Source organism: Pinus tabuliformis, chromosome 2_2 (assembly GCF_031772625.1).
Source record: "Pinus tabuliformis cultivar Carrire ecotype Pingquan chromosome 2_2, CPIR1, whole genome shotgun sequence".
Taxonomy (NCBI): Eukaryota; Viridiplantae; Streptophyta; class Pinopsida; order Pinales; family Pinaceae; genus Pinus; species Pinus tabuliformis.
The window spans coordinates 983,504,913-983,793,270 of NC_142300.1; the positions used below are offsets into that span (position 1 = coordinate 983,504,913).

Below are 288,358 nucleotides of genomic sequence, written 5' to 3' on the forward strand. Positions count from 1 at the left end.
CATATATATGGTGACGTTCGTTGACCATCACCAAAAGCTACATTGCCAAAAGTATAGGTGTTGTGGTGACATTCAAGTTCCATCACGAATAATGACTATAATGACAGACAATCATTGTCACCATTTCATATCAACAACAATTTATGGTTATATACCTTTCATGGTCGTCAGTATTGATGTGCATATATGGTGGCGTTTTTTGGCCATCACCATTTCATATTTTGGTGAGGGTCAAAACATTTCATCATAAGCTCATTGGTGATGGGAAAAAGAGCCTCCGTCACCAAAAAATGATTGTCGCCATTCCATATGGATATTAGGGCACGATGGAATCAAACCACCAACCTCTTGCTTGTAAAGTAGGTGCTCTTCCATTGAGCTAGCACCCTTTAAAGAATTAGACTTTTAAAAATTAGACCTTGAAACTTCATAAATTGTAAATTCTACAACTTTCAATAAATTAAAGTCTCGACAATCTTTTACTAAAAAAGTAAAGCAACATTGAAGCTGCAGGTCCCTACCTAATGGTTATGGAATTTATGAAAAGTGGGTGGAGGGAAAAATAGTTATGTATAAGAGAATCAATATGTTCAGTTGAATACTCAATTAGAAGTGAAACTCTGAAGACATTTATAACCTATAAATGACCTATAACTAGAAAATGCACCAAATATTGCAAAGGAAATGTCATAAGTGGATAGCATATGGAAGAAGAGCATTGATGAAGATAGATGCAATATGTTATAGGTTGAGTAAGAGAAAAATATCAATGTTGTTGTTGTTGGGTGTTTAGATATCTGAATGATATCTAAACTTCTGTGCAAATGTAACAAGGATCTCTGGAAACCATGAACGACATAGGATAAAAAAATTATATATATAATTTGGAATTTCACAAGTCCGCACTCAAAACATGATAGAAACCAACAAATAAAAAAATTTGACTTGGATAGAAAGAAATAGCTTCACCTTCATTCTTGAGTTGCTTCTGTTTATTTGAATTTGGCTTGTGACGTTATTTATCTAACAAGGAATGAAAATCATCACTAGTATTAAATTCATCCAATGCGGACTTTGGAGATCCCACAGACATCTGCATTTTTGTTGCCATACCTAAAAACCATGGAAATCCCTGTCGATAGTAGAATAAGATGTGTGCTTGCTGCTTAAGAACACATTCCTTATTAACCATTGTTACCTGACAGAAACCAAAGAGACAACACAATCTCAACGTACACAAAATCCCCTATTGAAATATAATCATAACTTAGCTAAGAAGTCTAAAAGATGTTCTTAATTAATAAACTTTGTATTTGGAAATCCTGTTTATTTAGATTTAAAAAAGACTATGTTGTACAACACTTCTGTCTATTTATCGAGGCAATTATATCATAGCATATGTCACACAGTAGCAATCTATAGTACCTAAAGTAAAAAGACAAATTTTCTCAAGAAAATAGATTTAGAAAAGAGCTTTGAAAACTATATGTTTGTCATCAAAGCTTTAATTAGTTTAACAACAAACTAGTTGGAGTTTGAAAATCAAAATCATTCATAGGAAACGAATGGGACAATGGCCAAAGTCGCTATTCATACAAATAAAGCTAGAGTCAGTATTGCCATTGCAGATAACTGAAATTTGGGCAGTGGTCTAATAGTTAGAGCTTATTTGCAGGGGAGACTCGTCAATACCATCATTTTTTTTCCATGGTCTGTTGTGTCTCTAGATCCAGATCAGATAGCTTGCTATTCTCAAGTTCTACCTTTCAAGTACTGATTTCTGGCTCACCCTTTAAAACACAATTCTACCACTCCATTTGATTTTGTTTTGTCAAGAGAATTGGCAGGACCTTCCCATCCTCTATTTTACATCAATCAATAACCATTCATCAATGATATAAATAATAACAGATACACAACAAAGGCCAAAGATGTGCTTGTTGTATACCTATGTTCTAAGACTCATCTGACCTTACTGGTGCAAAGAGCTCACCTTGAAAAAATAACATCCACATGGAATTTACAAAACTTTTTTAAATCAAGCTCCAAGTAAACCAATCAAAATATGAACATCCTTTTAATCAATAAAATCTTGGACTTAAAATAAAAGTGGCTTAGAATTGAATGTTATATCAACCATGTCAAGTAACTAACATCGGGTGAGAAATACAAGCCATGCATATTAAATTAGTGAAATAATTGATCTGATAAAGGTAAAAATCAAACAAATGACTTACAACTAAGAAACATAAATAAATGACTTACAACTAAGACATAAGGTTGCCCTTTCAACCCTGCTGTTAAATAACTCTTCTTTATGTCACAGATCATTAAACTTTTTCTAATACCAGGTGGAAGTGATATTGTAACATTAACTTTTGATAGAGTTTGTGTCCATGATTGATGGTTATTTTTGTTAAAAATGGAAAATATGGCCAAATTCCACTTTGAACAACTCCTTTGGGGAAGATAATTGTGGCATTGAATTCCTCTTTTCAAGAGGCCTACTACAAATAATAGATCCATTGTAAGAAGAAAAAGGCTGCATTATTTGCAGATATTCAAGGGCTGAAGTAGCATGCTTCAGAAGCCCTAATCCAAAACCACAAAGATAATATCAACAATGACCTTAATGTGGTCATAAACTAGCTCCTTAAGCCAGCGAAAGGGAGCATCATGTGAAATAAGGAAGGTCGCAATAGAAAGGAGGGTTTTTGGATCAGTCAACTTAGAAAGGAGTGGACTGTTGTTGCCCTAACCAGATCGATCTTCTACAACAAAATGATTTGTCCTCTATGAACATACTGTCGAGATTACAAGATTGAATGGATCTAAGAGCAGTGATGTCTAATCTTTATATTTGCAAGTTATTTTATATCATTGTATTATCTCTATTTCTCTGTTGAACATTTGATGATAATAATGAGAAGATCTAATCAAGGGTTTCCCCATCTTGGGGTTTTTCCATGGCTTGAGCCATATTATTGTGTCTTTCTATCTTAGCTTGTCTTCTTCATCTATCATTTATGTTATTTCATCAGTTATTTTTATATAATGTCTAATGTAATTGGTAAATGGATTAATGGGCATATGGTTGAATGAAGTATCTAACCTAAGAAAATAACATGTTAGTTGAAAATTAACATGGTATCAAAGCTCAGGTGAGGACAATCCCAAGCTTAAAGAGATTGCAATCACTAAATAATTTCATTGATACCTCTAGCTCTATGTGGTAAATCAAGTCAGAGTTCAAATTTGGGTTATTTCTTAAGGCCTTCTTCAAGCCCTAATAAAAAACATTGGAACCAATCCTAAAGACATTCAACTATCACGGGAAAAAGTTGGAAGACATCAAGGTATGTTCTTGTACTTTATAACAGTCCTACTCAGCAAGCTTGAGACTGTATCATCATCGTAAGCTTATGGAAGATATTTTCTATGATCCCTGGAGGTAAGGTCAATCCTCTACAAATCTCTGTTTGAAGTACTATTCTCATCTCTAGAGTGCTAATCAAGTGTAGGAGATATCTATCTAAGATACCTAGAATAATTTAGATAATAGGCATAGGCTTGCATTCATTCTATCATTACTTTGGAAGTTGAGATTATTTCCTAAGAAGTTACAGTCCTGGGCATCGATCAAGAGTACCAAATCCTAGACCAAAACATATTTCAGAAGGGTCCAAGAATCTAAAATTCCTACATCAAATTCTAATCATGATCACCATGATCATTGATTAGTATCAATTATTCAACACTATTCTCTCTATCAGTGCCTCGGGTTTAGGAAGGATATTTCACTTTGAAGATAGAAATTTTCTGTGATAGGGTCAAGTCATTATGATTCCTTGCTTGAAGGATCGAATCATATGACTTGCTGCAGGAATAAGTCTAAGGGATTGGGTAAGAGAAAAGTTAAAGGATCATATTGAACTCAAGAGATAGATTATGGTTACGTTGGAGGTATCCCTAAAAGAAGGTTATCGATAATCTGAGCAGAGGAAGGTTCGCTTAGTCAAAACTAGGCAGTCAATGGTCACTTTACACAATCTCTTGGCCTCTTTAAAGATCATTGTTGCAGTGAAACTATATAGTATATTCTAGTTGGTGAAAGCTGCAGTAACTATGTAGACTTGGTTATTATTATTTGGAAGGCTCATATCTGAACCCTGTGGCATATTGAACTTGCTTGCTGATAACCTTGTCATTAACATAAATTTGGCCTCTTTGAGAGAGAATTGATTCATTATACAATCCTGCAACTCGCAAGTTGATTGGCTATTACCTTTAGATCTATGTGAGCGTGAAAGTTTAAATAAGTCATATTTGTCAAGATTCTGATAGAGGTAGACTATAGCAGCAAGACCAAGATGACTCTAGGGCAACGTATTGAATAAACAAAGGTATGTTTACAATTATGAATAATTGTATGAAAATTCTAGTTATAAATATGTGTTGTTGCATTAGTATAAAGCATATCATTGAACATGAATGCAACTAGAAGTAACATATACCTGAAGTAGAGGATAGTGCATGGGATCATTATGATGGGATTGATGGAAGACTGATATGCACATTTTTCAACCAATTGGAGTTGGGCTTATTCTTAGATTGAAACAACACTTGGCTGGGATGAGAGGCCAAGTAAAGACACGTGATGCACCAAAGGAAGTCGTAGGTCCTGTTAGGGCAGAATACCTTGCCAAGTTTGAGAAGTTTGAGGAGAATAAGGTTAGGGAGAAGGCTATCCAAGAAGAAATTGCATGTAAGAAGGAAAATTTACAAGCCATGAAAGAGAGTGGGTATGATGATTTTGAGATTCAAGACTCCTCTTTTATCCCTTCCACCAATTACCCCTTTCACCATGTTCCTCCTGCTCTTGGGTCTTATCGTCAAGGCCAATAATCTGAAGGAACAAAGATGTTGAACATCCAAAGTTATTTCTCATCCTCTGCCACCACTGCCTCTGTTAATTCCACTTCCTCCTAGCTAAGTTGCCAACCCACTTTGGATGAACATTGGAAAAAAAAATGCAAAGAATCTTCTTTTCAATACATTGGTAGATGGTGGTATGATGTAGATATCCCATTTAATGTTGCTTGCTCACCTTATTTCCAAGCTATGTGGGATTCTATGATAGCTACATGAAAGGCTTCAAAGGCCCTACTATGCATGACTTGAGGGGAGCTCTTTTGCAAAAAAAGATTTCTTCTATTGATGAATATTTGGCTGAGTATAAATAGTCATGGCTTAAAATAAGTTGTTTAATCATGTCAGATGGATGGACCGATGGAAAGACTCACACTATAATTAATTTCCTTCTTTGTTGCCCTCAAGGAACCATTTTTGTGAGATCAGTTGATGCATCTGATAAGGTGAAGGATGCAATTGTTCTATGTGAGCATTTGGATGAGATTATTTAGGGAGTGGGTGAGTAGAATGTTGTGCAGGTCATCAAAGATAATGCCTCAACCTACATTCTTGCTGGAAAGATGATTGAGTCCAAATATAAGACCATATTTTGGGCTCTATGTCACACATTGCATAGGCCTCATGCTTGAGGACATAGGCAAAGTGGAGTGGGTAAAAAACACTATAGAGCATGCCAAGTGCATTATAAAATACATTTACAACCACTCATTGTTATTGAGCCGAATGAGGAAAAACATTGGGGGAAAAGAGCTTGTTAGGCCTACAATTACGAGATTTGCAACTCACTTCATCACATTGCAATGACTCAATTCTTAACAAAAAATCCTGTAGAAAATGTTTTTATCTAATGATTGGACTTCATCTCGGTGCGCTTGTAGACAAGAAGGAAAATACACCAAAAAGAAAAAGTTTCACAATTATTTTTGGAAAAGGTCTGCAGAGCTTGTGAAAATTATTGAGCCCCTTTTTAAGATGCTACAGATGGTGGATGGGAAAAATTGGCCATGGGCTACATGTATGAGGCTATGGATCAGGCAAAGGAGTAGATACATGCAGCTTACAAGGATAAGTTATCTAAATATGGGCATATATGGGAGATCATTGATAACATATGGAACAATCAACTCCATCATCCTATACATGCAGCTGGGCATTTTTTTGAAAAGCTCGACTAGGAGACCTGCAGGTTGGGGAGGTTAGAGATAGATTGTATGTTTGCTTGGAGTGGATGGTCCCTAGCCATGCAAACTAGTTGGAAATATATAAGTAGCTTACTCTTTTCAGTATGGAAGCATGTACCTTTGGCATAAACTTATCAAAGATGGCAAGAGATGTGGATCAACCAGTTAAGAAATTCCAATTTTTATTTATTTATTTTAAAGTTCAATTGTTTACAAATTTACAATTCAAATTGTCTGTAAATACTTGTAAAAAAGTAATGAAATGAACTAAGTTACTAATTAATGTGTTTTTCTTTGTAGCACATTGGTGGGAGTCATTTGGCGGCCAATGTCCTCAATTGCAAAAGTTTGCAGTTAGAGTCCTTATCCAAACTTGCAGTGCTTTAGGTTGTGAGTTTGGTTTGTTTTTTTAGCGCATACACACGAAGAAGAGAAATTGTTCGGAACATAAACGGTTAAATGATCTTGTCTTCATGCAATACAACCTTCGACTAAGGTGAAATCAAATGATGAACAAAAGACCTGATCCAGATCCCATTGTGTTGGACGATATTGATCCAACATCATAATGGGTGGAGGATACAAAAGATCCTAGGTTTAAGGTTGATTTTGATATTGACATGGCGTTAGGGGGGGATGAAACAGATTTGGTAGCACCATTGGAATTAGAACTAGTAGCCGCATCAAGCAAAGGCAAACAACCAATGTAATTCACTAGTTGTCCACTTATATTGTTATTGGTAGCAGTGCTACTAGTGAGGTTGCAGATGAGGCTGAGGCATCCTCAGACTCTGATCTAGATGATGTTTATGTAGCTCCTGTTGATGATCCCATGTCTAGTAGTGGTGATGAATTTGATCATGATGAGGAATGATCATGTTGATCATTGATATGTACCAGTAGACTTGTAGTCTTGTATTAGGCCAATGGCCCCATAGCTTGTAGCATTGTTTTTGGACTTTATAGTCCATTTAGAGCTTCATTGCTTATTTGTTCTGTTGATGATATGTATTGCACTCTGTGCCATTTTAATATATTCAACTTTACATGGTATATAGATGAGAAAACTTTGCATATTTTGTCTTTATTGGTTTGTAATGATGGTTTTAAATCTTAAAGATATTTTTTTTCATTAAAAAATATATTTTTCATGTATTTTTAAAAAATTCGATTCATTGTGATTTGACTAGTCTCGGTTTAACCAGTTCTGGTTTGAAACCCGATTTATTAGGTGGACCGGTCTGGTCACTAGTTCCAGTTTTTAAAAATATGGTTAAGACATGCTTCCTTATACGTAATCTAGATTCCAACATATAATATGATTTTTCTTTTTTCAAAAATAGATGAGTAGGACATGCATTTACAGACCCGATATTTTAGAACTAAGTAAAATAAGTAGGAAATGCATTTATGGACCTGTTCTTTTAAAAATCAAACATATGTAACTGCTTTAGGAAACAAGAATTAATGTGAATAGAAGAGAAGAAGAAGCAATTGCACCCATTTCAATGATGAGACTACAATGCCATGGAGACTCAATTGTTGATGTTGTAAGCAATTACAGTGAAAAAAAGTGATATTGACATCAAAGAGGCTTTAGAGTCCATGGGGGCTTTAGAAGTATTTAAAATCATGTTTTTCAATGATGATAGAGGTGTTTGGAGGTACATTCATAATTTCATAGAGTAGCAATGACTATTTATTGTGTGAGAAGGTTGTGCAACAAGCATGAGATTATCATGGGTGAGATTGGTAGTTGGTGGTTTATTTGGATGGGGAGTTTCTAATGATAAGATGCATAGTCTCAGGGCGCAAGTTTCATATATTTTGGTTTTAGTAGCACTACTTATGCTTATTTTTTTAGCATTGGTTTTAGTAGCACTACAAACGGTATATGATTTAAAATGCACATATAGAAACAAAGCATAAAAGGTTTGAGCTAGAACTCAAAGAATATTTCAATTACATTGCAAAACAAATATAGAAGGCCATGTCTAATAGCATGTGAATTTCATGTAAGAGCATGGCCATCGCAACTCCATTATGAAAGCCATACAATGTTAACAGACATGGAGAAGCAACCAAATTATTTCTCTCTTCTACCTATCTATCATATTCTACAACACTCTGCAATCTGATCAAGAGATATCATCAGAAGAGAGGTGGATAACCATGAAGCTAAAAGAATTGTAAGAATAAATCATTGAGAAAGAAACAACACCAGTAGCACTATTATTGCCATTTTTTGGATGAAATGTATGAAACTCCAATAGGAGATATAAATTTTTGACAGCGCAAAGTATTTTGTGCACAATATTCGACAGTTGATCCTTCAGACGTAACTGGAGAAGAATGGAAATCAAAATAAATTGTCTAGCATGACAAACTTCCAAGCTTGTTTCAAGTTCTATTGAAGAGGGTGCAGTTGACGTTATGGGTTCATGCTCGTACATTTCCTTAAGAATTCCCTGATTAAAATTTATTGGAGGAAGCTACTTACTTAGAAGAACTCTGGATTAATCATCCTTGAATTCCCCCCCAGATGAAGATTTCTTCCCTTCCAGTCCTCCAGAAGGCACCTTACAAGCCATGAAATAGAGTGGGTATGATGATTTTGAGATTCAAGACTCCTCTTTTATCCCTTCCATCAATTACCCCTTTCACCATGTTCCTCCTGCTCGTGGGTCTTATCGTCAAGGCAAACAATCTGAAGGAACAAAGATGTTGAACATCCAGAGTTATTTCTCATCCTCTGCCACCACTGCCTTTGTTAATTCTACTTCCTCCTAGCTAAGTCGCCAACCCACTTTGGATGAACATTGGAAAAAAAATGCAAAGAATCTTCTTTTCAATACATTGGTAGATGGTGGTATGATGTAGATATCCCATTCAATGTTGCTTGCTCACCTTATTTCCAAGCTATGTGGGATTCTATGATAGCTACATGAAAGGCTTCAAAGGCCCTACTATGCATGACTTGAGGGGAGCTCTTTTGCAAAAAAAGATTTCTTCTATTGATGAATATTTGGCTGAGTATAAATAGTCATGGCTTAAAACAAGTTGTTCAATCATGTCAAATGGATGGACTGATGGAAAGACTCACACTATAATTAATTTCCTTTTTTGTTGCCCTCAAGGAACCATTTTTGTGAGATCAATTGATGCATTTGATAAGGTGAAGGATGCAATTGTTCTATGTGAGCATTTGGATGAGATTATTTAGGGAGTGGGGGAGCAGAATGTTGTGCAGGTCATCAAAGATAATTCCTCAAACTACATTCTTGCCGGAAATATGATTGAGTCCAAATATAAGACCATATTTTGGGCTCTATGTCGCACATTGCATAGGCCTCATGCTTGAGGACATAGTCAAAGTGGAGTGGGTAAAAAACACTATAGAGCATGTCAAGTGCATTATAAAATACATTTACAACCACTCATTGGTATTGAGCCTAATGAGGAAAAACATTGGGGGAAAAGAGCTTGTTAGGCCTACAATTACGAGATTTGCAACTCACTTCATCACATTGCAATGACTCAATTCTTAACAAAAAATCCTGTAGAAAATGTTTTTGTCTAATGATTGGACTTCATCTCGGTGGGCTTGTAGACAGAAGAAAAATACACCAAAAAGAAAAATTTTCACAATTATTTTTGGAAAAGGTCTGCAGATCTTGTGAAAATTATCGAGCCCCTTTTTAAGATGCTACAGATGGTGGATGGGAAAAATTGGCCATGGGCTACATGTATGAGGCTATGGATCAGGCAAAGGAGTAGATACATGCAACTTACAAGGATAAGTTATCTAAATATGGGCGTATATGGGAGATCATTGATAACATATGGAACAATAAACTCCATCATCCTATACATGCAGCTGGGTATTTTTTTGAACCCAAAGTATCATTATAAAGCTCGACTAGGAGACCTGCAGGTTGGGGAGGTTAGAGATAGATTGTATGTTTGCTTGGAGTGCATGGTCCCTAGCCATGCAAACTAGTTGGAAATATATAAGTAGCTTACTCTTTTCAATATGGAAGCACGTACCTTTGGCATAAACTTATCAAAGATGGCAAGAGATGTGGATCAACCAGTTAAGAAATTTCAATTTTTATTTATTTATTTTAAAGTTCAATTGTTTACAAATTTACAATTCAAATTGTCTGTAAATACTTGTAAAAAAGTAATGAAATGAACTAAGTTACTAATTAATGTGTTTTTCTTTGCAGCACATTGGTGGGAGTCATTTGGCGGCCAATGTCCTCAATTGCAAAAGTTTGCAGTTAGAGTCCTTATCCAAACTTGCAGTGCTTTAGGTTGTGAGTTTGGTTTGTTATTTTTAGCGCATACACACGAAGAAGAGAAATTGTTCGGAACATAAACGGTTAAATGATCTTGTCTTCATGCAATACAACCTTCGACTAAGCCGCAACCAAATGATGAACAAAAGACCTGATCCAGATCCCATTGTGTTGGACGATATTGATCCAACATCATAATGGGTGGAGGATACAAAAGATCCTAGGTTTAAGGTTGATTTTGATATTGACATGGTGTTGGGGGGAATGAAACAAATTTGGTAGCACCATCGGAACTAGAACTAGTAGCCGCATCAAGCAAAGGCAAACAACCAATGTAATTCACTAGTTTTCCACTTCTATTGTTATTGGTAGCAATGCTACTACTGAGGTTGCAGATGAGGTTGAGGCATCCTCAGACTCTGATCCAGATGATTTTTATGTAGCTCCTGTTGATGATCCCATGTCTAGTAGTGGTGATGAATTTGATCATGCTGAGGAATGATCATGTTGATCATTGATATGTACCAGTAGACTTGTAGTCTTGTATTAGGCCAATGGCCCCATAGATTTTAGCATTGTTTTTGGACTTTATAGTCCATTTAGAGCTTCATTGCTTATTTGTTCTGTTGATGATATGTATTTCACTCTGTGCCATTTTAATATATTCACCTTTACATGGTATATAGATGAGAAAACTTTGCATATTTTGTCTTTATTGGTTTGGAATGATGGTTTTAAATCTTAAAGAAATTTTTTTTCATTAAAAAAATATTTTTCATGTATTTTTAAAAAATTCTATTCATTGTGATTTGACTAGTCCCGGTTTAACCAGTTTTGGTTTGAAACCTGATTTATTAGGTGGACCGGTCTGGTCACTAGTTCCAGTTTTTAAAACTATGGTTAAGACATGCTTCCTTATACGTAATCTAGATTCCAACATATAATATGATTTTTCTTTTTTCAAAAATAGATGAGTAGGACATGCATTTACAGACCTGATATTTTAGAATTAAGTAAAATAAGTAGGAAATGCATTTATGGACCTGTTCTTTTAAAAATCAAACATATGTAACTGCTTTAGGAAACAAGAATTAATGTGAATAGAAGAGAAGAAGAAGCAATTGCACCCATTTCAATGGTGAGACTACAATGCCATGGAGACTCAATTGTTGATGTTGTAAGCAATTACAGTGAAAAAAAGGTGATATTGACATCAAAGAGGCTTTAGAGTCCATGGGGGCTTTTGAAGTATTTAAAATCATGTTTTTCAATGATGATAGAGGTGTTTGGAGGTACATTCATAATTTCATAGGAGTAGCAATGACTATTTATTGTGTGAGAAGGTTGTGCAACAAGCATGAGATTATCATGGGTGAGCTTGGTAGTTGGTGGTTTATTTGGATGGGGAGTTTCTAATGATAAGATGCATAGTCTCAGGGCGCAAGTTTCATATATTTTGATTTTAGTAGCACTACTTATGCTTATTTTTTTAGCATTGATTTTAGTAGCACTACCAATGGTATATGATTTAAAATGCACATATAGAAACAAAGCATATAAGGTTTGAACTAGAACTCAAAGAATATATCAATTACATTGCAAAAGAAATATAGAAGGCCATGTCTAATAGCATGTGAATTTCATGTAAGAGAATGGCCATCGCAACTCCATTATGAAAGCCATACAATGTTAACAGACATGGAGAAGCAACCAAATTATTTCTCTCTTCTACCTATCTATCATATTCTACAACACTCTACATTCTGATCAAGAGATATCATCAGAAGAGAGGTGGATAACCATGATGCTAAAAGAATTGTAAGAATAAGTTATTGAGAAAGAAACAACACCAGTAGCACTATTATTGCCATTTTTTGGATGACATGTATGAAACTCCAATAGGAGATATAAATTTTTGACAGCGCAAAGTATTTTGTGCATAATATTTGACAGTTGATCCTTCAGACGTAACTGGGGAAGAATGGAAATCAAAATAAATTGTGTAGCATGAGCAACTTCCAAGCTTGTTTCAAGTTCTATTGAAGAGGGTGCAGTTGATGTTATGGGTTCATGCTCGTACATTTCCTTAAGAATTTCTTGATTAAAATTTATTGGAGGAAGCTACTTACTTAGAAGAACTCTGGATTAATCATCCTTGAATTCCCCCCCAGATGAAGATTTCTTCCCTTCCAGTCCTCCAGAAGGCACCTTACGATTAAACTTATTAGATGACTTACGTTCAAGCTTAACAGTTCCAAGAGGGCCTTGAGCTTGGCTTGGAATTCTACAGAAAATAATAAAATTATTTAATGTCCATTTTCACTTTGAAATTGAAGCATTTTGCAGGCAACAAGAGTCTCAACTTGGCTTGCATCTTTGAGACAAAATTGCTAGAGAGGAGGAACTTTAAATCATTATGCCATAAAAAAAATTGTAATAGTTTTCTTAGCTCTATCCTTTTGATAATATTCCAATATTTTCTAGTTTAAATGCTATCAGTTAATTATGGATGCCATCCTCCAATGTTCCAAAATAATGAGAAAAATAATTAGAACAATAAGCACAGAGGCAAGTTACCTTTTCTCAGGAATCTCTAACATCCTCCGTGGTGGATTTTTGATTAGTGATACATGTTCCACTAGGGTCACAACAACCACATTTGGTACCTTGAATTGCCATAAAATATATGCTTCTAATGAATCACTTGTCAGATAGCCATCCTTGCTTCTTGCATCTTTCAACCTCTAACTCATCAGTAGTTGTAGCTTCATAAGGAGTTCTTCGCCCATCAAATTCACGTTTTTTTTTCTAATAGGTCTTCTGCTTTTAATTATCCGCTGCATCTCATGAATCTGTTTCCATATACTTTTTCATAATACACATTGTTGTATTTCATGTCCATAAACAAAATGAAGTCCTTTAAATTCAATAAGCTGATAGAAAACATTAAAAATTTGAAATTTGAAGCTTGTGCTAAAAAGAAGATAACAATTCTAGACATATGTTAAACATTGACAACACAAGCTTTTGTGCCATAGCTTAGAAGCATTAATCATATCACTTACATAATTTATAAAGTAATAAAACTGCAAAACATTGCCAGAGCTATGAGATTGTAGAGGATTAGAAACCCTAGCTCACTAAGTTTTCTTCCTCCATGAAAGGTGCTCAACCCATAGCTTCACGGGTTCAAAAAAATGCTAAAGTTTGGATTTGAATGAAATACAAAACAACCTTACTCAAATACCAATAGTAAAGAAAAATTCTTGTGCGAAAGATACAGGGAAAAAATATGAGGAAAATAAAAGTAATATATTAAAGGGTTCATTTAAGTCATTTTTTCTTCATTTCAAGATCTCCAGTAACATTGATATTTAAGGTCTCATTTATAGGTCATTTTATTTGGCTAGGGATCTCTAATGGATTTACAGTATTGAACTTTAACATGGGTTTCCATTATGAAACAATTTTCATTTCCCTAAGAGATGTTGAATGGAAGTATTGGTACAAATATTCTTCAAGATAACATCCCACTCTACCTCCACTACAGAATGACATTATTTTGAACTTAATGAACCAGATATTAACCAGAGATTCAATCATAATTCATCAGAGAAAAATAAGAAATAATAAATGACTGTAAACATAGATATGGAACAAGGCACCTTCAGTACGTTTCAAGAAAGTTAAAATCTATGGAGGATTTCAAACACTATCCCTAATCATTTTTCATTGTTATCATTTTTTAGATCCTTAAAAGTCCTCAAAATAGAGTCATGATTTTAATACTTTTGATTTCTTTGATTTCCTAAAAATATGGAATAGAATTTTATACTTTTGATTTCTTTGATTTCCTGAAAATAAGGAAACAGGGATAAAAATTGGAAGTATTACCACCAATAGAATATTAATGGACAAACAAGTCTAATATACTCAGATATCATCAAGAAACTTGGCAACAACCATCACACTAGTTATTAGAAGTCTATGTACATTCTGAGAAGTAATCCAAAACCTTGAATTGAGTTGAAACAAGTGGTCGATATACACATATGCAACTACAAAAAAGGGACTAAAATTCATATACTTAAAAATGATCTCGAAATATTTCTCAATGCTGATGTCTGTAATTCAAATGCCATGGAAAACCCACAACCTTGGTGGTGATAAGAATTGACTTGAAGATGTTGATTGTCTCTCATTCCTAACCACAACGGGATGAGAGAATTGAAAGGATACAAGGACTACTTGGTTCTGCAAAACTAATATCAGAAGCTGAAAATGAGTATATGTCATACCAAATCCTTCTTGGCGAGATGTGCCTCATGACAAAAACCATTTGTGTGCAAAGATACAAGAATTTATGTTTCAAAGGGATTCTGCTGAGAACAATAAAACGGGTAAAGGCCGATGGCATCAAACTCTACCTACCTACCTACATTGTTTCTGGAAAAATTCACATCGATATCTAACAAAAGTGCACCACCGACCTTAGTCACTATCTTTTCCTTTCAAAGAGACCAAACATGGTTAAAGTGGTTTTCTGTTTCTGTGAATGGACCTAGAAATACAAAAAAAAAAAACTAACTTGAATTGTCTTCCATGGATAGATGAAATCATAGATTTTTGTTTTACCAAATTTGGGCCAAGATTGCCTGGAAAAGGGTTTTTTCTTTTTCAACTTCTCATCAGAATGAAACCCAAATGGGATTAAACAAACCATCATAACTACAATAAAATTACACTAAAACTACAACTTGTGATGGATTGAGAGAGAGTTAAATAAAGTACCCACGGGTTTCCCAATGGTGGACTGGAAGTGGGTCTCTAAAAGCTTATACACCTTATTACCAGCTTTGGTGGCTTCAAAAAGTATTCATACAGCTTTCGGACCACTACTCCAAATCCTTCTAGGTCCTTGAAATAATCATGGCCAAATCTGAGTCTTTAGTATATCAACTACTGACCATGGAGGAGTTATCGTCCATCTGAGGTTTTGGAGACTTTGCATTCTCATGATGGACCCTCTCATGCTCATATTCAATATATGTGGTAGTGGTGACAGTGGTGGTATCTTCACACTCCTGCACCGACACCTCTGCCTCGGCCTCCCATTCCTGCACGCGCCCATGCTCCTAGTGTGAAACTTGAACCTCATTGGTTATCATTCTGCCCTCATTTCCCTCCTTTGCCGATCAAAAGGATTTTTCACATTGATAATTCTCAAGGCCTTTAACAATGGACATGGAAAAGGGTCGTAGACTAGGAATATGTAACCATTAATATTCTTTTTATAATAAGAATTAGTATATATTAGAAATATATAATAAGAATTATTACGAGCGAAGGGCATAATAAGAATTAGTATGATGAGGGAAAGGAAAAAAGTTTTTATTTCTAAAATGAAGCTTTTTATGTTTAAGGGTTATGAATTTGGCATTGAAAAATTACATAGATGCTCCTTAAATAATCTTAGGGGTATATAAGATATCAATTTATTAGGAATTTTTTCACACCATGTATAGGAGTCAAGGAATGTACCATGAGTAGGGGAGGTAAATAATGGCATTAGGCCTTATAAGAAGCTTTTTATTATCAACGGATACGAGTTAGACTTAAAAACCACATAGATCTTCTTTAATGAATATTTGGTCTTAAGTCGGGATATGGGCACCATATGAGGTATTTCTCACTACATATGGGAGTTAGTGTCTATGTTATGGTTAGGAGAGGAAAACAAGGGCCTTATTCCCTAAAATAATCTTTCTCATGCTCAATTGCCATGAACAAGACCTCTAGGTGGGAATATAGGCATTCAGTGTGTTTTGCATAATAAGAATGGGTCTCATGGCCTTTACTATGGCGAAGGAAGGAAATTAAAAAAGGGACTTAAGTCCTAAATAATCAGTGGTTTTTAAAATGGCTTCAAATCGCCACATTAATTATATTCTCTAAGGGAAATTCATTCTTTGGCCTCTAGGAGGGATGTGTCTACCATTCAAAGGTTTTACACACCACGATTGGGTCTTGGAGCCTCATCATTGGACCTTAATGAAATTAAGAGGATTTCAAATCACATATGATGCTTACAAGTGTAGGATTTGTCAAAATAGGAACATAAGGGGCTTATGCCTTATTTGAACCTTTGATTATTAAGCTTTGTGAAATAGTTCTCAAAGAACCACACATGACCTCTATAGGGGATCTTAGGCCTCTATGGGGGATCTTTAGTGATATTAATATGTTTCACATTGTAAGAATAGTCTTAGGCTTGTACCATGGAAAAGGGATGAAAGCAATGGCCTCAAGCCCAAAATGAAACTTATTTGGCTTACACTGCATGAAAAAGACCATAAAATACAATATAAATCTTCATTGAGGGATTTTAGGCCTCCATCTAGGATAAGGGTTCCATTAAGAGGTTTTCCACATCATATATGGGAGTTAGGGCCTATATCTTGGCCAAGGAATGAAAAAGTGCCTTAGGCCTAAAACAAAATTTTCTCATGTCTAATGTCCATGAACTAGATATTAAAATGGGAATATGGGCACAATTAGTATGTTTTGCATAATAAGAATGGGTTTTATGGCCTCTACAATGGATAGGGAAGGAAAAAAGATCCTTAGTCCCTAAACAAAACTTCTCTAGTTCAATGGACATGAATAAGGCCTCAAACTATGACCACACATATCCTATCTAAGATATATCTAGCTTCAGGTGTGTTAAGGGTGTTATTTGAAGGTTTTGTGTGCCATAGTTGGGTCTTGGGGCATCTAAGTTTGGCCCCAATATCATTAGGAGGTTTTTTGTACCATGTATTTCACTTGGGGCCTTAACCATGGTCAATGTAACACTTCAGTGTCAAAATTGCAATTTTCCATTTTCAGAGTGATACAATTAAAAATGACTAGCATAAATAACTAATTCATATACTTGTTTTACTTGTTAGTTGGTCATATTTTTTCTTAGACTGTAGTAGTAATTTATATTAGTCATTTTTAATTTTGCCACTTATTATCAAGTCATATATTTTAGTCCTAGAATAAATTAGTCATTTAAGTTAGTCGTTTTAGTTGGGTCACTTATTGTCTAGTCGTATATTTTATCCTTAGACTAAATTTGTCATTTAAGTTAGTCGTTTTTTGTTGGGTCACTTAAAATTGCTCAAATTTAGTAGTAATTCACTTGAAATAATTGTGGTGACTAGCTTTTTTAGTCATGTAGTCACTAATCTCTCATTTTGTACTAGTGGAAGGTATGCTAGGCAGTGGTAAGTTGGAAGTAAAATTTGAAATAACACAATTTTGGATAGTTGAGAACTTCATATGTGTGTGTAAGAACTGAAATCCATGAACACAATCACAACTCGTCATATAATGCTCTAATTTCTCCAAAACTTGAGATAGAGAAAACAAATAGAAACCCTAGCTCCACCAAAGATATTCCAAAAAGATATTCAAAAAGATTGATTTTTGGAGTATCTTTGGTGGAGCTAGGGTTTCTCTTGGTTTTCCCTATATAGGGTTTTTGAAAGCATGAAGAATTATATGATAGGTTGTGATTTTGTTCATGGGTTTCATTTTTTCGTTATACATATGAAGTTTTCAGGTGAATGCTCCAAGAAGCCCTAACACCTTAAGACAAAAACACATAAAGTACAAAGAACATTGAACGAGAGAGAGAGAGAGAGAGAAAGTAGCACTGCTCTTATATCTCTAACCCAAGTATGAAAAGTAATATGCACAAGTGCATGAACGACTATAATAACAACTCACTCGTTCCTCTATTTATATGAGAGGTAAAGGGGCTTTACAATAACAAGTGGACCTAGTCCACTATAAGAAAACTTGTAAGACACAAGTAGCTCCACCCATGTGAAGCACTCTACTCTAGGTGACATGTGTGAGTCTCAAAGGTGACAATGATTAACAAGCAAGGCCTCCATGGCATGAGCACTACCCCCCAAAGTCCAACAATTCTACAAAGGTCCAAAGCTCCAATGCATCTCCAAGGTCCTGTGTCTCCTTAAGGAAAATGCATATCCAAGGTCACTTGTCACCTTAAGGACTCCCACACCTACATATCCACTCCCTCAACCTAAGAGTCCACATGTCAAGTGTAAGCCTCCATGAAAGCAACCAAGCAACCCCAAGTTATCTAGGGCTCAATGACCTCCTCCGAAATACCCAACTCTATTGAAAGCACATAAACTCCCTTCATGCATCAACAACATGAAGTCACTAAGCTCCATACTTATCCAACACTTCGAGGAAGAATGTCTTTCAAACATCCAAACAAGGTCTAACAACAAATAGTAAACCATCTCCAATGTCCAAATCCATTATGGAAGAGCATGGTCCAACCATACACCATGCACCCCACATCTCACGAAACACCCCCAAGGCCCAAACATGGTGCCCACAAACACATGGAATGGAAACAAGTGCCTAAAGCACTTAAGAAAGACATATGGAGTGCAACCAATGTGAGTATCAACTAAACTAGCAATTGCACTACATGTTGCAATGGGAACGCCGTAAGGCAAGAATGTAGGAAAAAGTAGCATAGAGGACCACATGATAAAGGAGAAGCTTTGTTTAAAAAGAGAAGAATGGAATCTCATGAGAGTTTAGTACTTGAAGTGTGAATTTTCCACTACCCCGTTCAATTATCCCAATCTTTTCTCCTTTAGGAAATTCACATGTGATACCTATAAATACAAATGGCAGATGTGGTCCATATCAAACCTAATTGCATGTCCATGATAAAGTCAAATTGTTAGTAGCATAAGCTTTCTCTTTATTATTAATATTTTAATTGGTGTAGTTGGGTACATTCTATTGAGCATACACCTATTCTTGAAGATGAGGTTTTTGATATACATGCCTTTAGACTTACTAACTAAAATTCCCACAGTTTATATGCCTATGATGAACATATAAAAATAATCAACCCAAACAAATTTAAAAATTCAGTTTAAAAAACTAGTCCTATAATTAACATTAAATTAAAAACGTATTTTATTTAATTTTACAAGTAAAAAAATAATCAACCCAAACAAATTTAAAAATTCAGTTTAAAAAGCTAGTCCTAAATTTTAGGAATACTGTTAAAAATTTAAACATAAAAGCACTAATTTTAATCAATAAAAGCGTGTTAAACACTCAACGTTTTCGATCAAGAAGATGCAGCTAGCAATTCTTAAGCACTCAATAGTTTTAATCAGTAAAGGACACTGCAATTCTTTAAACTGTGAGTAGTTTTTATTGAGCATACACCTATTCTTGAAAATGAGGTTTTTGATATACATGCCTTTAGACTTACTAACTAAACTTCTCATAGTTAATATGCCTATGATGAACATATAAAAATAATCAACCCAAACAAATTTAAAAATTCAGTGTAAAAAGATAGTCCTAAATTTTAAATTTCAAGAATAATGTTAAAAATTTAAACATAAAATTAATGGTTTAATCATTGTAATAAATAAATAAAATATTAAATTAAAAATAATTTAAAATTTTTTTATAACTGATTTATTTATTTATTTAATTTTTTTTTATTTATTTAAATAAAATTTTAAGTTTTTAAAATAAGAAAATATTTCAAGATAATAAAGTTAAACTATTTCATAATAAATAAATAAAAATAGTTTATGCAGCCAACAGTTCTTAAGCACTCAATAATTTTAATCAATAAAAAACACTGCAATTCTTTAAACAGTGAATAGTTTCTATCAAGAATCTGTGCATCGCTTCTTCCATAAATAAAATGCAAATGCGCTGCATAATTCCTATCAAGAAAATCCACTGAAATTATTTTAGCACTTAATAATTTCTATAACGAAAATGAACTGCAATACTTCTAAGCTCTCAAAATATTTATCAACAAAATGACTGCAATCATATCAACATTTAATACTTTGGATAAAAAGGCACCGCAAATCTTTAACAACTTTTATCAAGAAAATGTAGTTCAAAACTTTATCAAGATTTGCAAGAAAAATGAGGTAATGACAAACCTTGGCTGCATGAGGGAAGAGGATGGGAAAGTATAGGAAGAGTATATAAAACAGAAAAGCAATGGCTATAACCATTAAATTTTTTCAATAAGATTAACTTAAAAATTATTTCTACCATTTTTATTTTCCATATTCACCTTGAACTTTGAGCTTCTCTATATTAAATGAAAGTTATTTCTACGATCTTTACTTTCCATATTCACGTTGAGCTTTGAGCATATTAAAGGCATGCACAACCATTCGGTGTTGGTAAGACCACTGTTCACCATTAACAACAAACACACTTCTCACGTGCTTGGAAGATAGAAGCTCCCGGATCAATTCTGCTTCAGTCAAAACAATTCTCACTTCGTAACCAAATCAGATCACAAACTTCTCACCTGCAAAAAGAAATTGAATTTCAAGTCTATAATTGCAACAAACAATCCATGAGCAGCGTATGCCATAAAAATTACTTGTGACAGTGCCACTCAACCATATAAGGGAAAACTCTCTTTCTGAAATCGTGATGTACAAAGGCCATGTCTGTGCGCAGCTCCTTCTGATCATGCTCACAATATCAATATATTTCCGATCATAAAGGGTGGGGCAAGGCCTTTGAATCCCTGGTTTTCAACGCTCCATGGAGAGCCCTCGCAATATCCAATAGATTTCCGATCATAAAGCGTGGGGCAAGGCCTTTGATTTCCGATCATAAACCGTGGAGCAAGGCCTTTGAATCCCTGCTTTTTTAGCGTTCCATGGAGAGCCCATGGCATCGACAAGTATTTGAGGAAGAAACATTTGCAGAAAAGGGGATATTCCTGCAAGAAATAGTGTGAAATAGTGTGTACAACAGACCATTAACAGATTGTAACCGATTCAACGGATTCATACCAGTTTTTCCAATCCAATGGCAGTCACTCTTTCCATCGTCTAACATCGGAATCAAAGGTTGGCAAAGTTACAACTGGCATGGGAGGGGAGTTTGTTTAAGAGGGAACGCCTTACGACGTAATTATTATTGGATTTTTTTTCTAAATTTCATTGATGAAAGTTCTCTGTAATTCCCATCTACATTTTTTGTTTGTTTTATCTTAATGACGAACATTCTTTTTTCTCAAGCATTTATTGAGTATGTAATCTTTAATTGTAAACCAAAAATTAATAAGGAAAGTTGCAATGATGTGATCTATCCAATATTAGCGAAGTCCAAGAAGAATGGAGAATCACTAGAAGACACAATTCATTGTCACCATATTATTCAAATTTTGGGTTTTTGCAATGGACTAATTTTTTGTACTTGTATAGAAAAAAAGCAAAACATTTCAATGGCATTTTCGTCACTTCAGAAGCAACCTCCACATACTAATGGAATATGACAATCCATGACACTTAAAAGACTCTCCATCTCAGAATCTACATCTCAAATATGGAGAAGGAGACCTCAACCAGGTCAACATATTTTCAAGAGACCTCCCATATTAATGTGTTTGAGCGAGCAAGCTGGAGAATCTTCACTTGTTAGTGTCCAGCAAGAAGATAAAAAATAAAAAACTGAACTTACTCAGTTTCCAATTCTTCAACAACCTAAGCAGGTAAAATTACTAATCAATTACATATCTTAAGCTGCATTTCACACTTTATGTGCCTCTTTAGACACCGTCTTTCTTAGTGTACTTTCAAGTCCACATACATATGTTTTAAGTCCACATTGTGACTATGTCAGTCACTCTTAGCATCATCCTAGTAGAATATAAGTGAAGTTTAGTTTGCACATTTTACTTAGCTGAGCTGCTTGAGACTAGTTCCCATTATGATTTTGCACTTTAACAACAAGTTATATTAGGCTCTTACCTTGTTTTACCATCATAGGCTACCTAAGAGGTACTTTCAAGTACATGTAAGAAACTACTGTAATTCGATTTGCTATTGCAAAGTAACCTTTACTACATGAAATTTGTCATCAAGCATATAGCTTATCAGAGAATTTATTTGATCATTTCAACTTGTGTATCATATTCTGTCTATTGTTTCAAACATGTGACAACTATCAAATCTGAAAAATCCTTGTAGTAGAACTGTCTAATATTTAGTTGCCGACATATTTGTCTTTATGAAAACAAAGTTATGGATCAATGCAACATGTAGATCCATGTGCATGCAATACTTTGTGCTATCATGAAACATATATGAAGACATGTGCTTGACCTCCAAAATTGTTCATTATACCTTGTAGCTTTTACATGGAAAATGAAATCAATATTCTCTATACCGATACAAGATGTAGGAAGAAAAAATATTAATGAAGCTAGTAAAGAAACCTTCTTATAGAATTATCTACAATAGGCATGTTTCACATTCTCGATAATCTCTCATTGACTATTATCTTATATTCACTTATAGCTAATTATAGACTAGTACGATGGCTTAACTTTTATGTATTCTAAGGCAGCTAGTGTTGCATGTTTATTATATTTTGAATCATGGGATTCATCCTACAACTAAATTAACATAAATTTTATCGAAAATCGAAATCAACAAAATGCTTTATAGAAGTAGTAGCTGTATTGTAGATGTATGTTACAATCCCAACTAAGGTAAACAAAAGAAAATTAATTGTGGATGCATAAGTAGCTAATATGGTGTTTAAATAATTAATGAAGTTTTGATAATGGAAAAGAGACCATATTAGTCTTAGAAGGCACCCCACACATGGATAATTGACCTCCAAGTCATTCCAATGTGATTGAAGGTTGTTAGTATTATGACAAGGAAAGTTGCAAGGACTCATTCCTTTGCTTTTGAGTAAAGGATTTTCTAGAATGGTAATAAAATTACAAATTTGAAAAGAGGTTTTTTTGCTGCTTTAACAACCTCTATTTCAGACCTAAGGCTGGTTGCACATTAAATCATACTTGGGTTGTGGCTAGTTTGGAAAATACTGCAAACCTGTTCATTGAAGACATGTTGGTATGGTGCTGCCATGCTACTGCTTTTTACACCAGCCAATAGAAAAGAGATATGCCCAGAACTGGTGATGAATGGTCAACATTCTGAGTTCCTGACTCCTACGTCTTGACCGGACATGTTTCTTCTTTTTGAAGCTTAAGGAGCCAAGAGTAAACAATCCCATTGATGCCAAGTTATAAAGCAATGATCCAAGTTCATTGACAAGCAAATTCATGCATATCCATGTGAGATGGTAACAACCACCATTTTTCCCTTTTAAAGGATCCTTATTTATGTTTCATATCATTGTAGCAGTGACAAGGACGTTGCCTTGTTTGCAACAAGAAAAATTTCTGACTGATGATACATTGACATAGATTTTTTACCTCAGAGATGTCCTCTTGCAGGCATGACATATTATAGAAATAGTCTTCAAGTAGGAAAGGATCAAAAGGATCCTTGATGAGAAGGTTCTTCAATATATGGAAGAATCTTGGAAAGAGTATATTCCACTGGAAGTTTAAGGATGCAGTTTGGAATATTATGGAAGCAAGCATCAAATAAGTTTACTAGTTTAGTTGCAACGTGAAGGCATAATTGAAGTATTTTATCATCTTGACAAAGGAGCCTCATCAAAGACATTTTCTTCAAAGAAAGAAGAAGTTAGTGAAATAAGTTGACTAGATGACAAAATGAAGGAAAGAGGTATGCACATCTTTAGATAAGAGCTCTTCTTTAGAAAGTGGAATTCATGTATTCAGAGATATTGTAGGAATAGTTGGATGCAGAAATATATTTGGAATCATGTGCATGGTATGTCTTGGTTAAATATTAGATGAAATAAGGACTCTTCCATATGGGTACTCGATGTATAGAAGCATGAAAATTGTGCATAAAACCTGGTGATATTGATCAACATCCGATATGGTCTCTTGAAAAATGAAAATGAGCCATGATAACTTCAGAGGGAGATGTAAAGACCTTGATGGATATGATGTTGAAGCTTGTTGATTGATTTGTTTCAGGAATATATTGATTTATGTTTGCAAGCTGAAGAACGTGGAAAAGGGAACTCTAAGTATTATGTGAAAATAAACCAAGTAAAGGGATATTGATCTTGGAGGAAGAAAGTAGTAGTATTTGATATCATGACTAAAGGTTTTTATGATTTGGTAATTCTAATATTGATGAGTTTTTTATAGATGTGATTTGGTTGCATGTTGTAGGAGTACATGCTAGAAATATAACAATTGAGATAATATATCTGCAATTGTTTGGATTAACTCTTAATAAAGGCAAACTCAAGTCTTGGAAAATAAAAAACCTTGGATGCTTGAGCTAATTCATAACAATATTTTGGAGAAAAAAATGATTGAAATTATGCTATGATTGGATGGGTTTGTGGAGCAGTGTAAATTGGAGAAAAATTCTCTGACTCCTACCCATACAAATTCAAGCTATGTAGCATAGTCCGCGACATATCTTCAATCTGATGTAACTGTCCAGCATAATAGAACTGTCATTTCCAAGGACCAAAACAAGAAAACTTGTTGATTTCTTAATTGACATAGCTTGCACAACTTAAATTATTAGTTGTCTATGTTAATGAAATTATGTTTTTCTTTATTTACAAGTGAATTACTAACACATGCTATATAGTTCTAAGGCAGTGAAGTACTAACACATGCTAGATAGTTCTAAGGCATGATAGGTATGCCGGGATGTGTCAGGTGCCAAGGTGTGGTGTGAATGCATGCTAGGGAGTGTGAGGGCCAAGTGCTAGGGAAACACAAGGGAGCACTCATTTCTAATGCATGGAAATGAAGTGTTAGTGAGTTTTAGGTGTGCTAAGGAGGGAGTGAAAAGATATGCTATCCAATGCCAAGGCATCACAAGGGAGAACTAAGTCAAAATGCTTAGAAATGAATGAATAAGAGTGTATGCCAAGGAGTGCTAGTGAATTCCAGGTGTCCCAAGGACGAAGTGTGTTAGGAGAAGTTCAGAATAGGACTTGTAGGAGGCAAGCCTATGGTTGTGATAAGGCATGTACAATGTAGTTTCAGACAAAGGGAAAATTTGGGTTGGGCATAACATTGTTTTGTAAATTAATTGGTTGGGTTCCCAAGTCACAAAAAAAGTAAATATATATATGAGGGCATGATATCTAGGGAGTGCCAAGGTGTTCCACGAAATGCCAGGAAGTACTAACACATGCTAGACAATTCCAAGAGATTTTAGGCATGCTAAGACATGCTAAGTGCTAAGGCATGCCAAGAAGTTCCAGGTGCCAGGGTGTGGCGCCAACACATGCTAGGGAGTGTTAGGCCCAAGCTCTAGGGAAAAACAAGAGTGAAAGGAAGTGTCAGTGAGTTCCAGGTGTGTTGAGGGAGTGACAAGATATTATTTGCAATGCTAAGGCATGCTAGATGCTAGGGAAATGATATGCCAAGATGTGGCAAGTGCTAGGGTTTGCCAATGCATGTCAAGGAGTGTTAGGGAGTGACACAAGGGAGTGTTAGTTTGAAATGCATGGAAATGAATGAATAAGAGTGTGTGATAGGGAGTGTCAGTGAGTTCTAGGTGTGTTAAGGAGTGAGTGGCAAGGTATGCTAGGTAGTGCCAAGGAATGCTAGAGTGCCAGGGCGACATGCAAATATGTGCCAGGAAGTGTTAGGGAGTGCCATGGAAATACAAGGGAGAACAAGCCCAAAGTGAATGGAAATGAGTGTATAAGAGTGTGTGATAGGGAGTGTCAGTGAGTTTTATGTGTGTTAAGGAGGGAGTAACAAGGTTATATGCTAGGCAGTGACAAGGCATGCTAGATTTCCAGGGCATGTCAGGGAGTGCTAAATCATGCCAAGGAATGTAGGGGGTGCTAACACGTGCCACATAGTGCCAAGGGATTGTTAGATGTGCAAGGTGCTATGACATGTCAAGATGTAAACTATGTTGCTCAGTTATTTTATGGCCACAGTTGGACGTGAGCCTTGACATTGTATCTTGTTAAGTTGGATAAGTTGAAATTATACATGAGTAGCCTAAGATGAGTTATAGTCAGTTCTTAGGTGAACAAGGCATAGTCTAGTTGTAGTAACTATAACCTGGTCAGGTTGTTATAGTTGAGGCAAGACTTGGTTGGGTTCCCTAGTCCCAAAAAAAGTAAGGGTAGTTGTGAGGGCATTATAGCTAAGGAGTGTGAGGGTGTGCCAAGGAATGAAAAGGCATGCTAACACATGTTGAACATTTCCAATGCATGTTGAGGAATGTTAGGGAGTGTTAGGGCATCACAAGGGAGAAATAGGTCAAAATACATTGAAATGAACAAATAAGTGTGTGTGTCAAGGAGTGTCAATGAATTCCAAGTGTCTCAAGGACAAAGTGTGTTAGGAGAAGGTTAGAATAGGAATTGTAGGAGGCAAGCCTATGGTTACAATTATAAGGGTTGGTCAAAGCAATTTCAGGAAAAGGGAGACTTTGGGTTGGGCACAACACTGTTTTGCCAATGACTTGGTTGGATTCCCAAGTCACAAAAATAGTAAAGCTATCTATGAGGGCATGACAATTAGGGACTACCAAGGTGTGCTGGGCAATGCCAAGAAGTACTAATACATGATAGACAATTCCAAGGCATGTTAGGCATGCTAAGACAAGCCAAATACTAAGGCACGCCAAGATGTGCTATGTGCCAGGGTGTGGTGTGAATGCATGTTAGGGAGTGCTAGCACCAAGTGACAAGGAAACACAAGGGAACACTAGTTTCAAATGCATGGAAATGAAGTTTCATCGAGTTCCAGGTGTGATAAGGAGGCAGTGACAAGGTATATTATGCAGTGCCAAGGCATGCTAGAGTGCTTGGGAACCATACCAAGATGTGCCAAGTGCCAAGGTGTGCTAATGCGTGCCAAGGAGTGTTAGGGAGTGATAGGGAAACATAAGGGAGCACTAGGTCAAAATGTATGGAAATGAATGAATAAGAGTGTGTGACAAGGAGTGTCAGTGAGTTCCAAGTGTGCTAAGAAGAGAGTGACATGGTATGCTAGGTTGCGCTAAGTCATGCCAGATTACTAGGGAGACATGCAGCCAAGATGTGCCAGGTGCCAGGGTGTGTCAACATGTGCTAGGAAGTGTTAGGGAGTGCCAGGGAAACACAAGGGAGCACTAGGTAAAATAAATGCATGCAAATGAACAAATAAGAGTTTGTGACATGAAGTGTTAGTGAGATATATGTGTACTAAGGGAGTAACAAGGTATGGTAGGCAGTGTTAAGGCATGCTAGAGGCTAGGGAAAAATGCCAAGATATGTTAGGTGCTAGGGTGTGAAAATGCATGCTAGGGAGTGTTATGGGGTGCCAATGGATGCTAGGGAGTGTTATGGGGTGCCAATGCATGTCAGGGAGTTTTATGGAGTGCCAAGGAAACAAAGGGATTACTAGTTTCAAATACATGGAAATGAATGAATAAGAGTGTGTGACAAGGAGTGTTGGTGAGTTCTAGGTGTGGTAAGGAGGGAGTGACAAGATATGTTAGGTAGTGTCAAGGAATGCTAGAGTGTTAGGGCAACATGCCAAGATGTGCCAGGTGCCAGGGTGTGCCAATGCATGCCAGAGAATGTTAGGGAGTGCCATAGAAACACAAGGGAGAACTAATTCAAAATGCATGGAAATGAAGAGATAAGAGTGTGTGATAGGGAGTGTCAACGAGTTCCAAGTGTTCCAAGGAGGGAGTGACAAGGTTATATGCTAGGAAGTGCCAAGGCATGCTAGAGTTCCAGGGCATGTCAGGGAGTGCTAGGGTGTGCTAGGGAGTGCAAAGCATGCCAAGAAATGTAGGGGATGCTAACACGCGCCACATAGGGTTAATGGATTGTTAGACGTGCCAGGTGCTATGGAGTGTCAAGATGTGAACTATGTTGCTCAATTGTTTTATGGCCATGGTTGGATGTGAGCCTTGACTTGGTAACTTGTTAAGTGGGATGAGTTGAGATTGGTAATGAGTAACCTAAGATGTGTTATAGGCAATTCTTAGGTGAACAAGGCATAGTCTAATTGTAACTATAACTTGATTAAGTTGTTATAGTCGAGGGAGGACTTGGTTGGGTTCCCAAGTCTAAAAAAAGTAAGGTTAGTTGTGAGGGAATTATAGCTAAGGAGTGCCAAGGCATGCCAAGGAATGAAAGGCGTGTTAACACATGGTAGACAAAGTCAATGCATGCTGAGGAGGGTTAGGGAGTGTTAGGGGAACACAAGGGAGAAATAGGTCAAAATGCTTGGAAATGAACGGATAAGAGTGTGTGCCAAGGAGTGTTAGTGAATTCCAGGTGTCACAAGGATGAAATGTTTTGGGAGAAGTTTAGAATAGGACTTGCAGGAGACAAGCCTATTGTTGTGATAAGGCAGCAATTTCAAAGAAAGGGAGACTTTGGGTTGGGAAAAATATTTTTCTAATGAATTGGTTGGGTTCCCAAGTCACAAAAAAAGTAAGGCCATCTATGAGGGGATGAAAACTAGGGAGTGCCAAGGTGTTCTAAGGAATGTAAGGTTCCCAAGTCGTGGAAAAATTTAATTCTAGCTATGAGGGCATGATTGCCAAGGTATGTTAGGGAATGTTAGGGCATGCTAAAATGTGCCAGATAGTACGAAGGCATGTAAAACAAGCTAATATGTGCCAAGTGTTAAGGCATGCCAATATGTGCAAGGGCATGGTAATGCATTCCAAGGATGGTTAAGGAAACAAAAGGGAGGAACACATTAAACTACAAGGAAATGAACACATAATAGGGTTAATAAGTCACCAATTTACCTTTTCGATGAGAGGCATGCTAGGCACACGACCACTAGGTGATAATAGGTGCCAAGTGCCAAATGTTAGTGCACTCTAAGTGCCAAATATTCCTCCGTTGCTTCTCATCTACTTTCCAATAATTGATCTCGAATAACTTTAATATTAAACCATGCCAAAGCATACCAACTCATCTCAACGCATGCCAAACATGTTAAGACTTTCCAAGTGCCAACACGTGCCAAGTGCCAATGTGTGTTAGGGAGTGTGATGCATTATATGAAGTGGCAGAGCATGTCGAAGAGTTCTAAGGTGTGCTAGAGAGTGCCAATGCATGCTGAGGAGTGTTAGGGAGTACTAGGATAACACAAGGGAGCACTGGGTCAAAATGCATGGGAGTGAATGAATATGAGTGTGTGTCAGGGAGTGTTAATGAGTTTTAGCTGTCATGCCAAGGAGGGAGTGACAAGGTATGTTAAGCATGGGTAAGGCATCCCAGGGAATATTATGGCATGTCAAGAAGTGCTAGAGTGTGCTAGGTAGTTTCGGGGTGTACTAACATGTGCCAAATAGTGCCAAGGCATGCCAAGAAATGCTAGGTGCTAAGACATGATAGGATGTGTAGGGTGCTAGAGTATGCAAATATGCATCAAAAAGTTTCAAGGAAATGAACACATAAGAGGGTTAATGAGTTGGGACTTTATATTTTTCAAAATGGGAATGTTAGGAACACTAATACATTCCAAGTGCCAATGTGTACCAAGTGTTAATGTATGTCAATGCAATATTATGCCAAGGTGTTCCAGGGCATGCTAGGGACTACAGGGCATGCCAACACATTCTAGGATAATGCTATGCTATGCTAGGGCATGCAAACACATGCTAGGGGAGTGCTATGCTATGCTAGGGCATGCCAACATGTGCTCGGGCATCCTACTCATGGCAAGATGTTCTAGGTATAAAGATGTTCCGGGTAAAAAGATGTTCCAAAACATGCAAGGTGCCAAGGAATGTTAGTGTGTTCCAAAACATGTTAGGTAGTGCCATGAGTGTTGAGGAGTGTGCAGACAACCCTGTGACTCTATTATGACTTTGCGCTCCTTGCCCACAAATCGCAGAGTCTTTACAATGGACTTGGTCAAAATTTGGGCTTTAAGCCCCAAAGCATGCCTTGGGGGGGATTCCACGCCCATCATTAGGTCTCTCTTATTAACATAATTGACAGAGCTTGATTATGTATTAAGTAATATAGTTCCTACACACACTAGTGGAACTTGATCTAAAAGGAATTTGCTAGATAATAGACCTAATAGAGATGAATCATGTGTTGACTAATATGAAAACTATATTCTTATGATTTGAGGGAAATGACACACACTAATTATTTCTTAACAAATTGTATGAATCTAACCACTATGGCCTTGGACACATAATTAAAAGGACTCCAGAACATTAGTCTTAAATCGTTATATTTTGACAAAAATATAGTAATAGGTACATAGCATCATCAAAAACTCATTGGAATGATCAATGATGATGAACATTTTTTGACCGTCACCAAAACTAACCAAAAAGAGCATTGGTGAGGGTCAATAAAACATTGTCACTAGAAGTGTCACCAAAGAGAGAATTAGTGATGGGCCTTTAACAACCCTCACCAAAAGTGTCACCAAAGAGAGAATAAGTGACGAGCCTTTAACGACCCTTACCAAAAGTGTCAATGAAAATGGCTATGGTGACAAACCTTAAAGGACCATCACTATATACACTTACAACAACGCTTTTTTAAGGACCGTCACCATATGTGACATAGGTGACAGACCTTAAAGGTTCGTCACAGGCATGACCCTCATTGATGACCTTTTTATTATAGTGAAGATAGATTTTTCCTCTTTGAAATCAAATGATAGACTGACATCCCACACGTTCTGTGAATGATTGGAAGTGGAAACATCCCGAGATGGATTTTCACAAGAGGAATCAGAAATAGTAGAATCACAAAATATGTCAGGATAAAGCAGACTAGGTGCCGACAGAAGGAGGTCATCCTTCAACATAGATTCTTGTTCAGATTTAGACACATACTCATAAAAAATGATAGCGCAGGTTGACTGTTCAACACCAATTCCGTCCACAACTTGATCCTCGTGAACATCACATGTGGACTCCAGAACGGATGAACACAACACACCAAAATCCGGAGGATCAAAGGAACCAGTGGACGGAGGCTGAGTGGATGAGACCACGTGACAACCATCAGGATTGTAGTCCAAATATGCATAGAAATCCAGAGCAGGTGGGGTAGGAGGAGATGGTGATAGTTCAACAGGTGGGGTAGGAGGAGATGGTGATAGTTCAATAGGTGGGGTAGGAGGAGATGGTGATAGTTCAACAGGTGGGTTCACAACTTCTTGCACCTCATCTTGCAGAGCTAGAGTTGTTTGATGAGAAGGGGATGAAGGATCACTTGGGACAACAACCTTGTCCATCTCATATTTAGAAGCTCTAACACCGGGTTATGTTGGGAGAGGTTCAAAAAATTCTAACTCATGTGGATTCTCAGAAATGTGAATAAGATATTGAAATCTTCCTTCCAAACATTTCTAGTCAAATTCATCTTCTGGAAATTCAAAGAAGTGATGAAGAAAACGATCATAAAAGTGCTCAAGTGATTCATGAGGTGCTTTTTGCAATTTTAAAATTTTTGTGATGAAGTGATTTACAACTATAAAGAATGAAATCACAACATAATTATCTGAACATGTCCTCGAAAGAGTGTATAGAGGCTACGAGCAATGTGTGACACCATTTCTTGACGAGCCCTTCGAACGTGAAAGTGAACCACCCACATGCGATTTCATTTGAGGGGACATCATTCCTATCACGGAACCCCAAAAAGGAAATTATGTGAATTAATAGAGGTGTTCTGTTCTGGCCATCAAATTTGTATCTGGACAAGACATCTATAACATCCACCGATACATCGAAATCAACAGCGTGAGAAAAACATGTCAGGGTTGTGATTATAATATAAGTCATGAATGATGTGCAAAAATTCAAAATAGACTTCAAGGGCTCAACTTGTCATTTGGCCCTCCTAGTGCTAGAAATGTTGATGGTGCTGGACTGATTTGAAATGATCATAAACTAAATACTGATGTAGAATTGATTAACCATTATTTATTTGAATGATAACTGAAAGCACGGAAATCGAGGTAAACTGCTTGAGTAGAACACTTTACGACAGTTGATTAAACATAAAATAGATGAATAAAAAAAGTGAAAACAGGAAAAGCATAGCGATACCAGACAACAAATCGATGACGAAGTTCATCCCTGATGGACTATGTCTCTGGGTCCACTTTTAAGATGGACGACTGTTTTTATTATGAATGAGAAGAAGGTGTTGATTACACAGAGAAACGACTAGAATGAATGTGCACACGGACACTTCTAATCACTATCATCAGATAGCCCTATGAGCCAACTTTCCAACACTTCTTATGGTTTCCAAAACTGACCTCGGATGCTCCCGAAACACTGAAAACAAAATTGCCTATGTCCTCCAGAACCTACATACAAAAACCCAAAACCACTCTCCTTTCCTTCATGAACAAAAACTGCCTCTTATAGCCCTGCAAATACACTGAAACCTCCCTGACTACATTTGAGGTGAATGAGCTGACTTTAAGGGTTGATGTGCCCTTGGTCTTGTAGTTCCATGACACCTAGGGCTAGCACCATGGTGGTCGAATTAGTTGTTGTAACCAAAAACACTTAACAAAACCCAAAAATACATTGGGATAACCCTGAAACTATTTGCGGTCAGCATTAACCAGGCAGGGTTGGACAGCTCATGTGAGCAGTGGACAAAGCCCGCGGTCAGCACGCCGATGGTTTCGCTATTTTGTTTACAGATGGTTGGAGGTGAGTTGCACTGTTCACATGTCATACGGTTCCCACTGGCGATTAATGTAACTCCGACTGTAAACAATGCAGAGTCAATCCTTGATGGTTTATCCCTTCCGCTCATGTGGACACGACTAGGTTCCGATGCGGCTAACTCCGCGGTTTATACATACACACACACACACACAGACACACACACACACACATATATATATATAATGTTTTTTTGTATTAAATTAGTCCGAGGGTTATCAAACATAGGTTTTAATGCATTTGTAATGTATTTTTAATACATAGGTTAGGCTTAACGGGTTAGATTAGGATTTGATACATGTTTTAGAGCTTAGGTTATGGTGTTTAGCATAGGTTTAGACTTTAGGATTAATGCGTTAGGGTTTTAGGTCTTAGATTTAGGATTAGGTTTTAGGTCTAGGACTTAAAAAAAAACTCTTTTACAATCATTTGTCACAGTGTGACATAAATGATATGCCTATTGTCAACAAATGACGAAATTTATCTTTTGCCACAACGACAACCCTGATGACATATCAAACCTCTGTGATGGACGACACAACCATGTCGACACCAATCCTGCAAAGACGAACGACAAAACAGATTTCGTCGACCAATCCGAGTGGAACTATCGATGAACACAAGTCGACAACCAGGTGCTAAACCATCTCCGCTGAATGCCATGAAAAGCTATTACTTGAACAACCTGATCATAACCAACACTATCGAAACTGAATGACACCCATGAACTGCATGCTGATGATGACACTTGAACACCTGTATAATTGAATCGACAGATCCTCCTGGATCATTCCTCTCCACTTGAAAGCTTTTGGATGACAAAAGTTTGACTAAACAAATAGTCGATGAGGGTAGAACTCCCTCTCTTTCCACCTTGAATTGACGATGTACCAATACATTCGATCAATCACTTGAAAGTGATGACCTTGATGATGCTGACCATGTCACTTTTCGATTCGGTGACCTGTTTCTTTCATCCACAGTATGAACAACTCACGACGATGGGAAAACAACCTGTTATCAACATGGAAATTGAATGATTTCCACGAAGTATCATGAGTTAGTGAGTCAAAAACATATTTGAAAATAGTATTTGTAGAACTTTGTTCAATACATCTGATGGGTATTAACAATCTACTTTTCGGAATAATTGAAATATTCAAAGACTCCTTTAATTTTGACTTCATATCAATTACTTGACTTGATTTACTTTCCTGTTGAATGATTACTAAGTGAACTTGCTGCACAGAACTCATCGAGCTGTAATGTAAAGACTGGTGCAACTTAGTTTGACTTTGAAAGTATCTAAGTAATTGTTGATTTACTTGAATCACTATTTCTTCGTCTATTAATTAATATCTCCATTGACTAACACTTCCACTTAATGCATTAGTTTTCAAATCATGATAAGGAAACTTTAGATCCGCTTTCGAAAATGCTTTGTCATGAAAAAATATAGACTTCCTCTCCATTTGAAAAGAGGCTTCATTACTTTTTAAAGCATGAAATGATGATGCAATACCAATGAAATGTAACACTGACTTTCTCCAATACTCACCTGCACCCCTGAAACTGAAAATAAACATACCATCTGAAACAAGTCTCTGATTAGACTCACATGTACCATTCCATGCAGTACACTGCTGCTAATGATAGTTTCTAGAATTCAATTGAATGAATGAATTGTGATTCATTTTGTCTTTAATAAGATGTTCATATGACATTAAATGTATCTCATGTTGCTTATCCTGTTTATGAATAAGATTTCTTGGAAAATAATTAACCACCTTGACCAATTGATCTATAAACTGAATCTCGCATTCCGAACAATCATCCTTATGTTGTTCCTTAATAAACATGAGTACATATTTACTTGAACTTATTAACTGCTTAACTTGATTTGTAACAATTAAATCCAAGTTTGGTTTGACTTTATGTGCCCTAAAAATAAATTGAACCCCTTCTTTCTTTAGGTGATATTTATGTTCTCTTCTGTAAAACACTACATCTCTATCATAAAGATAAGGACTTCCTAAGACAACTCCACATATGTCTACTGGGACCACATCTAACTCCACTTCATCAATGTACTTAGATGTAATTGCAAATTTTAACCGACACTGCTTTGTGACATGTATCTGAGTTGATTTATTAATCCAACCTAATGGGTATGGTCTTGGATGATTCTGTGTCTCCAATCCCAATTGATTAACTATATGTTTAGATATTAAATTTGCTTGCGATCCACTGTCAAACATTGTGTCAATCTTTGTATGCTTAGAAGTTATCCTTATGTGGAAGAGTTCAACTCTTTTATCCTCATGTGAAGGATTTATGTTTGAAGAAGATACAATAGTTTTCAAACTTGAACCAGTGTCAGAAGTTTTACCTGTCGTAACCATGGCGGTTATCCTCCTTTCATCACCTGAATCTAAACCTAGATCCTGCTGGACTGCTGTAATGGCCTTCTTTTCATCCTTCACCTTAAGGAACTTTTTGGGCTTAAGTTCTGGATGAAGTTTCCAGCACTTCGATTCATCATGACTGATTCTTCGGCAATGAGAACAAGTAGGTATTTCCTTCTGAACGATTGTTGATTTCTTTCTCTTTGAAATGTTCTTCCCCTTACTGTCACTGGAATATTTGGTTTCCATCTCTTTGGATGACACACCTCATCAAAATCATCAGGATTAAACATCAATAATGCATGCTGCAAAAATGAATGTAAACTACCGATATATTTTAACAAAGTTTCATGTGTATCCAATGAAAGACCAAGCACCAATGCTTTCTTTCTTAACTCCTGAGTAAACTCCTGAACACTTTGCCCTTTACCTTGCCCCAGATGCTGCCAATCAATAACAACTTGCTGCATGTATCCTAAAGGATAGAACTATTTCCTAAGAGCTTTCAAAAACTTAGACCATGAAGAGATGAGTTTTCCTTTATGCTTTACATCTATCTGAGTTTTAATTTCCCACCAGATTAAAGCTGTTCCCCCCATTCTAAGTGTAGCTAACTAAATTTTCGTTTTATCGCTAGAAATGTTTTGAATGCGACAATACACTTCTAACTTCTTTATCTAGTTATCTAACTTTTCACGATTCATTTTGCCATCATAAACAGGGAACTCAAAGTTAACAACAAGTTTCAAAAGAGATGTTTTCTTAGGTTTCTTTTCCATTTTAGATTCTTCACTGGAAGAAGAAGAAGAAGAAGAAGAAGAAGAAGAAGAAGAAGAAGAAGAAGAAGAAGATGATGATGGAGATGATGGAGGTGAAGGTGGTTTATCAACCTTTCCTTTACCTTTGTCCTTCTTCGATGTCTTTGAAGAAGAAGCTGCATCTCTCGCCTTCTTGTCTTCATACGATTCTCCCAACATATGTTGCATAGTTAAGAATGCCTGCTAAAACTATTCTTCACTCATCTTAGTTTCAATGTTTTCACCTGCATCAGGTCTTGACATGGTCGATTTCTGAACGACTCATCACTTTCCAATCTCTGGATTGATCTGCTCAAGGATTCCTTCTCCTCGTTGCGACTTTCACCTGGTTAACATTCAATGGCACATTCTACAAACACAACCTGCTATGATACCAAATTATATGATCTAAATTGATCATAAACTAAATACTGATGTAGAATTGATTAACCATTAATGATTTGAATGATAACTAAAAAAACAGAAATCGAGGTAAACTGCTTGAGTAGAACACTTTACAACACCTGATTAAACATAAAATCGATGCATAATAGAAGTGAAAATAGGAAAAACACAGTGATACCAGACAACAAATTGATGACAGAGTTTGTCCCTAATGAACTACGTCTTCGGGTCCGCTTTCAAGATGGGCGATCGTTTTTATTAGGAATGAGAAGAAGATGTTGATTATACAGAGAAAAGACCATACTGAATGTGCACACAGACACTTTTGATCACTTTCATCAGATATCCCTCTGAACCAGCTTTCCAATGCTTCTTATGGTTTCCAAAACCGACCCCGGATGCTCTCGAAACACTGAAAACAAAATTTCTTATGTCCTCTAGAACCTGCATACAAAAACCCAAAACCACTCTCCTTTCCTTCATGAACAAAAACTGCCTCTTATAGCCCTGTAAGTACATTTAAACCTCCCTGACTGCATTTGAGGTGAATGAGCTGACTTTAAGTGTTGATATGTCGTTGGTCTTGTAGTTCCATGACACTTAGGGCTAGCACCATGGTGGTCGAATTAGTTGTTGTAACAAAAAAAACTTAACAAAACCCAACAATACATTGGGATAACCCTGAAACCGTTTGCGGTCAGCATTAACCGGGCGGGGTTGGACAGCTCATGTGAGTGGTGGACAAAGCCCGTGGTCAGCGTGTCGGTGGTTCCGCTATTTTGTTTGCCTACGGTTGGAGGTGAGTTCAATGCTCACATGTCATATGGTTCTCGCTAGCGGTTAATCGTAACTCCGACCGTAAACAGTGCGGAGTCCCCTCGACGATTTATTCCTTCTACTCATGTGAACATGGCTAGGTTCTGATGCGGCTAACTCCATGGTTAGGGACTGTTTTATATATATTTGTAATGTTTTTTTGTATTACATTAGTCCGAGGGTTATTAAACATAGTTTTTAATGTGTTTGTAATGTATTTTTAATACATAGGTTAGGTTTAAAGGGTTGGATTAGGATTTGATACATGGTTTAGAGCTTAGGTAATGGTGTTTAGCATAGGTTTATACGTTAGGATTAATGTGTTAGGGTTTTAGGTCTTAGATGTAGGATTAGATTTTAGGTCTAAGACTTAAAAAACCCCTTTTACAATCATTTGTCACAATATGACATAAAACCATATGCCCATCATTGACAAATGACGATATTGATCTTTTGCCACAACAAAAACCCTGATGACATATCAAAACTCCGCGATGGACAACACAACCATGTTGACACCAATCCTGCAAAGATGAACGACAAAACACATGTCGTTGATCAATCGTGGCGGAATTGTCGATGAACACAAGTCAACAACTAGGCGCTAAACCATCTTCGTTGAACGCCATGAAAACCTATTACCTGAACAACCTGATCATAACCAACACTGTCAAAACTGAACAACACCCATGAACTGCATGCTGATGACGACACTGAACACCGATGACGACACTTGAACACCTGTATAATTGAATCAATGGATCCTCCTGGATCATGGACCCGCCAACATTCAAGGGATATCCTCAGTAAAAAGTCCCAACTATACCTCAGACAGTTTGGAGGAGGAGTCCCAATAATGGGTGGTAATGTAGTTCCTTGATTGCGGTAGCGTGCATAGATAAGCATGATGACTTTGGGCTGAAGCAACTGTGTGACCTTGCAACAAGTCAAGTGAGATGCATGGGGGTTGTAACACATAGAGGGGAAAATCAAGTGTACCCCTTAGAAGCCTGTAACAGTGTGCAACCTGAAAGTAACACATGAGTGGAATGAAATCACAAGATGAAATGCGAAATAGTCCACAAACCAAAAAGACTGGTTAATCCAACAACATGCATCCACCAAGATTCATACAATTTCATGCAAAGTAGTTCATAAGCAAAAGCGTAAGTTAAACAACATTATTAGGTCCCTATAATACTAGTGTATTCCCTTATTGTTATTGTCATTGTACCCCTTATTATTATTGTTGTGCCCATGTTTTCCCCATATTGTTATTATTGTGCCCCAGAGAAGCCCACTATTGTTATTGTTGTTCCCTTACATTATTATTGTTATGTCGGCTCTGATTATATTGTGACCCCTTACAATCCTATATATAGAAGGGAGCTCTTGCCATTTGTATCATCCAAGAATTGTTCATTTTATGTAATGTAAAGGATGTTCCCCCTTGAAGAGGCTACTTTTGAAGTTGTTTATCTATCTCTTTCTTCGATTTTGTGAGCTAGTTGCATAACAATTGGTATTAGAGCGTTGGATTCTAGGGTTTCGCTGCTTCAAACAGGTCATCGTGGAATTTTCGCTATAACTATTTTTATATGAAGCTTCAAATGCTGTAATTAAAATTAATTAGCTAAAATCATGGTGAACCTCGTGGCTGAATTTCAGATCTTGTTTCACTATATTTTTGGAGATATGAACTGAGGAAGTTAGGGTTTTTGCAGGCTCCCGAATTTTATCTCAAACACATCACCTTGGGAAAATCGTCATAACTTTCTCTCTGAGCATTGGATTTGAATTTCGTAAAAATTGACAAAAAGAGGATGGACTGTAGTTTGTTGGGTATCATATTTAGAGTCGAAGGTCGAAACAGTGACATGTTGCACGTCGAACAAGTTCGCTATACTAAAATAGGTTATAATTGGGGAATCACAAGAGATTGGGCATAACTCTTTCTTGGAGAATAAAATCACGATCATACCTGTGGTGTTGGAAAGAGGACTCTGAGGGATATTAGAAGCTGAAATTTTAGAACTTGGAGATATGAAATTACAGAGTTACAAGCATTTCAAGATCGATCTCATACAAAGTGAAAAAAAGAAAGAAAAAAAATTGTGTAGTTTTTTTTTAAATGTTGCATAAGTTTTGTTTGAGAAAGTAGTTTGGAGTGATTCAGATGGAGTTGTGAAGCATAATTATCATTCATTGATGACTTGAAGAAAGAAAATGGAAACACCTAGTAAGCAACCTGAAATCTCTACTATGACACATGAAGAAGAGGAAGAAATGCAACATGATATATCAAAATTACGAGACCAAGTGCAACAAATTTCGCTCTCACAAAAAGTAACTAAACCTAAGATGGATGCTTTAAAGAATGGAATGGAAGCTAAAATGGATGGCATGGAAGCTAACATGGATGTTATAGAAGCAAAACTTAAAGGCAACATGGAAGGTTTGAAGATAGATTTGACAAAGCTGCTACAAGAATGTTAGGTTGTGTTATATTCTTTACACGTAGTTAACAAGGGGTTTGAGGTGTACCCATAACCCCACTTTATGGGGTCCAGGGCAGTGCCCCGGAAAATTTTGGTTTTGGACCCTATGTTAGGTTGGGCAAACCCACCTATGGTTTTATGCATGATTTTCGCACATGTTTTTTGGATGTGATGGTTTTCGGTCCATGGTATTGGACGTGATGGTTTTCTGTCCATGGTATTGGATGCTTCGGCATGTATAAATATGTATTATAGCATTGAAAGGAACATAATGAAAAATCAAGCTGGTAGTCCCAGTTTTGGGATCTAGGGGAAAATCTCTGTGTATATGTGTTATGCTCTCGCTTTGTTTATTTTCTGTGTTTTATAATTCGTATGCAGGTAATAACTGTACAGGGTTAAAACCTACATTTGGTATCAGAGCAGATTTGGCTTCAAGGGGATGCCTTTGTCGCTGAGGGGTTTCGCTCGGGCCTGTGGTAGACCCTGTTCAGTGGGAGATCTGCGAGATCGATTCTGGTGGTGAAAGAAGATGGCGAGCAGTGGAAAGATAGAAATCGAGAAATTTAATGGTCAAAGTTTTGAGTTGTGGAAACTCAAGATAGAGGATTTGTTGGTGGATAAAGATCAGTGGATCGTGGTAGATCCGGGTACTAAACCAACGGGAGTGTCCGATGAAGAATGGAAGAAGTTGGATCGGAAGGCAAAGGGCACAATACGATTGTGTGTCTCAGATTCAGTATCGCTGAATGTATCAGGGGAAGCTACAACAAAGGCTTTGTGGGACAAGTTAGGGACTTTGTACCAATCTAAGTCTCTGGTGAATAAACTGTTCCTGCAAAAAAAGCTGTATAACCTGAGGATGAAAGATGGAGACTCGATGACAGAGCATTTGAACACATTTAATACTGTGGTAAGTCAGTTAGCATTTGTTGATATTAAAATTTCAGATGAAGATAAGCACATCAGTTTGTTGTGTTCTCTACCAGATTCGTGGGATAGTCTGGTTATTGCAATAGGTAGCAATGCAACTGCCTTGCAGTTTGATGAAATAGTCTCAGCCTTGTTGACGGAGGAGATGAGATGGAAAAATATGGAGAGCCAAAATGGTGATGCCTTGTCTGTACGAGGATAGTCCCAGAACAGAAACAAAAATAAGTCATCGAGTGGGAGATCTAAATCTAGAGGGAGATCTAAATCTTCAGGAAAACCTGTAAAGGTGGTGTGCTGGAAATGCGGAAAGGAAGGCCACTTCAAAAGGGTCTGTAAATCTAAAGCTCCTGACAAAGGAAAGGGATCTGATGAGGCTCCTTCTGTAGAGGCAAAGACCACCTTAGATGAAGGTGGGGATGTGTACTTGGCTTCTTCAAGTACACATGTAGATCATGAGGCATGGTTGATTGACTCAGGTGCATCCTTTCACTTCACTCCCCACAGAGAGTAGTTCTGCGAGTATGAGAAATACGATGGTGGTGATGTCTTCTTAGGGGATGATAGGAAGTCTAGAATCGTTGGTTGTGGAAAAGTAAAGTTGAAATTGCAAGGTGGAAGAGTTAGAAAACTTCCAGGTGTTCTGCATATTCCTGCATTGGCCAGAATCTGATTTCTGTAAGCAAGTTGGATGATGTAGGTGTAAAAACAGTGTTCGAGAAGGATACCTGCAAGATGGTTCGGGGAGCAATGGTATTGATGCAGGGAGTTCGGATTGGAACTCTGTACAAGCTCTAAGGTAGCACTGTTATTGATGGGTGCAATAGTTCTGTGGTTCTTGAAAGTGGAGCAGAAGATCTAGAGGTCTCTGGAGAGAAGACCATGCTGTGGCATCAAAGGCTTGGACATATTGGAGAGAAGGGCCTTCGAATACTTCATGGTAAAATATGGTAGAAGGTATAAGTAATATCTCTCTAGATTTTGATTTCTATGAAAATTGTGTATATGGGAAGCAGAATCGGGTGAGTTTCCCCTCTGGTAGTAAAAGGGTGAAACGAATATTAGAACTTGTGCACAGTGATGTGTTTGGACCTGTGAAGGTTCCATCACTAGGTAAGTCTGTGTACTATGTATCATTTATAGATGACTTCTCAAGGAATACATGGATATATTTCCTTAAGAAGAAATCTGAAGCCTTTGACAGGTTTAAAGAATTTAAGGCTCTCGTGGAAAATCAGACAGAGAAGAAGATAAAGGTGCTGAGGACAGATAATGGTGGAGAGTTTTGTAGCAAGGAATTTGAAGAATTCTATAAGAAGTGTGGTATAGCACGACAGAAGACTACTCCATATACACCTCAACAAAATGGAGTTGCAGAAAGAATGAATAAGATGTTGATGGAAAGGGCAAGAAGTATGCTCAGTGGTGCCGGGTTAGGATAAGAATTCTGGGCAGAGGCGGTGGATACTGCATGTTACCTGGTCAACAGGTCACCTTCATCAGCGTTGGAGGATAAGACTCCACAAGAGGTATGGACTGGTAAGAAACCTCTCTTTCACATCTGAGGGTATTTGGATGTGATGCATATGTACATGTTCCAAAGGAGAAACGAACCAAGTTGGCAAGTAAATCTGAAAAGTGCATCTTTATTGGGTATAAGAATGGTTTAAAAGGTTATAAGCTTTGAAACCTAGTCACACGAAAGGTTGTGTACAATCAAGATGTGGTGTTCAGCGAGGTAAAAGATGTTATTAAACATGAAGTCCAACCAAAGGAACCTGAGAAGATAGAGTTTGAGCTAAAGGAGGAAGAATCAGACTCTACAATGGAGGAGGAATCAAAAGATGAAGAGCCACAAACTCCGACTGTGAGAAGATCAGTTCGAGAAAGAAGGCAGCCAGAAAGGTATAGTCCATCTGCTTTCTGTTCAAATTTTGCTTTGTCTATTACTGATGATGATCACAGAACTGTGAAGGAAGCAGTGGATTCATAGGATGGAAAACTCTGGAAAGAGGCCATGGTTGTTGAAATGGCATCTTTGCACAAAAATGAGGCTTGGGATCTGGTGGAGTTGTCAGCTGGAAGGAAACCCATAGGCAACAAATGGGTGTTCAGGAAGAAGACAAATGTAGAAGGAAAGGTGGAGAAATACAAAGCTCGGTTGGTAGCAAAAGGTTATTCCTAGGTGCTGGGAATTGATTTTGGTGATATTTTTTCTCCTGTTGCCAAGGTAACTTCTATTAGATTACTTTTATCTGTTGCTGCTGCTTTTGATTTTGAGGTAGAACAGATGGATGTGAAGACAACATTTCTTCACGGGGATCTGGAAGAGGAAATATACATGAAGCAACCTGTAGGCTTTGTGGTGAAGGGTAATAAAGAATTGGTATGCAAGTTAAAGAAGTATCCGTATGGATTAAAATAGTCACCAAGGATGTGGTATCATAAATTTGATACATTTATACGGGGACTTGGCTTCACCAGAAGCAAAGCATATCACTGTGTGTATTTTAAATTAATTGGTGACCGTGTTATTTATCTGGTCTTGTATGTGGATGATATGTTGCTAGTTGGAAATGACAAAGAAATTATCCAAAATTTGAAGACCCAATTGTCTTCCAAATTCGACATGAAAGATCTTGGTGTTGCAAACTATATTTTGGGCATGGAAATTAAAATAGATCGGGTAAAGAGGAAACTTTGGTTAAACCAGAGGAAGTATGTCGAGACAATATTGCAGAGGTTTAATATGCAGGATAGTAAACCGATGAAGGTTCCTATTCTTGTAGGTGTGAGGTTATCTACTAAAAAGTGTCCCAAGATACAAGAAGCGGAAGAGGACATGTCCCGTGTTCCATATGCAAGTGTAGTCGGTAGCCTGATGTATGCAATGGTCTGTACTAGACCAGACATTGCACATGTAGTGGGAGTATTGAGCAGGTTTATGTCAAAATCGGGAAAGGAGCATTGGACAACAATGAAGCGGGTTTTCAGGTATTTGTGTGGAACTAGTGATTATGGTTTGTGCTACCAAGGAAGACCAGGATTGGATAGAGTGTTGGATATTCGTGGCTTTGTTGATGCAGACTGGGCTGGAGATCTGGATCAGAGAAGATTTACAAGTGGGTATGTGTTTACCCTATTTGGAGGTGCAGTCAGTTGGATGAGTAAGAAACAATCTGTAGTGGCACTATCAACTACAGACGCAGAATACATGGAAACCACTCATGCAAGAAAGGAAGCAGTTTGGTTGCAGAGATTATGTTCAAGTATGGGGTTAGTACAGGAAGCTATAAGGATAACATGTGACAGCCAAAGTGCAATTTTCTTGGAAAAGAACCCTGCATATCATTCAAAGACAAAGCACATTGATGTTCAGTATCACTTTGTGATGGATATGATAGAAGGAAAAAAGGTGTTGCTGGTAAAGGTGGACACTTTGAATAACACTGCAGATGCATTGACAAAATCTGTGAGCTTTGAGAAGTTCTCTTGGTGTAGAGAGACAATGGGCGTTTCAAGGCTAGAAAAATGACTAAGCTCTCTTGCGGCCCCCTGTGGAAAGAAAACAACAAGTGGGAGAATGTTGGGTTGTGTTATATTTTTTCCACGTAGTTAACAGGGGGTTGAGGTGTACCCGTAACCCCACTTTATGGGGTCTGGGGCAGTGCCCCGGAAAATTTTGGTTTTGGACCCTATGTTAGGTTGGGTGAGCCCACCTATGGTTTTGTGCATGATTTTCGCACATGTTTTTTAGATGTGATGGTTTTCGGTCCATGGTATTGCACGTGATGGTTTTCAGTCCATGGTATTGGATGCTTCGGCATGTATAAACATGTATTATAACATTGAAAGGAACATAATGAAAAATCAAGCTGGTAGTCTGTTGGGCGAAACTATGTTCGTTTAATTCCGTTGTAGTACTTACCCAACTATTTAATTTATCAATCCGAGGTCCGTAGACTTACGAGACACATGCACTATATATGCAGGACTGAAGTGGAACTAATCTAATCTAATCTAAATTACTGAAATCAAATTAAAGCATTGAAACACTAACTAGGAAATCAGGAAATTGCATAAAGGAAAATAAATACAACATGTGAAGAAGTGAATGGCAAACAACAGATACGAGCTCATAACAATAAAACTATGTCAAATTATATTACAATAACTAAATTACAAATCAAGAAAGAGTTAAAGTTAATCTCCATTCTCTATTATTCATTATTCATTCCAATGAAGAGAGAGCACTCTCTTATATACATGAAGAAGATAACCTTTCCATAATTACATATCAAATATTCTCTCAAGCACTCTCAACTAGTTTCCCATTATTACAAGATATCATCGCACAAATCTCTCAACCATGATCCCACAAATCTCTCATATCTTGGATAAGATATGTCTTCATGATTTTCTCCTTAGGATAAGATATGCTTCCATGATTTTCTCCTTAGGATAGGATATGCCTCCATGATTTTCTCGATACGCCTCCATGATTTTCTCGATATGCCTCCATGATTTTCTCCGTAGAAAAAGGCTTGCATAATTATCTCCTTGATATGGTGGAGGAGATATTAATTCTTCACATATTTCCTACATCACAAAACTCACATATTCTTGAGATATATATAAAAATATGTACATTTTCTAATAATTAATCATAAATTCACTTATAATACAAAAATGAATAAAATGGAAAATAAGAAGGTGAAACCCAAGTGTATGTAGGAAAGTGATATGATAACAGGTTAATGGGATGATGAAATGTAAGGAAAAAGGTGGATGAAAATATGACATTTCTGAGTCCCAACATAGTCCCGGTTTTGGGATCCAGGGGAAAATCTCTGTGTATATGTGTTTTATGTGTTATGCTCTCGCTTTGTTTATTTTCTGTGTTTTAGAATTTGTATGCAGGTAATTATTGTATAGGGTTAAACCCTACAAAGAAATGCTTACTAATGGCGAAAGGGTAGTAAATGAAACTCATGATGAGAACAAGACAAATTTTTGTCATGATTTCATAGACTATAACATTGGATTGAAGTCCCACCATGTTCCAAAGATCGATATGAGGAAGTTTGATGGCAAGGATCCCGTAACCCGGATACTACAGATGGAGCAATATTTCGATCTCCAAAATGTGTAAAGCACACAAAAGGTACGGATTAAAACTTTATATTGGAACCCAATCAATTTGTATGATATCAATGGCCTTGTTCTCGTAAAAAAATTGTCACTTGGGCAATTTTTATGGAATAAATGATAGCATATTATGAGGATAGAAAAATAAACATTTTTTTAGCCAATTGATAAATCTCAAACAAAAGGCTTCAATGGTGGAGTACATTAAGGACTTCCAAAAATTGAATATGAGGGTAAAAGATGTTCCAGAGGAGCATAGGATTGATGTGTTAGGATAACATCCAACATGAGGTTCGCCTTTGGGAACCTAATTTATTAGAGAAGGCATTCAAGTTGGCAAGAAAAATTAAAAGAAAAATTATGGCAACAAGGAAGCCTACCATTCACAACTATAAAGATGGAAGTGTTGTTGCCCCTAGCCTTCCACAACCTAAAGGTTGACACCACAACAATTGGAAGAAAAAAGAGCAAAATGAATTTGTTACAATTGTGATAGAAAATACACTAAAGGTCATAAGTGTGCCGAGAAGAAATTATTTTACATAATTGTGAATATGAGGAAGAAAAGGAACAAGAAACATCAAAAGAAGAGGATGCACACAAGGAACAAACCCTAGAGAAAAAAGAAATGAATCCGACGATATCTTGTAATGCACTAGCCGAAATTACCACTCCTAAAACTATCAATATAGGACATATCAAGAAGAAAAAGGCAATAGTGTTGATTGATTTATGCAGTACCCATAATTTTATTCATTGTAAGATAGCCAAGGAATTGAATTGCTTCCTATATCCAACACCCAAGTGTCAAGTGATGGTTACAATTGGAGGAACCATAAATTGCTCTTGAAACTGCCATAATATCAAGCTATCCATGGGAGAATATGCGTTGAATAGTCCAATGCTTTCCGTTCCAATGTGTGGTGCTAATGTTGTACTAGGAGTCCAATGGCTACAATCTTTGGATACAATAGCTTTTAATTTTCAAGAAATTATTATTATTATTATTATTATTATTTATTTTTTTTATTATTTATTTTTTAATTTTTAAATTTAATTTTAATTTTTTTATATTTAATTAATTAATTTTATTTTATTTTTTATTTTTTTATTTTTATTTTTATTTTTATTTTTTTTCGGAAGGAAAGGAAGTTGAATTAAGGGGTATCAGAGGGAAACCAGGAAAGATAATAACCTCTAATGGCATGACAAAGCTTCTAAATAAAGAACAACGAGGCATAATTACACAATTATGTTAACTGGAGGTTCCCACATTGGAATCATCTATTTCTCGAGATATCCAAAAAGTCTTGGACAATCATTCCAAGGTATTTGAGACTCCCAAAGGCATCCCACCTATTCATGATCATGATCATGCTATTCATTTGATTCCAGGAAGTGTTTCTCCAAACATCAGGCCTTATAGATATCCCTATGCCCAAAAGAGTGAAATTAAACGTATGGTTGCAAAAATGCTAGAGGCTGATATAATTCAACCTAGTCAAAGTTCCTTCTCTGCTCCTGTAGTATTGGTGCACAAGAAGGATGGATCATGGTGCACGTGTCCGGATTATAGGGAGCTCAACAAGCTCACTATTAAAGATAAATTTCCCATCCCTGTCATTGATGAATTATTGGATGAATTGCATGGAGCAATTTACTTCACCAAGTTGGACCTTCGTTCATGATATCATCAAATTAGAATCAAGACTACAGACATTCCGAAAACATCATTTAGAACTCATGAGGGTCATTATGAATTTTGGTCATGCCTTTTGGCCTTACCAATGCACCTTCTACATTTCAAGGTTTGATGAATTCCATTTTCAAACCCTTCCTTAGAGAATTTGTGTTAGTATTTTTTGATGATATACTAATCTACATCAAGTCTTGGAAGAATCATGTTCATCAGGTTGAGCGAGTGCTCAAACTATTGGAGGAGAAACAATTATATGCAAAAACCGCCAAATGTTTCTTTGGAGTACAAGAGGTGGAATATTTGGGTCATATTTTATTCATGAAGGTGTCAAGGTAGACCCTAGCAAAATTAAAGCCATTAAGGAATGGAAAATCCCCACATCCATAAAGCATATGTGATGATTTCTCAGGTTGACAAGATATTATAGCAATTTTGTTAAGAATTATGGGAGAATAGCAGCACCTCTAACAACATTACTAAAGAAAGATGCATTTTCTTGGACTCCAGAAGCAACGAAGGCCTTTGAACATCTTAAAGAGGAAATGTTCCAAGCACCATCTTAGCTACGCTAAACTTCACAAAAACCTTTATTGTGGAATGTGATGCCTCAAAAAATGGATTTGGTGTTGTTTTAATGCAAGAAGAAAGACCCATTGCTTTCGAAAGTCGTCCAATCAAAGGAAAATATTTACACAAAGCTATTTATGAGAAGGAAATGTTGGAAATACTACATGCACTTAAGAAATGGTGACCTTACCTGATGAGAATACACTTCAAGGTAAAAACATATCATGATAGTCTTAAATAATTTTGAGAACAAATATTATCTTCAGATGAGAAGCAAAAATGGGTCACAAAGATATTGGGTTATGACTTTGAAATCATCAACAAAAAAGGGAAGAAAAATGTTGTTGCATATTCACTCTCAAGAAAGGATGAGGATGTGGAAGCATTTCTTTGTGCCATTTCTATTATCCAACCAGATTGGATAAACAAAGCAAGGGATGAATGGAAGAATGATGAAGAAGTGTGGGCACTCATTCAAAATTTGCAGCAAGATCCCAATAGATCTCATACATTTAGTTGGAAAAATGATTCATTATGGTACAAAGATTGCTTATACCTCTGTAAGAATTCCCAACTCAAACAAAAGATTCTTTTGGAATTGCACACCTCACCCTTAGGAGGGCATCCAAGATTTTTAAAAACTTACAACAAGGTTAAGAAGGAATTTTTCTGGGAGGGCCTTAAATCGGATATTCAAAAGTTTGTGGCAGAATGTTTGGTTTGCCAACAAAATCAAGTTGAGACAATTAAGACCCTAGGTCTGTTACAACCTTTATCCATTCCAAGTCAACATTGGGAGGAGGTTTCAATGGATTTTATCACAGGTTTACCCAAGTCCAAAGGAAAGAGTGTTGTCATGGTGGTAGTTGATAGACTTACCAAGTATGCACACTTTTGTGCATTATCTCATCCATTTAAAGCCAGTACAATTGCTACTGCATTTATGGAAACAATTAAAAAGATACACGGAAACTCAAATATTATTGTAAGCGACAAAGATCCTATTTTCACTGGAATTTTTTGGACAAAATTATTTTCTTGTTTGGGTACTCAGTTAGCTCATAGCTCATCTTATCATCCTTAATTTGATAGGAAAACTGAGATAGTGAACAAATGTTTGGAAGGATATCTTCGTTTCTTTGTATATAATAAATAGACACAACGAGTCAAATGGTTTCCTTTGGCTGAATGGTGGTATAACATTTCCTTCCATACTGCAGCAAAAATGACCCCATTTATGGCACTTTATGAATATCATCCACCGTCCATCATGTTAGCGCTTGAAATTTCACCTCAGGCTGAGAAAGGCAAACTCCAAGGCAACATCAAACCACTTAGCCTCGTAGCTATCCCTACGGGGCAGGAGAGGGCTCTCTCCGGTATATCTCGGTAAAGATCTTCAATGGGCGAGATAACCAAAAAGGGAACACTGATTTTAGGCTAGTAAACTGATAAAAAGGTTTGAATTGGGAAGTTTTAGGATTTTGGTGGAAAATCGGGGAAAGGCAATTTTGGGTGTCGGGATTGGACACAGTTTTTGCAGGGGGTTCTTTGGGGCAAGGTAGGAGACTGTATTGATGCCTTTGAATTAAGTGAATGGATAGGAATGACCGGCGAGAGGCTAAAGAGAGCAAGAAACCTTCAAGAGTTCTCTTTAGATAGATGAAAACATAAATATTAAGCAAACTTAAAAGCAGAGCATGGCAATCATGAATTCTACTTTAACACTTCATTTTCCTAATTTGCAGAAGGAAAAGTAAGGAGATGATTCACATAACAAACTTACAAGTACAAAGAGAAACACACCATCAATACATGTAACCACAGGAATCCCAAAAAGGACTGCAAAACCCGGTCTTTCTTCCTTTGCCAAAATTGCAGAGATACAATGAGTAATACAATAGAAGCTTCTCCCTCAAGAGTCCAACCCTCCAACCTCTGAAAATGATTAAGAAAATACATAATATAGGCAAGCTAACACCTTTCCTTGCCTCTAGGGGTCGAGCTCACTATCCTAGGAGCTGTTTCAACCAATTCTAAACTAAGCACTAAAATCTAGGCAGTCAAAACAACTTGCCTCTATAAGCTAGGAAACCAATTCATTCATTAAATGTTTGCTATTTCATGAATGAATCTTCTAGAGTAGGTAAATAAGTGTCATGTCAACATGAAAATACATTAATTACATCAAAGAGGGTGAACAAGTCAAAACTGGTCAAAGCTAGGCGAATTCCTGAGCTGTAGATGAATTCCTGTGAAAACTGCCCAACGGGTCGCGCCCTCTTCCTAAACGGGTCGCGCTACTTTGGAGCTGATTTTGAGGTACTTCCATGTGTCCAAATGAGACAAAAGTGGGCTTGTTGGAAAGGTCTGGATGTCTACTTTCCAACCCAAGTGGAATTTCTAAATTTGGTGGTCATTTGCCCCTCCAAATTGCAATCTCCCAAGACTGCTTCCTGTGTGTCAAAAAGGTAGCAGAAAGTCATTTTTTGCTTGTTTTTTGACTTTCTGGAGGCCCAAAACTTGGTGAAATTTCTTGGCAATGGCTGAGCAAGTGTATCTTTGCATGACAAATCCAAAAATGCTGAGTTTTCCCAAAAAGGAGTTTCCCAACGAAAAGGCCGCCCGCGACGCGCGACCCGTTGGTGGAGAAAACCTGTTTTTGGCACAAAAAATTCACAAGTGACCAAAAATGCTCAATTTTTTTTGAAATTTGTGCTGAAGTTAAGTCATTTAGTATCATGCTCCTTCAAGGAAGCCTCAGCCAAGATGTGGAGGGGATTGGACCTTTTCCTTCGTTTTAGTGCTTTGGCCAGCAAGCTCTCCAAATGAGCATTGACCTGGAGAAGCATGGCCTCTCGAGTGATCAAATCCTCCCATGGGATACCCTGCTGTTTTGACTGTTTAAATGCTACTCCAAGGGGACAAAAACACAAGGGAGATGTTAGGGAGGGGGACTTTTGAAGGGATTTAGGGAAAATACATATGAAAGGGGAATTTAGGGAAGCAATTATGAAACATATACCATCACATAATCATATTTTGTAGGGGTTTCATAGGAGGTAGGGTTTAGGGACTTTGATATTTTTGGTAAGGAGATTAGGTGAAAATGACAAGGGAGATGGTTGGGATGTGGGGAAAAAATGGGAGTGAAAGGGATGACCTTGAGAGCAGCAAAAAGAAACCCTGGATTTACTTGCACTTTGACATTTTTAAACAAAATACACATGAACTTCTCCTTTCAAATTGATGGCATTAAAACACATTTTCATGCTCATGCAAGCTTTAGCAAGCAATACAACTTGATGATTAGAGGCCCACCAGCAACCTTGAAGATATTTGGGGTCAATTTGGAGTTTACAGGCAATTTTTGTGGATGAATTCCCAACAGGTAGCGCGCACCCAACAGGTCGCGCCATTGTATTTTCTCAACTGGTAAGACCCCCCTGACAGGTCGCGCGCACCCAACAGGTCGCGCGCTTTTGTAGGAGGCTTTTGGAGGCCTTCCCGGTGTCGGAATAAGGTGCAGGATAGCTCGTTGGAAAGGTATTTGAGTCTACTTTCCAACCCATTTGGAATTGTTTAATTTTGAGTTCATTTTCCTTGTCAAAAATCAAATCTCCCAAGACTGGTAAAAAATTGCCAAATGAGGCTGCCTTAAGGAAGAGTGCTGTTGCAGTCAACTTTTGAATTCTTTCCTCAACCCCAAATTGAGCTCATGATAGCTCATTGGAAATATATTTGTGTCTAGTTATCATTTTACCCATCAAGAAAATCATTTGGCCAACCAAGCTAGGAGAAAACTTGATTTTCCCAAGGTCACTTCAGAGGTGTCTTTGATTCTCCTGAGGAAACGGTATTCTTGACATTTCTCTCAAACCATGACACCTGTGAAAAAAGGGAAGGAGGTTTTTATTATTTGGCATGCTTTGGACAAAAACCTCTCTCAGTTTCCCAAAATTCATCTTTTATTTCTCTAAAACATCTTTCGAGTGAAACTTATCCCGATGTGTGAAACAAGGAATTTTGTTGAAATGAAGCGAAATGAAGGGGATAAGGGGCTTCTAAATTCTTGGGGAAATTTTTGGAAGTAGGGAGGGATGTTAGAAAGTAGGGGAAAGTTGAATCTCAGAGATTGAGCGAGGGGAAGGGGTCCAAAAGGGCAAAACACAGGCCAAACCTAGAAAATTGCCAAGTTGTAGCAAAAAACTAGGGTTTGTGCAAAAATGAGGATTTTGGGGGATCTCAGTGATGGGAAGCATTTGATAAGGTATATGAAGGATAGGGGAAGGTGTATGAACATCAGGATACAAGTTTTTCCAATGATTTGACCGTTCAAGAGAAATTAGCTTTCAAAACCCTAGGAGAGGGAAATGACCTTGCCTAGACGCAACTGAAGCATGAACAAGATGTAAAATGACCCAATGGAACCTAATATGATGATGACAACCCTCTAAATGATGATACACTCAGCTAAATGGTGACATGGACCAACATTTGGACAACTTTAGAAGGAGTGAAAGCAAACCCTAGACCTGATGCCTAGTGACCAAATTTTGCTTGAAGACTCACTGAAATGACAAAATTTGACCTTGACACTCTGAGACCACTTTGTAAGAGCATATTTGATCACTGGAGGAAGGCTGGAAAGACTGACACTAACACATCACATCATATTTAAGAGAAAATTTTAAGGTTCAAGTAGTGGAAGATCACATAAAGCATCAACAAAAATTTCTCCAACTCTTAAAGGATAACCTCACTTTGCCGTATAACAGAATGAAACAGGCAGATCAACATCGTAGTGAAAGAAGTTTTGATGTAGGTGACTGGTTATTTCTACAGCCACAACCATACAAACTAATGTCCCTCAAGCAAGCTAAGGAAGATAATAAATTATCACCAAAGTATTATGGTCCGTACAAGGTGTTGCAAAAGATTAGTACTCTGGCATACAAATTGGAACATCCAGCATCTTCCCGACTGCACCCAGTTTTCCATGTCTCATGCTTAAAGAAGGTTATATGTGACAAGCTCCTTGTTCAAACAAAATTTCTAGAGCTTGACGAGGAAGGAAAAACCATATTGAAACCTGAAGCAGTCACAGAAACAAGAACTCGATAGCTATGAAATCGATCAATTTCAGAGTATCTCATCAAGTGGAACAACTTACCTGCTAAAGGTTCCACATGGGAGGATGATAATTTTATACAGAAGCATCCAGAACTACTCAAGCATTGAGGACAACACTTTTTTGAAAGAGGGGCATGTTAAGTCCCTATAATACTAGTGTATTCCCTTATTGTTATTGTCATTGTACCCCTTATTATTATTATTGTGTCCTTGTTGTCCCCATATTGTTATTATTGTGCCCCATAGAAGCTCACTATTGTTATTGTTGTGCCCTTACATTATTATTGTTATGTAAACTCTTATTATATTGTGATCCCTTAGACTCCTGTATATAGAAGGGAGGTCTTATCATTTGTATCATCCAAGAATTGTTCACTTTCTGTAATGTAAAGGAGGTTGCCCCCTCAAAGAGGCTACTTTTTAAGTCATTTATCTATTTCTTTCTTCTAATTTGTGAGCTGGTTGCATAACAAACATACATTGTAATGAAACTAGAATAGTCCAACTACAATAACAACATATGCATCAAAGCGTGCTGGCTCTGTTATTATTATTATAAGTGACAGTTCCATCCTTTCATACACCATTGACAACCACTAGCCGCAATAGTGGAACATTACAGTCAAGAACACCTGCTCCTCCAAAGAGGTATACTTGCTCTATGTTGTGGAGAAGCCAAGGCTCATCACAATACTCCCAAGCTTTTCCTAAGCCTAAACCTATCCAAAATCTTAGCTCCCAAAAACCTTTTCTATGAGTTATGAGGTCCTATTTATAACAAAGGGTGGAGTGACCCTTGACACCCCCCTTTGTGGCTCTTTGATTACCCTCATGACTCTTCAACTTCTTTACAAATAACTCATTACATTACATAGTGATTGTTCACATTCCATTAGTGACACTTGGAATTTCACTTACAACATATTTACAAATAATATACATTTTCCACATGTACCCATGTGAGACAAAATAGGCTAGAGACAACCTAACAAGACAAAAGACTATCACTTTGAAGTTTGGGGAAAGACAAACTCGACAACCACCACTTGATTATTCTCGGTCACTTACTGATACGAAGCTTGGTACTGTGCGATGATGTCCCCAAACTGCTTGATGATGTCTTTCTAATAGCAGACTCTTGCCTCCATAGCTTCTAGGTATATGGTATTGAAACCTTTGTCCAACTCATCCTGAAGCATGTGCAACATGGTTTTGACCATAATAGGACCACCAATGTAATTTTGTATGTTTTGTGCACTCAACTCCAAGTCATCATTGGCGGTCTCTCACCTCAACTCCTCCATGTACCTGTCGATCTCTAGCCGGATTTGGTTCTTATGCTTAACTTCGATGAGGGAACTGATTGACAAGACCTATGCGTCCTTACCATGACATCTAAACTCTTATACAACCATGCATTTGAAGCCTGTATGCTGCTGACGAACAAGGCAAGATTATCATAGTTTTGGATTAACATCTGGACCTTTTCTTTGTCTAGCTCTACCTGCTGTTTCATCATATTTGGCAAATAAAGTAGGGTCCCTTTGTACCGCATTATCCACTCTTGTGCATGGGTGATGGAAACATGTATGTCCATGAGAGTTTGGAAAAACCTTTTGCTCCACTGCTATAAGCCATGCAGATGGACAACTGCCTTATGAATGGTGATGAATCCATCATAGAGCTTCCACATGGTAGTCTCAAATGTGGATACTTAAGCAAGTATCACTTTTCTCATCTCTTCCATTACAGAACTTGTGCTCTGCTCTCTAGATTTTTTTGCCTCTTACCTGGATGGTTGCAATTTCTTTGCAGTCTATTCATTCTTGGCTAACAAGAACTTGACATTTGAGCTCATGGCTCCTACATAAGCCAAAGTGGCATCAACCATGGCAACTAGATTCTTTATGACATCTGACACTATCACTCTTTCCTTCATGAATGTAGGTGACATGTTATCATCCGAAAAATGCATTATCCGTGCCTATATAATCTTCTTCTGCAACTCGTCAAATGATAGATTGTACACATCCATCATCGGATCATCATCAAGGAGAACAACCTCTCCTTGCTCACTCGAGACTGGTTCTGACATTGGAGGTGGTGGAGACTGAGAGGTGACCTCGAGTTCTCTCGACATGAGGTTATTGTCTTGGTCCTGTGGCTCCTTGCCCCAACTCATGTTTCAACTCCATGTCTATCACTTCAATTAGTTGTTCAATCTGCTAAGAAAGCTCTTGATCCTGCATCTTCTCACCCTTTTCTTCAGATGCTGGCTGTTTTGACTCCTCAACTTGTATGGGTGTTGTTTGTTCTGTCATCATGCCTTGCCTTTCCTCTTCTTCTTGTTTATTCTTCTCTTCCCTCTCTCTCCTTCTCAGCTCCATCTCTTCCTTCAACTTCTTCTCCATTTCATACAACCTCCATTCTGCTTCCTCCAAACTTTTCTCTTCTTTCTTCCTTCACTCTGGTCTCTTTAGCCACTGCTCCCTATTTTCCTCCACTACCAAAGATGATTTCTCAGTGATAGGATTTTATTTCATCTTATAGCTTTGCTCAGCCTTCGAGTTTTCAGCAATCTTCCTCTTTGCTTTGTCCTACACCAAATTGCTGCTTATTGCTGATATTATTGTTGCTTCATGCGCTGCTGCTGCCTGTAGAGCAGCTTTCCATGCTGTGGCCAATGAAATGTCCCATGGATCCATGGATAATATACCTTCACACAATATTTCTTGCAAATACAGTGGGGATCATACATATTATAGTGTTTAGTGCCAAATTGGAACTTCACTATCTCCTTAGCTTCAGCATCTGCATCCTTCAAGTTCTTAATCTTGTACAATCCAATCTACAAAGGAAGGGTGGACCATGGTGCCTTCTTCCTCCTATGCAGTCCTGCTGATAACCCTATGGAGATGTGGTATGAGACCTATTACATGACCAACTTGTCCGTGGCATACCTTGGTAGAACATGCAGAGGCTTCTCTCCACCAAACATCCTGATGAAGGTTCCATTGGGTGAGGTATACCAATATGCAATGTTAAGTATTAACTCCATCACTTCTTTAGAAATGCAAGGTGGATCCTTCTCAAAGATAAACTTATACAATGGGATGATGAAATGGTCAGTCAACCTCGCCATAACTCCTCGGTAGCTGCAGTTGGAAAGCAACTTGCAATAAATGTTGACGACAGTCTCTTTCGGTGTCCATGTCCAACTCATGCCAGGAAACTGATGTTGGGCACAAATTGCATCAAGTAAATATGCAGACATGTAGAATATCGCTTGCTCATCCTTGGGTAGATTCTAGGCATTAGTCACATGGAATTTCAACTGAAGAGCCAACAAATCTGACTAGTTGAATGGATTTCCATCACTCACTAGCTGGTCCAACATAACCACCCAATTTTTAGGAAAGGTCTCCGTGCTCTCTTGACCATATAATTGGCATGCAAAGATGATCAAGAACTGGTAAGCCTTCCTGAGAGACTTTGTCTTGTAAACATGATTGGGTGTCATTCTGAACTTTGATGACTCTTTCACCCAATGCTTTACAATATCTATGGTGTTCACAAAGCTATGGGTGGCATAGAAAAGTGAGTCCATGCAGTTCACTAGTTGAGGTAAATGATACATTTGCTGATAGTTCTTCGCCATGAAGGTGGCAAGCTCTATCCCACTGGCACTTCTCAATGTCATAGTCTCTAGATATGTTTGTGAGACAATCCAATGGATAATGTCCGCACATGGGAAGGTGGGGTACTTGCATGAAACCTTGTATAAGCTTGACTGATGGATACTAATGTAAACCTGCCAATCCTCTAAGTCTTGCTTGAAATTCTCTACAAAGATATCCTTGATTTCCTTCCATATTAAATTCACACCCTTCTTAATGAACAACTGAGTGTCTGCATAAAATCACAAATTCACTGACACCTACTCAATTGCTTCCCCAGTGATACTCTTGATAGTATCCTTTGATGTAGCTGTCTTGGAGGCCATGTTACCTACAACTGCTAGAGAGTTTCCCAACAATTTCTATACATGGAGATAAAGAGGACACTCATGGGATGCAAATGTTAGCTTGAAATCAAAATCACTTCAAGAATAGACCAAGCAACAAACTGGGCAAATGCTGGGAGGGATTGCGCAATCTTGGCTCACAGAGGTGATATGAAAATCACTTGTGAGTGACCTCAGTTAATTAATTAATGAATAAAGGTATTACAGACTCATGTGCTGGTGTGTGTCTATGTTATTTTAGGCAACGGATCGATCAAATTGCAAAATACACAGACACTGGAAAATGGAAAAACAGTAAGAGAAACACAGTAAGCAAATGCAAGAACACAACAATTAATAAGGAGTTCACCCTATTCTTTTGGGCTACATCTCCGGTCCAGCGTTCAGTGGTGGCCTTCTTTTATTGTGTCTTTAAAGCAGAGATTTATAATGAGGAGCTCAATTTGAGTCTCCTGAAACAGATGATGTTGGTAGGGTGGTTCTTGGATTCCCCAAGCCACTAGAGTGCACAGACTCTTTTCCTTACCGAATCTTGACTTCTCTGGTCTTTAATGGGAGGAGCGCAATGTGGTGCTCAATTCCTGACAGATCCTCTCAGGGATTGCTTGAACCTCTCAAGCTTTCTGTCTACTCGATGTTGCCTAAGGTCAACTCGGCTTTCTGTCTTCTGCTTCTTGCTTTACTGTCTTTTCTGTCTCTTGGTCTCACTGTATTTTTCTTTCTCCTTCTGTGTTATGTTCTTTGTCTGTTCATGGCTTAAAGCCAATTTGTCTTCGAATGTTCGCTTCCTCTTCTGCCCTTTCGGATCACCTATTGTTGTTTGTTTGGAGTTCCCTGCCTCTGTGTCATTGCCAACATCTCACAGGGAGGTGGCCATTTATCTTCTCATGAATTGCGCCAGCTCTTCCTCGACGGTTCGATTTTTCAGTTACACTATGGAATGACTCATCCGCCAACTCAGCGGTCAAATTGGATGTCAAACTTCTCTATGCTGCGGCTTAATCCCTTGTCAAATCTGGTTCCTCCATCAGGCACAATCTTCACCGTCAGATCTGGAGTCCCCATATCCTACGATATTCGCTCATTTCGCGCGATTGACTTGCTGGACCGTTAGCGCGCGATGAGAGGCGGTTTTCTCTCTCATACGTTGGACATGCGTCGTGTGCTGAATGGAATCGCTCACTTTCAGCCAAATCTGCTTACCGCCCAAGGATGCCCCCGATATCCTGCTGGTTTTGGAGTGTGGGTCTCACCTTTCGCCTTAGCGCTTTCCCCACGGTTTCCCAGCTCCCTATGTGACCAAGCGCTCGAGGCCTTTCCTTCTCGAGGGGTTTTTCCCAACGATGCGAGCCTCCGTTTCCCGATCTGGGCTTCCCAAGTGCTAGTTTTTCCTCCTGTGCGGTCTCCATGGGCCTCGGTCAGTGCGCTTTGACACGAGGTCCTCGTCGTTCCTTGCTGGCTGCAAAATGCCACTGTCCAGAGGTCTTCTTGATTGCTATTTATTCACAAATTTGAAATATGTCCTGATACAATCATGGCACTTTGATTATTTTTCGTGGATCCAATTCGGATCACGGCCTTCCCATTGAAAAAGCTTTCGGACCATCAAAAGTTGGTTTTCAAGCATCGACTAAGTGAGGGTACAATTGTCTCATTTGTCCAATCTCTATCCACTTTGCACTACTTGGCTTTGAACCCTTGAGCCCAACTCTAAGGTACTCAACATCTCCCCTGTGCATCGTCCTCACCTTCCTGTCCAGCGCTATGTCTTCCTACAATTCATTAAGATATTCAGGTAACAGGTCATCAATAGAAGGCAATTGACTTTGCTCTTCGGGATCTTCAATTAGTGAAGGCTCAAACAATCTCAAGCAATCTGCATTCATGACTGAATAGATGTGCATGTAAGCTGGTAGATCAAGGTGAAAATCATTCTCACCAATCTTCTCAAGTATCCTAAAAAGTCCATAACTGATAGGCTTTAGCGTTTTACCTTCACCTTGCATCCTGTCCTTGTTGATGTATAGCCAGACTTGGTCACCAACTTGGAAACTATGCTCCATCCGATGCTTGTCATGCCTCGCCTTGTATTTGGCTTGGCTCTTTTCCAGCTGTTCTTGTACTGCCTAGTGGATCTCTTGGATTTGTTCAATGAACCTAGTTGCCCTGTCCACATCACTGTGTCCCTCGACTGTGGTGTTTTTACCAAATACAAAATCCAAAGGATACCTTGGTGTGAAACCAAAACAGGTCTCGAAAGGAGATCTATGTGTGGAAGAATGTTTTGCTCTATTGTAAGCATGCTGCACATAACAAAAATGTTCATCCCAAAGCTTAGGATGTTTGCTGCAATATCCCCTGAGCAACTGGATCACTGTCCTGTTGACTACTTCGGTCTGACCATCAGTTTATGGATGAAAAGTTGTGTTTTTCTTTAGTTTGGTGTCCATCAGTTCCCACAGACTTGACCAAAAATTCCCCACAAATCGGGCATCTCGATCAGATACAATGGAAGTGGGTAATCCAAAATGAACCCATACATGTTCAAAGAACAGTTTTGCAGTTTGTTCAGCTATAATCTGTTTATTATAAGGTATCAAAATACACATTTTGCTGAACCTATCCACAACAACATATAGATAATCATGACCTTTCCTAGATTTAGGTAGTCCTCCAACAAAATCCATGGAAACAATTTCCCAAAGGTGAGAAGGAACTGGTAATGGACTGTACAAGCCTAGTTTTCTATTGCTGGGCTTGCTTTTAGCACACATAGTACACCCTCTTACATATCGAGAAACATCTCATTCATTTTTGGCCAATAACAAAATCTTTACAGCTGTGCAATTGTTTTACTTACCCCAAAGTGACCTGATATTAGAAAAGTGTGTGCTTCTCGAATTATCTTTACTCTTTCAGTTTGTGGAATGCATAACTTCCCACAATGGTATAAGAGTCGGTCCTTTACATGATCGTCCAATTCTTCTACTCTTTTGCCTTGACTTAAAGTTGCATATACATCTTTAAAGTCTATCTTGAGCATATTGTTCAATGTAACTCTCATGTAACTCTCATGTAACATTGAACCTAGTTGCCCTGTCCACATCACTGTGTCCCTCGACTGTGGTGTTTTTACCAAATACAAAATCCAAAGGATACCTTGGTGTGAAACCAAAACAGGTCTCGAAAGGAGATCTATGTGTGGAAGAATGTTTTGCTCTATTGTAAGCATGCTGCACATAACAAAAATGTTCATCCCAAAGCTTAGGATGTTTGCTGCAATATCCCCTGAGCAACTGGATCACTGTCCTGTTGACTACTTCGGTCTGACCATCAGTTTATGGATGAAAAGTTGTGTTTTTCTTTAGTTTGGTGTCCATCAGTTCCCACAGACTTGACCAAAAATTCCCCACAAATCGGGCATCTCGATCAGATACAATGGAAGTGGGTAATCCAAAATGAACCCATACATGTTCAAAGAACAGTTTTGCAGTTTGTTCAGCTATAATCTGTTTATTATAAGGTATCAAAATACACATTTTGCTGAACCTATCCACAACAACATATAGATAATCATGACCTTTCCTAGATTTAGGTAGTCCTCCAACAAAATCCATGGAAACAATTTCCCAAAGGTGAGAAGGAACTGGTAATGGAGTGTACAAGCCTAGTTTTCTATTGCTGGGCTTGCTTTTAGCACACATAGTACACCCTCTTACATATCGAGAAACATCTCATTCATTTTTGGCCAATAACAAAATCTTTACAGCTGTGCAATTGTTTTACTTACCCCAAAGTGACCTGATATTAGAAAAGTGTGTGCTTCTCGAATTATCTTTACTCTTTCAGTTTGTGGAATGCATAACTTCCCACAATGGTATAAGAGTCGGTCCTTTACATGATCGTCCAATTCTTCTACTCTTTTGCCTTGACTTAAAGTTGCATATACATCTTTAAAGTCTATCTTGAGCATATTGTTCAATGTAACTCTCATGTAACTCTCATGTAACATTGAACCTAGTTGCCCTGTCCACATCACTGTGTCCCTCGACTGTGGTGTTTTTACCAAATACAAAATCCAAAGGATACCTTGGTGTGAAACCAAAACAGGTCTCGAAAGGAGATCTATGTGTGGAAGAATGTTTTGCTCTATTGTAAGCATGCTGCACATAACAAAAATGTTCATCCCAAAGCTTAGGATGTTTGCTGCAATATCCCCTGAGCAACTGGATCACTGTCCTGTTGACTACTTCGGTCTGACCATCAGTTTATGGATGAAAAGTTGTGTTTTTCTTTAGTTTGGTGTCCATCAGTTCCCACAGACTTGACCAAAAATTCCCCACAAATCGGGCATCTCGATCAGATACAATGGAAGTGGGTAATCCAAAATGAACCCATACATGTTCAAAGAACAGTTTTGCAGTTTGTTCAGCTATAATCTGTTTATTATAAGGTATCAAAATACACATTTTGCTGAACCTATCCACAACAACATATAGATAATCATGACCTTTCCTAGATTTAGGTAGTCCTCCAACAAAATCCATGGAAACAATTTCCCAAAGGTGAGAAGGAACTGGTAATGGAGTGTACAAGCCTAGTTTTCTATTGCTGGGCTTGCTTTTAGCACACATAGTACACCCTCTTACATATCGAGAAACATCTCATTCATTTTTGGCCAATAACAAAATCTTTACAGCTGTGCAATTGTTTTACTTACCCCAAAGTGACCTGATATTAGAAAAGTGTGTGCTTCTCGAATTATCTTTACTCTTTCAGTTTGTGGAATGCATAACTTCCCACAATGGTATAAGAGTCGGTCCTTTACATGATCGTCCAATTCTTCTACTCTTTTGCCTTGACTTAAAGTTGCATATACATCTTTAAAGTCTATCTTGAGCATATTGTTCAATGTAACCTTATTCCAAAACGCTGTTGTTGAAGTCCGTTCTTGACGATCCGGATGAGCTCCTCCTTCAAGTCAATTCCTGCAACCACAAACAATCAAACAATTACCAAGCACTTGCATTTCATATAATAAAACATATATCCAACATGCAGACCAAGGAACACATGAAATAACTCATTAACATAAGCTATTGAGAAAAATAAACCAGTTTGTATTAATAACGAAACAAAGAAACTCTTACAACCTGGCCTTGGTGTTGTGCAAGTTCCTCCCAGGGTCCATCAAGGGTTAGGAAATCAGGAAATTGCATAAAGGAAAATAAATACAACATGTGAAGAAGTGAATGGCAAACAACAGATACGAGCTCATAACAATAAAACTATGTCAAATTATATTACAATAACTAAATTACAAATCAAGAAAGAGTTAAAGTTAATCTCCATTCTCTATTATTCATTATTCATTCCAATGAAGAGAGAGGACTCTCTTATATACATGAAGAAGATAACCTTTCCATAATTACATATCAAATATTCTCTCAAGCACTCTCAACTAGTTTCCCATTATTACAAGATATCATCGCACAAATCTCTCAACCATGATCCCACAAATCTCTCATATCTTGGATAAGATATGTCTTCATGATTTTCTCCTTAGGATAAGATATGCTTCCATGATTTTCTCCTTAGGATAGGATATGCCTCCATGATTTTCTCGATACTCCTCCATGATTTTCTCGATATGCCTCCATGATTTTCTCCGTAGAAAAAGGCTTGCATAATTATCTCCTTGATATGGTGGAGGAGATATTAATTATTCACATATTTCCTACATCACAAAACTCACATATTCTTGAGATATATATAAAAATATGTACATTTTCTAATAATTAATCATAAATTCACTTATAATACAAAAATGAATAAAATGGAAAATAAGAAGGTGAAACCCAAGTGTATGTAGGAAAGTGATATGATAACAGGTTAATGGGATGATGAAATGTAAGGAAAAAGGTGGATGAAAATATGACATTTCTGAGTCCCAACATAGTCCCGGTTTTGGGATCCAGGGGAAAATCTCTGTGTATATGTGTTTTATGTGTTATGCTCTCGCTTTGTTTATTTTCTGTGTTTTAGAATTTGTATGTAGGTAATTATTGTATAGGGTTAAACCCTACAAAGAAATGCTTACTAATGGCGAAAGGGTAGTAAATGAAACTCATGATGAGAACAAGACAAATTTTTGTCATGATTTCATAGACTATAACATTGGATTGAAGTCCCACCATGTTCCAAAGATCGATATGAGGAAGTTTGATGGCAAGGATCCCGTAACCCGGATACTACAGATGGAGCAATATTTCGATCTCCAAAATGTGTAAAGCACACAAAAGGTACGGATTAAAACTTTATATTGGAACCCAATCAATTTGTATGATATCAATGGCCTTGTTCTCGTAAAAAAATTGTCACTTGGGCAATTTTTATGGAATAAATGATAGCATATTATGAGGATAGAAAAATAAACATTTTTTTTAGCCAATTGATAAATCTCAAACAAAAGGCTTCAATGGTGGAGTACATTAAGGACTTCCAAAAATTGAATATGAGGGTAAAAGATGTTCCAGAGGAGCATAGGATTGATGTGTTAGGATAACATCCAACATGAGGTTCGCCTTTGGGAACCTAATTTATTAGAGAAGGCATTCAAGTTGGCAAGAAAAATTAAAAGAAAAATTATGGCAACAAGGAAGCCTACCATTCACAACTATAAAGATGGAAGTGTTGTTGCCCCTAGCCTTCCACAACCTAAAGGTTGACACCACAACAATTGGAAGAAAAAAGAGCAAAATGAATTTGTTACAATTGTGATAGAAAATACACTAAAGGTCATAAGTGTGCCGAGAAGAAATTATTTTACATAATTGTGAATATGAGGAAGAAAAGGAACAAGAAACATCAAAAGAAGAGGATGCACACAAGGAACAAACCCTAGAGAAAAAAGAAATGAATCCGACGATATCTTGTAATGCACTAGCCGAAATTACCACTCCTAAAACTATCAATATAGGACATATCAAGAAGAAAAAGGCAATAGTGTTGATTGATTTATGCAGTACCCATAATTTTATTCATTGTAAGATAGCCAAGGAATTGAATTGCTTCCTATATCCAACACCCAAGTGTCAAGTGATGGTTACAATTGGAGGAACCATAAATTGCTCTTGAAACTGCCATAATATCAAGCTATCCATGGGAGAATATGCGTTGAATAGTCCAATGCTTTCCGTTCCAATGTGTGGTGCTAATGTTGTACTAGGAGTCCAATGGCTACAATCTTTGGATACAATAGCTTTTAATTTTCAAGAAATTATTATTATTATTATTATTATTATTTATTTTTTTTATTATTTATTTTTTAATTTTTAAATTTAATTTTAATTTTTTTATATTTAATTAATTAATTTTATTTTATTTTTTATTTTTATTTTTTTATTTTTATTTTTATTTTTTTTCGGAAGGAAAGGAAGTTGAATTAAGGGGTATCAGAGGGAAACCAGGAAAGATAATAACCTCTAATGGCATGACAAAGCTTCTAAATAAAGAACAACGAGGCATAATTACACAATTATGTTAACTGGAGGTTCCCACATTGGAATCATCTATTTCTCGAGATATCCAAAAAGTCTTGGACAATCATTCCAAGGTATTTGAGACTCCCAAAGGCATCCCACCTATTCATGATCATGATCATGCTATTCATTTGATTCCAGGAAGTGTTTCTCCAAACATCAGGCCTTATAGATATCCCTATGCCCAAAAGAGTGAAATTAAACGTATGGTTGCAAAAATGCTAGAGGCTGATATAATTCAACCTAGTCAAAGTTCCTTCTCTGCTCCTGTAGTATTGGTGCACAAGAAGGATGGATCATGGTGCACGTGTCCGGATTATAGGGAGCTCAACAAGCTCACTATTAAAGATAAATTTCCCATCCCTGTCATTGATGAATTATTGGATGAATTGCATGGAGCAATTTACTTCACCAAGTTGGACCTTCGTTCATGATATCATCAAATTAGAATCAAGACTACAGACATTCCGAAAACATCATTTAGAACTCATGAGGGTCATTATGAATTTTGGTCATGCCTTTTGGCCTTACCAATGCACCTTCTACATTTCAAGGTTTGATGAATTCCATTTTCAAACCCTTCCTTAGAGAATTTGTGTTAGTATTTTTTGATGATATACTAATCTACATCAAGTCTTGGAAGAATCATGTTCATCAGGTTGAGCGAGTGCTCAAACTATTGGAGGAGAAACAATTATATGCAAAAACCGCCAAATGTTTCTTTGGAGTACAAGAGGTGGAATATTTGGGTCATATTTTATTCATGAAGGTGTCAAGGTAGACCCTAGCAAAATTAAAGCCATTAAGGAATGGAAAATCCCCACATCCATAAAGCATATGTGATGATTTCTCAGGTTGACAAGATATTATAGCAATTTTGTTAAGAATTATGGGAGAATAGCAGCACCTCTAACAACATTACTAAAGAAAGATGCATTTTCTTGGACTCCAGAAGCAACGAAGGCCTTTGAACATCTTAAAGAGGAAATGTTCCAAGCACCATCTTAGCTACGCTAAACTTCACAAAAACCTTTATTGTGGAATGTGATGCCTCAAAAAATGGATTTGGTGTTGTTTTAATGCAAGAAGAAAGACCCATTGCTTTCGAAAGTCGTCCAATCAAAGGAAAATATTTACACAAAGCTATTTATGAGAAGGAAATGTTGGAAATACTACATGCACTTAAGAAATGGTGACCTTACCTGATGAGAATACACTTCAAGGTAAAAACATATCATGATAGTCTTAAATAATTTTGAGAACAAATATTATCTTCAGATGAGAAGCAAAAATGGGTCACAAAGATATTGGGTTATGACTTTGAAATCATCAACAAAAAAGGGAAGAAAAATGTTGTTGCATATTCACTCTCAAGAAAGGATGAGGATGTGGAAGCATTTCTTTGTGCCATTTCTATTATCCAACCAGATTGGATAAACAAAGCAAGGGATGAATGGAAGAATGATGAAGAAGTGTGGGCACTCATTCAAAATTTGCAGCAAGATCCCAATAGATCTCATACATTTAGTTGGAAAAATGATTCATTATGGTACAAAGATTGCTTATACCTCTGTAAGAATTCCCAACTCAAACAAAAGATTCTTTTGGAATTGCACACCTCACCCTTAGGAGGGCATCCAAGATTTTTAAAAACTTACAACAAGGTTAAGAAGGAATTTTTCTGGGAGGGCCTTAAATCGGATATTCAAAAGTTTGTGGCAGAATGTTTGGTTTGCCAACAAAATCAAGTTGAGACAATTAAGACCCTAGGTCTGTTACAACCTTTATCCATTCCAAGTCAACATTGGGAGGAGGTTTCAATGGATTTTATCACAGGTTTACCCAAGTCCAAAGGAAAGAGTGTTGTCATGGTGGTAGTTGATAGACTTACCAAGTATGCACACTTTTGTGCATTATCTCATCCATTTAAAGCCAGTACAATTGCTACTGCATTTATGGAAACAATTAAAAAGATACACGGAAACTCAAATATTATTGTAAGCGACAAAGATCCTATTTTCACTGGAATTTTTTGGACAAAATTATTTTCTTGTTTGGGTACTCAGTTAGCTCATAGCTCATCTTATCATCCTTAATTTGATAGGAAAACTGAGATAGTGAACAAATGTTTGGAAGGATATCTTCGTTTCTTTGTATATAATAAATAGACACAACGAGTCAAATGGTTTCCTTTGGCTGAATGGTGGTATAACATTTCCTTCCATACTGCAGCAAAAATGACCCCATTTATGGCACTTTATGAATATCATCCACCGTCCATCATGTTAGCGCTTGAAATTTCACCTAAGGCTGAGAAAGGCAAACTCCAAGGCAACATCAAACCACTTAGCCTCGTAGCTATCCCTACGGGGCAGGAGAGGGCTCTCTCCGGTATATCTCGGTAAAGATCTTCAATGGGCGAGATAACCAAAAAGGGAACACTGATTTTAGGCTAGTAAACTGATAAAAAGGTTTGAATTGGGAAGTTTTAGGATTTTGGTGGAAAATCGGGGAAAGGCAATTTTGGGTGCCGGGATTGGACACAGTTTTTGCAGGGGGTTCTTTGGGGCAAGGTAGGAGACTGTATTGATGCCTTTGAATTAAGTGAATGGATAGGAATGACCGGCGAGAGGCTAAAGAGAGCAAGAAACCTTCAAGAGTTCTCTTTAGATAGATGAAAACATAAATATTAAGCAAACTTAAAAGCAGAGCATGGCAATCATGAATTCTACTTTAACACTTCATTTTCCTAATTTGCAGAAGGAAAAGTAAGGAGATGATTCACATAACAAACTTACAAGTACAAAGAGAAACACACCATCAATACATGTAACCACAGGAATCCCAAAAAGGACTGCAAAACCCGGTCTTTCTTCCTTTGCCAAAATTGCAGAGATACAATGAGTAATACAATAGAAGCTTCTCCCTCAAGAGTCCAACCCTCCAACCTCTGAAAATGATTAAGAAAATACATAATATAGGCAAGCTAACACCTTTCCTTGCCTCTAGGGGTCGAGCTCACTATCCTAGGAGCTGTTTCAACCAATTCTAAACTAAGCACTAAAATCTAGGCAGTCAAAACAACTTGCCTCTATAAGCTAGGAAACCAATTCATTCATTAAATGTTTGCTATTTCATGAATGAATCTTCTAGAGTAGGTAAATAAGTGTCATGTCAACATGAAAATACATTAATTACATCAAAGAGGGTGAACAAGTCAAAACTGGTCAAAGCTAGGCGAATTCCTGAGCTGTAGATGAATTCCTGTGAAAACTGCCCAACGGGTCGCGCCCTCTTCCTAAACGGGTCGCGCTACTTTGGAGCTGATTTTGAGGTACTTCCATGTGTCCAAATGAGACAAAAGTGGGCTTGTTGGAAAGGTCTGGATGTCTACTTTCCAACCCAAGTGGAATTTCTAAATTTGGTGGTCATTTGCCCCTCCAAATTGCAATCTCCCAAGACTGCTTCCTGTGTGTCAAAAAGGTAGCAGAAAGTCATTTTTTGCTTGTTTTTTGACTTTCTGGAGGCCCAAAACTTGGTGAAATTTCTTGGCAATGGCTGAGCAAGTGTATCTTTGCATGACAAATCCAAAAATGCTGAGTTTTCCCAAAAAGGAGTTTCCCAACGAAAAGGCCGCCCGCGACGCGCGACCCGTTGGTGGAGAAAACCTGTTTTTGGCACAAAAAATTCACAAGTGACCAAAAATGCTCAATTTTTTTTGAAATTTGTGCTGAAGTTAAGTCATTTAGTATCATGCTCCTTCAAGGAAGCCTCAGCCAAGATGTGGAGGGGATTGGACCTTTTCCTTCGTTTTAGTGCTTTGGCCAGCAAGCTCTCCAAATGAGCATTGACCTGGAGAAGCATGGCCTCTCGAGTGATCAAATCCTCCCATGGGATACCCTGCTGTTTTGACTGTTTAAATGCTACTCCAAGGGGACAAAAACACAAGGGAGATGTTAGGGAGGGGGACTTTTGAAGGGATTTAGGGAAAATACATATGAAAGGGGAATTTAGGGAAGCAATTATGAAACATATACCATCACATAATCATATTTTGTAGGGGTTTCATAGGAGGTAGGGTTTAGGGACTTTGATATTTTTGGTAAGGAGATTAGGTGAAAATGACAAGGGAGATGGTTGGGATGTGGGGAAAAAATGGGAGTGAAAGGGATGACCTTGAGAGCAGCAAAAAAAACCCTGGATTTACTTGCACTTTGACATTTTTAAACAAAATACACATGAACTTCTCCTTTCAAATTGATGGCATTAAAACACATTTTCATGCTCATGCAAGCTTTAGCAAGCAATACAACTTGATGATTAGAGGCCCACCAGCAACCTTGAAGATATTTGGGGTCAATTTGGAGTTTACAGGCAATTTTTGTGGATGAATTCCCAACAGGTAGCGCGCACCCAACAGGTCGCGCCAGTGTATTTTCTCAACTGGTAAGACCCCCCTGACAGGTCGCGCGCACCCAACAGGTCGCGCGCTTTTGTAGGAGGCTTTTGGAGGCCTTCCCGGTGTCGGAATAAGGTGCAGGATAGCTCGTTGGAAAGGTATTTGAGTCTACTTTCCAACCCATTTGGAATTGTTTAATTTTGAGTTCATTTTCCTTGTCAAAAATCAAATCTCCCAAGACTGGTAAAAAATTGCCAAATGAGGCTGCCTCAAGGAAGAGTGCTGTTGCAGTCAACTTTTGAATTCTTTCCTCAACCCCAAATTGAGCTCATGATAGCTCATTGGAAATATATTTGTGTCTAGTTATCATTTTACCCATCAAGAAAATCATTTGGCCAACCAAGCTAGGAGAAAACTTGATTTTCCCAAGGTCACTTCAGAGGTGTCTTTGATTCTCCTGAGGAAACGGTATTCTTGACATTTCTCTCAAACCATGACACCTGTGAAAAAAGTGAAGGAGGTTTTTATTATTTGGCATGCTTTGGACAAAAACCTCTCTCAGTTTCCCAAAATTCATCTTTTATTTCTCTAAAACATCTTTCGAGTGAAACTTATCCCGATGTGTGAAACAAGGAATTTTGTTGAAATGAAGCGAAATGAAGGGGATAAGGGGCTTCTAAATTCTTGGGGAAATTTTTGGAAGTAGGGAGGGATGTTAGAAAGTAGGGGAAAGTTGAATCTCAGAGATTGAGCGAGGGGAAGGGGTCCAAAAGGGCAAAACACAGGCCAAACCTAGAAAATTGCCAAGTTGTAGCAAAAAACTAGGGTTTGTGCAAAAATGAGGATTTTGGGGGATCTCAGTGATGGGAAGCATTTGATAAGGTATATGAAGGATAGGGGAAGGTGTATGAACATCAGGATACAAGTTTTTCCAATGATTTGACCGTTCAAGAGAAATTAGCTTTCAAAACCCTAGGAGAGGGAAATGACCTTGCCTAGACGCAACTGAAGCATGAACAAGATGTAAAATGACCCAATGGAACCTAATATGATGATGACAACCCTCTAAATGATGATACACTCAGCTAAATGGTGACATGGACCAACATTTGGACAACTTTAGAAGGAGTGAAAGCAAACCCTAGACCTGATGCCTAGTGACCAAATTTTGCTTGAAGACTCACTGAAATGACAAAATTTGACCTTGACACTCTGAGACCACTTTGTAAGAGCATATTTGATCACTGGAGGAAGGCTGGAAAGACTGACACTAACACATCACATCATATTTAAGAGAAAATTTTAAGGTTCAAGTAGTGGAAGATCAGATCAAGCATCAACAAAAATTTCTCCAACTCTTAAAGGATAACCTCACTTTGGCGCATAATAGAATGAAATAATAGGCAGATCAACATCGCAGAGAGCGAAGTTTTGATGTAGGTGACTGTTTATTTCTACGACTACAACCATACAAACAAATGTCCCTCAAGCAAGCTGAGAAGGATAATAAATTATCACCAAAGTATTATGGTTCGTACAAGGTGTTGCAAAATATTGGTACTCTGGCATACAAATTGGAACTTCCTGCATCTTCCCGAGTGCACCCAGTTTTCCATGTTTCATGCTTAAATAAGGTTATAGGTGGCAAGCTCCCAGTTCAAATAATATTTCTAGAACTTGATGAGGAAGGAAAATTCATATTGAAACCTGAAGCAGTCACAGAAACAAGAACTCGATAGCTATGAAATCGATCAATTTCAGAGTATCTCATCAAGTGGAACAACTTACCTGCTAAAGGTTCCACATGGGAGGATGATAATTTTATACAGAAGCATCCAGAACTACTCAAGCATTGAGGACAACACTTTTTTGAAAGAGGGGCATGTTAAGTCCCTATAATACTAGTGTATTCCCTTATTGTTATTGTCATTGTACCCCTTATTATTATTATTGTGTCCTTGTTGTCCCCATATTGTTATTATTGTGCCCCATAGAAGCTCACTATTGTTATTGTTGTGCCCTTACATTATTATTGTTATGTAAACTCTTATTATATTGTGATCCCTTAGACTCCTGTATATAGAAGGGAGGTCTTATCATTTGTATCATCCAAGAATTGTTCACTTTCTGTAATGTAAAGGAGGTTGCCCCCTCAAAGAGGCTACTTTTTAAGTCATTTATCTATTTCTTTCTTCTAATTTGTGAGCTGGTTGCATAACAAACATACATTGTAATGAAACTAGAATAGTCCAACTACAATAACAACATATGCATCAAAGCGTGCTGGCTCTGTTATTATTATTATAAGTGACAGTTCCATCCTTTCATACACCATTGACAACCACTAGCCGCAATAGTGGAACATTACAGTCAAGAACACCTGCTCCTCCAAAGAGGTATACTTGCTCTATGTTGTGGAGAAGCCAAGGCTCATCACAATACTCCCAAGCTTTTCCTAAGCCTAAACCTATCCAAAATCTTAGCTCCCAAAAACCTTTTCTATGAGTTATGAGGTCCTATTTATAACAAAGGGTGGAGTGACCCTTGACACCCCCCTTTGTGGCTCTTTGATTACCCTCATGACTCTTCAACTTCTTTACAAATAACTCATTACATTACATAGTGATTGTTCACATTCCATTAGTGACACTTGGAATTTCACTTACAACACATTTACAAATAATATACATTTTCCACATGTACCCATGTGAGACAAAATAGGCTAGAGACAACCTAACAAGACAAAAGACTATCACTTTGAAGTTTGGGGAAAGACAAACTCGACAACCACCACTTGATTATTCTCGGTCACTTACTGATACGAAGCTTGGTACTGTGCGATGATGTCCCCAAACTGCTTGATGATGTCTTTCTAATAGCAGACTCTTGCCCCATAGCTTCTAGGTATATGGTATTGAAACCTTTGTCCAACTCATCCCGAAGCATGTGCAACATGGTTTTGACCATAATAGGACCACCAATGTAATTTTGTATGTTTTGTGCACTCAACTCCAAGTCATCATTGGCGGTCTCTCACCTCAACTCCTCCATGTACCTGTCGATCTCTAGCCGGATTTGGTTCTTATGCTTAACTTCGATGAGGGAACTGATTGACAAGACCTATGCGTCCTTACCATGACATCTAAACTCTTATACAACCATGCATTTGAAGCCTGTATGCTGCTGACGAACAAGGCAAGATTATCATAGTTTTGGATTAACATCTGGACCTTTTCTTTGTCTAGCTCTACCTGCTGTTTCATCATATTTGGCAAATAAAGTAGGGTCCCTTTGTACCGCATTATCCACTCTTGTGCATGGGTGATGGAAACATGTATGTCCATGAGAGTTTGGAAAAACCTTTTGCTCCACTGCTATAAGCCATGCAGATGGACAACTGCCTTATGCATGGTGATGAATCCATCATAGAGCTTCCACATGGTAGTCTCAAATGTTGATACTTAAGCAAGTATCACTTTTCTCATCTCTTCCATTACAGAACTTGTGCTCTGCTCTCTAGATTTTTTTGCCTCTTACCTGGATGGTTGCAATTTCTTTGCAGTCTATTCATTCTTGGCTAACAAGAACTTGACATTTGAGCTCATGGCTCCTACATAAGCCAAAGTGGCATCAACCATGGCAACTAGATTCTTTATGACATCTGACACTATCACCCTTTCCTTCATGAATGTAGGTGACATGTTATCATCCGAAAAATGCATTATCCGTGCCTATATAATCTTCTTCTGCAACTCGTCAAATGATAGATTGTACACATCCATCATGGGATCATCATCAAGGAGAACAACCTCTCCTTGCTCACTCGAGACTGGTTCTGACATTGGAGGTGGTGGAGACTGAGAGGTGACCTCGAGTTCTCTCGACATGAGGTTATTGTCTTGGTCCTGTGGCTCCTTGCCCCAACTCATGTTTCAACTCCATGTCTATCACTTCAATTAGTTGTTCAATCTGCTAAGAAAGCTCTTGATCCTGCATCTTCTCACCCTTTTCTTCAGATGCTGGCTGTTTTGACTCCTCAACTTGTATGGGTGTTGTTTGTTCTGTCATCATGCCTTGCCTTTCCTCTTCTTCTTGTTTATTCTTCTCTTCCCTCTCTCTCCTTCTCAGCTCCATCTCTTCCTTCAACTTCTTCTCCATTTCATACAACCTCCATTCTGCTTCCTCCAAACTTTTCTCTTCTTTCTTCCTTCACTCTGGTCTCTTTAGCCACTGCTCCCTATTTTCCTCCACTACCAAAGATGATTTCTCAGTGATAGGATTTTATTTCATCTTATAGCTTTGCTCAGCCTTCGAGTTTTCAGCAATCTTCCTCTTTGCTTTGTCCTACACCAAATTGCTGCTTATTGCTGATATTATTGTTGCTTCATGCGCTGCTGCTGCCTGTAGAGCAGCTTTCCATGCTGTGGCCAATGAAATGTCCCATGGATCCATGGATAATATACCTTCACACAATATTTCTTGCAAATACAGTGGGGATCATACATATTATAGTGTTTAGTGCCAAATTGGAACTTCACTATCTCCTTAGCTTCAGCATCTGCATCCTTCAAGTTCTTAATCTTGTACAATCCAATCTACAAAGGAAGGGTGGACCATGGTGCTTTATTCCTCCTATGCAGTCCTGCTGATAACCCTATGGAGATGTGGTATGAGACCTATTACATGACCAACTTGTCCGTGGCATACCTTGGTAGAACATGCAGAGGCTTCTCTCCACCAAACATCCTGATGAAGGTTCCATTGGGTGAGGTATACCAATATGCAATGTTAAGTATTAACTCCATCACTTCTTTAGAAATGCAAGGTGGATCCTTCTCAAAGATAAACTTATACAATGGGATGATGAAATGGCCAGTCAACCTCGCCATAACTCCTCGGTAGATGCAGTTGGAAAGCAACTTGCAATAAATGTTGACGACAGTCTCTTTCGGTGTCCATGTCCAACTCATGCCAGGAAACTGATGTTGGGCACAAATTGCATCAAGTAAATATGCAGACATGTAGAATATCGCTTGCTCATCCTTGGGTAGATTCTAGGCATTAGTCACATGGAATTTCAACTGAAGAGCCAACAAATCTGACTAGCTGAATGGATTTCCATCACTCACTAGCTAGTCCAACATAATCAACCAATTTTTAGGAAAGGTCTCCGTGCTCTCTTGACCATATAATTGGCATGCAAAGATGATCAAGAATTGGTAAGCCTTCCTGAGAGACTTTGTCTTGTAAACATGATTGGGTGTCATTCTGAACTTTGATGACTCTTTCACCCAATGCTTTACAATATCTATGGTGTTCACAAAGCTATGGGTGGCATAGAAAAGTGAGTCCATGCAGTTCACTAGTTGAGGTAAATGATACATTTGCTGCTAGTTCTTCGCCATGAAGGTGGCAAGCTCTATCCCACTGGCACTTCTCAATGTCATAGTCTCTAGATATGTTTGTGAGACAATCCAATGGATAATGTCCGCACATGGGAAGGTGGGGTACTTGCATGAAACCTTGTATAAGCTTGACTGATGGATACTAATGTAAACCTGCCAATCCTCTAAGTCTTGCTTGAAATTCTCTACAAAGATATCCTTGATTTCCTTCCATATTAAATTCACACCCTTCTTAATGAACAACTGAGTGTCTGCATAAAATCACAAATTCACTGACACCTACTCAATTGCTTCCCCAGTGATACTCTTGATAGTATCCTTTGATGTAGCTGTCTTGGAGGCCATGTTACCTACAACTGCTAGAGAGTTTCCCAACAATTTCTATACATGGAGATAAAGAGGACACTCATGGGATGCAAATGTTAGCTTGAAATCAAAATCACTTCAAGAATAGACCAAGCAACAAACTGGGCAAATGCTGGGAGGGATTGCGCAATCTTGGCTCACAGAGGTGATATGAAAATCACTTGTGAGTGACCTCAGTTAATTAATTAATGAATAAAGGTATTACAGACTCATGTGCTGGTGTGTGTCTATGTTATTTTAGGCAACGGATCGATCAAATTGCAAAATACACAGACACTGGAAAATGGAAAAACAGTAAGAGAAACACAGTAAGCAAATGCAAGAACACAACAATTAATAAGGAGTTCACCCTATTCTCTAGGGCTACATCTCCGGTCCAGCTTTCAGTGGTGGCCTTCTTTTATTGTGTCTTTAAAGCAGAGATTTACAATGAGGAGCTCAATTTGAGTCTCCTGAAACAGATGATGTTGGTAGGGTGGTTCTTGGATTCCCCAAGCCACTAGAGTGCACAGACTCTTTTCCTTACCCAATCTTGACCTCTCTGGTCTTTAATGGGAGGAGCGCAATGTGGTGCTCAATTCCTGACAGATCCTCTCAGGGATTGCTTGAACCTCTCAAGCTTTCTGTCTACTCGATGTTGCCTAAGGTCAGCTCGGCTCTCTGTCTTCTGCTTCTTGCTTTACTGTCTTTTCTGTCTCTTGGTCTCACTGTATTTTTCTTTCTCCTTCTGTGTTATGTTCTTTGTCTGTTCATGGCTTAAAGCCAATTTGTCTTCGAATGTTCGCTTCCTCTTCTGCCCTTTCGGATCACCTATTGTTGTTTGTTTGGAGTTCCCTGCCTCTGTGTCATTGCCAACATCTCACAGGGAGGTGGCCATTTATCTTCTCATGAATTGCGCCAGCTCTTCCTCGACGGTTCGATTTTTCAGTTACACTATGGAATGACTCATCCGCCAACTCAGCGGTCAAATTGGATGTCAAACTTCTCTATGCTGCGGCTTAATCCCTTGTCAAATCTGGTTCCTCCATCAGGCACAATCTTCACCGTCAGATCTGGAGTCCCCATATCCTACGATATTCGCTCATTTCGCGCGATTGACTTGCTGGACCGTTAGCGCGCGATGAGAGGCGGTTTTCTCTCTCATACGTTGGACATGCGTCGTGTGCTGAATGGAATCGCTCACTTTCAGCCAAATCTGCTTACCGCCCAAGGATGCCCCCGATATCCTGCTGGTTTTGGAGTGTGGGTCTCACCTTTCGCCTTAGCGCTTTCCCCACGGTTTCCCAGCTCCCTATGTGACCAAGCGCTCGAGGCCTTTCCTTCTCGAGGGGTTTTTCCCAACGATGCGAGCCTCCGTTTCCCGATCTGGGCTTCCCAAGTGCTAGTTTTTCCTCCTGTGCGGTCTCCATGGGCCTCGGTCAGTGCGCTTTGACACGAGGTCCTCGTCGTTCCTTGCTGGCTGCAAAATGCCACTGTCCAGAGGTCTTCTTGATTGCTATTTATTCACAAATTTGAAATATGTCCTGATACAATCATGGCACTTTGATTATTTTTCGTGGATCCAATTCGGATCACGGCCTTCCCATTGAAAAAGCTTTCGGACCATCAAAAGTTGGTTTTCAAGCATCGACTAAGTGAGGGTACAATTGTCTCACTTGTCCAATCTCTATCCACTTTGCACTACTTGGCTTTGAACCCTTGAGCCCAACTCTAAGGTACTCAACATCTCCCCTGTGCATCGTCCTCACCTTCCTGTCCAGCGCTATGTCTTCCTACAATTCATTAAGATATTCAGGTAACAGGTCATCAATAGAAGGCAATTGACTTTGCTCTTCGGGATCTTCAATTAGTGAAGGCTCAAACAATCTCAAGCAATCTGCATTCATGACTGAATAGATGTGCATGTAAGCTGGTAGATCAAGGTGAAAATCATTCTCACCAATCTTCTCAAGTATCCTAAAAAGTCCATAACTGATAGGCTTTAGCGTTTTACCTTCACCTTGCATCCTGTCCTTGTTGATGTATAGCCAGACTTGGTCACCAACTTGGAAACTATGCTCCATCCGATGCTTGTCATGCCTCGCCTTGTATTTGGCTTGGCTCTTTTCCAGCTGTTCTTGTACTGCCTAGTGGATCTCTTGGATTTGTTCAATGAACCTAGTTGCCCTGTCCACATCACTGTGTCCCTCGACTGTGGTGTTTTTACCAAATACAAAATCCAAAGGATACCTTGGTGTGAAACCAAAACAGGTCTCGAAAGGAGATCTATGTGTGGAAGAATGTTTTGCTCTATTGTAAGCATGCTGCACATAACAAAAATGTTCATCCCAAAGCTTAGGATGTTTGCTGCAATATCCCCTGAGCAACTGGATCACTGTCCTGTTGACTACTTCGGTCTGACCATCAGTTTATGGATGAAAAGTTGTGTTTTTCTTTAGTTTGGTGTCCATCAGTTCCCACAGACTTGACCAAAAATTCCCCACAAATCGGGCATCTCGATCAGATACAATGGAAGTGGGTAATCCAAAATGAACCCATACATGTTCAAAGAACAGTTTTGCAGTTTGTTCAGCTATAATCTGTTTATTATAAGGTATCAAAATACACATTTTGCTGAACCTATCCACAACAACATATAGATAATCATGACCTTTCCTAGATTTAGGTAGTCCTCCAACAAAATCCATGGAAACAATTTCCCAAAGGTGAGAAGGAACTGGTAATGGACTGTACAAGCCTAGTTTTCTATTGCTGGGCTTGCTTTTAGCACACATAGTACACCCTCTTACATATCGAGAAACATCTCATTCATTTTTGGCCAATAACAAAATCTTTACAGCTGTGCAATTGTTTTACTTACCCCAAAGTGACCTGATATTAGAAAAGTGTGTGCTTCTCGAATTATCTTTACTCTTTCAGTTTGTGGAATGCATAACTTCCCACAATGGTATAAGAGTCGGTCCTTTACATGATCGTCCAATTCTTCTACTCTTTTGCCTTGACTTAAAGTTGCATATACATCTTTAAAGTCTATCTTGAGCATATTGTTCAATGTAACTCTCATGTAACTCTCATGTAACATTGAACCTAGTTGCCCTGTCCACATCACTGTGTCCCTCGACTGTGGTGTTTTTACCAAATACAAAATCCAAAGGATACCTTGGTGTGAAACCAAAACAGGTCTCGAAAGGAGATCTATGTGTGGAAGAATGTTTTGCTCTATTGTAAGCATGCTGCACATAACAAAAATGTTCATCCCAAAGCTTAGGATGTTTGCTGCAATATCCCCTGAGCAACTGGATCACTGTCCTGTTGACTACTTCGGTCTGACCATCAGTTTATGGATGAAAAGTTGTGTTTTTCTTTAGTTTGGTGTCCATCAGTTCCCACAGACTTGACCAAAAATTCCCCACAAATCGGGCATCTCGATCAGATACAATGGAAGTGGGTAATCCAAAATGAACCCATACATGTTCAAAGAACAGTTTTGCAGTTTGTTCAGCTATAATCTGTTTATTATAAGGTATCAAAATACACATTTTGCTGAACCTATCCACAACAACATATAGATAATCATGACCTTTCCTAGATTTAGGTAGTCCTCCAACAAAATCCATGGAAACAATTTCCCAAAGGTGAGAAGGAACTGGTAATGGAGTGTACAAGCCTAGTTTTCTATTGCTGGGCTTGCTTTTAGCACACATAGTACACCCTCTTACATATCGAGAAACATCTCATTCATTTTTGGCCAATAACAAAATCTTTACAGCTGTGCAATTGTTTTACTTACCCCAAAGTGACCTGATATTAGAAAAGTGTGTGCTTCTCGAATTATCTTTACTCTTTCAGTTTGTGGAATGCATAACTTCCCACAATGGTATAAGAGTCGGTCCTTTACATGATCGTCCAATTCTTCTACTCTTTTGCCTTGACTTAAAGTTGCATATACATCTTTAAAGTCTATCTTGAGCATATTGTTCAATGTAACCTTATTCCAAAACGCTGTTGTTGAAGTCCGTTCTTGACGATCCGGATGAGCTCCTCCTTCAAGTCAATTCCTGCAACCACAAACAATCAAACAATTACCAAGCACTTGCATTTCATATAATAAAACATATATCCAACATGCAGACCAAGGAACACATGAAATAACTCATTAACATAAGCTATTGAGAAAAATAAACCAGTTTGTATTAATAACGAAACAAAGAAACTCTTACAACCTGGCCTTGGTGTTGTGCAAGTTCCTCCCAGGGTCCATCAAGGGTTAGGAAATCAGGAAATTGCATAAAGGAAAATAAATACAACATGTGAAGAAGTGAATGGCAAACAACAGATACGAGCTCATAACAATAAAACTATGTCAAATTATATTACAATAACTAAATTACAAATCAAGAAAGAGTTAAAGTTAATCTCCATTCTCTATTATTCATTATTCATTCCAATGAAGAGAGAGGACTCTCTTATATACATGAAGAAGATAACCTTTCCATAATTACATATCAAATATTCTCTCAAGCACTCTCAACTAGTTTCCCATTATTACAAGATATCATCGCACAAATCTCTCAACCATGATCCCACAAATCTCTCATATCTTGGATAAGATATGTCTTCATGATTTTCTCCTTAGGATAAGATATGCTTCCATGATTTTCTCCTTAGGATAGGATATGCCTCCATGATTTTCTCGATACTCCTCCATGATTTTCTCGATATGCCTCCATGATTTTCTCCGTAGAAAAAGGCTTGCATAATTATCTCCTTGATATGGTGGAGGAGATATTAATTATTCACATATTTCCTACATCACAAAACTCACATATTCTTGAGATATATATAAAAATATGTACATTTTCTAATAATTAATCATAAATTCACTTATAATACAAAAATGAATAAAATGGAAAATAAGAAGGTGAAACCCAAGTGTATGTAGGAAAGTGATATGATAACAGGTTAATGGGATGATGAAATGTAAGGAAAAAGGTGGATGAAAATATGACATTTCTGAGTCCCAACATAGTCCCGGTTTTGGGATCCAGGGGAAAATCTCTGTGTATATGTGTTTTATGTGTTATGCTCTCGCTTTGTTTATTTTCTGTGTTTTAGAATTTGTATGTAGGTAATTATTGTATAGGGTTAAACCCTACAAAGAAATGCTTACTAATGGCGAAAGGGTAGTAAATGAAACTCATGATGAGAACAAGACAAATTTTTGTCATGATTTCATAGACTATAACATTGGATTGAAGTCCCACCATGTTCCAAAGATCGATATGAGGAAGTTTGATGGCAAGGATCCCGTAACCCGGATACTACAGATGGAGCAATATTTCGATCTCCAAAATGTGTAAAGCACACAAAAGGTACGGATTAAAACTTTATATTGGAACCCAATCAATTTGTATGATATCAATGGCCTTGTTCTCGTAAAAAAATTGTCACTTGGGCAATTTTTATGGAATAAATGATAGCATATTATGAGGATAGAAAAATAAACATTTTTTTTAGCCAATTGATAAATCTCAAACAAAAGGCTTCAATGGTGGAGTACATTAAGGACTTCCAAAAATTGAATATGAGGGTAAAAGATGTTCCAGAGGAGCATAGGATTGATGTGTTAGGATAACATCCAACATGAGGTTCGCCTTTGGGAACCTAATTTATTAGAGAAGGCATTCAAGTTGGCAAGAAAAATTAAAAGAAAAATTATGGCAACAAGGAAGCCTACCATTCACAACTATAAAGATGGAAGTGTTGTTGCCCCTAGCCTTCCACAACCTAAAGGTTGACACCACAACAATTGGAAGAAAAAAGAGCAAAATGAATTTGTTACAATTGTGATAGAAAATACACTAAAGGTCATAAGTGTGCCGAGAAGAAATTATTTTACATAATTGTGAATATGAGGAAGAAAAGGAACAAGAAACATCAAAAGAAGAGGATGCACACAAGGAACAAACCCTAGAGAAAAAAGAAATGAATCCGACGATATCTTGTAATGCACTAGCCGAAATTACCACTCCTAAAACTATCAATATAGGACATATCAAGAAGAAAAAGGCAATAGTGTTGATTGATTTATGCAGTACCCATAATTTTATTCATTGTAAGATAGCCAAGGAATTGAATTGCTTCCTATATCCAACACCCAAGTGTCAAGTGATGGTTACAATTGGAGGAACCATAAATTGCTCTTGAAACTGCCATAATATCAAGCTATCCATGGGAGAATATGCGTTGAATAGTCCAATGCTTTCCGTTCCAATGTGTGGTGCTAATGTTGTACTAGGAGTCCAATGGCTACAATCTTTGGATACAATAGCTTTTAATTTTCAAGAAATTATTATTATTATTATTATTATTATTTATTTTTTTTATTATTTATTTTTTAATTTTTAAATTTAATTTTAATTTTTTTATATTTAATTAATTAATTTTATTTTATTTTTTATTTTTATTTTTTTATTTTTATTTTTATTTTTTTTCGGAAGGAAAGGAAGTTGAATTAAGGGGTATCAGAGGGAAACCAGGAAAGATAATAACCTCTAATGGCATGACAAAGCTTCTAAATAAAGAACAACGAGGCATAATTACACAATTATGTTAACTGGAGGTTCCCACATTGGAATCATCTATTTCTCGAGATATCCAAAAAGTCTTGGACAATCATTCCAAGGTATTTGAGACTCCCAAAGGCATCCCACCTATTCATGATCATGATCATGCTATTCATTTGATTCCAGGAAGTGTTTCTCCAAACATCAGGCCTTATAGATATCCCTATGCCCAAAAGAGTGAAATTAAACGTATGGTTGCAAAAATGCTAGAGGCTGATATAATTCAACCTAGTCAAAGTTCCTTCTCTGCTCCTGTAGTATTGGTGCACAAGAAGGATGGATCATGGTGCACGTGTCCGGATTATAGGGAGCTCAACAAGCTCACTATTAAAGATAAATTTCCCATCCCTGTCATTGATGAATTATTGGATGAATTGCATGGAGCAATTTACTTCACCAAGTTGGACCTTCGTTCATGATATCATCAAATTAGAATCAAGACTACAGACATTCCGAAAACATCATTTAGAACTCATGAGGGTCATTATGAATTTTGGTCATGCCTTTTGGCCTTACCAATGCACCTTCTACATTTCAAGGTTTGATGAATTCCATTTTCAAACCCTTCCTTAGAGAATTTGTGTTAGTATTTTTTGATGATATACTAATCTACATCAAGTCTTGGAAGAATCATGTTCATCAGGTTGAGCGAGTGCTCAAACTATTGGAGGAGAAACAATTATATGCAAAAACCGCCAAATGTTTCTTTGGAGTACAAGAGGTGGAATATTTGGGTCATATTTTATTCATGAAGGTGTCAAGGTAGACCCTAGCAAAATTAAAGCCATTAAGGAATGGAAAATCCCCACATCCATAAAGCATATGTGATGATTTCTCAGGTTGACAAGATATTATAGCAATTTTGTTAAGAATTATGGGAGAATAGCAGCACCTCTAACAACATTACTAAAGAAAGATGCATTTTCTTGGACTCCAGAAGCAACGAAGGCCTTTGAACATCTTAAAGAGGAAATGTTCCAAGCACCATCTTAGCTACGCTAAACTTCACAAAAACCTTTATTGTGGAATGTGATGCCTCAAAAAATGGATTTGGTGTTGTTTTAATGCAAGAAGAAAGACCCATTGCTTTCGAAAGTCGTCCAATCAAAGGAAAATATTTACACAAAGCTATTTATGAGAAGGAAATGTTGGAAATACTACATGCACTTAAGAAATGGTGACCTTACCTGATGAGAATACACTTCAAGGTAAAAACATATCATGATAGTCTTAAATAATTTTGAGAACAAATATTATCTTCAGATGAGAAGCAAAAATGGGTCACAAAGATATTGGGTTATGACTTTGAAATCATCTACAAAAAAGGGAAGAAAAATGTTGTTGCATATTCACTCTCAAGAAAGGATGAGGATGTGGAAGCATTTCTTTGTGCCATTTCTATTATCCAACCAGATTGGATAAACAAAGCAAGGGATGAATGGAAGAATGATGAAGAAGTGTGGGCACTCATTCAAAATTTGCAGCAAGATCCCAATACATCTGATACATTTAGTTGGAAAAATGATTCATTATGGTACAAAGATTGCTTATACCTCTGTAAGAATTCCCAACTCAAACAAAAGATTCTTTTGGAATTGCACACCTCTCCCTTAGGAGGGCATTCAAGATTTTTAAAAACTTACAACAAGGTTAAGAAGGAATTTTTTTGGGATGGCCTTAAATCTGATATTCAAAAGTTTGTGGCAGAATGTTTGGTTTGCCAACAAAATAAAGTTGAGACAATTAAGACCCTAGGTCTGTTACAACCTTTATCCATTCCAAGTCAACATTGGGAGGAGGTTTCAATGGATTTTATCACAGGTTTACCCAAGTCCAAAGGAAAGAGTGTTGTCATGGTGGTAGTTGATAGACTTACCAAGTATGCACACTTTTGTGCATTATCTCATCCATTTAAAGCCAGTACAATTGCTACTGCATTTATGGAAACAATTAAAAAGATACACGGAAACCCAAATATTATTGTAAGCGACAAAGATCCTATTTTCACTGGAATTTTTTGGACAAAATTATTTTCTTGTTTGGGTACTCAGTTAGCTCATAGCTCATCTTATCATCCTTAATTTGATGGGAAAACTGAGATAGTGAACAAATGTTTGGAAGGATATCTTCGTTTCTTTGTATATAATAAATAGACACAACGAGTCAAATGGTTTCCTTTGGCTGAATGGTGGTATAACATTTCCTTCCATACTGCAGCAAAAATGACCCCATTTATGGCACTTTATGAATATCATCCACCGTCCATCATGTTAGCGCTTGAAATTTCACCTAAGGCTGAGAAAGGCAAACTCCAAGGCAACATCAAACCACTTAGCCTCGTAGCTATCCCTACGGGGCAGGAGAGGGCTCTCTCCGGTATATCTCGGTAAAGATCTTCAATGGGCGAGATAACCAAAAAGGGAACACTGATTTTAGGCTAGTAAACTGATAAAAAGGTTTGAATTGGGAAGTTTTAGGATTTTGGTGGAAAATCGGGGAAAGGCAATTTTGGGTGCCGGGATTGGACACAGTTTTTGCAGGGGGTTCTTTGGGGCAAGGTAGGAGACTGTATTGATGCCTTTGAATTAAGTGAATGGATAGGAATGACCGGCGAGAGGCTAAAGAGAGCAAGAAACCTTCAAGAGTTCTCTTTAGATAGATGAAAACATAAATATTAAGCAAACTTAAAAGCAGAGCATGGCAATCATGAATTCTACTTTAACACTTCATTTTCCTAATTTGCAGAAGGAAAAGTAAGGAGATGATTCACATAACAAACTTACAAGTACAAAGAGAAACACACCATCAATACATGTAACCACAGGAATCCCAAAAAGGACTGCAAAACCCGGTCTTTCTTCCTTTGCCAAAATTGCAGAGATACAATGAGTAATACAATAGAAGCTTCTCCCTCAAGAGTCCAACCCTCCAACCTCTGAAAATGATTAAGAAAATACATAATATAGGCAAGCTAACACCTTTCCTTGCCTCTAGGGGTCGAGCTCACTATCCTAGGAGCTGTTTCAACCAATTCTAAACTAAGCACTAAAATCTAGGCAGTCAAAACAACTTGCCTCTATAAGCTAGGAAACCAATTCATTCATTAAATGTTTGCTATTTCATGAATGAATCTTCTAGAGTAGGTAAATAAGTGTCATGTCAACATGAAAATACATTAATTACATCAAAGAGGGTGAACAAGTCAAAACTGGTCAAAGCTAGGCGAATTCCTGAGCTGTAGATGAATTCCTGTGAAAACTGCCCAACGGGTCGCGCCCTCTTCCTAAACGGGTCGCGCTACTTTGGAGCTGATTTTGAGGTACTTCCATGTGTCCAAATGAGACAAAAGTGGGCTTGTTGGAAAGGTCTGGATGTCTACTTTCCAACCCAAGTGGAATTTCTAAATTTGGTGGTCATTTGCCCCTCCAAATTGCAATCTCCCAAGACTGCTTCCTGTGTGTCAAAAAGGTAGCAGAAAGTCATTTTTTGCTTGTTTTTTGACTTTCTGGAGGCCCAAAACTTGGTGAAATTTCTTGGCAATGGCTGAGCAAGTGTATCTTTGCATGACAAATCCAAAAATGCTGAGTTTTCCCAAAAAGGAGTTTCCCAACGAAAAGGCCGCCCGCGACGCGCGACCCGTTGGTGGAGAAAACCTGTTTTTGGCACAAAAAATTCACAAGTGACCAAAAATGCTCAATTTTTTTTGAAATTTGTGCTGAAGTTAAGTCATTTAGTATCATGCTCCTTCAAGGAAGCCTCAGCCAAGATGTGGAGGGGATTGGACCTTTTCCTTCGTTTTAGTGCTTTGGCCAGCAAGCTCTCCAAATGAGCATTGACCTGGAGAAGCATGGCCTCTCGAGTGATCAAATCCTCCCATGGGATACCCTGCTGTTTTGACTGTTTAAATGCTACTCCAAGGGGACAAAAACACAAGGGAGATGTTAGGGAGGGGGACTTTTGAAGGGATTTAGGGAAAATACATATGAAAGGGGAATTTAGGGAAGCAATTATGAAACATATACCATCACATAATCATATTTTGTAGGGGTTTCATAGGAGGTAGGGTTTAGGGACTTTGATATTTTTGGTAAGGAGATTAGGTGAAAATGACAAGGGAGATGGTTGGGATGTGGGGAAAAAATGGGAGTGAAAGGGATGACCTTGAGAGCAGCAAAAAAAAACCCTGGATTTACTTGCACTTTGACATTTTTAAACAAAATACACATGAACTTCTCCTTTCAAATTGATGGCATTAAAACACATTTTCATGCTCATGCAAGCTTTAGCAAGCAATACAACTTGATGATTAGAGGCCCACCAGCAACCTTGAAGATATTTGGGGTCAATTTGGAGTTTACAGGCAATTTTTTTGGATGAATTCCCAACAGGTAGCGCGCACCCAACAGGTCGCGCCAGTGTATTTTCTCAACTGGTAAGACCCCCCTGACAGGTCGCGCGCACCCAACAGGTCGCGCGCTTTTGTAGGAGGCTTTTGGAGGCCTTCCCGGTGTCGGAATAAGGTGCAGGATAGCTCGTTGGAAAGGTATTTGAGTATAATTTCCAACCCATTTGGAATTGTTTAATTTTGAGTTCATTTTCCTTGTCAAAAATCAAATCTCCCAAGACTGGTAAAAAATTGCCAAATGAGGCTGCCTCAAGGAAGAGTGCTGTTGCAGTCAACTTTTGAATTCTTTCCTCAACCCCAAATTGAGCTCATGATAGCTCATTGGAAATATATTTGTGTCTAGTTATCATTTTACCCATCAAGAAAATCATTTGGCCAACCAAGCTAGGAGAAAACTTGATTTTCCCAAGGTCACTTCAGAGGTGTCTTTGATTCTCCTGAGGAAACGGTATTCTTGACATTTCTCTCAAACCATGACACCTGTGAAAAAAGTGAAGGAGGTTTTTATTATTTGGCATGCTTTGGACAAAAACCTCTCTCAGTTTCCCAAAATTCATCTTTTATTTCTCTAAAACATCTTTCGAGTGAAACTTATCCCGATGTGTGAAACAAGGAATTTTGTTGAAATGAAGCGAAATGAAGGGGATAAGGGGCTTCTAAATTCTTGGGGAAATTTTTGGAAGTAGGGATGGATGTTAGAAAGTAGGGGAAAGTTGAATCTCAGAGATTGAGCGAGGGGAAGGGGTCCAAAAGGGCAAAACACAGGCCAAACCTAGAAAATTGCCAAGTTGTAGCAAAAAACTAGGGTTTGTGCAAAAATGAGGATTTTGGGGGATCTCAGTGATGGGAAGTATTTGATAAGGTATATGAAGGATAGGGGAAGGTGTATGAACATCAGGATACAAGTTTTTCCAATGATTTGACCGTTCAAGAGAAATTAGCTTTCAAAACCCTAGGAGAGGGAAATGACCTTGCCTAGACGCAACTGAAGCATGAACAAGATGTAAAATGACCCAATGGAACCTAATATGATGATGACAACCCTCTAAATGATGATACACTCAGCTAAATGGTGACATGGACCAACATTTGGACAACTTTAGAAGGAGTGAAAGCAAACCCTAGACCTGATGCCTAGTGACCAAATTTTGCTTGAAGACTCACTGAAATGACAAAATTTGACCTTGACACTCTGAGACCACTTTGTAAGAGCATATTTGATCACTGGAGGAAGGCTGGAAATACTGACACTAACACATCACATCATATTTAAGAGAAAATTTTAAGGTTCAAGTAGTGGAAGATCAGATCAAGCATCAACAAAAATTTCTCCAACTCTTAAAGGATAACCTCACTTTGGCGCATAATAGAATGAAATAATAGGCAGATCAACATCGCAGCGAGCGAAGTTTTGATGTAGGTGACTGTTTATTTCTACGACTACAACCATACAAACAAATGTCCCTCAAGCAAGCTGAGAAGGATAATAAATTATCACCAAAGTATTATGGTTCGTACAAGGTGTTGCAAAATATTGGTACTCTGGCATACAAATTGGAACTTCCTGCATCTTCCCGAGTGCACCCAGTTTTCCATGTTTCATGCTTAAATAAGGTTATAGGTGGCAAGCTCCCAGTTCAAATAATATTTCTAGAACTTGATGAGGAAGGAAAATTCATATTGAAACCTGAAGCAGTCACAGAAACAAGAACTCGATAGCTATGAAATCGATCAATTTCAGAGTATCTCATCAAGTGGAACAACTTACCTGCTAAAGGTTCCACATGGGAGGATGATAATTTTATACAGAAGCATCCAGAACTACTCAAGCATTGAGGACAACACTTTTTTGAAAGAGGGGCATGTTAAGTCCCTATAATACTAGTGTATTCCCTTATTGTTATTGTCATTGTACCCCTTATTATTATTATTGTGTCCTTGTTGTCCCCATATTGTTATTATTGTGCCCCATAGAAGCTCACTATTGTTATTGTTGTGCCCTTACATTATTATTGTTATGTAAACTCTTATTATATTGTGATCCCTTAGACTCCTGTATATAGAAGGGAGGTCTTATCATTTGTATCATCCAAGAATTGTTCACTTTCTGTAATGTAAAGGAGGTTGCCCCCTCAAAGAGGCTACTTTTTAAGTCATTTATCTATTTCTTTCTTCTAATTTGTGAGCTGGTTGCATAACAAACATACATTGTAATGAAACTAGAATAGTCCAACTACAATAACAACATATGCATCAAAGCGTGCTGGCTCTGTTATTATTATTATAAGTGACAGTTCCATCCTTTCATACACCATTGACAACCACTAGCCGCAATAGTGGAACATTACAGTCAAGAACACCTGCTCCTCCAAAGAGGTATACTTGCTCTATGTTGTGGAGAAGCCAAGGCTCATCACAATACTCCCAAGCTTTTCCTAAGCCTAAACCTATCCAAAATCTTAGCTCCCAAAAACCTTTTCTATGAGTTATGAGGTCCTATTTATAACAAAGGGTGGAGTGACCCTTGACACCCCCCTTTGTGGCTCTTTGATTACCCTCATGACTCTTCAACTTCTTTACAAATAACTCATTACATTACATAGTGATTGTTCACATTCCATTAGTGACACTTGGAATTTCACTTACAACACATTTACAAATAATATACATTTTCCACATGTACCCATGTGAGACAAAATAGGCTAGAGACAACCTAACAAGACAAAAGACTATCACTTTGAAGTTTGGGGAAAGACAAACTCGACAACCACCACTTGATTATTCTCGGTCACTTACTGATACGAAGCTTGGTACTGTGCGATGATGTCCCCAAACTGCTTGATGATGTCTTTCTAATAGCAGACTCTTGCCCCATAGCTTCTAGGTATATGGTATTGAAACCTTTGTCCAACTCATCCCGAAGCATGTGCAACATGGTTTTGACCATAATAGGACCACCAATGTAATTTTGTATGTTTTGTGCACTCAACTCCAAGTCATCATTGGCGGTCTCTCACCTCAACTCCTCCATGTACCTGTCGATCTCTAGCCGGATTTGGTTCTTATGCTTAACTTCGATGAGGGAACTGATTGACAAGACCTATGCGTCCTTACCATGACATCTAAACTCTTATACAACCATGCATTTGAAGCCTGTATGCTGCTGACGAACAAGGCAAGATTATCATAGTTTTGGATTAACATCTGGACCTTTTCTTTGTCTAGCTCTACCTGCTGTTTCATCATATTTGGCAAATAAAGTAGGGTCCCTTTGTACCGCATTATCCACTCTTGTGCATGGGTGATGGAAACATGTATGTCCATGAGAGTTTGGAAAAACCTTTTGCTCCACTGCTATAAGCCATGCAGATGGACAACTGCCTTATGAATGGTGATGAATCCATCATAGAGCTTCCACATGGTAGTCTCAAATGTGGATACTTAAGCAAGTATCACTTTTCTCATCTCTTCCATTACAGAACTTGTGCTCTGCTCTCTAGATTTTTTTGCCTCTTACCTGGATGGTTGCAATTTCTTTGCAGTCTATTCATTCTTGGCTAACAAGAACTTGACATTTGAGCTCATGGCTCCTACATAAGCCAAAGTGGCATCAACCATGGCAACTAGATTCTTTATGACATCTGACACTATCACTCTTTCCTTCATGAATGTAGGTGACATGTTATCATCCGAAAAATGCATTATCCGTGCCTATATAATCTTCTTCTGCAACTCGTCAAATGATAGATTGTACACATCCATCATCGGATCATCATCAAGGAGAACAACCTCTCCTTGCTCACTCGAGACTGGTTCTGACATTGGAGGTGGTGGAGACTGAGAGGTGACCTCGAGTTCTCTCGACATGAGGTTAGTGTCTTGGTCCTGTGGCTCCTTGCCCCAACTCATGTTTCAACTCCATGTCTATCACTTCAATTAGTTGTTCAATCTGCTAAGAAAGCTCTTGATCCTGCATCTTCTCACCCTTTTCTTCAGATGCTGGCTGTTTTGACTCCTCAACTTGTATGGGTGTTGTTTGTTCTGTCATCATGCCTTGCCTTTCCTCTTCTTCTTGTTTATTCTTCTCTTCCCTCTCTCTCCTTCTCAGCTCCATCTCTTCCTTCAACTTCTTCTCCATTTCATACAACCTCCATTCTGCTTCCTCCAAACTTTTCTCTTCTTTCTTCCTTCACTCTGGTCTCTTTAGCCACTGCTCCCTATTTTCCTCCACTACCAAAGATGATTTCTCAGTGATAGGATTTTATTTCATCTTATAGCTTTGCTCAGCCTTCGAGTTTTCAGCAATCTTCCTCTTTGCTTTGTCCTACACCAAATTGCTGCTTATTGCTGATATTATTGTTGCTTCATGCGCTGCTGCTGCCTGTAGAGCAGCTTTCCATGCTGTGGCCAATGAAATGTCCCATGGATCCATGGATAATATACCTTCACACAATATTTCTTGCAAATACAGTGGGGATCATACATATTATAGTGTTTAGTGCCAAATTGGAACTTCACTATCTCCTTAGCTTCAGCATCTGCATCCTTCAAGTTCTTAATCTTGTACAATCCAATCTACAAAGGAAGGGTGGACCATGGTGCTTTATTCCTCCTATGCAGTCCTGCTGATAACCCTATGGAGATGTGGTATGAGACCTATTACATGACCAACTTGTCCGTGGCATACCTTGGTAGAACATGCAGAGGCTTCTCTCCACCAAACATCCTGATGAAGGTTCCATTGGGTGAGGTATACCAATATGCAATGTTAAGTATTAACTCCATCACTTCTTTAGAAATGCAAGGTGGATCCTTCTCAAAGATAAACTTATACAATGGGATGATGAAATGGCCAGTCAACCTCGCCATAACTCCTCGGTAGATGCAGTTGGAAAGCAACTTGCAATAAATGTTGACGACAGTCTCTTTCGGTGTCCATGTCCAACTCATGCCAGGAAACTGATGTTGGGCACAAATTGCATCAAGTAAATATGCAGACATGTAGAATATCGCTTGCTCATCCTTGGGTAGATTCTAGGCATTAGTCACATGGAATTTCAACTGAAGAGCCAACAAATCTGACTAGCTGAATGGATTTCCATCACTCACTAGCTAGTCCAACATAATCAACCAATTTTTAGGAAAGGTCTCCGTGCTCTCTTGACCATATAATTGGCATGCAAAGATGATCAAGAATTGGTAAGCCTTCCTGAGAGACTTTGTCTTGTAAACATGATTGGGTGTCATTCTGAACTTTGATGACTCTTTCACCCAATGCTTTACAATATCTATGGTGTTCACAAAGCTATGGGTGGCATAGAAAAGTGAGTCCATGCAGTTCACTAGTTGAGGTAAATGATACATTTGCTGCTAGTTCTTCGCCATGAAGGTGGCAAGCTCTATCCCACTGGCACTTCTCAATGTCATAGTCTCTAGATATGTTTGTGAGACAATCCAATGGATAATGTCCGCACATGGGAAGGTGGGGTACTTGCATGAAACCTTGTATAAGCTTGACTGATGGATACTAATGTAAACCTGCCAATCCTCTAAGTCTTGCTTGAAATTCTCTACAAAGATATCCTTGATTTCCTTCCATATTAAATTCACACCCTTCTTAATGAACAACTGAGTGTCTGCATAAAATCACAAATTCACTGACACCTACTCAATTGCTTCCCCAGTGATACTCTTGATAGTATCCTTTGATGTAGCTGTCTTGGAGGCCATGTTACCTACAACTGCTAGAGAGTTTCCCAACAATTTCTATACATGGAGATAAAGAGGACACTCATGGGATGCAAATGTTAGCTTGAAATCAAAATCACTTCAAGAATAGACCAAGCAACAAACTGGGCAAATGCTGGGAGGGATTGCGCAATCTTGGCTCACAGAGGTGATATGAAAATCACTTGTGAGTGACCTCAGTTAATTAATTAATGAATAAAGGTATTACAGACTCATGTGCTGGTGTGTGTCTATGTTATTTTAGGCAACGGATCGATCAAATTGCAAAATACACAGACACTGGAAAATGGAAAAACAGTAAGAGAAACACAGTAAGCAAATGCAAGAACACAACAATTAATAAGGAGTTCACCCTATTCTCTAGGGCTACATCTCCGGTCCAGCTTTCAGTGGTGGCCTTCTTTTATTGTGTCTTTAAAGCAGAGATTTATAATGAGGAGCTCAATTTGAGTCTCCTGAAACAGATGATGTTGGTAGGGTGGTTCTTGGATTCCCCAAGCCACTAGAGTGCACAGACTCTTTTCCTTACCCAATCTTGACCTCTCTGGTCTTTAATGGGAGGAGCCCAATGTGGTGCTCAATTCCTGACAGATCCTCTCAGGGATTGCTTGAACCTCTCAAGCTTTCTGTCTACTCGATGTTGCCTAAGGTCAACTCGGCTCTCTGTCTTCTGCTTCTTGCTTTACTGTCTTTTCTGTCTCTTGGTCTCACTGTATTTTTCTTTCTCCTTCTGTGTTATGTTCTTTGTCTGTTCATGGCTTAAAGCCAATTTGTCTTCGAATGTTCGCTTCCTCTTCTGCCCTTTCGGATCACCTATTGTTGTTTGTTTGGAGTTCCCTGCCTCTGTGTCATTGCCAACATCTCACAGGGAGGTGGCCATTTGTCTTCTCATGAATTGCGCCAGCTCTTCCTCGACGGTTCGATTTTTCAGTTACACTATGGAATGACTCATCCGCCAACTCAGCGGTCAAATTGGATGTCAAACTTCTCTATGCTGCGGCTTAATCCCTTGTCAAATCTGGTTCCTCCATCAGGCACAATCTTCACCGTCAGATCTGGAGTCCCCATATCCTACGATATTCGCTCATTTCGCGCGATTGACTTGCTGGACCGTTAGCACGCGATGAGAGGCGGTTTTCTCTCTCATACGTTGGACATGCGTCGTGTGCTGAATGGAATCGCTCACTTTCAGCCAAATCTGCTTACCGCCCAAGGATGCCCCCGATATCCTGCTGGTTTTGGAGTGTGGGTCTCACCTTTCGCCTTAGCGCTTTCCCCACGGTTTCCCAGCTCCCTATGTGACCAAGCGCTCGAGGCCTTTCCTTCTCGAGGGGTTTTTCCCAACGATGCGAGCCTCCGTTTCCCGATCTGGGCTTCCCAAGTGCTAGTTTTTCCTCCTGTGCGGTCTCCATGGGCCTCGGTCAGTGCGCTTTGACACGAGGTCCTCGTCGTTCCTTGCTGGCTGCAAAATGCCACTGTCCAGAGGTCTTCTTGATTGCTATTTATTCACAAATTTGAAATATGTCCTGATACAATCATGGCACTTTGATTATTTTTCGTGGATCCAATTCGGATCACGGCCTTCCCATTGAAAAAGCTTTCGGACCATCAAAAGTTGGTTTTCAAGCATCGACTAAGTGAGGGTACAATTGTCTCACTTGTCCAATCTCTATCCACTTTGCACTACTTGGCTTTGAACCCTTGAGCCCAACTCTAAGGTACTCAACATCTCCCCTGTGCATCGTCCTCACCTTCTTGTCCAGCGCTATGTCTTCCTACAATTCATTAAGATATTCAGGTAACAGGTCATCAATAGAAGGCAATTGACTTTGCTCTTCGGGATCTTCAATTAGTGAAGGCTCAAACAATCTCAAGCAATCTGCATTCATGACTGAATAGATGTGCATGTAAGCTGGTAGATCAAGGTGAAAATCATTCTCACCAATCTTCTCAAGTATCCTAAAAAGTCCATAACTGATAGGCTTTAGCGTTTTACCTTCACCTTGCATCCTGTCCTTGTTGATGTATAGCCAGACTTGGTCACCAACTTGGAAACTATGCTCCATCCGATGCTTGTCATGCCTCGCCTTGTATTTGGCTTGGCTCTTTTCCAGCTGTTCTTGTACTGCCTAGTGGATCTCTTGGATTTGTTCAATGAACCTAGTTTCCCTGTCCACATCATTGTGTCCCTCGACTGTGGTGTTTTTACCAAATACAAAATCCAAAGGATACCTTGGTGTGAAACCAAAACAGGTCTCGAAAGGAGATCTATGTGTGGAAGAATGTTTTGCTCTATTGTAAGCATGCTGCACATAACAAAAATGTTCATCCCAAAGCTTAGGATGTTTGCTGCAATATCCCCTGAGCAACTGGATCACTGTCCTGTTGACTACTTCGGTCTGACCATCAGTTTATGGATGAAAAGTTGTGTTTTTCTTTAGTTTGGTGTCCATCAGTTCCCACAGACTTGACCAAAAATTCCCCACAAATCGGGTATCTCGATCAGATACAATGGAAGTGGGTAATCCAAAATGAACCCATACATGTTCAAAGAACAGTTTTGCAGTTTGTTCAGCTATAATCTGTTTATTATAAGGTATCAAAATACACATTTTGCTGAACCTATCCACAACAACATATAGATAATCATGACCTTTCCTAGATTTAGGTAGTCCTCCAACAAAATCCATGGAAACAATTTCCCAAGGGTGAGAAGGAACTGGTAATGGAGTGTACAAGCCTAGTTTTCTATTGCTGGGCTTGCTTTTAGCACACATAGTACACCCTCTTACATATCGAGAAACATCTCATTCATTTTTGGCCAATAACAAAATCTTTACAGCTGTGCAATTGTTTTACTTACCCCAAAGTGACCTGATATTAGAAAAGTGTGTGCTTCTCGAATTATCTTTACTCTTTCAGTTTGTGGAATGCATAACTTCCCACAATGGTATAAGAGTCGGTCCTTTACATGATCGTCCAATTCTTCTACTCTTTTGCCTTGACTTAAAGTTGCATATACATCTTTAAAGTCTATCTTGAGCATATTGTTCAATGTAACTCTCATGTAACACAGAATTATGCTTAAGTATAGTAGATGCATTTATAATGGGTCTAGATAACATGTCTGCAACTTTATTATGTATGCCCTTTTTATATCTGATGACTAAATGAAACTGTTGTAGAAAACCCATCTATAGTGTCATGATTGCTGCAACTTAGTTTGGGAGTGTAGATATTGAAGTGGTTGATGATCGGTATGTATTACTGTCTCTTTTTCCATTAAGTAATGTTTCCACTTCTTCACATTCTGTACTAATGCATACAATTCTTTATCATATGTAGGATAGTTAACTACTATAGAATTAAATGTCTCAGAATGATAACATATGGGTTTACCATGCTGTGTCAACACTGCTCCCATGGCATAGTCACTGGCATCTATTTGTATCTCAAATGGTCTTTGAAGATCAGGCAGTGTTAGTATAGGTGCTGTACTAATCTTTTCTTTCAAGGTGTCGAAGGCTTTCTGCTGTTTGCCTCCCCACTGAAACACATTGTTCAATCCTGTTAAAGCATGTAAGGGAGTTGCAATTAAGGAAAAGTTAGAAATGAACTTTCTCCAATATTGTGCTGCCCCTAAGAAGCTTCTAACTTCTGTAGTAGATTTGGGTTTAGGCCAGTTTACAATGACTGCCACCTTAGAGGGATCTATCTTCAATTCACCACCCCCTACTATATCACCCAAATAATTCAAAGATGTTTTGCCAAATTCACATTTTGAGAGTTTAACATAAATTTTTTCTCTTTTCAAACTTTTAAGTGTTCTTCCCATGTTTTGCTAAATATCAGAATGTCATCCAGATACACAATAACAAAATCATCAAGAAAAGGTCTGAGTACATCATTCATTAATCTCATGAAAGTAGAAAGAGAATTAGTTAAGCCAAAAGGCATAACCAACCACTCATACAATCCCTGCTTTGTTTTGAAAGCAATCTTCCATGCATATTGTTATGCAACTCTGACCTGATGGTATCCACTGTGCAAGTCTAACTTGGAAAAATAAATAGCTTCTTTCAATTGATCTAAAAGATCATCTATGTGAGGAAGGGGATAACGATTTTTGATGGTTATATTATTCAGTGCTCGGTAATCAATGCACATTCTCCACGAGCCATCTTTCTTTCTCACCAAAATGATTGGTGACCCACATGGTGATGTGCTAGGCCTGATGAACCCTTTCTCGAGCAACTCCTACACCTGCTTCTTGATTTCAGCATTCTCTAAAGCAGACAAGCTTTACATTCCAATGTTAGGCAATGGAGCATCTTGCTGCAAAATAATATCATGTACTATTTCCTTTTTGGGTGGTAGAACTTTAGGTTCTTGAAACAAGATATCATACTCTGAAACAACCTTTTCTAAATCAGCTTGCTATTCAATCTTACAACTTTCAAATACATTGGTTTTATTAGGTTTCTTTTCCTTTACAACCACTAGTAAGAATTGTTTACATGAATTTATCATTCGTTTCATCTACCCTGAGTTTATGAAAGTATAATTATTCTTGAGCTTATGAGCTCTTACAAAGTATTCGATTCCATCTTTAACAAGTAGATACTTGTTCTCAACTCTATAGAAAATATATTTTCTGTCATACAAGTAAGGACTTCCTAAAAAAATTCCACATATATCCAAAGGAATTATGTCTAACCCAACCTCATCTACAAATGCTGATCCAAAAGAAAACTTGAGTTTGCACTGTCTAGTCAGTTGTAGTTGTGCTTTATCATTAAACCATCCTAATGGGTATGGTTTCTTGTGAGGTGTAGTTACTAATCCCAAATTCTTTACAATTGCTTCGGAAATTAAATTTACTTGTGAGCCACTATCAAACAAAGTATCAATCTTTTGATGTTTGGAAATAACTCGAATATGGAAAATCTCATGTCTTTTTCTCTCATTTTCTTCATCAATAATAGATTGTGTAGAATTACTAGTAGATGCTTCAAAATTCTTACCTTTTATACCTGTGGCTACAATAGTTGTTTCATCTCCTGAGTCTGACCCCAAATCCTTCTGAATAGTTGTAGCAGTCTTCTTCTTCTTTCCCTCAACCTTCTTAGGTCTCAGCTCTGGATGCAGAATCCAATAGTGCTCATCATCATGCCCATCCTTTTTACAGTGAGTGCATGAATATTTACTCTTCTGTGCAGTATTATCCTTCCTTGCTTTCCATTTCTTCTTTCTTTTCTCCTTATTCTTGCTTGCAGTGGGTTAGGATGCTCCCCCAACTTCTGGACTTCCATTCTTTCCTCTAGCTTCTAGATGAGTAGCTTGTACAGATACCTCATCTATACTAGTGGGATTAAACATGAGGATAGCGTGCCTCATGTAGCTGTGTAGACCACCAATGTACTTCAATAGAGTCTTAGGTGAGTCTAATGAGATTCCTAGAATCAATGCTCTCTTTCTAAATTCTTGAATATACCCTTGCACACTTTTCCCTTTCAACTGTCGAAGAGTTTGCCAACTCATCATGGCTTGCTGCATGTAGGCCAATGGATAGAACTATTTTTTGATTGCAGAAACAAATTCACTCCAGATAGAGATAGTCTTACCATGTCTCTTCAGGTCAACTTGGGTCCTACCTTCCCACCAAACCAAGGCAGTGCCTCCAAGGCATAGGCTTGCCAGCTGAATTTTTCCCTTATCTGATTCAATACTCTGCACTCTGCAATAAACAACAATTTGTCTAATCCAATTGTCCAACTTTTCTGCATTCAACTCTCCATCATATATAGGCAAATCAAATTTAACATCTAGTTTGATCAAAGATGCTTTCTTTTTATGTTTAGGGATTAGGAGGTGTGAGAAAGTGTTCTTATTTCCCTTTGCCTTTTGAGTGGTCATGGAGGAAGGACTCAACTTCTCCTTTGTCTTGTTTGGAGCCTGATGTATCTTCATCCTTGTGTTTTCTAGAGTCCTTATACATTTCTTCTACCATGGACCTTATGGCTAGGAAACTATCTATGAATTGAGGGTCTGGTCCCATAGAACCTTCTTCTGACATTGTCTTCTGAGGATAAACTCTCCCAATTTCAGGATTAGTTTCAACCAACTCTCCTTCTCCTAACTTGAGCTTTGATCTAGTTAGCATTCAACAACTAAACCCACACAAGCTTGTCTAACCTTAACAACCTAAAGCTCTGATACCACTTGATATGAAAATCACTCGTGAGTGACCTCAATTAATTAATTAATGAATAAAGGTATTACAGACTCATGTGCTGGTGTGTGTCTATGTTATTTTAGGCAATGGATCGATCAGATTTAAAAATACACAGACACTGGAAAATGGAAAAACAGTAAGAGAAACACAATAAGCAAATGCAAGAATACAACAATTAATAAGGATTTCACCCTATTCTTCAAGGCTACATCTCTGGTCCAGCTTTCAGTGGTGGCCTTCTTTTATTGTGTCTTTAAAGCAGAGATTTACAATGAGGAGCTCAATTTGAGTCTCCTGAAATAGATGATGTTGGTAGGGTGGTTCTTGGATTCCCCAAGCCACTAGAGTGCACAGACTCTTTTCCTTACCAAATCTTGACCTCTCTGGTCTTTAATGGGAGGATCCCAATGTGGTGCTCAATTCTCAACAGATCCTCTCAGGGATTGCTTAAACTTCTCAAGCTTTATGTTTGCTCGATGCTACCTAAGGTCAGCTTGGCTCTCTGTCTTATGCTTCTTGCTTTACTGTCTCTTGGTCTCACTATCCTTTTCTTTCTCCTTCTGTGTTATGCTCTCTGTCTGTTCATGGCTTAAAGCCAATTTGTCTTCGACTGTTCGCTTCCTCTTCCACCCTTTTGGATCACCTGCTGCTGTTCGTTTGGAGTTCCCTACCTTTGTGTCATCACCAACATCTCACAAGGAGGTGGCCACTTGTCCTCTCATGAACTGCGCTAGTTCTTCCTCGATGGTTCGGTTTTTTAGTTTTACTGTGGAATGACTCATCCACTAACTTAGCTGTCAAATTGGACGTCAAACTTCTCTATGTCGCGGCTTAATCCCTTGTCAAATTCGGTTCCTCCATCGGGCGCAATCTCCGACGTCAGATATGGAGCCCCCAGATCCTATGATATTCTCTCATTTCGTGCGGTTGACTTGCTCGACCATTAGCGCACGATGAGAGGTAGTTTTCTCTCTCATTCGTTGGACACGCGTCGTGCGCTGAATGGAATCGCTCACTTTCAGCCAAATCCACTTATCACCCAAGGATGCCCCCAATATCTCGCCAGTTTTGGAGCGCGGGTCCCGCCTTTCGCCTTAGCTCTTTCCCCACGGTTTCCAGGCTTCCCATGTGACCGAGTGCTCGGGGCCTTTCCTTCTCGAGGGGTTTTGCCCAGCGATGTGCGATTAGAAATGGCCTGCATTTCCTGATCTAGGCTTCCCAAGTGCCAGTTTTTCCTCCTGCGTGGTCTCCATGGGCCTCAGTCAGCGCGCTTTGACCGAGGTCCTCGTCGTTCCTTGCTGGCTACAAACTGCCACTGTCCAAAGGTCTTCCTGATCGCTCTTTATTCACAAATTCAAAATCTGTCCTGATTTGATACAGTCATGGCATTTTGATTATTTTTCATGGACCCAATTTGGATCAAGAGGTGATTGGTTTCCAACTCAATCTACACATTGTGTAGTCCCAATAGTTAGTGGGGAGATCTTGTTGATTGGAGCTGTGTTATGCACAGTTCATTCTGGGCATAGGTCAGGAGAGACTGCACATTACGTAGTCTCAGTGGCCAAGGCTCAGGGCTGGCTCCTGGAACTGCAAAGTGTGTAGTTGGAGCCATGCATGGGCAACCTTTGCGCAATTCCAGAATCTAAGGCAGAGGCCTTGAGCTTCATAAATGCACAATGCATGCTTGGGAAAACGAGATCTGGGCCAAGGAAGCCCAGATCTGTCGAAGGGGAGTGAGAAATAATAGATCTGAAGGGTAGTGGAATGCTGGGTACAAATTTAAGTGAATGATGATGGATGTGAGTGAAACAAGTGAAGGAATCAATCAAAGTAAAGGAAAACAAAGCATGTGGAGAGAGATGCCGCAACGACGATTGCTAGTGAAAAAATTGGGCGATACATGAAACACGTGGGAAAGGCAATGCAAAACTTAAAACAACACTTCTAAAAGCTAAAACACCATCAGTCATTCAACAAAATGAGTGAAACAACACTCTCACAAGATAAACAAACAAAAGTGACAAAAAAAGCAACAAAGACTAGAAAAGCAAGACTTACCCGTAAAAGCAACGAAGATTGCACCTGAGGTTCCTTGATCTCCTCGGGAATGTCAAACCTCCAAGATCAAGAGTGAAAATGAGCTATAGCAGCGTTGATTAAGTAAATTTGGTTGATTTAGGGTTTATGATGTGAAGCCAAAAATCAGGGAAAAAGAGACACTCGGCGTCAGTTTTCAAAATAACTCAATTGTCTCCTCTGGGATGTTAAAAATAGATCCCTACTTTCTAGGGATGATTTTTTGCTTTTTTGCTTTTTGATTTTTTTTTTTCAGGAAAATATGCGATGCATGGCCTAGAGAGATTGCACATTTCTGAGAAGGAATGGCCAACTCACTGGCTCATGCACTGAGCAACTTCTGAGGGAGAATCTTCTGCGCAATTTCTGGGCTGAGTGGCTCTGGGTTGCCTCTCATGCTCTGCACAGTTTCCTAGCTAAAGGCTGGCTGTCAGATGGCTCTGCACAATTTTGGAGCTTAAGGCTCACTTTTAACTCAAATTATGCAATTCCCGAAAACAAGGCTAGTTTCCCTCAAGGATTGTGCAGTTCACTAAGGCAAGCTTGGAACTGGGTGAAAACTAAGTCAAGGGATCAGATTGCGGGTTAGGAAGTAAACCAAGTAAGAAAACACAAGCCAAAAATGCAGAAGAAAAAGTTTAATCAAAGCACAAGTACCTAGGTTAGTGCAAGATGAGTTGATGTGATTTAGGAGGGAGGCTCCAAAATGAAGCATAGGAAAAATTTTGGAGGGTGGTTGTAGCTGCTACACACTACCCTAGCTAGATTGGCAAAAAAAGTATATTTTTTTTCTAGGATGATTTGTAATGAAGGATATGAACAAAAAATTTGTTAGTGCCACCAAGGGTTTTCTTTACCCTAGAAGGATATATTGTATGAGATAAATTACTTTCCCAAGAAATATCCAAGACCCATTGCACTTGTAGCTTAGATCAATATTTCTAGTAGATTTTGGCATGAACAACTTCAATATAAAATAAATGGAGCCTGAAATTGATGGTGAAACATAACATGGTTATTAGACCACCTAAGGTTGTCCCCCCCTAATGGAGTATTTTAAATACATCTATGTTGTAGGTACTACCAAAACACCGAAAAATTCGCTCATTACCAAATTTTTGGGCCCCCCTCCTTGTTCAAGGCCCTAAAGGTCATGCCTATGTTTCATATTAGTTAAGCCCTCCACATGCCTAGATGCTATGAAACCCTTATGATGATAATGCTTCCATTATGCATAATGTATGTGCTTGTTCTTCCCCACTGTACTCATCATTCCTATCAAATACATTAGGTTTGTCACGATAGGCATTTGTCTTATGATTGCAATCGTTTTGATGCTTTAGGGTAATGAAACTACTACCTAGCCAATCCATCCTGAAAACCATAAACTATCTTGGCCAAGAGTAAAGGATTACGACATCTCGACCTAATTCTCACCTTTGAACTTACTTTCCCTAGCCTAGGTTCGCATGAGCATTTCATAACATGTTGTTATAATATTGCAACATCATGTTGAAAGGCTGCTTCATGTGCCATGTCATAAGTAAATTGGTAAAGAAGTATCATAAATGTTGCGTTGGTATTAGGTAAAATGTATATTTTCATTTTAGGAGGTTTGTCACAATAACTTCTCTTTGTTCGGATACCATACTTCTACACATGTAAACTATCATAACATTACCAACTCATGCACCATAAAACCAACATGAGTAGCTTTTTTGAAATGTATTAATTATGTGATTAAAGTTTCACCTTAATTAAAATATTCTATATCTTATTACAAGCATGAGTTTGACCTGGGAAAAGTGACATTACATGCATTAACGAGGTGTAAATAAAGGATACATTGTTGTGATGATGCAACATCCACGTTGAAACCTTTCTTCACAAACAACTGTACTTATAATTTCTATTCCAAAATACGATTTGAACCAAGTTGACACTTTCAAATGCGACTTCAACTAAGTCGCACTTACAATTGCAAATCACATATGCAACAATCATTTGGGGTTGAACTCGAAGTTGCGAATTTCCCTGTAGGGGAGAACTGGAGTTCAGAAAATTTACGACTAGAACCTTAATAAAGAATACGACCTATGTTGAGGGAAAGGGATGATTAGAAGTCATTCCATATTTTTATTTCAATGTGCTTAGTAAATAATGAAAGTTAATGGATCTTGAGCTACTAAAATTTTCATGGTGCCGAGCCAACACATGATGAAAGTCACCACGCTAGCATACAAAGCATATCATATGTGTATCCAAGGGATGATGATTTATAAGGCCCACAATACAAGGCCTTCACAAAATTTGAAGTTGACTTAAAATCAGGTGTTGTAAAGGACATATATGAAATAAATATATATAAAGGGGCAACACATGGGAACCATCGACATATGAACCACCTAGAAAACAGAATTCCAACAAACTCAAACACACTTGGAATAAGAGGAAGCTTGTCAATTTTCGTGATAAGTTCAGTGGAGGCCCAAAGCACTATCACAGTTGCAAAGCCCAGTCCACCAATAGAAATTTTGTCATCAACCTTTTCCTAAGCCTCTTGTACAAGTTTGATGGCATCTGTTAATGGATTCACTGGATCAGTAGAGGTTTCCCCATTGGCCATTGTAATCACTCTGCCTCTTATTTTACCTAGGAGAGTGGATGATGCAGAATAAACAATTGGCTGATCTAAACGACATCTCAAAGCTGGCAAAGAAACTGTATAAATTTTGAATAATATGACACATATCAACATAGAGGAGGTTATGTATTATACATGTTCCAATACCTCCTCGCTGTGGAACTTTCAGTTCAACAATGAAAAAAGACGGCAGCAACAGAAGCAGAAACATTCACAGGTGCACATAGAAGCATCAATCGCACATATACACACAGTATTTTCCCGGGGAAAGCATCTCGCTAAAAACCCCAACTATCTGTATATTATAGTGATTTAATCATGTAACAATAAATAGTAAAATACTCCTCACAAGTACTTAGTACTATCTCCACATGCTACACACAATACAGCTAAGATCTGATCTCCAAATCTCCCCCGCTTCTTTCCTGCCTCCACAGCTCAATACCTGCTCAAGAATTGATGAGAATGGCTTACCAAACTCGTATTTGACCTGCAAATAATCACTCACACTCTGTTCGACATGAGCACAGGCTACAATTCTTGATATTGGCCAATTCATTGGCATACTCAATCCCTTTGATTGTGCAAATCATCATGCACAACTATAGTCACAACTGATAGCAATCTGATCCTCTAACACCTGTCCCTGCCGAACTAAACATGCATTGACATGCAACTGAGTTAACTGATGTATTCTATAGTTGCATTGTGAGTTAATAACTTGTGAATTAATTAATAACTAATTCACCCAACTCATCTCTAGTCTATTGATCAGTTAGACTAAATACAACCAGTTTAACAAAGCTAAACTGAACACAACTCCATCAACTGCACCTCTAGTCCACTAAACTCAACTCACTTGAGTTCTAACTGAAGTCCTGCATGCAAATATTAGTCATCCCATAGGTAACCACATATTTCCCTCTGGGATCTGCATGTACCACATCCGTAGCTCATCCTGAAGTGCTCCAAGAGAATAAGATCAAGTTTATAGTCCAAATATTATTATGAGACAATAATATTTGACTTTTCTAGTTTTGACAACCAGTCTAAAAATAGACTTTGATCACTCACACTGTGATCACTCACACTGTGGTCACCCGCACTGTGATCACTCATACTATGATCACCCACACTGTGATCATCCACACTGTGATAAAAAATAGAACTTGCGCCATAATTTGCCTGCGGGCCCACTTAGTGAAGGCGACTCTTTTCACTAAGCTCCATCATCTTGTTGCATTCTCAACAAGCATTTCTTGTTGCACAATTTTCAACACTCCCTCTCAACAAGAAAGGCTTCCTCTCAAACCCGATCCTAAAACTCTGGAATGTTATCCATGCAACACATCTGGCCGGTCCACTTGCTCTGTCATCAAAGTCTCTGACTGCTATTGCCTCTGTTGACTGAAACTCTGCATCTCTGTACTCTTCAGTATCTGACTGCTCTAGCCTCTGTCACTTTGATCTCTGACTGCATCCGTGCTGCTGCTGGTTCTATCTCCCAGCATTACATCTGCACTGCACCTCCCAACTGACCTCCCTGTTGGGCTAAAAACATCCTCTGATGCTGAAGCTCTACCTGTTGCTGACAAGTGCTCCCTCTCTGACATCTGCACTACTGCAACATCTCCATGCATCTCGCACCATTGCACACCTCTCTGTGCCACATAGCACTGTGCAAAACACTTGTGCCTCTCGCATTGCTACAGCCTGCTAGCTATGCGCTGTCCTGGGATTCCCTGCACTGTCGCTCTCTCTGCCACTCCATCCGCATCTGTCTCTACCCAATCAGTCAGTTCCTGCTACTACACATCTGGGGCTCCCATAGCAAGGTCTCATCCAAGGGGTTGGGTACCTCAAGGATCCTGCCCCTCCTCCTTGGGTCAATCAATCCACATCACCCCACCTCCTACCTGGAGGTATGGCTGCATGCGATCCCTCAGCCCACCTGGCTCGAAGTTTCCCCCTACTGGAGGTCTCTTCATGAGTAGATGTCTCTACTCGATCTCCTCTCAGCTTCCCTTGTTGTGGCTTCTCCAAAACCTCTTGAAGCTGCTGCACCAATCTTGGCTCCTCCACAATCGTCTGAGACTTCTTCTGGCTCTGCATTTTGAGAGGTAATATATGCTCCCTCTCAACCACCAAGTCTCCATCAGTTGCCTCGCTGCTCAAGGCTTTGCATGCATCTTGAACCTCAAGAGCATACAGGTTCTTGACCCGTGAACCAATCTGCTTCACTGTCTAGTGATGATGTGTCTAAGGAAAACCTTTCCCTTACTGAAGACCACATCATAGCCTCTGTCTTCCAACATCGCGATCGACACCAAGTTTCTCTTCAGTCATGGTACATACTTGGCATCGGTCAAGGTAAGGCGAGCTCCATGCTCCCTCTGAAAAATAACCATGCCTACACTTGAGACACTATACTTCTCATCATTACCCATCCCTATGAGTATCTGGAGATCTTTCTCCTCCAAAGTACTGAACAAACTTTTGTCACCGGTCATGTGGAAAGAAGCTCCACTGTCAAGAAACCAACCACTTCCCATCATGGATGAAACCATGCATGCGAAGAGTGTGAAATCCAACTCAAATTGTGAAGCAAGCGCCTCACCTTCAGATCCTTCCCCGGATCCCTTCTTGGACTTCTTCTTTGGGCAATTAGTAGCATAATGACCCAACTCATGACAACGAAAGCATCTCACCTTTGCCTTGTCAACCTTCTTCCCATCATTGGAAGAACTGGATTCGGAAAGAGAAACCTTCGCCTTCCCCTTCTTCACCTTACTCGCTAAGGCACAATGCTCCTCATCTTGCATGGATGAAGAACCGTCTCTGGTGCTCCGCCTGATCTCCTCCTGCACAAGATCCGACCAAAGTCTCTCCCATCCTGGTAGTTTCTCCCTTCCATTCACCGAGTCCTGGTAGCTATGCCAACTCTTAGGAAGGTCAAGGAGTGCTAGACTCACCATCCTCATCCGACAGTTACCCCCACACTTCCCAGCTCATCTCGACATTGGGTGAACTTCGTGAGATACTCGGGCATATTGTCTCCATTCTCACACTGAATGTTTCTGAGTTTCTCTCTTGCTTTGGAATTAAATTCGAATTCCACCAGCTCAAAACTCAACCGCTTCTGATCTAGAATTCGTGAGAACAAAGTATTTCTTGTACAAAGATCGACTGTATGGGCATTCACCGGATATCTCACCTTCCAAAAGAAGGATGAATCCAGAGGCTACCTGGCCCGATTACAGACTCTGCCTAAAGAAATAAATTGTAAACACTTTCTGAATAGTATATCTGATGATCAATCCTCGCTTTGATATCCTGTAGAAATTTTCCTACAAATCAAAGGGCTCTGATACCATGTAGAAATTTTGAATAATATGACACATATTCATAGATATTATCCTGATTATACACTTATAAGCGAAACATGCATAATACATAACCTCCTCTATGTTGATCATCAATTTACAGAAGCAGAAACATTCACAGGTGCACATAGAAGCATCAATTGCACATATCAACACAGTATTTTCCCGGGGAAAGCATCTCGCTAAAAACCCCAACTATCTGTATATTATAGTGATTGAATCATGTAACAATACATAGTACAATACCCCTCATAAGTACTCAGTACTATCTCCACATGCTACACACAATACAGCTCAGATCTGATCTCCAAATCTCCCCCGCTACTTGCCTGCCTCCACAGCTCAATACCTGCTCAAGAATTGATGAGAATGGCTTACCAAACTCGTATTTGACCTGAAAATAATCACTCACACTCTGTTGGACGTGAGCACAGGCTACAATTCTTGATATTGGCCAATTCATTGGCATACTCAATCCCTCCGATTGTGCAAATCATCATGCACAGCTATAGTCACAACTGATAGCAATCTGATCCTCTAACACCTGTCCCTGCTGAACTGAACATGCACTGACATGCAACTGAGTTAACTGATGTATTCTATAGTTGCATTATGAGTTAATAACTTGTGAATTAATTAATAACTAATTCACCCAACTCATCTCTAGTCTATTGATCAGTTAGACTAAATACAACCAGTTTAACAAAGCTAAACTGAACACAACTCCATCAACTGCACCTCCAGTCCACTAAACTCAACTCACTTGAGTTCTAACTGAAGTCCTGCATGAAAATATTAGTCATCCCATAGGTAACCACATATTTCCCTCTGGGATCTGCATGTACCACATCCGTAGCTCATCCTGAAGTGCTCCAAGAGAATAAGATCAAGTTTATAGTCCAAATATTATTATGAGACAATAATATTTGACTTTTCTATTTTTGACATCCAGTCTAAAAATAGACTTTGATCACTCACACTGTGATCACTCACACTGTGGTCACCCGCACTGTGATCACTCATACTATGATCACCCACACTGTGATCATCCACACTGTGATAAAAAATAGAACTTGCGCCATAATTTGCCTGCGGGCCCACTTAGTGAAGGCGACTCTTTTCACTAAGCTCCATCATCTTGTTGCATTCTCAACAAGCATTTCTTGTTGCACAATTTTCAACACTCCCTCTCAACAAGAAAGGCTTCCTCTCAAACCCGATCCTAAAACTCTGGAATGTTATCCATGCAACACATCTGGCCGGTCCACTTGCTCTGTCATCAAAGTCTCTGACTGCTATTGCCTATGTCGACTGAAACTCTGCATCTCTGTACTCTTCAGTATCTGACTGCTCTAGCCTCTGTCACTTTGATCTCTGACTGCATCCGTGCTGCTGCTGGTTCTATCTCCCAGCATTACATCCGCACTGCACCTCCCAACTGACCTCCCTATTGGGCTAAAAACATCCTCTGATGCTGAAGCTCTACCTGCTGCTGACAAGTGCTCCCTCTTTGACATCTGCGCTACTGCAACATCTCCATGCATCTCGCACCATTGCACACCTCTCTGTGCCACCTAGCACTGTGCAAAACACTTTTGCCTCTCGTATTGCTACAGCCTGCTAGCTATGCGCTGTCCTGGGATTCCCTGCACTGTCACTCTCTCTGCCGCTCCATACACATCTGTCTCTACCCAATCAGTGAGTTCCTGCTACTACACATCTGGGGCTCCCATAGCAATGTCTCATCCAAGAGGTTGGGTACCTCAAGGATCAATCAATCCACATCACCCCACCTCCTACCTGGAGGTATGGCTGCATGTGATCCCTCAGCCCACCTGGCTCGAAGTTTCCCCCTATTGGAGGTATCTTCATGAGTAGATGTCTCTACTCAATCTCCTCTCAGCTTCCCTTGTTGTGGCTTCTCCAAAACCTCCTGAAGCTGCTGCACCAATCTTGGCTCCTCCACAATCGTCTGAGACTTCTTCTGGCTCTGCATTTTGAGAGGTAATATATGCTCCCTCTCAACCACCAAGTCTCCATCAGTTGCCTCGCTGCTCAAGGCTTTGCATGCATCTTGAACCTCAAGAGCATACAGGTTCTTGACCCGTGAACCAATCTGCTTCATTGTCTAGTGATGATGTGTCTAAGGAAAACCTTTCCCTTACTGAAGACCACATCATAGCCTCTGTCTTCCAACATCGCGATCGACACCAAGTTTCTCCTCAGTCCTGGTACATGGCATCGGTCAAGGTAAGGCGAGCTCCATGCTCCCTCTGAAAAATAACCATGCCTACACTTGAGACACTATACTTCTCATCATTACCCATCCCTATGAGTATCTGGAGATCTTTCTCCTCCAAAGTACTGAACAAACTTTTGTCACCGGTCATGTGGAAAGAAGCTCCACTGTCAAGAAACCAACCACTTCCCATCATGGATGAAACCATACGTGCGAAGAGTGTGAAATCCAACTCAAATTGTGAAGCAAGTGCCTCACCTTCAGATCCTTCCCCGGATCCCTTCTTGGACTTCTTCTTTGGGCAATTAGTAGCATAATGACCCAACTCATGACAACGAAAGCATCTCACCTTTGCCTTGTCAACCTTCTTCCCATCATTGGAAGAACTGGATTCGGAAAGAGAAACCTTTGCCTTCCCCTTCTTCGCCTTACTCGCTAAGGCACGGTTCTCCTCATCCTGCATGGATGAAGAACCGTCTCTGGTGCTCCGCCTGATCTCCTCCTGCACAAGATCCGACCAAAGTCTCTCCCATCCTGGTAGTTTCTCCCTTCCATTCACCGAGTCCTAGTAGCTATGCCAACTCTTAGGAAGGTCAAGGAGTGCTAGACTCACCATCCTCATCCGACAGTTACCCCCACACTTCCCAGCTCATCCCGGCATTGGGTGAACTTCGTGAGATACTCGGGCATACTGTCTCCATTCTCACACTGAATGTTTCTGAGTTTCGCTCTTGCTTTGGAATTAAATTCGAATTCCACTAGCTCAAAACTCAACCGCTTCTGATCTAGAATTCGTGAGAACAAAGTATTTCTTGTACAAAGATCGACTGTATGGGCATTCACCGGATATCTCACCTTCCAAAAGAAGGATGAATCCAGAGGCTACCTGGCCCGATTATAGACTCTGCCTGAAGAAATAAATTGTAGACACTTTCTGAATAGTAGATCTGATGATCAATCCTCGCTTTGATATCCTGTAGAACTTTTCCTACAAATCAAAGGGCTCTGATACCATGTAGAAATTTTGAATAATATGACACATATTCATAGAGATTATCCTGATTATACACTTATAAGCGGAACATGCATAATACATAACCTTCTCTACGTTGATCATCAATTTAAAGAAGCAAAAACATTCACAGGTGCACATAGAAGCATCAATTGCACATATCAACACAGTATTTTCCCGGGGAAAGCATCTCGCTAAAAACCCCAACTATCTGTATATTATAGTGATTGAATCATGTAACAATGCATAGTACAATACTCCTCACAAGTACTCAGTACTATCTCCACATGCTACACACAATACAGCTCAGATCTGATCTCCAAATCTCCCCCGCTGCTTGCCTGCCTCCACAGCTCAATACCTGCTCAAGAATTGATGAGAATGGCTTACCAAACTCGTATTTGACCTGCAAATAATCACTCACACTTTGTTGGACGTGAGCACAGGCTACAATTCTTGATATTGGCCAATTCATTGGCATACTCAATCCCTCTGATTGTGCAAATCATCATGCACAACTATAGTCACAACTGATAGCAATCTGATCCTCTAACACCTGTCCCTGCTGAACTGAACATGCACTGACATGCAACTGAGTTAACTGATGTATTCTATAGTTGCATTATGAGTTAATAACTTGTGAATTAATTAATAACTAATTCACCCAACTCATCTCTAGTCTATTGATCAGTTAGACTAAATACAACCAGTTTAACAAAGCTAAACTGAACACAACTCCATCAACTGCACCTCCAGTCCACTAAACTCAACTCACTTGAGTTCTAACTGAAGTCCTGCATGCAAATATTAGTCATCCCATAGGTAACCACGTATTTCCCTCTGGGATCTGCATGTACCACATCCGTAGCTCATCCTGAAGTGCTCCAAGAGAATAAGATCAAGTTTATAGTCCAAATATTATTATGAGACAATAATATTTGACTTTTCTATTTTTGACAGCCAGTCTAAAAATAGACTTTGATCACTCACACTGTGATCACTCACACTGTGGTCACCCACACTGTGATCACTCATACTGTGATCACCCACACTGTGATCATCCACACTGTGATCATCCACACTGTGATAAAAAATAGAACTTGCGCCATAATTTGCCTGCGGGCCCACTTATTGAAGGTGACTCTTTTCACTAAGCTCCATCATCTTGTTGCATTCTCAGAAAGCATTTCTTGTTGCACACTTTTCAACAGAAACCATGTGAGGAAAATAACAACTAGCAAATCCTATTGCATTGCTTAGTAGCCCATGGGATGACAATTTGGGAAATACACTAGATGAAGCTGAAGTGCATGCCATTGCCAGTCACACTAAGTGATAGGAAGGGATACTTTGCTATGGGAAATGCCATTTGGATAATCAAACTGATGGAGTTAAAATTCAAAACACGAATAAAAAAAAGAGTACAAAACAGAAAGAGTAAAATTTTGGAGTTGTGTGTACTTATAGTGTGCTCAAGAAATCAACTCAAGAATAAAGTTTATTGGTATTAAGATAAAACCTAAAAACTAGAATAAAAGGTTGATTGCTTTAAGAATTCCATTACCTTTACGTTATGTTAAGAGTCGATACAAAGAATACGCATTGAAAGTGACAAAAAATAAGTGGAATAGGTGCACTCAAGTTATATGCCAACTAAAATCAGGATAAACATTGATAACATTAAAGCCATGGCATGTCCAATATAACAAGAGCAGAAAGGATACTAGCACGAGTGCGATGGTGAGTTGGTGCTATTTCAATTTGGAGAATCCAATCTTAGCTTCACCAATGTCCATTGCTCAACTAAAGCGTTACAATGTGACCAAAGGGACAAATCTAAGGCAAAGCAAACTCATGCATTTTCACATTGGAAACAACCATGAGTATACATGAAGCATAAAGGGGGGTATTATATGGTCATCATAGGCAAGTAGTCCATTCAATAAAAGTGAAGCATGATGTGGAATACCACTTCAAAGTCTGTGTTAAAATACCAATTAAAGGATCATTGAGGATTGATTGGAAAAATCACATTGTGCATAAGGGTCTCCTGCAATATGCTTGGCATCTTTTCTAATGCGATAAGCTAAGGTTCATGATGAAATGAGCTGAGTATAATCACCATATCAATTGTACACAAGTTTTGTTGGTAAATTGGGAGGAACATCTCTAGGTTTGAATATGAGTCACGGTGTTCACTTTCATTATTGGAAAATCATAGTCCTATTCTCATTTGTGAATGAAAACTTGAGATTGAACCTTCTAATTACTACTTGCATGGAGGTCTCACCTTCCATTTGTGACTTGAATGATCACACTCCCACAATGTGACTTGGACAGAGTCACATCATCACTCCTCACCAGATTTTTGACTAGATCACTCTGTCAACTAACAGGTCGCAAAATCACATTATAAAGCTTCAAACAAGCCTACAGAGAGTGTGACCTTCATTAAACCGCAATTATGTGACCTCCATAAGTCACGTGTCTATGTTAAACTCTCCACAGTGTGAAATTCCATCCACGACTTCCAAAATGCATTATTGCAACAATGAACAATTCCTGGAATAACGTGCCAACAAATTGTGATGGTTATTGGGAAGACATTGCCTACATAAGGAACATAATAACACATTTCTCTCCAAGATACTTGGGATGATGGGCCACTTGACATAGAGTTTGGTGTGCGACCAATAGATATAAATGCTATAAGGGCCATGACACCAAAGGTTTTCGGCAAGATTGGAAATTATCATTTAAGAGAAAAACGACTCATGTTCACAACCTCCATAAGTTCCACACTTTTATATATGAAGATGCACATGACAATATAGAGACACTTATATGATTTCATTATGTTCGATGTGGTGTTGAGAGAAACAATGAGATAGGACGCGTGTAGTCCATGCAAGATGGTGAAGACTTTTGAAGGGTATAAGAATGTGCAAACATGATTTACACAAGTACACTATAAAGATGTCTATCATGACTAAGGTGATTAAAAGACATAGAAAATACAACATCCAATTTTAAAGCACTATGTCTCTTGGAACTATGAGATAATGAAGCTACATTAAACACTTATTCTGTGGATGATAATAGGTCCATGGATGAATAGATTATTGAGAAAGCTTGGAAAGACCTTGTAAAGGCCACTTGCTTTGACAACATTGTTACACAAAGAGAGACTGTATTGGGGTCTAATTAATGTATTTCTTTCAGTCAATTGACTGTGTTTTATTGTATTATTTATATGCAAAGATGTATAATTGATGTAATTTGCTTGCATGATGAATAAGGGTGAGAATGTAGACCTATGTGAAGGAAGCTAGGGTTTGTCACAAAAGAATGCATAACTAGGGTTTCCATTAACATGCAAGATGCCTCCTTACATGCTTCAAGAACCTTTTAGCAAGCTCAAAGGCATGAAATCAAAGTTGGTTTGATGTAAACGAGGGGCATTAGAAGGAAAATAGATATTTGACACCATTTCAATATCCTAGGAAAGTCTCCATATCATTACAAAAATATTGGCAACAAGGATTCTAATATTTCCAAGAACCTTTAGTACTCTCCTCATGACTTCTCTGTTATCACAATGTAAACATTTCTCATCATGATGATAGCATCTATTCTAAGAATGATTTGAGCATCTAATAGTCATTAGGATTGAGAGAACTATGAGGAAGTTCAAGGGTCATGAGGGTAGGTCAAAGGTAATAATAGGTGAATGGCTACCTAACCTCTGTAAGTACATTGTCATGCCTCATTTGAAGGGAATTTTAGTGCTTGAGATGGGGCTATGATTAGATAGTTGATTTGTGCTTGAGGAACTAGAGGCACTCAACTCTTGGCAGCTAGTAGGGTGAGATATGGTGAGGCTAGGGTTTTGCTTTGGATGGTATGAACAAACCATGTTCCACTACCAGGCTTTGATGGTTTGTAGGATATGTATATGTATTTGCAACAACATGAATGAGAAGTTCTTGATTTTTGACATTGATTCCAATGCTTACTCATAGTGATTGTTATTGGATTTCTAGTATTTTCCCTGTATTTGTGTGTGTGCTTTCATACAAGCAATATGTTATGGACTAGTTTGTAGTTGTTGCATGTGTGCTTGCTTTCAAATCTATGCTTATAATTACATACCATGTCAGTAACTTATTGTGAACTATTTTTCAATTAACTTTTGACATGTTTCTATTCATGTATACCTAAGATGGTTTTAGCTTACTAACTCTTCTTGTGGCATGCTTCTTCTTGTTTCTTTGCTTTTGCATTCTTATATCTCATTCTGCAGGTTGTTAATCATCGGTTAACCTCATTCCTACTGTCTGGGAATTTTTTTCTTGCCCTCACTCTAACATCATCATATTTTAGATCCAAGAGTGAAACATTCATGGTGGCAGTCAGGCCCACATACTGGATGGTGCTTCTATCCCAAATAGTGTGAGGCTTAATTGGGAGTTCACATAGGGGAGACCTCTTAGCTGTTGGTGGGACATCCAACACTGTAAACATATTTATGGTGCTAGAAGGAGGGCCATATGTCAAGTTGAGCCCATGGAGCCTTATCTTAACATTATATATTTAAATGGATCCATCCCAAATCTTCATCCCATACTGCTTTTCCAAGAGTATTCATATTTTAGTGCCCATAGAAATTGTCTATCACTTGTCACGGTTTAAGTTTGATGGTGAGCATCAAAGAACGATATTTAGAAACATGTGTTAAGTCCTTCATTTATATCATTCTAACCGAAGACATTGTAAGTATTTTATTGGCAGATTCTTCACCGTCACGCTCGAAGGTCGCTTCAAGCATTGCTGCCACATGCTATCAACTGCTTCCATCCATTCATTTGAGCAACTCATCAGTGAGTCCATAAAACCTTTGACAAGTATGATTTTAAAAATGTGTTCAAAAGGATAAATAAACTTATATTGAGACCCAAAAAATCAATGGAGGATTTTTCTACTAGGTTTGTCCACATTTGTTGTGAATTTCCCGAAAGGAATGTGGACTGGATGTATTTGGGTAAAATATTATTACTAGTTTATCTTTCTCTACTTCTATCTCAATATAAAATGAATCCTAATCCTCACAATAATTTGCATGTTACAAATTGGCCAGATCTTATCCCTAATCTTGTCTTGCCTATTTCTGTGAGTTGAGAAAAGCCTCAAGCCTTTAGGGAAAAAATCACCACATGGATAACTCTGCATCCTACTTTAGCTTCATTACCTGATGAAATCTTTGTCATTAATAATCTAGGTGACAAGGAGTGTTTGCAGGGTAAGAAACCAATTTGTCACACTTCTGAAGCTCTCATACATCTTGTTGAAACTAGACAGCCTGAAGATCACGTTGATAAAACACCTCTCCTTCTACCAAAATCTGTTCGTGAATCTCTTCATGGCATGATCTCTCACAATATAAATATTTATATACTTAATCTATTGTTTATGACCTTTTAAATCTACAATATTCAATAGGTGAAGAAGGAGACTCTACATTCCAAAAGGTTTAAGGAAGCTCGATGGTTGATTAATCATTATTCTTAACCCTTGAAGGGTCTCATGTATCAGATGCCCAATCTAACCAAATAAATGGCTTCAAAAAACATCATCCTAGCAATAATGTATTCATTGGCACTTTTGATGATGATTTTGCATGTTTAATTTTTGATCTCGCTAGGCCATTGCGATTTGCTAACCCACCTTCTGAAGTTCTAGGAATTGTAAGGAAGTTGAAGCACTTCAACTTCTACTAATGGTTATGTCATGTTCTCACGATCCTAATGGGACCCCTCAACCAAGTTAAATTAGGGTTCCCTTGCATGATTCCTGTCTCAACACCATATCTCCTGATGAAAGATTATTTTCAAAATATTCTAAGATGCATCATTCTTTGTACCTTGATTTGTTTGCTGAGGAAAGTTCAACAACCTTTGTTCGAACCCTTCTAACTCTTACCTAATTGGTGCAAATTGTGATCAGTCACAAGTTGTTGTTGTCTTATCTTTCATTGTATGTGATGAAATAAATCACATGACTTAGATCTTTCTAGAAACTTATCCAATTGATTCATCTTCACCATGGAAATCAGAAGAATCTAATCTTTTGAACTGGCAAATATCAATATTCAAACATTTGATCAAACCAATGATATATTCAATGATGGTTTTCCTATCACAACTGATGATAACCGTGTGCATTCCTCCTGTTGATCTTATGAAAGCATTGATATTTGATGATATTCCATTTGAGGGTTCATAACTTTGTTAGGATGGTGAGGCACTTCGGCTCTCACTGATGGTTATGCTAAGCCCTCATATCCCTAAAAAATTCCATGAACATGCTCAAATTAGGGTTTCTATGTAGGAGACCTCTTGTATCTCAACTATACCTAATGGATGCCTGTATTTGGAAATTTGTGAGGGTCTTCAAGTTGATCATCTTGAAATTCATGATAGGATTGTTGAATAGCTTGAAAAGTATTATCTGGTGAATTATTTTGTAAGCATGCATAGTCTTACCTCTCCTATACATGATTTAGGTTTGAACATGAATAGACGCATAACATGGGTGGATGATCACAATTTTCAATTTCAACATTCGATTTACTTGGATAGAGTTGTAACTTGGATGGATATTTTTTTCTCGCACATGCTCCTACTAATAGGAGTGACCTTCTTACTTTTGTGCATGATTTAGAGGTAAGTACCTTGGTTTTTTTATAATACATTACACTGGTTCTAATTATTGACATCTTTGTCTTTGTAGATCGGGAACTGCTATAGTGGTTGCGCTGGAAGTTTCATTTCACATGACCTGATCTCCTCTCTAGTTAAATTAGGTTTTAGGTTTAAGCTAGTTTAGAGTTTCCTAATTAGGGTTTTCTTATCACATTTTGCTTATTAGGATTTTCTTTTTATGGTTTTTTGGTATATGTTTTTTCTATATTACAGGTAGTTAGTTCGTTACATCACATTATGCATTTATCGTGCATTCATCATTCTCCATTACATTGTCTGCATATGCATTGCATTATCCTTTTAGTCAAAGTTAGCTAATTTCTCTTACATTACATTATGTTACATTGCATTATTGTTACCTACATTATGTGTAATTTTTCTTGTTGCATTATGCCATGCATCCATTTTACATAACATACGCTAGCTGTCTACTGAGCATTGCATTGGTTCTCTATGTTGCATGACACTACATGAGCTTCCACACACCCTGTTATATGCATGCTCTCTGCTAACCAAGCATGCCATGAATATATTCCCTTATGCCTCTTTTGTACATGCTCAAACCCTAGAAGGATCACTTTGGCCTCTTTGCACATGTTAAAACTCTAGAAGGGCATCCCTGGTCACTGCATTCTAATGCTAAAACCATAACCTTAATGGTTTCATATGGTTGTGATGGCTACTCCAAAAGGCACCCTTTCATAGAATTGGTAATCAAAACTATATCCCAAACATATTTCCTATGAGTCTGACTCATCAACAAGGAAAATATGAACAAGTGCACGTGGGAAACCCTAATCAGTGCATATGACCTATACCTATAACCCAGACCTTGTGTACGACATTGTCTTGAATATTTTGTGGTAGGTGTTCATTGTTCACCCATCACTTGGAGGCATAATGTGGAAGCAAGGCATGAGGGAAAACCTAAATCAGAAGATATAATTTCTATCAAACAAGAAAAAGCCTCTCTTCCTTGTAACATAAGTCAGGATCCCTTATCCATCCTGGTGCAATGAATGCCTAATAAATGATGCCAATGTGCACACAAAAGAAAATCAATTAAATAAAGGGTATAAGATTGAGAAAAGATTATTGCATAGAGAGGTGATGTAGGAAACTTCCTCAGGGTACTTAACAAGCCCGTTGGTAGTGAAGAAACACCTGTGATTTCTTGAGTGACTTTTCCAGGGTACTAAATAGGTTCACTAGCTGCGAAGCAATACTAGAAACTTGCTTTAAATTTATGAATCCAATAACCACTCTGTCATGTTCTATGCATCGTCATTCAAGACTGACACATGTGAGATCTTGGTTTAGTGTGTAATGACTAACAAGAGGGGAATGACATATCTATAACATGTTAAGTAACTCAAGGAATACCCATAGCGTCTATTCAATAATTCCTTACATTGTTTACAAGAATCGATCGGTTGTAGGGTCATAGCCAAAGATGTTGGGTTCTACCAGTGGTTTGCCAATTGTTGTATCTGCTACAACAACACCCAAAACTTTTCCTATTACCAAATTTTTGGGTCCCATCCTTGTTCAAGGCCCTAAAGGCCATGCCTATGTTTCAAATTAGTTAAACCCTTCACTGACCTAGATGCTAGTACACCCTGATGATGATCATGCTTTCGTTATGCATAGTACATGATCAGGTGCTCAAAATTATGTTCAAAAATCAAAATTGTCAAAATGGTGAGGAACCTGAATGAACACGTAGTGCTCGTCATCCTGAATTTGGTGCAACTCGTTTCACGTGAAACGAACACCGTATGCTCTTAGAAATGCAATCTGTTCACTTTTTTCAACATGTAAAAAAAATATATGGCAAAGGAAATGACATGGCAGAGTCTTTAGCGGATGGGAAAGAACCAAGTGGCAGGATGCCATTGGCCCCACATTTCTTATATCGTAGAAGGAAGAGGTCTGCGATTAAGGAAATTAGCCCCCAACACTACCGAGTTGCGATTTTTGATATTGCAATCGTAGATCAGAGGTGGGTCAGCGGTAAAGAATCGGCCCTAGATCGAAGCCCGAAGTGTGACGTGATAAATCACAATCGCATATCGCACAACACAATGACTCGTTATGGAGAATCACCCCTCGTCTGGCCGATTGTGATTTACGATGGAACTATCGGTGCCGATAGTTTATGGCCACCATGTGTCCTCCTAATGGTTGGCTAAAAATTTGGTTGGCAAGACAGGTTGGAGGCCAGGGTTGAACCCGTGACCTCCCATACAAATAGCGCCAAGGTTTACCGTTGAGCCCGCAACATGTGACTTAACAAGCTATGGTAAAGGATTATATTTTAAATTATGTTGACCGTTGGGTTTGGGGGGGACCGCCAGCGTAACTGCCAATTACCCTCCCATGTAAACACCTTATCCAACCATGGTAATCGCACTGCCAACCGCTAGTCCAAACACTCATGTGACCACCTTATATGTAGGCCGTGACATATTTTTATAATCTCCAGTAGGGTTATGGGAGGAATTAGCCGTCCTATAATTTCGCCTGCCACGCTGTGAAATCTTCACCCAGTTAGCACTTTTTGGGGCAAAATTGGAGGATCTTGCCAGATTTGAAGCAATTCGTGGAGTGAATAGTGGGCTAACTAGGAGAGGTCATAAGTTTTTCAAATTTCGACCAAATTGGATGAAAAAAGAGGCTAGATATCCATTTTTGGACTTTCTGGACTCATTGGAGCAGGTTTCAAAAGCATTTGAGCATTGTAAACACACATTTTTTACACTTTTGAGCATAATAGAGAGGCTCAAGCCATTTGGAAGATGAATCAAGGAGACGTAGCCGAGGAGGGGTGAACTCCTTTATCATGTTCCTGTTGTGATGTGTTTTTGATCATGTTTTGTACATGTTTATGCTCCTATTCAGTCTGTTATTTATGTTAAATTTCTCATAAAATTAACATAAAAAACCAATTTTTCACTTGCAAAAATTCATGAATCCTTAAGCACAATGAAAGCATTTTGTTTCTAATATGAAGAGGATATTAACACAACAATCTAATATTCTAAATTAGATCATTTTTGGTATTAGAGCTCTAGGTTTTCTTTGTGGAAGAAGGATTTAACTGTTTGCAAGTTTATGCCATGCTTACAAGGTTAAAACTCAAAAGAAGAGAAGGGAAGCTGGTTGGAAGCCCTAAAGTTGGGTCAAGGGGAAGGAGAGCAAGGTTGCCACAATCTCCAACACCAGTTTAGCCTCAAGCCGTAGTTTAGACTCCAGAGATCATGTCTCATGAAGGAGAACCTACAAACATGACAAAATATGGGAAGACCTTCATAAAGGATTTCTTTGATATGAAAGAGATGGTGAAGGTCCTCTATGAAGAGAGGAATACCAGGTTGTAAGGGGAAAGTTCCAAACCTCCCAAAGGAGAAGGCTCTTTAGGAGGAGGTAATGGAAAAGGTGGTAATGGAAATGGAGACAAACCTCCACCCTCTCCACCATATTCTTCATCTTCTTCTTCACAAGCTTCTGGACCCTCTTCCACTAACACAACCCTTACTCATACTCATCATCATACTTCAAAAGGAACTGGTAAATCACCTTTTTTAAAATTTGATGTTAAATTTGAGCTGCCCATGTATAATGGTGAAGTGAATGCAAAGAAGCTTGATAATTGGATTCGTCAGTTGGAGGTCTATTGCAGGATTCAAAACCTTCAAGAGGATGACATAAAGATTTAGTTAGCTTCCTTGAGAATGGAGGGTGCAAAATTTGTATGGTGGGAATCAAATACCCAAGAGGAGATTAAAAAACATGGTAAGATCTCAATTTCTTGGATTGATTTCATTGTAGCAATAAAAAGACAATTCTACCCTCTAGCTTATAGGCAGAATGCCATCATGAATTGGCAGAAATTTAGACAACTTAAAGGTCAAAATGTGCAAGGTTACACCCAAGAATTCAGAAAATGGTCTTTGATGTTAGGTGTAGATTTGCAATCACAGGATACATTGCTGAAGTACATATGGGTTTTACATAGTTACCTTAGGCATACCATCTTAATGTTTAATCCTAATAATCTAGGTGATGTGTGTGTTCAAGCCACTCATCTTGAGGCAAGAGGGAAAAACACTCCAGAAGAAGGTCGTAAAAATCCTTTTAAGGGTAAAGAGAAAGAAAAGGGTTTCAAGGGAAAAAAAAATGCATCCATTAAAAAGGAAGAAGAGAAAACAATATGTAAACATTGTTCCAGAGAGGGTCACGATGAAGCTCATGTTGGAATCTTCATCCTGAAATGAAACCAAAGAAATTCAACAACAAAGGAAAAGAAAAGACAACTACCATCATTCAAGAGGATTTGGGATCTGATTCCCTTGGGTATAAAAGGAAAAGAATCCATTGCTAGCACTAGTATATCAAATTGGCACACTAGTACTCCAAATAAAGAAACAATGGTTGAATTATTTCATGTAAGGGTAATCTCAAAACATACAAAAATCGACACACTTTTTGATAGTGGGTCTCAAGCCAAATTGATATTTGATGACTTAGTCAAACAAATTAATCTTGAAACCATTTCACATCCCAAGCCATATCCATTGGGTTAGATATGCAAGGACACAAACTTACAAGTTATAAGAAAATGTATTCTTCGGTTTGCAATCACAAGAAACTTCATTGATGAAGTTGAATTAGATGTTGTATTGCTTGATATATCAGGAATTGTTTTGGGTAGTCCTTACCTTTATGATAGAAAATCAATCTTCTATTGTCATGAAAAAAAGTACCACTTGTTCAAGGATGGTGTGGAGTATATTGTGCAAGCTCATCACAAGAAACTAAATCTTTCATTAGTTAATGTAGGGCAAATGAAAAGACTAGTGAATTCAAACAAGAATTTAGTGCTTCTTATGATCAAACCCAATGTTTATATTGATTATGAAGTGTTTGGTGGTTGTAATTAAAAATTGAAAACTGATTTGGTTGATCTAGTTAACCATGATGATGAGGTGTTTCAAAAAGAAAAAGGATTTCCTTCCAAGAGGAGAATCCAACATGAAATACCATTGCAACAAAAGTGTCTTCTTCCTAAAATTGACATGCATATGATGTTAAGAATGGAAAGTGCGGAAATAACAAAACAAATCCAAGGATTGCTGAATAAAAGGATCATTTGACCTTCTCCTTTACCATGTGGTGCACCCCTTGTTTTGATGCCCAAGAAGAATGGTAAGAATTTCATTGAATGGGATTCAAGAAGTGGTTTTCATCAAAGTAGAGTTGTTGAAGGAGACATATGGAAGATGACATTCAAAACCAAGAAAGGTTTGTTTGAATGACTTGTTATGATTTTTGGTCTTTGCCATGCTCCTACTACTTTCATGCATATGAAGAAAGATGTGTTGAAGCCATTTCTAGACATGATAGTCTACTTGGATGACATTTTCATTTTCAGAAAATTTCATTATGAACATGTCATGTATGAGAAAGAAATACTTGATGTCTTATGTCAAGAACATTTGTTATTGAAGATGTCAAAGTATATGTTGGATAAAACTTCTTTGATGTACTTGGGCCATGATATTGGAGAAGATGAGCTGAAGTTAGACTTCTCCAAGATTGATTCCATTATGGATTGGTCAATGCTCAAGATAGTCATTTGGATAAGAGGTTTTTTGGGAGCAGCCTAATGTTGGAGGAAAGATTTTGTTAATTTTTCTTCTATTGTAGCTCATTTGCATTCTTTGGTAGTTGTGCAAAAGGTCTTCTAGTGGGGAGGCAAACAACAAGAGGCATTTGATGCTTTAAGACAAAAGATCAATTCAGTCTTTACACTTGGTCTTCTAAACTTAAAAAAGTCATTTGAGTTTCAGGTGGGTATGTGACTATGTGATGGGCACAATCTTTATGCAATGTTGTAAGCCCATTTATTTTCATTCAGAAATTTTCAATGGTGAAGTGTTTAAGTTGCAATGACAAAGGCACTTTCATTGGATGGGTTTTCTTCTACTATTCCAATCGGTCAAAAGGTATAAGAAAGGTATAAGCGACAAGTTTTTTGATGTAATTTCTAGGCATATAGTTTTTATAACTACTTTCCTCAAGCATCATGTTGTTTTACATGAAAGTTATGCTAAGAAAAATACATACTTTCAAGATGTATATTCAAGCTTGATTCAAAGGAATCAAGTAGAGGAATTTGTTTACCATTTGCATCATAATGTATTGTATCATCTTGGTAAGAAGGATGTTTCTACTGATAGTAACATGGATAAAGCCAAATAGATAGAGGTTGGAAAGGTGAGGGAACTGTAGCCTCACATGCTGGACAACTCAAAGTGATATTTTGGAGTCCAAAAGGCTTCTAGTGGGGAGGAGTGATCAAGTACTCAAAATTATGTTCAAAAATCAAAATTGTCAGAATGGTGTGGAACTTGAATGACCACATAGTGCTTGTCATCCTAAATCTAGCACAACTCGTTTCAAATGAAACAAATACCGTATGCCCCCAGAAACACGAACTGTTCACTTTGTCAAACAGGTAAAAAAAATATATGGCAGAGGAAATGACATGACAAATTCTTCTATGAGTGGGAAAGCGCCAAGTGGCAGGCTTCCGTTGGCTCCAGATTTCACAGATCACAGAAGGAAGATGTCTGTGATTAAGGAAATCGGCCCCAACACTACCGATTGTGATTTGCGATATCACAATCGCAGATCAGAGGCGGGTCGACGGTAAAGAATCGACACTAGAGCAAAGCCGGAGTGCAACGCGATAAATCAAAATCACACATCACATGGATCACGTATGTTTACAGAATTGGCCCCGGCGAAGTCAGGCTGCGATTGCGATATCGCAATCGATATCACACATCACAACGACCCCTTATGGAGAATCACCCCTACTTCGGTCGATTGTGATTTGCGATGGAACTATCGGCACCGATAGTTTATGGCCGCCACGTGTCCTCCTAATGGTTGGCTAAAAATTTTCTTGGCACGACAGGTCAGAGGCTAGAGTTGAATTTGTGACCTCCCATACAATAACGCCAAGGTTTACTGTTGAGCCCCAGCATGTGACTTAACAAACTATGGTCACATATTATATTTTAAATTCTGCTGACCGTTAGGTTGGGGGGAGACCGCCAACATAACTACCAGTGGCCCTCCCACGTGAACACCTCGTTCGCAGTAGTTAGGTTTCTGCCATGGTAACCGCACCACCAACCGCCAGTCCAAACACCCATGTGACCACCTTATCTGCAGATCGTGACATTTTTTTATAACTGCCAGTGGGGTTATGGGTGGAATTATCCGTCCTACAATTTTTCCTGCCGCGCGGCGAATCTTCAGCCAATTAGCGCTTTTTGGGGTGAAATTGGAGGATCATGCTGGATTTGAGCAATTCGTGGAGCGAATAGTGGGATAACTAGGAGAGGTCATAACTTCTTCAGTTTTCGACCAAATTAGATGCAAAAAGAGGCTAGATAGTCATTTTTGGACTTTCTGGGCTCATTGGAGCAGGTTTTAGAAGAATTTGAGCATTGCAAACACATCTTTTTGCACTTTTGAGCATAATAGAGAGGCCCAAGCCATTTGGAAGCTAGACCAAAGAGATGTAGCCCAGGAGGGGTGAACTCCTTTATCATGTTCCTGTTGTGATGTGTTTTTGATGATGTTCTGTACATGTTTATGTTGTTGTTCAGTCTCTTATTTATGTTAAATTTCTCATAAAATTAACATAAAAACTCATTTTTCACTTGCAAAAATTCATGAATCCTTAAGCACAATGAAAGCATTTTGTTTATATTCTAAGGAGGATCTTAGCACAACAATCTAATATTCTAAATCAGATCAGTACATGTGCTTGTTCTTCCTCAATGTACTCATCATTCCTATCAAATACATTAGGGTTTGTCACTATAAGCAATTATCTTACGATGATAATTATTTTGATGCTTTAGGGTGATGAAACTACGCCTAACTAATCCATCCTGAAAACCAGGAGTAAAGGATTACACCATCTTGACCTAATTCTCACCTTTAAACTTACTTTCCCCAACATGGGTGCCCATGAGAATTTCATATCATGTTGTTATAATATTTCAACATCATGGTGAAAGGCTGCCTCATGTGCCATGTCATGACTAAACCAGTAATATCAGTAAACGTGGCATTGGTATTAGGTAAAATGTATATTTGCATTTAAGGAGGTTTATCACAATAACTTCTCTTTGTTCAGATGCCATACCTCTACACATGTAAAATTCCATAGCATCACCAAATCATGCGCCATAAAGCTATCATAATTAGCCTTTTTGAAAGGTATTAATTATGTGATTAAAGTTTCACCTTAATTAAAATATTCTATTGTCTTATTGCAGGTATGAGTTCAACTTGGGAAAAAGTGACATTACATGCATTAAAAAGATATAAATAAAGGCTATGTTATTATGATGTTGCAACAACCACATTGCATCCATACTTCATAAAATACTGTCCTTATAATTTTTATTTGTAGAAAATCTGTGATAGGTTAACCCGATAATGTAATATAAATCAAATCAGAATACTATAACTTACTTCTACTATCAATTTGCGGAAGCTTAAAGATTGAGTTGAACAATATAACCAGAAGAAGAAGAATCAATGGCACAATACACATGAAAATACTTTTGGGGAAAGCCTCAACGAAAAAACCCACACTATCATATTATCATACATGGTGGAAATACATAGGAATTATACAAAGCCTTAGCTCTCACAACTAACTAGCCCTCAGTACAATCCTCACAGATGCTCACAAGAAATCTTGGCTTCTCTCCAGCCTTCCTCTCTGCCCTCCAAGCTCCTATTTCCTTGCAATGTTCCTTATGGATGATTATCCTATTACCAAGTGGAAAAACAAACCTTCAAAACTGCGCAATCCTCAAGGATGAATCCTTGACTGCATGCATCAGTTTTTTCCATGAGAAAACACATGCAACTAATAGTACACTGTCCTTGAACATTAATCTCAACTGGGTCTTTCTCAGAATAGACATGCATGATTTTCTGATGAGGGAATCTTCAGTTAACTGGAGTAGCACTAGTTGAGTGCATTAATGCATCAACTGACTGTTAACTCAATATTAGTTCCTCAAAACAGTTTGGAACTAATTTAACTGGACTTAACTTAGTAAAATGAGCTAACTAATTACAACTCAAATATAACTCAATCTTATCTCCTTAATTTAAGGGATAACTCTTGCATGACTTCAGAAAAAATTCTAACTTGAATTTCTCCAACTAATTAATTTAAAATAAATTAATTAATTATTTCCAAGTAGTTTTTAAGAATAAATTCGATTTTAATTCAAGGACAAATTAAATTGGAATATTCTTGTTGCCATATTTCAACACTCCCTCTTAACAAGAAAGGGATTATCTGCCACCCCGATCCTGTCTCTATGGAACTCGAATTTACACTTTGACAATGCCTTTGTCAAAATGTCAACATCTTGCTCCTCTGTCGAAATATACTACAACAACATGATCCTCCTCACTACATAGTCTCTGAGATGATGATATCGGATGTCGATGTGCTTGGACCTATCATGAAATACTGGATTCTCAGAGAGTTTGATACAACTCTGATTATCACAATAGATCATAGTTGGATCCATCCTTTGATCAAACAAACCAACTAGGATTTTCTGCATCCAGATGGCCTCACATGCTGCCTGACTTGCAGCCATGTATTCTGCCTCTGCCGAGCTGAGTGCAACTGACCTCTATTTCCTATTGTACCAAGAAACTGCCGCTGACCCAAGGTTGAAAATCCCTCTTGATGTGCTCTTCCGATCTGATGGACTCCCTGCCCAATCTGCATCAGTGAAGCCCTGTAGCTTCACTCCCTCTGTCCGTCTGTACCATAATCCATACTGAGATGTGCCTCTAAGGTATCTCAATACATGCTTTGCCGCCTTCCAAAACATCTTGGTAGGCTGAACCATCGCTTGACTCAGTTGGTTCACCGCATAGCACAAATCTGGTCGTGTGTTCATTAAGTACATCAGTGAACCCACAAGTTGCCTGTACACAGTAGCCTCTACCACTTCTCTTGAAGTAGCAACCTCCTTCCTCCAGTTACCTACCAGAGGAGTCTGCATGGGCTTGCACTTCTCCATGTGGAATCTCTTGAGTATCTAGTTGGCGTACTTCCCCTGAGACACAAACAACTCCCCATCCTTCTGCCATACTTCCATGCCAAGGAAGTAATGCATGAGACCCACATCTTTCATCTCGAATTCTCTTGCAAGGTCCTCCTTGCAAGACGTGATAAACTAATGATCACCAGTCAATATGAGATCATCAACATAAAGTACGATGATCCAACTTACCTTTCACCACAATGTGGTACAGGTTCGCATCCGCTTTACTCTTTGTGAAGCCCAACCCGGTGAAGTAGTTGTCTATCTTGGTGTACTAAGCACGAGGGCTTGCTTCAGCCTGTACAACACTCTCTTGAGTCGGCACACATGCGACTCATGACAAAAGGTCTCAAAACCTTCCGACTGCTCTATGTACACCTCTTCCTCAATCTGGCCATTGAGGAATGTAGTCTTCACATCCATTTGATGGATCTTCCAACCCATCTATGCTGATAGTGCCAACATAGATCTGATAGATGAGTACCTTGCGACAAGAGCAAAAGTCTTATCATAGTCAATCCCCTCGACCTGTGAAAAGCCACGGGCAACAAATCTTGCCTTATGCTTCTCCATACTACCATCAACAGCTTGCTTTACCTTGTAAAGCCAATGGGAACTCACAACTGACTTGTTCTCAGGTCTCGGAACCACGTCCAAAACACTATTACGAACTATGGAGTCATACTCCTCCGCCATAGCATCAACCCAAATCGACTGCTGCACTGCTTCCTCAAAGGAATATGGCTCGGTCTCAACGCATTCCCCAGTAAGGGCCATGTATCTAATGTACCTCTCAGGTGACCTCCTCTGTCTAGGCTGAGAATATGGTGCTCCCACATTCTCTCTCGCATCCTCCAACAATCTGTCAGCTTCTCTTGTGCGCTTCCGTCCATCTCTCTAAGACTTTGCTTGAGTGGATGTCTCCACTTTTGGAACCTCTGCATGCGACTGCTCCGCATCAGTTTGAGGCTCCTCCTCCTTAGGAACCAACAGTTCCTCCACAGCCTATAGTTGGAGCTCCCTCTCAAGGGAAACTCACATGGCCTTCTGCTCATCAAACTTGAGATCTCTGCGAACCACTGTTCTCCGACTGGTAGGCAAGTACACTCAATAGTTGTGAGGTGTATCAGTATACCCCACAAATATCCCCAACTTTGATGTTGGCTCAAGCTTCTTCCATGCATCCTTTGTCACATGGCAATATACCGATGAGCCAAAGATCCTGAAGTGACCCACATCTGGTCTCTTACCAGAGAAATATCCTCTGGTGTCTTCATCCTAAGTATGCGATGTGGGCTTCTATTCTACAAATAGATCACTATGTTGCATGCCTCAGCCCACAAGTGAAGTGGTAGGCCTTGGTCATGCAGCATTTCCCGTGCTACCCATACAATAGTTCCATTCTTCCTCTCGCCACCCCATTCTACTGTGGGTTATGAGGTGCTGTCATCTCTCATTTAATTCCTTCCATTGCATAGAAGTCCTTAAACTCTTGAGAGACATATTCTCCACCATTGTCGCTTCTTAAGGCCTTGATCTTCTTCCCTGACTCTTTCTCGACCAAAGATTTGAACTCACAAAACTTTGTGAAAGTTTGGTCCTTCTTTTGCATGAAATAAATCCAGCATTTACGAGAATAGTCATCAATGAAAATCACATAATACCTTTTCTTCGCTATGGATGCCGTCGAGAATGGTCCACACAAATCAGTATGAACTCGCTCTAAGATAGCCTCTGCTCGACTGTCTCGATCATGAAAGGAAGACTTGGTGTACTTTCCCAAGGTACAACCTTTGCATGTGTCAAATTGCTTAAGTTTACCTTTGGGAAATCCTGTAGATATCTGTTGCATTATCTTCAAAGCCCCATGATGCAAATGGCTCAACCACCTGTGCCACAACTCGTCAATGTCTTGGCTTTGCACCAATTATGCTTTCGTACTCAATGCTGCACAATCATCTACCTCTAGTTTATATAGATTCTTCACCTGGATACCTATCCTCTTGGTTCGAACCATGGTTATGTGTCTTAGGAACATCTTTCCTTTACTGAAGATAACATCGTAGCCTTTGTCCTCCAACATCGTGATCGATACCAAGTTCTTCTTCAGTCTAGGCACATACATCACATCTGTCAAGGTGAGAGGAGATCCATGCTCCCTCTAAAAAGCAACCGTGCCCACTCCTCAAACGCTATACCTTCCATCGTCACCCATCTCTATGCGCATATTGAGGTATTTCTCCTCCACGACACTGAATAAATTTTTATCATCGATCATGTGGAATGAGGCTCCATTGTCAAGATACCAGACACAACCCATCATCGATGACACCATGCATGCAATGAGGGTAAGGTCCATTTTGAACTGAGAGGCTAATGCCTCACCTTACAATCCTTTCGAGGATCCCTTCTTGGACTTCTTTGATGGGCAATTAGTCACATAATGTCCCATCTTGTGACAATTAAAGCATCTTACTTTAGACATGTCACCCTTCTTCCCTCCATGAGAAGAATTCAATTTGAAATGGGAAGCCTTCCCCTTCCCTTTCCTTGCCTTACTATCTAAGGCCAGATTTTCTTCATCATCATTCTTGGATGAAGAACCATCTCGTGTGCTCTTCGTGCATAAGATCCAACCACAGTCATTCCCAATCCGATAATTTCTCCCTTCCATTCACAGAGTCCTGGTAGCTATTCCAACTCTTTGGAAGGCCAAGGAGAGCGAGGCTCACCATATCATCATTGACAATAGTTATTCCCACACTGCCAAACTCATCTCTGTAAGTGGTGAGCTTGTTCAGATATGTGGAAATAGTATCGCCCTTCTCCATCTTGATTCTTCGAAGCTTATCCTTGAGCGCCAATTTCCTCTGGTCGCTACTGTTCTAGTAGAGGTCCTTCACTGTCTTCCACATTGAAAATGGAGTGTCCTTCCCATGGAGACTCGAGACAATATGGTCTCGAACTCCCTCAAGGATGATCCGTCTCGCGTTCGCCACACACTTCTTCCACTCAACCAACTCTTGTGCAATAGTTGAAGCTAGCTTTGGGATTTCTTGATCAATGAATTCCTTCAAGCCATTATCTTCTAATACAACCTCCATTCTATCTTTCCATGCTATGTAATTCGAGTTACCTTCCAAGACATACTCGAGTCTCAAGCCATAGAACGCCATTGGCCAACCTTGAAGTATGATATCAATTCGATTTGCACATGCAACCCTGAACTTCAAACTTCGAATTCTCTTCTCAGTATACTGTTCACAGCTCCGATACCATGTAGAAAATCTATGATAGGTTAACTCAATAATGCAATATAAATCAAAACAGAATACTATAACCTACTTCTACTATCAATTTGCGGAAGCTTAAAGATTGAGTTGAAAAATATAACTAGAAGAAGAAGAATCAATGTCACAATACACATGAAAATACTTTTGGGGAAAGCCTCAGCTAAAAACCCTACACTATTGTATTATCATACATGATGGAAATACATAGGAATTATATAAAGCCTTAGCTCTCACAGCTAGCCAACTCTCCATACAATCCTCACAGATGCTCAAAAACAATCTTGGCTTCTCTCCAGCCTTCCTCTCTACCCTCCAAGCTCCTATTTCCTTGCGTTGTTCCTTTTGGATGATTAGCCTATTACCAAGTGGAAAAACAAACCTTCAAAACTGCACAAACCTCAAGGATAAATCCTTGACTGCATGCATGAGTTTTCTCCATGAGAAAACACATGCAACTGATAGTAAACTATCCTTGAACATTAATCTCAACTAGATCTTTCTCAGAATAAACATGCACGAGTTTCTGATGAGGGAATATTTAGTTAACTGGAGTAGCACTAGTTGAGTGCATTAATGCATCAACTGACTGTTAACTCACTATTAGTTCCTCAAAAAGTTTGGAACTAATTTAACTGGACTTAACTCAGTAAACTGAGTTAACTAATTACAACTCAAATATAACTCAATCTTATCTCCTTAATTTAAGGGATAACTCTTGCATGAATTCAGAAAGACTTCTAACTTGAATTTCTTCAACTAATTAATTTAAAATAAATTAATTAATTATTTCCAAGTCGCTGTTAAGACTAAATTCGATTTTAATTCACAATTTAATTCAAGGACAAATTAAATTGGAATATTCTTGTTGCCATCTTTCAACATTATTCCACAATGTGATTTCAACCAAGTTGACACTTTTGAATCCGACTTCATCTAAGTCACACTTTCAATTGAAAATCACATATGCAACAATCATTTGGGGTTGAACTCGAAGATGCGACTTTCCTTGTGGGGAGAATTGGAGATAAGAAAATTTGTGACCAGAAATTTGATAAAGAATATGACCTGTGTTGAGGGAAAGGGCTGCAATCATAAGTCATTCCATATTGCTATTTCAATGTGCTTGGTAAATAATGAAAGTTAATGGATGTCGAGCTACCAATTGTTTCATGGTGTCAAGCCATCACACGATGAAAGGCAACACACCATTGCACTAAGCGTATCTTATGTGTATCCAACGAAGGATTTTTTATAAGGCCCACAATACAAGGCCTTTGCATACTTTGACACTGACTTAAATCATGCATGTAAAGGACATATATGACACACACACACACACACACATATATAAGGGCAGTGCATGGGAACCATCGACATATGAACTACCTAGAAAACGAAATTCCAATGAACTCAAATGCACTTGGAATAAGGAAGCTCGTTAATTACCGCGATAAGTCCAGTTGAGGCCCAAAGCACTATTAAAACTACAAATCCCAGTGCATACTTTTGTCGTCTGCCTTTTCCGAAGCCTCTTAAACGGGTTTGAGGGCATCCACCAATGACTTCACTAGATTAGTAGAGGTTTCCCTAGTAGCCTTTACAATCACTCTGCCTCTTCTTTTACCTAGCCAAGTGGATGATGTAGAAGAAACACTTGGTTGATATAAATGGCATCTCAAAGCTAGTAGAGAAACCATGTGAGGCGAACAATAACTGGCCAATCCTCCTACATGTTAAAATAAGCTAATTGATAATGATAATAACAATGATAGTGATTAACATCCATTGAGACTAAATTGGTCTATCGGACCTATAATTTTCTTAGTTTTTAATTGTCTGGCTCCTCATCCTTCTTGGCAAGATTGGTGCTGTAGATTTCTTTTTTTTCTCTACGGTCTTCCAACTTCCTTTATCTTGCATCTCCTTCATCTCTTCTGGTTCTTGGGACATTGGTGTCTTAGCTTCGTGATCTATTGTGTTCGTCCTTTTGAAGATAGTCGGAGAAGAAGATAGTCGGAGATCTTCTTTGTTGTTAAATGAAGATTTATCTTGTGCGGTATTTGAATCCTCATAACTGTTGATGCTTGAGGGGTTGTCGAGTTCACTTTTTTGTTGTTGGGTGGGGATTTCTCCCTGCTTATCTTGAGAGTTGTTTCTTTCTTTTCCAATTTCTTGTGATTTAGAGTTTTCTCTAGAGTATTCTTCTTTGATGACAGTGTAGTGTTCTTTTTGTGCTCCTTCCCACCATGTAGATCCGTGGTGGTTTTTTCTAGCAGAATTTTTCTGGGAGGCTTTTGGGCAATTTTTGGCAAGATGGCCTGTCTCAAAGCAAGATCAACATCGGAAGAGGAAACTTTCATAATCGAGTTTCTGGTTCCACACATAGTCTTTACTTGTTAGGTTTATTTCAGCTGGGAATTCAACGTTGAAGTCCATTTCCACACAGATGTGTGCATAGGTGGTTTTGGCGTATTCCTCTGTTTCTGGGCACTTGCAGTAAAATTTCCCAATTGCATTTCCAATGGCTTTTAGCGAGGAGAGATTCCAAAGATGCAAGGGTAAGCTTGGCAATCTCACCCAAATTGGTGTTGAGGTTATGACTGCTGTTGAGCGATCGAATGATGGGTTCCATGGCTTCATGAATAGGCCTGAGTTTTCCCAAAACCAAGGGCTGGAATCTAGAATACATTGTTTGCTTTCAAGATTTTCAAAATCTACTATAAAGAAACCCCTAGCACAGGGTAGATATTAATTTCATCAGAAATGACAGGCTTCCATACCTTCGAGATCCAATTGTGGAGAGCTGTTAGCCGCGGCCAAAAACCATTGAACTGATAGATTAAGGCACTTTCAGAAAACTTCAAAGCCTCATCGAGTGAGGCCTGGACCACCTGGACAGTGGGAGCTGGGGCTTCACTGACGATATGGGCAGGAGCTTTCCCTCCAGAAGCGGACGGAACTGAGCCAATAGCTATTTTCGCGAAGCTGGGAGCCATATTTTACTTGCCCGTAGAACCCATCCGAATTACTCCTGCATGAGGAGTTGGCTAAACTTAGAGAGTTAGTTAACCGAGTGTTGAGTGTTGAAGCATTGAGTCAAGTTGAGTTAAATGATAGATGACTTTTAGTGTGTGGTTGCATGTTAAGATATTTTAGGCGAGTCGCTAGTCGAAAAGGTTAAATACCCTTCATCGGGTTCATTGTAATAATCTAGTTTTGTGTGATCAATAGAAGAGCCACAACTCGTGTGTTCTAGGTGAATTGTGTGTTTAGCTTCTCTGCCTTTCCAAAAAATTGGTATCAGAGCTGAGGAAGGATCACAAAATCCATGGTCTTGCAGAGCCAGTGAAAAGAGGGCCAAGAAAAGAAGACTGACATTTTTGTTAAATTACATTGTAAATTTGTCGAACGGTTAAAAACCACGCAAATTTCGCACTTTGTTAGTACTAAAACATGCAATTTCCATTTAACTACGAATCTGTGAAAATTCTAGTTAATTGCGTAGGTTTTATGCTTCGAGAGTGTGAATCTGTGAAAATATAGTTAATTGTGTAGGTTTTATGCTTCACTACGAATCTGTGTAAATTCTAGTTAATTGCGTAGGTTTTATGCTTCAAGAGTACGAATCTGTGAAAATTCTAGTTAATTGTGCAGGTTTTATGCTTCGAGAGTGTGCAGGGGAATTTTGAAAAGGTTGTTGCCGTAAGCATTACATGGAGTCAACGCTTCTCGGTTGAAAAGACATATTCAAGTGGTCTTGAAAATTATGTAGTTTGTTTTTTTCTAAACTCATAAAAGGCACACATGTAGAAAGTGTTTCACGAAAGTTATACAACTTGAGTGGGCCTAATGGTTAAGAGCATGTGTTTCCTCCTATGAGGTCACAGGTTCAAAACCAGAGGGGGTTAGATTATGTATGCCTTCATAGACTTAGCAGTCAAATCGCTGTGCGGAGGTGGGTCCCTTGTCCCACAAACAAGGGGGTCTCATACACAAATTTGGTGTCTGGCTTGGTCGTAACCTTAAAAATGGATATTATTATTATTATTGTTATTATTAATATTTGTGTTTAAGGAATTTTTAAAAAACATATTTTTTTTAAAAGAATTTATTATAAAGGTTTATATATATATATATATATATATAATTTTTTCTTTAAATGTAGTTTGTATTTTTTCGAAACTCATAAAAGGCACACATGTAGAAAGTGTTTCAACAAAGTTATATGAGTGACTTTATAATATTTGTTTTGAAATGATTTTTTAAAAAGCGCATTTTTTAAGAGTTATTGCAAATGTTTTTTGTTTTGTTTTGTTTTTTTTTTTTTTTTTTTATATATAAAATAATTTTTTTAAAAAGATTTATATATATAGAAAAATGGAGTTTTATTATAAAAGTTTTTTATATAAAGTTTTTTTTTAAAGTTTATTTTACATAAAAGAAAATATAGTCAAGGGATTTATAAAATGAAGGAGGTTTTTTTGAGGAGTTTTGCTAAATTTATAAAAAGAGAAATTTAAGGTTTTAAAATAGTTTTTTGAAGAAAGATGGCTTTCCCAAATTTCCAATCCTAGTTCCCACCATTTACAAGAAAATATTATGATGTGTGGACCATTAAGATGGTGACCACTTTGAAGGCTCATGATGTTTGGGATTATGTTCAGCTTGGGCTTTTAGAACCTAAGGATGAAGCAGCAGAACAAGCTCGCAATAATACAGAGAGGGAACAATGGAAGAAAGAAAAGAAGTAGAATGCATAAGTGTTGTAGCTTATCCAACAGAGAGTGGACCGAGCAGTGTTTTAGAAGATTATGATCACTTCTTTAGCAAAAGTAGCATGGGATACTTTGGTGACAAACTATACAGGTATGGCCAAAGTCAATATTCTTAAGTTGCAGAATACTAGGAGATATTTTGAAAGTCTGTAGATGAAGGAGACAAAGGACATAGATTCTTTCATGAATAAGGTAATAACTGTCGTAAATCAGTTAAATATTTATGGTGAAGATATTAAAGATCAAACAGTGTTTGAGAAGGTCCTCAGATCTTTGTCTACCAAATTTGATGTTGTGGTAGCAGCCATAGAAGAAGCCAATGATTTGACATCATTAACAATTGATGAGCTGATGGGATCACTTCTATCGCACGAGGCAAGGATAGACAGAAATAAGGATTCCATTTTAGAGACCGCTTTCAAAAGTCAGGTTTATATTTCAAGAGATAGAGGTCGAGGAAGAAGTAGATCGAGAGGTAGAGGATGAAGCAGAAGATATGGTGGTCAGAGAGATGGCCGAGAAGACCATGAACATGAAAGTGGAAGCAACTACAAAAGCTTCAACAATAATTAAAGAGTTGACAAATCAAAGGTGAGATGTTACTATTACAATACATTTTGTCATTATGCTCGTGATTGTAGGAAGAAGATAACTGATCAAGGGAACTAGAGTGCTAATGTCACTACAGAGAGTACTAACTCCATGTTCCTAGCTTGCCATACCATGCATGAACCTTTTGCTAGTGTGTGGCTATTAGACAGTGGTTGCAGTAACCACATGACAGGCAACAAGAATTTGGTTGCAAATTTCGATCAATCTATGAAAACAAAGGTAAAGTTGGGGATTAACAAGACTATGTAAGTAGATGGAAAATGAGTGGTCAACATTCTGACCAAGCAGAGGGAGCCGAAGACAATCTCAGAGATATATTATGTTCCTAGTCTCAAACATAATTTGATAAGTGTTGGTCAATTAACACAGAAAGGATATATAGTTATATTTCAAGGTCAAGAATGTGTTATATATGACAAGCCCCCAAGCAAGAAACTGATAGCGAAGGTGCAGATGACGAGGAACATACTCTTTCCTCTGATTATGAATTACAATGACCAGGTCAGTTCTTTTACAGTTGCATGTTCTGATTATTATTGGTTATGGCACTTTTGGTTTGGACACTTTCACTTTGCAGGTTTAAGATTATTGCAGCAAAAACAAATGGTCAGAGGATTACCTCCCATCAAAGAACCTGCTAGTACTTGTGAGTGTTGCATCTTGGGAAAGCAACACCGTGAAAGTTTTCCAAAGGGAGTTGCATACCAAGCAAAGCAACCTCTTGAGCTAGTGCATACAAACTTGTGTGGACCTATGAGGACACAGTCGATTGGTGGAAGTTGTTACTTCCTCACTTTCATTGATGATTATAGTAGAAAGACTTGGGTTTACTTCTTGAAGTAGAAGTCTGAAACTTTTGCAAAGTTCAAGGAATTCAAAGCCTTAGCAGAAAACCAAAGTGATCGACAGATCAAGGTATTGATGTCAAATCGTGGTGGAGAATATGACTTAAAGGCATTCCATGATTACTGCAAACAACTTGGAATCAAAAGACAATTTACAACCAGGTACACTCCGTAGCAGAATGGTGTAGTAGAGAGAAAGAATAGGACAATTATGAACATGGTAAGAAGCATGTTGAAAGAAAGAAACTTGTCTAATGAGTATTGGGAGAAGCAGTTGCATGTGCTATTTATGTGATCAACAAATCTCCTACAAAGAGTCTGATGAACAGAGTACCAGAACAAGCATGGTCAGGTATGTCTTGCAACATATCTCATCTCAGAGTATTTGGATGTGGAGCTTTTGCACATGTGCCTAAAGAGCGAAGAGGCAAATTAGATGATAAAAGTGAAAAATACATATTTATTGTTGAAAATTGGAAACAAGAAATTGCTAAAAATAGAAGTGCTAAAAATAGCAGTTTGGGCATCAGTGCTGGATTGGGCAACAGGGAATGAAAAATGGAAGTGCTAAAAATAGAAGTTCTATTTTTAGCAGTTCAAGTTGGATTCCTATTTTTAGATAGTCCCTGGTCTAAAATAGGAAGTAAAATTCGAATTTAATCTTACCAGTAGTATGAATATTAATTAATTAATTCTCCATGAGTTAATTAGTTAAGGAAAATCAAACTTGAAGGCTTTTTGAGAACATGCAATAATTTCTCCACTGATTGGGGAATGTGTCCTTGATTTGCTCCACTGATTGAGGAATTAAGGATGAGTTCTATATTGAGAGGATCAGTTGACTTAGTTTAACTTAGTCAAGTTCAATTAGATTAATTTAACAAGTTGTTAGATTAATGAGATATAGTTTGTTGATGCTTGCATGCATGTGACAACTATTATTTCAGATAACTGAGTGTTCTCTCATGGATAACTGATGCATGTCAGTTCAGACAGAGACCCAGTTGAAATTAGATGAGGGATAGTGTATTATAAGATGCTAGGATCTTCCTTGTGAATATTCCTTGCATGCAGGAGGAACTTGAGTCCTCAAGGATTGCTTAGTTGGACCTGAGGTTGACAGCAGGTATGACTGGGGCTAATTCACACATGTTATGTAATTGGACCCCAATAAAAATTGCACAAGGAAATAGGGGATTGGAGGACTTGTGGACTATAAATTGAGGCCTAGGTAGTCTATGATCTACATCATCAGAGTACAGAGGGAGCAAGATAGCTTTTGAGCTGATTCATTTTGTATGTTGTTGAGGATTTCCACTTGATTAATAATACAGAGATGGGGTTTTGGGCTGGTGCTTTTCCCAGATAAATTCTTCTGCGTTATGTGTGATTTATTCCTTCTTATCAGTTATATGTGTTCATGCTTGATGTTGCTCATGTTCAATTAAGCTTCCACAAAGTTTATGGTAGATGTAGATCTAGTATTATGCTTTAGTACATTGCATATATCAGTTAGATTTGCAGGTGAAATTTCTACATGATATCAGTGAGCTAGCTGATTTGTAGAGAAAATTCTACATTTATTGGTTATAGTAAGCAATCAAAAGCTTACAAATTGTATAACCATGTCACTAAGAAGACCATAATTAATAGAGATGTTGTGTTCAAAGAACAAGAGTCATGGAATGGAACTGTAGACAACACAGTTGATGCACAAGTGCCACTGATGGAAGAAGATGATGTAGCCAAAAAGGAGTAGCAAGGATCATAGGTGAAGACACCAAACATAGACACATCAACAAGGACCCCAATATTTTCTGAGCAGCATAGATCTTCAAGCAGATCAACAGATCAAGATTCTCCTAACAGTCAATCAGGTGATGAATCAAGTAATGGTAAGAGAAAGGTGAGAACTCTGAAAGATGTTTATGATGATTTGGATGTTATTTCAAATTTTGCATTGTTGTCATTCCAACCTTCTTCATTTGAAGAAGAAATCAAAGATGAAAATTGGGTGCAAGCCATGGATGACAAAATTGAAGCTATTGAAAAGAATGATACATGCGATTTGATTTACCAAAGGACAAAAATCACTTTTGGTGTGAAGTGGGTGTACAAGACAAAGTTGAACGAGAAAGATGAAATTGACATATTTAAAGCATGACTTATAGCAAAAGGATTCTCGCAGCAACTAGGAATAGACTTTGGATAAACATTTGCTCTGGTAGCCAGATTGGATACTGTAAGAGCAGTTCTAGCCACAATGACTCAAAGCAAGTGGAAAGTATATTGGATGGATGTGAAATCAACCTTCTTGAATGGAATTCTATAAGAAGAAATTTATGTGCAGCAACCTATAGGTTATGAAGTTGAAGGCAACAAAGATAAAGTTTACAGGTTGAAGAACGCCCTCTATGGACTGAAACAAGGGCCTAGAGCTTGGTATAGCAGAATCGAAAGCTACATGATTAAGAATGGATTTTTCAGAAGCAACATTGAGCCTACCTTGTACACAAAGGTAAATGAGCATGGGCAGATTTTGATTATGTGCTTATATGTTGATGACATGAATTTTACAGGTGATTTTGAGTTAGATGAATTTAAAGTAGCCATGATGAAAGAATTTGAGATGACAGATCTTGGTCTCATGAAATATTTTCTTGGCATAGAAGTTGAGCAACTTGAAAGAGGAATTTTTATTTGTCAAAATAAACATGCCAAAGATTTGTTGAAAATATTCAGGATGGAAAATTGCAAACCTATCCCTACACCAGTTGCAACAGGTACAAAGTTAAGCAAGGATGATGTAGCATCATATATCAATCCAACTCTATTTGAAAGATTGGTTGGTAGCCTCATGTATCTCACAGGTACAAGACCCGATATCATGCAAGGAGTCAGTTTCATTTCCAGATTTATGGAGACTCCAAAAGACACACATTAGAGTGCAGGAAAAAGAATTCTGAGATACATAACAGGAACTAGAGATTGTGGCATAATGTATTCAATCACAGAAAAGAAGGATTTGATTGGATACACAGATAATGATTTTGCAAGAAGTTTGTATGATAGGAAGAGCACTTCTAGTTATGTGTTCCATCTTGGTTAGATGCGATTTCATGGGCATTTAAGAAGTAGCCCATTGTGACACTTTCGTTAGCAGAAGCATAATATGTAGCAGCAACATCAGTAGCATGTCAACAATCTAGTTAAGAAGAGTATTTGATGGACTCAAGTAGAAGCAACAAGGATCAACAACAATATACTGTGACAACACCTCAGCAATTTCACTATCCAAGAATAGTGTGTTTCATCAAAAGAGCAAGCATATTGATATTAGATATCACTTTATTAGAGAACTTGTGAGCAATGGAGAAGTTCACTTGAAGCCTTGTAAATCTAGTGATCAATTGATTGATATATTTACTAAGTCATTAGCAAAAGATGTGTTTGAGTTTCATAGAAGAAACTTGGGTGTTGTAAGCCTAGTTGAGACATAGACCAGTAGGCATGTTTGAGTTGTTATGAGTTAGTCTTAGTTTAGCAGTCGTAATTAAGGGGGAGTGTTAAAATAAGCTAATTACTCTCGCATGAGGAGTTGGCTAAACTTAGAGAGTCAGTTAACTGAGTGTTGAGTGTTGAAGCATTGAGTCAAGTCGAGTTAAGTGATAGATGAATTTTAGTGTGTGGTTGCATGTCAAGATATTTTAGGTGAGTCGCTAGTCGAAAAGGTTAAATACCCTTCACCGGGTTCATTGTAATAATCAAGTTTTGTGTGATCAATAAAATAGCTGCAACTCATGTGTTTTGGGTGAATTGTGTGTTTAACCTCTCTGTCTTTCCAACACTGCATTGATTGGTGGCCCATGAGTTGACAATTTAAGCAATATGCTAAATGAACTTGAAATGCTTGCCATTGATATCCACACCAAATGACAAAAAGGGATACTCTACTATCCACACCAAATGACAAGAAGGGATACTGTGCTGAAGGAAATGTTAGGCTAATTAGATTGATGGACTGGAAACTCAAAATGCGAATAGAATAAAGTAGTACAAAACAAAAAGAGTGAAATGTTGGAGTTGTATATACTTATAATGTGTGCATAAGAAATCAAATCAACCCTAAAGTTTCTTGGTATTAAGATAAAACCTAAAAACTAGAATAAAAGGCGGACAACTTTGAGAATGCCATTACATTTACTTTATGTTAAAAAGCCGATACAAAGAAGATGCATTGAAAGTAACAACCAATACGTGGAATGCGTGCCCTCCAGTTATATGCCAACTACAACAAGGATACATGTTGACAGCATTAAAGCCCTAGCCAATGCGATATAACAAGAGCAGAAAGGATACTGGCATGAGTGTGATCTGGGTGTTGGGGCTAGCGCAATTTGGAGCAGGCAATCTCAGCCCGTTTTTTTTATTAAGATCCCCGCCTCCACCGATGTCCATCGCTCAACTAAAGCGTTACAATGTGACCAAAGGGATAGCTATGAGGCAAAACAAACTCACGCGTTTGCACATCGGAAAGAACAATGAGTATACATGCAACACATAGGGGGGCATTATATGGTCATCACATGGAATCAGTCCATTCAATAAAAGCGAAGCATGATGTGGAATACAACTTCAAAGGCTACATTAAAATACCATTCAACGGAGCGTTGAGAATTGATTGGAAAAATCACGATGTGCGGAAGGTTCTCCAACAATATGCTTGGCATATTTGTTGGGCATTTTTAAATGGGGAAATACCAAAACCAATCATGCAAATACCACAGAGCCAATGCTTTGTTTTCTTTGTTCCAGGATCTTTGCACAGGGAAGCTTTAAAAAAAAATTGACTGAACAGAATATTACACACCATAAAACATTTCTATTAATTAAAATATAAAGCCTGATACAAACTTCATCCTCTTTCACTCAGAGGGATTTACCAAAATTACTTTCACCCATCAAAAACAAAACTCTGTCTTTTCTCTCCACCTGAGAGTTCACTGTGCTGGGTTTACTGCTGTAAAACCCATTTTTACATTACTGTTGTAAAACAAATTTTTACACAGACTTACAAAAAAAACGCTCCACCATTTTCTTTATGCACTGCTGTGCAAAACCACACATGGTTTTTGCTACTCCTCTGTTTTACTATGTCTCACAAAAATATTACAACCTGTTCCATGTAATTTCTTCGCACTGCTGTGCGTTTTTTTTCTTTACAAAATCAACAGAGGTCTACGCATAAAAACATTCACATTCACTTATGCACTTCTGTGCATCACCATAGTTTTCTTGCAAGTCAACATGTTTTTTTTCGCTGCAGCGAAAACTATTTTTACGCACTCTCATATGCGTTCTTCTTTTCACCATACACGCTGTGCATACAATTTACCATCTATGTAACCTACGCTGCCCCCACTATTCCTTTTACAATAGTCCACATATGTCAACCCCGGAGCACTTCACATTTTTAATGGTCACCACACATGAGCATATATATTTGGCTCATTATATTAAAAACTCAATATAATGCATTCAACTACCGTGGCCTTTTTTAATGCATATGGTCAACGCTCATTTTTTAAAAGGAACATATAATATATGCCCATACTTCTGTGTGGTTGAAATTCAATGTTTTACCAACCATTTACGAACCGGGTTTAATTCCATTTAATTCTTTTCAGACGGAACAGGCGGTCAACCAGGTTTAATTTTTCACTCCACGCAAAGCATTTAATTGTTGGTTCGTATGCAGGTTTGGAGCAATCGACGGTGGAGGATGAAGAAGCAAATCGGACGGCGGAGATTGATATCGGAAGGCAGTTTAATGCTGAGCTTTACCTCCCGATATGTCAGAGATGATGATGTCAGGTGAGAGCCACGCGTCTTCACCAAATCGCATCGGAGCCAAACATACGGAAACTGCTTTTCCCTGGATGGCAGTGCGATATGGTCTGGGCGGTTTGTGGTTTTGTTCGGTGGTTTTGGGTGCAGCCGTATTGTCCACGTCCGCCACCTGCAGTTGGAATTAACATTCCAACACTCCCCTTTAATTTCAACTGCTGGGCATTCAATCTTACCCAAGCACTTCCTCACATGGAGGGATTCACAAACTGCTTCTGATGCAGTTCATAAACAAACAATGTTGTCTTCCACTTAATAGAGGGATTAACCTGAAACTGTGCTTAAGAGCACCTTCCTCATGACAGAGGGATTCACCATAACAATGTGCTGAAGAGCACCTTCCTCATGACAGAGGGATTCACCTGTGACTATGCTGAAAAACATCATCCTCTTGATAAAGGGATTTACCACACTATGCTGAAAAGCATCTTCCTCTTTCATAGAGGGTTTCACCAAATGACTGTGCTGAAAAGAACCTTCCTCATTAATAGAGGGATTACAAACAGACACTGCTTTGCATGCAGTTTCAAAAACAAACAATCATTGCACTGCTGTGTGTGCGAACTCATTACAATGTTCTCTTATGTTGATGCATATTCTCTGCTGCACTGTTGTGCCATCTTCTTTGCTGCGTCTACCCCACACTGCTGTGTCTATACTTGCTGTTGTTGCATATATTGCATTTCAATTCAATGAACAACAAATTCATTACATTTACCTTTACTGCTGTAAGGAAAATTTCTTTTGCATGTGCTGCTGTTCAAAACTTCTTGCTGCTGCATTTTTTTTATTTGCATTGCTGTGTGCTTCTCCTTCTTGCCATCATGCTGCTGTCCATAACCATAACCATAGACTGTCATCCCTGGGTTTTTATTTGCTGCTGTGTTGCCTCTGCAATTTGCACTGTGGCTGCCTTTTGTTTCATCATACTGCTGTGCCCATACTCTTGGCACTTCATTCTCCACAAAAAAAATAACACAGGCTGCTGCCTTTTCTCATGCACCCTTGCTTCACACAATCTTAGTCTTCATTTTTTTTACACAATACACTACTGTGCAATTCCTTTGGCTTTCTACTGCCACACACATTCTTATACATCCAGTGTGCATTAAAAATCTGCTGTCCTTGTTTTTCTTTATGCATTTCTTTGCATGCTGCATTGCATAAAAAAACATTACATTTTTTTTACTGCTGTGTAACAAAAATTTCATTGCATTCTCAGCCACTGGGCATTTACACTCTGCTGCGTTTTGCCTTCTTCTCATTTTCTTCTCACTGTTTTGCATTTTCATTCCCAATACAAAACATTTCCATCTGCTGTGTATTATACTCACTCTGATGTGAGTATATTCTCTCACTTTACATAGAAGGAAACTACATTCCATTGCTATGCATTTCAATGCACGTGCACCACAAAAAAATTTAAACTGCTGTTCATTCTAATCCATGTGCTCCAAAAAAATTTCCAAACTGCTGTCTTATGTTCTATCTTCCCACTGCTGTGAGGGTTTCCATGCTTTGCATTTTTTTTCTTATCTCGCTGCTGCTCTTTACATTTCAGTGCTGCCATCTTTTCTTCTTTATGCATTTTTGTGCATATTGCATAAACACAAAGCAAAAACATTGCTGATTTCATCACTACTGCATATTACCTTTCAGAGGGATTAACAAAAATTTCATTTGCAACTGCTGCGCTGCAATACATCCTCTATCAACAAATGACTGTTAATACAGTTCAACAAACAAAATTACAAGCTCCCCTTTAGTGCATGCTTGTCTTCTTTTTGCAGACTCTTCTCAAAATAAATTTAGATCCACTGGGGAGTTCAAGGGGTTTTCAGATTGTATTACCTTCCTTCTCCATACTTGTGTAACTTTCTTCTTTTGCATGGGACTAGCTTGTGTAAGAGCCCATGTCAAGTTACAATCTCGTGCCATATGCCCAATGTTATGACACTTGAAGCATTCAACATTGTTCATGAATAAAGATTCATGATTTCTTCTTGTGAAATTATTTCTTGGAGATTGTCGGGGACCACAACATCTATCTCCATGAAATACTCTACAGTCTTTTGCCATATGACCAAAGTTTGAGCAAGCATAACAATAACCATAAAATGAACTTTGGTACCTGGGAGATGGAGGTTTCCTTGATGTACTTCTGAAGCCTTGCTGCCTTGAGATCCTTTGTTGATGACCATTGCATCTTGCCTCTTTGCCATCAGCTACATTTCTTCTTGGAGCTGGTTTTCTACTTGGAGCAGGATCTCTTCTATTGCAGCCTTCATTTTTCTCCTTGCCTTTGCTGGAACTAGGAGCATCACCATCTCTTTCTGGCTTCTTCACATCTCCTTTGCTTAAAGCATCCTCATCCTTGTTTGAGGGTTCACCTACATACCCAAGTCCTGATTTATCAAATGGAGATCTGTGATAGCTGAGCATGTCATCCAAAGCTTGAGAGCTCTTCATGATCTTGTTCATCCCTTCAACCTTCTTCCTGAGGAGGACAATCTCTTCTTCCAATCTTTCACACTCATTATTTTTCTTTGCAAGTTGTTCCTCAGTTTCTTCTTTGCTACAAGTAGCTTCAGCTGCTGCTACTTTAAGAGAGATGATGTCTGTCTTCATTTTGGAGATTTCTTCATCTTTTGCTTGACTGCTCTTCATTTTCTTTTCAGCTCCTTGTGCCTGCTTCCTGGCTTCTTGTAGTTCAGACTTAAGGGAGGAGACCTCTACCTTGTACTGTCCAATCTCTTCTACAAGTTTGTTCACCCTCATGTGCCTTTGTTCAAGTTGACTTGTCAAGACATCTCCCTGCTTCTTTGCTTCATTCAACTGATTTTTCATGGATATGACTTCTTCATGATGTTTCCTCTTGCATTGTTCAAGCTCCTTCTTAAGCTTGGCAAGCTCTTCATCCCTTTCTTTTACTTGAAGCTTGATGAGGTCAAGCTTTTCACTTTCAGCTTCTATGATGGGTTCTTCTTGACTCATTGTCATGGTCAGTGCTCCCTTTGCATGAAGGTCATGCAGTCTGTCCCATATATCTTTTGCTGATGTATATTTTCCTAGATTCTTCTTTACAGAATCAGGGAGTCCATCCAAGATTAGTTTTGCTGCTTGTGCATCATACTCCATGGATTCTTTATCCATCTTGCTGTCATCAATCACTGACTCCCAGACTTCAATCCCCTCAGACATTAGGAAAACCCTCATCATTATTTCCCATACATCAAAGTTTCCATCAAACTTTGGAACCTCAAATACAATACTTTCAAATAGATTGCCTTCTAGTTTAATAGAGGGGGGAGACACATTTTTAACAGGCCTGGAGGCTTTGTTCTTTGACCTTGCCATTCTTTTCTAGGCTTTAAATACTTGACTGTGTTTTCTTTTAAATCACTGACTGTTCCTTTCACAGTAACAGAAAGGAAAGCTTTGAAAATTACCTTAACTCTTTTGGCTGAGTCTTCACTCTGCTGGAGAAGTTTGACTGCTGCAACCACACCTTCCTTCAGCTTCTTTGAGTCTTCAAAGAGCCTGGACTAGCTCTGATACCACTGTTGGGCATTTTTAAATGGGGAAATACCAAAACCAATCATGCAAATACCACAAAGCCAATGCTCTGTTTTCTTTGTTCCAGGATCTTTGCACAGGGAAGCTTTAAAAAAAAATTGACTGAACAGAATATTACACACCATAAAACATTTCTATTAATTAAAATATAAAGCCTGATACAAACTTCATCCTCTTTCACTCAGAGGGATTTACCAAAATTACTTTCACCCATCAAAAACAAAACTCTGTCTTTTCTCTCCACCTGAGAGTTCACTGTGCTGGGTTTACTGCTGTAAAACCCATTTTTACATTACTGTTGTAAAACAAATTTTTACACAGACTTACAAAAAAAACGCTCCACCATTTTCTTTATGCACTGCTGTGCAAAACCACACATGGTTTTTGCTACTCCTCTGTTTTACTATGTCTCACAAAAATATTATAACCCGTTCCATGTAATTTCTTCGCACTGCTGTGCGTTTTTTTTCTTTACAAAATCAACAGAGGTCTACGCATAAAAACATTCACATTCACTTATGCACTTCTGTGCATCACCATAGTTTTCTTGCAAGTCAACATGTTTTTTTTCGCTGCAGCGAAAACTATTTTTACGCACTCTCATATGCGTTCTTCTTTTCACCATACATGCTGTGCATACAATTTACGATCTATGTAACCTACGCTGCCCCCACTATTCCTTTTACAATAGTCCACATATTTCAACCCCGGAGCACTTCACGTTTTTAATGGTCACCACACATGAGCATATATATTTGGCTCATTATATTAAAAGCTCAATATAATGCATTCAACTACCGTGGCCTTTTTTAATGCATATGGTCAACGCTCATTTTTTTAAAAGGAACATATAATATATGCCCATACTTCTGTGTGGTTGAATTCAATGTTTTACCAACCATTTACGAACCAGGTTTAATTCCATTTAATTCTTTTCAGACGGAACAGGCGGTCAACCAGGTTTAATTTTTCACTCCACGCAAAGCATTTAATTGCTGGTTCGTATGCAGGTTTGGAGCAATCGACGGTGGAGGATGAAGAAGCAAATCGGACGGCGGAGATTGATATCGGAAGGCAGTTTAATGCTGAGCTTTACCTCCCGATATGTCAGAGATGCTGATGTCAGGTGAGAGCCACGCGTCTTCACCAAATCGCATCGGAGCCAAACATACGGAAACTGCTTTTCCCTGGATGGCGGTGCGATATGGTCTGGGCGGTTTGTGGTTTTGTTCGGTGGTTTTGGATGCAGCCGTATTGTCCACGTCCGCCACCTGCAGTTGGAATTAACATTCCAACAATATTTTCCAATGTGGTAAGGGTCTCCGGCAATATACTTGGCATATTGTCCAATGTGGTAGGCTAAGGTTCATGATGCAATGTGTTAAGTATAATAGCCATCTCGATTGTACACAAGTGTTATTGGTAAATTAGGAGGACCGCTCCAAGGTGCATCTCTCAGTTTGAGTATGAGTCACGGCGTTCGCTTTCATTACTGGTAAATCACAGCCCTATTCTCTTTGGTGAATGCGACCTAGAGATGACACCTTCCAATTGCGACTTGCATGGAGATTGCACTCCCACAATGCGACTTGTACAGAGTCGCATCATCACTCCTGGCCATATTTGTGACCATATCACTCTGTCAACTCACAGGTTGCGAAATCACATTATAAGGCATCATACAAGTTGATAGAGAGTGCAATCTTCATCAATATGTGATTATGCAACCTCCATAAGTCACGTGTCTATTTGCGACTCTCCAAAATTCGATCAGCAACTTCCAAAATGCATTGTTGGAACAATAAACAATTACTGGACTATCGTGCCAATAAATTGTGATGATTCTTGGGAAGACGTTTCCTATGCAAGGAACATAATAACACATTTCTCTCCAAGATACTCGGGACAATGCTCCACTTGAAATAGAGTTTGGCGTGCGACCAGTAATATAAATGCCACAAGGGCCATGACACGAGAGCTTTAAGCAAGATTGGAAATTATCATTTAAGAGAAAAAACGACTCACATTCGCAATCTCCATTAGTCCTACACTTCGATATATGAAGAAGAAAACGACACTACAGAGACACTTATGCAATGTCATTATACTCGGTGTGGTGTTGAGACTAACAATGACATAGGACGTGTAGTCCATGCAAGATGGAAAATACCTTTGAAGGGTACAAGGATAGAGTACATTTCATTTTAGGTTTGTTGGCAAACCTATACTATCCATATAGATGGTACTCAATGGATACAATCCATACAGATGGTAGTCAATGGAAACGAATGACAACTATCACACCAGTGCCATGGAAAAGGAGCAACCTCACTTTCAAATGACTGGCCTATGCGCATTCAAATTAGGCGTTATCTGGTAGCAAGGTTAGTGCACTTAATATTGTATTGTAGTAGAGAGTAATTCATATAAGTCAGTGGAAACTCACTACGAGAGTTGAAAATTCTAATACATTTTAAAGGCAAGTGATAACTGACATGTGGCACAAAACACATGTTTTTTTCATGGAGAAAGAAGGCCAAACTGCTATATTAGAGGGATCATTTTCTAAAAATAATGTTAAGCGATAACGAAGCTTTAGAGCAGGAATTCACAATCAGATTGGCCTCTCTTCTCTTTTCTTTTCGTTTGTTTGTTTTCTCTCAAGATATGGGTATGTAGCACAAACCATGGGTTAAAAACTATGTTGTATGACAAATATACAAAAGGACATAGTATGCTCATCACATTGGTTACACAAGCCCAATGTAAATATGTGCAAACACGATTTACACGAGTAAAATATAAAGAAGTATAGTATGACTAAGGCAACTGGAAGACATCGCAAAGACATCATCTAGTTTTAAAGCACTATATATCTTTGCATTGTTTGGAAATGAATCTACATTTAAAATGTCTTCAATGGATGATTATAGATCCACGAATGAAAAAATTATTAGGAAAGCTTATAAAGACGCCGCAAAGGCCACATGCTTTGACAATATCATTGCACAAAAAAGGACTATATAATGATCCAATTAATGTCTTTCTTTCAGTTAGATTGTGTTTTAATGTATTCTTTGGTTGCAAAAATGTATAACCAATGCAATTTACTTGCAAGATTAAGAAAGGCGAGAATTTCTGTACAGGGTTAAAATCTACATTTGATATCAGAGTTTTTTTGGCTTGAAGGGGACACCTTTCCTGCTGAAGGGTTTTGCTCGAGCCTGTGGTAGACCCTGTTCAGTGGGAGATCTACGGGATCGATTCTTGTGGTGAAAGAAGATGACAGGCATTGGAAAGATAAAGATCGAGAAATTTATTGGTCAGAGTTTTGAGTTGTGGAAGCTCAAGATGGAGGATCTGTTGGTGGATAAAGATCAGTAGATCGAGGTAGATCCCAGTACTAAACCAACGACAATGTCAGATGAAGACTGGGTGAAGTTAGATCGGAAAGCAAAGAACACAATATGATTGTGTATCTCAGATTCAGTATTGTTTAATGTATCAAGGGAAGCTACGACGAAGGCTTTGTGGGACAAGTTAGGGACTTTGTACCAATTTAAGTCTCTGGTGAACAAATTGTTCATATGGAAAAAACTGTATAACCTGAGGATGAAGGATGGAGACTTGGTGATAGACCATCTGAATGCCTTTAATACATGTTGATATTAAAATTTCGGATGAAGTTAAGCGCATCAGTTTGTTGCGTTCTCTACTAGATTCGTGGGATAGTCTAGTTGTTTCAATAGGTAGCAATACAACTACCTTAAAGTTTTACATAATAGTCTCATCCTTGTTGTAGGAGGATATGAGACAAAAAAATATGGAAGGCCCAAATGAATATGCTTTTTCTATACGAGGATGGCCCCAAAACAGAAACAAAAATAAGTCCTCGAGTGGGAGATCTAAATATCCAGCAAATCCTGTAAAGGTGTGATGGAAATGCGGAAAGGAAGGGCATTTCAAAAAGGACTATAGATCTAAAGCTCATGAGAAAGGAAAGGGATTTGATGATGCTCCTTTTGTAGAGGTGAAAACCACCTCAGATGAAGGTGGGGATGTGTACTTGGCTTCTTCAAGTACACATGTAGATCATGATGCATGGTTGATTGGATCAGGTGCATCCTTTCAGTTCACTCCCCATAGGGAATGGTTCTACAAGTATGAGAAATATGATGGTGGTGATGTATTCTTAGTGGATGACAGGAAGGTTAGAATCGTAGGAAGCAAAAAGTCAAGTTGAAGTTGCAAGGTGGAAAGATTAGAACATTTCCGAGTGTTCTGCATATTCGTGCATTGGCCAGAAATTTGATTTTTGTAAGCAAGATGGATGATGCTGGTGTAAAAATAGTGTTCGAGAAAGATACTTGTAAGATGGTTCAGGGAGCACTAGTATTGATGTGGGGATTTGTATCGGAACTTTGTACAAGCTTTTTGGTAGCACTGTTATTGATGGGTGCAATAGTTCTGTGGTTTCTGAAAGTGGAAGAGAAAATATAGTGGCCTCTAGAGAAAATACCATGCTATAGCATCAAAGGCTTGGACATATTGGAGAGAAGGGCCTTCGAATTCTTCATGGTAATAATATGGTAGAAGGTATGTATAATTGCTCTCTAGATTTCAATTTATGTAAACATTATGTATATGGGAAGTAGAATTGGGTGAGTTTCCCTTCTAGTGCTAAGAGGGAGAAATGGATATTAGAGCTTGTGCACAATGATGTGTTTGGACCTGTTGACGGTGCTAGACCCGCCAACATGTAAGGGGATCTCCCTGGTAAGAAGTCCCAAATATACTTCAGACCGTTTGGTGTAAGAGTCCCAGTAGTGGGTCGTACGGTAATGCCTTGACCACGATTTCACATAGATGCAAGTAAGATGTCTCTATTGGTAGCAACGGTGTGACAACTACAACCAGCCAAGGAAGGTGCATGAGAGGTTCTAACATAGGGGGATTGAGATGAGTGCGCCTCTTGGAAACCTATGATAGCATGGAGTTAAGAAGGGAACACACGAGCAAAGATGCATCACAACATGAAAGGAAAGTTAGCTAGCAATCCAAAGTGATGGTTAAACCAGCAACATGTTTCAGAAAGATTCATACATACATACACATAAATAACTATACATGCATGCGTAAGAAAACAAATACATATATCATTGAGAGTAAACATATAGTTGAAATACAATACATCATATGCATGAAACATGCTGGCTCTATTATATTAAGAAGTGTAAGTTCCAATCATACAATACATCCATGTCCAACCACTAGTTTCGACAACAGAACGTTACAACAACAACCGCTTGCTCCTCCAAAGAGATATACTAGCTCTGCGCGGTGGAGAAGACAAGGCTCATTACAATACTATCCAAGCTCTCCCTAAGATAGTCCTATCGGAAGCTTGGCTAAACAAAAGCCTTTACAATGAGTTATGAGGTTCTATTTATAGGAAAGGGTGGGGTGACCCTTGACATTCTCCTTTGTGACAATTCATCTACCCTCATGACTCTTCATTTACTCTATGACTGTTACATCCAACTATCGACACTTAAACTTCCACTTGACAAGACATTACATTACAATGCACATGTTCCCATGTGAGACAAAATGGCTTGAGCAAGCCATGCAAGACATCACTGACACTCGGTCCGTTGTGGTGAGACCAACTCTTTGACATGCTTGTGATGGTGAAGGTGGTGAGATGATGCCAAGCTTGGTCATCTGTGATGGTGTGCATGTGCTCCATGGTGACATCCTGCTGAAGAGAACTCTTGCCTCCATTGCATCCGGGTAAATTGGTATGGTTCCTCCATCCAACTCATCTGCTAGCAGACACAAGGTCTTCTTGGGCTCTGCCAAATCGGCAACACACTGATGCATAGTGTCAGTACTGATATTCACTATGTCCTGGTGGTCATGTGCATCAACTGTCAACTGCATGTTTAGCTCCAGTCAGAATTGCTTCTTGTGTTTGCCTCGGTGAGTGTGCTAAATGGGTGGGATTGCATGAGTGCGCATAATGACATGCATATTGTTAAATTCCCTTGCATGTGATCAACAACACTTCTCACCATGTCTGCTCCGTGCCAATTGCTGGGATGGTTTTATAACTTGTACGGTTGCAGTTTCATCCATGAGCGCATGTTGTGCCCCCTGATGTACCTATTCCTGCTGCAACTCATTCTCTCGTTTATGTAGATCATGTTATCCCTTGAGTTGCTACTTCAGCATATGCAACTCCTTCTCTATTCCATCCTCTATCTTCACGCGATCTTTATGTTGCGCCGTCACCTCATAGCCTAAGTCTCCCAAGCTGCTTTTATCACAAGTGGATTTTCTTGAGCTTGCAACTTTGTTTCACCTCTGTGTAGGCAAGTTCATAGACACTTGATTGACTACATCCCGAAGTGTGCTCTGAACAGTGTCTTCGAATCTGATCACCTAGAAACCATTATACCTATGTTGCTGAGAGGCAGATGAACACCTGTGATACTTGGAGACATGGAAAAACTTATGACAAGCAATTTGTCAGTCGAAAGCCAAAACAAACTTGAGAACTGACTTGCAACATGTTTGTGTGATTAATCATGAAGGTTGCACAATTTCTGTTGGGAGGTCGGGAGACTGACTGCCAAAACTACGCAAGGCATAGTCTGGGCTATGAGGAGGCTGACTGACTGCTGGAATTGTGTAATGCACAGTCCAACCTGGCCTACTGAGGACTGAAATTGTGTAATGCACAATTTCAGTCAGCAGTGACATGCAACCAGCAAACTGCATTGCGCAATTTCTGGGGTGAGTGGGACACAACCTCCAAGAATTGTGCAATGCAAGCTTGGAGGTCAGTGCTTGGCTAGACTTGTGTAATTTATGGAGGGAACGCAGAGCCTTTGCTTCCGAAATGTGCAATGCTAGCCGGGCAAGGCATGTTCCGGGCCAAGGCAGCCCAGTCCGGCCGACGAGCGACTGAAAACATGAGAAGTTTGAATGCATGATAAGATGTGACAATGAGAGTGAATGATCATTCATGTAACTAGCAAGTGCAATATTCTAAAAACGGGAAAGCAGGCATGTGTGTGAAGCGAGTCGCTGCAACGGCAACCTTCCGTGCAAAACAATGTCATGCATGCGACAATAGTGAGATGCAAACACAAATTGAAACGGTGTTAATACAAGCTACTATGCATGCAAATGAAAACAAGCGCTCACCGAAATCAAGAAGAGAACATTCATACGAAGCGAAACACAAAAAGCACCAGAAACACAATGCAAGTCATGTGAAATGGGCTTACCCTAAGACAACTAAGCTGAATGTGTTGACGACTCCTAGATGCAATGTGGGATGCTAGAGATGCAAGGTCGATGTGAGGAATGAGCTCTGTAGTGTCCAGTTGATGAGTTTTGATAAGATCGAGGTTGTGACGCTCGTGCCACAAATCTAGGAAAATCGACACTTGGCAGGAGGTTTCTGAGATGATCCTTGCATGTAACCTCCAACTGCTAAAAATGGATCTTTGAATCAAGGAATGCCTTTGCATGCCACCCTGGGAGGAGAAGCCCATGAATGCAAATCAATTTTGCTTGGTCCCGGAGGGAACCGGTCAACTCAAATGCACATGCAACAATATGCTTAGATAGGAGGGAAAAATGTGCATTTCTGGGAGGGATCTGGGTTGGCTGCCTATAGGGATTGCGCAATTTCTGGGTAGAGTAGCTGACTTTTTCCCATGATTGCGCAATTTCTAGGCTGTGCAGTCCTCCTGGGAGGAATTGCACAATTTTTCCAGTGAACCGTGACAGGCAGATTTGTGCAATTCTGGAGCCCAGCAGGCTACCAGACAAAATTGTACAATTTATGGAGGGAAGGCTGGTTCCCCTCCAGAACTGCACAATTTCTTGAGGGAGCTAATAAGCCTGTAGCTGGACCAAGTCCTATGAAACAACCTGTGAGGGGGATGTAACAAGCTTTGATGGACAGGTTGTCATTATGCAAGAAAATAAATGAAGCTTGTGTACTTGACAAGACAAGACATGTTGTTGTGAAAGGTTGGTAGGGAGGCTCCAAAATGAAGCCAAGGCAAATTTTTGGAGGGTGGTTGTAGCTGCTACAACAGGACCTATGTCGGTTCCATCACAGGGTAAGTCTGTGTACTATGTATCATTTATAGATGACTTCTCAAGGAATACATGGATATATTTCTTTAGGAAGAAATTTGAAGTCTTTGACATGTTTAAAAAATTTAAGGCTTTGGTGGAAAACTGGATAGAGAAAAGGATAAAGGTGCTAACGATAAATAATGGCAGAGAGTTATGCAAGAAGGAATTTGAAGATTTTTGTAAGAAGTGTGGTATAGCACAACAAAAGACTACTATATACACACCTCAAAAAAACAAAGTTGCATAAATAATGAACTGGACATTGATGGTAAAGGTTAGAAGCATACTCATTGGTGCTGGATTAGGACAAGAATTCTGGGCAGAGGCGGTGAAGACTACATGTTACCTGTTTAATAGATCACCTTCATCAACGTTGGAGGATAAGACTCCACATGAGGTATGGATTGGTAAGAAACCCTCTCTTTCACATCTGAGGGTATTTGGCTATGATGCATATGTGCATGTTCCAAAGGAGAAAAGAACCAAGTTGGATATTAAATATGAAAGGTGCATATTTATTGGGTATGAGGATGGTTTAAAATGTTATAAGAGTTGGAATCCAAAAATAAGGAAGTTTGTGTACAACTGAGATGTGGTATTTAAAGAGGTGAAAGATACTATTAAACATGAAGTCCTACCAAAGGAACCTGAGAAGATAAAGTTTGAGCTAAAAGAGGAAGAATAAGACTCTAGAACAGAACGAGAATCAGAAGATGAAGAGCCACAAAATCTAGCTGCGAGAAGATCAGTTCGAGAAAGAAGGCAACAATAAAGGTATAGTCCATATAATTTCTGTTCAAATTTTTCTTTATCTATTACAGATGATGATCTCAAAGATGTCAAGGAGGAAGTAGATTCAGAGGATGGTAAACTCTGGAAAGAGGCCATGGTTAATGAAATGACATCTTTGGACAAAAATGAGATTTGGGATCTGGTGGAGTTGAGGGATGTAAGGAAACCCATTAGAGGAAAATGGGTGTTCGAGAAGAAGATGAATGCAGAAGGTAAGGTGAAGAAATACAGCTAAGTTGGTAGAAGAAGGTTATTCCCAGGTGTCGAGAATTGATTTTGGTGATATTTTTTCTCCTGTTCCCAAGGCAGCTTCTATTAAATTACTTTTATCTGTTGCTGCTGCATTCGATTTTAGTGTAGAACAAATGGATGTGAAGACAACATTTCTTCACAGGATTTACAGTGAAGGGTAAGAAAAAACTGGTATGTAGGTTAAAAAAGTCTCTGTATGGGTTAAAACAGTCACCAAGGATGTGGTATCAGAAATTTGATAAATATATGGGGACTTGGCTTCACTAAAAGCAAATCAGATCCATGCAGATCACTATGTGTATTTTAAATTAATTGGTGACTGTGTTATTTATTTGATCTTGTATGTGGATGACATGTTGTTGATTGGAAATAACAAAGAAATTATCTAGGATTTGAAGACCCAATTGTCCTCCAAATTTAACATGAAGGATCTTGGTGCTGAAAACTATATTTTGGGCATGGAAATTAAACGAGATTAGGTAAATAGGAAGCTCTTGTTAAACTAGAGGAAGTATGTCAAGAAAATACTGCAGAGGTTTAATATGCAGGATAGTAAACCGGTGAAGGTTCCTAATCATGTAGGTGTAAAGCTATCTACTGAACAATGTCCTAAGACACAAGAAGAGGAAGAGGACATGTTCCGTGTTCCATAAATAAGTGTATTCAGTAGCCTGATGTATGAAATGGTATGCACTAGACCATATATTAGACATGCAATGGGAGTATTGAGAAGGTTTATGTCAAAACCAGGGAAGGAGCATTAGACAATAGTGAAGTTTGTTTTCAAGTATTTGCATGGCACTAGTGATTATGGTTTGTGTTACTAAGGAAGATTAGGATTAGAAATAGTTTTGGACATCCATGGCTTTGTTGATGCAGACTGGGCTAGAGATCTAGATCGAAGAATATCTACAAGTGGGTATGTGTTTAACCTATTTGGAGGTGTAGTCAGTTGGATGGGCAAGAGACATTCTGTAGTGTCACTTTCAACTACAGAGGCAAAATATATGGCAGCCACTCATGCAAGTAAGGAAGTAATTTGGTTGCAAATATTGCGTTTAAGTATGGGGTTAATACAACAAGCTACAAGGATAGACTGTGACAGCCAAGGTGCAATTTATTGGAAAAGAACCCTGATTATCATTCAAAGAAAAAACACATTGATGTTCAGTATTATGTTGTGAGGGATATGGTTGAGGATAAAAAGGTGTTGCTGGTAAAGGTGGACACTTTGAAGAATGTTGCAGATGCATTAACAAAGTTTGTGGGCACTGAGAAGTTTTCTTGTTGTAGAGAAACAATGGGTGTTGCAGGCCTAGACCAATGACTAAGCTCTCCTGTGACCCCTTGTGTGGAAAAGAATACAAAAAGTGGGAGAATGTTGGTTGTGTGTTATATTCTTTCCATGAATAGTCACATGTGCAGGGGGGCATTAACTCACCTTGTTCGTTGTGCCGGGCACAACATGGGGGTCATAGGGGTGCGGTAGCCCCCTTGCATGGTGTATGGAGCACCACCCTGGGAATTTTTTTTCGAACCCTATATTAAGTGGGCAGACCTACCTATGGTTTTGTACATGGGTTTTGTACATGGTTTTGGGCATGATGGTTTTCTGCCCATGGTATTTTGTAGATCCGATCAAGGGAACTACGATTATGTTCTAATCCATGGTTAATGGATTGTGGTTTATGAATGCTTTGACATGTATATATATCTATATATATATATATATATATATTGTAACATTTAAAGGAATATAATGAAAAATCAATCTGGTAGTCCTGGTTTTGGGATCCAGGGAAAATATATGTGTATATTTGTTTTATGTTTTATGTTCTTTCCATTGTTTATTTTTTGTTTTTTAGAATTTGTATATAGGTAATTTCTGTATAGGGTTAAAACCTACACTCCTTACAAGCTTTCAAAACCTTTTAGAAAGCTCTAAGGCATGACAACAAAGTTGGTTGGATGTAGAGGAGGGGTAGTAGCAAGAAAATAGATATTTAACATCTAATTCATTAGCCTATGCAAGTCTCCATATCATTGTATCAATATTGGCAACAAGGATTCTAGTGTTTCCAAGAACCCTAAGTTCTCTCCTCATGACTTCTTTGCTATCATAAGGTAAACATTTCTCATCATGATGCTATCAACTATTGTGAGACTGATTTGAGCATGTAATAGTCATTAGGCTTGAGAGAACCACGAGGAAGTTCAAGAGTCATGAGGGTAGGTCGAAGGTGACAGTAGGTGAATGACCACCTCAACTCTATAAGTACACTGTCATGCCTCATTTGAAGGGACTTTTAACACTTGTGTTGGGGATAGGATTAGATAGTTGATTTTTACTTGAGGAGTTATAGCCACTCAACTCTTGGTAGCTAATAGTGTGAGACTAGGATTTTTCTTTTCCCGATGGTATGAATAGGTGATGTTCCACTACTGGGATTTAATGGTTTGCAAGACGTGTCCTTGTATTTGTAGCAGCATGGATAATAAGTACTTCATTTGCAACATTTATTCCCATGCTTAATCATAGTGATTTTATTGGTTCTGTGGTATTTTCACTATATTTGTGAGTGTGATTTCATACATGCAATATGTTATGGACTAGTTTGTAGTTGTTGCATGTGTGATTGCTTTCAAATTTGTGCTTCTAATTCCATGCAATGTCGGTAAATTATTGTTAATGTTTTGCAATTAACTTCTAGCATGATCTTGTTCATGTATGCCTGAGATGGTTTTATCTTACTAACCCTTCTTGTGTCATGCTTCTTCTTGTTACTTTGTTGTTGTATTCTTGTATCTTATTTTGCAAGCCGTTAATCATGGGTTTACCTCATTCCTACTTTCTAGGAATTTCTTTCTTTCCATCGCTCTAACACCATCACATTTGACAGCCAAAGGCGAAATATTCATGGTGGTAGTCGAGCCCACATATTGGATGGGGCTCCTATCCCAAATGGTGTGAGGCCTAATTTGGACTTCACACCGGGAATACCCCCTGGTTGTTGGTGGGACATCTAACACTATCAAGACTTGGTAAGAATTATCAAGATGATTTTGAAATAGGGAATGCTTGTAAAGAAAAGACATAATTAGACTCATTGGTGCAAACAATGCCTTGAATTTTCATTGATGTCTTCTCCACGTATAATTGGCTATATTTCTTGAATAATAAGAGACATGTCTTTAAAAAGTTCAAGGCATTTAGCATATTATATGAAAAACAATGATTTAGTTCTTATCTTTATTTCTCTCTCTCTCTCTATCTCTCCATCCCGCCCCCCTCTCACTCTGCATCCCTCCCATCCCCCTATTCAAACTTTTCTCTCTCCATATCCCTTTCTCTCTCTATCCTTAAGTATCCATCTTATATCCCTATATTTCTCCTTCATTAATCCTACACACTCTCTCCCTCAATCTAACCCCCCTTTTCATCCTTTTCCATCTCCTTATCCCTTCGTTTCTTTATCCTTATGTATCCCTCCTGTAATGGGCTCTCTCTCCCCTTCACTATCTCCCATCTTCTCTCTCTCCCTAGCTTACCCCTCTTTCTCCACCTATCATCCCACTCCCCCTCTATCTTTCCCTATCCATTTCTCTCTCTTACTATTCCTATGTTTCCCTCCTCTCTCCCCCCCTAGTGTTTCTTTCTCTCTGTCTCCCCTCATATTTCTCTCTTTCCCTATTCTCTTATATCTCTCTTCTTTTCTCCATCCATCTCTCTCACTCTCCCTATTTCTATCTCTCTCCCCCTTTCCATATTTCTCTCTCTCTCTCTCTCTATTGTTTCTCTCCTCCCCATATGTCTCCCCCCATATCCCTCTCCCTTTGTGCTTCCCTAAGCCTTCCCTCTCTCCATCTCTTTCTCTGTCTCTCCCTAACTCTCAAGTGCATGACAAATAACTCCTAGATGTATTCATGTGGGAGGAATTTATCTAGAAAGAATTGAAGGTAAGTTACACGAATGGACTATTTATTGGTAGTGTAATAAAATTTTGAAAGAATTTTTTAAATAAAAAAATTTATGCAGCTAAATGTCAATTATTTTTGGCTTTATTTAAATCACAATGTTTAGTTGTTGTTAGGATAATTTCAGGCATAGGTATAGTTATAATTAAAAACTCCAATAACCTTGTTGTTAGAAAATATCAAGATGCTTTCAATATGATTGTAAAGACTCGCTCAAAATATCTTAACGTGGCTCATCACATAATATCAAAATATGTTGTAAACAAGTCCACAAGGAAACATCATTTGATGTCATGCATGTCTCATAGATTTAAAGTAAATAAAAAAACTCTTCAAAAATATCCTATTGTAAGAGAAAAAATTGACAAGCCAAGTCAAACAAACTGTTGGGCCTTCATTGGTAGGTTGCCTTGTTCAAACATGAAGTTATTTTATGTTGTTAAGGAACTAGTACATTTTTTTTGGCATGAAAATATTAGGCTTTAATCGAATAAAAAATATGTGCTAATGTTAAGATAAGGCTGTAAATGATTTCAACCCACATTAAGCACTTCATTGACATGATACAAATAGAATTATTTGAGAGATTCAATAAAAATCATGTGGAATTGAACATGTGCCAAAGATATTATGAGAAATGAAAACCTTCGCATGTTAAAATATGCAAATATTGTAACACATTTTTATCTTGTAGAATTTGATTATTTTTATGACACATATGCACACATATTTCATGTTCTACATCCTAAAATTATGTGGGATTGCTCATCCACAATAACACCAATTCATTGAGAGAATTTATTCATAACATGATGTGTCCAAGACCTAATATACAAACACATTATGCACATCTTGTTTAGATCCCATGCATGCTCCAAGTGCAGTGGATTTGAATTATTGAGCCAATACATTCATGAAAGTGAGGAGCGTGAATTTAGGAGGATGGTAGTAGATATTTATATCTTCAAATATGTTACCTATCACCTAGCTATGGGGAAAAATAACAAATATTACATTGGTTAAGTCCTAGCTAAGTTAAGGTAGCATTTTTTCTTATTGCACCTTTAAATTCAACATACATATTTTTCCTTATGACCTTATTTTTGTGTCATCAGGTATGAGTATGTGATTTCATCAAAGCATTTTTTGTTTAAACCAAAGCAGATGTTCACCTTGTGCATATAATACGATGGAAACATGAACAATTTAGAATATGCATGAACACATTCCCCTTTGGAACTATATTATAAATTATGGATTTTGTTGAGAACTACACCCTTCAACCACATTATGAGATCCAAAGCCAATGTTATCATTCAGATCAACTTAGAATAATGGTACATATCACATAAAATAATGGTATAAATAGCAACAATAACAAGAGGATAATAGTGAAAGAGACAAAATTCTACATAAGTTATGATAGGTTCCTTGACCTACAATATGTGAAACATTTATTTCAAATGTTGTATCATCACTTGAAGGATAGAAATATATAGATTGATCAACATTAGATTTGGTCAAATTGTTGTGAAATCTAATTAAAAAATTCTTGTGTATTCTAGTGGTTGAGTATATTGCACAAAACATGACATTCACCCGATATTTGGAACTACTCTAAGAGCAGGCATTGGAAAGGTGAGAATAATGGGGTTGGGGAATGCATCAAAACTACACTACATAGGGAGTAGATGAATTTTAGAAGAAATACTCATATCAAAGATTCAAAATATATGGTCCAATGGCGCTCTACAATAGTGTTAGATGGGAGTAGCAAACATCAACAGGAATAGGTCATGTGTGAAGAAATTCTTTGGAAGTGGTCATTGCATATTGGTCACTTTCATGTCATTGCAACAAAATACAAGGAACTTATGCATTTCATTTAGTTCACATCTCAACAACCATATAATCAAATTATGGATAGGAAAATTGGCTTGCTTTTGTGGAGCATGTAGTAGTGATGAATGGGATGATTGTGAATCAATGAAATGGGTCGATGTATCAGATCATGTATCACTTGCAATAGACCCTCATGTTTTTTTTGAAACAACCCTACTAGAGGAGGAAGAATAAATCATTTCAACAAACTATGACCATATCTATGATCTTATACATACATGTACACATATCTCACATTGTATATTGGTTCCATTCATGTTTTTGTTTAACTTTGTTATATCAAGTTCCTAGAAATTTGCATTTGACCAACATTGCATTTTTTGCAGAACACATATATGCAATTGTTTCCCCAAAAGAAAATGAATGAGGCACTAGCTATTGGTTGGCACAATGCATAGGAGGGAAGAAAAATCTCAATACATCGTTAATTAATGATGAAGACAATGAATTTACAACTAGCTCAATGGTTGTTAAGGGTGAATATCTTACACTATATGGAAATTCAAGAAAGACTAGTGATTATGTATTCATGGATTATAGACCATGTGAAGTGGTGTATCAGTATACAAATTATGTCATTGGCACAAGCATTCAACTATAATGCCTATCTATGAGCAGCTCACACAAGTTATGCTACTTCCTATCTCATTCATAACTTGAGATATTGATGGAGACCATTAGCAACAAAGCTGATCCATATGAATTACGTGAATGAAATCAGATAGCTATACAAAAGACGTAGAATGACATGTTTAACATTATTTGAACTATGTGGATTTTCATTCTATTACTTTCAATGCATATAGATTCATATGAATACCCTTTTTAAGACTTTCAACCACTCATTGGTGTCTATGTCTTTGCCACAACATTGTTGTGTTGCTCCAAGGGAAAATAATATGCACTATTCAAATATTCTCGTATTTTTTTCCTTTCCTTCATTGGTTCAACTCAATACTTTGTTGCATCCTCTTTCACTTGTTTATGAATTCCCCTTCTTCACCCAATGATCCTATAAGAATTGTTAAAGAGCTTGTTTAAATCTAACAATAATTCAAATATTTACACATTAAAAAGTCAAACAAATGAAATATGCTTGAGATATTTTAAAATGAATTTGTCCCTCTACAAGACTAAAAAAACAACATATCAAAGTGAACACCATGAAAGAAAACTTATACAAAGAACAATTCCATTTTACAAAGACTGGAATCACTAAACAATTCTATAGTTCTTTATCCGTGGATCATATCGCCTATTACATTTTTGAGTATTCTAATTTTAGAATACTTAGTGGTTCTCCTCCTCCCTTGCCTCTTCAATTTCACTTTAAATAAATCATTACTAGTTTTGGGTGAAAAATTCCCATTCATCCTAAAATATGATCCACCCATGCTGTGCCCTGATGATTCCAATTTATTTAATTCTTGGAAAAAGGAGTAATTGGTAAAGTTTTCCTCATTTAACTTGCCTTCAAAGCTAACACAATATTACAACATGGCATTTTCACACAAATATATGCTTAAACTACCACACCAGAAGGTGAAAAGAAGATACTAAAAAGTGTTGTTGATAAGTATTATTTTGATATTTTACATTCTTAGCTAATTTTGTAGGATGCTTTTCTATTTTTAAAATATTCACCAGATTGCATTGTATATCTGCTTAGCTTGAGATTTTGCATCTCGAGCTGGGTTAACTTTACCAAATTATGCTACTTTTAGATGTGTAAGATGACATTATCTATAAATACACTACTAGCAATTGTTCTTTTTTTTAACATTATCCTAATTTTATGTTAAGGCCTTTTTCAGCTTAACATAACTATATTTTTAGAAAGGACAATGGGTTATATATTCCTCAATATAATGTGAATTGTTGCTGAAAATGATTATTAGTTTTGGTTGTTGCTACTTGATTCAATAAGATATGAAGTTTTGTGTTGGACCAATGGACATCACAATGCTCCAAATTAAGAGTAGTATCAAATATGGGTATCCAAATGAGTTTCGAGGTAAGATTTGGTAACTCATTTCAGGTGGCCGAAAACTTCTACTGGCCAACCCTAGAATTTACCAACTCCTCCTATCTACTGAAATGCCTTATTCATTAGAAAACATCAACATGAAAGACATACACCACACTTTTACATCACAACAATTATTTCAAATGATAGATAGGCTTGGACTAAGATCTCTCCATAATTTGTTAAAGGTGTATATTGCGTATGACAGAGATGTGGGGTATAAATAGGGGATGAATTTCATAGCTAGCATGATTCTACTTCACATGAAGATTAAGGAATAAGCCTTTTGGGTTATGGTGGAATTGCTCAAAGGAACTATGAATATGCCAATATGTGGTTTGTATTTGGAAGGCTTTCCTCTATTATAGGATTACCTAAATAAGTTTGAAATGGTGGTGAATGAGAAACTTCTTGAATTGGGTATACATTTGGAGGAGCAGATGATCACACCTTGCATGTATGTAAGTAGATGGTTTATGAATTTGTTTTATGCATATTTTCCTTTTCCCTTCATTGTTAAGATATGGGATGTTTTATTGTACGAGTGCATGTGGAAGATTATTTTCAGAGTGGGATTGGCATTGTTGAGGCACTTTAAGGATGATTTGCTGAATTTTCCTTTTGAAGAGCTATTACACTTCCTACTACACTTTCTTGAGGAGATTTTGGATCTATATATGATGTTTCCAATTGTTAAAGTGCTAGTTTGATCGCTCTGAATATTTTTTTGTGCAATAGTAAAAGGGTAGCACTGTGAAAAAACTAGCATAAAGAAGCAACTCTTATTTGGAGGAGCAAAAACTTGCATGGAGAAGCACTGCTGCCAAATGTTAAAGTAGTATGATCTCTCTCAAGAAAAGTTGATGAAATGTCGAAAAACATAGTATTGTTATTTGTAGGACCAAAAAATTGCATAGAGAAGCTTTGGACAAGGCTTGAGTCTAGAAATCGACTTCAAGGTTTTAAGATTCGAAGAAATTAGAGCAACGACCTTATTGTTTAGACTTTAACGGGTATGGATTTTATTAAGCGGAAAAACAGCTGCCGCGTACTGAATTTACATCACATCGGTAATTCGATCCACATATTTAGTGCTTCATCAGATCTGAAATCCTGTGTGTTTTTACTATGCTGGATTGGGATAAGAGGGTGACTCAGTCCTAGAATTTCCATTGCCCAACCGATGACGCTTCTGTTCCTCTGCCCGGAGTCCAACTTGTGTTCGCCCATCTGATGGCTTGACAGTCTGGTGAGACTTGGAACCCAATCATCAGCTCGACTCTTGTTGATTGCGGTCAATTTTCCACTTCTAGATACCAGTCTTTGAGCCCAAGCGTCCAGATGGGTGGCAATGTTTATGAATCTGATTTTAAAGCCTTTCTCAGGGATAGAAATCTCTCCTCGTTCGTATCCCGCCCCTGCAGATTTAATTGGTTCCTTAAGCACGCTTTTTTGGAGGCAAAATCCTTTCCATTCGGCAGTTAAGGGATAATGCAAGTCGATTCTTTTGAGTTAACTAGTAGTGATATTCTGCAACGGGTAGAGCCCAGGTTGGCTTCCAGGTCGGCTTGACTGTTCAGATGTCTCAGAATGTGAAAGAAGGATATTTTCGGGAATTGGAGCAGCTTTAACTTGATTTTCTTGAATATGGAGGCTAATTGAATCTGCGAAGGAGTTGAGTTGAGGTTCAAAGCTTTTATAATCAACCTGGAGTCTCCAAAGACCGACAAAGTCAGCAGATTCCTTTGGATAGCCAGCTTGAGTCCTTGCCATAGAGCCAGAGCTTCTGCTCTGTTATTGGATTCGATGCCCAGCCCCCAGTGGAACCGAATTTCAGTTGAACCATCCGGGTTCAGAATAACCCCATCCCCACCTGCAGCTCCGGGGTTGCCTTTAGAGGCCCCGTCGAAGAAAAGACAGTGTTCCCCCAAAGCAGACCGCCATTTGATAAACTCATGTTCTTCCAGGGGAATTTCCCAGTTAGCTTGATGGATAGTTGGAGGTATGATTTTGGGATCGTAGTTTGGAACAAGTTCTTTGAACCAAATCTCTTCCGTATTGTCCAGATTTGCTTCGTTCTTTAAACCATGTTTGGTGTCCATTGTCTCTCCCAGTAAAGCTTGGATTTTTATGATGATTTTGCTAGAGTTGCATTTTTCATCCCTAAACAGCCTATTGTTCCTCTCCAACCACAGTTTCCAGCAGGTAAATTTTGGAATCCAAATCCAGGCTGTTTTGAGGAGGCATTTTTTTATAAGATTGAACGGGGACAATTTGATCCAATTGTGAAGCAGGGCAGGAGTGTTACTAGGAAGCTCCACATCTCCTGATCTCAGGACCCCCCTCCAGACCTCTCGGGCAAAGGGGCATAGTAACATCAGGTGGTTAACCGACTCTTCCTGTGACAACCACAAAGGGCATCTGGATGGCCCTTCGATTCCGCGTTTTCTCAGATTATCTCTGGTGAGAATGATGTTATGGGCTAACGTCCAACAGAAAAAGTCAATTTTGGGGAGCGAAGGAAAGGCCCAAATAAATCTCCATTGAGTAGGATCAGGGGGAACATTAGTAGTAGCTGTTATGCTTTTGTATCCTTCTGAAACTGTGTAGCTGCTTGAGGTGGAGCCCCACCCTCTTTTGTCTTTAACTGTTGCTTTGATTGGAGATTTCCTTGAAGATTGTCTATAAGAAGTGAAGCTTCAGTCTGCAGCCTTTGGGGGATCTCTCCCAAGTACCAACTATCCCACCGTCGTCCATTGTCATTTGTCCAATTTGAAATGTCCCACAGGGTGTTCAGGTTATTGGATTATAGCCAGTTTTTAATGTTTGTCAGTCCTTCAACCTGATTCAGAGGCTGTTCACCTAGGATTGGATCTTCCCAAATTTTGATTTTTTCCCCATTACCCAGTATCCAGTAAAGTTTGTGACTGAAATGTTCCATAACAGTAAGACAAAGTTTGAAAATCAGAGAACCTTTGCTGATTTTTGGAGGCTGGTCCAAACACCTCAGCCGCTGTCCTTTGAAGTATTTCTTCCACAACACTCTCTTACTCCAGCTCACCTTTCCAGCAACAATATTCCAAAGAATTTTGGTGTCCAGAGAGAGATTCTGGGCACCTAGATCTCTTAATTGAAGACCTCCTTCCAGCATTGGTTTTTTAATAGTGTCCCATTTAACTAAATGGAGTCTTTTTTCATTATTTCCCCCCCCTTCCCATAGAAATATTCTCAGCAGATAGTCCATTTTACTGATGAAGGTTTTGGGAGCCAGCATAATGGAGTGTTGATAAAGGGGCATGCTTGTGAGAATGGATTTCATCAGGACAACCTTCCCCGCATTGTTCAGCCAAGTGGCTCCCCAAGCTTGAATTCTTAATTTTAGTTTGTCAAGCATGGGCATCCAATGAGCAACTTTAGGAATGGATTTGAAGATTGGTATCCCCAGGTATTTTAGAAACTCCCAGGTCTGAATTCCTTTCATCTCTAAGAGCCTGGCAATATCAGCCAGTTCCTTGACCGAACAGTTCCATCCATAGATAGTGCTTTTGCGGTAGTTTATCTTGCTGCCCAAGACCTCCTTGTAAGTGTCCAACTCCTTCTTAAAGGATCTGGTAGAGTTTATGCTCGCTCCTCCAAGCAACAGAGTATCATCGGCAAATTGGGCATGGTTAATGTCTTTAACATTGGGAGCCATTCTGAGTCCTGACAGAGTTTGGATTTGTTGACAGCTATCAAGTTGGAAACTAAGCACTAAGGCTTGAATAACGTAGAGGAGAGGGAACAGCGGGCAACCTTGTCTTAATCCCCTTGATGCGTTGAAGAACTTTGTTGAGCGGCCATTGAACAGCGGCGCAATCCATGGAGAGCCAATGCAGGCTTTCACCCAGTTTATGAAGGAGGAAGAGAAGCCCAATTTCCTCATAACAACATAGAGGAAATCATGTTTCACCCTGTCAAAAGCATTTGCTAGATCAAGCTTTATCACCATGCCTTTTTCTTTTCACTGGCAACTTGAATGAACTGCTTCTTGCACCAGCACAATATTGTCCAAAATCTTTCTCCCCTTGATGAAACCTCCTTGATTTTCTGGAATGATATCTGGCAAAACATTCTTGAGACGGTTGGCTATTGTTTTGGTGATCAGTTTGTAGCTGGTGTTACATAGTGAAATGGGTCGAAATCTGCCAAAATCCGTAGCTCCTTTCTCTTTCGGGATCAGGGCCAAAAAGGCCGAGTTGGTGCTGCCTCCGATCTTGGAACAGGCTTGAGATTTCCTGATCATTCTCAAAAGATCTTTATTGATAGTAGACCAGCAAGATTGAAAAAATCTGGCATTGAACCCATCAGGCCCGGGAGCTTTATCTGGCTCCATGCCCTCCAAAGCGTTCTTGAGCTCATCCATGCTGATCGGAGCCGTCAGCATAGCATTGGCAGATTCATGAACACAATGAGGGATTCGGTCAAAGGGGTAGGCTTGGAGGTCTAAAGGAGGATTTTCAGGAGCCGTATAAAGCTCTTTGAAGAATGTGTAAGCAACACTTTTGATGCCTTCAAAATCTTTGACCACTGTGTCTTGGGATCGAATTTCTGATATAGATTTAAATTGCTTGCGAGCTTCGGCTTGCTTGTGGAAGAAACTGGTATTCTTGTCGCCAGCCTATAGCCATAAATTTCTGGATTTTTGTCTCCAGTACTCCTCTTCTTCCCTACTTTCTCTATGGAGAGTTTTTTGCAGCTCAACTTCTCTTTGAATCAGATTTTGAGATATAACAAATTTCTCCATTGCAGATTGATGGGCAGCAAGGTTTTCTAAGAATTCTTTTCTCTTGGCAGTGGGTGTTTTCAGGTTTTTAGCCCACTCCTTGAGTTTTCTTTTAAGGCCCCTCAATTTTTCTTCCCACACATAGAAAGGAGATCCCAGGATCTGTCGATTCCAAGATTCAGAAACCACGTCCTCGAAACCATCTTGCTGAGTCCACAAGGGATTGAATCTAAAAGGTATTGGGCCAAGGTTTCCATCAAGGGATAGCTTGAGACTGATGGGTTTATGGTAAGATGTGCAATTTGGGAGAATCTTAGACGAGGCAGTTAGGCCACATGAGAGGAAAGAGGATTGGACAAGGAATCTGTCCAGACGAGCAGCTATGTGGTTGGGCCCTAGTCTTTTATTGGTCCAGGTAAATTTTCCGCCAGAAGGCTTGATATCCTCAAGGTCCCAGTCTAACATTACGTCTTCCACCCATTCTCTAGCTGGATCCCTTACTGGGGAGCCCCCCTTTTTCTCATCAATGGTAAGAGTGACATTCAAATCACCTGCAATAATGATATTTCCTGGCTTGTGCAGTAAAAGAAAGGACTGAAGCGAGTCCCAACAATATTTTTTCTCAATTGGAAGGACCGGAGCATAAATATTAAACATACTTACTTGTTGCCCGGACTCTTTGTGAAGGAGCTGGATGAAGATCCAGTGAGAGCATATTTCTTCTTGAATCAGTTCATATTTTGAGCTGTCCCAGAAGGAGGCAAGCCCACCAGAGGCTCCCCTTGCACTGACAGCTCTTCTGGGACCTTTGTGCCAGTATGTCTTACTAGTTTGGAGGAGCATAATATCCTCCATCTTTGTCTCCTGGATGAGAAGGATTTCAGGCGAATGAATCCTAACAATGTCTTTCAGGGCTTCTTCTTTCAGTCTGCTGCCTAACCCTCTGCAGTTCTAGGAGACGTATTTCATTATTTACTGCCTTGGGAGGTGGTGGCTCCTTTTGGAGCCCTGCTCTGCTTGCGCCCGGATCTGGTGTTCATCATTCCTTTTAGAGTTTTCTGGGAGCCTTGAAGGACATCCAGATATGTTTTCTCCTCTCTCTGTTTCTTCTTGGATTTCCGTCCCCTAGTTGATTTGATAGGAGTGATTTGTGATCCATCTGATTCGGTGTCTCTCTCTTCCGACTCTTCCCCTGAATCAAAGGCTGGGCTGATGTGCTCCTCATTCCCTTCGGTTCCCCTTTGTTCAACATCTACTGGGGGATCCGGAGAGTTTTCTTCAGTTTCTTTCATTTTATTCGATTGGTCTTCAGTTTCTTCCTGATTCTCTGTTACATTCACCTTTTCAGCTGAAGGGAGGCCTTCTTTTGTGATTGGTTTATTTTGAGAATTGGCCTGGGGGTTCCCAATTGTCCCAGATTTTTTCTGTTCAGTGGCTTTTGAGATTACTTTGCCCTTTTTTATCTCTTTCCATCCTTCTTCTTCCGCCTTGTCCCATGGTGGGGCTTTAGGGCAGTTTTGTTGGAAGTGACCATGCTCATGACAGATTCTGCACTTGAAGGGCAGTTGCTCGTAGTCCAGTTTCTGGTAGTGTTGCCAATCTCCCACTGTGAGTTTAATGGCTTCCGGTAGACCAGCTTCCAAGTCAACTTCCACGCAGATTCTTGCGCAGGTGTAGTGGCCTTTATTATCAGATTTGTCAATGAATCGACCCAGACCGTTTCCAATCTTTTGAAGAGATTGGTAGCTCCAGCAGTGGATCGACAGGTTGGGGAGTCGGACCCAAACAGGGACCTCCTTTGGAACATCGACTGAAGGGTTGAAATCAGGGGTCCATTTGTTCAGGAAAAGGCCTTGGTTTCCCATGAAATACAGACCGTTTCTGAACACCAGATCACGGTCTTCCTTGGTAGTGAATTCGAAGATGAAAAATCCTCGGCCGACAGCATAGCAGATCACGCTGTTCTTCAACAGAGGCCTCCAATTTCGTTGAACCCATTCATCTGTCGATTTTGTTGATGGACAGTGACCCATAAATTGCCTGACCAATCCTCTGTTCGCCAGTGCAAGAGCTATTTTGATTGGTTGTTCTTCAAGCAGCGCGATCTTTGGTATTTCTTCAAGCTTTTTGATAAACGTTGGGACTTAAGGGTTTGGCCGTTTTTTCCCTTTCTGGGTCAGAAGCTTTTTGAATGCGATTTCAACAGATAATGGAGGGGGGGGAGAGGCCTCTCCGCCCCCTGGAGCGTCCATGGCGGCGATTCAACCCGCTGCGTTTCTTTCCCTAATCAATGCGCGCACAACTCAGAGCCGTCAACACTAAGTACGACCCTATTGTTGTTGTTTCTTTATTTATTTATTTATTGATGAGAAACATGAAAAGAGGGAGAAAGAGCTTCCTCGTTATTGGTCCAGTTAAATTATATGTGATCCATATTGGATCATTATATTGTTTGTCATATTAATGTATTCTAAGTGGAAAAAGTGGAGGAATCAACTCACGGGTCCACCATTTTTACCAACGGGACCCAGTTTGGTGAAACGAGGTTTGAACCCTTTCGGGAGCATTTTGAGGAATCAAACAACATTTTTTGGTGGTAAAAATTTATTTCTTTGGTGTTTCATATTATTAGGCTATTCTACACACAGATATTTCCAACAACATGAGACGTGTGTTAAGCGGAGTTCGTATGAAAAGTTATGCCATTCAGAACTTGAACTTCCTATTTTCTCACCTATAATTCGGGAGGATGCCACACCAACCCCCATTATTCATGGAAAAAGGGGCTACCTATGTGATTATGATGTAAAAGTCTCTATAAGAGCCTATATTATAACTGTAGTTAAGAGTTGATGTAGTCAAACTTAACCACTAGTAGGCTATCGAGCTGTGTTATAATCGGGCCACTAGGAGGAAGAGGCATTCCATTCTTTCGAGAGAATTTTGTTCCATGACTGAAAAAATATAGCCAAGAGGGATAGGATGTAGAGCACATGTTGACGGTACTGGACTCACCAACATGTCAGGGGATCTCCTTGGTAAGAACTCCCAATTAGACCTCAAATCGTTTGGTGTAGGAGTCCGAGTAGTGGGTTGTATGGTATCGCCTTGACTACGGTTTCACACAGAGGCAAGTAAGATGTCCTTGTTGGTAGCAAGGGCATGATAGCTGCGATAAGACAAGGAAGTTGCATGAATGGTTCTAATACACAAAGAGTGCGGTGAGTGTGCCCCTTAGAAACTTGTGATAGCAAGCGGCTTGGAAGGGAACACACGAGCAAAGATGCATCACAAAATAGAAATAAAGTTAGCTAAAAATCCAAAGTGATGGTTAAACCAATCAACACATTTCAGTAAGATTCATACATACTTATATAGAATAGTCCATACATGCATGCTGGTGGGCCCCAGTATTGCAGCAATAATGTTGCAACTCCTGGAACTCCCTTCTTTAATTTTATCAACCCGGTAGTTCGTAACAAACTTGGAAGCGACGGTGCTGTATGCACAAGTACTAGCTCTTGCCACAACTGTCACTTGGTCAGCTGGCACAAGTCCGCTAGGAGCTTAAGCCAAATTCTATGAGCTCTTAGAAGAAGCTTTTTAATTGATGGATGAAAGCTAACTCGAAGGAAGTTAATCTAATTGCAAAAAGAAAATGAAGGCCAAAAAGGAACACAAACCCTAGCAAACCCTAATTCTACCAGCTAGTCCTACTGTCGCAAAGGAGAGCATGCAAACTACTGAAAGAGATGCCATTACTTCTAGGAAGGTAAAATGCATGTGTCTAAGTTATCACTATATGAAGAAAACATCTTTTTGTATTTTTGATTAAGTTATTAGAATTATCATGCATGTGCCTTTAACTAGCTTTTCACTGTGCAGAGGTGGATCAAGGAGGAGAAGCACTTGGGAAAGGTTGGGAAGGTTCAAAGAGGGTCTAAAGGGTCCCTAACACCCTTCCAGAGAGTCTCACAAAGTTTGGCTGCCAAGAAACCGTGTTTATGAGCTTCTACAGGAAGTCTGCAGGGGTTCTACAGGATGTTCAGAGATTTCTACAGGATGTTCTGAAAAGAGGATTTTGGAGAATGGATGGAGGGAAAAAGGTGGAGGAACGAGTATGGAGGTGAAATAGGGGTGTAGGGGAGTTCAAGACTTGGAGGTTGGAGTTGAGGAGAAGGTGTAGATGGTGAGATTTGTTCAAGGAGGGATGAAACGATGTTGTACAAGAAGATGAGAATCATGGCAAAGTAAGCGAATGAGGTAAATGTAAGGTAAGGGTTCTGAGTGAAGGATGAAACAGGTAGGTTGGATGGAGTATGTGCAGGTAAGGAAGGGTAATAGGTACTTTGCAAGTGGTTTTTCAAACTGAACAAACAAAGACATGCAAGAAAACAAAGATCTAGTTATGCTACCCTAATATGATCTAGCTAACAGTAACAAGAATGGACAACAGCTTTATTTGCAAGGAAACCATGTACAACACGTGAGCAAGAACAGTCCAAAAGATCTGAATGCATGACTAAATCCTACCACTCTATTCCAAACATAAAAAACTACTTTAACCATCAAAAGAAATCTAAATAACAAAGAAAGATCTAAATCTAGATAGCAAATTTTATTTTAAGAACGCAGCAAAACACATAAAGATAAACAAAGGAGGTACTGGGCGCTTGAGATGGGCCCAACCCCAAGAGCTACAGCCTCCAAAGAGAGATTTAGAGCTGGTGCAAAGTTGGATTCATCTTTATTGATCAAGAAATGGAGAGTTACATCAAAACTGTCCACAAGAAGAACTTGCAAATGAGCTGAAAGCAAAGCTAATCTATTGCATCCAAATCGAACTATAAACTAGCTAACTATTGGCTACAAAACAACTAACCACTAGCTAACTATCTACTGGCTAACTAGCTAACATCCACTGGCTACACTGGCTAACCAAAATGAGGCCCTAATCCTTCTTATTTATACAAATTGAGGACCCAACAGTCCTCCTAAACTTTAGGGACTCGACTGCCCAAAACTTGGAGTTAACAACAGTCCTACTTGACTTGCTTGGCTGCCCTTGTGCCGATTGATTCGGTGGCCCTTGAACCCCGAGCTGATGGTGGAGAATTCGAGGTAAGGGCCCATAAATGAAGGGTACACCTTCCTATAAATCCTCTAGCTTGTTCTCCCACGAATTTGGCTGCCAGGTGCTCATTAAGACCTTCAATTTTGTCTCCAAGTTGACCAAAAAGGCTACACAAAGCACCCATTAGACTTGTTGGCATAATGACTAACCAAATTCACTCTATTAACATAAATATAATAAAAAACATGCAATAAACTAATGAGAATGGTGGATTAAGTCAAATTAGGAGGTTGAATGAGCCCAAATAATTGTCCATTTTTGGGGCTCATCATCACCCCCCTACTGAAAGTGTTGCTCATCCTTTGAGCAACCAATCTCTCTCCTCATCTTTGATGGCCCTGGTGGCTTCTTTGGCTAACATCTCGGCCGATTTCTCCTTTGGCTTCCCTCTTTTCAAACTTCCTGTAGAAACAGTTCGCTGGCTCCCTGTAGAAACAACCTGCTAGCTTCCTGTAGAAACAATCTGCTAACTTCCTGTAGAAACAGTCTGCTAACAGTTCTCTGTCTTCCTGTAGAAACAGTCGGCACTGTCTTAGCCTGCTTGGCTGAGGGTGCTTTCTCCTTGAACTGTGCTGCCTGAAAGCTGACGAATCCAACATAAATGGCAAGTCTAATGTATTATAAAAGCACACAAGTACAATGAACTACCTGAGAATAGATATTGCATGCCAAAGCTGGATGGGAAAAAGTGTTTCCAGGCCTTTAACTGGTTTCTCTGCCTCAACAAGACAGAAAGAAGTTCTAATCTGAACAGACACCTCTATGAACTCTACACCGCCTAACAGAAGAAGGTGAGAAACATAAAAAACCTTGCTTTTTCTTGACTGGTGGGCTCAAATTTCCTGAATTCTGTGAAAATTGCTCGAGTGAAATGGCTGCCCTGCACTTTGCTAAAGGAGTATCAGATTGAAGAACCCTTACAAGAATTGATATAACATCAGCTCCAGCAGCTTTGAGTTGTAAATCGGGGTCTGTGGATACTGTAAACCGACATAATACTCCTGCAGTTTGGTCTTGAAAAAGCTGTGTATCAACAATATTTGAAACACAGTCTTTGCTGAGAGGCATTTTTTCTTTTCTTAAAATTAGATTTTGACAAGCTTTCTGTTCATTTCCCTTTCGTTTCCTTTGAACGCTCTCTGTCAAAGTGCTAGAACTTGGCTTGTTTCAAGGTATCCTTGCAGCATCCACGTTGACTTCTTTCTTAACATCTGTCATCAGCCTGATCTTTCATGGCATGTTTTGCACCATCTCTGTGGAAATCCTTCACAGTTACTTTGGATGCTTCTTTATGCTTGTACTGTCTTTTCTAGCGGGTTCATCCTTTACTGAGATTTCCTCGCCAAGCTCTGTCAAAGGCTCATCAAGAAGCTCCACATGGTTTTTTACAATTCTCCAAAGCTTGCAGCACTTTCTTTTTTCTAGAAGCATTTCTCTTGCAGAAGATTCCTTGCCAGCCTTTACACTAGCAGCAGCCTGTAGTTTAAGTTTGTCCACAGCTTCTGTTAACCTCAGAAATCGAGATCTTGCACGGGTTGCTCTTTCAGAACTGCAAACTCGATGAAGAAAAGTCCAAGCTTCTCTGCTTTGGAAGGATATGCCATACTTCCTATATGACTTCTTCTTGTAGAACTCTCGTCAGCTTGTGAAGGATGTCACTGCGCCTCTAAATGAGCCCGGCACGTGGGAGAATTTCAAACTAGACCGAGAAGCTCGGTGGAGGACGACAAGTTAACAGCTTGTGCAAACTTCAATTGACGATGTGGCAAGTGCAGATGAACAACAATTCGTGAGATTCAGCCGAGCCTACTTTAGTTGCTGCGTGATTTGTGGTGAGCTGGCGAAACATGGGCGCTGGCTTTTTAGAACTGCAGTGATGTTATGAACTGCATGTCTTCATTTATCTGTCAATCATCTGATGTCCTGTGCACTGGAGTTCAACATATCTACCACTAACTGTGTTTTTCAAATTTTTCATGAATGACCATACACGTATGCTGCGTGATTTTTCCTTGAGCGCTAGAGAACTGGATGTCTTGCTAAATTCATGGCTTAATTTCACCATTCCATTCGTTCATGCAATGCTTATACTAGATTCATGCAATAGATGAACAAGGTTTAGTCACGTAGCTGAAGTCAAACGGCTGCTTGTGAAGCTTTTTGCTGCTGCATGCTCTGATTCTGCTGCTGCATGCTTGGATCCTTTGATTGCATGAGGGCTTGGCTGATGATTTTTGATTTCTTTTCCTTGTGCAGGTGTCCTCTGGCCGGATCTGAGCTACATGCAATTGTTTCCACGTTCAGATTTGCACCTTCAAGCTGCTGCTACTGCATGGTCACAAAACCAGAACTTGTTTTCGCCATTTCTCTCAAACGGTAAACCGGATTGATGTGAAACTCGGTGAGCATATTCCTATCATCATTATGCATCTCCCATAGAAAAATCGTGATCAATGGATGCACGGATTTCGAGAAAAATGGAAAATGGCTGAATATTTCAGAGCTCGATTTCTTGGAAACCGTGCATCGGAATCATATGAAACTGCTCGGGTAGGTTACCATCACTCACATGCATATCCCCATGAAACAGGTTTTGAAACGGATGCACGGATATGGAGAAAATGCAAAAATGGTTGATGGTGATGGAGGCTGATTTCTTGGAAACCGTGCACCGAAATTGCATGGAACTGCTCAGGCATGTTGCCATCAACCTTGTACCATTCCCCATAAAACGGTTTGTCAAATGGATGCATGTTTCTCAAGTTATGGCAAAAACAAATTTTGTTCTATGTCTTTTTGCTTCAAGGCACTTTGCATGTGTTTGCATGGTATGAAAAAATGAATTTTGGTTGTGATGCAGGTATGGAGATGATGGAGGAGGAGTTGGAAGATTGCATGAGGACTTCTGAACCCTTGAGGAAGCTACCATGTTCGCCAAACCACTTTTTGAAATCCATGTCTAGTTTCCCACAATTTCTACAGGAAGTTCCTGTAGAAGCACAATGAGAAGCACAATGAGGTGGAAAAAATGATGGAGAAAGGCAAGGGATGGCCACATAAGTGCTTGCAGGCCTAATCAACAGATTCCCACCATCAGATTCCATTTTAGACTTGAATTTGGTTCGTCCAAAGGTTCTACAGGATGTTTCCTGTAGAAATACAGAGCTTCCTGTAGAAGGCACAAGAAAGATTCCTTTAACCTTGATTTGAGTGCTCCTCCTGTCATGAAACGTCCTTCTTGCAACCTGCAATGTCATTGCTACAACATGAAATTATTCAATGGAGATTAGCTTTATTTTTCTTTTTCTTTTTCTCTTTTTTTTTTTTTGAAAAACAACTAGGGCGCCTCATGGAGGTTTTCACCCTAATTGCCTGCCTTGGGCGCCTCCAAGGGAGGTTTTCACCCAAATATCTTATTCTCTTTTTTCTTTTTTTTTTCCAACCCATTGACCGCCTCATGGAGGTTTTCAATCAATGAGCCAATCTAAGGCGCCTCCGAGGAGGTTTTCACCTTAGATTTCTATTTTCCTCTTTTTTCATTTTTTTCTTTTTCTTTTTTTTTTTTCCTTTTTTTTCATTTTGTTTCTTTTTTCTACCCTACCCTACTTGAAAAAACAAAATCGTTCTCAAGTATAAGAATACTTCCAATGGAGCCATGTGCACATCGAGATTAGAGACAAAATGATGTGGAGGCTCGAAATGCATGCTTGGATAGGTATCCAGATCTCAGAGACCAAATGATCTGACCTTGAAGGGATCAAACATAGCTGAGGGAGAGAGTACTGCTGCAACTTAGTGACTGTCTAGAACCATGTCTCAATATAGCTTTGATATCCTTGGTCCTTTTGCTGATCTGGATCATTCTTCATGTCACCTTCTATCATGACTTTCTCCTCTTCCTCCTTTTGCTGATCTTTCTCTTGAATACATGGAAGATTTGATGGTAACCATGAGGAAACTCTCTCGATCTTTGATTCTGATCTATTCTCTTCATCAAGTGTAGCCCATGGTTCTTTGATCTCCTCTTTTGAATCTTGTTTTTCCTTTGGTCCTTCAATGTTGTCAATATAATCTCTGTTTTGCAACACTCTTCCTGAGCTTTGGTGAACATCGTTGAGCTCAAAAGGAGTCATTTGCACATGTTGTGCCTCAACTTTGCAATTGTGTTGAGCTACTCCATGGTATGGCTTTGGAAATGGTACAGGTAGTTGAGTGGAGGTGTGAAATTGAGATGGATATGGATGGCATTGTGGTTGGGTAGGCATTTGGGGTTGCCTTGGTGGAGGAGGAGGCGATGGTTGTGGATGAGCGGGTGGTGGAGGAAAATGAGCGGGATGAGAGTTGTATTGGGGCCTCCACTCCTGATAAGGTGCATTCCACTGAGGCTGTGGCTGAGCATAAGAGTGAAATGAATGAGCAACTGGTTGGGCATAATATGGATCTGTGAAGGAACAAGGAGAATATGACCAAGGAGGAGGTGTAGACCAGGAAGGATGAGTAGGGGGACCCCAAGAAGGCATGAAAGTGGCTTGATAGGGGTCATAATAGGTCTCGGATGTCCCTTGCAGTTCCTACTGGTAAGATCTAGGTCCATGCGACCTCCTTTGGTTCATATAATGGAGTGGTTCAGTGGCTCCTTTGGCTCTCTGATATGCAACTTTAAGTCCAGGCAAGGAAGGGCACTGATTTGTAGGATGGTATTCTTCACAGATGAAACACACTTCTAGAGAGTGCATTGGACGTTTGTTCCTAGGATGCTTTCTAGTGCACCTAGGACAAAAGATGACCAAAGCCCTCTTGGCTTCCTCTTGCTTCTTTTGGATCCACAGGGTATCCAATTGCATGGCAAGAAACTGCCTCATATCACTCTTGAAATCTTCTATCTGATCTTCAAATTCATCTTTGGACAAGGGACTGCTCCCAACATTTCTGCTTGTAGCCATTTGCTCGGAGGAATGTTTTCTTCTTCTTCTTCCCTAGAGGTTCTTTAAATATGTATTTTTGGCCACTTAGTGGTTCTTCTCTCACAGCCATCGAAGAAGAAAGAAGGTTGGCTGTGTGAAGCAGTGGGGGTGTTGTGCGATCATTTTTCGAACTTATCTCTACTCCTACAAGGCATGAAAAGAAATCTTTTTGGTTGATTTTTGTATTTTTCTTCTTGTACATGCAAAACTAAAATAGATTGAACTGCAACTAACTATCTTGCTGAAATGAAAATGCGGAATTGAAATGGAATCAGGAAATGACTAATATATTTTGCTCAAATGAAATTGCAGGAATGAAATGCTAGGCTACGCTTGCAGAATTGAAATGCTAATCTACGCTTGCAGAAATGAAATTGCAGAATTGAAATGCTAATCTATGAAAGCGAGAAATGCTAATCTATGAAAGCGGGAAATATTAATCTACTTTTGCAGAAACGAAATTGCATAATGGAAAGGAAATAAACTACTTAGCAGAAGGTTGTAGTGGAAAATAGAAGAAAAGCGACAATCACCAATACTCTGACGCTTCCCCGGCAACGGCGCCAAAAATATGGTGGGCCCCAGTATTGCAGCAATAATGCTACAACTCCTGGAACTCCCTTCTTTAATTTTATCAACCTGGTAGTTCGTAACAAACTTGGAAGCGACGGTGCTGTATGCACAAGTACTAGCTCTTGCCGCAGCTGTCACTTGGTCAGCTGGCACAAGTCCGCTAGGAGCTTAAGCAAACTTCTATGAGCTCTTAGAAGAAGCTTTTTAATTGATGGATGAAAGCTAACTCGAAGGAAGTTAATCTAATTGCAAAAAGAAAATGAAGGCCAAAAACGAACGCAAACCCTGGCAAACCCTAATTCTACCAGCTAGTCCTACTGTCGCAAAGGAGAGCATGCAAACTACTGAAAGAGATGCCATTACTTCTAGGAAGGTAAAATGCATGTGTCTAAGTTATCACTATCTGAAGAAAACATCTTTTTGTATTTTTGATTAAGTTATTAGAATTATCATGCATGTGCTTATAACTAGCTTTTCAATGTGCAGAGGTGGATCAAGGAGGAGAAGCGCTTGGGAAAGGTTGGGAAGGTTCAAAGAGGGTCTAAAGGGTCCCTAACACCCTTCCAGAGTGTCTCACAAAGTTTGGCTGCCAAGAAACCATGTTTATGAGCTTCTACAGGAAGTCTACAGGGGTTCTACAGGATGTTCTGAAAAGAGGATTTTGGAGAATGGATGGAGGGAAAAAGGTGGAGGAACGAGTATGGAGGTGAAATAGGGGTGTAGGGGAGTTCAAGACTTGGAGGTTGGAGTTGAGGAGAAGGTGTAGATGGTGAGATTTGTTCAAGGAGGGATGAAACGATGTTGTATAAGAAGATGAGAATCATGGCAAAGTAAGCGAATGAGGTAAATGTAAGGTAAGGGTTCTGAGTGAAGGATGAAACAGATAGGTTGGATGGAGTATGTGCAGGTAAGGAAGGGTAATAGGTACTCTGCAAGTGGTTTTTCAAACTGAACAAACAAAGACATGCAAGAAAACAAAGGTCTAGTTATGCTACCCTAATATGATCTAGCTAACAGTAACAAGAATGGACAGCAGCTTTATTTGCAAGGAAACCATGTACAACACGTGAGCAAGAACAATCCAAAAGATCTGAATGCATGACTAAATCCTACCACTCTATTCCAAACATAAAAAACTACTTTAACCATCAAAAGAAATCTAAATAACAAAGAAAGATCTAAATCTAGATAGCCGATTTTATTTTAAGAACGCAGCAAAACACATAAAGATAAACAAAGGAGGTACTAGGCGCTTGAGATGGGCCCAACCCCAAGAGCTACAGCCTCCAAAGAGAGATTTAGAGCTGGTGCAAAGCTGGATTCATCTTTATTGATCAAGAAATGAAGAGTTACATCAAAACTGTCCACAAGAAGAACTTGCAAATGAGCTGAAAGCAAAGCTAATCTATTGCATCCAAATCGAACTATAAACTAGCTAACTATTGGCTACAAAATGACTAACCACTAGCTAACTATCTACTGGATAACTAGCTAACATACACTGGCTACACTGGCTAACCAAAATGAGGCCCTAAGCCTTCTTATTTATACAAATTGAGAACCCAACAATCCTCCTAAACTTTAGGGACTTGGCTGCCCAAAACTTGGAGTTAACAACAATCCTACTTGACTTGCTTGGCTGCCCTTGTGCTGATTGATTCAGTGGCCCTTGAACTCCGAGCTGATGGTGGAGAATTCGAGGTAAGGGCCCATAAATGAAGGGGACACCTTCCTACAAATCCTCTAGCTTGTTCTCCCACGAATTTGGTTGCCAGGTGCTCATTAAGACCTTCAATTTTGTCTCCAAGTTGACCAAAAAGGCTACACAAAGCACCCATTAGACTTGTTGGCATAATGACTAACCAAATTCACTCTATTAACATAAATATAATCAAAAACATGCAATAAACTAATGAGAATGGTGGATTAAGTCAAATTAGGAGGTTGAATGAGCCCAAATAATTGTCCATTTTTGGGGCTCATCACATGCGTAAGCAAACATATACATATATCATTTATAGTAAACAAGATAGCTGGAATACAATATGACATATGAATGAAACATGCTGTCTCTGTTATATTAAGAAGTGTAAGTTCTAGTCATACAATACATCCATGACCAACCACTAATTCTGATAGTGGAACGTTATAGTCACTGCTGCCTGCTCCTCCAAAGAGATATACTAGCTCTGCGTAGTGGAGAAGCCAAGGCTCGTTACAATACTCTCCAAGATTTCTCTAAGATACTCCTATTGGAAGCTTGGTTAACCAAAAGCCTCTACAATGAGTTACAAGGGACTATTTATAGCAAAGGGTGGGGTTGCCCTTGAAATTCCCCTTTGTGACAGTTCATCTACCCTCATGACTCTTCATCTACTCTATGACTGTAACATCCAACTATCGACACTTGAACTTCCACTTGACAGGACGTTACATAAAATCTGCACATGTACCCATGTGAGTCAAAATGGCTTGAGAAAGCCATGCAAAACACCGCTAACACTCAGACCATTGTGGTGAGACCAACTCTTTGACATCCTTGTGATGGTCGATGGTGGTGAACTGATGCCAAGCTTGGTCGTCCGTGATGGTGTCCGTCTACTTAATGGTGACATCTTGCTGAAGTGAACTATTGCCTCTATTGCATCTGGGTATACTGATATGGATCCTCCATCCAACTCATTTGATAGCATGCGCATGGTCATACTGGGTGCGACTGGATTGGCAACATGTTGATGCATAGTGTTTTGTTGATCTCCAAGCATGTGATGGTGCCCGTGCGCATCAACTTGTCAAAATACGTGTTCAGCTCCAGTTGGACTTGCTTCTTGTATTCGCCTCGGTGAGTGTGCCAAATGGGTGGGATCTCATGCGTGCGCATAATGAAATGCATGCTGTTGAATTCCCTTGCATGCGATCAACAACACTACTCACATTTTCTGCTCTATGCCAGCGGCTGGGATGGATCCATAACTTGTACGGGTGTAGTTTCATCAGTCTGTGCATGCTGTGCCCCTTTTTGTACCTATTCTTGCTGCAAATCATTCTCTCATCTATACAGTTACTATTCTTCCTTGAGTTGCTACTTCAGCACATGCAACTCCTTCTCTATTCCATTCTCTACCTTCACGCGATCTTCATGTCGTGCCATCACCTCATAGCCTCAATCTCTAAAGATTCTTTCGTCAGGAGTGGATTTGCTTTGAACTTACATCTTTGCTTTGCCTATATGGTGTCAACAACCTTTCTCTTGCATTCGTCACTTGCAGGTGCACTACCTTCTGCTGCTGCTGATGATGCTACTCGTTGTGATGCCGTTGGCATTCATCTTGATATCCTTGTCCATGAAAAACTTGATGTCTTCGTGGATAGGTAAGTTCATAGACACTTGATTGACTCCATCCCTAGTTGCACTCTCAACAATGTCCTTTGACTTTACTCTCCTGAAGGCCATTGTACTTGTGTTGCTGAGAGGCAGACGAACACCTGTGATGCCTGGAGACATAGAAACACTCATGGCAAGTGATCTGTCAGTCGAAAACGAAAAGAAAATTGAGGACTGACTTGCAACATACCTGTGTGATTGATCGTGAAGGTTACACAATTTCCGCCGGGAGGTCGGGAGACTGACTGCCAAAAATGCGCAAGGAACAGTTCGGGCTATCAGGAGGCTGACCAACTATTCGATCTGTGCAATGCACAGTCCAGCTTGGCCCATTGAGGACTGAAACTGCGCAATGCACAATCCAGCTTGGCCCACTGAGGACTCAAACTGCACAATTTCAATCAGCAGTGACATGCAACCAGCAAACTGCGTTGCACAGTTTCTGGGGCCAGCAGGACACTGTCTCCAAGAATTGTGCAATGCAATCCTGGAGGCTAGTGCTGAGCCAAATTTGCACAATTTCTGGAGGGAAGGCGGAACCTTCGCTTTTGGAAATGCATAGTGTTAGTCGGGCAAGGCACAGTCTGGACCAAGGCAGCCTAGGTCGACTGACGAACACCTGAAAATAGAGAAGTCTGAATACATGATGATATGAGTGCAAACAAGAGTGAATGATCATACATGCAAACAACAAGTGCAGGATTCAGAAAATGGGAAAGCATGCATGTGTGTGAAGCGAGTCGCCGCAATGACGACCATTCGTGCAAAGACAGTGTCATGCATGTGACAATAGTGAGATGTGAACGAAAACTGAAATGGTGCTTCCACAAGCTAACATACATCAAAACAACAACAAGTGCTCACTGAAATCAAGCATACAACACTCACATGAAGCGAATCACAAAAAGCGCCAGAAACACAGCACGAGACATGAAAAGCGGGCTTACCCCGAAACAACTGAGTTGAATGTGCGGACGGCTCCTAGATGCAATATGGGATGTTAGAGCTACAAGGTCAATGTGAGGAATGAGCTCTGTAGTGTCCGGTTGACAAGTTTTGATAAAATCAAGGTTGTGACGCATATGCCACAAATCTAGGAAAAATGACACTTGGCGGGAGGTTTCTGAAATGATCCTTGCATGTAACCTCTAGCTACTAAAAATAGATCCCTGAATCAAGGGATGCCTTTTGCATGTTGCTTTTTCTATTCCGGGAAAAAGCAGCCCATGCATGCAAGTAAAGTTTTCTCGGTCCCGGGTGGAACCGATCAACTTAATGGCACATGCAACATCCTGCTCAGCTGAAGGGAAAAATTGCGCATTTCTAGGAGGGAGATGGGCTAGCTAACCAGAAGGATTGCACAATTTCTGGGCTGAGCAGCTGACTACTATCCAAAATTGTGCAATTTTTGGGCTGAGCAGTTTTGCTGGTAAAGATTGCACAATTTTCCCAGTGAAGGGTGACAGGCAGATTTGTGCAATTTTGGAGCCCAACAGGCTACTAGACAAGATTGCACAATTTCTGGAGGGAAGGCTGCTTCACCTCCAGAATTGCATAATTTCTTGAGGGAGATGCTCAACCTACAACTGGACATGTCTGGAGAAACAACCTGTGAGGGAGATGCAACAAGATATCATGCACAGGCTGGCAATCTACTAGAAAACCACTGAAGCTTATGTACTTGACAGTGCAAGACATTGCTGAGGATGGTTGGTAGGGAGGCTCCAAAACGAAGCTAAGGACAAATTTTGGAGGGTGGTTGTAGCCGCTACAACAACACACAAGGGGGATTTGTGCACTATAGCAATCAACCATGGGTCACATACCTTACTTCTTTGTACATGTACCGATATTTCTAGATAAAGAAGGAGAGCGAAAGAACCTTACCTTCGAGCTGGGTTTTCTTCCAAAAGGGTTTCCCAGAGCATATTTTGCGTTTTATGTGTGTGAGCTTATTTTTGCGTTCTCTATTTTTCTGCATAATTTCCATTCACATACATGCACTAATTACAGTTAAATCTATAGATCTTGAAGTTTAATGAAACTGTAATAGTGTAGAATTTTTAGAGTTTTAATATAATATTATCAAATCTGTTGTGATGAACTGTCCAATGGAATATCCATGTTAGTTTATGGATCAAGATTTCCCTTTTCTTTTTGAAAACTTGATGAACGAGTGCACTGATGTTGCGTGCCCACCCAATTTATCTATACATATATGTATTTTTCGTGGTTTATGTAACCCACTTGATTTTGATAAATTATATAAATTTGAATTATATAACTTACAAATGGAGTATTAATGTTCATATTTACACATTTTTTTAAATAGAAATAAATATTAGATTTCAATGTAGCATACAATATAATTGTGTATCATCACTGTGTTTTTCAATTATTTTTATTAATTATTTTTAATAACATTACTTAATCTAATTTTCATAATACATAACATGATTATTATTGATTGAAATACCCAAAATCTACTTACATTTATATCATTATTTAATTTTTTAAAATATAATATCAGTTATTTATATAATATCATATAATTTTTCCAAAAATGTTGACATCATATAATGGAACAATGTTTATATATAAATAAATTTCATTTTTATTATATATTATTTTATTAATTGTATTAACAACAATATAGTTTAAATAGATAAATTTAATTTTAGAATATAAATAGTATTTTTGATTTTAATAATTTTAATAATTAAATAAATCATTTTAAAAATTATATAACGAATTTAGATTTAATTTTCATTTTCATTATATAGTTTAATTTTGTATATTATTTTAAAAATAAATGTAATTTTTTTAGTTCAATATATTATTAGTAATATAGATTTTTATTGTGTATAAAAATTAGGAAAAATAATAATTGATTTTTACCGTACCATTTAAAAAACTAAGATAAATATTTAATATGTATAAACAAAATTGATAAAACATAATCATATTGTTTCATCAAATTTTAATAATATTTGTAATACTTATTTTGTAAGTTCAACAATTTAAAACTTAATATATTAATAAATTATATTACAACAAATAAAATTAATAAAACTTCTTATTTATAATAATATTGAATCATATAATTCACACGATACATTGACATGTAATCACTAATGACTAACGGTTGAATCATATAATTAACACGATACATTGACATGTAATCACTAATGACCAACGGTTGATTTAAGCTTTCATGGGTTGTACTTTTATTCATGTTAAGATCATTATTTTCTTTTGTAGTACATGGGATTATATTAATCGAATCACCTGATAAGCATTAGTTAGTGTCACAATTAACCTAAAGTTTTTAGGTTCGCTGTGTCTTTACCATAGTCTTGTCATGCATTTTACATATGGCAGTTTATTTTACCGTCTTATTTGACCTCTTTTCGAGGTGGGGAGGCTATAACCATATAGTATGTTGATAAGTTTCATTCGTATCTTTATATTGGTAAACTAATGTTAGCATTAATTTAAAGCTATGTTATGCGTTATGTTAAGAACATAATCTTCGCCATTTTTTCGAACTGGCTGGGATACGCTAGGGGTGGTGTTTGTGCGATAGGTGTGAATGCAACGAAGGCTCCTTCGACACTGGTGGGGTATGCTACAATGGGACCATTGAAGTGGGGTGTGCTATGCTGGGGTGCGGTAGTCAAAGAGGTACTTTAGCTAGTTATGGATCCTCGTCAAGCAGAGCTGGGCTAATCAATGTGTCGTTATACAAGAGCTTTGACGTGCTATTGATTCAGCGAGTCAACAGGCTTCATGGGGCGTACTACGCTAGGGGTGGGAAAATATGGCTACTATCAACTAAAGCAACTATTCTTACTACCATTTAATCTATACCAGTGCTACCATCGAGCTACCATCCACTCCTTACAACATGGTTAAAGCACAATAAACAATTGCTACTATTCACATCGAGACAACTACTCACAGAGTAAGGGATCAACAACCAATTATACATTTTACTAATATATAATTGTTGTAGCTGTTGCAAAACCCTCCAAAGTTTTGGCTTACACTCAATTTCAGAGCCTTCCTTGGTCTGTACATTGTTTTTGCAAACATTATAGCTTATTTCATGAGCTTTCTTGTAGTGTTTGGTTCCCTTTTGCATGTTAGGTAAACTATCGTCTTTTGGAAATAGTGTGGTTGTCATGCAATGTTTGCAAACCTATTCTGATAGTTTCAAAGTTATGTCTTTGTGTATATGATTTGTTCTAACTATGTAAACATCTATCACACTCATGCACAAAGTCTTGAGCACTGTCACACAAGTATTGTCACGGTCATTCCAAAGTCTATCTTAAGTGTAACACTTGTCGTAAAGATGTCGCACAGAGAGAGATGATTTGTTCATATGTCCAGATGATCTATTTCATTGTGTCGTCAAATTATTCTAAGTGTGTGATCACAGTTAAGGTTCATCACAGTTCATCACCTATACCTCACTTAGCCATTTTCAGAAAAACTATCTGATCGAGCAACTTAGCTTCACCGGGTCCCTTCTGAACTGCACACTGCGCAGTCTCAACCCTCTAAGCTATGACCTTACTGCTTGGCATTTCACAATGTGTAGTTCCTATCTCCCAGGATTGTTGTACTACATAATTCTTGTGCCCAAGCCCCGACCTTGACCTCCATAATTATGCAGTTATGTCCTCCAACCTGGCTTAAACTACGTACTTTGTATCCTCAAGCCTCAATCTCATCCCATGAGTCCTTAAACTATGCAGATTTATAGTAGCCCAACCTCCCTTGACTCCCAAAACTGTGTATTTGGCTCTCCCAGTGTCCATTCCCTCATCCTGTTAATACTAAATCTAGAAACTGCGCAATCCTATCCTTTAGGCATGCCTGAGTTGTGCACTGCATAGTCTCAGAGCTCAAGATTTTCCCCTGGCTACTGGAACTACACACTGCTCAGTCACTGAGCACCTCTTCCCATCTTGTCACTTGTTCCAAGTTCAGTTGGTGGATCATAATGCATCATATTAGACTAGGGTTTTTTGGTTTGACGTCATCTCTTCATGAGTGAATTGCAGGAATAGGTACCCTATCATGTCATGGAAAGATGATGGAGAAGGAGAAGGAGGGAAGAATTCTTAAATACTCTCTTGTATCTGGCTTACAAGTTGATCGATCAAGAGAAAGTGAAGGGACACTAGTTTGTGACCACTATCCAAGACTAAAGATCATTGAAGATTCCACACCACCAAGCCATGTGGACGTGAAGAGAAATCACCTTCAAGAAGATATCAAACACTTAGTAGCAACAGTGACTTGACATTGCCACATCATCAAGCAATCCATGTGAGAAGTGTAAAGTCATGTCATGTCATGAGAGGTAATATGCCACATCACTATTGGAAGTCCAAAAGACACACATGGAATGTAAAGAGTCATGCAAGTTGAAAATTCATAGGAAGTCTAATAGTCATGAGGGTAGTCAAAGAGTCACCCTTGGTTATATATACTCCATTGTATGAGAAAATGGATTTTCACCTTGGCTCCTCCCACAAGGCATTAGAGAGATAAGTTATTTCTTTGAGGATAAAGGAGTGGCTCCAATGTTACACTAATGGAGCTAGTGATGTACATTGTAAACATGTTTCTTGGAGCCTTTTACTTAATAAAAAAACCTTCAAGGCCAACACGTTCTTCATGCATGGATTATGAATGTTTTTAATACTATTCTCTCGATGTTTTTATTTCATATTTGCTTTCACATGTACTAAGATAGTTGAACTATTTCGGCTATTTTAGTACTTATCTTATAGAGAATGTGTTGTAATGGTTGTTATTTCTATCCATTGTTGTGGAATGTTGAACACAAATATGGAAAAGATAAGAGATATGAAAGATCAACCTTGAAATTCATTATTATTCATAATGATACATATTTATACAAGTCTAGTGACCCTTGGTTTCATATTCCAAGTGGTCTCTGGGAATCACTTTGACTGTTCAAATTCCACACCAACCCTTAGAGGATTAGGTGTCGAACATTTGCCCCCTTATTCTGAAGGGGTATGTATGAGTTCAAGAAGAGAGCTGTAATACAAAATGTGCAAAAATGCATGGCAACACTAGGCTGAATATGCTCTCTGAAATTTTGGTATAAGGTGATGGTTTAAGGATGACCACCAACACTGAAACACTTAGTGCAGTTCTCGAAACTCTTCCAAATATGGAAAGAAGCTGAAATATTCTGCTAGAGGAAGTGTCCCTAATTCTTTGAAGAGGGATAACTTCAACCAGGGAAAGGGAGGTCTACAACCTACAATGGTTTAAGGATTAACACCAATTTTGGAATGCTTAATGCAATTCCTAGAACTCTTCCAAAACTAGAAAGAAGCTGAAGTATTTTTACTAGAGGAAGTGTCCCCAATTCTTTGAAGAGAGAGAAGCTCAACCTGAAAAGGGAGTTCTCAATCCCACTTAGATGGTTTAAGGTTGACCACCAACCAAGGGCATGCTCAAAGGCATCTCTGTCTCTGGCTACAACTCTGAATCTGGAATGGCAGGTTGTGGCTCAAGTTCTTTTGATGAGGCTTTGAAACTTGTAGATGAACATCATTTCTCCCTGTCAGATACAAGATGATAAGATGGAGAAAAATCAAATGAAATACTGTTAAACACTTTAAAAAAGTTATGACATATGATTGAAATATCTTCTTGGTTGTGAAGCCCATTGCCAAGAAGCGATCCATCCAAGATGAATCTTTGTTCTTGCAAGAGGCTTGTTTTTGAAGCATCTGTTTGAAGAATGCATGGTTTTATGACAATATTCACATGGATGAAGATGAAAACAATATCTTTCATATGGAATACTTGGTCACAATGTTGGAATTTAAAATCTGTTGTGGCTGTTATGGAAGAGGAACATAATCTGAAGTAGTTGAAGGTGAATTGTCATGAAGAAATCCAGCACTATGGAACCAGATGGGCTTTGAGTATTATGAAATATGAAAGGACACACCCTTTTCATATCCAAGATCTATTCTTTGCTTATTGGTGACAAGATCTTCCCAAGGTTTAATGATGGGCTTGGGAAGTGTAGGCTGAATTTCTATATCGACATGAAAATATGCTCCTGAAATGGGCACATGATGGGACTCAACCTCAATGCTATTGATTTGACCACTTTATGGAAGATGATGGGAGTCTATCTCAAATCTCTAAACAAAAATATGCTCAGAATCATGTTTATTCTGTTGTAGCTTTTCTTGTTGGAATTGAGATTCGAGTTGCAAAGACTCGATTTTGTCTTGTGCATATTGTAGACAGGTCTGAATTTCAGAGAGAGAGTCTTTATTGATTTTCACTATACTTTCAAGAGTAGACATGATTAGAGTTCTCAATAACTCTAATAAAGTGTCAATTTTAGCCATTTTCTTCATAGTAAAAAAATGATCACAACTATGAACCTACAAAGAAGAAACAACACCCACTCACAATACAATGTCACTGTAGAATATTATCTGTAAATGTGCAACAAAAAATGAGTGTGCAATAGCCCTTTAAGGCCAAAAATACTAATGATTTCTCTCCTCCACAAATAACTATTTTACGCTAACATTTTTTTATTATCCATAAAGACAACAACACTGGTGCAACCATATAGCTCAATGTCTACCCATATAATTCAACTCATATTTGAACCAACAATAGAGTCATATAAATGGACCAGTGCACATATGATGAGGTTTTAATCAACGCATAAAATAAGGGGATGAACCAAGAACTATGATCAAAGGATTTTAATGTTTCAATTCCTACAAGTCATTATCCCAAAGTGCATACAGATGTTCAAGCGAATTTAGGCAAAGAAATAACTTCACTATTTAAATATCTGAGGAGATTCGATGTCCAAGGTATGCGTGCTAGAACATGAAGAGACTATGTGTGCTGGAATACGAAGAGACTCACACCAAAAGCTCAAAATTGAAGAGGCATAGTCAACTATTACTTTGGACAAGGTTGACTAGAAGCATTCAATCATATACCATCATTCAACCTATGGCAACGCCAAACTCATACAATGGAGAGAGGAATCATGTGCATATATGAATATATATCACGACATATAACTTGAGACTGCTATAAGTAATACGCACAAAACAAAACAATAAAACCAGTCCACTTCCCAATCCACTCACTGTGACTCAACGCATATGGATAAATGCACATACCAGGACTTAATTAATACACAAAAAAGTCGATAGGCCTATACCAACGTTTTTGCACTATTGAGTAAGCACATTACCTATGAAGGTGACCAAAAAAATAGAAGAACATATAAAATTGATGAACAACACCCTCTTGAGTATTTCAAAAGTTTGAAATTCTTCAACGTTTTGATGGGCATTACGTTGTCTTTCTTCAGCCACATTTGCATTGGCTAAAGCACAATGCTTAGCCCCATCGATGGCACATCTGTACACAAAACAAAGACTTCTCTAGGCGTTTAAGGCCAATATATATCCTAAAAACCTTGAATAAACCAATTCTAACAAAAAACTTTAAACTAATTTGAAGGTTCTCCTATATTACGGGAGGAAATAGTCTAGGAACCTTCTTTAAAATCATATAGACATCTTCCTTCGGAACACCAAGCTTTAGCAAGCAATTGGCACTTAATTTTACTTGATACTATGGATATCTTAAAACCTATGGTTTCGTGTGTAAAACACTCAAGACCTCCTTTGTCAAACTAATCCACTGCAAATATACAAGCACTTTGTAGATTTGATCTAAATTGCATTCAAGTAATGCAGGATACTGAATCCAAATGCCACATAGTAGTTCTTTGCAGCCACCAAGTTCTAGTAGCAAATGAAATACCTTCATGAGTTGCACAACATCACGTTTCAACATAGATGGAAGTTTCAAAAAAATTAACCCAATTCCATTCTTGTTCAATCTTATCCTGCTAAGGATACTTATAACACTGATTACATTTGCACTAGTCGTACACAATGCACATTTCAAGCATTTTGCAGTCAATCTCATTTTTTTAGAACTATACTCGACATTTCATTATTTAACAAGCATCCCTTAGAAATGCAAATCTTTCAGATGACCAAATACCACCTGCAGCTAGATCTGTAGCTGACAAATATAGACTGGGAGCTCAATGCACTTGCTTTGCTCTCAACAATCTCCATCACCATTCTCCCAAACACTGAGTGGAAATCAAACACCAAAATGAGCAATGCACTTTTCTTCAAGCCATGTCAGGGATAATCGAACAACGCTGACAAAGACAAGAATTCCCAAGCTTCTTGACTAGGCCAAAGAAACATACAACTTTGAAATTAAATTAGATAAATCCTTAGAAATGTATGTAGTGTGTATTCAAAGAATGCATGTAGAGAATGGCACAAATAGCGTCGAGTAAAGGAGCGTTTCTTTGCGCAACCATGAAATACGAAAGTGGAAAGACGAGAATATGGAGCAAAAGATGTTATGATTCCCAGATTAAAAATAGCTAGGAGAAACAATGCACAGTCAATAAAAATATTGGGACAAAAAAATGCTCGCAAGACCATAAAGAACAAGTGGCTCACACTAAATAGGCAGGAATACACATGCAACTATGATACCATGTTAAACAAAACTATGGCAAAGACATGAGATATGAAAGATCAATCTTGAAATTCATTATTATTCACAATGATACATATTTATACAAGTCTAGAGACCCTTGGTTTCATATTACAAGTGGTCCCTTGGAATCCCTTTTACTGTTCAAATTCCACACCAACCCTTAGAGGATTGGTTGTCCAACATGGACTATTTTGCAGGTTATTAGAAAGTCTTTTCTTCATTAGTTGGTTGTAATGACGCTTGCATCCTTTGTGGACTATTCCGTTGGATGTTAGATGGATCCTTCCAATTCATGTGTGTCTCTTCTTGGGTGGTACTACTACCTCTCACTTAGAGGTTCACTTTTCTCCCCTCTCTGCAGTAGAAGAACCTTGACACATTTACAACTGAACACTCACTAGGCACACCTTCTTGCTTTTCGAAGACACCATTGCATCCCTCTCTCGTGCTGATAGTTAGAGCCAAGGCATATCTTTGAGATATATGGAAACTAAGATGATATTTTGGATGGGGCTCCTACATCAAACGATGTGAGGTCTAATTGGGACTTCACATAAGGGAGACCCCTTGGTTTATGGATTTCTAGCACCGTCAACAATAATGCACAACTAAAAATGGGTCAGTGAGAGCACCGATATGATAGTTGAGTTCCCTTCTAGGTACGTGAGAGCATGAGTGAGCGAGTGCACGACCAATGACAACACCATTAATTCGTATCTAAATAAAAATAACACTACTATGTGTAGGCTTTCCCTATCCCAGTCCACCTCTCAAACCCAAAAAAGAAACCAAGCAATTAAAGCTTGATCATTAAAGGCCAAGCCAGAGAGCTACTACCTACTAGCCTTAGCAACATATGATTCAAATGCCCACACAACATAAGACGTTTATCCAGTCACTAATCCAGATCCAGTCGATTAAGAAATTGATCCTTTTAGATAGTAAAAGTTTATAGGTATATTGGATCACATATTATTAATTATTTAAAAATTATTAAAAATAATTTAAAACATATAATTATTTTTTATTATTATTATTAATTATATAGTTAATAAATATTGATTTAAATTGAATAACTATTATATAAAATAATATATTAATATTTTGAAATTATTTATTTCTAATTTCAATCTTTATAACTTAATAATATTGATTTTAATTCTCTTTTTTTTTTCCATGTAAAAAATCATATACTTGCTATTCATTAATGAATTAAAGTATACATAAACGGTTCCAAAAATACAGAGATACTGTAAAAATTGGCGAGTTGTAAAATTACCATCATTTGACACCTTCCTTTCCTTCCTTTTATCCATTCTTCATTTACTTTTAACCATGTATTATCCTTTTTTTATGCTCACATGCAAGATTTAAGCTTAAGATGTTTTTTAGTACATTTATTAGTATTAGTGTGAGTTTTGATTAACATTAGAAATAATTAGTATATTATGTATTTACTTTTGAAATGACAACTCATGTGTGGAAAAGTTATAGGGTTTTGCTTCACATGCTACATCATTATGTTCGCTATAAATAATGATTTGTGCACATCCCTTGCCATAAATCTAAGTTATTTTGCTGGCTACTACAACTATAAGGTTCTTGAGTATTTAAACAATTATTGCAAAATCAAAACTACAACATTCTGTTCCGAAATCAGGCCTATAACATCCTACTATGAAATCATACCTATAACAACATGTTGCTAAATCAAATCTTTTGCAACTTATTGTGAAATTAGACCTCTAATAGCCCGTGGATATTCTAATATTCGCCTTTGCATATGGATAATAATTGCAACATTTGAATTGCTACAACAATATGGATCACCAATCATACAACTACTCGGGGAAGAAAAATAAATGTATATTTCATAAATGTAATTTAAAGGCATACTTCTATGTGCTCAAGTGTGCATATTCACTTTTATTATGGATTTTAAGTTCATCCATATATGTACTATGGACCTACAGAGTTTAATACCATTAATAATAATTTTTGAACATATTTTGAGCATGTTATTCTAGCCCTCATGACTAAATTCAAATTTGACAAATAGGGGCATCCCAATATATGTGGGAAGTTAGCAAGAATATTGAACCTATTCTAGTTGTTGTTACTACTTTAGAATATCTTATCCTCAAGTGGACCTATATGTAGATATTTGTTGTAACCATTTGAGGATATTCTCTAGTGGAGTTATAATTAGAAAATTGTTGTAAACACTTGAGAATCACCTATCCTCAAGTGGATATGTATTTGGATATTTGTTGTAATCATTTGAGGATATTCCCTAGTGGATCTATATTTAGCAAGTTGTTGTAACCACTTGAGAATATCTTATCCTCAAGTAAGTTGTTAGTTTCAAGAAAGTTTGTGTATAAAAGAGAGTGCCATCTCCATTTGAAGGGAGAGGACTCTTAGAGCAATTGTCCAACTTATGATGGAATAATATCAAGTTTATTTTCTCATATTTTCATTCTCTAGTTTAGATGTAGAGTTCTTTAGTTTAGTATCATGGGACGAATTTTTTACTTTATTACAAGGATAAATGGATCATGGTAGCATTTTATTCCATTTCATACTTTCTTTTATGTAATTTTACTTTTTGCATATTTTTATTTTACTTGTGTTCTATTCATGAACAAATTATCATAGAATAGTTGCTGCTTTTGAAGAAAAGTTGTTTGATAAGATAGGCTAAGGACCAAGAGTGTTATCCACTACCTCTCTTGGTGGAAAATGCCCTAACTTTGTCTTATCCTCTCACTTAGTGTTGCATCAAAATTATCATAGTTTCTTGTTTTCCTAGATTAATTTACTTTTTATTGCATGCAAGTGTGTTTTACTGTTACAAAAATTGCATGCTAAAGAATGGTCTGATTTCAATCTAACCAGTGAAACAAAGTTGAGCATCCAAATTATGAAACTTGAATGTGAGTGGTGCCACTTAGTTGTGCTTTAGGCTGATATACTAGGATCATCTTCCACCCAGACTCTGTACTATGCTAGGATTTCCTTTTTGAAACATATGTCATTTAGGAGTTCGATGAAGATCCACTTTATTGTGTATATGACATAGATTGCTTCATAAGATTACTGACCTTGATTTGAAAAAATAAAATGCACAGTGTATCTCAAATTCCAATTAAAATAAATAGCATATAAATATACCATCATTTTTGGCGCCGTTGTTAGGGAGGCACTCAAAGAATATGGATTTTTGGCCTTAGAATTTAGAGAAGATACTAGGAGTAGAAGTGATCAAAGGGAATGTCAACTTCCCTTTTTGGTAACCTACGTCCTTGTTATCCTGCATTTGGTCATATAAATGCATGCATTAAGTTAAAGTATACTTCTCTTTTGTGGCACAGTAAGAGCCACCCATAGTTCTAATCCCTTAGTAGGAAGCTTGGAGCAAGAAAGGAGTATTGATGAATGAGGATTCCACTGTAGGAAGAGTCAAGGAGAGATTACTTCAAGAGGGTATGCTTTATGAAAACTTTTAAGCCTTCTATTTTTCATGAATTGAAGAATATCTATCCTCTAGACTATTTGGAACATAGTGTGGAAACATTTCATGAATAATGAGACACTCCATGGAATCTTGGATATGTTAGGTTCATGTTATGTCAATTTAATACTCTAGACGATGAGACATTCCATGGAATCTCTAGGGTTTCCATGGTGGTTATGTTAGAACCTCATCATCTCATACTACACTTAGACCAAGAGTTATGGCTTCTTCTTCATATCCTAACTAGAAATCATTTTGTTGAATCCAATTAATCTCCTATGGCATGTTAGAAGGAAGAAGAATGTATACATAGTCTATTTGTATATTCTTTCTAAGTGTTAAAATTTGAGAGAGAGTTAGGCTAGTACAAAATATTTCACGCATATATGTTTTAGTCTATATAACAACAATCATACCCTGGACACACCTTATTCTACCTTCACATTTATTTTCCTTTCGATTATCAACTGAATTCTTTAGAAAATAAATATTTAAGTACAAATGAATAATTAGAATTTGGTACTTAATTATTTTCCTTAGACAACAAGCATGAAGGGTATTACATGTAAGAGATTCTAGTGTGCATGGACGCATATGTCTACCAGACTGTATCCTTGCTAAACATCTTATGAACCCATGCCATGGGTGGTTTTATTTTATATATACCATGTTTTATCCTTTCCTTTATGCATATATGTTGTTAGGCACACAACAGAGGCCTCATCATTATCAATCCTTGTTTTCTATGGCAATTGAGATAGTTGATGAGCTCCTCACCCCATTTTTACATGTTCTATGATTAGGGTTGTTGGATTGGAGTGGCCTATTTTTGCTTGACAATCCTGGAAAGTGTCTTCATGCACTTGCTTTCTCACTCATTTCCAGTTCACCCCGCTCTTTACCATTTTCCCATCTGACTTCACCCCTCTCTATTTGTGATCTAATGATATGTTTTTACAACCGCATGGACAAGTGCTCTTAAACATTATGACTTCACTATATCCATCTCATTTCTGAGTGCCTTTGACCCTTGTTTTATTTTCATGTATAGAAGGGAAACTTTATGATGAAAAATATGTTGGAAAAATGAAATAATAAAAAGAACTAACATGCAGAGAAAAGAAAGCTAAGCTTGGAGGACATGTATAAGTATAGTCTTTCATGAGGGCCCTCCTTAGGGTCTCATTGGAACAACGTACTAGTTGGGGTATAACCATTGTAAGGGCCCTCCTTAGGGTCTTACTGGAACGACTTATCTTGTAAAAGACCCATGCTAAAAGCTACTTGGAAATAGTTACAAATATGAGCCCGCAGTAGCGTACCCAATTCAGTCCAAGTGCTCTAGAACAAAAAGAAGAAGAAGAAGGACCAAAATGACACCCTTGTCCTAGCTCAGAAACTTGTTCATGATGATTTACAGGTAGGCATAGAATTCCATTGACATACAATTTTAGCCCTCTATCACCATCTCTTTTTCCATCTCCACTTCTTAGTGATAAATGAGTCCCTTTATCCACATGATTAGATGACCTTGTATGGTGACATGTACCCCATAATTTGAGGATGGATTTGACCCATTGGGATGCATGGATATAAAGGGATGATTTTCCTTAGGTTCATATTTGAAAGCTTATATGATTTATATAATGATGTAAAACCAGTTTGTGGAGCGTTTTTTTAGCTTGTGACCTAGGAAGATTAGGGGAACCCTAACCTAGTACACTCTTTGAGCAATCATCATACATATAACACAAAATTCACCTTTGATATGTAATAATTTTGGAGTATTCAATTCATTCAAATTGATATCATAATTACATTGACAAATCTTTGGAAATAATCAATCTAATGTTTAAAAAGTAGGTTTATAATAAAATATTTGTATAAGCTTGAGGATGAGTTTTATGTAGATTATATCTTGGAGTTGATGTAACAATCATTATTTTCTTGATAAAATCAAAATGGGAAACATATACAGCATAAATAACCCTATGAATATACTTCAATTTGTATTTGGAATCACTCCAATCAAAACATCAGATGGAAAATTTATCATCAAATTACCATCAAGTAGTTTAGGTGGCCACCACTCCCTAGCAGGTAATAATGAAAAAAATGTTTTTCAATAAGTCCTTTAAGAAATTTATGCTATATGAATTACTTGTAAGAATTTTGATGTTTATTGGAGAAATAAGGTCCTCATATCTTTTTTTTTTTCATAATCTCACACGTGTTGCAATAAAATTGCTATTTTTGCAAGTTAAAGAAGGACCATGGATGTCAATCCAAGAACAAGTGATTTTAAAGGAAAAAAAATCATGAAAGAGGGAATTCCATCATGCTATGCTGATTCCTCGAAGGAGACATGTTGGAAGATCAATTTCCTATGGATGTGTTGCAAAATTGTTCCAGCTATCAACCTACAAGGATATTGAATAAATTTTTGGATGAAGAGAGTATAAGGAAAGTAAAGAATTGATAAAATACTAGTGCTGCAGAATTGAGATCCATTCTAACATAAGTGGATACATTGATGCACAAGCCCTTTCAAGAAAATATGAGGTACCATGGTATGCCCTTACATCCTTCCAATTCAAATTACCACTGAAGTTTTGTTTGCCTATGTGGTTAACTCTAAAAGCTTTAGAATATCATTCATGTAACCACTACTATCGTGTCACAACTTTATCCTTCTTCTTTCCCCCATAAGATCTCCATAAATTCCTGCTTCACCCACTCCTAATCCACCCAATAAAGTAACTTGGTTCACTTACAATGCTAAGTTACCCTTTCAGTTTCATTAGTTGTTGAATAAAGAGAGCTTGCTGCTACCAACCCATCATAAGTTTCTTATGCTACTTTCCCATTATTGATCTTGTCCCCACATCTTCAAATATTGTAGTATATTTCTACTCTAAGTAAGACTTAATAGATCCATTAGTGCTATAGAGGCAACAAAAATGACAAGTTCTAAGGATGACATTGGTACCAGTACCAATAATTTCCACAAAGCTTTAATGAAGATTTCTCAAAACTAGGAGGAAATTTTGTTGATAAGCCTTGGTACACATTTTCAGAGATACTTTCTCTATGCCTTGGCAACTTGTAGAGTACATGTGAAGAACCTACTACAAAAATTTTACACATGCTGCGAAAATTCATAGGTAGGTACATGCATGCTTCTTTTGTCCTTTTGTTTACTATATTCATTGAATACTTTATATTTGTATCTGGAAATAATTTAAGCCTTTTCCACTTCTACTTCCATACCATTTTATCCCTTTCTGAGGATAGAAAAAGTCTCGAGTTTATGATGAGTGATGACATCTTCACCTTTACCATTCATGACAACCCCTTATTCTTTTTATATCATCCCCATCCTTGTTTAATATGAGCCTTCCATATATCCTCTTATAGGGTGGTTCATGGTAGATTATATCAAGCATAAATACTCATATTGAGCATAGACACATAACATAAATAATGGGGTGTAAGATAGCCAAGAAACTTAATTGAAAACAATGTAAGACTTCATGACTTGGTCTCTACTTGGAGGTGGAGTAATCACATTAAGCAGTATGTAGGAAGCTTCATTAAGTATCTATCCTTAGGTTTTGATTGATATAAAGGTATAGGGTTGCATGAGGACATGCAACATATTGAGTTTGGGGGAGATGATGAGTCATAAATTACTATCATTTGATGCCTTCCTTTTCTTCCTTTTATCCATTATTCATTTACTTTTAACCATGTATTATCCCTTTTTTATGCTCACATGTAGGATTTAGGCAGAAGATTTTTTTTTTTTTTTTTTTACCAATACATTTATTAGTATTCATGTGATTTCTGATTAACATTAGAAAATAATTAGTATATTATGTATTTACTTTTGAAATGAAAACTCATGTGTGGACAAGTGATAGGGTTTTCCTTGACACGCTACGAAATTTTGTTCACCATAAATCATGATTGATGCACATCCCTTGCCATAAATTTAAGTTATTTTGTTGGATACTATAACTACAGGGTTCTCATGTGTTTAAAAAATTGCTATGAAATCAGAACTGCAATAATCTACTGCGAAATCAGACTTGTAGTAGCCTGTTGCAAAATTAGACGTGTGACAACTTGTTGCAAAATCATACTTGTAGCAGCCTGCTGTGAAATTAGACCTATAATAGCCCGTAGATGTTTTAATTTTCCCCTTTTCATATGGATAATAATTGCAACATTTGAATGCATATTGGAGGAGGTTCAAAAGCATCACAAATAAAGTGCTAAACAAGATGGATCACCAATCGTACAAGTACTTGGGGAAGAAAATGAAATATATATTTCATAAATTTAAATTAAAGGCACAATTCTATGTGCTCAAGTGTGTATATTCACTTTTATTATGGATTTTAAGTTCCTCCATATATGTACTATGGAACTAGGGAGTTTAATACCATTAATAATGATTTTTGAACATATTTTGAGCATGTTATTCTAGCCCTCATGACTAAATTCGAATTTGACAAGTAGGGGAATCCCAAAATATGTGGGAAGTTAGCAAGAATAGTGGAACTATTCTAGTTGTTGTGACTACTTGAGAATATCTTATCCTCAAGTGGATATATATGTAGATATTTGTTGTAACCATTTGAGGATATTATCTAGTGGAGTTATATTTAGCAAATTGTTGTAACTAATTGAGAATCTCTTATCCTCAAGTGGATCTATATTTGGATATTTGTTGTAACCATTTGAGGATATTCCCTAGAGGATCTATATTTAGAAAGTTGTTGTAACCACTTGAGAATATCTTATCTTCAAGTGCGTCATTAGTTTCAATAAATTTTGTGTATAAAAGAGACAACCATCTACAATTGAAGGGAGAGGACTCTTAGAGCAATTGTCCAACTTATGATGGAGTAATATTAAGTTTCTTTTCTCATATTTTCATTCTCTAGTTTAGATGCAGAGCAATTTATTTTAGTATCATCAGATAGTTTTTTACTTTGTTCTTAGGAGAAATGGATTATGGTAGCCCTTGACTCCAATGCATACTTTCTTTAATGTAATTTTACTTTTTGCATATTATTTTTTGTACTCGTGTGTTGTTCATGAATAGATTATCATAGAATAGTTGTTTCTTTTGAAGACAAGTTGATTGATAAGATAAGATAAGTACCAGAAGTGCCATCCACTACCTCTCTTGGTGGAAAAGGCCCTAACTTTATCTTAGCCTCTCACATAGTGTTGCATCAAAAGCATCATAGTTTCCTATTTTCCTAGATTAATTTAATTTTTATTCCATGTAAGTGTGTTTTACTGTTACATAATTTGTGTGCTAAAGAATAGCCCGATTTCAGTCTGACCAGTGAAACAAATTTGAGGATCCAAAGTAGGAAATTTGGATGTGTGTGGTGCCAGTTAGTTGTGATTTAGGATGATATACAAGATCATCTTCCACCCAGACTCTTTACTATGCTAGGATTTTCTTTATGCAACGTAGGCCATTTAGGAGTTTGGTGAAGATCCTCTTTCTTGTGTATACTACACAAAATGACTCACAAGTTTACTGACCTTGGTTTGAAAAAATAAATTTAAGAGTGTATCTCAAATTCCAATTAAAATAAAGAATATGAATATACCATCATTTTTGGCACCGTTACCGGGCATGCACTCAAAGAATAGGGATTATTTTCCTTAGAATTTAGAGAAGATACTAGGAGTAGAAGTGAACAAAGGGAATGCCGCCTACCCCTTTCGGTAACCTACTTCCTTACTATCCTACATTAGGTCATATAGATGCATATATTAAGTTAAAATATACTTCTCTTTTATGGCACAATAAGAACCACCCATATTTCTAATGCCTTAGTAGGAAGATTGGAGCAAGAAAGGAGTATCACTGAATGAGGATTTCATTAGAGTAAGAGTCAAGGAGAGATTACTTCAAGAAGGTATGTTTTATGAAAACTTTTAAGACTTCTATTTTTCATGAATTACAGAATATATATCCTTTAGAATCTTTGGAACCTAGTGTGGACAAATTTCATGAATAATGAGGCACTCCATGGACTCTCTAGGGATTCCATGGTGGTTATGTGAGGACCTCATCATTTCATACCACACTTAAACCAAGAGTTACGACTTTTTTTTTTTTTCCTAACTAGAAACATTTTGTTGAATCCAATTCATCTCTTTTCACATGTTAGAAGCAAGAAGAATACATGCATAACCTATTTGTATATTCATTTTGAGTGTTAATTAAGCTAGTACAAAATATTTCACACATATATGTTTCAGTCTATATAGTGACATTCATACCCTGGAAACACCTTATTCTACCTTCACATTTATTTTCCTTTTGATTATCAGTTGAATTCTTTAGAAAATAAATATTTAAATTCAAATGAATAATTACAATTTGGTGCTTAATTATTTTCCTTAGACAAAGAGCATGAAGGGTAGCACATGTAAGATATTCTAGTGTGCATGGTTGCATATTTGCAAGACTGTATCCTTGTTAAACAATCATAAATCCATGCCATGAATGTTTTTATTTTATATATATCATATTTTATGCTTTCCTTTATGCATATTTGTTGTTAGGAACCCAACAAAGGCCTCATCATTATCAGTTCTTGCTTTCTATCGCACTTGAGACAGTTGTTGATCTCCTCACACCATTTTGACATGTTTTCTAATCAGGGTTTTTGGATTAGAGTGGCCTAGTTGGACTTGATAGTCTTGGAAAGTGTCTCAATTCACTTGCTTTCTCTCTCATTTCGAGTTCACCCCATGTTTGATCATTTTCCCACCTGATTTCACCCCTCTTTATCTGTGATCTAATGACATGTTTCTGCAACCACATGGACAAGTACTCTTAAATATTATGCCTTCACAATATCCATCTCATTTCCAAGTATCTTTGACCATTTTTATTTTATTTTAATTGTATAAAAGGGTGGCTCTATAATGAAAGAGATGTTGGAAAAATAAAATAATAAAAAATATAACATGCAAATAAAATGGGGGTAAGATAGGAGGACATGTGATCAGGCGCTCAATATTTAGCTCAAAAATCAAAGTTCTCAAAATGGCTCGAAACCTAAATGACTGCATCTGTCTCAACAAAATGATCCCAATGCAACTCGTTTCACTGAAAACCGAGTTCGTATGAGGAAAATATAGAGTTCTGTCCACTTTGCCAAAGAAAAGAATTTTTGAAACAAAAATTGCACAGTCAGCATTCTGTACTGTTGATGTGGTAGGTGACTGTGCAAGGTCAACAATGGTCAATGGTCCAATCAGGCTTCGACAAATGCTAGATTTTGGTTGGTTATTAGAAGTGGTGATGTGGCATGATTCGTTTGGTTAATGGAGGACCAATGAGGAGGGAACAAGTGGCAAGCTTGAAGGCCGCCACGTGTCCCTCCCCAAATGTTGTCTCGATGCACAGTGTTTACCAAAATTTTATGGCAAGCCAATGGGTCGAACCTGGAACCTGCTCCGCATAAACTGCAAGACATATTGTCCCACCACGCCAATGTTTCTTAACCGTATAGATCTTCGCACATATTTAAAGTTTAATGTGGTTGAAGTTGGGGGTTAGGAGGGCCAGCCCGTGGGCCAACCCTCCCATGTGAGCACTCCAACGGTTACGGTTACCACACATCTGAGTGTTCCAACAAACCATAACTGCAAAATCCAACACGTTGCATGTGACCTTGCCTCTGCATAACCATCGAGCCAACCATTTGGAAACTGCGTAGATAATGTGCCTAACCACCACTAAACCACCCATGTGACTCCTCCGCAATAATTGCATGCTAACAGTTTACATTAACTGAGTGGCATTTTCATTAATCCAAGATTAACGATAATTAAACAAAGTTTTATATTAATTAAACTGGAGTTTAATTCGGCAGAGATTATGACAGAACCCCCAAATTCGGCGCCAACTCCAAGTTTAGTAAAGTTAACTGGAGTTCCTCCAGTTTTAGTGGAGGTTTTCTAGGAGAAAACAATTTTGGTCATAACTGGAGCAAAATTCAACCAAATTGAGCTCAGGAAAAGGTGTTCCTAGCTAATTTGAGCATTCTGAACACATTGAAGTAGGTTTCAAGAGCAGTAGAGCTTTGTAAACAACAATTTCCCCCCTTATTGAGCTAATACAAAGGCCCAAGACATGGAAGCTAGACCAAGGAGATGTAGCCCAGGAGGGGTGAACTCCTTCATCAAAACACTGTGTTAAGTGTTCATGTTGATGGTTTATTGTACTTTTAATTGCTACTATTCAACTCTTATTTTCATGCTATTTTGGTCATGTATTTCACATAAAAATTTGATAAAATTCACCTTTTTCCAATCACAAACACCATAAGAGAACCATGCACATGAAGCAGTTGACAAGCAATTGTTTATAAATCTGAAGTTGAAATTAGCACAACAAAACTAACATTCAACAATAGATCAAGTTGGTATTAGAGCAAAGGTTTATTTGCTTGATTGCTTGAGTTTTGTGCAAGTAGGGTTTTAATGGTTGTAAAGTTGTGATGCCTACAAGGTTAAAGTTGTAGAGAGGAGAATGGAAACTATTGGTTACAGTTCCTGAGGTAATTCCTAGAAGAAGGAGAGCCACAAGGCCACAATCTCCACCCAAAGTTCCAATTCCAATTCCAACTGCACTTGAAACACCTTAATTTTTACCTTCAATTGAGATTGAGGAGGTACAAGTAGTACCAGTAGCTGATCTTGAATCCAAAGCCATCATGTCTAGAGCAAGAGAGACTGAAGGTCTTTCAGAAGAGGAAGCATTCAAGAAAGCTTTCTATGACTTGACTGACATGGTTAGAGTCCTCTATGAAGAGAGGAACACTAGAATGGCTAGAGAGAGTTCTAAGCCTCCATGTGGAGAAGGAAGCTCAGGAGATAAAAAAGATGATAAGAAGGATTCAAAGGGTAATGGAGAAAATCCTCCTCCATCTCAACCATGTTCATCTTCCTCATCATCTTCATCATCCTCAACATCTCAAACAACAACATCTTCCACTTCCACTACAAAAACTGTTCATACTCATTCAAAAACCCCAAAGGAAAAAACTCCCCTACTCAAATTGGACATTAAGTTTGAACTTCCCATGTACAATGGTGAAGTGAATGTAGAAATGTTAGACAATTGGATTCGACAATTGGAGGTCTACTGCATAATTCAGAACCTTCAAGAAGATGACATAAAGATCCAATTGGCTTCATCGAGGCTAGAAGGAGCAACATTAGTCTGGTGGGAAGTGTTAGTGTCAGCCTTGTCAGCCTTCCTCCAGTGATCAAATGTGCTCTTACAAAGTGATTTTGAAGTGTCAAGGTCAAATTTTGTCATTTCAGTGAGTCTTCAAGCAAAATTTGGTCACTAGGCATTAGGCCTAGGGTTTGCCCAAATGTCAGTCCATGTCATCATTCAGTTTAGCCTATCGTCATTCAGAGGGTTTTCATTATCATGTCAGTATCTATTGAGTCATTTTACACCTTGTTCATGCTTCAGTTGTGCCTTGGCAAGGTCATTTCCCTCTCCTAGGGTTTTGAAAGCCAATTTCTCTTGGATGGTCAAATCACCGGAAAAAATTGTTTCCTGATGTTCATACACCTTCCCCTATCCTTAAAGTACCTTACTAAAACACTTCCCATCCCTTAGATCCGCCAAATTCCTTATTTTTGCACAAACCCTAGTTTCTAGCTACAACCTGGCAATTTTCTAGGTTGGGCCTGTGTTTTGCCCTTTTGGACCCCTTCCCCTCACTCAATCTCTGATATTCCACTTTCCCCTGCTTCCTAACATCCCTCCCCACTCCCAAAATTTCCCCAAGAATTTAGAAGCCCTCTATCCCCTTCATTCCGCTTCATTTCGACAAAATTCCTTGTTTCACACATCGAGACAAGTTTCACTCAAAAGCTGTTTCTGAGCAATAAAAGATGAATTTTTCAACACTGAGAGAGGTTTTTGTCCACAACATGCCAAGAAAAAAAAACCTCCTTCACTTTTTACACAGGTGTCATGGTTTGAGAGAGATGTCAAGAATTCCGTTGCCTCAGGAGAATCAAAGACACCTCTGAAGTGACCTTGGGAAAATCAAGTTTTCTCCTAGCTGGGTTGGCCAAATTATTTTCTTGATGGATAACATGATAACTAGACATAAATATCTTTCCAATGAGCTATCATGAGATAAATTTGGGGTTGAGGAAGGCATTCAAAAGTTTACTGCAACAGAACTCTTCTTTCAGGCAGCCTCATTTGGTACTTTTTGACCAGTCTTGGGAGATTTGATTGTTGATAGGTCAAATCAACTCCAAATTGAAAAATTCCACTTGGGTTGGAAAGTAGACTCAAAGAAATTTCCAACGAGCTATCCTGTGACCGATTCCAACACCGGGAAGGCCCTCAAACAAGGCTGTGAATGTGCGCTACCCGTTGAGAGGTGCGCTACCCGTTGAGAGGCTGCCCGCAGTGTTAATTTTGAACTGGTGCTACCCGTTGGGAGGTGCACTACCCGTTGAGCTGTAAAAGCCAGAATCACCTCAAAATCACTCAAATCTTCTTCAAATTTGCAAATTGGGTTGAGGTAGGCTCTATACATGTTGTTTGATGGGTTGATGATGGTTATGGGTCTACATGCTTGCGATTATGCCTCCAAGAATACAAGGGAAAAAGATATTTGTAACTGTTTGTCAATATGGGCAGAATGTTAGGGTTTTATGTTTGTTTCAAGGTTTTTTGGTCCCATTTGATTCCCTCCCTTGTTCCCCCTTTTCTTCACAAAGTCATGCTTATGTCTCTGCCCTTATTATTTGCAAAGAAATGTAAATTTCCCCCCATGGCCTAATATGTAAACCCTATCCCTCCCCCAAGTCCAAAGAAGGTTGTCCGAGGCCCTCAAGAGGAAGAAGAAGACCAACCCACTCTGTATCTTGGCTGAGGCTTCTCTCACTCACCATGATACTCATTAGCCTCTTCCTAGCAGCTAGCACAAGAAATTTTGAAAGTTTTGAGGCATTTTTGTGAATTTTTTGGGAAATTGACAGGTTTTGGCCTTTTAACGGGTAGCGCCCCGTGCGCTACCCTACATGGGGGCAACTCAGAACGGGGAAAACTCAGAATTTTTGGAATTTTCATGCAAATTTACACCTACCTATGCATGGACTTCAGTTTTTATGGAGATTTGGGCCTCCAAAAGATCAAAACACATGCAAATTTTGACTTTCTGCCCTTATTTTGAGTTGCAGAAAACTGTCTTGGGAGAATTGAGTTTTAAGGGGTCAAATGAACTCCAAATTCAAAAATTCCGGTGGGGTTGGAAAATAGACTCGCAGACCTTTCTAATGAGCTAGATTGCACCTGATTTGGACACCGGGAAGGCCCTCAAACATGCCTCTGAATGTGCGCTACCCGTCAGGCACATGTGCGCTACATGTCAGGGAATTTTGCCTATTTTGACCAGTTCGGCCAGAAAAACACTGTTTTCACTTGGTTTAATGTTTTGGGCATGTAAATGATGGATTTTTGTGTAATTTTCATGGCTCTATGATGCTTTTACTCTCCTTGATCACTTCTAGAAGATTCTTGAATGTAAATGGTAAAAATTTAATGCATGGATAGGTTTCCTAAGTTTTAGAGGCAAGTTGTTTTGACTACCTATTATCTAGTGCTCAGTTTGGAATTGGTTGAAACAGCTCCTAGAAGGATGAGCTCGGCCCCTAGAGGCAAGGGGAGAGGTTGGCTTGCCTATATTATGTATTTTCTCAATCATTTTCATGGTTGGAGAGGTGGGACTCTTGAGGGAGAAGCTCCTATTGTATATTTTACTTGTATCTCTGCAATTTGAGGAAGAGGAAGACCAGGGTTTTGCAGACATCATTGGGATTCTTGTGGACTCTTGTGTTGATGGTGTGTTCTCTTATTGTAATTGTAAGTGTGTTTATGTGTTCCATCTCTTTCTTTACTGCATCTTATTAAACAAATGAAGTGATAAAGTTTGAATTCATGCTTGCCATGCTCAGCTTTCAAATTTGTTTAATGTTTATGTTTTCCACTGTCTAGAGAGGATTCAAAGTCATTGTTTGCCCTCTTTAGCTTCTCTTTTTCTTCTTTGATCATCCATCTCAGCTAAAGTCATCAGCACAAACTCCTACCTTGCCCCAAAGACCCACCTGCAAAAACTGAGCTCAATCCCTGCACCCTGAATTGCACTCCCTCCAATTGCCACCAAAAACACCAAAAACTTTAAATCAACCCTCCTTATCAGTTTACTAGCCTAATATCAGTGTTAACTTTGATTGGTCATCTCACTCCATTGAAAATTTGCCGAGATAGACCGGAGAGAGCCTTCTCATACCCCGTAGGGCTAGCTACGAGGTGAAATGGTTTGATGTGGCCTTGAAGGTTTACCTTCCTCAGCCTAGGGTGAAATCTCAAGCGCTAACATAGTGGCGACCATACTGGGGAGAACAACTGATCGTTTGCTCATTGACGTGTTATTTCATAAGTCTTAGACGGAGCTTGAAGTTACACCAGGTAGCCTTCGAAAACGCTCTTGTTTTACATCAGCGTTAGTAGATAAACGCTGCTTCAGTCAATCTCCGTGAGCTTGTGAACGTAGCGCTTCATTGACACTTTACCCCAGTACATGTATCAAGTTCAGATCTGATTGTTGATGGTGAACAACGATCAGACACTTGCAAGGCTGAAATCATTCACTTGGCGACTCTAAATCAGTTTTGAAGATCAGATCCAAAGACTCCACTGGAGGATGATCCCGACCAGCAAAAACATGAAAGGAGAATATGGCAAGATCAGGTATTCAAGTTGGAATTTCATCCAAGACATTTTGTTCTTTGTTCTAAATTATTTGTTCTCTTTTCCCAAGAATGTCAAAACTGCGTTGCAAAGTCTATTGTATTTGAGAAGAGATCCTCGGCCTGCAGTTGATTCTTTCCCTTTGAAGATTGTGAATACCAAAGATTTGCATGCCTTTGAGCTTGATCAAGACCTTTCTTCCAATATACCTGCTGTACATACCCCTACACCTTGTAAAATTCCAGATCGGTATAAACCGCTTGTTTTACCTTCTGTTCTCCATGCTTTCCCCAAAAACTATGATCTATACTTGCCGATGTTTGATGGTGAATGTAAGAATGTCAACGCTGAGCAACATGTCTAGAATTTTGAGAATTTTCTTGACCTTTTTGAAGTTGATAGAGAAGATGTTAGTATAAGGCTTTTTGCTCTTTCTTTGCAAGCCAAAGTGAAGAGTTGGTTCAAAGCCCTGCCTGATGCAAGCATCTCAGATTTCCAGCAGTTTGTCAAAGTTTTTCTCGACAGGTGGATGATCGGGCAGAACCTTCTCTTGATTGTAGAAGAGTATAATCAGCTGAAAAGATTGCCAGGGGAGACAGTACAACAGTTTTCAGCGAGATTTAACCATGTTTATTATTCGATCCCAATTGATATAAGGCCTACTCTTAGATCTGCTATCTTGCACTATCCGGGTTCCTTTGATCCGGAGATGGAGTTTCAGCTGAGAGAAAAAGATATTGCAACACTTCACGAGATGCAAAACAGTGCAGTAAGTGTAGAAGCGCATCTGCTGATCTGACAGGCAAGAATGAAGGAAGAAGAGATGAAAAATATAGATCCTAAAAAATCGACATCTTTAGAGGTAAAGCTTGACATTTTGGTAAGTGCAGTAGAAGAGATGATGAAAAAGATCAACACAAGGAATGATTATGATGTTCATGCTCATGGCTCGCTGATTGAAGAAGAACAAGTTGCTGATCCAAAACATTTTGTTTCCCATCCTAGTTGTCATAGCACTGATAATGATTGTTTTGTAGATCATCTTGGAGAAGAAAGAACTGTTGATATGACGTGTATGTTTGATGATGATTTGCCTCAGTTTGATGAGTATGATGATGATTATGTTCTCCAAACAGTAGCTAATCTTGTAGATAAATCAGCAGCTAGTTTGTGCGAGGAAGAAGTTCATTTTCAGCAGCTTGAATACAATGTTCAGCCATCACATATCAGCTATGACAGTGGCGAGGAAAGTGCAGCAAATTTTGAAGTAAGTGAAGGATCTTTGCCTTTTTGCTTTGATTCGTTTCAGTTCATCAGAGATAACTACCATGCAATCAGAAATCAGTTTTCAACAAGTCTTGATTTAGACCATCTTGAGAGCAATGAAAATTTTGTTCAAGACTTCTCATATTCAGATTTGCAACCCCCGAAAGCCATTGATTGTCAAGTTGCAGCTGAAGACTTGGAAGTGGACACACATAATTTAATGATTCAAGGTGACTCTGTACCATTTTGTTTTGAATCAATTCAGTTTTTGAAGGGTAGATTGCATAGTAAATCATTTAATGTTGAGAATGAGACAGATAACAAAATTCTTGAGCAGCCTGTAGCATCAGATTTGCAGCCACCAAATGAAATTGAAGGGCAGATTATAGATGAAGGTGTGGCAGCCGAAATACCTGATTTGATGATGCAGGAAGATTCTATACCCTTTTGTTTCGAAGCATTTCAGTTTATAAGGCAGAATTCTCGTAAAATTTCTCAAGAACAAGATGAGCAGCATGTAGGCAATCATGTAATCACAATGGAACCAATAGAAATGGGATTGCAGCAGTCTTTTCAAGTTTTTCATGATCCAATAGCTGATGTTTTGGATGAGGTTTGCAGTCAAAGTCTTTCTCCATTGATCACATGTGAGCTTGAAACATGTGCTGATATGAATTTGATCCGGCAGCCGGTTTCTTTGTCATTTTCAGCAGAGGTCTCATCACAAGGCTCAGATCAAAGTTTGCATTCATGGTATGAGGAAAAGAGAAGTAATCCATTGGATGAGCTAGGTTCCAGTGTGCTTGAATTTCAAGATCCTTATGCAGTGTTTTTGGAGGTGGATAGAGAATTCATATCATTCAATGGGTCTGTTTCTAAGTTGTCATGGGAGTTGCCTTTCAATAGTTCTCTTTTGTTGTTCATAAGTGAGCACTTGTGGAGAATTCGAACAGCAGATGGGACACTTACTTGGTTACATTGGTTGTTTCATTTCACTTGACCAGGTGATGAATGAAACTGTTAGAGTAGGTTTTGATGAATAAGATCCACTTTGAGCATCATTTTCAGTTGGTCGATTGTGTTTAAGTATCGAGTCATTTTTTAGTTGAGTCATGAGTCCTTTATGAGTCAATTTTTAGTCTTGTTGTTAAGTTAGTTTGTGTCAGTTCTCAGTCATGCATTTCAGCTTGAGTTTATGACTCCATCGCCCAATGGTTGCAAGCACTGGTCTGCTCTCCCAGATGTCTAAGGTTCTTGGCACCTCCAAGGAGCTACCATCCCCATTGGAGCCAATGTTAGTGTCAGCCTTGTCAGCCTTCCTCCAGTGATCAAATGTGCTCTTAAAAAGTGATTTTGAAGTGTCAAGGTCAAATTTTGTCATTTCAGTGAGTCTTCAAGCAAAATTTGGTCACTAGGAATTAGGCCTAGGGTTTGCCCAAATGTCAGTCCATGTCATCATTCAGCTGAGCCTATCATCATTCAGAGGGTTGTCATTATCATGTCAGTATCTATTGAGTCATTTTACACCTTGTTCATGCTTCAGTTGTGCCTTGGCAAGGTCATTTCCCTCTCCTAGGGTTTTGAAAGCCAATTTCTCTTGGATGGTCAAATCACCGGAAAAACTTGTTTCCTGATGTTCATACACCTTCCACTATCCTTAAAGTACCTTACTAAAACACTTCCCATCCCTTAGATTCGCCAAATTCCTTATTTTTGCACAAACCCTAGTTTCTAGCTACAACTTGGCAATTTTCTAGGTTGGGCCTGTGTTTTGCCCTTTTGGACCCCTTCCCCTCACTCAATCTCTGAGATTCCACTTTCCCCTACTTCCTAACATCCCTCCCCACTCCCAAAATTTCCCCAAGAATTTAGAAGCCCTCTATCCCCTTCATTACGCTTCATTTCGACAAAATTCCTTGTTTCACACATCGGGACAAGTTTCACTCAAAAGCTGTTTCTGAGAAATAAAAGATGAATTTTTCAAAAATGAGAGAGGTTTTTGTCCAAAACATGCCAATGAAGAAAAACATCCTTAACTTTTTACACAGGTGTCATGGTTTGAGAGAGATGTCAAGAATTCCGTTGCCTCAGGAGAATCAAAGACACCTCTGAAGTGACCTTGGGAAAATCAAGTTTTCTCCTAGCTGGGTTGGCCAAATAATTTTCTTGATGGATAAAATGATAACGAGACATAAATATCTTTCCAATGAGCTATCATGAGCTAAATTTGGGGTTGAGGAAGGCATTCAAAAGTTGACTGCAACAGAACTCTTCTTTCAGGCAGCCTCATTTGGCACTTTTTGACCAGTCTTGGGAGATTTGATTGTTTATAGGTCAAATCAACTCCAAATTAAAAAATTCCACTTGGGTTGGAAATTAGACTGAAAGACCTTTCCAACGAGCTATCCTGCGTTTGATTCCGACACTGGGAAGGCCCTCAAACAAGGCTGTGAATGTGCGCTACCCGTTGAGAGGTGCGCTACCCATTGAGAGGCTGCCCGCAATGTTAATTTTGAACTAGCGCTACCCGTTGGGAGGTGCGCTACCCGTTGAGCTGTAAAAGCCAGAATCACCTCAAAATCACTCAAATCTTCTTCAAATTTGCAAATTGGGTTGAGGTAGGCTCTATACATGTTGTTTGATGGGTTGATGATGATTATGGGTCTACATGCTTGCGATTATGCCTCCAAGAATACAAGGGAAAAAGATATTTGTAACTGTTTGTCAATGTGGGCAGAATGTTAGGGTTTTATGTTTGTTTCAAGGTTTTTTTTGGTCCCATTTGATTCCCTCCCTTGTTCCCCCTTTTCTTCACAAAGTCATGCTTATGTCTCTGCCCTTATTATTTGCAAAGAAATGTAAATTTCCCCCCATGGCCTAATATGTAAACCCTATCCCTCCCCCAAGTCCAAAGAAGGTTGTCCGAGGCCCTCAAGAGGAAGAAGAAGACCAACCCACTCCGTATCTTGGCCAAGGCTTCTCTCACTCACCATGATACTCATTAGCCTCTTCCTAGCAGCTAGCACAAGAAATTTTGAAAGTTTTGAGGTATTTTTGTGAATTTTTTGGGAAATTGACAGGTTTTGGCCTTTTAACGGGTAGCGCCCCGTGCGCTACCCTACATGGGGGCAACTCAGAATGGAGAAAACTCAGAATTTTTGGAATTTTCATGCAAAGTTACACCTACCTATGGATGGACTTCAGTTTTTATGGAGATTTGGGCCTCCAAAAGATCAAAACACATGCAAATTTTGACTTTCTGCCCCTATTTTGAGTTGTAGAAAGCTGTCTTGGGAGAATTGAGTTTTGAGGGGTCAAATGAACTCCAAATTCAAAAATTCTGGCGGGGTTGGAAAATAGACTCATAGACCTTTCCAATGAGCTAGCTTGCACCTGATTTGGCAGGCCTCTGAATGTGCGCTACCCGTCAGGCACATGTGCGCTACATGTCAGGGAATTTTGCCTATTTTGACCAGTTCGGCCAGAAAAACACTGTTTTCACTTGGTTTAATGTTTTGGGCATGTAAATGATGGATTTTTGTGTAATTTTCATGGCTCTATGATGCTTTTACTCTCCTTGATCACTTCTAGAATATTCTTGAATGTAAATGGTAAAAATTTAATGCATGGATAGGTTTCCTAAGTTTTAGAGGCAAGTTGTTTTGACTACCTATTATCTAGTGCTCAGTTTGGAATTGGTTGAAACAACTCCTAGAAGGATGAGCTCGACCCCTAGAGGCAAGGGAAGAGGTTGGCTTGCCTATATCATGTATTTTCTCAATCATTTTCATGGTTGGAGAGGTGGGACTCTTGAGGGAGAAGCTCCTATTGTATATTTTACTTGTATCTCTGCAATTTGAGGAAGAGGAAGACCAGGGTTTTGCAGACATCATTGGGATTCTTGTGGACTCTTGTGTTGATGGTGTATTCTCTTATTGTAATTGTAAGTGTGTTTATGTGTTCCATCTCTTTCTTTACTGCATCTTATTAAACAAATGAAGTGATAAAGTTTGAATTCATGCTTGCCATGCTCAGCTTTCAAATTTGTTTAATGTTTATGTTTTCCACTGTCTAGAGAGGATTCAAAGTCATTGTTTGCCCTCTTTAGCTTCTCTTTTTCTTCTTTGATCATCCATCTCAGCTAAAGGCATCAGCACAAACTCCTACCTTGCCCCAAAGACCCACCTGCAAAAACTGAGCTCAATCCCCGTACCCTGAATTGCACTCCCTCCAATTGCCACCAAAAACACCAAAAACTTTAAATCAACCCTCCTTATCAGTTTACTAGCCTAATATCAGTGTTAACTTTGATTGGTCATCTCACTCCATTGAAAATTTGCCGAGATAGACCGGAGAGAGCCTTCTCATACCCCGTAGGGCTAGCTACGAGGTGAAATGGTTTGATGTGGCCTTGAAGGTTTACCTTCCTCAGCCTAGGGTGAAATCTCAAGCGCTAACAGGAAGAAAATACTAAAGAGGAAATGCGAATTCATGGTAAGATATCCATTTCTTAGGTTGAATTTGTTTCTGCAATTAAAATACAGTTTTACCCTTTAGCTTATATGCAAAAAACCATTATGATTTGGAAAAATACTAGGCATCTCAAGGGCCAAACAGTCCAAGACTATACCCAGGAGTTTAGAAAGAGGTCTTTGTTGGTAGGAGCAAACTTGAATTCCCAAGATACATTGTTGAAATATATTGGGGGCTTACATTCCTATTTAAAACATACTATCCTTATGTTCAATCCAAGCAATTTAGATGAGGTAAGTGTGCAAGCCACGCACCTTGAAGGAAGGGGGAAGAACATTGAGGAAGAGGGTAGTAAGAAGAAGCCATTCAAGGGTAAGGAGAAAGAGAAGGGAGGAAAATGGAAGGGAAAGAAGAATGTAAGTGTGAAGAAAGAAGGGGAGAAAACTATATGCCAACATTGTTCCAAAGCTGGGCATGATGAAGCCCATTGTTAGAAATTACATCCCGAAATAAGGCCCAAGAAACAAAAAATAAGGGAAAACAAAAGACATCTTCACCACAAAACATGGTATTGGATCAGATTCTGGTGATGAGACCAAGATTTAAGCCATGGTTACAAAAGGAAAAGAACATGTTGCAAGCACTAGTTCCTCACATAGTCAGAATGACACTCCAAATGAAGAATCAAGAATGGGAATTCTTCCATGTAAGGGTAATTTTAAATCATACAAATATTGATGGATTACTTGATAGTGGGTCACAATCAAACTTAATTTCAGAAGACTTGGTCAAAAAGCTTAACCTTGAAACTGTACCTCATCATAAGCCATATCCATTAGGTTGGATAGTCAATAATGCAAATTTACAGGTTACAAGGAAATGTTTATTCAAGTTTGCCATTACTAAAAAGTTCATTGATGAAGTTGAGTTAGATGTAGTTCCACTTGACATATCAGGAATCATTTTGGGTAGTCCTTATTTGTATGATAGGAAAGAAGTATTTTATCGCCATGAGAACAAATACTTATTGCTCAAGAATGGGGTGGAGTACATTGTGAGAGCCCATCGCAAAAAGTTAAATATTTCTTTGGTTAATGTAGGGTAGATGAAGAGACTGGTAAATGCAAGTAAAAATTTTGTGCTTCTCATGATCAAGAAAAATAATGATATTGATTATGAATATTTTGAAGGTTGTGATGACAAATTAAAATCTGATTTGTTTGATGTGGTAAGCAAGCATGGCGAGATGTTTCAGGAACCAAAGGGGTTACCTCCCAAGAGGGGAATTCAACATGAGATACAACTACAACAGGATGTTCCACTTCCAAACATTGGCATGTATCGCATGTCCATTATGGAGAGCATGGAAATCAAGAATCAAATTCAAGAATTGCTGAACAAAGGTATCATACGCCCATCTACTTCGCCATTTGGTTCGCCCATTGTCTTGGTGCCAAAGAAGGATGAGACTTGGTGCATGTGTGTGGATTTTAGTGCACTGAAAAAAATCACAGTAAATAATCATTATCCACTCCCAATAATTAATGATTTGCTTGATTAGTTGAGGTATGCAAAGTATTTCACCAAGTTAGACTTATGAAGTGGTTATCATCAAGTTAGAATAGCTGAAGAGGACATTTGGAAAACCACATTTAAAACTAAACAAGGATTATTTGAGTGGCTTGTTATGCCTTTCGGTCTTACAAATGCTCCAACTACTTTCATGAGAGTTATGAATTATGTATTGAGACAATTTCTAGATGACTTTGTCATTGTGTACTTAGATGATATTCTCATATTCAACAAATCTAGAAATGAACATGTCGTGCATGTGAACAAAGTACTTGATGTCTTGAGAAAATAACAGTTGTTTTTAAAGATGTCAAAGTGTGAATTTGGAAAGACTTATTTAGTGTATTTGGGACAAATTGTTGGAGGAGATGAGCTGAAGATCTCCCCCTCTAAGGTTGAGGTCATTCTGAATCGGCCCAAGCCTAATATAGTTACAGAGGTAAGAAGCTTTTTAGGGGTAACACAATATTGGAAATTTATTGCTAATTTTTATTCCATTGCAGCTCCATTACATGCATTGACTAGTGTCAAGAAAGTCTTCCATTAGGGAGATGTACATTAGAAAGCATTTGATGCTTTAAAGCAAAAGATCAATTCAACACCGTATTGGCTCTTTTGGATCTTAGACAACCATTTGAGATTCAAATGGATGCTAGTGATTACGCAATGGGAGCAGTTCTTATGCAACGTGGTAAGCCCATATCATTTCGTTTTGAAATTTTTAATGGAGTTGTAACTAACTATCCCACTTATGACAAAGAACTTTATGCATTGGTACAAAGTGTCAAAAAATGGAAACACTACTTGATGGAGAAGGAGACCATTATCCATACCGACCATCAACCATTGCAGTACTTACAATCACAATCAAAGTTGCAACAATCACAAAATTTCAGATGGATGGGTTTTCTACAAAAGATTCATTTGGTTATCAAGTACAAAAAGGGAATCTACAATAAGGTAGTTGATATGCTTTCAAGGCCTATTGTAAATTCATCTATATTACTCAAGGAAAATTTTGTTTTGCATGAAAGTTACATTGAGCAATATGCATATGATAATGAATTTCAAGATGTGTATACAAGCTTGAGTCAAGGAAACCAAATTGAAGAGTTAGATTACCATGCACATAATAGTTGTTGTATCACTTGGGAAAGTTATGTATTCTACTGGGAGAAAGAAGCAATATCATAAGGGAAGTGCACACTTCATTGATTGCTGGACACCCCGGTGTAGGCAAGACAATAGCAAATCTCCAAAGGTATCGTTATTGACCACACATGTTTGATAATGTATCTCGTTTCATTAGAGGATGTTCTTTGTGTGCAACAAGTAAGCCCAACAATAGGAAACTAGGATTGTACACTCCACTTCCGGTACCTTCACATCCATGGGAGAGTATCTCAATGGATTTTGTAGGAGGTCTTCCATTGCCAAGGAAAGGTCATGATTACTTGTATGTAGTTGTAGACAGGTTCAACAAAATGTGCATAATAACACCATTAAAAATCAAATTATAGGTGAACAAACAACTCATACTTTCTTCCAAAACATTTGGGTTCATTTTGGTCTTCCTACTTCCATTGTAAGTGATCGAGATTCTCGATTTGTTGGGAATTTTTGGTCAAATTTGTGGGACATGATGGACACTAAGTTGAAGAAGAGTAAAACCTTTCACCCGCAAACAGATGGGAAAACTGAGGTGCTCAATAGGACAATAATTCATCTTCTTAGAGGATATTGCAACAAACATTCCAAGTTATGGGATGAACAGTTGCATTACATACAACATGCATACAACAAGGCAAGTCATTCTTCCACAAACACATTTCCATTTGAGGCATGTTTTGTGCACTTGCCAAGATCGCCATTGGACTTCATATTTGAGAAAGATGTCACCATCAATGGTCACAATGACCTCGATAAGGCAAGAAAGTTCATAGAGAAAATTCAGTTGATACATCATACAATGCAGGAACAACTTGAAAGAAGTCAGAGCAGCTACAAGGCAAGGCATGACAAACATCGTGTCGATCATAAATTTCAAGTTGGAGATGAATTTTGGTTAAATATTAGTAAAGAGAGGCTTCAAGAGGAAGGTAAAAAGCTGAAGCCACTCCATTATGGTCCTTTTAAAATTCTGGAAAAGATTGGTAACACTACATTTAAGCTTGATTTACCTCCTTATATGCAAATATACTCTATTGTTAATGTTGAGAATTTGAGATTGTTTGAGCCTCCTTTGATTGATGGTCAAGGTGAGAATGTTCAACTACCATCAATAGATGATTTCCCACCTGAATATCTTGATGAACTTCAACAAGATCTCATACTTGACAGAAGAACCAGAACTTCGAAGAGAGGTAATTTCGAATACCTTAGAGTGGGACTAAAGGGACAAAAGCCTTCTAAAGCCAAATGGTTGCAACTCGAGAAGGTGACAGAGATGTACCCTCACCTTCTAAACAATTGGTAGTATATTTTGGGGTCCAAAAGGATTCTAGTGGGGAGGAATGATCAGGCACTCAATATTTAGTTCAAAAATCAAAGTTCTTAGAATGGCTCAAAGCTTGAACAACCGCGTCCATCTCGGAAAAATGCTGCCAACACAACTCGTTTCACTTAAAACCAAGTTCGTATGAGGAAGATATTGAGTTCTGCCCAATTTTCCAAACAAAAGAAATTTTGAAAAAAAATTGCACAACCACTGCACAGTTAACAATCTGTACTGTTGACTGTGCAAGGTCAACAATGATCATCGGTCCAATCAGGCTTTGACAAGTGTCAAATTTTGGTTGGTTATCAAATGTGGTGATGTGGCATGATTTGGTTGGTTAATGGAGGACCAATGATGAGGGGACAAGTGGCAAGCCTGAAGGCTACCACGTGTCCCTCCTCAAAGGTTAGCTCGATGCACAACGCTTACCAAAATTTTATGGCAGGCTGGGGGGTCGAAACTAGGACCTGCTCTGCATAAACCACAAGCCATACTGTCGCACCACGCCAATGTTTCTTAACTGTATAGATCTACGAACATATTTAAAGTTTAATGTGGATGAAGTTGGGGGTTAGGAGGGCCATCCTTCCCATGTGAACGCTCCAGCAGTTGCGGTTACTAGACATCTAACGGTTCCAATAGACCATAACCACAAACTCCAACACGTTTCCTGTGACCTCACCTCCACGTAACCATTGAGCCAACCATTTGGAAAATGCACGGATAATGCACCTAACCACCACTAAACTTCCCATGTGACTCCTCCACGATAACCGCATGCTAACGGTTTACATTAATTGCGTGGTATTTTCATTAATTCAGGATTAACGATAATTAAACCAAGTTTTATATTAATTAAACTGGAGTTTAATTCGGAAGATATTATGGTGGACCCCCCAAATTCGGTGCCAACTCCAAGTTTAGTGAAGTTAACTAGAGTTCCTCTAATTTTAGTTGAGGTTTTCTAGGAGAAAACAGTTTTGGTCATAATTGGAGCAAAATTCGACCAAATTGAGCTCAGGAAAAGGTATTCCTAGCTAATTTGAGCAGTTTGAACACATTGAAGCAGGTTTCAGGAGCATTAGAGCTTTTTAAACAACAATTTTTTTTCCCTTCCTGAGCTAATATAGAGGCCCAAGCCATGGAAGTTGGACTAAGGAGATGTAGCCTAGGAGGGGTGAACTCCTTCATCAAAACACTATGTTAAGTGTTCATGTTGATGCTTTGATGTACTTTTCATTGTTGTTGTTCAATACTTATTTTCATGCTATTTTTCTCATGTATTTCACATAAAAACTTGATGAAATTTACATGTTTCTAATCACAAGCACCATAAGAGAACCATGCACATGAAGAAATGACAAGAATTTGTTTATAAATTTGAAGCTGAAATTAGCACAGCAAAACTAACATTCAACAACAGACCAACATGTCTAAGTAGAGTCTGCAGTGAGGGCCTTCCTTAGGTTCTCATTGGAACAACTTATCAATTGGGGTCTAACTATCATAAGGGCCCTCCTTAGGGAGTTACTAGAATGGATTATCTTGTAAAAGACCATGCTAAAAGATACTTGGCAATATTTATAGATATGAGCCCATGGTAGCATACCCAGTTCAGTGCAAGTACTCCGGAAAAAGAAGAAGGGCCAAAATGGCACCCCTATCCTAGCTCAGAAACTTGTTCATGATTATTTACAAATAGGCATAAACTTACCCTTAACATAACCTTTTAGCCCTATATCACTATCAATTTGTCCATCTCCACTTCCCAGTGATAAATGAGCCTCTTTGTCCACCTAATTAGATGACCTTGTATGGTGACATATACCCCATAATTTGAGGATGAATTTGACCCATCAGGAAGCACGAATACAAAGGGATGATAATTATTTTCCTTAGGTGCATATTTGAAAGCTTATATGATTGATATAATTATGTGAAACTAGTTTATGGAATGTGTTTTTGGCTTGTGACGTAGGAAGATCAGAGGCACCCCAACCTATACATACTCTTTGAGAAGTCATCATACATCCAAGAAAACATTCACCTCAGATATGTAATAATTTTGGAGTAGTTAATTCATTTAAATTGATATCGTAATCACATTGAAAACTCTTTGGAAATAATTGATGTTTAAAAAGTGGGTTTATAATCAGATGTTTGTATAAGCTTGAGGATGCATTTTATGCATATTAGATCTTGGCGTTGATGTAACCATCATTATTTTACTGCCGTGTAGTCTAGGTGGCCATCACTCGCTAGCAGGTAATAATGCCTTTTTTTTTTCAATAAGTCCTTCAAGACATTTATGTTATATGCATTACTTGTAAGCATTTTGATGTTTATTGGAGAAAGAAAGTCCTCATAGTTTTTTTCCTTCATAATCTCACCATGTGTTGCAAAAAAAATGCTAGTTTTGTAGGTTAAAGGAGGACCATGGATGTCAATCCAAGAACAAGTGATTTTAAAGGACAAAACTTCACGAAAGGGGGAATTCTATCAAGCTATTTTGATTCCTTGAATGAACCATGTTGGAATATTAAGTTCCTACGGATGTGTTGTATAATTGTTCCAACTATCGACATACAAGGATATTGAATAAATTTTTGGATGAAAAGAGTACAAGGAAAATAGAGAATTGATTAAATACTAGTGTTGCATAATTGAGCTTCATTCTTACATCAATGGATACATTTATGCACAAGCCCTTTCAAGAAGATATGAGGTACCATGGTATGCCCATTCACCCTCCCAATTCAAATTACCATTGAAGTTTTCATTGCCTATGTGGTTAACTCTAAAAGCCTTAGAATATCATTCATGTAACCACTATTATCATGTCACAACATTATCCTTCTTCTTTCCCCCATAAGATCTCCATAAATTCCTACTTCACCAATTCCTAATCCACCCAATAATGTAACTTGGTTCACTTGCAATGTTAAGTTACCTTTTCAGTTTCATTAATTGTTGAATAGAAAGAGTTTGTTGCTGCCAATCCATCAAAAGTTTCTTATGCTACTTTCCTACTATTGATCTTGTTCGTGCATCTTTAATGTGCTTAAAATCCTGTAGTATGTTTCTGCTCTTAGTAATACTTCATAGATCCCTCGATGCTATAGAGGCAACAAAAATGACAAGTTCTAAGGATGACATTGGTACCAGTACAAATAATTTCCACAAAGATTTAATGAAGATATCTCAAAACCAAGAGGAAATTTTGTTGATAATCCTTGGTACAAATTTTTAAAGACACTTTCTCTATGCCTTGAGAATCCGTGGAGGACATGTGAAGAATATGCTACATAAATTATACACATGCTACTAAAATTCATAGGTAGGTACATGTATGCTTCTTGTTTCCTTTTGTTTATTAGATTCATTGAATACTTTAGATTTGTATATGGAAATCACTTAAGCCTTTTCCTCTTCTACGTCCATACCATTTTATCTCTTTCTGAGGACAAAATATAGGAAGGACATATTCACCTTTACCATTCATGAAAACACCTTATCCTATTTATATCATCCCCATCCTCATTCAATCCAAGACTTCCATATCTCCTCTTATAGGGTGGTTCATCGAAGCTTATATCAAGCATAAATACCCATACCGAGCATAAACATATAAGATAAATCATGGGTTGTAAGATAAGCAAGAAACCTAATTGAAAACAAAAGAATAATTCATGACTTGAACTATGCTTGAAGGTGGAGAAATCACATTAAGTGGTGTGTATGAAGCTTCATTAAGGATCTATCCTTAGGTCTTGGTTGATATAGAGGTATAGGGTTGCATGAGGACATGCAACATATTGAGTTTGGGGGAGATGGCGAGTCGTAAAATTAACATCATTTGAAACCTTCGTTTACTTCATTTTATCCATTCTTCATTTACTTTTAACCATGTATTATCCCTTTTTTATGTTCACACGAAGGATTTAGGCTCAATATGTTTTTCAATACATTTATTATTATTAATGTGATTTTTGATTAATATTAAAAAAATTAGTATATTATGTATTTACTTTTTAAGTGACAACTCATGTGTGGACAAGTTAGAGGGTTGTGCTTCACATGCTATGAAATTATGTTCGCCATAAATCACGATTGGTGCACATCCCTTGCAATAAATTTAAGCTCTTTTGTTGGATACCACAACTACATGGTTCTCATGTGTTTAAATAGTTATTGCAAAATCAAAATTGCAACAGAATGTTGTGAAATAAGACCTATAGCATCTTGCTATGAAGTCAAACCTGTAACAACCTGTTGCAAAATTAGACTTGTAGCAGCCTGCTGCAAAATCATATCTGTAATAGCCCATGGATATTCTAATTTTCACCTTTGCATCGGATAATAATTACAATATCTGAAGGCATATCAGAGGAGGTTCAAATGCATCATAAATAAAGTGATACAACAATATGGATCATCAATCATACAACTACTTGGGGAAGAAAATGAAATATATATTTCTTAATTTAATTTAAAGGCATACTTCTATGTGCTCAAGTGTGCATATTCATTTTTATTATGAATTTTAAGCTCCTCCATATATCTACTATGAAGCTATGGAATTTAATCCATTAATAATAATTTTTGAACATATTTTTAGCATTTTATTTTAGCCCTCATGACTAAATTCGAATTTGACAAGTAGGGGCATCCGAAAATATGTGGGAAGTTAGCAAGAATATTGGAGCTATTCTAGCTGTTGTAACTATATGTAGATATTTGTTGTAACCATTTGAGGATATTCATTAGTGGAGTTATATTTAGAAAATTGTTGTAACCACTTGAGAATCTCTTATCCTCAAGTGGATCTATATTTGGATATTTTTTATAACCATTTGACGATATTCCATAGTGGATCTATATTTAGCAAGTCATTGTAACCACTTGACAATCTCTTATCCTCAAGTGGGTTGTTAGTTTCAAGAAAGTTTGTGTATAAAAGAGAGTACCATATCCATTTGAAGGGAGAGGGCTCTTAGAGCATTTGTCCAACTTATGATGGAACAATATTAGGTTTCTTTTCTCATATTGCATTCTCTAGTTTAGATGTAGAGTGCTTTAGTTTAGTGTTGCATCAAAAGCATCATAGTTTCTTGTTTTCCTAGATTAATTTATTTTTTATTCCATGCAAGTGTATTTTACTTTTGTAGAATTTGTGTGATAAAGAATGGCTTGATTTCAGTATAACCAGTAAAACAAAGTTGAGCTTCCAAAGTAGGAAACTTGAATGTGTGTTTTGCCACTTAGTTGTGCTTTAGGTTGATATACTAGGATCATCTTCCACCCAAACTCTATACTATGCTAGGATTTCCTTTTTGCAACATAGGTCATTTAGGAATTTCATGAAGATCCTCTTTCTTGTGTATACTGCATATAGTGCCTCGCAAGGTTACTGACCCTAGTTTGACAAAATAAAATGCACAGTGTATCTCAAATTCCAATTAAAACAAACAACATATAAAAACACCATCATAAATCTCTAAAAAGTTTAGTTTTTCTCACATAGGAGAAAAATCAACAAACAAGAACCAGTTCACATAGGTCATAATCCAAAGCACAAGCACTATCATCTAGAAAGGATGTGACAAAAACAATTCTACCAAGGAGCCATCAATCAACTCCCTAATGTCAAGAGTACCCACCAAAACATGTACCAATTCTTTGGAGCAAAAGTATGCTTTCTCATTAAGTTCTTTATGCACACGAGAAACAACCACTTCCCCAAAAAATTCTTGAAGTTATCAGATATTCAATTTCCATGAAAACAATAATGCTCTATTTAGTAGAACCTCCCTATTGAACCATTTCACTACCATTTTTGAATCTCCAAACAAATGAATCCAATTTCTCCCTTTTTCCTTCGAAAAAAAACAAAATACACCATAGACTTAAGAGTACTGCAAAATTATTTGAGCCTCTACAACATCCTAGACAAAGCTTAAACAAATGAACTTCATTCTCATAATATAAGGCCCCTGCTCCATAATGATTATTAGAGCCAGAGCTTGCCCCATCAAAAAGACACCACCCACCAATTTGCATAATAACTTGTCTTCTAAACCTATGAACCACTCTATTAAATTCCTTTCCATGAAAATTATAGTTTATCTTTGAAATAAAAAGAGTTTGTGATGGGCACTAGTCCTAAAAAATATATTTTTTTTTTCGATGGCGCCTCACACTTCAAATCATCTAACTTGGCAATTCATGAACAAGTGACTTACCCATTTTTGAAAAGCAAATCTACAAGCATCCTACCAAAGAGTTAACGCTACAAAAATGAGGAACATTTAATTCCTTTTAAATTTGAGTCAAAACATATTCACCTAAAACCAACACTGTAGATGATCCACTAATTCCTAACAACCTCTATAGAACACACACCAATTTGTACCTATCCAACCATGCTCCTAAAGAATATCAAGAGTTAAAATTCTATTAAATGGAGAAATCCATAAGAAAATTATGATCTTGAGTGGACTCCCCGACTTCCAAATAACCATAAAGCAATGAAAATTCCCCAACCCATCTTCAAATTCATCCAAATACAAATAGGCCAACTTTGTTGAAACAAGCCCATCCCTAATATTATTTCGCCAGAAATGAGTATTTGGTCCATCTGATAACTTGACCCCATTTTTCCTAAACATATAAAGAAAATAGTTCCATTCAGCTACCAACTCCCCTTTTAATCTTAACTGACTTGTAGACTTCTAGTAATTTGCCAAATTACCATCCCCTTGCACTACTAAATATGAGAAGTGCTCAATACCTCTCATATTCAAAGTAAAAATTAAATTATAAGACATTCTACATCCCACATCCTCACCCAACCAAGATTCCAAACCCACCTTATCCTTTTTTCCATTCCCCAATTTCCAAGAGAGAAATTATTTTATCACTGGAATTGCCTTTGTGAACACCTTCCACACATTGGAACCTTTTGATAGTCTAGGAGGATCATCTAACCATTCAAAAATTTCTTTCAAGATATAATTAATTCTAAAAATGTCCCCCCACAAGCCTCTGACAAACAAACTCCTCCAGATTTTTTTCATTACCAAGGATAAGGAAAAAGAGAAAATATTATTTATTCCCCATCCCCCTTGCCTCTTGGGGCAAGCTAACATATTCCATTCCGCAAGAGAAAAAACATATTTCCTACTACCTCTCCAAAGGAAGGAGAAACATAATATTCTAATTTTCTCCAAGATATTTTTAGGAGCATGAGCTAATGACAACCCATAAACTAGAACGATTTCCAAAATAGACATTACTAGAACTAGTCTACTCCCTAGTGAAAAATTTGTGTTACACCAGTGTTCATTCATGATCTTTACTTTGGCAATGAGCCACTACTACTCCATGCATTTGTACCTATTTTCTTTTAGGTGAAAATCCAAGTATTTTAGTCCACTATCTAGATGTATAAACTCTAGAGGTAACAAGGTCTCCAATGTTTTTAAGCCATGATCCGAAATACTATTTTAGAGAATGAAATACTTCAACATATTAATCTCCATTCCAGACACTTTATAATTTTTTTTGTAAAACTTCCCAAATCCTTCACCAAACATCTAGAATATATATCAATTGTGAAATATTAATGCCTTTTATATTCCCAAAAATTACTGCTACGGTTCTAAGAGGCAACTCAAACCTTCCATAACTAGACGAAAAAAATGGAGACAAAGGGAGTTCTTGCCAATCCAAGAGATGCCTTGAAAAAATCCAATGTGATGCCATTCACCATCACTGCAAAATTAGCATAAGTCACAGAGGGCATAATCCAATTGACTAATTCCAAATACAACTCAACTTAAAACATAATGAGCTTGAGGAACAACCAATTAACCCTATCATAAGCTTTTACAAGATTTAGTTTAAGCACCAACCTTGGTAGCTTCTTCATATGGAGAGTATGAAGACCTTCCTAAGCCGAACCCACAACATCAATATTTTTTCTTTCCTTGAAAAAACCAAATTGTTTAACAAACAACCCTCTAGAAAGATGCCCTTTTAACCTATCCACTAAAATCTTAGAATTGATCTTGTATAATAAACTACACAAATAAGTCGGTTTGAAATCATCAAAGGAGTTGGGATGCGTGATTTTAGGAATCATGGTGATGAATGTAGAATTCAGAGCACCAAAGGCATTTCGTATTTTATGAATGTCATTCATAACTCTTAAAATATCCTCCTCTAGTAAGTGAAAAAAACTCAAGGAAGAATTCTATTGTCCAAGCATCATGACTCCAAATTTTTTCTTTCTTAGTTTTTTTGAGAACCCCCAAAATATGAGACCTCATGATCAGAGAAAACAAACTATGGATGTCATCAAATTGATAAAATTCAAGTGTAAACCTAAATGAATAGCATTTTCTCCACAATTTTATTCACCTCAGGTTCTTTAAAAATTTGTTGAAAATGTAACATACCTTCCTTGTGAAAATCATTATGTGTTGTTATAACCCTTCCATCAAGAGAGTTTAAATTCCAAATAATATTGATAAATTTCCTATTCCCATAAAAATTGTGAAAAAATGTAGTATTATTGTCCCCCTCCTCTACCCAAATCACCCTACTCCCGATTCACTGATTAGCTTTTGTTTTTTTCAAATAAACCTCCCTCTTATCCTCTAAAACTTGCAAAATTTTATGGTCTTTCTCATTAAGAATCCTTGAAGGATGTTTCCTTAGAAGCATTGATATTTATTTATTTACACTCTGATCTCCTTTCCTTAATAAATCTTCCTTTGATTGTACTAATCGATGACTTTCATCTTAATGTGTTTTAGTGACATGCCAATATTCTTGGTTGAAAATAATGTGGAATACATAGAAAAACAATGCCACTCTTCCTTGATCACCTACTTAAAAGATGATTCTTTTATCCATAGTGGATTCAATTTAAAAGACATTTTCTTACCCCTCTTTACCTTAACTCTTTTGAGAAACACCGCAAAATGGTAAAAAATCCCCATAGACATACTTTCCTTCATAATCTGACTACGATAGGTTCCATATTTAAGAAGAAGATTCTCAACAACCAAAAACTATCTAGTCTTTTAGAAACACCATCTTGTCCACTTCTTCTGCTAGTCAAATTAGCTTCAATAGGCTTAGGTTCAACTTCAACTAGTCCAACATCCTCAAAGAGAGATAAAAAATAACCCACTAGAGGATCAAGATGGGATCTTAGATCCCACTTCTCTTGATCTGATAAAATAAAATTCAGATCATGTGCTAGAATATAACAGAGGTCATTAACTAGCCCTGAACCCTAATAGAGTCTGAGAAAACCCTCCTATCCTCTTAAATACCATAACAATTTAACAACTGAAATTTAAGTTTCTTTCTAACAAAGAACCATTCCAAGTGAATACCCAATTGAGACGAAAAGGTGTTAACTTACCCAACACCATCACCCCAAGTTGTAACCAGAACCCCTGAAATACCTTTTGAATTCACTCCTCTATAACTCCAATTTACAAAAACTTCGTGGGAAAATTTATAACCTTTCTAGCTTCATACATCATATTCTATAAAAGAAGAATATCCAGTTTGATATCAAAACACAATTGTTTGAGGGCTCATCTTTTGGAAATCCCTTCGATCACCCTCAAATTCCAATAAATTACTATCATTATACAACTCCTCTTCTAGGATTTTGTTCTTTATGCTCTCAATCGAAAATATAAGAAGAAGTTGAACCAACATAAGGTATTGTAAAACAATGAACAAACCTAAAAGAGGAGCCTCGAATCCCAACACTATTTTCCACATTTCTCACTCTTCCCTTTATTATATCTAGTTTATCATAACCCACTCTGAAAGGACCCAAATAATTTAAGTCTTTAATATCCTCAATAAGATGAAGGAAAAGAGTCAAAGGATACGTGAGACAGGAATTGTACAATAGTTTTAGCCTGAAACAATCTAAAGGATGGGAAAATTTTCTGCCATATTAGTGGCTTTAATATGGAATCAAGAATAAGTGAGGAAAAAGCTTGATCCGTAGCCACTCTAAACATGAGATTCTAGAACGTTTCCTTAGAACCTCTGTGATGCAACCTAGTAAAAGGTTCCTCTCGGTGTCTCCCCTGAATCTTTTTCCTTGAGTTATGGAAGAACTCCATCACATCACTTTTATACTGCAAAAAACCAGTATCCAACTTAGGGTTTATGAGCCCCCCTTCTCTTAAGAAGAGAAACCAATGGAAAATTCGAAGTAAGATTTGTGTTTATAAACTCAAAACAATCTGAACCACTGACTCCATCACAGTTAGATAACTTCAAGGGTTTACTGCAAAGACCTTTGTCTTCAGGAGACAACAAACAAGAATGTCAATAATCCTCCTTATTTTGACAAAAAAGTTGGGAGCTTGTTACAATTTCTTCCGCCTAGGCAGAAAGAGTACACACCCCATGACTACAATAGGACAGAAAGGAAACACTACCTCCCATAGTACCACCTTTAAAAGAAAAGGACCCTGATGAATCCACAAAAAAATGACCCAAAACCACCTAACATCTCTAACGGTGGCTTAACCAAATCAAGCAAACCACCATACCCCACTTCCAAAAATGGAGAATAGGAAAGAAAATCTCGACTCATACCTTTTGACTCAACTCCCATCTTGCTAGCCATAACAAAAGAGGAAACCAAATGAGTCACTAGAGCATCCCTGCTAGCTTCAATGGAGGGAGTTTGTAATTACTTAATCTAAGGGTACAGATCACCTTTGTCCTCAACTATTTTATGGGAACCTTTTTCCTTTTGTTGGAACATCGCCCCGAGGAAGTACACTTACCTTTATGCACAAAAGGGTTAAAAAAAATAGGACATTCATTTTTTAAAGATACCATTTCCTAACACCAAGAAAAACAAAATGATACCTGCCATTAATCCACCAAAATCTTAGATGTTTGTCCTGACCAAGAAATTTCTAGGTCAACCACTAATCCTTTACTTAAGTTAGCCTTGATCAATAATTTTGCCACTCTTTTTTCCACTTCCAAAAAATAACAATCATCAATGTAAAAAGATATACCTAACTCATTCTCCGCCTGTAGTGAGTGCCTCATCTAGAATTGAAGAGATAGCTCAACATTAAAACCTAGAAATGTTGTATAAGGAACAACTGAGTTTGTGCATTGAACATAGGATGCCAACTTTTTAACACCAATCTAGAAGATCCCCATAACCACACTTTGGATCTAATCGCCCCTGCATCCCTCTTCAAATTTAGAAGAATACAGATCCAATTATTCGAGAATAGATTAACCTTAGTCATATCCCCAAAAAGTGAAATCCAAGTCTACTCAACCCACTCTAGAATACCTTTTTTTGTAACCATTCTTTTCATGAATTTTCTAATCAACCCCCACTCTAAAAGCATAATTACCTTGTCTATTGTAATATCATTTGATAAGAATAAATGCAGTATTTTATCTAGGATTTTGATGCACTTGTTAACTCTCTCCCTGCAAAATACACTAGACCTACCCTTCAATGTGTTAGAGATAGAAGAAGCCTCAAAAGAAGACAAGTTGGGCCTAGCTCCCTTCCCATTAGCTTCCGTAGGAACTATGGTCACCTTCATCTCATGTCCGTTGCAAGCTTCCACCACATTCGCAATGCAAGCTTCCCCATCGAAACACGTGTCAAAAGTCAATTATCTTGAAGCCCCAACCCCATGACCCATGTCTTGAGAAAATGACGACGACGACAACATCACCTCTTTCAGGAGATTCGACTTTTCCAAACCACGGATGTACACTTGCATACAACCCAAAATCTCCTTAAAGTCATCATTTGTTTTAAACATCTCTAGAGATGTCTATTGACCACCCTCAAATCCACTTGTTCCTTCAACTCAACCATATTTAGTTTGACTAAATAGAAAAAAGATGACCCCACAAAACCCTTGTCATATTATCCCTAATTAGGGGTAGTCCTGACAACTCTTACCCTCAACCCTTGCATAACTTTGATTTGTCTTTATTCTCCTATGATTTGTAGTTAAAATGGAAAATCATGACAAATTAATTTTAATTTTAAAAATTTAAACATTTCTCATTTTCCTCTTTATAATGGATTAGTATTTGAAAAAGTGACTAATTAAGAATCGAAATAACTTAGTGATCACATAATACGACTATGTTTTGAAAATAAACTTTTAAGATCTACATTTCTATAAATAAATGTTAATATTTAACTAACAACTATACAAAACAATATGTGTTTCACAAATTGAAATATTTTCTTAATTCTCCATAATCTTTATATATGTATGTTATACATATCTAATAAATAATCAAATACAAAACAATCAATATTCTAATACACTGATTTTTTTGGAGTTATGAACTTCCTCATTTTCATTTCCATAATTCAATACCACTTATGTTTATCCTGATTTTCAATGGTTTATATATGGTAACTACATAGCACAAGTACTTAAACTAAAATCATTTGTAAAAAAAAAGGTTTATTATTTTCCCTCTTTGCATAAATACTCTTTACATTTAGAATAAATACTCTTTTATATTGTTGAGTTGGTATATACTAATGACATGAAAATTTGAAAAAATAAAACTAAATTAATTAAGAAGAATTATTAGAGATACACACACGATATTAAAATATCTTGTAAAATGTATTAAATTAAATTAATTTTAAAATATATAATTTTTATTAGGAAAGAATTATATAATTTAAAAAAAACACGTTCTTTTAATAATAAAATGTTTTTTTACCTTGTTAGTGCATAAATTTCTATTTTAACTTTTAAATACCTAAATTAATTAAAACAAATTTCAGCAATTGTATATAATGGTTAGTGATTATGCCCTATTGTTGATTATATTGTTTACTGTTAATTATATATTTTTATAGTAGTAAAGCAATAAGATTAAGGCGTAGACCATTTAACATTTTCTTGTGTAGATGTCATTTTAAAAATTTCAATTTGTTTACTAGCATAAAACATTATGGTAAAAACAAAGGATTCCTATCTATCTATCTATATATATATATATATATATATATATATAGATATAAAATCAAAATAATTTTTATATATTTATTCATATATATTTTAAATTAATATATCTATATATAATTTATTTATTTATTTTATTTTATTTTATTTTATTTATTTTTAATTTTAAATATTAGTTTAAAAATATAAAACATTTTCCCTTTTTCTACTTTGAAATATAGAACATTTCATCTTTCACCCACTTATATATAAAACCCCCAACCCATCTATGGTTTAACATATAAAAACCCCAACCCATCTGTTGGGTCCCTATAATACTTGTGATTACCCCATTACTATTGTAGTTATACCCTTTATTTATATTGTTGTGCCCCCATTACCCCCATATTGTTATTAATGTGCCCATATAATCCCTCTATTGTTATTTTTGTGGCTTTATATTATTATTGTTAGGTCGGCTGGATTATATTGTGGCTCCATAGACTCCTATATATAGAAAGGAGGTTTTTTCATTTGAATCATCCAAGAATTGTTCATTTATGTAATGTAAAGGAGGTTGCCCCCTCGAAGAGGCTGAATTCTAAGGCGTGGATCTCTCTTTTCTATCTTTTTGTGAGCTGGTTTCATAACATTTGGTATCAGAGCTTTGGATTTTAGGGTTTCGCTGCTCCAAACAGGTCATCGTGGAATTTTCGCTATAAATTTTTTTATGTGACATTTCAGAAGTCGCAAAAAAAACTCATTTGAGAAGAATTGGCGCTGAACCTTGGGTCCGAATTTCAGAGCTTTTCGCGCGATATTTTCGGAGATATGATCTGAGGAAGTTGGCCTTTTTGCAGACTCCTGAATTACATTCAAAACAGGTGACCTGGGGAAAATCGTCATAACTCTCTCTCTGAGGATCAGATTGAAATTTCGTAAAAAGGTACAGAAAGAGGACGGACTGTAGTTTCTTGTATGTGTGTTTCAGATTCAAAGGTTGAAACAGTGACTCGTGGCACGTCGTACAAGTTCGCTCTACTGAACTAGTCTAAAAGAAAGTCACTGTGGGAGATTTCACATAACTCTTCCTTGGAGAATCCAATTTGGCTCAGACTTGTGGAATTGGAAAGAGGATGCAGAAGGCTACTGCAGGTAGCAATTTCAGAACTGGATGATCCGAAATTACAGAGATACATCAGATTCAATATCAGGCTTCTATAAAGTGAAAAAAGGTGTGTAGTTTTTTTTTTAAAATTTTTGTGTAAGCTTGGTTTAACGGAATTCAAAGGGCATAGTAAAGCATTATTATCGGTAACTGATGCCCCGAGGAAAGAAAATGCAAACACCTAGTAAGGAACCTGAAAGCTCTAGCATGACTCATGAAGAAGAAGAAGAAATGCTACATGATATATCAAAATTACAAGAACAAGTGCAACAAATGTCACGCTCACAAAAGCTAACAGAAGCTAAGATAAGTGGCGTGGAATCTAAGTTAAAGGGCATGGAAGCTAAGATGGATGATTCGAAGACAGATTTGAAGAGAGACATGGCAGATTTGAAGACAGATATGGAAGAATTGAAGAAGTTGCTACAAGAAAGGGTCACTAATGGTGAAAAGGTAGTAAAGGAAACTCATGATGAGAACAAAAGAAATGTTAATCATGATTCCATAGACTCTAATGTTGGATCGAAGACTCACCATGTTCCAAAAATCGATATGAGGAAGTTTGATGGCAAGGATCCCGCCACATGGATATTACAGATGGAGCAATTCTTCGATCTCAATAATGTGCAAAACACACAAAAGGTACGTATGGCAACTTTATATTTGGAACCAAATCAGTTTGTATGGTATCAATGGCTTTGTTCTCGTAAACAATTTATCACTTGGGCAATTTTTACGGAAGAATTGATAGCACATTATGAGGATACAAAAAGCAACACTTTTTTTAGCCAATTGATAAGTCTCAAACAAAAGGGTTCAATAATGGAGCACATTGAGGAGTTCCAAAAATTGAACATAAGGGTAAAAGATATTCCAGAGGAGCATAGGATTGATGTGTTCATAGGGTCTTTAAAGGATAATATCCAACATGATGTGCGCCCTTGGGAACCTGATTCATTAGAGAAGGCATTCAGGTTAGCAAGAAAAATGGAAAGCAAAATTATGGCAACTAGGAAGCATACCATTCACAACTATAAAGATGGAAGTGTTGTTGCCCATAGTCTTCCACAACCTACAAGGTTGACACCACAACAATTGGAAGAAAAAAGAGCAAAAGGGCTTTGTTACAATTGTGATAGCAAATACACAAAAGGTCATAAGTGTGCTGAGAAGAAATTATTCTACATAGATTGTGAAGAGGAAGAAGAAAAGGAGCAAGAAAGGTCAAAAGAAGAGGATATATTCCAGGAACAAAGCCTAGATGAAGAACAAATAAATCCGACCATATCTTGTAATGCATTGGCAGGAATTACCACTCCTCAAACCATCAAGATAGAAGGACAAATCAAGAAGAAAAAGGTAATAGTGTTGATTGATTCAGGAAGCACCCACAATTTTATTCATTGTAGGGTAGCAAAAGAATTGAATTGCTTCCTATATCCAGCACCAGAGTGTCAAGTGATGATTGCAAATGGAGGAACAATAAATTGTTCTGGAAAGTGCCATAATATCAAGCTATCCATGGGAGAATATGTATTGACTAGCCCAATGCTTTCCATTCCAATGGGAGGTGCTGATGTTGTACTAGGAGTCCAATGGCTACAATCCTTGGGTACAATAGCTTTTAATTTTCAAGAACTTTTCATGAAATTTTCTGTGGAAGGAAAGGAAGTTGAATTAAGGGGTATTGCAGGGAAACCAGGAAAGATAATCAGCTCTAATGGCATGACAAAGCTTCTAAAAAAGGAGCAAAGAGGTGTAATTGCACAATTATGTTCGCTAGATGTTTCCACATTGGAATCATCTATTTCTCCAGATCTCCAAAAAGTCCTGGACAATCATTCCAAGGTATTTGAGACTCCCAAAGGTCTCCCACCTATGCGTGATCATGATCATGCTATTCATCTGATTCCAGGAAGTGTTCCTCCAAACATCAGGCCGTACAGATATCCATATGTCCAAAAAAGTGAAATTGAACGTATGGTTGCAGAAATGCTAGAGGCTGGTATAATTCAACCAAGTCAAAGTTCTTTCTCAGCTCCAGTAGTATTGGTGCACAAGAAGGATGGATCATGGCGCATGTGTTCAGATTATAGGGAGCTCAACAAGCTCACTATTAAAGATAAGTTCCCCATTCCTGTCATTGATGAATTACTGGATGAATTGCATGGATCAATTTACTTCACCAAGTTGGATCTTCGTTCGGGATATCATCAAATCAGAATGAAGATTGAAGACATTCCGAAAACGGCATTTAGAACTCATGAGGGTCATTATGAATTTTTGGTCATGCCTTTTGGCCTTACCAATGCACCTTCAACATTTCAAGGTTTGATGAATTCAATTTTCAAACCATTCCTTAGAAAATTTGTGTTAGTATTTTTTGATGATATACTAATCTACAGCAAGTCTTGGAAGGATCATGTTGAACATGTTGACAGGGTGCTACAACTATTGGAAGAGAAACAATTATATGCAAAAAGATCCAAATGTTTCTTTGGAGTCCAGGAGGTGGAATATTTGGGTCATATTGTATCTCATGAAGGAGTTAAGGTAGACCCTAGCAAAATTAAAGCCATTAAGGAATGGAAAATCCCCACATCCATAAAGCATCTGCGAGGATTTCTTGGGTTGACAGGGTATTATCGCAAGTTTGTTAAGAATTATGGGAGAATAGCAGCACCTCTAACAACATTATTGAAGAAAGATGCATTTTCATGGACTCCGGAAGCAACAAAGGCCTTTGAACATCTTAAAGAGGCAATGTGCCAAGCACCGGTCTTAGCTACACCGGACTTCACAAAAACCTTTATTGTGGAATGTGATGCTTCAGGAAATGGAATTGGTGCTGTTCTAATGCAAGATGAAAGACCCATTGCTTTTGAAAGTCGTCCAATCAAGGGAAAGTTTTTAAGCAAAGCTATTTATGAGAAGGAAATGTTGGCAATACTCCATGCACTTAAGAAATGGCGACCCTACCTAATGGGAAGACACTTCAAGGTAAAAATAGATCATGATAGCCTTAAATACTTTTTAGAACAAAGATTATCCTCTGAAGAGCAAAAAAAGTGGGTCACAAAGATGTTGGGTTATGACTTTGAAATCATCTACAAAAAAGGGAAGCAAAATGTGGTGGCAGATGCACTCTCAAGAAAGGATGAGGATGTGGAAGCATTGTTGTGCGCTATTTCTATTATCCAACCAGATTGGATAAATGAAGCAAGGGAGGAATGGAAGAATGACGAAGAAGTGTGGGCACTTATTCGAAAGCTACAACAAGATTCCAGTACGTCTGATACATTTAGCTGGAAAAATGATTCGTTATGGTACAAAGATCGCTTATACCTCTGTAAGAATTCCCAGCTAAAACAAAAGATTCTTATGGAATTGCACACTTCTCCCTTAGGAGGGCACTCAGGATTTTTAAAAACTTACCACAGGGTTAAGAAGGAATTTTTTTGGGATGGCCTTAAATCAGATATTCAAAAGTTTGTGGCGGAATGTTTGGTTTGCCAACAAAATAAAGTTGAAACAATTAAGACACCGGGTCTATTACAACCTTTATCCATTCCAAGCCAACGTTGGGAGGAGGTTTCAATGGATTTTATCACAGGTTTACCCAAGTCTGAGGGAAAGAGTGTCATCATGGTGGTAGTTGACAGACTTACCAAGTATGCACACTTTTGTGCATTATCACATCCATTTAAAGCCAGTACAGTTTCTACTGCATTTATGGAAACAATTCAAAAGCTACATGGAAACCCAAAGATTATTGTAAGTGACAGAGATCCCATTTTCACTGGAAATTTTTGGACAAAATTATTTTCTTGTCTTGGTACTCAGTTAGCTCATAGCTCATCTTATCATCCTCAATCTGATGGGCAAACTGAGATAGTAAACAAATGTTTGGAAGGATATCTTCGTTGCTTTGTATCTGATAAACAGACACAATGGGTCAAATGGTTGCCTCTGGCTGAATGGTGGTATAACACTTCCTTTCATACAGCAACAAAAATGACCCCATTTATGGCACTTTATGGGTATCAACCACCATCCATCACATCATATTTAAGAGAAAATTCTAAGGTTCAGGCAGTGGAACATCACATCGAACATCAACAACAAGTCCTCCAACTCTTAAAGGATAACCTTGTGTTGGCACAGAATAGAATGAAACAACAGGCAGATCAACATCGCAGTGAAAGAAGTTTTGATGTAGGTGATTGGGTATTCCTACGGCTACAACCATATAAGCAAATGTCCCTCAAGCAAGCTAAGAAGGATAATAAATTATCACCAAAGTATTATGGTCCGTACAAGGTGTTGCAAAAGATTGGTACTATGGCATACAAATTGGAGCTTCCTGCAGCTTCTCGATTGCACCCAGTTTTCCATGTTTCATGTTTAAAGAAGGTTATAGGCGACAAGCTCCCAGTTCAAACAATATTGCCAGAACTTGACGAGGAAGGAAAAATTATATTGGAACCGGAAGCAGTCACAGAAACAAGAACTCGACAGCTACGAAATCGATCAATTTCAGAGTATCTTATCAAGTGGAAGAACTTATCCGCTGAAGATTCCACATGGGAGGATGAGAATTTTATGCAGAAGTATCCAGAACTACTCAAGCGTTGAGGACAACACTTTTTTGAAGGAGAGGGGCATGTTGGGTCCCTATAATACTAGTGATTACCCCATTACTATTGTAGTTATACCCCTTATTTATATTGTTGTGCCCCCATTTTCCCCATATTGTTATTAATGTGCCCATATAATCCCTCTATTGTTATTTTTGTGGCTTTATATTATTATTGTTAGGTCGGCTGGATTATATTGTGGCTCCATAGACTCCTATATATAGAAAGGAGGTTTTTTCATTTGAATCATCCAAGAATTGTTCATTTATGTAATGTAAAGGAGGTTGCCCCCTCGAAGAGGCTGAATTCTAAGGCGTGGATCTCTCTTTTCTATCTTTTTGTGAGCTGGTTTCATAACACCATCTATGGTTTAACTTAATGTTAAGTTAGTATGATTTAATTTAATGGTAAGTTAGTGAATCAAATGACCTTTGAGTGATATTTGAATTTATGAGTTATTTTTTAATCAAATTAGTGAATTCCATGAGATTGTTGCACATTTAGAATAATTTATTTCAAAAATTATTATTTTCAAAAATTATATATTTCAATATTTTATTTTTGTTTTTTATTTCTTTATTAATAAAATATTATGTAATTATGTTGATAGGCATGTCTATTTTGATATAATTTTAATTTAATTATCAACAATTATTAAGTAGATAATATAGATTTAATCTTTATATTAATATACACAAATCAAAGGCTAAGATTTATTTCCAAAGTATTTGTGCATTTTCTTGTTATTTATTTGAATGTAGTAATAAAACAAAATTTCATATGAAACAAATTATAGTTTTTTATGCATGTGGTATGATAAGCCACGGTATTGTAACAAATCCTATTTATAGATTAGGGTGAATCTCCATGGTTAAGAATCATGTTACATGTTTTTTTTAAATGTATATATATTTAGCTTATATATTAATTTTTTTTTATCATTAATAATAATAATAATTTTAAATAAAGTTATAATTAATAATTTCTTTTTTGTAAGGTGAATTGGATTACTTGCAAAAAAAATTGGAGTTTACACAGTAAGGTTAGTCTCTCACTAAGAGACCTTACCATATCCAAAATTGTACTATCCTTAGAGCAAAGAGAGATAACTATAAACTAGAGTATACAAGAAAAAACAAACTCAAAATGAAACGAGCCTAAGTGTCGTGGGAATAAAGTCATAGTGACAATAGGGACATCAAACAATAACATAAATTAACTAGGTTGAGTGATTTGAATCTCACACCACAACTTGGATATGATCCTTTGGGTCCTTAGATGTACTACCTACTATAGGAGGTATGCTAAGATGTTGCTCTATTCTCTCCATGATACTCTATTCTCTCCATGTTAATCTGGACTTGGTTTCCAATATGATTAATGTATATTTTTTATAGTTATGTTGTCAAATCATCATAAAATCAAATTTGTATTGAACACATAAATAAATTTGATAAGTTTAATAAATTTTAGTTATGTGGTTTACAAATATTATTCTTAGTATATTTTTTAAACAAGAAACGAGAATAGCTATTATATTAAAATACAATGAGCTAAATCTTAGTTTAGATACATGATTGACATAAGCCAGAATGGAGTATGTAGCAACAACCATCTACAAAATTCTAACTTTAAAGATTTTGAACAAAATGCTATAATATCTGCAATATTCCACTTGTACATTTTCCAATATTAACCTAACAAAAAACCAAAATTTACAAAGCATCCAACCCTTTTCCCCTATTAAGGAAGGGCGACATACCCCTTTTTCTCGTGTCACCAAAGTTCACATTGATTTAGCCTTGGCCCCAAATTAGCCATTTGATAAGCCTTAGAGTTGTCTGATATGAGAACATGGATACAATTCTTCTTGAGGATAGATTGATACAATTGATAAATTTGCTTGAAATATTACTCAACATTTTATATGAGGGGAGAGATCTTGAATATAAATTGTGAAGTGTATTCAAGGAATCACCAAAAGAAATCACCTCTTGAACTCCTAGGTGCATAATTTCCTGCAAACCTTGATATAACACATATGATTCAACAACATTGTTGGAAGTGTGACCTATAGCCCAAGCATACCTATGTTCTTCTTGATTCTTAGGGAAAAAGATTGCTCCCCCCTCTCCCCCGCACCTGCCACACCTCAAATTTATTTTACTGCTCCTTTGAAGCTTAAGAAGAATTGTTTTTGCTCCAAGGGCCATTGATCAAATTCCCCCTTAGATAATCTTACTTTCTTATTTTTGTTGAGATGTGTTTTCTCCTTGATGCTCCACCCAAGATCAAAAAATTTAATCCATTATGATTCCTTTCCATGCAACTTTGAATCCTCTTCATTTATTTTCTTAGCACAACAAAATTCTCCAACAAGCCCTATTGTTGATCCCATTGTGTTGATGAAATCCACCCTTTCTTCTTGAGAAACAACCTAATTTCTTGCTAGCCAAATTTTTCTACATATTTAGGTAGTACTTCCCAGATACCTTCTGTTAGCCTCCTGTTGCAACAGGTATTCATATTTCATGATTGACATTTTTACATGCCAAATATGTCATCTTTCATGCTGCAAGGTTCCATATTTCCAAAAGAGGCCAAAGAAAAGGCCATGAAAGTGTGCCAGTCCAAGTGCCACTGCTGTATTCCAATTTTGATGACTTAACCATTGTTGAAGAATGTTCTATAAAAGGGAGGGCCAAACAGTTTAATCTTGGCCCCCCTAGGTTTCAATTTCTTGTTTTAGAATATAGAGAATTGATATCTGACCAAACAGCTTAATCTTGGCAGATTTGTAGATAGGTAGAGAATCAAAGGAGCCCAACTGCTTAATCTGGGCCCTTGGCAGAAATAAGGGTAGACTTAGATAGGAGGGCAGTCAAAAGAAAAATTGTAAAGCAAGGTATGCAAGTCTAAGTGCACCCACCCAAAAAGAAGAAAAAATGTTAGGAAGGTAGGCTAGGTAGGTAGCTGTGTGGTTGCAGAATCATGGCTTGTGATCCATTTCATGTTGTCAAATTTCATATTTATTCAGATCACAAGTTGAAGGCAGTTTTCATCTGGAGGAGCTCAAGATGGATATCTCTAACTTCCCCATTCTCCCTTATCCCCAAATCACTCACTAACTTCCCTAAAGAGGTCAAGATCTGCTTGATTCCTCTTCGCTTCATCATTTTCCATTATATTTGCCTGAGTAAAGGTCCTCTTTGCTTAGGAGTCCTGTTGTTTCACTCTATGAGTCACTTTCCCCCAAAATAGCCTAAGGTCACATACTTAGCACTTTCTGGTCACCTCCATTTTAACTACTAATTCTATTATATAGCTCCCTATCTATCCCCCCTTCCCCTACTAATACTATGTATAAAACTCCCCTATGTACATGTTCCCCATCCCCGACACTATAGCCCTATTGTATAAGTTCTGGGAAATAACAGTCCATCTGGGGCTGTTAATTAGCCCATCCGTGTCCTGGAGTTACTCTAACATCTGGTCAGAATAACAACCAGTTCCCCTAAATCCTAACCCTGAAAAACCTATTTTTCCGCCTTTATTCTAAAGTTTTGCCTCTAAATATCTACCCCGGCGCGCAAAACCCACAAAAACCCACTTTCCTAAGGTTTTAAACCCCCCCCCCCCCCCGCCATACAAAAAATTAAATATAGCGGGCGGGTCCCTGCCCTAACCTTCCGTCACCTTACCTGTCCCGTCGACCATTAGATCTGGCCCGCCCAAGATCTACGGTGGGCGGGTGTTTTCTCGCGCCAACAGCCCGAGGGTTAGCGTCCGGGAGTTCGGCGGTTTTACCGTCATACTCCCGCCACTCTTTGCCCTCCCAAGTGTGGCGGAGCCCCCTCCTCCCAAACCGCTTCAGTGCAAAGGCGGTGTGCCCGAAACCACCAAACCGCCCTCCCCTGGGTGATGTCAGTGCCACGTCCTCCGCCCAGTGACGTCATCCTACCGCGTCATCTGCCTGCGTTGGCCTCCTGCCACCATACTGCCAACTCACCATTGCCACATCACTGCCACCGTGTACTGCCACGTCACCCGCCGTACATGTTGACGTCACCCTGCTGATGTCACCTTGCCACGTCACTGCTGTACTGGATCCCACCCGTTGACGTCATCAACAAAAAAGGCGTGAAGGCAAAAATCATGCTTAGGAAGCCCAGATTCAAATTCTGAGGCAGTTTTTCATGCGCATGGCTACGGGAAATGGGCCAAAGTGGAAAGACCCTCATCACGCAGCCCCCAGCAAGCCCGAAAGGCGCAGAATGACCCGTGTTTCTTTGCGAAGCATTTAGAAAGGGAAAACGCAGTTTTTAAAGCAACAGAGGGCCGAACAGCGGCCATTAACTATTGATTTGACAATTTCATACACAACGAAAGAGAGAAACAGGTCGATTCAACTGCGAAAGAGTATCAGAGGAAAGATGGAGCGACAAAGAGTATCAGTTGGATGTTTTAATCAAAATCTTCATTTCCCAAGGCAGCTTAGCATTGAATGGCCTCCAACAAAGTCAAATAAAGCAGTGTAAGCCCATTAAAGCTCTCAAATCACAGTTAAAGCATTTAAAGCCGCCGAACAACAATGGATCAAAGCCCAAAGCACAGTTATTGCAGAAACACTGCACCAAGCCACCAAGGACAACACATTAACTCAGTTTTGATACGGCTGCCCTCAGCGCAGCTCAAAGATATTTTCTTGCATTTATTTCTGGATAGGATTAGGTTAAAGTAATCATTTTCTTTCAGACCTGTTTAGGTCAAGTTGTAATAGACAATTTTGGATATTTTTTCCCTATTTATACCACCCTCTAGATTGTTTTAAGGGTTGGTTGGTTGATAATCTAGAGGAGAGACTCGCACGGGATATCTGAGATGTTTTACTTAATCAAAGATTGCTAAAAAGCTTTGGAGAAATGACTGTCTACTTTGTGTCTAATGGTCTGAAGAATTGAATGTGGAATTCTTGTGCTGCAGTATGAATCAATAAGTGCTTCTTACCTCTGTTATTTCAATTTCATATAAGCTCGAGTTGCAGAATGAAGGATTGGTTTAGAACTTGCTTAGCTGCACTCTATGCTCAGTTTCTGTGGCTTTTTGATGTTTTCTTCTCGATTTAGGCATAAACATGAATTCCTTTGTGGCTCATGTTTGATCTTTTTCACATATGAATGACTTTTATCTAGGAATTCTTAATTGCTCCTAGATAGGGCTCATTTGTTTTCTTTCTGCTAATTTGAATGAGAGATTCTTAATTGCCCCTCATTCCTTAGCCTTTAATCCATCTCTTTTACCTTAAATAATTGTTTCATATACAGCTAGCTTGCTCCATTTTCCTTCTGGCGACCAAGAAAACGCACCAGCAGTCCTACTCCATGACTCCACGCCCAATGGTTCTAAAACCTTCATGCTATCCCTGCCTCTTCACCTGAAAGTATAATCCTTCCCACCAAAACTTAAACAAAACCCCCTTGAACTCAATAGCTAGCCTAAAATCATCTTCAACAAAGCTAAATCAGAAAGAGAGAGCTCTCTCTGATTGCAGGTGGGCTAGAACCTGTAGTCCAAAGACTGGTCTGTGGTTACCTCGGTCGTATCCTTTTGCGCTGATCAAAAGGACAACCTGAGTGAAAACATAATGGCGACTCCACTGGGGAACATCCTCAGTTAATTTCATAAGTTGGAAAAATCCATTGGGGATAAATCGATTTTCTAATTGCTGTACATTCCTTAAAACTACAGATGAACCCTGAATATCAGCCAGGAAGCCTTTGAAACTGTTCTTGCTTTGCATTAACATAAGTAAATAAAAGCTGCTTCAGTCAATCTTCATGCTAGTTTTAAACTATACACAGCTATTCCAAAATCGGATCAGTTCCTTGCTAATTCTAAAAACATTCACACAAAATACCAAAACAAATTCAGAATCTGGCTCCCAAAAGGAATTCTCGTTATACTAGGTCAAATCCAGACCCAAATCCCCCAGCTGCTTTTGAAAATCTGAACTTAATCCCAAAGATCCTTAGGAAGCAAGAAAGACAAGAAGATTTTGCTGATAATAGCCCTGAAGCAATTCACCCTAGCTGTGTTCCAACTCCTGTCAAGGTTTTATTTCATTCAACCCCTATTTCCCCTTGTTCATCATCCACATCTCAAAGCACTCCTTCCACACCTTCATTCACTGCACATACTCCTATTACCACTACTGTTGTCATAGCTGTTCCAGTTGTCCTTGTTGTTCCTATTGTTCCACTTATCCCTGTGAATATGGCCAATAGATATGCACCCCTGCAACTACTTGCTAATCCTGGGGCTTTGCCACAAGATTACCAAACTAAAATCACATATTTTGATAGTACTGGTCCTTGCACAACCCTACAACATACCAAGAAGATGCAAGACTATTTTGAGAACTACGAGATAGATGATGACAGCGTAAGAATGAAAAATTTTGTTCAAAGTTTAACAGGTGATGTAAGAACCTGGTTCAGATCACTTGCTGCAAATTCTATAACCACTCCGGATGAGCTTTACCAATCCTTTACCAACAGATGGGAGAAAAATAAAGACCCCTTGCACATACTAGCTGAATATGATACAATTAAAAGAGGTCCTCAAGACACTGTTTTGGAGTACTGTGCAAGGTTCAATAATGTCTATAATGCAATACCACAGAACTTAAGACCACCACCTGACCTTGCCTTGTATAAATTCCCTGATGGATTCGACCCAGATATGGCATACCAGTTAAAGGAAAGAGCCCCTCAAACCCTTGCAGACATGCAAAATGTTGCTGTTAGCGTAGAGGCCAACCTAATTGCCAAAAGAAATAGAGCTAGAATGGAAAGAAGAACCACCTTCAAGGAAGAACCCTCAGCCTTAGAGCAAAAGCTTGATGCTATTATCAGTGGCATGCAAAGGCTGGGAGACAGAGTAGAGAGTGTTGAGAGGAAATCATCATGGGAAGGAAAACAATTCAATACCATAAGGAACCCAAACTTTAGGAAAACGCAGAACACAAATGCTGGTAGGTCAAGCCCAGACCATGACATAAGACCCCCTTTCCAAGAAAACTATGCTGAGGCATCCACTTCTAGTGAACCCATAGAAGACACTCACATGAATCTGATGGATCTAAAGGGTGAGCATCAAACTTTCCTGAGCCAAGAAGACCAAGATGAGCATGACTATAGTCAATTTCAGACTAAGTCTGGTGAGTCTTTTGATTTTAAACAAGGTTATGATACTGCTGTGTATGAAGTACACAAACAATATAAGCTGAGAACTAGGACCATTGATATTTCTGAACCTAGCAAACCAAAGGATGGCAAACAGCCCAACAAGATTAAAGGCAAGGCTGTTATAACAGAACCAGCTGATATACCTGTCCCAAACCCGCATCAAGTGACTGTAGAAGACATAACAAAAATGCAGCCTTCTATTGATCAGCCTCTGCCACCTTCTTCCTCTGAGCAAAATTCGACCAGTGTTCCAAAAAGCTCTCCTAAAACAGAAAAACCGCAAGCAATCAATTCCCATAACACTGATAAACAAGAGAAAATCGTTGATAATTCAAATGAAGAAGAAAAACTCCCATTATCAACACCAAGAATCCATTGGAAAAGCCATTTAATTTAGAGGCGGAGATTGGAAAACTTAAGATATCCATCCCCCTCTCAGAACTTGCCAAACATGATGTGTATAGGCAACAAATTCAAAGATCACTTCAAATCCCAGAGAACAAGGATGATGTAAATGTTTTAGATGATACCCCTGAACTGTTGTTTGGTCCAGAAGTTAATGGAAAGTCAACATATGGACCTATTTCACCCTATTATGTCAGTTTGCATATACATGACAAAGTTTTGCACAATGCTATGTTTGACTCAGGAGCATCACACAATCTTATGCCCAAAGCAGTTATGGAAAAGCTGAACCTTGATATCACAAGGCCCTACAAAGATTTATTCTCATTTGACTCAAGTCAAGTCAAATGTTTAGGCCTCATCAAAGACTTGTGTGTCTCCTTAGTCCAATATCCCAACAAGACCATCCTCATGGATGTGGTGGTGGCTGACATCCCACCAAAGTATGGTATGCTCCTATCAAGATCATGGGGAGAAAAGCTCCAAGGATCCCTTCAATTATACCTCTCTTATGCCACTATTTCAGTCTTTGGGCAACCAAAGAGACTATACAGAGAAACACTCATGAAATATGTGGTAAGTAGTGAGAGCAAGCCTGAAAATTTTCCCATTTACTCAATCCATTCCGATATGGATTCTTTTATTTTGTTTAATGATGAAACAGGTCCTCCCACTGATGATGAGCCGCTGGCTCTAGAACAAGACATACACATCAATGAAGAATCGGTGGCCCATACTGATAAAACTGTCAAAACAATCAAGGCAACCAACTTACAAGAAGAACCTCCCCAAACAGAAATTTCAAATCTGCCCAATCCTGAAATGGCTGAAACTCTTAGTACTAACCACAAGCAAGAAATCACATGGTATTTAGAGTTTGACGGCTCTGTTAACAAATTAGGAGCAGGGGCAGGTGTATGGATTCACAACACACATAACAGTCATGCAGAAGGCCATGCCTACAGACTAAATTTCAAATGCACAAACAACATGGCAGAGTATGAGGCTCTGCTTCTAGGCCTTAAACTGCTCAAAGCTCTAGGAGCTGCAAGAGTGTCTATTCTAGGTGACTCTGATTTAATCATACAACAGATGAAAGATAACTTTGTTACTAATGACAATAGAATGAGGGTCTATAGGACTGCTGCCACTAATATACTCAATGCATTCACTGAATCTAAGCTTGCCAAAATCTCAAGAGATCATAACATTCATGCACACAACCTAGCCACTTTTGCTAGTACATGCAAGATTCCCTTTGAGCCAAACCACTACTTTATTGCTGAGATAAAACATAGGCCTGCTATCCCAAATAATGTTAAAGATTGGCAAGTATTCGAGAATGATGCCCAGATTAACAATTTCCTTACTCTTGAGCATGAGTTTTCAAATATTAACATTGACATGGATGCTATGACGGATGAAAAACAACAAACAAATGAAAATTAGCAGGCTGTAACAGCCAAACAAATCCTAAACCCAACTGTTTTTGACAATACAAACATAGAAGAGCTGAAACAGATGCATTTGGAGGAAATTTCCAAAACAGAGGCAGAGATCATTGACATAAAGGATAACCTTTTGCCTGCTGGCCTAACTCCGTTAGAAGACATATTTGATGCAAATGATGTTCCTAAAAAATAAAAAATGCAACCATTGAATTCTGATATAGAGGAACACAACATTGGGACAACAGAGAAGCCAAAAATGATCAAACTGTCCAAAAATTTGCCACCTGATCAAAAGCCCAAGTATATTGATTTATTTAAAGAATTCCAAGATGTATTTGCTTGGAGTTATGAGGACTTGAAGTCCTATGACACCTTAGTAATCCAACACACCATTCCCTTAAAACCAAACCAGAAACCCTTCAAACAGAAACTGAGGAGAATCAACCCTACGCTTCTTCCCCTGATTGAGAAGGAAGTAAAGAGAATGTTTGAAGCAGGTATAATAGCACCCATAATATTTTCTGAATGGGTGTCCAATCTTGTTCCCACAAGAAAAAAGACAGGTGAGATTAGACTTTGTGTATATTTGAGAAATTTAAACCAAGTCTCCCTAAAAGACCACTATCCCTTGCCCAAGATGGACCACATCCTACAAAGAGTAGTGGGGTCATCTAGAATCTCTTTGCTAGATGGCTTTTTAGGTTTCAATCAAATACTTGTTCACCCAGATGACCAAGACAAGACAGCCTTTACCACACCGTGGGGAACATTTAAGTATGTAAAGATGCCATTCGGACTTAAAAACGCTGGTGCTACCTTTCAAAGAGCAATGGATATTGCATTTTCCAAGGAAATACATGATTTCCTAGTGGTCTACCTTGACGACTTGACTCCATTTTCTAAATCTGATCAGGAGCACCTAAAACATTTGAGGCAAATATTCATGACATGTAGGAAATATGGCATTTCCTTGAATCCCAAGAAGTCTCTTTTTGGCCTTGAAGAAGGCAAATTACTTGGCCACATCATATCAAAGGATGGGATTAGAATTGATCCTGAAAGAATTCAAGCCATCCTCCAAATCCCATATCCAAGAAACATCAAGGAGCTGCAAGCTTTCCTTGGAAAGATCAATTTCCTAAGGAGATTTATCCCAAATCTAGCCGAGCTGATAAGACTGTTAAGCAACATGTTAAAAAAGGATGCCAAGGTAAAATGGTCTCTTGAGACCAAGCAAGCCTTTGAGAGCATCAAATCTGCCTTAACCCAAACCCCTGTCCTCACTAGCCCGTAGTTTGACAAATATTTTATCATATTTTCTTTTGCATCTGATCATACTATAGCTGCTGTCCTTTTGCAAAAGGATGAACAGGGTGCTGAAAATCCAATTGCATTTTTCATCCGAGCCTTAAGAGATGCCCCTTTGAAATACCCAATCATGGAAAAGCAGGCCTATGCCCTTGTCAAGGCCATCAAGGATTTCAGAGTGTACATTTTATATTCACATGTGATTGCCTATGTCCCAAGTGTTGTTGTAAAAGACATACTAACCCAAGAGGGATTAGAAGGCAAAAGAGGCAAGTGGATTGCAAACATCCTTGAGTATGACATAGAAATAAAACCAACCAAACTGATAAAGGGACAAGGTTTAGCCAAACTGATGTCTGAAACAAACTTTCAAGCCTTGGACATTAACCAACTGGACAATGAACAGGAGCTGGCAACTCCACAGATCAGTGAAACCTTTTTGCAATCCCCATGGTATGCTGATATATGTTTTGTACTGTTAAACCTGTTTGCTCCCCCAGGATTGTCCAGAACCAAGAAAAGATTTTTGAAAATGAAGGCTTTAAAGTTTTGTGTCATAGATGGTGCATTATTTTGGAGAAATCATGAAGGTATATTGCTTAATTGTTTAACCATGAGTGAAACTGACAAAGTCATGAAAGAATTCCATGCAGGTGACTGTGGAGGACATCTATATTGGAAGTCCACTGCTGATAAAATTTTAAGGGCTGGTTTCTATTGGCCCTCTCTTTTTGCAGATGTAAAGAAGTTTGCCATGTCATGTCACAAATGCCAAATCTTTGAGGGCAAAAGAAAGCTGTTGCCCTTGCCCCTTAAACCCATCTCAACCGAAAAGCCTTTTCAACAATGGGGTCTTGACTTCATTGGAGAAATCCATCCCTCTTCCTCAGGCCAGCACAAGTGGATTTTAACAGCCACCGACTATTTCACTAAGTGGGTTGAAGCCATCCCGTGTAGGCAGGCCAATGACACCATCATTATCCAATTCCTTGAGTGCAACATCCTTTCTAGATTTGGCTGCCCTGAAAAGATCATTACTGATAACGCCGCTGCTTTTAAATCCAAGAAGATGATCAATTTTTGCCACCAATTTCATATTACCTTGGGCCACTCTACAGCTTATTACCCTCAAGGTAATGGCTTGGCCGAATCATCCAACAAAACCCTCATCAACATCATAAAGAAAGTGCTAGAAGAAAACAAGAAGAACTGGCACAAAAAGCTGGTGAATGCCCTATGGGCAGACAGACTTTCAACAAAGAGATCTATTGGGATGAGCCCTTATGAGCTAGTATATGGCATGGAGGCCAGATTTCCTTCATCCTTGGGCATCCCTACTATCAGATTGTTACAGGAGATTCAGGCTGAACCAAATGACATCCAACGAAGAATCAATCAGACCATTCATCTTCAGCAAACCAGAGAACAGGTCTATGATAGAGCTCAAACTTTGCAAGAGAAGCTCAAAAAGATGTTTGATAAAAGAGTTAAGGCTGAGGATTTATACATTGGTGACAAATTTCTAAGGTGGGATTCACGAAGAGAAGACAAGGGCAAACATGCCAAGTTTGATTTTTTATGGAAAGGGCCATTCGTTATTTCTGCTGTTCATGGAAATAACACATATTTTCTCAAATCTATAGAGGGCAACACTGCTGAAGAAGGCCCTGTTAATGGCCGTATGCTGAAACATTACCATGATCCCTTTTAAGGGATACAATGCAGCTTTGTATATATCTTTTGTACAGTAATATTTGTATATATCAACACTTTGTTTTATTTTTCCGAATGTTAGAGGAGCAGCAGTAAATCTTGTGAAGACACAGCCAATGCAAGTATTCCAATTTTAAAAAGCTCTGTCTCTGCACTAATCTCAACAAAACAACAAGAGTAGCACTGTCACATCACAACAATTCATGGCAAAAAGAAGCTGTTTGTAGTCTTGCAGTCTTAAGTTTCACATCAGCAATTGTTTCTAGACCAAGCCTAAAGGAAATACACCAATTTTTTTCTATGTTTTTCAAAGGCAATGCTCAGGCAACATTCTATATAATATCAATCACGCAGAAGAAAGCAGGCGATGCTATACAGTTCATAAAAATTCAGTTGAGGGAAAGTGTTGTTCTTATTCCAAAGTTTCAAGTATCTGACAGTCAGCACAAAGAAGTGTTTCCAGTCTACAGCAACAACAGAAGATCAAGGCAGTCTGACCTGCTGTTCTTGGCTTTTCATAAGGAAAAGCCATCCCCAAGTGGAGCCACTGTTAGCCTCCTATTGCAACAGGTATTCATATTTCATGATTGACATTTTTACATGCCAAATATGTCATCTTTCATGCTGCAAGGTTCCATATTTCCAAAAGAGGCCAAAGAAAAGGCCATGAAAGTGTGCTAGTCCAAGTGCCACTGCTGTATTCCAATTTTGATGACTTAACCATTTTTGAAGAATGTTCTATAAAAGGGAGGGCCAAACAGTTTAATCTTGGCCCCCCTAGGTTTCAATTTCTTGTTTTAGAATATAGAGAATTGATATCTGACCAAACAGCTTAATCTTGGCAGATTTGTAGATAGGTAGAGAATCAAAGGAGCCCAACTGCTTAATCTGGGCCCTTGGCAGAAATAAGGGTAGACTTAGATAGGAGGGCAGTCAAAAGAAAAATTGTAAAGCAGGGTCTGCAAGTCTAAGTGCACCCACCCAAAAAGAAGAAAAAATGTTAGGAAGGTAGGCTGGGTAGGTAGCTGTGTGGTTGCAGAATCATGGCTTGTGATCCATTTCATGTTGTCAAATGTCATATTTATTCAGATCACAAGTTGAAGGCAGTTTTCATCTGGAGGAGCTCAAGATGGATATCTCTAACTTTCCCATTCTCCCTTATCCCCAAATCACTCACTAACTTCCCTGAAGAGGTCAAGATCTGCTTGATTCCTCTTAGTTTCATCATTTTCCATTATATTTGCCTGAGTAAAGGTCCTCTTTGCTTAGGAGTCCTGTTGTTTCACTCTATGAGTCACTTTTCCCCCAAAATAGCCTAAGGTCACATACTTAGCGCTTTCTGGTCACCTCCATTTTAACTACTAATTCTATTATATAGCTCCCTATCTATCCCCCCTTCCCCTACTAATACTATGTATAAAACTCCTCTATGTACATATTCCCCATCCCTAGCACTATAGCCCTATTGTATAAGTTTTGGGAAATAACAGTCCATCTGGGGCTGTTAATTAGCCCATCCGTGTCCTGGAGTTACTCTGACATCTAGTCAGAATAACAAACAGTTCCCCTAAATCCTAACCCTGAAAAACCTATTTTTCCGCCTTTATTCTAAAGTTTTTGCCTCTAAATATCTACCCCGGCACGCAAAACCCACAAAAACCCACTTTCCTAAGGTTTTAAACCTCCCCCCGCCATACAAAAAATTAAATATAGCGGGCGGGTCCCCACCCTAACCTTCTGTCACCTTACCTGTCCTGTCGACCGTTAGATCTGGCCCGCCCAAGATCTACGGTGGGTGGGTGTTTTCTCACGCCAACAGCCCGAGGGTTAGTATTCGGGAGTTCGATGGTTTTACCGTCGTACTCCCACCACGCGTCGCCCTCCCAGGTGTGGCGGAGCCCCCTCCTCCCAAACCGCTTCAGTGCAAAGGTGGTGCGCACGAAACTGCCAAACTGCCCTCCCTGGGTGACGTCAGTGCCACGTCCTCCGCCCAGTGACGTCATCCTACCGCGTCATCTGCCTGCGTTGGCCTCCTGCCACCATACTGCCAACTCACTATTGCCACGTCACTACCACCGTGTACCGCCACGTCACTCGCCATACATGCTGACGTCACCCTGCCACGTCACCGCCGTACTGGGTCCCACCCGCTGACATCATCAGCAAAAAAGGCGCGAAGGCAAAAATCGTGCTTAGGAAGCCCAGATTCAAATTCTGAGGCAGTTTTTCATGCGCATGGCTACGGGAAATGGGCCAAAGTGGAAAGACCCTCATTGCGCAACCCCCAGCAAGCCTGAAAGGCGCACAATGACCTGTTTTTCTTCGCGAAGCATTTAGAAAGGGGCAAACGCAGTTTTTAAAGAAACAAAGGGCCGAACATCGGCCATTAACTATTGATTTGAAAATTTCATACACAGCGAAAGAGAGAAACGGCCCGATTCAACTGCGAAAGAGTATCAGAAGAAATATGGAGCGGCAAAGAGTATCAGTTGGATGTTTTAATCAAAATCTTCATTTCCCAAGGCAACTTAGCATTGAATGGCCTCCAACAAAGTCAAATAAAGCGGTGTAAGCCCATTAAAGCTCTCAAATCACAGTTAAAGCATTTAAAGCCGCTGAACAACAATGGATCAAAGCCTAAAGCACAGTTATTGCAAAAACACTGCACCAAGCCACCAAGGACAACACATTAACTCATTTTTTATATGACTGCCCTCAGCGCAGCTCAAAGATATTTTCTTGCATTTATTTCTGGATAGGATTAGGTTAAATTAATAATTTTCTTTCAGACCTGTTTAGGTCAAGTTTTAATAGACAATTTTGGATATTTTTTCCCTATTTATACCACCCTCTAGATTGTTTTAGGGTTGGTTGGTTGATAATCTAGAGGAGAGACTCGCACGGGATATCTGAGATGTTTTACTTAATCAAATATTGCTGAAAAGCTTTGGAGAAATGACTGTCTGCTCTGTGTCTAATGGTCTGAAGAATTGAATGTGGAATTCTTGTGCTGCAGTATGAATCAATAAGTGCTTCTTACCTCTGTTATTTCAATTTCATATAAGCTCAAGTTGCAAAACGAAGGATTGGTTTAGAACTTGCTTAGCTGCACTCTATACTCAGTTTATGTGGTTTTTTGATGTTTTCTTCTCGATTTAGGCATAAACATGAATTCCTTTGTGGCTCATGTTTGATTTTTTTCACATATGAATGACTGTTATCTAGGAATTCTTAACTGCTCCTAGATAGGGCTCATTTGTTTTCTTTATGCTAATCTAAATGAGAGATTCTTAATTGCCCCTCATTCCTTAGCCTTTAATCCATCTCTTTTACCTTAAATAATTGTTTCATATACAGCTAGCTTGCTCCATTTTCCTTCTGGCGACCAAGAAAACGCACCAGCAGTCCTACTCCTTGACTCCACGCCCAATGGTTCTAAAACCTTCATGCTATCCCTGCCTCTTTACCTGAAAGTATCATCCTTCCCACCAAAACTTAAACAAAACCCCCTTGAACTCAATAGCTAGCCTAAAATCATCTTCAACAAAGCTAAATCAGAAAGAGAGAGCCCTCTCTGATTACAGGTGGGCTTGAACCTGTAGTCCAAAGACTGCTCTGTGGTTACCTCGGCCGTATCCTTTTGCGTTGATCAAAAGGACAACCTGAGTGAAAACACCTTCATTAAATTTTTCCCTACAAAAGAGCCGTTATAACATTTTCCCCATTTTCCCAACAAATGTCGTAGTGAAGAAGGCTATATTACCCTTGATTTTCATTGAGATAATATCACTCACCAAAATTCAAGCGAGAAAAGGCATTCCAAGAAGATAAAATCAAAGAAGCCATTGAAATAGGAAAAAGAAAGAACATCTCGAACCATGATGATGGATTAAAACTAAGCAACACGTGGAAACCTTTATTTGAAATATTAAAGAAACAATGATTAACGCATATCCCTTATAATAATTTAATCCCTCCTCTCTCATTCATAATAAAAAATTATCTAACATCCTCTTAAAAAAATAATAGAAATATATAAACAAATAAATAAATGATCATCTTATTGAATATAAAATTTTCTCATAATAAAACATTTCTCAAATCTAATTTATTTCATTACTAATCATTTAAAAATAAAATTATGATCATAATTTATTAATTATAATAGTATAAGTAATATATGAATTTAAATTAAACAAATGGTTGTAATAACTCAAATTAAAATTATTTAGAACTTATTAACACTAGAATTTAGATATTCTAATAAAATTATAGTGAATTAACTAACTAAACCCTTAATGGTTTAAAATTCAATACAAGACATTTCATTTATTAATCTAAAATAAAAAATTCTTAATAATAATTAAACACACACACACACACACACACACACACACACACACATATATATATATATATATTCTTATATGAAAATAATTCTCAATTAATCAAATTTTACTACTATTTATTTATTAAAAATAAAATCAAAATTCTCATAATTTATTATAATCTAGAAATTCACATTAAAAAGGTTGTAATAATTCAAATTAAAAATAAATCAAAACTTATTAAACACTAGAGTTTATATATTCAATTAGATTATACTGAATTAATTAAGTAAATTCTTAATCAATTTAAGACATCAACATAAATTTCATAATTATTCATTTATTATCCTAAAATCAAGAATTCTTAAAAAAAAAATTCTAAATATTAACAAACTAATCAAATATTGGCTGACTAAATTTCTTATATTATTCTTTTCATAACCCATATATATACTCTAAAATATAGCTCCTGGATACATCATTAATATCTTCTTAAAATCTATTGACACATCCCCTGATGATGGACTCACTTGGTAGTCCAAAAAGTTGGGTTCATAAAACTCTATAACAGGTCATTCCTCCTCTATAAAAAATGATCTATATTTTCAATAATATGCTTGCACAAGACTGAGAAGGAAGGTCCAACAATCCCATTTTCCAATAAATTCTTAGCTCTTAGGATCTTCCTATGAGCTAATGTCCAACAAAAAAATATTAATGTTTGGGAGGTAGTTCGAGCCCCAAATAAAGGCTCAAAATCGAGAAGAGGGAGGTATAATATCAATGAAGATCAAAGATTGATAACCCTTTTAAACATAATATAAGTCACTTTCCCAACGTTGATATTCTTGATCTGACAAGGAGGAAAGAACACATCTAACAAGAATATAATCAATAGATTTGCAAATATTAACTAGGTGACCTGAAAGTTTACCCTAGGCCCATCTCAACTAATGTTTTATAGATGTATAAGATGATATATCCCACAAAGAGATTTTCTATTTGGAAATAAACCAATTAATAAAGGGATCAAATAAGGAATTTGAGCATAGAGGAGGATTTCCCATAATTCCCTTAATCCAAAAATGTATTGATATCCCATTTCCTAAAATCCAAGTTAGTTAGGTATAATTAAAGGAATAGAAGCCAACATCTGAACACCATATCTCAGAGTTACCTTTATTATGAGGGACATGATGAATACAATATTCTCTCGACCCATTAAGATATTTTTTATGAAGTACCTGTTTCCACAAAATAATTATCACTTATGATTAGCCACCAAACCAGGTTTTCCCCAAGGGATATATTCATTAGAAGGGGGCTCTTATTCCTAACGCCCTCGCCTTGCCCATTTATTTTGGAAGCCTAAACACCTTCCAATTCATTATATGAAACTTTTTAGAGTTCATCTTACCTCCTTTATAGAGGAAACATCTGATTTATTAAGTTATTTTCTACCTAATTGAGATGGGGGCCAACATAGTTGACGATTGGAATATAGGAAAGGTTGAAAGGACATATTCAAGAATTAATCTTCTAGACATATTTAGCCAATTAGCCCCCATTACTCAAATTTGGATTTAAACATGTCAATATCATGACTCCAAGAAGCATAAGGAAATGTTTTGAGACATATGGGCAAGCCAAAATATCTAAATTTGGTCCACTCATCCCTTCTTATGATCCCAAATTTTTTTAAGATCCTTCCATGCATTAGTTTTCTGACATTCCAATAATACAAATGAATTTTACCTTTATTTATCAATCCTCCAGAGACTTGAAAAAAATCATCCAATGAAAATTTGAAGTGCCCTGCTATAATATACGAGGCACTGCCAAGAAGGATTAGGTCATCAACAAACTACATACGATTTATGCTATTTATACCTTATGAGAATCAAATTTTAGGTTAGGAATGACATCTTCATTCAAATTCCAACTTCCTACTCAAGAATTTAACCATGATAGTATAAATAATGGGGGAGAGGGGGAATCCTACTGTTATAGACATTTTTGTGCCCTACAACTCCAAGCATGAAATGTCCATAAACCAAGGGCTCCTAAGTCCCTAAAAGTGTTGTTCTAACCCCTAAAAGAACAAGGTCAACAGATTACAACTTCTCCCAGAAGTTCTCCACCAGAAATTGCTCAGAATTGGTCAAAACAGGATCATTGCAGCTGCTCCACTGGCTAGGTGCGTTGCATCTCACCCAAATGCACTGTGAGGGTGCGTTTCATTTCAAAACTCCCTTCTGTAGGGTGCGATGGGCGAGAAATGACAAATGGCAGTGTCATTCCACGAGGTGGAGAGGCAATGGAAGCTTCCAGAATCTTCTCCCGTGACACTTGCCTCACTGAATTCGACCAAGGATGAGTAAGAGGCCCTCAGTCTCCAAGTGGAAGCAAGAACTGACAGAGAGAAGACACTAATCAAATCACAAGCTGACTCATCCTCCTTACAGATATCTATATATGGATCCCTCATCCCAGAGATCTAGAGGCTGGAATTTTGCATATTGTAAGGAATTGCTGTTGGTTTCTAGAGACAAACATCAGATTGTTGGGTGATTTATGCTTTGTTTGAGGTGAAGAGGGGCTTCTTTGCTGGGAGGTTGATGCTGGGTCGGAACCACTGGTTGTAACTCCTCCTGGATCTTTTCTTGTTTATCAATAAAAACTATTTGAGTTCTCCTCCATGCTTTTGTATCATTGATGCTTGTTACATTTGTCTGGTTAACTTAAATCTGATCCTAAGTTGTTTATGAATATAGATCTATGTCTTTGTATAGTGCTCTCCTTCTGTGACATTACAGGTACTTTGTGAAGCTGGGCATGCAAGGGAGCAGGTAGGTGGAGACTATCAAAGGAGAGAGGGATTGGATCAAAGAATTAGTGCAAGACACAGGTTGGTTCTTTCTATTCCTCTCTATCTATAATTCATAAAGGAAATACAAAAGTAGTTTTTCTCTGTTTGTTTCTAAGGCAGTTGTCACACCTTAGCGGGATAGAGCAGTTCTAAATAAACACTTTTCCCTATAACAAAATGGCGACTCCGCTGGGGAATGTCTAATTAGTTTGTTTGTGTATCATTCTATGTTGTTTGTTTCATAAACTTATAAGTAGCTTTTGAACTGCATTTGCCATAACAAATGCAAAGTAGATAATTGCTGCTTCAATCCATTCACTGGATTTGTTTATGATTTAAACAACTGATTCACAAACTATCTGATTTCCCTTGTGATAGCTCTTAGATCCTCCTTAGATCTACCACTGATTGTTGCATTACTGATTGCTTTTTACTCGGCCAAAAACCAAGGACTGAACCGAAAACTGTGACCCGGAACCTGGACAGAGTCTCGTTTCTGGCCCAGCGCAGGTACTGTTCAGAGATCCTGAATTTCAGCGCACTTCCCGAAGGGGCAACCTGCGCTGCATTTCAGATTCTCTGTGTTACAGGTGCGCTGATCAGACTAGCTCTGTGCAGCTGTGGTTCCTGTGCTTCATTCTTTCCAGTTCTATCCCTGAATTTTGCTGCCTGTGATCAGTATAAGTCTGTTTGAAACCTCTTTTCCTTGCTGTTATTCCGCCTCCTTTGTAAACAAGAACTGTAGATGTTTTTGTGTGTTTGTTGAGTCGTTTACAATTTTCCTTTGCAAAAGTAGCATAGTCGTACTGTCGTCCTTTGATTTGAATCTGTCGCAAGTGTCGATTTCGATCATAGGAGAAAGTTTGATTGCTGTTGATGGTCGATTATCTTGTTATTATTGCCTTTGGTCTGAATTTGTAATTTTCTAGTGTCAAGAACAAGTGTTCATTTCAAAATCGTAAGGTGTTGTAATCATCTCTGTTTTTGATTTGGAAAAAGAGCTTGTTTATATTTGTCGCTTGAAAAGAAATTCAGATTTGTACATCAACTTTCTTTTTAGCATCAATACTAAGAAAGTCAAAAACAAATACATGCATGTGCAATTGCATATAGACAGTCTGTTTGGCTTGATTTAGGAAAGTGCATTTACAATGTTTTCTTTGCTCTTTGTGAAAAGATTCTGTCTTTCTTTTCCCTAGTAGCTAGGATTTTCATTGCACAAAAGAGATAAAAGTTTGTTTATCATCTTTAGATTGCATTTTAGGAATTACATCTACATCTCGTGGTGAACCCGAAAGGCAAACTTCATAAACAAGATCAACTAAAAATAAATTCAATGAATCTAACAACGCTTTGGAACTTAACGCACAACATTTAGAGGTCTAGGCTAGAGACGTATTCCGGCGTCGTAAAGCCTGGTAACTATTGTCCTCACTGATGGTTGGGTGATTCCTCCACTTTGAGACGACAAGTGCCAGTACGGACTTGTGCTCCCACGTACTGTCGAGTATATTTTGGGAGACCCCTATAGGCTTAAAACCTTTATCCTTAGGAAGCTGTGTCTGCCGCCCTATCGATCGCAATGCACTGAACACTGCATTCGGGAAGATTGACTGCCGTACCGTAAAAAGTATTCTATAGTTTTGCGATTGGTTTGGTACTCCCTCTACCTAGATCTCCAGAGCAGTCCCTTTCGTTCCTTCTCAGACTCCTTAACGGAAAAGGCCCATCTGAGCACTTGTCACTTCAGGCTCATTAAAAATCGAAGGAGACTATTGTCATCTTTTGTTTTTTCTTGACTCTTAAAAACTGAAAAAACAAGTTGTGTCAAAGCGTCTAAAATTTATTTTAAATGGAATATTCATTACCCCTTTCCTACATTGGTCTTGGGTTGAGAAAATGGAGTCCACCAACCAAGGAATTCCCCTTGGAGGAAATCCTAGTCCCTTATCCTCTTGGGGAGATGTTGGTGCACCTCATATGGCCACATTGTCGCTTCCAGGGCTGACAATTGGTTTGCCTGTATGGCTCTTCTCAACCTTTGTCATTCAGAACACCACTATTCTTGAACAATCGAATCAACAATTAGACGAGTCTAGAGTTACCCACCAACCTTCTACTTCCTCTAATTCTTCCTCTCCTCCTTCCTCTTCACTTGATGGGGCTGGTAAAACCAAAAGTCAAGTTCCTAAGGAGAAGAAGGAAAATAAGAAGAAAGAGAAGAAGAAGAAGGAGCCGAAAGCGAATGGGGGCAAACGAGTGTCGTCTAACAAAAATCCACACACTGCACCGACCATGCCTAAATCACCATGTGTCATTTGCAAAGGAGACCACTTTCACAGAGATTGTCCTTGCATCCCTCGGATCTTAAGGGACTGGTCTCCTCATTTGCACAACCCCGTGTCGTCAACCTCTGATGATCATGTTGAAAACACACCGTCAACTAGTGAAAGTGAAACCCCAGGACAAAAAGGAAAATATAGATTTCCTTGTAAACTGTGCAAATGCGATCATGCCATCCATCGTTGTCCCTTCTTAGACGAAGCTAAAAGAATTTTGGATGATCGTCCGATTTCACCGTTACGACTTCCTCCTGGATATAAAAAACTCTTGCCGAGTCCGTCACTAGTTGAAAATCCGGCTGACCCGCTCAGGTGGTCGGCCAAAGCATCTGTCATTGAAGATGAACCATCTAAATCCATACCAGACGAAAGTCAAAAGGTCGAGGCAGCAGTTGACCCAGTCTTGCCTTCAGAGGTTCCATCTTCAGATGATACAATCACTTAAGAGAACAAGGATGACACCGTCCAAATTCTTTTCATAAGCACAGACTCCAACGGACATGGGGAAAATTTACCCGTTCCTTTACCGTAGGAAGGAAGTTCGTCAGAGTCGTACCCGACCGTCTATTCGGTCCCACCTCCAAGCAACCCAGTTGTCTCCTTCGACTGGAATCAACTAGGCAGACCCCGTTTACCAGCTAGTGTACCATTCCAGATTATTGTTCAAATATATAGAATGGTTATGGCTGGTACCATCATAGATGAGGGGGCTTCTGTGAGTATCCTTTCCTCAACTGCTTGGAAAGCGCTTGGTTCGCCATCGCTTTTGCCTGAGATGAGAAATCTGACAGGCTTTGATAAAGGAACCAGTCGACCGTTAGGGATCCTTCCCGATGTGCCCATAACATTGAGAGGGAAAACCGTTCACATGAACGCAATGGTAGTTCAAGGACCCCTGGATTACAATCTACTCCTTGGACGAGACTATATTTATTGCATGGGAGCAATTTTCTCCCCACTCTTTAGAGTAATGTGTTTTCCGCACGAAGGAAGAATGGTCAAGCTCGTGGACCAAATTTCATTTCCCGGATCATACAGAGCAAATAGTCATATACCATCCCTGAATGGTATTTTCACGTAAGAAATGTCTCAATCTCCAGTCCGTCCTCCCGATGAGCGCGAGTGATTTGGAGGGATATGACTGAAATCTAGGGGGCATGCACCCTGGTCTACCTTGGCAGGAAAACTTCGGGTATACGGTGGGTTTCCGTGGGAGAATATGACTAGTCCGTACTCCCGTCCGTGATTGGAAGAGGGGGTTATTCTAAAACAAGATTCTCTTGTCAAAGTTATGTGAGTTGGCGGGCATCGCCGCTCACCTTTGTTTATTTCGGTAGACATCGCCGAAGAAGTGTTTTTTTTACACCGTAAATAGAACAATCTTTGGTAACCTGTAAGAGGTAGGCCTCTCTCGGTAAAACAAATGTTTTAGCGGACTGAAGAAGTGGTAACCTTGAAACTCTGTTTTATACCTAGGGGCATGCAAACCTTTTCGAGTGCAAACAAAGAGCGATCATTTATTTATTTTTTGGATTGGTCGTTTCCTAACTTGCATAAAGAAAGGATGTGGGGAAAAACTCTAAAAGTTGTCGTTTTTATATGGGACATTCTTATCACAAGACTGGATTAATGGAGCAGTTTTAGCACATAGTTCAAGCTCATTAAAAAATAAACATAAGACATGAGCAAATGTTTCCACCCACGTTTAAGCTCATTAAAAAATGAACTATTCCCCGGTAAATAACCATCGTGAATGTAGTATTTCAGCCGTTAAAGCCTTGGTCGTGTTTGCACCGTCACCTCCACTTTTCATTGGTCGATCATTCACCTCCATTTGATTGTTTACCCATTTTGAGGAACAACTACGAAGAGTGATTTCACTAGCCGTCCTTGTGACACTGTTGTGATTGGAAAATTCTAAACCTTACCTGGAATCAGCTGCTACCCATTTTATCACTCGTTCCTCAAAAGACGAGTCTCCTTTAAGCTCTTTTCAACTGACTCGTAAAATATGAAAAGATTGTCGAGCCATTGGCCTCTCCAGCTCGTTAAAGGGACAGGAAGTGCTATCCCTCCTCTAGATTTTAATCTTTTTGGACCTGAGGGATTATTACACAAAAAGATCGAGCGCTTGTTTTGTTTGGCTCGTTAAAACTATCGAAAATTCATCCCTTCTGTATTGTTTTATACTTTTTCGGACTTAAGGGATTAGATGACGAAAAAGGAATTTTGGAGTTACCTTTACGTTCCTTTTTAGACTCTCTAAAATTGAAAAGGACTGAGTTATCTTTGTCGTTAGACTCGTTAAAAAGATTAATAGCGACAAACTTGTCTTTAGACGAGAACGAGTTTCACTATCGCTAGGCTCGTTAAAACATAGTGATGGGTTTGCCCGAAGGGCAAATTATAGAACAAGCATATGTTATCCTCCTCAAGCTTGACAAATAAAGAGGTATTGGTCAGCAATGACTGGGGAAAAATTGGGAAGAAAACTCAAAGAAACTTTGTTGGTAGCAAGTCGCTCTTGAACATGACACTTCCACTCCGTGTCCGACTCGGGTTGGGTTGTTTCATTCACCGGTCACATCACCATGGTCACGCCATACCATCCACATTTGGGGTTAATGCTACCAATCCATCACATCAGTGTCGCCGATATGTTCAAGAGAATTCATCCAGAGAAGTCACCTGTGTCTCACCCACTACCATACATTATACTCCATTCTTTCATGACCGCCACCCTGAACCTTATATCACTAGATCGTTTTCACCTCCATCATAATCATTTGCTCCGTTCCGTGTCATTGATGTGGGATTAATTAAGGCCCTCCTGTGATGGATCACTTCTTGTCAACATCAGCTCATTATCCAAGAAGTTGATCTAGGAACACCCCATTCAGTACTTTGAAGCTTGCATGCCTCAATGGCAAGTTTCTCACTTCCGGCGACAGGTTTACATCAATGGCCTTCGACCGAAAGATTTTGCGTGGTGTTCAATTCCAAGTCCTTTATTCACACCACATGAATTGTACTGCAATACCTTGAGGATCATTATCATTATCAGTGATTCCTCTCGCGCTTGTTAACAGTTTACATCATTGACTAGTAATCAAGCGATGTCTTTCCATGTTCGACTTCAGAACATTTCTCACATGGATCGACTTGTACTTCGAGTGAAGATTGGATGAGATTGAAGACCCCAGATCTAGTTTCATCCATCTGGGCTGCGATATATATTCAGGGAAATAAATACATTAAATGTACAGCATTGCAACACAGATAATCATCCTACCAAAAGGATGATGGCTCTATCAGGATCATCAGTCTACACTCAGACGATTGTCTGTCCTATGTACATGAAAATGAATTTATAAAGCTGAGCATGGGAATGCCCGCCTCAGCTAGATCATGAAAACAGTATGAAGATAATGTATTGTATTGTATCTTATTACAGGTCTCCTCCCAGCATTGAAAGAACTTCGGATCCTCATAATAAAGCATTTCACCCGACACCAAAAGGTTAACGGCCTCATACTTTAGGGGGCAACTGTTATAGACATTTTTGTGCCCTACAACTCCAAGCATGAAATGTCCATAAACCAAGGGCTCCTAAGTCCCTAAAAGTGTTGTTCTAACCCCTAAAAGAACAAGGTCAACAGATTACAGCTTCTCCCAGAAGTTCTCCACCAGAAACTGCTCAGAATTGGTCAAAACAGGATCATTGCAGCTGCTCCATTGGCTAGGTGCGTTGCATCTCACCCAAATGCACTGTGAGGGTGCGTTGCATTTCAAAACTCCCTTCTGTAGGGTGCGATGGGCGAGAAATTACAAATGGCAGTGTCATTCCACGAGGTGGAGAGGCAATGGAAGCTTCCAGAATCTTCTCCTGTGACACTTGCCTCACTGAATTCGACCAAGGATGAGTAAGAGGCCCTCAGTCTCCAAGTGGAAGCAAGAACTGACAGAGAGAAGACACTAATCAAATCACAAGCTGACTCATCCTCCTTACAGATATCTATATATGGATCCCTCATCCCAGAGATCTAGAGGCTGGAATTTTGCATATTGTAAGGAATTGCTGTTGGTTTCTAGAGACAAACATCAGATTGTTGGGTGATTTATGCTTTGTTTGAGGTGAAGAGGGGCTTCTTTGCTGGGAGGTTGATGCTGGGTCGGAACCACTGGTTGTAACTCCTCCTGGATCTTTTCTTGTTTATCAATAAAAACTATTTGAGTTCTCCTCCATGCTTTTGTATCATTGATGCTTGTTACATTTGTCTGGTTAACTTAAATCTGATCCTAAGTTGTTTATGAATATAGATCTATGTCTTTGTATAGTGCTCTCCTTCTGTGACATTACAGGTACTTTGTGAAGATGGGCATGCAAGGGAGTAGGTAGGTGGAGACTATCAAAGGAGAGAGGGATTGGATCAAAGAATTAGTGCAAGACACAGGTTGGTTCTTTCTATTCCTCTCTATCTATAATTCATAAAGGAAATACAAAAGTAGTTTTTCTCTGTTTGTTTCTAAGGCAGTTGTCACACCTTAGCGGGATAGAGCAGTTCTAAATAGACACTTTTCCCTGTAACAAAATGGCGACTCCGCTGGGGAATGTCTAATTAGTTTGTTTGTGTATCATTCTATGTTGTTTGTTTCATAAACTTATAAGTAGCTTTCGAACTGCATTTGCCATAACAAATGCAAAGTAGATAATTACTGCTTCAATCCATTCACTGGATCTGTTTATGATTTAAACAACTGATTCACAAACTATCTGATTGCCCTTGTGATAGCTCTTAGATCCTCCTTAGATCTACCCCTGATTGTTGCATTACTGATTGCTTTTTACTCGGCCAAAAACCAAGGACTGAACTGCAAACTGTGACCCGGAACCTGGACAGAGTCTCGTTTCTGGCCCAGCGCAGGTACTGTTCAGAGATCCTAAATTTCAGCGCACTTCCCGAAGGGGCAACCTGCGCTGCATTTCAGATTCTCTGTGTTACAGGTGCGCTGATCAGACTAGCTCTGTGCAGCTGTGGTTCCTGTGCTTCATTCTTTCCAGTTCTATCCCTGAATTTTGCTGCCTGTGATCAGTATAAGTCTGTTTGAAACCTCTTTTCCTTGCTGTTATTCCGCCTCCTTTGTAAAAAAGAACTGTAGATGTTTTTGTGTGTTTGTTGAGTCGTTTACAGTTTTCCTTTGCAAAAGTAGCATAGTCGTACTGTCGTCCTTTGATTTGAATCTGTCGCAAGTGTCGATTTCGATCATAGGAGAAAGTTTGATTGCTGTTGATGGTCGATTATCTTGTTATTATTGCCTTTGGTCTGAATTTGTAATTTTCTAGTGTCAAGAACAAGTGTTCATTTCAAAATCGTAAGGTGTTGTAATCATCTCTGTTTTTGATTTCGAAAAAGAGCTTGTTTATATTTGTCGCTTGAAAAGAAATTCATATTTGTACATCAACTTTCTTTTTAGCATCAATACTAAGAAAGTAAAAAACAAATACATGCATGTGCATTTGCATATAGACAGTCTGTTTGGCTTGATTTAGGAAAGTGCATTTACAATGTTTTCTTTGCTCTTTGTGAAAAGATTATGTCTTTCTTTTCCCCTAGTAGCTAGGATTTTCATTGCACAAAAGAGATAAAAGTTTGTTTATCATCTTTAGATTGCATTTTAGGAATTACATCTACATCTCATGGTGAACCCGAAAGGCAAACTTCGTAAACAAGATCAACTTAAAATAAATTCAATGAATCTAACAACGCTTTGGAACTTAACGCACAAAATTTAGAGGTCTAGGCTAGAGACGTATTCCGGCGTCGTAAAGCCTGGTAACTGTTGTCCTCACTGATGGTTGGGTGATTCCTCCACTTTGAGACGACAAGTGCCAGTACGGACTTGTGCTCCCACGTACCGTTGAGTATATTTTGGGAGACCCCTATAGGCTTAAAACCTTTATCCTTAGGAAGCTGTGTCTGCCGCCCTATCGATCGCAATGCACTGAACACAACATTCGGGAAGATTGACTACCGTACCGTAAAAAGTATTCTGTAGTTTTGTGATTGGTTTGGTACTCCCTCTACCTAGATCTCCAGAGCAGTCCCTTTCGTTCCTTTTCAGACTCCTTAACGGAAAAGGCCCATCTGAGCACTTGTCACTTCAGGCTCATTAAAAATCGAAGGAGACTAGAGTCATCTTTTGTTTTTTCTCGACTCTTAAAAACTGAAAAAACAAGTTGTGTCAAAGCGTCTAAAATTTATTTTAAACGGAATATTCATTACCCCTTTCCTACATTGGTCTTGGGTTGAGAAAATGGAGTCCACCAACCAAGGAATTCCCCTTGGAGGAAATCCTAGTCCCTTATCCTCTTGGGGAGATGTTGGTGCACCTCATATGGCCACATTGTCGCTTCCAGGGTTGACAATTGGTTTGCCTGTATGGCTCTTCTCAACCTTTGTCATTCAGAACACCACTATTCTTGAACAATCGAATCAACAATTAGACGAGTCTAGAGTTACCCACCAACCTTCTACTTCCTCTAACTCTTCCTCTCCTCCTTCCTCTTCACTTGATGGGGCTGGTAAAGCCAAAAGTCAAGTTCCTAAGGAGAAGAAGGAAAATAAGAAGAAAGAGAAGAAGAAGAAGGAGCCGAAAGCGAATGGGGGCAAACGAGTGTCGTCTAACGAAAATCCACACACTGCACCGACCATGCCTAAATCGCCATGTGTCATTTGCAAAGGAGACCACTTTCACAGAGATTGTCCTTGCATCCGTCGGATCTTAAGGGACTGGTCTCCTCGTTTGCACAACCCCGTGTCGTCAACCTCTGATGATCATGTTGAAAACACACCGTCAACTAGTGAAAGTGAAACCCCAGGACAAAAAGGAAAATATAGATTTCCTTGTAAACTGTGCGAATGCGATCATGCCGTCCATCGTTGTCCCTTCTTAGACGAAGCTAAAAGAGTTTTGGATGATCGTCCGGTTTCACCGTCATGACTTCCTCCTGGATATAAAAAACTCTTGCCGAGTCCGTCACTAGTTGAAAATCCGGCTAACCCGCTCAGGTGGTCGGCCGAAGCATCTGTCATTGAAGATGAACCATCTAAATCCATACCAGACGAAAGTCAAAAGGTCGAGGCGGCAGTTGACCCAGTCTTGCCTTCGGAGGTTCCATCTTCAGATGATACAATCACTGAAGAGAACAAGGATGACACCGTCCAAATTCTTTTCATAAGCACAGACTCCAACGGACATGGGGAAAATTTACCCGTTCCTTTACCGTAGGAAGGAAGTTCGTCAGAGTCGTACCCGGCCGTCTATTCGGTCCCACCTCCAAGCAACCCAGTTGTCTCCTTCGACTGGAATCAACTAGGCAGACCCCGTTTACCAGCTAGTGTACCATTCCAGATTATTGTTCAAATATATAGAATGGTTATGGCTGGTACCATCATAGATGAGGGGGCTTCTGTGAGTATCCTTTCCTCAACTGCTTGGAAAGCGCTTGGTTCGCCATCGCTTTTGCCTGAGATGAGAAATCTGATAGGCTTTGATAAAGGAACCAGTCGACCGTTAGGGATCCTTCCCGATGTGCCCATAACATTGAGAGGGAAAACCGTTCACATGAACGCAATGGTAGTTCAAGGACCCCTGGATTACAATCTACTCCTTGGACGAGACTATATTTATTGCATGGGAGCAATTGTCTCCCCACTCTTTAGAGTAATGTGTTTTCCGCACGAAGGAAGAATGGTCAAGCTCGTGGACCAAATTTCATTTCCCAGATCATACAGAGCAAATAGTCATATACCATCCCTGAATGGTCTTTTCACGTAAGAAATGTCTCAATCTCCAGTCCGTCCTCCCGATGAGAGCGAGTGATTTGGAGGGATATGACTGAAATCCAGGGGGCATACACCCTGGTCTACCTTGGCAGGAAAACTTCGGGTATAGCGTGGGTTTTCGTGGGAGAATATGACTAGTCTGTACCCCCGTCCGTGATTGGAAGAGGGGGTTATTCTAGAACAAGATTCTCTTGTCAAAGTTATGTGAGTTGGCGGGCATCGCCGCTCACCTTTGTTTATTTCGGTAGACATCGCTGAAGAAGTGTTTTGTTTACACCGTAAATAGAACAATCTTTGGTAACCTGTAAGAGGTAGGCCTCTCTCGGTAAAACAAATGTTTTAGCGGACTGAAGAAGTGGTAACCTTGAAACTCTGTTTTATACCTAGGGGCATGCAAACCTTTTGGAGTGAAAAAAAAGAGCGATCATTTATTTATTTTTTGGATTGGTCGTTTTCTAACTTGCATAAAGAAAGGATGTGGGGCAAAACTCTAAAAGTTGCCGTTTTTATATGGGACATTCTTATCACAAGACTGGATTAATGGAGCAGTTTTAGCACATAGTTCAAGCTCGTTAAAAAATAAACATAAGACATGAGCAAATGTTTCCACCCGCATTTAAGCTCATTAAAAAATGAACTATTCCCCGGTAAATAACCATCGTGAATGTAGTATTTCAGCCGTTAAAGCCTTGGTCGTGTTTGCACCATCACCTCCACTTTTCATTGGTCGATCATTCACCTCCATTTGATTGTTTACCCATTTTGAGGAACAACTGCGAAGAGTGATTGCACTAGCCGTCCTTGTGACACTGTCGTGATTGGAAAATTCTAAACCTTACCTGGAATCAGCTGCTACCCGTTTTATCACTCGTTCCTCAAAAGACGAGTCTCCTTTAAGCTCTTTTCAACTGACTCGTAAAATATGAAAAGATTGTCGAGCCATTGGCCTCTCCAGCTCGTTAAAGGGACATGAAGTGCTATCCCTCCTCTAGATTTTAATCTTTTTGGACCTGAGGGATTATTACACAAAAAGATCGAGCGCTTGTTTTGTTCGGCTCGTTAAAACTATCGAAAATTCATCCCTTCTGTATTGTTTTATACTTTTTCGGACTTAAGGGATTAGATGACGAAAAAGGTATTTTGGAGTTACCTTTACGTTCCTTTTCAGACTCTCTAAAATTGAAAAGGACTGAGTTATCTTTGTCGTTAGACTCGTTAAAAAGATTAATAGCGACAAACTTGTCTTTAGACGAGAACGAGTTTCACTATCGCTAGGCTTGTTAAGACATAGTGATGGGTTTGCCCGAAGGGAAAATTATAGAACAAGCATATGTTATCCTCCTCAAGCTTGACAAAAATAAAGAGGTACTGGTCAGCAATGACTGGGGAAAAATTGGGAAGAAAACTCAAAGAAACTTTGTTGGTAGCAAGTCGCTCTTGAACATGACACTTCCACTCCGTGTCCGAGTCGGGTTGGGTTGTTTCATTCACCGGTCACATCACCATGGTCACGCCATACCATCCACATTTGGGGTTAATGCTACCAATCCATCACATCAGTGTCGCCGATATGTTCAAGAGAATTCATCCAGAGAAGTCACCTGTGTCTCACCCACTACCATACATTATACTCCATTCTTTCATGACCGCCACCCTGAACCTTATATCACCAGATCGTTTTCACCTCCATCAAAATCATTTGCTCCGTTCCGTGTCATTGATGTGGGATTCATTAAGGCCCTCCTGTGATGGATCACTTCTTGTCAACATCATCTATTATCCAAGAAGTTGATCTAGGAACACCCCATTCAGTACTTTGAAGCTTGCATGCCTCAATGGCAAGTTTCTCACTTCCGGCGACAGGTTTACATCAATGGCCTTCGACCGAAAGATTTTGCGTGGTGTTCAATCCCAAGTCCTTTATTCACACCACGTGAATTGTACTGAAATACCTTGAGGATCATTATCATTATCGGTGATTCCTCTCGCACTTGTTAACAGTTTACATCATTGACTGGTAATCAAGCGATGTCTTTCCATGTTCGACTTCAGAACATTTCTCACATGGATCGACTTGTACTTTGAGTGAAGATTGGATGAGATTGAAGACCCCAGGTCTAGTTTCATCCATTTGGGCTGCGATATATATTCAGGGAAATAAAGACATTAAATGTACAGCATTACAGCACAGATAATCATCCTACCAAAAGGATGATGGCTCTATCAGGATCATCAGTCTACACTCAGACGATTGTCTGTCCTATGTACATGAAAATGAATTTATAAAGCTGAGCATGGGAATGCCCGCCTCAGCTAGATCATGAAAACAGTATGAAGATAATGTATTGTATTGTATATTATTACAGGTCTCCTCCCAGCATTGAAAGAACTTCGGATCCTCATAATAAAGCATTTCACCCGACACCAAAAGGTTAACGGCCTCATACTTTAGGGGGCAACTGTTATAGACATTTTTGTGCCCTACAAATCCAAGCATGAAATGTCCATAAACCAAGGGCTCCTAAGTCCCTAAAAGTGTTGTTCTAACCCCTAAAACAACAAGGTCAACAGATTACAGCTTCTCCCAGAAGTTCTCCACCAGAAACTGCTCAGAATTGGTCAAAACAGGATCATTGCAGCTGCTCCACTGGCTAGGTGCGTTGCATTTCAAAACTCCCTTTTGTAGGGTGCGATGGGCGAGAAATGACAAATGGCAGTGTCATTCCATGAGGTGGAGAGGCAAAGGAAGCTTCCAGAATCTTCTCCTGTGACACTTGCCTCACTGAATTCGACCAAGGATGAGTAAGAGGCCCTCAGTCTCCAAGTGGAAGCAAGAACTGACAGAGAGAAGACACTAATCAAATCACAAGATGAATCATCCTCCTTACAGATATCTATATATGGATCCCTCATCCCAGAGATCCAGAGGCTGGAATTTTTCATATTGTAAGGAATTGCTGTTGGTTTCTAGAGACAAACATCAGATTGTTGGGTGATTTATGCTTTGTTTGAGGTGAAGAGGGGCTTCTTTGCTGGGAGGTTGATGCTGGGTCGGAACCACTGGTTGTAACTCCTCCTGGATCTTTTCTTGTTTATCAATAAAAACTATTTGAGTTCTCCTCCATGCTTTTGTATCATTGATGCTTGTTACATTTGTCTGGTTAACTTAAATCTGATCCTAAGTTGTTTATGAATATAGATCTATGTATTTGTATAGTGCTCTCCTTCTGTGACCTTACAAGTACTTTGTGAAGCTGGGCATGCAAGGGAGCAGGTAGGTGGAGACTATCAAAGGAGAGAGGGATTGGATCAAAGAATTAGCGCAAGACACAGGTTGGTTCTTTCTATTCCTCTCTATCTATAATTCATAAAGGAAATACAAAAGTAGTTTTTCTCTGTTTGTTTCTAAGGCAGCTGTCACACCTTAGCGGGATAGAGCAGTTCTAAATAGACACTTTTCCCTGTAACACCTACTCCAAGGCCCTTGGAAGTTTTAAAGAAACCAATTGCAGATCCATTAAAAAGGGAGGAAATCCAAGACCTATAAATACAAGCATTGATCCAAGATATAAAAATAGAGGAGAACCTAATTTTTTTATAAATAGAAAAAAGAAGAGAGTGAAACACACGATCAAATGAATTAGCCATATCTAACTTTATGACCATCCCATTGTATCCTCTAGACTTGCTGGACTGTGTGAATTCTTGTACTAAAACAATGTTTTCCATTAATGCCTCTTACTAATGAACCCTCCTTGATTTTCATAAATCAGATTAGGAAGAAGAGGCATGAAAATTTGAGCAATAGCCTTTGTAATAATATTATATGAGAAATTACAAAGAGAAATAGGTCTAAAATGAGAGAAAGAAGAGGGACTTACATATTTAGGAACCAAAGCAAAAAATGACAAGTTGAGAGTGCCCACTATTCACTTGGATTTTTTAGATGAAGTTCACCATTTTGAACACATCATATTTAATTGTGTTCCAAATTTTCTGATAAAAGTGTCTTGTGAATCCATCATGACCAAGATATTTATTTGGATTGAAGAAACAAACAACCTTTAAAATTTCTTCTTCCATGATAGGGAGAAAAATCTTGGTGTTGTCCGATTCTGAAACTAGTTACAAAATATGACCTAATATTTTTCCACTAAATCTACAAGAGAATCTCCATTTTCTTTATATAAGGACACAAAATAATTAAAAATGACATTCTTTATTCTATCCAGATATGAAATAGTCTCTGTATTAATATCTTTGTTTGTGGAAGAAATTATTTTTTACTTTTTAATTTTTATTTTTGTATCCTAGAGGAACCCAACAGCCTGCCTGACACGTAACTACTAGTAAATCTCTAGGGTTCTACGATCATTCCTCTTCTCTGTAAACCAGGTCACAATTGGGGGATTTGAACCTTGGATCTCTTAGTTTTCATAGATTTCACATTACTTCGATCACTAATTGAGTTGTCACCTTGGGACGAAGAAAATAATTTTTATTGTTTGTGGAATAAACTAGTAATTTTATCTCTCGATTTTAACCATAAACTTCTTGATTTCAGTCTATCTCCTCTTCTTCCTTTAATTTCCTATGAAATTCTTCAAAATCTTTTCAATATTTGGCAAAAAAATCCGCAAAATTTATTATTAAAGTTAATATTTTAGTTTTTATGTGTTTTTAGAATGGGTTTACATGTATCATATCATATGACTATGTAACATCAATGTTGTAACATCCCATGGAAACCACACATGAAAATGCATGGAGTTAGAAAATTTTATAGAATTTACCCACGGGTAACTATTCAAAATCATGGGAAACTATCCAAATTACTATTCCATATTCCTCATTAACCATCAGATAGAATCCTCATCATTACATAGAGTAACTTGAGTAAATGAATAGTAAGTTACATAACCATTAACAACCACTATTGTGGCATATTAACATAAACTTTATGATGTAACCTTGCATCAATTCCATGATTCTTTAACTTAGTTAGTTAACCACATTCTTGATAATATAACCATTACATCATGAAAGGAATCAACATCATAAAAATATCACAACAAACAACCACAACATTAGACACCAATGTACCCTAGAAACCCCATAGGGTGAAAACAAAAAATTGTTTAATTTTATTACTAAACGCCCATGAGGGTGTTCGCCCCTCACTCAATGGCTTATAAGGGAGTCCATCCCTTAACCATTGTCATAAAATCTTACAAGGAAATGTCATTTAATACAAAATATCTAGCTCAAAGCTATTATAATCATCATGATATCATTTACTCACAAATATTCAATCTTTATATCTTTGTGGCTTGGTTGTTCCATCAATGGACCATCTTGCGGCTCACACTCATCTACATGGACCAGTAATTCTTTACTTGCCACCATGTTAAACATAATCTATCCTTTTCACAAGTCACCATTCTTTCTTGCCGTTGTTGTCATTAGAATACGTTGATATCATGATTACATAAAGCATTAAGCAACCAATAATCAATCTTTAATAGTGATTCTTCAACATCTACCCATGTGTATACATGAAATGTAAATATAATATCGCAACATGCTTCTTCTAACAACACTTTTAATGCATTAATTATAAGCAAATAATTATCAAAGCATGTCGAAATAAGTACTACATTACTATGATCCTTCTCACATAAGCACATGTTCTTTTCCAAAGGAAAACCACTGTAAACATCCATTTTCATTTAAAGGATACTAACATATTTGCTTTGATTTCCGTGTATGTAATTATATAAAACTTATTCAAATAAAGTTAGTGCCTCAACTTTTTATTTGTGCATGTAACTAAGCAATCTTTCCCAATACAATTATTATTATTATACGTGCAAATGCATGCTCCCTTCTAAGGGGAAGCTATCATAATAAAAACCATTATCGAGCATGAAATGCAGGTCCCTTTTTCAAAAAGCATCTTTTCCAAGTCAGGGCTATTTACAGTGTCTATTGTACTTACAATTACATGCTCTGTTTTTAAAAGAATACTTATGTGGGCGAATGCATGAATATGGGCTACACTTTTGGGCCAAATGTGGCGATAAAATTTCAAAATTTTACTCTTTCATTGAATTGAAGCCCTCAAAATTCATATAAGATATGTGAATTTTGATTTGGATTAAAAATAGAATTTGTGGAGAATTATGTTATTGTCCTAATGATATTTTTTTCAAACAATATTGGTGTCATATAATCTTTAAATTTTCCGTTAAATTAAATGTTTGTTCTTGAAATTTTCCGCACATCTTAAAATGTGTGCATGTGTTCACATACAATAACTTATTCTAAGAGATATATATATATATATATATATATATATATATGTATATGTATATGTATATGTATATGTATATGTATATGTATATGTATATATGTATATATGTATATATATATATATATATATATATAATCTTTAAATTTTCCGTTAAATTAAATGTTTGTCCTTGAAATTTTCCGCACATCTTAAAATATGTGCATGTGTTCACATACAATAACTTATTCTAAGATATATATATGTATATGTATATGTATATGTATATGTATATGTATATGTATATATGTATATATGTATATATATATATGTATGTATGTATGTATATATGTATGTATATATATATATATATATATATATATATGTATATATATATGTATATACATATGTATGTATATATATATGTATGTATATATATATATATGTATGTATATATATGTATATGTATATGTATATGTATATGTATATATGTCTCTCTCTCTCTCTATATATATATATATATATATATGAGCATGATATACAAAAAGAGAACTATATATATATATATATATATATATAGATATATATATATATATATATATATATATATATATATATAGATGAGCATGATATACACAAAGAGAACTAAGTTATGTATATTGAAACTTTAATTTTTTTGTGCAAAATTATATTTTATTTATTTATTATTTTTCAAAGTTGGTGAATTAATATTTGAATTGAAATTTTCAGACACATGCGTTCACGTACATTTTTTATACTATTTAGTTAAAATAAAGAACCAAAAGTAAAATTTTGAAGAGGACTCATCAGTGAATATGGTGGTATATTTGAAAAAAAGATATTTTATATATTTTGTGTTATTTGTTTTTTATTATCCCCATTGAAATTGTCCAAATTTTTTCAAGCATAACATTTAAAAGATCAAACTTGTGTGATTGTGAAAATTTCAAACTCATGTGCCATTGGATAGAGGATTCCTTCATGAATTCAAAGTGATCAACTCTACCACCTACGGACAAATATTGCCTTAAGTTCACCATGCTACAAAATGATGTTGTAGAGAAATCTTCAGGAGGGGAGCTAAAACTATATATTTTTAGGCCCTCAATAGCTTGATTGAGCACTTGAGATCAAATTCAAAATAGCCTGATCTATGGTTTAACAAACCCTCAATCAAACTTTTAACATAGTTAAATAAGGGCTTGATTGATCCCTTCTAACCATAAACTCCTAGTTGTGTTTTTGGTGGGAATTTAAAACAAAAATAGTTTGATCGAGCTCCTATGTAACTGGGTTCTATATAGGAGATAAAAAAAGCAATATTTAATCCCTCAAATAGCTCGATCGAGCTGCTTTTCCCCCTCCCAACCTGTGTGCTTTCCAAAAAGTGTAACCCATCTTCATGCATTCACCCATGTGTTAGTTATTATTTCTTGCGTGTGGATATATGTATTTTCTAAAGGAAAGATAATTCATTTATTACATGAAATAACTTATTTTCTTTTCCAAGGTCTAAGATTACAATTATTTTTTTCACGCAAATCCATGTTTCTCTTTAAAGGTTCTAACACAATAATGATTTTCTTTCCATGCATATTTCTTCTTAAGAATCCTACATCCTAAGTGTACTTTTCAATAATGCAAAGATCATATTTCCTTTCAAGAGATCATTTTTTCTTCTTCTATTTTTCTTGTAAGAAAACAAAATATTTATTTTCAAGAAATCTAATTCATTAACCATTGTTTTTCATGCATGCAAATGCACATCCATGTTCTCAAAATGAGAGTTTAAACATAATAGCTATTAAACACGCGTTTCAATTTCAAGAATTCTAACGCAATTAATCTTTTCCTTGTATGAAATATATATTTCTATAACACATTGGTTGTTCTTTGTGCATGCACTAAATAATATTTTTTCAAAAGTCTAATGCATAGCACCATTCTTTCGTGCATAACAACACATTTTTCTTTTCCAAGAATTTAATACAATAATGCATGCAAAATATTTTCTCTTTTCCAAGAATCTAATACGATAATGTATGCAAAGACATTTCACTTCGAAATCTAATACAATGATGCATGCAATTAATATTTCCTTTTCAAAAATTAACATAGAAATTTATTTCAAGAATTCAAATATAATGGATATTATTATTGTGCACATATTCCTATTAAGAGTCTATAGGAATCATGCTAATATCTCCAAGGAAATTAATAATCTATTTTTCTCTCATAATTTCCTGACAATATTTTTTTTTTAATGAAATAAATTATTTTCTTTCTCTTTTCATAAGAAAAGTTTACATGCATTATTTTCATGAAAAATATCATGATTTCTTTAATATTTTGTGTGCAGGTTTCACGTGTGTTTTCTTTCCAAGAAAAATAACATCCCTAACTTATCTTTTATTGTGCATAAACTAAGCAAACATTTTCAAGAACTTAGCAAGATATACCTATATATGTGTGCAATCTTTTAATTCACAAGAACTTTGTAAGACTTTCCAAAGAGATTAACAAACGGATCAAACATTTTTTTAAAATAATACCACAAAAATTAACTACTTTTTTAACGAAAAAGATATAGTTACTTATCTCTTTGGTGTGGTCTAGCCTCACCTTGCATGGTGCTATGGTCAATCCTTAACTTCTAACAATGTTTGCATCCTTCGCACTCCACCATTAGGTCATCAAGATTGTAAGGCATCTCACCTTTATAGTACATTTTCACTATGTCTAAGGTGAAACCATCGATAGCATGTTTGTACTCAAATCAGAAGAGTAATCATTGGCATCAACACTTTTGAGCTTGGTGTAGTTCTTGAAGCCGTGAACAATGCATTTCCCTCAATTGTGTCAACATTCTACGCATCAAAGTGGTCAGAGAGGAAGAGCTCCTTGGCACCATAGTGCTGCCTTTGCCAACCAATTGATTTATTAGGCTTGTAATACCAACAAACATTCACTTCCATATTATTCCAAATATCACTCTTGGTTTTCTCTATTCTAGCTACATACGAAGGCTTATTAGAATGCGACAGGTGCTTCAACAAGAAATCTCCTGCTCTAATGAATTTTTAGTTCCCTTTGATGGAATATGCATTCAAGGATTTCTTAGCAGGCTATGTCTTATCCATATTACTCTCACTTCTATCCATAATCCTCTGTAAAACCCCCATTCCTTTTTGTAAAACCATACCCAAACATCTTAACTTAGAACAAATCATTGGTAGTTCCAAACCGTTATCAAGAACCCCAACCAATTCTTGATGAGGCAGTTAGTCAAAAATTGAATTAAATTTATACATATTTTTTTCTTGTAACACTAAAGGGATTATACATAATCCCCCCCTAAATAGAACATTATCCCTAGTGTCATTTTCTCGTTAGAATTTTAAATTTTACTCATGATATAACAATCTAAATAATTCCAAAGGGAGTCCATCCTCTTCAAAATGAGTTCTATGCATGCTTTTGAATATATCTATGTTAATTGAATGAATGAGAATAATCACTTGACCACAAAGTCTAATACGTGCTTATTGCAGATTTTTGAACATCTTTTGGACCAAGGTCAAGCATTTATGAGCAAATTGACAGCCAAATAAGAAGGAACAAGGCTGAGGAATTGTAGGAAGGGTGTCTCCTACACTAAATGACCCCTTCCTTGAGTTCTCCACCATCAGCTCGGAGTTCAACAACCCACCAAAGATGATTTCAAGGGGCAGCCGAGCAGATTTTGTGAAGTGGCTGATTAACTGCAGTTTGAGCAGCCAAGCTCCTAAAGTTAAGGAGGGCTGTTGGGAGTCCTCGTGGTGCATAAGTAGGAAGGCTTCAAGCCTTGGTAGTTTAGCTATTGAATAGTTGTTTTTCGCACTTTAGTGCAGCTCTGCATTTCAACTCATTTTTGAGCTCTTGCTGTAAACAGTTTTGTGACATGATTATTTTTTGAGTAATGGAGATAAATTTCACTTTTCACCAGCTCTGAGATTTCTTAGGAGGTTGTAGCTCTTGCGGTTGGACCCAACCCAAGTGTCAGTACCTCCTTTGTGTACTTTTATGTTTTTTTCTTACATTCATAGAATAATTTCTATTATCTAGGTTAATATCTTGCTTTGTTAGGTTTCTTTTGATGATTAAAATAACTTTTCATGCTTCAGGTTGATTTGACAGTTTGGAGACAGAAAAGATCTGCAAAATTTCCATCAAGAAATCCTTGATCTCACCTCTCCCTCCTTGGGACCATGAGCTGAGACCAAGGCATACTCGCTGCCACAAAAACACTATTTTTGCCTTTCCATGCAATTGCTAGTGTTAGATTTTTAGTTGGGAAAAGTTGCTACCAGTTGTACTTGCATGTTTAGATCTGTTCTTGCTTAGCTTCCATAGTTATCTTGCATGATTCCTTGTCTATAGATTTCTATTCATCATGTTTCTGGTTTTTAGGTCAGATTAGGTCAAAATAGATAGATCTCTAGTTTCTTCAGTCTTTGTTCAATCAGTTTTGGAAAATAGTGTGCAGAGCACCTGTAACACATCCCTACCTATCCTTCCTCCATCATACAACTTGCTCCAACCCCTAATCCAAGATCCCTTCCCTTCATTTGCTACACTTTTCCAATTTTCCCTAATTTCTACATTCTTGTGTAGCATTGCTCCCTCCATCTTTGAACAAGTCCAACCACCTTCATCACTCCTTAGCTTCATTTACCAGGTCCTAGACCCCTTCCCATCCTCATCCATCCTCCATTTTCACTTTTCCACCATTTTTTCCACCATAAACCCTCCAAAATCCTCTTTCGGCTTTTCATGTAGAACTTCTTGTAGAACATCCTGTAGAACCCCTGCAGACTTCCTGTAGAAGTTCACATGAGCAGTTTTTTGAAATCTGATCACTGTGAAACTCCCTGGAAGGGTGCTAGGGACCCCTTAGGCCCTCTTCTCACCTTCCCAACCTCCTGCAAGTGCCTACTCCATTTCCTTTCACCAATCAACCTCTGCACAGTCAAAAATCGTTAAAGCACATGCATAATAATTCTGCAAAATTACTCAAAAATACAAAAAGATGTTTTTTCCAGATTTTACTTCAGAAGTAGCTTAGTCACATGAATTTTACCTTTCCAAGATCCAATGGCATCCATTTCCACAACTTTCATCTCTTTTCTTGCACCAGTAGGGTTAGCCGGTAAAACTAGGGTTTGCTAGGGTTTGCATTTCCTTTCAGCTTTCAGCTTCTTTCTGCAAGTAGACTAGCCTCTTTTGAGTTAGCTTTCATCCATCACAGTTAAAATATTCTTCTAAGAGCTCATAGAAGTTGGCTTAAGCTCCTAGCGGACTTGTGCCAGCTGATCAAGTGACAACCTGCGACAAGAGCTAGTACTTGTGCATATACACTGTCACTCCTAAGTTTTTACGAACAACTGGGTTGATAAAAGTAAAGAAGGGAGTCCCAGGAGTTGCAGCATCATTGCTGCAATACTAGATCTGACCATCTTTTTGGCGCCGTTGTCGGGGAAGCGTCAGAGTATTTGTGATTTCTGTTTTTCTTCTATTTTCTATTGCAACCTTCTGCTAAGTAGTTTATTTTAGCAAGAGTAGTGTAGTTGTTTCATTTCCATTCTGCAATTTCATTTCTGCAAAAGTAGACTAGACATTTCCTTCTTTCCTAGACTAGCATTTCAATTCTGCAAGTGTAGATTAGCATTTCAATTCTGCAAGCGTAGCTTAGCATTTCATTTCTACAATTTCATTTCAGCAGCATAGATTAGTCATTTCCTGCTTTCATTTCAATTCTGCAATTTTCATTCCAGCAAAGTTTACTTTAGTTAGTTGCAATTTTTTGTTCAATCAATTTCAGTTTTGTAGGTACAAGCAGAGAAAAACACAAAAATCAACCAAAAATATTTCATTTCATGCCTTGTAGGAACAGAGACAATTCAGGAAAATTCTTACCCAACACCCCCACCACATCACTGAGTCACCCTTCTCTCTTCTTCGGTGGCAGTGAACCTCCAGAGATATACGAAGATCCTCTAATAGAAGAAGAGCAAGAAAACATTCCTCCTGAGACCATGGCTGAACACAGAAACGGTATAGGAGATGAGGAGAGAATAGAAGGTGCCTTTCCCATCCGAGAGACCAATGGGGACACAAAAATGAAAAACATAAGCCCCTCAGCATTACCTCACTTCCATGGATTGACCACTGAAGACCCTGTTACCTTCTTGTTTGAGTTTGATGTCCTTTATCGAACCTATGACTATGTAGAAGATGAGCAAAAGTTGAAACTCTTTACCTCTACCCTCAAGGATGCAGCACTACGCTGGTTCATGGGGTTACCTGGAAACAATATCACAACTTGGGCCCAGATGTAACAAGCCTTTAACAACAAATACCGGGATTACTATAAGTCAAAGGAAACAAAGGGAGAAATCTTTCGGATGACCATGGGAAGCGATGAATCTTTAGAAGACTACGAGTAAAGGTTCCAACTCAGTTATAAAAGGGCCAAGTGCACACTTGACTCCGAATCTCTAAAGCTGGTTCTACTCTGAGGAATCCCTGAAGACCTTCTAGATACCCTCCATTTGCTGGCTGGAGGAGACATCTACCAACTACCTTATGATGACATAAAGACTGTGTTTAGAAACCATTCTAGGGCAGCCTGAAAAAGAGGTAGGGGGAATCAACTTTCAGTCAACGCCACCTTCTCTAAACATGAGTTTGCAAATCAGATGGAAGACCTTAAAAGTGAGATGAGAAAGACCATTGCCATTCAATTGGATACCTTCCGAATCCAATGGAAGAAAGAGGAAACTGAGAGGGCTTTGGCCATCTTTTGTCCCATATGTAAAAGGAAACATCCTCGGAACGAGTGTCCATTGCACTCAGCAGAGGTATGTTTTGTTTGTGAGGAAGACCACCCTACAAACCAGTGCCCAACCTTACCCAGACTTAAAGCTATGTACCAACGGGTTGAAGGAGCCACTGAACCACTCTACTTCTTAAACCAAAGGAGGCCACATGGATCCAGACCTTACTAGTAGGGGATGCAAGGGACATCCCAAACTTATTACAACCCCAACCAATCCACTCACATACCTTCTTGGGGTCCCCCTGCTCATCCTTCTTGGTCTGCACCCCCTCCTTGGTCATATCCATCTCAATACCATACTCAACCTGCTCATTCGTTTCATTTTCATGTTCAGTCACAACCTCCGTGGAATGAACCTAAATAGGGGTGGAGACCCCAATACAACTCTCCTCCCACTATTTTTCCTCCACCACTTGCTCAACCATAACCATTATCTCCTGCTCCTCTGAGACAACCCCAGATGCCTGCTCAACCGAACTCGAACCCTAATAACAGACAGGCCCAACAGGTATATACTAGAGAGACAACATGCCCTACCTATGCTGTGGAGATTCAAGAGATCAACCTACAATCTAGGAAGGTCCTCCCAGATAGCCCACCTCCTCCTAAGGAGGATGAGGAAGAGAAACAGGAAAGTGAACCCAAAGCCATTCCACCCTTTCCTGGGAGACTAACTGGAACCACGAAACCAAACCCAGAAGAGACTAAACTTTTGGGTGAGCTTAAACAATTATGTGTGAAAATACCACTTCTCCAGGCCATAAAAGATGTACTAATCTACAAAAAATTGATCAAAGAGAAGTGTTTCAGGCACCTAGGCAGGCGCAAGAGAGATGCCCCAACTATCAATGTCATAGGACAATTGTCCGACCTAATGTTGGGACAAGTATTCTGTCCAAAATATCTGGATCCTGGCAGTCATGTAGTTGATGTCCACATCAATGGCACCATAATCCCCCACACCCTGATTGATCTAGGGGCTGCCATTAATGTGATGGCCAGGGACACTATGCTCAAACTCAAACTTCAGAGCTCCCTAAGAAAGACCTCGATAGTACTACAGTTAGCAGACCACTCCATCGTGACCCTCGAAGGGATTGTGGAAGATGTCATGGTCTCCGTTGATTCTTGGGAGTACCCTGTGGACTTCTTGGTCCTTCAGCCAAAGGCAAAACTCACAGGATACCCCCTCATTTTGGGAAGGCCTTGGTTAGCTACTGCAAATGCTTACATCAGTTGTCGAGCTGGGAGCATGACCATCAAGAATGGGCTTATGTCCAAATATCTAGTCCTATATCCTCCTACCCAACCTCTGCTAGAACATGACTTACCTCTCTGGTTGGAGGAGGAATATGAGGATGAAGTCTACTCTGCACCATTGTGCACAGTGGAAGCCACCAGGGGAAGTCCTCAAACCGAGGATGACCTTATTGAGAATTTGATTTAGAATCCACCTCCTAGTGCGCTGCCATTAGAAGAGTTGGTAGAAGACACCCAAGTCAGTGCTTTAGTGGATCTCTGTGTGGCTGATCCAACCTCTCCCCGAGTTAAGAATGTGGAATTTCGCCCTGAAAGAACCTTGAAGATCAACTCATCCCTATCCCCCTCTCAGGAGGAGCTGTGTAGCTTATTGAACCGCCATTTGGATGCTTTTGCTTGGAGCTATAAGGAGATGAAAGGAGTCCACCTTTCAGTTTGTACCCATCACATTTACATTAAAGAGGATTGTAAACCAGTCAGGCAGCCTCAGAGGAGGATGAATCCAACCGTTAAGGACATTGTCAAATAAGAACTGCAAAAGTTGCTGGATGCGGGATTCATCTACCCCATCTCTGACAGTCAATGGGTTTCTCCTCTTGTGCTTATGCCCAAGAAAAACAGGAAGTGGAGAATCTGTGTCGATTATCGAGAACTTAACAAAGCCACCAAGAAGGACCATTTCCCTTTGCCTTTCATAGATCAAGTGTTAGATGGACTGGCAGGGAAGAAGTTCTTTTCCTTCCTAGATGGGTTTAGCGGGTATAATCAGATCCAAATCAGCCCGGAAGACCAAGATAAGACCACTTTCACTTGTCCATGGGGTGCCTTTGCCTACATGGTCCTTCCCTTTAGGTCATGCAATGCTCCTGCCACTTTCCAGAGAGCAGTACTGAACATATTTGCTGAGCTGGTTCATGATTTGGTGGAAATCTATATGGATGAATTTACTCCTTATGGGTCCAACTTCCAAGAAGCATTTCCTAACCTGGGAAAAGTTTTAACCAAGTGTATTGAAATGAACCTATCCCTCAGTCCAAAAAAATGTGAATTCCTGATGACTGAAGGGATTGTGCTAGGTCATACAATTTCTCAGCAAGGATTACAGGTGGATCCCAACAAGATTGCTATCATCCAAAGGGTTCCACCTCCTCAAAAGATAAGAGATGTTCAAAGTTTTCTAGGCTTAGCAGGATATTATAGAAGATTCATTAAAGATTTTAGTAAGCTGGCCTCTCCATTGTTTGGTCTTTTGGGGAAAGATGTTGAGTTTATATGGGCTGAAAACTGTCAAGAGGCTCTAGATGCATTGAAAGGTAGGCTGGTAACTGCCCCAATCTTGAGAGGTCCAAACTGGGCCCTACCTTTCCACATTCACACAGATGCCTCGAACAAAGCCATAGGAGCAGCCTTAGGACAAGTTGAAGAGAAGCTACCGTATGCCATATATTTTTTCAGTAAAAACCTGTCCAAGGCAGAGTTAAACTATACCGTAACCGAGAAAGAGCTCCTAGCTGTAGTCCATTCCCTAAACAAGTTCAGACACTACATCATTGGGTATCAAACATTCATACACACTGATCACACTGCAATTAGGTATTTGATGAATAAACCTGATGTAAATGCTCGTATCATTAGATGGTTACTTTTATTGTAGCAATTTGATTTGACCATTGTTGATAAGCCAGGTAAGGAAAATGTTGTTGCTAATTTTTTGTCTAGACTAGATGTGTCTGTAGGTGAAGAAGGGATGGTGGACGATCAAATGCCAGATGAACACCTGTTTGCTATTTTAGTAATCTCTCCATGGTTTGCTGATATAGAAAATTACTTGGTTTCAGCACAGTTCCTGCCACACCTATCCTCAAAAGAGAAAAGAAAGATAGTGAGAAAAAGTGCCTCATTCACATGGATTGGGGGCAACCTGTTCAAACTTGCCCTAGATTAGATATTGAGGCATTGTGTTAGGGAGGAGGAAGTTTTTGAAATCCTCCAAACCTGTCATGATGGGCCCTATGGAGGCCACTTTGCAGTGAAAAGAACCACTTTCAAAATTCTACAGGCAGGCTACTTTTGGCCCACTCTTCATCAAGATGTCAGGAGATACATCAACCATTGTGACTGATGTCAAAGGATGGGGAAACCAACTCCAAGGGATGAAATGCCCCTCCAACCTCAAGTGACTTTCGAGCCATTTGAGAAGTGGGGCATGGATTTTGTGGGTCCTATCAACCCTCCTTCAAACCAAAATCTTACATCATTGTGTACATGGACTACTTGACAAAATGGGCAGAACAAAGACAATCAAGGGAACAAAAGAAGAAAAAGTGGCTGAGTTTTTGAGGGAAAATATCTTCTATGAGTTCGGCTACCCAAGAGAGTTAGTCACATATCAAGGAAGTCAGTTTACCTCTAACCTAATTGAAGACATGCTCACTCATCATAGGATTAAGCACAGAACTTCCACCCCTTATCATCTGCAAGCAAATGGACAGGTGGAAGTCACTAACAGAGCTTTGGAAGAAATTTTGACTAAAGTGGTGAGAAGTAGCATAATAGATTGGGCAGATCGCTTGGTTGAGGCCACCTGGGCCTACAAAACTAATTGGAAAACTACAACAGGTTTCACACCTTATGAGTTGGTCTACAGGAAGAAGGCTTTGCTGTCCATAGAATTTGAACATAACACATTGAGGTTGGAAACTTAGCTGGACCTAGATCTCAACCATGCACAACAGGAAAGATTACTTTAGCTGAATGGACTATATGAATAGAGAATGCAGGCCCTTCTCCACTCAGAGGTGGTCCAACTTCAAAGGAAGATATGGCATGATCGACACCTTAAAGAAAAGCAATTTCAGCCAGGAGATTGGGTGTTGTTATATGATTCAAGACACAAGGATTTCAAAGGAAAGCTGAGGACAAGATGGCTGGGGCCATATATAGTGGAGAAATGCAATGACAATGGTTCAGCCTTGTTGAAGCCCCGAAAATCGGGTCGACAACAAGGGGGATACCCACCTGGTCCGGACCTTGGTTGGCAGCTCCTTATCCGTTTGGTATAGCGGGTCCGACTGGGGATAATGGGACCAGTTTCCCAATCTAAGGGTGTATGTGTGTGTGTGCAGAGTTGGATGTTGCTGATCTAAGAGTACTTAAAGCTAATTTAATTCAAACTTTTAAACTAACTCTATGCTATTGTAATCTAATGAGAAACAACACATCTAAGCTATGCTAACCCGGGGTGTATTTCTTCTATTATGCGATCTAAAGAGATTTCAAACAATAACTGGTAATAAAGATCATTCAGCTATCATAAGAATAGAAATCAATTAAGATAAACCACTTTGCATAAAAATTTAGGCAAAACAGTTGTGAACAACATATCGCATAATAAGTTATTCATATATCAGATATAAATAAATGGCTCCACTGTACAGAAGTTCCAAATGGTAACTCATACATTCATGCAGTAACATATAAACAACTGAAAACTGTATATCACTTTAAGAATATAAGCAGAAGTGGCCAAGAGATAAAAGTACCATTTATGACTAATCCTACTCACAAGCTTCAAGCAAAAACGATTTATCTCTACTTGTTCTAACATCTACTAAGAGTACAAAAGTGCAACATCAGTAGTAGACATCAAATGCAAACATTAATAAATCTCGATCCATCCATTCATCAAAACCTCCTCTGAGGGTGCAGAAGTGCATGTTCCGAGGACAAGTTTTTGACAAATTTCTGAACCCTTCTCTAAATGCATGAGAAGGGTTAAAATACTACTTCCTAATTCTAATAATAGTGTTTTTACAAAATTTAGGATTCGGTTTTCAAATGACTGTCCTTTTTCTAATCTAATTTTAAAGGAAAAAACAACATTCTAAAATAAGGCTACTTCTGAACTTGGTCTTTAAAGCTACAAGTGTTCATCATGGGCTTGAGGAGAGTCGGCTGGCTGACTTCTGCGCTAAGCTGGGCTGTGAAAACAACATCTATGAGAGCTGGCACTACTTTTTCGGCCGCGTTTATGATGCATTTCACAGTCATCCATTGACTATGTGGCTTGACCAAGTATGCCCAGTAACACTCCCAATTTAACCTGTTTAATGCTTGGATCATTTTTCCGTTTTCTTGTGCCTTCTGCTTCCATTTTGATATGGCCTTCTTTTTGTCTTTTAGGTCTTTAGTCAGGCCGCCTTCTGAACAGGTTTGATATGCAATTTCCCGAGCCAAAAGTTTATCGGGGATATACAGAGGCAAGACATGAGGAGGTACAGTGCTTCCAAACACTCTAATATAGGTGAACCATTCTTCCCCGAACCATCTTTTGATGGGGATGATATCTATCTATGCCTCGGGTGAGCACCTCGGGGGGTCTTCATCATACATCATTCTATACAAGGGTAAGATAAGCCCGTGACAAATCTGGTAGAAGTGTGGGACAAACTGAGAATCCCATAACACCTTACGATAAACATGGATAGGTAATGGGTCCTGAGTAGTCCATTTCCAACCCATAGTGGGAAATTTAGACACATAACAAATAGAATCCATAACATATGCGGACAGATAAAAAGGAGGATAGATCCTTTGAGACAAGGATCTTTTAGACCGGTAATTGATAATAGCCATGTATAGATTATCAGAAAAGATCTTGGCCCAATCCATAATATCGGCATTTGTGGCAGCATCTACTAATGGTAGCCATTCAGACGAAAACTTATTGATATCCGGCATCCCAAATAATCTACAAAGCATGGCCGCAGCAAAACAATACGGAGAGGTGAGGGAACCAGTGCTGTACATACTGTTTTTGTCTTTTTTGAGCAGCTCCTCTTTTCTGGACCAATCTTTGGTGGTCTCTGCTAGGTTTGGGTTCTCTGCCACAAATTTCTTAACGAATTGTGCATTATAAGTCGCCTGCGGTTCAGGAAGATGATACATAAGCTTTAAATCTTACGCAGCGAATGATCCGATGAGCCCATGTCCTTGAACCTTGAATTGTCTGTTGTTCATCTCTGCATTGTCAAGTATCCACTTGATCATATCCGTATATGGTAGAATTTTGGGCCTTGCTGCTATCCGGTGAAGAAATGAACATGCTAGCTCCTCTAAGGGCGCCTCGGAAGAGCGTTGCGAGCCCGCGACAGCAGCAACCTTCATTATTCTGGGATTCTCTTCTTCAAGCAGTCTGTACATGCTTTCCCATGTCGATATCCCTGCGTCTCTGTTACAGGCTATGTCTGTATATAAAGGCGCCATCTCCTTCGTCTTTTCCTTCACCTCAGAGCCTTGAGCTTCATTTTTCTTTCCCATTTCTTCCTGCGTTTGGCTTTGAATCGTCTTTAGTTCTTCTCTCCTGCAGATTACGAGTGAAATGGAAATGACTGATCAAGAAAGGTGATGGGAGAGTTTTAAATGCAACAGATATATCAAATATGCCACCTTACGTGAAGTAATTCTTTACAAAAGCACGCGTCTTCATTTCATTTAATAGCTGACAACTAATTCCTTTACTATCATTAAAAGCGCATGATCTTGAGTTAGGTTATGGTAAGTGGCTTTTCTTTGAATGGCGTGCCCGAAGGATTCGCTATGAAGTGATTTATGATTTGCTTACGTAACATCGCAGATCGCACCATCGCAAATCGCACCATCGCAGATCGCGCGAATATAATATCGCAGCGATCGCAACATCGCAGGTCGCAGAAGTTTAATGTTTGCCGAATCTTGCCAGCTCATTTCTGCGATATGCGATCTTGCGATCGGTGTTATCACATATCGGTAAATCTTGAAGTTTTTTCCTTATGAGTATTACTTTATTGCGATGAGATATTATGCTTAACATGAGAGTCCTGCGCATACCGATATTATAGAGAAATGGAGGCATTTCCTATCTTTTTTGCAACGCGGCTTTGAAGATATTTCCCTTATCGTAGACTTAGGTTAAAAATATTCAAAAAGACCTTTCTAAGCTTAGGATGGTAACCTTATTTTGAAGAAAGGAAACTCTTGCTTTTTTCCTAAAATTTAACTAAGGGTCCCCATTCATTTAGTATTTTGGACAAAACTTAAATGAACAAGGGGGGGGTGTTGCTCGCCACAACAATTGGCGATTCACTTGGGAGAACCAGTTATCTCTGATCTTCTATTGACGTTTTTCAAACTTCCGAAACAAAAATTTTTCTCAGAAAACTTAAACTTTATTATTAAAAGATAAAGCATATTATACTTCAAACTGTCAATGATATTTTGTTTCAACCTCTTTCTATTTTAATTACTTGTATCCTCAGCTTGTCCTTGCATTTACATCAGCCATTACTTGGTCTTGTAAAAATTAAAATAAAGTCTTCCCTGTGTAGCAGCCTTTTAAATATGTTCCTTTGTCGCAGGTAGAGCCTTTGCTGCCAGCAGGCGTCCATAGCCTCGACAAGGTTACCTAAGAAATTTCACTTCGAATTTCGGACCTCAACATCCTGCTGCTCATGGTGTTTCACGATCAGTATTGGAAATGAACGGAGAAGTGGTGGAACGTGCGGAACCGCATATTGGATCACTCCAGTGCGGCACGAAGCCGCTGACGCCGAGTCGGCTCCTATGCCGCTAGCGGGCGCCCTGCTCGGTCCCCTGGCACGGGTGGCGCGTGCCACTTCCGTAGCGCGTCATGAGCACCGGGCAAAAGGCGGTTGAGCCACTCAAGTGGGGCGAACCGCCCCCAAGGGAAAGAAGGGAGAGGGTTGCGAAGGTGGCCTCGTTATCCACACTGTAGGTACGGGGAATGGGGTACGTCCCCCACCTTGGTTGGTTGGTTGTGCCCGGCCTGGGTTTTCTCCGAACGAGCGTTGGCGGGTCCTGGAGTGCCCGTCAAGGGCGCGCATACCCCGGGGTGATTATCACCACCTGCACCCCACGATCGATCATCTCGGCACAGTGGAACGTGTAACCTGCCTGCTGCCCCATTCAATTACACTTGTTCCTGTCATAGCCTACCTAACAGAACGCACGAGGGACAACCCTGGAATACTAAGCAGCCAGCGGGGAGGATGGCACTACTGGCAAATACCGTCTGGCGAAAACGCCGCAGGCGCGAAGCGTGGTAGGCCTGCGCCGAGAGCATAGGAAAATTCAATTTACTTATTGGGTGGCCCCTCTCAAATAAGTAAAAAAAAGGGCCTGCTTCCGCATCCTCTCCTTATCAGTCGAGCCTGCTTGCGCATCCTCTCCCTATGGTCGAGCACCTAAAGGTCCTTTGTTTGCGGGAGGAGCTGAGCCCGGACGGTGAAAGAGCCAGGGGAGGCCGGGTCATTGGAAATGGAGAGGCCTTCTGATCCATTTCTTTAGGGGGTGAGGGTGCGTTAGCACGCTCGACTAAAAGGCCGCCATCGCCCCTACTCCTTTATAGGGGTCGCTCGACCAACGCCTTTTAGTTACTTATTTGAGAGGGGCACCCAATAAGCATCAAGGATAGTACACTCGACTGCCCTTAGTTACTTATTTGAGAGGGGGGCCGCCATCGATTTGGAAGCTCGACCATCGCCATCGCCGATTCCTTTTCCGAGCGAGAAGGGGGATCAATTCTTGGTTGGAAAAAGAGGGGGGCCGGCCCTCTCCCCCCGAGGGTCGAGCGATAAATCCCTATAAATGGATCAATGAATAGATAGAGCAGGTTTACGGTACAACAGACAGCACGCCAATTTGCTTCCAAGGTTACAACAAGCACGCGCACAGGAGACAGGGGACATTTCACCAATGGCCACCCACCTACCTTGTAAGTAAAAAATGGCGTGAGCCGCATGCGGGGATACTCGCACGTACGGTTCTTAGGGGGAAAAGACCGGCGCCCACCCGGCTAGAGGCACAGAGAAACTAATGGAATACAAAACGTATCTTCAAGCTCTACCTTATTTTGATCGTTTAGAGGGCGATCGCGGAGTCACTGAATGAAGTCCTCCGTTTCTTCCGGAGGTAGGTGCTGCAGAGACCCGCAGCGAGGAAGAGATTACCAAGTGACACATAGAATATGGCGACGACAACAGCATGTCGTAGAAGGAGATATGGAGCCACCCTTGGCTCGACGTATCTACAACTACATCCTCGAGCGGCAGTGAAACGGGTATCGTGAATGCGAGATGCCAGCGGAATGATCGGCCAGACGTGCGTGCAGGGGCTAGGGCCTACCGCGTCCTCCCTTGTGTGTCGGAGATCTAGAGCGAGTGCACCAGAGAGGAACGGGAACTAGGTTTATATATTCTATGGCGAAGCATCTGAGGCATAACTGCACACTCACACGATCTTTGCCGAGAGATAGGAGCATTCGGTGGAACCGG

At 38.4% G+C, this 288,358-nt stretch overlaps 1 protein-coding gene and 2 pseudogenes across 1 annotated transcript; all 3 read right to left on the reverse strand.

Annotated features, from left to right (window-relative positions):
* Positions 1–12,559: 12,559 nt before the first annotated feature.
* LOC149196598 (uncharacterized) lies at positions 12,560–164,741 on the reverse strand. The gene is made up of 2 exons (XM_089408364.1): positions 164,347–164,741; positions 12,560–12,698 (listed from the first exon to the last, which is right to left on the reverse strand). Exons 1-2 carry the CDS (start codon positions 164,739–164,741, stop codon positions 12,560–12,562), a joined length of 534 nt encoding a protein of 177 aa, XP_089264490.1.
* Positions 164,742–274,544: 109,803 nt separating this feature from the next.
* LOC149196599 (chromatin remodeling protein EBS pseudogene) lies at positions 274,545–275,031 on the reverse strand (annotated as a pseudogene).
* A 12,901-nt stretch (positions 275,032–287,932) lies between these two features.
* The window catches only part of LOC149196600 (uncharacterized), a 6,661-nt pseudogene continuing 6,235 nt past the window's right edge, over positions 287,933–288,358 (reverse strand).

Coding starts and splice junctions, on each gene's coding strand:
- LOC149196598 (XM_089408364.1), bottom strand. CDS start 164,741: ATGGACACCAAACATGGTTTAAAGAACGAAGCAAATCTGGACAATACG. Junction 12,699..164,346: donor TCGGTCTTTGGAGACTCCAG/GTTGATTATAAA, acceptor TATTTTCTGTAG/AATTCCAAGCCAAGCTCAAG.